At 38.8% G+C, this 247,345-nt stretch overlaps 2 protein-coding genes and 1 long non-coding RNA gene across 5 annotated transcripts; 2 read left to right on the top strand and 1 right to left on the bottom strand.

Moving 5' to 3' along the window:
• Nucleotides 1–2,630: 2,630 nt before the first annotated feature.
• Nucleotides 2,631–10,791, bottom strand: LOC142075322 (uncharacterized). 2 transcript variants are annotated; one of them, XR_012670849.1, is made up of 3 exons: nucleotides 10,380–10,791; nucleotides 5,272–5,370; nucleotides 2,631–4,899 (listed from the first exon to the last, which is right to left on the bottom strand). It is a non-coding gene; the product is annotated as an uncharacterized LOC142075322 (long non-coding RNA). The 2 variants fall into 2 exon arrangements; XR_012670848.1 differs by having other exon boundaries at nucleotides 2,631–4,948.
• Nucleotides 10,792–14,962: 4,171 nt separating this feature from the next.
• LOC142075712 (guanine nucleotide-binding protein G(q) subunit alpha) lies at nucleotides 14,963–145,779 on the top strand. Of its 2 annotated transcripts, none has more exons than XM_075137496.1 (7): nucleotides 14,963–15,971; nucleotides 58,997–59,181; nucleotides 104,979–105,133; nucleotides 115,827–115,955; nucleotides 116,946–117,075; nucleotides 133,680–133,833; nucleotides 137,484–145,779. In XM_075137496.1, exons 1-7 carry the CDS (start codon nucleotides 15,836–15,838, stop codon nucleotides 137,672–137,674), a joined length of 1,080 nt encoding a protein of 359 aa, XP_074993597.1. In that variant the 5' UTR covers nucleotides 14,963–15,835; the 3' UTR covers nucleotides 137,675–145,779. The 2 variants fall into 2 exon arrangements, with proteins under 2 accessions (XP_074993597.1, XP_074993598.1); XM_075137497.1 differs by lacking the exon at nucleotides 14,963–15,971 and adding an exon at nucleotides 16,400–17,075.
• Nucleotides 145,780–163,128: 17,349 nt separating this feature from the next.
• LOC142075576 (guanine nucleotide-binding protein subunit alpha-14) lies at nucleotides 163,129–241,535 on the top strand. The gene is made up of 7 exons (XM_075137061.1): nucleotides 163,129–163,249; nucleotides 197,181–197,365; nucleotides 233,986–234,140; nucleotides 236,508–236,636; nucleotides 238,525–238,654; nucleotides 240,014–240,167; nucleotides 241,142–241,535. Exons 1-7 carry the CDS (start codon nucleotides 163,129–163,131, stop codon nucleotides 241,330–241,332), a joined length of 1,065 nt encoding a protein of 354 aa, XP_074993162.1. The 3' UTR covers nucleotides 241,333–241,535.
• The last annotated feature ends 5,810 nt before the right edge of the window (nucleotides 241,536–247,345 follow it).

Consider the following 247,345-nt stretch of genomic DNA (forward strand, 5'->3'; position numbering starts at 1 on the left):
TCATGGCAGTTAACAATTTTGAATATTTTACCTTAAAATACTAAATGCAGCTCTTCTTATTTAATGACTACTATATCTTTATTCAAGCAAATTTGATCCAAAAGACAATGTCTATACTCATTCATGTATCAGGATAGATAAGTGACCTTCTTCTGCCGTTTGTCTCTACAGCTTTTTCTAATATCATCCAACATATATATAGAGTGCCAATCATTCATCTCTTTAAATACTTATTTGTTTTGTTTTGATTTAATTACAGTTAGGGTCTAACCATTAAATTTATTAAATTAAAGTTTTTATTTAGTCAAGGGAAACAAAGTGTGGCATTTTACAAAAAGATTCAGTTGAGTCTGACTACGTGCCTGGTATTAAGTAAAAAAATTACAAATAAAGAATACAAGTTTTAGCTTCAGGATTTTCTCTTTGAAATATACACCAAACATTTTTTCTGAATGCTGTTGATCTACTCAGCTTTGTACACTGCTTGCTTAATACGCTAGGTGGCACTTCTCATTTATCAAATGAAAAAGAAAAATAAATGCCACTGATAACGTATTATAAAAGATTTATTTTTATTTCATCTGTTTTTATATTTCATAAATAACTTCCTAATGGCAACAGTGATGTTTCAGATTTGAAAAACTGCAATTAACTTTGTTATTTCACTGTACCTTAGAACTGATAGTTTTCTCTGTTGCTGGAAGAAAAGGAACAATGACACAACTTACACGTTACATTCTTTGCATCTGCGGAGAGGCAAAGTCTGTAGGAAGAGAGAACGTCTTTCATTAGAACGTCTGATACGTGTAGTTGAAGTAAGCTTTGGACTTAGATTCTAAGTTTGACCGTGCTGCAGATTATACTACTTTTTTAAAGACGATGTAACACAGGGCTTAACGTATGTCAAATAAAGTTGTCAGCAGTTGGTTCAGTAAAACAAATACATACCATGATCTTCTTTACAACAGCTTAAAGACAAAAAAAGCTGACATAGCAACTTCACTACTGCCTGCATTACTTTCTGTCTTTACCCACAATTTACACACCAAAGCACTCAATTAATAAAAAGATAGACAGTCAAGAAATTAGTAAAACAAAGAAAACTGAATAGAAAAAGTCAGTGTCTTAAAGGTAGAGTGCTATACAGTGCTATATCGGGTTCCCCTCCCTGCCTTTGAAGATTCTAAATTTAAATTCAGCTGGCATGTTATTTTGGCAAGATGATACATTTCTGTTTCCATGTTTCTCCATCCATTGTTTGGTTACTTCCAACAAAAAAACCCACCCCAAAACCTAGTCATGATGCATAAAATCTTGAATTGGTATAGGTATCATTGGTATGCATGCCAGAACACATTCAGGGTAATTTTGACTCATGCTTAGGCCCTTTTTCCATGTGCCAGCTCCTTTGAGGTCATTAAAAATAGAATACATATTTTGCTCAAGAACATCAGGAAGTGAAGGGGAAGGTAGCCGTTTATAATTACCCGCAACAGGATAGTAGCGCCACTGCTTTTGTGCGCAAAGAAATGAAGTATGTTGTTTCTTAGAGGCACTGAATTAGTTCTTACAGCATGTCTTAAGCTTTTTCCATGCAAACTGCAAAACTACAACACAAATGATGTGCAATGCACTGTTGACCTAAGCCTTAAAAGGGGAATATTAAAGGCCACTGGTCTGATGCATTTAGATTTCCAGGCTCCTAAGGGATATTTTCCCCATGAAAAACACTGCTTCTTGGTACATTGTGCAACAAACTACATGAGAGGCCAAATTCTGTTTTTCGGTATATCCACAGGGCTTCTCTTTCACCAGTTTTAGCCGTTTATTTGAATTCTAGGTTAAAAATGAGCCCTAAGTAAATACTTGCAAAGTTTAGCAGTCACCAAACAGCCAAGAAAAGAAAGCAAGGCTTTAAATGTAGAAAAAGATGGAGATGCATTCATGTAACATTTCGTGCATTTACTAAGCAAACAGATGTTCAAACACAACATCTGCAGCAGTTCCCTCCTAGAGCTTTAGAGGAATAAACTGTATCTTATCCTGAACTGAATCTAAAGGCTCATTCTGGTTGTCTTTTCATCCACAATACACAAAACAACTGACTATCACTGACAAAGTCATCAGCTTCCTTCTGATATCTGTGTGCATGTATTCGTTGCGATTTATACCTATGGGTCCTGAATTTGAAGGGTCTGTCAGATGAACAGTGGCATGACAACATTTGAGTGTACCCATTACAAAGTGCAAATGCATTACAACCAAATAAAATGCATTTGAGTCTCCAGCAGTAAATCCCTGGCTAACTTTTCTTTATTTCAACATTATGTTTGACATCTAGACTGGGTTTCCAACTATTCTCAAACACGACAGACTTCTGCCTCCACCCATAAAATCTCCTTTGACTGCTGAGACTGAGTATTCAACCCTTACTTTGGTAATAAACTGACAAAACAAAAGCGGGGGGGGAGAGAGGGAGAACCAAAAAGCCCTTCCCAAATTTAAGAAATTTAACGATGTCGTGGTTTAACCTGGCAGCAGCCAAATACCATGCAGCCGCTCGCTCACCCCCCCCACCGGGTGGGATGGGGGAGAGAATCAGAAGGGTAAAAGTGAGAAAAACTCGTGGGTTGAGATAAAGACAGTTTAATAGGGAAAGCAAAAGCTGTGCACACAAGCAAAGCAAAACAAGGAATTCATTCACCACTTCCCATCGGCAGGCAGGTGTTCAGCCATCTCCAGGAAAGCAGGGCTCCATCACACGTAACGGTAACTTGGGAAGACAAACGCCATCACTCCGAACGCCCCCCCTCCTTCTTCTTCTCCCAGCCTTATATGCTGAGCCCATTGGCCAGCTGGGCCAGCCGTCCTGGCCACGCTCCCTCCCAGCCCCCTGCACATCTGGCAGGGCATGGGAAGATGAAAAGTCCTTGACTAGCGTAAACAATACCTAACAACAACCAAAACATCAGTGTGTCATCAACATTATCCTCACACTACATCCAAAACACATCACTATACCAGTTAATAGGAAGAAAATCAACTCCACCCCAGCCAAAACCAGGACAGTATCCACCCCTTATTCCATACCATTTACATCATGCGTAGGTCCCACAGTATCCAATACATTCTCATTACCCACCATCCCCCTTCCCATCTTTTGATATAATACACAGATATCATTCCCTTAGTCTATGGACCACCCCTGTAAAATGTCCATAAAATATCCATAAAGGTACACAAAATGTCCACTGCGTTCATTTAGTCCATGACTTTGGGCTCCATCTGTTATGGTGGTCACTCAGGTCAGCAGAGGTGGTGTGTTGCGTGGAGTTACTGGGCATCAAAGCCGGCTCAGGTTGGGTCACTGCTGCACTTGCGCTGCTTCTTGTAAAGCTTGTCCTCCATTGGTTCAGGTGGTTCCTGCTATAGTAATTGCTATAACATGCAACTCAAATCATGGGTTACAACAATTTAAAGGTATTTCCATTACAATCTCCACCCCTGGTCCCTTTGGGCCAGACCATAGGGTTTAACGTTGCAACGAACTCCTCCCCTTGCCCTGCTCCGGCTTGGACTTATCCACAGACTGCAGTCCCTTAGGGGTGTACCTGCTCCAAGTGGAGCCTTACCTATGAGCCACAGTCTCTCCAGGGGTATACCTGCTGCAGCACAGGCTTATCCACAGCCACAGTCGCTTCGAGGTGCACCGGTTCCAGCGTGGCCTTCTCCATGGGCCACAGTCCCTTCAGAAGTAAACCTGCTCCAACATGGCTTTACCCATGGCTGCAATCTCTCCAGGGGTGTACCTCCCCTGTCATGCACTTATCCACGGCCACACGCTTTGAGGTGTTCCAGCATGACCTCATGCACAGCCACTGACGCTTCAAGGTGTACCTGCTGCAGCATAGACTTATCCACAGCCACAGATGCTTCGAGGTGTACCTTCTCCAGCGTGGACTTATCCTTAGGCCACAATCCCTTCAGAGGTATACCTGCTGCGGCACGGACATAATCACGGCCACAGATGCTTCGAGGTGTACCTGCTTGGGCATGGGCTTATCCTCGGTCACAGACGCCTCGGGGTGTCCTGCTCCCGCGTGGACTCAGCCACAGGTCACAGTCCCTTCGACTCGAGTTCACCCTGGAGTTCCAGCCTGTCCAGTGCAGCAGCACAGAAGCAGCAGCGATGCCCTGGCCATCTGCCAGCCCAGGCGCATCCCCATTGCTGTTATCAGAATGTTCCCAGGCACAGCACAGTAAGACGATCAGCAGTGCAGCAGTACGGCAAGCAGCGAGAGCAAAAAAGCAGCCACTAACGAGCACAAGACTCTAATACACATTAAGGCAAGCAAGCCCCATGGCAAGCACAAGAGCCTGCGAATTAATAGCTAAACAGCAGTAACAGCTATAATTCGACCTAGCGCATTCCAATCAAGCCTGTCGTTATCTCGAACCGTTCGAGCCCCACGTTGGGCGCCAAAAAGGACTGTCGTGGTTTAGTCTGGCAGCAGCCAAATACCACGCAGCCGCTCGCTCACCCCCCCGCCGGGTGGGATGGGGGAGAGAATCAGAAGGGTAAAAGTGAGAAAAACTCGTGGGTTGAGATTAAAGACAGTTTAATAGGGAAAGCAAAAGCCACGCACACAAGCAAAGCAAAACAAGGAATTCATTCACCACTTCCCATCGGCAGGCAGGTGTTCAGCCATCGCCAGGAAAGCAGGGCTCCATCATGCGTAACGGTTACTTGGGAAGACAAACACCATCACTCCGAACGCCCTCCCTCCTTCTTCTTCACCCAGCCTTATATGCTGAGCATGACGTCGTATGGTATGGAATAGCCCATTGGCCAGCTCGGCCAGCCGTCCTGGCCACGCTCCCTCCCAGCCCCCTGCACATCTGGCAGGGCATGGGAAGATGAAAAGTCCTTGACTAGCGTAAACAATACCTAACAACAACCAAAACATCAGTGTGTCATCAACATTATTCTCACACTACATCCAAAACACAGCACTATACCAGTTAATAGGAAGAAAATCAACTCCATCCCAGCCAAAACCAGGACAAACTAATAAAATGAAAACTTAAATAATGCCAGAAAATTAAAAAGTCCCGGGAAAATGTCCTTCCTAGAACCCTGTCTGAGGCTAACAGCTACTTTGGATTCACCTAAAAAAAGGCGTATTTCTGCCAATGCCTGTTAATGCCAAAGCACAAGCTACTTCTGAAAATATTTATGTAGATAAGCAATTGTAGGGAAATGCAACTCACATTGTTAAGAGATTCTTCAGAGGAACCCATGGTATCCCTATAATACAATACTGGTGTGACAAAGCTTCGGAGTCTCTCTGATTTCATGTGAGCATGCATCTAGATAAAAACAAACGGGGAATGAAGGGAGGAGAAAGCAATGGTTAGCAATGTCCAGTGCAACGTGTACACTCCAATACACACAATTCAGCAGCACCTTTTCATTTCTTATCTCTATGTCTTTTTGGCTCTTCCATATATCTGTGAAAAAAGGTATCAGTGCTGCATATAGAGAGAGAAGTACTGGCTTGCCTGAAGGCAAAGGAAGTATCTCTCGGGGTTTATTATTTGAATTTCTCTTTTCTTTCTCTGATTTTCCACCTTGCAATACCATGTTAATATACCCATGTTAATTTCTTCTTGACTCTTTAGCTGGGTGACATAGCTAAGCATTCCTTTTGGAGGAATAAACTCTACCCTGTTCTGAGTCGAACCCAATGGCTCAGTCTAATTGACTTGATTTCTATCCAAAGCACCTGTATAGAGAACAGCATTACTGGCTTGTAAAGTAGTAAGTGTCATTCAGGATCCATGTGCAAATACATGTTGTCAGATTATTATCGCAAACCAGAGATTATCATAAGCTTTAGAACTTACAATTATCAGCATGTCATTAATTCTTAGAATAATGTAAGAAGATGTAGCTTTTTTCTTTAGCATCTAGGAGTCTCTTTATGGCCATGTAAAGGGAACAAGATTAACTGCATGCATGCACAAACATTAAATCCTATCTTTGCACAGGGAACTTGGAAAACTGTTCAATGTCAAAGTATACATGCTCATGCACATTATGCTATAAATGCCAAAAACTTGAGAATACTAAACACTGGGAAAACAAATTAAATACTCTAGTTCTCTCCACTGTTAGTAGCACATTACCATAAACTGAAAAATGGTACTTCTTTATTGTTAAAATTTTTCTTTGACCTGACTGGCATTTTACTCATCAGAACAAAATGCAGGTTTTCCAGTTATCTGTATGCAGTGGAACAGTAGGGGGAGCTCAACGCTTTTTTCCTGGTAAATCTCACAGAATCAGGACTAGTTTCTTAGCGTAAGCAGATATTAATGGAAAAAGTTTTCCCCCGTACATACAAGAGGTTTGAATATGCAATGTAATCCAAAAGATAGCTAGAATTGTTCTCAGTATCCAACGTAAAATTCAACCGATTCTTCTGAAAATTTCCCAGTCTCTTCGAAGTTGTAGATCCATTAAACATTCTTTACTTTGGAGTAAAAAATTCACTTCCTGCAATCTCTTTAAATATATAACCACCAAAACAAAAACCGAATTTCAGAGTATTTTTATGTAGATTCTATGTAAGGTAATGCAAAGCCACAATTCAAAATATAACTGGATTAGGAAATAAGCCAATAGAAACACAGCACCCTGACAGCCTGCTTCGTTATTATGGCCACACCAGGGTAATAAATTATTTTTATCCAAATATGTATTTAAACCATCTTAGCACTCTATACAACTCTCTACATATGTTCAAAGCAGCATTCTGTAAGTGTTGAAAAGTCCCTTCGGACAAACGAAACCAGTCATATTATCCTTTTCCCTACTGATGAATTTCCATAATTCCCTCAAATATTATTATAGATGCACCAATCTTCCTTAAGAGAACAGAGCACTACCTAAAGCCAATGTTAAGTGCAGGGGAATTTGACTAATACACAGCAATCACTGTACTACTACCATTAGCTGTTTGTCTCAGGCATGAGAATTTTTTCCATTTCTGTCTAAGCAAGCTGAGGTTCACAAATCATCCCATACCGGCTTAGGCAACATTTCTATCTGGCTATCTTATGGTTATAACTGAAGTTATATAGCTAAAGTTATATTGATAGTTATAAACTAAGGCTTACAATACAACCCACTTTTTTACTTCTGTATGTAACTGAGTGCCTCAATTCCTGCAGAAGTATCAAATGGAAGCCAACTATTTGCCATATTCTAACTCAGTTTTCTCCACTATTTTAAATACATTTGCCGGAATCCTACTTTCCTCAAGTATTTGTGATGGCTTTACATAAGACTTAAAGAGGACCATTTTTTCTCAGTACTACAAGCTTTTCTAATGGATTCTCACATGAAGATAGAAAGATACCCCCATTGTTACTGTACCTCCACTTAAAGGAAGACATTGATCAGTTGTTGTCTTAAGATCCTTCTCTGCACTCTTAAAACAATAAAGACTGGAAATGGTCTCCTGATAGACTTCTGTTACCATTTTATAAAATTATATTGAGCAATAAAAATCATTTAATTGCCCATCCGAAAATGCAATTGACCAGGTCATAATTTTCATCCTTATGTCATTTACCACACTTACCACGTTTCCTTTTGTTTTTCATTAAGATATTTGGTAGTAATGTGCAAAAGGTATTCATGCTCCTATTAATACAAGATATAAAGCATATACAAAGTACAGGATTCATTGCTGAAGCTTCCAAATTCTTGCAGTGAATTTGTGTTTGAATTGCGTATTGAAAAGGCCATTTTAAGAAGTACTGTTACACGAAAGGAAGTATTTATTTTCTGTTCATATTCACTGGAAAAATATCACATTGACTCATGATTTTACATACTCTAACACTATATATGGAATTTCTGTGGAAAGAGGTATTTGCAGTTTCCTAGCTGTGAATTGTCAGTCTGCATTCACACATAAATTAATTTTTACACTGAATTTTCTCCATTTATATTCGTTTGTTTCTATGTTTACTACCTTTTAAGACCACCAGGTGAAAATACATATATACATGTGAGAGAACTAAAATGCATTGTCCCTTTAAATCTTTTGCTAATGGCAAGACTCTCTTTGATTTATCGTGTTGAATGATACCTGAATCTGTAATGATAGTGTGTGGTGTCTACTGGAATATGCACCAAGAGTATCCAATTATTATTTACTCTGCTATGGAATTATTCTGGCATAACAGTACAGAAATATTTTTTATTTCTTGTGTCACTATAGCGGTGATCACTTTATATTTACAGTTGCATAAAGCACATTCTGTGCTCTAAGTACTCGACCCCAGCTGGAACACCTTGCTTGCACTGAAATACAAAGCCATTTTTGAAAAACCCCGTCTTTTGATTAGGCATTGCTCAGTTAATTTAAGTGAGGAAACGATAGAATGCAAGATGATAATTTTTCACTTTACATACTAAACTTTAGCATAAGGTTGTGAAAAATATTGTGGCATGCTTTGATTTTGGATTCGTCTTTCATTATAAAATTAGAGCCAATGAGTAGTTATCCACAGTTCTTCTAGTGACATACTTTGGATTGCAAAAAAATAACCTCGGCTGATACACTCTTTGGGTGATGGAAGGAATTATGAATAACTTTCCAATTGGAAATACTAAAAGAACTACCTATATCTGGATACTATGTAACTTTTGTCTCCCTGTCTTGTGACACAGAAAGAAATAAGGTGGGAATGATGGCCTACCAGATTATTCTAATGGTTAGACTATTGCTAAGTATGTAAGATGAAATATTCGCCAAACAAACTGGAGGATTTACACCATTACAGTGTGTATGTTAAACATCTTAAAGGGAGCTCAGGGTCTGATACTACTGCGTATGATGATGAAAAACAGTGTAATTCCATTGAAGATGATGGAGTTACAACACTATGAAACCTGAATGAAATCAAAATTAGGTAGCATATACCCAAGAGCAGACTGTAGAAGAACAGTAGAAGTTAGAATAGGGAAAGAATGCTTGAGGTCTTAGATAAATACTCGAAACATCTAATGTCGTTATTTGTCACTTACAACCCAGCAAAGCATGGTTATTGTACGACTGCAAATGAACTAGACATTATACAAAGTCTCTATAGGTTAATAAGTATGCATGATGCAATAGCTTAGAGTAACTTATTTCGGAGTTGCACAAAAATAGAAACCCTATAAAGAATAAAAGCTGCCTCGTAAAAAATAATGCTAATTCAAGAAGCTGAAAGAAAAATGTGCTTGAATGTGAAGAACATAAGAAATAAGCATAAAAGGTATCTTGACAGAAGCAGCAGTATTCCTATGCTGCCAAAATACAGATTTATAATTTAGGTCACAGAGGTGGAAGCATACTATCCCACAGAGTAGATCCTGGGAGAAACACTTTATCACAAACTTTGCTGAAACCTTTGGGAGGATATTTTAGTCTATGTAGTTAACAAATAATAAAAATACAAATATGATAGCTGGATACATAATTGGCATCCATTTCATGACAAAAGCAGTCGATACACAATAGGACAAAAGTCATCACAGAGACAGCAGGTGCTAATATTGAACACTTAAGCTGAGCTTCTGTAGCACTATGATGTCAACTCATACTCTACCAATCTAATGATGTAATTTGTGTCATACGGCTACGTCAAGTCTTTTTGTTTCAGGGCTGGAATTTATGATGCTGTTCCACCAGACCTGTGCAGACCACATGAGAACAGTTGGCTGATGCAGCCACTGATCCAGTGGCTTATTGCCACAGAAAGGATGGTCTGGACTTCCCTGTGCCTACTGGCCATTTCCCTTGAGCAGGCTCGAAGGATCATCTGAACCTGAATTCCTTAAACTAACAGCAAACTAACTCAGGAAAAAAACCCAATAAAATAGGAGCAGTTGCATGCAGATTTTAGGAGTTCAGCCGGTGAGGGCCAGGGCTGGCGAGGGTGAGATGGTGCAGCGCAGGGGAGGGAACTGCAGGGTGATGGAGGGCAGAAGTCTCCCTCTGCCTCTTCTGTCCCACTTGCCTGCACGGTCAGCACCAGGACCTGCTGCCCACGGCGGCCATCTCACCCACCGGGCCTGCTGCCCACAGCAGCCATCTCACCGACAACGTGTACTGCTGACAGGAGCCATCTCACCCACAGCGTCTAGCAGGGGGCCTCGGTGTCACTCCTGTCCCTGCAGCTGCCATGGCACCTTCCCTCCCTGACTTGCGGAAACTACTAAAATTCCTTAATCCCTTGTCTCATCCCCTTTAGCCCTCTCCAGCCGGAGGAAGAACAAGCTCTGGACAAGCCTTCGTCCAGCCCCGAGCTCAACCTACCACTCGTCAGCACAGACATCTGGAGAGAAACGGCAGGCCACGAAGTGCTATTTTACGGAGAGTTTTCTCTCCCCCCCGACGGGCGGTTTCTGGAAGCGGCCGTGTGGCACAGGAAGGCGGCACGCCGACGCGCCCTGTTTTGCGGCGGGGCAGACCCAGCGCTGTGGTGAGGGCCGGACAGACCAAGAGGTGCCGCTCGCCGCGCAACGGCAGGCAGCTGCGGCCCTCACCGCGCCGGGGCCAGGCGCCGAAACGCAGCGATGCCAACATCACCAGGGCCCCCATCTGAGGGCCGGAGGGAAAACACCATTTCCGCTCCGCAGCGCGAAGGAGCAGGAAACGGGCAGCGCCGCCCGCCCGCTGCCCCAGGCCCTCCGTGTCCCCCTGGCCGCGGCTGCGCGGGCCCGCCGGCAGCCGGACAGCGCGCCTTCCGGCCGGCAGGGGGCGCCGCCGCCGCGCCGCGGAGCGGGCGGGAGCGCCCCGGCCCCTGGGAGGGGCGGCCGGGGCGCGGCACGGGGCCCGCGAGGGGCGGCCGGGGCAGGGCGCGGGCTCCGTGAGGGGCGCGTCGGCACCGCCTGGCTGGTTCTGCCTGGAACGGCAGCTGCGCGCAAGCGGGAACGTTGTAATGGGGGATGAACGTTCCTGGAGAAGTGGACTCTCCCGTTAGTTTTACATACACGCGTGCACACATACATACATGCACCAACTTTCCTCCTCCGGCATGCTCTGCAGAGCCATGAAGGTGCGTAGGGTGCAGCCGTGCCGCACGGAGTCCAGCTCTGCACAGCACGTACGCGGCCGTGCCTGGCAAGCAACGCCCTCCTGATAGCTTCTCTGCCGCTTCGTTTTGCTTTCCGCCTCGGATGGCCAGGGCGGGATAGGGTGTCGCGCCGCCACCAGCTGAGGCTGCGGCAGGGCCTACGGTTCAGAGTTCCCACTGGAATTTTGTAAGCTTTCGCAAACACCTGAAACTAAGTGTTAGTAAAGGCGACTCATAAAGAAAAAGGAGTCTCTGGTACTTAAGACCGCAAAGCAAAACATGAAACAATGCTGAGGCTTTTGATAGCGTGCTATATTATGCTATAATGTGTATAGTGTGTATGGCAGTGATGCTACACATGCCGTACTTCTCTACAGAACATCCCTCCACTGATGTTAATAGAAAAAATTAGTAGGATCGAGAGAGCATTTGAAGCACAAAAGAATATCGAACAATTCTTGCACTTTTTCAGAAATAAGTCATCAATAAGAATCTCGATATACAAATAGTTAAAAGGAAATAAATTTTTAAAAATTCACATAAATCAAATGAACAAACGAGTTTTTTAACTCTTCCCTAGTCATTAGTCTGTAACTTAGGACCTTGGCAGTCAGCTTTTACTTTGAAATACACTGGGAAACTTTCAGGTGGTGATTTGTCAAAACAACACATACTGGAACAAACTGATGATATCAGTTGAAGGAAATTGCAGATACTGGATGTTATTCATTTAACACTAGAGAACCAGCAGATACAATGTGTTTGTTGGTCTAAAAAAGAAAAAAAAAACCAAACAAAAACCTGATTAGGATGGCATACTGAAGGATAATTTGCTCTACTCAGATACACTGATGGCCTCTAAATTAACTGCAAGTACTCACAAACAAGACTGAGATGTACTTCTGCATAGCACCGTGAAAACATCTTCCTAATGCATAACTGCAATCAAAAAGCACTTGCAAGATATTCCATTGCTTAAGATGTGATTCTGACTAACTACGAAAATCCTGCAATGTTGCTATACACGATCTGCTGTTTTACTGTCATGTGAGTACCAAGTTCAGATACTGTTTGGAATCTGTCAAAACATCACAGAAAACGTATCTCAAGCAGAAGAAACAGAAAAGAGTGACAATAAATGTCTTCATGGAAGGAAGACTTTAAAAACCGGGATAGTTTAGTGCGAAGAATGATACAAAGATGATAAAACCGACCAGTGATTTCCCAACCTTTGCTGGCTTCTGAGGAAGAATACTGAAGATGCAGGGTGTTTAATATCATAATTTGCTTCCTCTGTCAATCTCACTTTTAACTTTTAATTTCCTGTGGCAGTAAGCAGCATTAAAATGTCTCACAGGCAACGGGTTGCTATGAGCCATGCACTGGAGACTACCTGGATAGAGGAATATGAGATTATTAATGCTACAGGGGAGGCTTATCAGGAAGTATCTGTCCAGGATTAGGTAACAGTATGGACAGTATCAATGGATAATAATTATCTGTATGGGCAATAATGGTGTCTGTCATTTACTGATAGTTCTTATTAGGATAAAATATTTATAAAGGATGTTTCATGTTTCAAAACAAAAGCCAACCATTATGGAGATGAGGGCTGGAAAGAAATTCCCTTGTAGGTTTATTATCATGTAATTGTCCATAATGGGGGTTCTTCTGATTTCCACTAAGTCACAAAGCAAATGGGTAAAACAGCGTGTAATGGCTATCTGCTGATGCCAGATTCAGGACTAGATAGCTCATCCATTAAAAATCTGAAGATATTTATTCAGTGGAGATTTAAAACCCAATGATGTCAATGGGAGCGGTACCTACAGATTAAATTTACGGTCCCTGGAGTGTCTTTTCTCCTTAAAAATGCAAAATTAAATGACAGTTCTGCATTTGAGGTACACGCTGTGTTCATGCCTTCTACACTGAGCATATAAACGAGTTGGTTAAGAAAGCTGAATCAGACTTCATCTATTAGGGCATGTTACAATATTGTCTGAGGTATGTAGTTTTCAATAGAACCGCTGTGCCCACAACTTGTGAGGGGATTTTGATACAGTTCACCCAAAGGTCGCAAATTTGTCAAGCCATTCATACCCTTTCTTCAGACACGATGCCAAAAGACGGTTGCTACGGACTTGAACTCCGTGTACCAGTGTTCCAGGCACAAAACAGTTGCACATCCATCGAGTATCTCTTGTGACCTGTACCATGCACCCATCTTCACCTTTTTGGGCCACGGCTTTTAGAAGAAAACTCTGGTATATTGAGAATTAATTTCATGAGGAATTTTTTTCCCTCCCTTTCATTACTTATTCGCATTTTTATGTAAGCTGTCCCTGTAATTCATTTCTTTATTGAGTTTAATGTTAATGCATTCATCTGGGACCAAAAGATGGATAGATAAATACATAGATATACCTACATACATACAGCTTTTAAAATAAAGAAGATAGTGTGAATGAAATACAATTTTTCATTAATAACTAGGATTACACAATTTTGACTAAACGTCATGTATTAATTTACTGGAATAAAGAAATGTAATTATAAAAAAGATTCCAAGTTCTATTAACTGTTTTTATACGTTATACATGAACATACTATATAGATTTATGTAGAAATCATGCATTTTTTAAAGTAACGAAAAAATTTTTAATGCTTTAAAAATTGATTGACTATTATTTTCCTGATTACTGCATTCTTGTTTTTTAATTCCCTCCTAGTACTACGCCCTATGGCGGACCCTACTTAATTCATATTGCTCGTACATATGAAGAGTTTTAAGAAAGAGCACGTGAATCTCAAAACAGATGTCAAGCGGAGCTGGAAAGGACATCACACCTGAAACTAGAAGATGGAGAGCGATGCGCTGGCCCTCTCCCCTCTTCATAGGCTAGTACGAGTTTCCCAGCAGATTTTGCAACATTCCCAGATACAAATAGTTTAATATGGAGGTGGGCAAACGAAGGGCAGGTGTGAGAATTCTGCAAGGAGTTTATGAATCCACAAAAACTAGAAGCTGCGTCAACAGGTCCCATCCAATTGTGTGCATCACCCATGCACCCATCAACACTGGGGGCTACTGGAGGCTACGTGAGGACAGCCGGACCGGGGCTGGGACTGAGGGCGAGCGAGGCCGGGGCCGGGGCCGGGGGTGGCAGTTACCAGCGTCGGCCGAATAGAGATCACAGCAGCGGAACACAGGACGCAGTGAGCGTACCGGTTCCTTCCAGCGAGGCGGGGAAGTGCCCCACCGCTCTTGTGGCAAACGTCTTTGCTTTCCCCGCACATGACAGCACCGCTCAGGCAGGGTGTCAGGGCTGCGGGCGTAAAACCTTACTAGTGCCTGGCGGTGTACGCTGCCCCGCTTCGCGATTCCATTCTGGCTGAAGGTGGAGAAGGTACTTCTCCCCTCCCTCTCCCTTCCCTCCTGCCGGCTGTCACATTTCCCCCCCCGGCCCTGCCAAGCCAAGCCGTCTCTTCTAGGACGGGCACGGACAAGAATGTGTGTCCCCGACTGAAGACAAAGGAAGCGAAAGCAAACACAACGCCTGGCGCTAGGGAAAGCTCTGCCCTGCAGGACGAACCGGAGCAGGCTGCGTTCCTCGCGGCCATTTGGTGTGAGAAACCGCCCGGCCTCTCCCCCCACCTCCCCTCCCCTGCCCTCCGCCACCGCCGCAGGGCGGGCGGGGGCGGCCTTGGGGCGCCGGGCCCGGCTGGGGGCGGGGGACGGCATCCCGGGGGGGTGGCCCGCTCTCCCGGCCGCTCGCCCCCAGCGTGCGGCGGCGCGGGGGGAGAGCGGGAGAGGCGGCGGGAGAGACGGTCCGCCATATTTCTGCCTCACCACGCCCGCGGAGCCGAGCCATTGAAAAGCCGGGCGAGCCCGGCCCCTGCCTGCCTCCTTGCCTCCTCTTCCTCCCCGGCGGCTCCCGGCCACCCGCCCCCTCTCTCGTCCTTACTGGTAGGGCAGGGGCGAGCCGCGGCAGCTCTCCGGCAGCGGCTTTCCCCGCCAGAGCGGCGAGCGGCCGCCCCGCCGGGAGGGAGCGTCGGCCGCCAGGACGTTCTTCCCACCAGGCGCGCGCCGAGGTCGCCGGGCAGCGGCGGGCTCGCCCGCCCCGCAGCAGCTGGGCTCCCGCTCCAGGGCGCGGGGAGCGGCGGGGAAATGTGTGTGCGGAGCGGCGGAGGGAGTAGCGGGCATTAGCATTTCCACAGGGGGTGGGGTGGTCGCGTCGGAGGGCGGTGGGGGTGTCGGCCGCCAGGGACGCTCGGGGACCGTGTTGGCTGCGGGCGGCGGCGAGGGAAGGGGAGCAGCAGGGCGAGGGGCGGCGGCGGCGAGCGGCTCGGCTCGGCTGGGTAGCGCTGCTGCCGCCGCGGTGGATGTTTCCATGTTGTTTGGTGCATGATTTAGAGGAGAGGAGGAGTTGGCAGCGGCGGGTGTCGGCGGCAGGGAGCGGGGATCCGCGCCGCCAGCGGCCCTGCCTCTTTCTCTTCGCCCCTGTGTGGCATCGAGGCAGCTGCCTGCGCTTGCCCTGCGGCGCCCGGCGGCGGCTCCCGGGCAGAGAGCGCCTGTGCCCCCCGGGGCCGGTGCGGCGGCGGCGGGGTGCGTGTGTGTGAGTGCGGGGGGGGTGTGTGTGTGTGCGTGCGATTTTAGGGGGGGTGGGGGTTGTGTCTGAACCAGTTAGGAAGAATGACTCTGGAGTCCATCATGGCGTGCTGCCTGAGCGAGGAAGCCAAGGAAGCTCGGCGGATCAACGACGAGATCGAGCGGCAGCTGCGCCGGGACAAGCGGGACGCCCGCCGGGAGCTGAAGCTGCTGCTGCTGGGTGAGTGCGGGCTGCCGCCGCCCGGCTCGGCCCGGCCGCCTCGCCTCGCCTCGGCTCGGCTCGGGCCGCCGCCGGCGCGCACGCCCCAGGTGCCGCCGGGGCTGCCGCCCAGGCACCGCCGCCGCCGGCCGGCGCGTTACATGGCGGGGCCGAGGCAGCCGGCGGCGGGGCCGGGGCGACGGCGGGGCCGGTTGGGCAGCCCCCCGGCGCTCGCCGCCTCCGCCGCGGGGAGCCGGCGGCCGTGCCCCCGCCGTGGCGGGGCGTGTGTGCCCGCCCGCGGGCATCGCCGGCGGCGAGGCGAACGGCTGCGGTTCCTGCGGGTGGGCTTGGTGTGGAGGGCGAACGGCCTTCCAAAATGGAGAAGGGAAGGATGGCGGGGGAGTGAGGGGGTGCGGGGCGGGGGGAGCCAAATGTCGGCGGCCGTGTGTGTAGGAGAGCGGTGGCAAGAAAGCGGATTAACGAAGGGACTCGCAGGGGGAGTTGCTGCGAGATCGATGGTGGCGGGTTTAATATCTGCATTGTTCTGTGAGCCTCGGGAAGGTTGTTGGCTCACTGGTTGCATTTTTTATTGTGATTTTTATTTAATGAGGTAAACTGGGATAAGGGGCTTATGCTCAGATTGTAGACTGGTTTTTAGAAAGAAAAGGGAACGGTAAAGCCCCAGATGCACACACGAAGCTGAGGAGTAACCTGAAGTATGCAGAAGGATAGCAGGATCTTTAATACCTATGGAATCCACTCACTGGTCAGGAAATAAAATCTATTGTATCATTTCTCTTTAATTAAAACAGGTTGTTATTGTGGAGCTGCAAGTATGCAGTGTTTATCTAATAGAAATTTGGCTTGTGTTAAAAAATAAGCCTTCTGAATTAAAATACGTCTGTCTGTATCCAGTGTGCTTGACTATGTCGTGCAGCTCCCGTGGTAATACGGCTTCTGCCGGGACTCGCAGGCCTTGAAATATGTCTGCACCACTGTCTGGAGCGTGGATGAGTGGGGATGTTCCAAGTGGACGCGGGATGTTTATGCTGAAGATTTTTGTCTTGGGTCATGTATATGAAAGCGGTGATTTATACTGGGGGAGTAAACTGCCTTTTCAATGAGGTAAGGAGAGTTGAAAGGAAAAGTCAGAATATGTTTTAGTGGTTCCATATGAATATGCTGTTTCCTGCAGCTTGTCTTCTGGAGATGGAGAAGAGTGTTGGGATCCTTAACTGGTGTGGGAAAGGAGTGGTGAACACAGATGCAGCACTCCCAGTAATAACGTTCTGTCTCATTTTGGCCTAAACATAGGCAAACGTGGTTTTGTTGCAGTAGTGCTAGAGGCTTCTCCCAGGTTTTCAAAAATGTATGAAATTTACTGAATGAGACAAATATAGATTACCCAGAGAAGGAATTTGGAGATCCGCTTCCGCAGTCAGTAATGCAGAGCTTGTACTGCTTTGCAAACATGAAGTAGGTGGTGGTAGATCGGGGCCCAATTGTGGCATCGCTTTGGACCAAATGGGATACGGGGACTTGAGGGAGAACAGGGGAGAGGCCTCCCCATAGAAAGTGTGGGGGAAAACTCTCTCGGGTGCCTGTATGAAAGGTTTTTGCGTTCATCAGCATCAGTGCCAAACCAAGAGTTCTGGCACGCTTGTGAAGGCGTAAGCGTGATGTACTAGAGACCAAGAGGGGCCAATGATCGGTTGCTCATACTTACCCAGCACATCTATACCGGCATATCTGTATACTTGGGTAATGAAACCAGTACAGAAATTGTTACTGTGCACACATTTTTGGTCTTTTGCTTTGTCAGCCTCTGTCATATGTTTGACTGAAAGTGTGTGTGCACGTGCAGCTGTTTGGATTAGCACTTAATGATCTGATCTTGTAAAATGCAGTATAGTGGTGAACCACTGTTGGGAGTCATGGGATTGGGTAGAGATTCGAGTTTCAATTCATAAACAAATTTTGAGGAAAACTTTTTTATTAGTGGGTTTATTTTAGGTATCTGATAGCGCTGTTTTTTTAGTCACTCTCACTGCTTCCCCAGCATAGGCAGTTGCTCGGTTATTAAGTTTGTGTTGTTTGTGTGGGTCATTCATGTGGTTATGTGACGGACAAAACCATTTTAGAATAGAAAAGTCATTAAAAACAGTGAGGCTGGTAGCACGAACACAATCTGAATATGCTTATAGTCGTCATTTTTTTTTTTTTTTAAAATGGAATAGACCTTTACTGTCCCATTACATGTCTTTCCCCCTCAAAACTTAAATTACTAGTGTAGCTTAATTTTATTTTATGTAAACATAGGCAAACGTGGTTTTGTTTGGTTTTGGTTTATTTTTTTCTTTTTTTCAAAAGTGCCAACTTCTCAGTCCCACTTTGAAAACTATTATGGGACTTAAAAGCCTACGTGGGTTAAAGGCTCTTGAATACGGGACTGAGGCATATGGTTTGGCTCTTAAGGAGCGTACTAGCACAGTTTAAGCTGAGCCATGTTAATTGACCATGCGTGTTCTTCAGACTTGTTGCAAGTGCAAAGTGAAAGGTATTATTAACTCAAAGGGTTTTAAGGCACAAATAAGCATATCTATGCCAGATTGTTTTCTTATACTTGCTTAAAAATTAGAGGTACATATGTACAAGTGTACATACGTGCCAAATGTAAAGAAAAAAAATTAACATTTTTGGATCAGAAGAGAAGGTCTTTTCCCCCCTTAACTTGTGGAAGAGGCAGTGTTTCTTTGCAAAGTGAGTTAATTTCCTCCTAACTGTTACTGTGTGACACACACATGCTGTGCTTGGTACACCCTTTTTGTGTGTTAATGATGGTATCTTTTTACTTTTCATGGGATCAAAGAGTTTAAAATGCCAAGTCATTTATGGAAAACTTTTACTGCATGCTAAGATTACTTCTAAGTATTAGTTTAAAAACAAGCCCTCTGTGTGATTAAACATTAAAATACCACTTTTAGGTACTTTATTGTACATCATTGCTTAATTTTTGGAACAGATTGGAACAGGACAAAGTATTTTTTTACTATTCTAATTCTGAAAAGCCAGAATTCAGAAGTAAGCACTGAAGCATATTACAAAGACATAGTAGTAGTTCGGCTAGCACAACTTGGCTGTAATGTTTAAGGCACTTTGGAACAAATTCAGTCTTCCACTGAATTTGGTTTTAATCTCATGTATTTTCCAAATTCTTCTGGATTTCATTACTGCTGAACACTTTGTAAAAGCCTATGATTGTTCTCCAGAGCTTACAGTTGTTAATATCCATCCATTGTTTGCTGTTAGCTGTAAAAACACTCACATTGTTTTTATAATTGGAAAAAAAGAGGTGTTTTAATGTTTTATATTGGTATATGCCAAACAAAATGTACAGTATTCTGCATGCTTGTATTTTAAGCATGTATGTACATATTTATTGGTAAGTAGTAAGACCCATGTGCTCCAGTTCTTACGTATATCATTTTGCCTGTCATCCATGGAAATCTTGCATGGTCTCAGAAAGCAGCGTTTGGGCCTGCGTGATAGATTGTAGCCATAAGCCTTCAATCCTGGACGTCCTCTGCCTGTACACTCTATATATTTACATTATACACTATTTTCTTAGTGGGAAATGCCTTGAGTAGCTAAGAAAATAGTCTGGCAGTATCATGCTACATGGCTAGCTATGCCTACATATCTATAAATCTTGGCCAAATTAAGTACTGGAGGTGTGTGACAGTGTTTGCTGTTTTGCGGCATATTTATTGGTATTGTGTCATGTGCCAAACACCTTTTTTAAGGGGTAGGTGTTTCTTACATTTGAGATAGCAGATATGTTGGCGAAGAGAGTTGCTTCATGTAAGTGTCTTTTTATTCTCTATGCGTTACCAAAGGAAACAGGTGGAAGGTAAGCCATTTGAATTAACGTTGAATGGCAACCAGCCTTACGTGGAAAGATGCTTTTGAACATAAGGTGAATATCCAGCAAGCATGCAAGATATATATGCATTTATTTTCTTATACCTGTGTCAGCTGAATTAAAGATTTACATGCAGATATTGGTGAATTAGCAAAGACTTAAACTGTCCGTAGATAAGTTGAAGAGGAAGTGGATCCTTAAGCCAACTATGGAGTACACTGGTTTTATGTAACTTTTTCTTCACCTAGAGAAACAAGCAAGCTTCCTTATTTTTCCTGTAACTTCTATTTGTATGGGTCTGTCCTACCCTCTCTGAAGGTTTTCAAATAATTTTAGGTAGTTACCACGGTACATATTTACAACTGTAAAAGAACAACTAGTTAACGTACATCTTTATATGTTGTAACTAGATTGGTAAATATCTCTTATTTAGCAGAAGCTGTTTCTAAGGAAATATAATTTCATTCTGGATGCAAAACACCTTTATATATTCTTATATAGACATATATGTCCATATATAAAATTAACTTTTTTTTTGGAGGAAGACACATATGAAGAACATATGCTCAAAACATATTTAAGAACATATATATTTATTTTTAGTGCATCATGAAGGGATATTTTGTTTGCAGCCATTAAAAAGGGTTTGTTGCTGTTTTGGTTTTACTTCTTTAGAAGTGATCTACACCCACTGAAGTTAATAAGAACTAGCTGAGGGCCTGAATAGTCAAAGAATTTGACTAATTTAATTTTATTCATATGTCAAAGAGCCAAGTGACCCCAAATTTGTATCTTACGTTGGCGAACAGTATTGAATTAGTGCAGGAGGAAAAAATATATGCTGAGCAGAAGAATCTCTTTGAGTGTATGTTGCAAAGTCAAGAAATAATAATTCTGCTTTTTTAGCTGTTTCAAATTATTTTTGTTGGTGTATAATGGCAATGGCAATTTCACAGGGGAAAGCATTTCTTTTGAAATAATATGACAATCTCTGCAAAATTAATCCCAGGAAGGTGTGAAATAACATTATAAGGTAGATGTCTGATTAATGGTAATTAGCTTTGTTGCAGTAATAGAATACTTTAAACACCAAGCATTTTTTCTTGCACTGCTGTGTGGTATAAGACTCAGAAAAAATCTGTTCTTGCACTCGAATGCTACTAGGTATGAACAGCTGTTATTAATAAAATTATGGAAGTTTTTCAGCATTCACCTTTTATTTACACTAATTATAAAATCTCTGACTGGCAAGAACGAAGAGCAGGAAAGCAGTACAAAACCAAGGAAGAATTAGAATGTAGGAAATACTAGGAAGTCATATATGTGGTGTTCTTAGCACCAAAGAAGGAAGCATGCAGCAGGCTTTAAATATTGTTAATTCTGTGCAAAGAAGTTAGATGCTTAAACACTGGAGGGCATGAGTCTAAGAGATACTACAGTTTTAGAAGTTAAAAGTTTTGGAAGTTGCTGGGGCAGTTCCAGGAACAGCACAAACATTTTTTTCAAGCTAAATTAAAGATTAAATCTTAAATGTTCTAAAGCACATTGTTCCCCCAATAAGTAATGTTGATACAGAGACTAAACTGAAGGGTGATTGTCTACAGATTTTTGTCCTTTTCAAAGGACAAATGGCATGGAGTAATCAAACTACTTAATTTGCACATTATGCTTAGTGTTTAACAGTACTGTAGAGTTTTATCCCTGAACCCCCGTGCAGGTGCAGTTGCGAACAGAAAAGTGCTGCTGTTGATTTCATTCTGCATTTGAGAAGGTGGTGTGGCTATTCCAGAAACAAAAATAAAACCCACCAAACAAGATTCCTCCTGTGTCAATCCATTCAGACAGAGTCATCCGGCAGACGGCTGATACGAACGATACAGTTTAGGCGAGCCCCACCGTGGTAGTTCAGTTTGTCTTTCTCGGAAGAGGAGGCGGTGTGCAGTATGTGCATAGCTTGAACAAAGCAACAGAACATCAGAAAGTTTCTGAAAGTGGAAACCCCTAGTGATCCAGTAAATTGAAAAGATAGAGGCTGTATCACTGTTGCCTTGGCACAGCTGAGCTGTGTATTGACACCTTCATCTCAGAGCTATGTTATTTGTAAGTTAGGTTGGCCTGCTCTGTGTGTGGAAGAAGCATCTGTTAGGAATGGGACTAGACAGTTTTGTCTAGTGCCTGGGTCTGGTTTTGTCTCAGAGCAAATTGATGGATTAAATGTCTACCCAAGGTCCTGTCCTCATTGATTATCTATGCCTTTGGTTTGTATCTAGGAGAATGCCATGGTGGTCCTTGTTGAAATGCTTTGGGACTCAGCCCCAGCTATCAAAAGTCTGTTGAAGGAGGATTTGTTTTTCCCCAAGGGAAATTGTGGAAAGGCCACTAAGCATTTGAAATATGTTCTATTCCTTCCCCACCCCTCCCCCCGCAATCTTCTCTTCTCTGAAAAGATCAATGCAGTTAGGTCCTTAACTCTTTTGAAGTTAACTGGAAATAGAGCTCTAATCTTGGTAAGTATCACCAAATGTGGATCAGAAGGGTTTTTTTTCCAGATGAGGTTAGCCACCTTCAAGTTAAATCCAAGGTAAGAGCTCAGGTTTGCTATTCTATAGGAATTTGGTATAATTGGATGTGATGGAAACCCAACCTATTACAGATTCTTTCAGTAAACAGGAATGGAGAGTTTAGAAATTACTGGTTTAGTTATGATACAGCCATGAAATCAATCAAAAGAAATCCTCTTCTTGATCACAGTTTTATAAACTGAGGTACTATGTAATGAACGTACTTAGGTACGTTTTCAAATTCTCCATTCTCCAAAATATTTTAGATTTCACAGTATTTGCTCTTACAGCACAGAATATACATTACTGCCTAGTCTTGTTAGTACATCCGTCGCTGTACCTGAGCTGTACGCTCACTGGCTGCTAGCATACCTCGTCTTGGTCCTTGGCTAGTTCATTGCTCTACCAGCTGCAAACTCAAAAGAAACAAGATAATCTTTGGCAAGAATCTTTGTACTGAGTGAGAATATTTATGTAAGTTAAGGAAAGTTGCTTTTCTCTCCTTGTTGTATAAACCCATCACAGGAAAGTTTTTAACTCTTAAGTCTTCAATGTTAATGTTAATTATCTTGCTCATATTAGAGAATGTTGGAAAAGAATGCCGAAAGATATTCCGGCACACGTTTCTGGGTGAATAGAGTCAGCCAGAAAGTCAAGCAGAAGGTTTGTGTAGCAGGAACTGCTAATTTACAAGGCCAGAAAAACTCAAACACATAGAAGCTGGGAAAGATGCTATCATTCCTTGTACTTTTAGGAACTTGGGAAACTAAGAATCAAGTAAGGAACCCTTATTTTACTTTGATACTGGCTTTACTAAGCACTATATGTGCCACTTCATGTCATAGGCCAGAGCAGTAAAAGCAATGGAAATTAAATGCTGAAAACTAAAGGCATCATTCATGTATCTTCAACAGGTTCTTATATAGCTATCCAGGTACTTGGATGATTTGATGTTTGCTCTTCTGGAGTGTGTTGTCTAGATGGTGTTGAAATCAACATTTATGTTCATAGAACCTTTCAAAGGTGGTTTGCAAAAAGGAACAAACAAATTTAAAACAAACAAAAAACCAAACCACCAAAATACTCCTTTGTTACAAGCATAATTTCCTTTAACTCAGTTGATCTTTTAGGAGAGAAAATAATGGTTCTTACAGTACTTCTCACTTGTACTTTTTTGTTTGTTTGTTTGTAAAAAGGAAGTAATAGTAGCCTAGAAACTGAGACACTCTATGGTTGTGCTGGGGAAAAAGCCCAAAGAGTAAAACACATGGTCTTGCACATATATTTAAATAGCTCTGGTTAAATTCTCTTTTGCTCCTTTTCATTTCATGTTTGTGTGTTGATGGAACCTGACACTTAGAAGTATTTTCAAAAAGGGTGACAATCTTCATGCCAATTTAATCTCTCCTGTCTGATGCTGCCAGTTTTTATTAGGGGTGGTTATGTGTATGCACCTGGTCATCGTTAACAATTACGAGATCAGTAGCTTATCTCAGAGTGCAGGCCACCAAGCAGCTGTCTGACTTTTGAACACTGCTGACCTGGCCCATTATTGAAAGAGAGATTTAGAGATCAAAGTCCACTTATCTCATTACCATTCCCCTGATCCATCAAGTCTCCTTTTAAGTGAATTTTTGTGTGAATTTTTCATCTGGGAAGTTACAGGTGTTGGACGTCATGCTGAAAGGATTTAATATAAACCCGCCATAAGAAACACTTCTGATGTGTGAAACTTTTTTGAATCCCACAAGACAGGGAATCATCTTTGGCAATGCTAAAACTCAAGCCAAAACTCAGGCTGTAACTTAGCCTTAAGATCATGGAACAGACCCTCTTGGAAGGTATGTGAAAACATATGGAAGACACGGAGGTGATCAGAGACAGCCAACATGGCTTCACAAAGGTCAAATTGTGCCTGACTCCTCTAGTGGCCTTCTACAATGGAAAAACTGCATCAGTGGACAAAAGAAGAGCTACAGATGTCACCAATCTAGGCTTCTGTAAGGCCTTTGATACAGTCCCCCACAACATTCTTACTGCTAAATTGGAGAGATACGGGTTTGGTAGATGGACTGTTAGATGGATAAGGAATTGGCTTGATGGCTGCATCCAAAGAGTTACGGTCAATGGCTCAATGTCCAAGTGGAAACGAGTAATGAATGGTGTTCCTCAAGGGATTGTGCTTATGACATAGACAGTGAGATTGAGTTGCACCCTCAGCAAATTTCCAGATGACACCAAGCTGAGTGGTGCAGTTGGTATGCTTGAGGGAAGGGATGCCATCCAGAGGGACCTTGACAGGCTTGAGGAGTGGGCCCATGTGAACCTTATGAAGTCCAACAAGGCCAAGTGCAAGGTCCTGGGTGCATTGCCCCTGGGTTGGGGCAATCCCCCAAATCCTTAGAGACTGGGGGATGAATGGATTGAGAGCGGCCCTGTGAAGAAGGACTTGGGGGTATTGGTGGATGAAAAATTGGACACGACCTGGCAGTGTGTGCTTGCAGCCCAGAACGCCAATTGTATCCTGGGCTGCATCGAAAGAAGCGTGGCCAGCAGGTCCAGGGAGGTGATTCTGCGCCTCTACTCTGCTCTGGTGAGACCCCACCTGGAGTACTGCATCCAGCTCTGGTGCCCCCAGCATAAGAATGACATGGACCTGTTGGAGCAGGTCCAGAGGAGAGCCACACAAATGATCAGGGGGATGGAATGCCTCTCCTGTGAAGACAGGCTGAAAGAGTTGGAGTTATTCAGCCTGGAGAAGGCTCCAAGGAGACCTTATTGTCTTTCAATATACAAAGGGGGTGCATAAGAAAGACAGGGACTTTTTACCAGGGCCTGTAGTGACAGGAGAAGGGACAATGGTTTTAAACTGAAAGAGGGTAGATTCAGCTTGGACATAAGGGAGGATGAGGGTGGTGAGACATAGGAACAGGTTGCCCAGAGAAGATGTGGGTGGCCCATCCCTGGAAATGTTGAAGGTCAGATTGGATGAGGCTTTGAGCAACCTGATCTAGGGAAGGATGTCCCTGCCTGTGCAGGGGGGTTGGACTAGATGAGCTTTGAAGATCCCTTCCAACCCAAACTATTCTGTGATTCTATGATTAGAGTGCTTTGGTAATAAGTAATTTTCTGGAATTAAAGATGTTACACCTCTTTCCAACCTGATGGCTGGATGGAAAACAATGCTTTAATTTTTTTTTTTTTTTCCCTCTGAAAATGCACCTAAACATACTTTCTTTTTTCTTGGTGAGAAGAGAATGTTAAGAAGAAATAGCATGAGATTTTTTGTACTGTGTTCAGTTTCCTCACGGTCTCTGTTTACCTCTGCATTGAAATGGTAAATAAACTGAAGGAGATAATAAACATTTACTCTGATCCATGAAAAGATGGATTTCACTTAGATGAGTGTTTCTCCTGGTTTAGCAGCTGATTTCATAGAAAGGCAGAACAGACAATTTCAGAGTAAATTTGCTTTCATCAAAATGTAAAATCGATTATTTTGTATAAACAGGACTAAGATTTATTGGAATTACTGAATTTGAGTAAATTGACTAATAGCATGTTTGATCTAATTCTGATGCTAGCATCAATAATGTTTTACTTTTAAAGATGGCTTGGCTTGTGATCATTTAAGCTTGGGTCTTAACACCATCTGTGATCATAAGAATCTAGAAGCATTCTTTGTCCAGAGTATTTTTTGTTCTCTTGGGGTTTATTTACTTAATTCCATTCATTCTTGCTTCTTATCTGCAAGACATGATAATAATGAATTCTGATTCACTGTGGTTTTGTTCTGTGTTTGGCTGTACAACAGAGTAATACACTACTATTAATTATTAAATTTAGTTAGGGTTAAGAACTAGACTTATGATAATCTGTAAAGATTTTAGCCTTTGAACCAAAACCGGATGAACAATGTGAACAGAATTTGCTAATACCTTAATTGTGGCTGTACTCCCAATGACAAACGCAAACCTCTGACATTGAACAGTGAAGTTGATATGTACGCCTTTAAGTTGTTTCCTTTGAAGAAATTTCTGCCACAAGCATTCTCTGGGTAATGGCATTCTTGTGCCTGTATTTTTTTTTTTTTTTAAATTTACAACCATGTTACTTTTGTTAGTGCAGTTTTCATTTGGTTATTCTCAGAAAATACTTTGGCTGAATCATTTGATTTACAGACATTTTTGGTCTACAATTTCATGTAGTAAAGTGAGGAGCATAGTATTTCAATTTTTACATTGCTTTTTTTTTTCTGTGGAGTTTTCCCATTAAATAATATAAAACCAGTAAAACAGGAGAAGATACGGCTTTTGTTGATTAAAAAGGCAAAAGAAGGTATTCTTTTTATTGGTAATTTTGCAACGTTACTGTATATATGGCTTGTCAAGCCATTAGGGCACATTCTTATGTTAGAATAGCTTAAAAAAAGGAAAAGAACACCTTGACAGTACTTCATAATGACTTTACTTTACATTTTAGTTGTTTGTATCTCCAAGGAGTGGCGATATTTTCTGGAATAATCCATAGCTGGAGAAACAGGTCATCACCTTCCGTGCCTGTTTGTTTTATTAGTCTTGTTTACATGATACCAAGCTACTTTGGCATAGTGACATGCAATTCTCTAATACCTTCCCATTTCTTTGCAAGGTTTTTTATGTGCACACAGAGCCAAAACTCTGGGAAGTGATCAGAACAGAGCCATAAACAAGAAAAATGTTATTTTTTTACTTTAGTATTCTGTTTTCTTTAAAACAATATTTCAACCTACCAATCTAGACTGTAGTTTGGGTATAGTGACATTAATTGTCTATATCACTGTGCTCAATAGCTGTCAGGCTTGCTTGTGGGATTTTTTTTTTTTTTTTTGTTATTGGGTCTCTTTTTTGGGGGTGGGGTGTTTTTTGAACCAAAATGCATGGCTGTTCCACAAACGCCAGCAACTTGTCTGATAACCTGTTTATTTGTTGTGGAATTTATTTTCTGACATTAGATGAAGTATAAGAAATAAAATAACTACACTACTCATGGTTTAAATTCATTGTCTTCTTGAACATTACATTTATTAACAACTTAAAGGACAAAAAGAAAATATTCCAGTATCCCCTGTTCGTGGCTCAGTCTGGATGGTTCATAGTTCAATCCTAACTCTGTAACTAGGGTGGATTTTCTAAACCTTCAGTCATTCTCGTAGCTGTCTTTCAACTCCTTTCCAGCTCTTCAACATCATTTCTGAAGTGCAGACAATGAGAATTGAACACTGGTCTGTATATACTTTTTATTACAAGTACAGGAGTAAAATTTCTCTTCTGCTAGTTGGGATACCACTGTTGAGGTGTGTTCAAGGAGTGCAGCAGCCTTCTGAGCCATGACATTAAACTATTCGTGTTTAGATGACTATCTGCCGTCACTCAAATACTCTTCTAAGTAATTGCTTTTCAGGGTTGGTTCATTCATTGTTTGACAAGCTTACATTTAGCAATATTCAGATGCAATCTTTGCCTGTTTCTGGTTTATAGGTTATTCTAATTACTTTTCAGCATCATGTCCTCTTCCTAATTTACCAGTCCACAGCTTTTGTGTCACCTACAAGTACTGCCAGTAATAATTTTATGTTTTTATTCTCTCATGGGTGAAGATACTTAAGTTTCTTACCCTGATCTTAATATCGCTGGGATCCTGTTTGGAAGACAGCTGTCTGTTGAGGACTTTTGCCTATGTAATTTAATACTTACTGTTTAAACAACTGTTATTTAATGCATGCTGTGTTGGTTTGTTGTATGACACCAGATCAGTTGCTTAGCAGATGCCTAGTTCCTCAAAACCACTGACTTGGTACAGTAAACCATCTGAAATGTTGTAACTGCATAGCTCTTGGTATGCATTCTCTTTCCCTCACCCCTTTCCCTTCCTCTGGGTTTTTTTGGGTGATATTTCAAGAGTTACAAGGCAGAATGACTTCCTAGCCAGTCCTTCTAAAACTCCTTGATAAGGAGTGTCTGGACCTGCTGAGTGACAATGTTCTAACTTGAGTAGATCCTCTGTAATGTTTATTTTCAGTGGGTGCTACAGTGGAAATGCTTTCATTGTCATTGCAAATGTGGTCTGTGTTTCCTAAAAACAAAACAGAAATATTTGCAAATTATGTATGGTTTTTCCATGTTCATAAATGTTACGTGTTCTACCACAGCCATTTAGTGAGGGACCAATGTGGTTTTAAGTGTTTTGTGATTTTAAAAAAAACCAACCAAACAAACGAGGTCTCACGTTAGAGCCCTAGAGTTCTTCATTGGATACTTTCTATTAACAATTTGTGAAATTTCCCAAACTTTTGGCTTACCTATTCCAGTTTTCTTCTTTTATCTCCCCTCCTATCCAGGCTGCGTTTATTATTTTTCATTTTTCTTGTTTTGTAGAATTGAGGATGTCTAGACTATTTCATAAAATGTTCTGAAATTACTCCCAGTTGTTCTTGTTTTAAATCTAAATCCAGTTATTTACACTTTTAATTCTGTCAGCTTTTGCTAAAGTAGCTTTCACGAAACATAGCATACGCATAACATACCTCTGCTACTGGCATTGGACTTTTGTTTACACATAGCAAATGGTATAGAGTCGTAATCACACGTTCCCGCAGTTACTTTTGACTGTAGTTCTGCCACGTGCTTTTTTTCTTAAGAAGTATGTCTGTGTGGTCCTTTTCTGGTTTAGAAATTACAATTTGTAAACTTGCAGAAATACAAAGGTAATTTGCCTAAGACTTGCTTGGCCCTGGGAGATTATACCTCTTTCCCTTTTCGTTAAAGTGTTTAAGGGGCCCCGCTCAGTTGTCTGTCACATTAGCTATGACTTAGTCATCTGCCACGGGACCAGCTTTTGTGTCAATTTTTCTCTATTAGAATTTAAACCAAAAATATTAGAGATCACTGGCTGCAAGCCAATTCTGAAGTATAAAAAAAGCTAATCACTGAACTTTCACTTGTGTAAATATTTGCTTTAGTTATACCTCCCTCTTCAAATCTACATCTGTATATTAGCAATTCTTTGAGTTTATCACCTAGGTGTCTAGAACATTTGTACAAACAGTTTAATTTCTCCATTTAATTTGATTATACATTTAATTTTAATCTTATTTTGATTTTTCTCCCAAATAAGAGCACTCCCCACCCCCCCATTCCTGACTTTCAGTAGTGCAAGGGTACTCTGACCTCTCTGGCCAGCCTGCCTTTCTGAATGTTTTTCCTCCTTCTCTAACAATGAAAACTGTCTAAACTCTGCAACACCGTCTTCCACAGAAATCCAGTGACCAGTCTCCAGAACGAAACTCTCTATCATGTATTCTTTACCTGTCCAAAAACCTCTAGGTTGTTCTGTTTTTTTCTGGTATGGAACAGAAATGTTGTTCAAACTGGGTGGCAGGATAAGAAGTGTGGAGTGTTTAGGTAGTTACAATTTGCAAGATTCAGAGTAATTTGTCTCATGGAGCGTACTTTAGGCACATGTACAATTTTGCTGTCGTTATCTCTGTTAAATAGAGTTGAGCAAGCCCCTTGATCTATTTGCAGGGGCTTGCTTGCATCCGAATAGAGTGCACTCTAATGGAATAGCTATCCCAGCTGTCTGTGCCTGCGCCTCAGGGTACCTGCAGGCTTCTCCTGTGTCCTGCATGCACAGTGGTCATGGCTCATCCACCTTACGGGCACTGTATGACTATACGCCAGTGCTTTTGTGTGAGGGTCAGTGCTTGGTGAATGCTGGCAGCAGCTGCTTAGCGCTCCTGTGAAATGTGAAAACAGCTTCAGGTTGCACCTTGAGAAACACTGGCTTTAGAGGCCTGCTCTAAGGAGTTCTACATCTTCTGCAGAGGTTGTGGAGTCTCCATCCTTGGAGATACTAAAAAAACATCTAGACACGGACCTTAGCAGCTTGCTGTAGGTGGCCCTCCTTGAGCAGGGGGTTGGACCAGGTGACCTCCAGAGGTCCCTTCCAACCTCAACCATTCTGCGATTCTGTGAAATACAAGGAATGTGCTGCAGCATCATCTTGCAGATATAGGTCAGCTGTGTCACCAGTTCACCCAGACCTTTAACTAGTGTGGGGGGAATCCCATGGGGTTTCACTATGCCACCACTCACTTACCAGTTGCTTATGGGTGTACAAAGAACCGTTTCATAGGCAGTCCTGGGCCACCGTGACCAGGTACCAGAGGGGAAACCAGTTCTGCATTTCGGAGGTCTGCCGGTGGCAGTATGCTTCTCGGGGAGTAGCCGCCACCGCTGCTGAAGTCTGTCTGGTGGGGAAGACAGCAAGGTAGCTTCTTAGCCTGGGTGGTGGGCTGTGTTGGGCAGCATAGGGCTGTCTTTCAGCTGATCCCTGGACAGGACTGAGGCGGGCTGCGGCTGCCAGCGCTTGATTGTAGACCAAGGGGCCTCCAGGCCTGATCCAGTGTCAGTACTCCCAGCGATGTCGGCATTATTATGCAAAGTAGGGCAGTTGTGGTTTCAGGGGCTTGGCAGATCATTGTAAACAGAGTAGACACAGCAGGATTGAAACCCTCCAGCTTGGGTACGCACACTGTGGCAATGCCCTGACACCAAGCGTGAAGTATGTGCATGATGCTAGCTGTGCGTGTTAGCCCAGACCGGTACCAAAACATCCTGCTTGTCACCACACCCAAGGGTCACTTAACTCAGTTGTTTTGCCCAGTGGTCAGAGATGCCCTGGCTAGTGCTAGGAAATTCCTTTTGCAAAGACAAATTATAGATAAAAAAGTAACAGAAGGAAAAAATACTCTCTTCTCCTCTGCTCTCAACACTAATCGCTAACAGAAGTGTGGTGCAAAGTTAGGAGATTATTTGCAAAGATGAGGGTTAATCCTCACTGTGTATGTCCATGAAAGAAAGCGATGTAAAAGACCGATGGCTGTCTACAAAGGTACTGTGACCAAATATGTGTATTCTAAAATATATACAAATAACTCTTTAAAACAGCCAGTCTGTGCAGTCGAGGTTACTCTGAGGTCAGGTGAAAAGGCGGGGGGCGGCCGAGGAAGAAGTGCACAGGCTGCCGACTTGTGACCCTGTCGTGCTCGGGCCAAGTGCTGGAGTGGCAAAGCAGCCGGCTCCTGCCCTTGGCTCCTGGGAGAGACCAAAGCTGGCAGGACTTTACTCTGGAGTAAGCGGATGCCTGCTAGAGGGGCTGGTGGCTTCTCTTAGGGGACTTGTGGGGATGGTGAGGAGGGACACAGGCTCAGGTGCAGATAGACACCCACTTTGAAAGCAACAGGTAGTCCTACTCCTACTGCTTTATTGCTTTCTTTAGGAACCCCTGTCCTAACTACTGTTTGAAGGTCAACCTGTACCCCATAGTGTGGTGCACCATGTCTCAAATGTCCCGTCTCCAGTACCCTAAAGGATCTGCTGCCTTGGTGTCCACTGATGACTGTGATGTCTGGGAGAGTGAAGCGTGAGGCTGTGATGCACACCTTAGCTCTGTGTTTGCTGTGCTACAGGGAAGAATGAAGGTATTGGTGTGGTCTTATGGTAAAACACCTCATGCAGTTCAATTTGGGAGAGATAAGACATTTGTCAGGCTGCACTGGAATGGGAACCTTGGCCCACCAGTAGGTCTCTCTTTTAATGTAGAACTACTGCTCAGTGCTCCTGTGGTAACTAGGCAGTGAAATCCTTGAGGAGGGCTGGATCTCAGCAAGTGAGAGCCATCAGGTAGTCGTGCTTGGCTCTTTGCTGTTATTTTCTAAAAATGGACTTGAGTTTTTTCCCTCTTTCACAACCTGTATGGTCTTTTTTTTGGGTTTTTTTTGTTTCTTTTTTGTTTTTTTTTTTTAAGTAGTCTTCTGAGCCCTCAACGTGTAGACTTTCTTTGCACCTTGACCTGAAAAAGCAAATGATGGCAAATTTCTTCCCAGGCTCTCCTTAGATGATTCCAGTAATGGCTATTAGTTGAGACAGCTGTTCAGTTAGCTTTTGGAGCTATACTATTTTCTTTCCTTTCTTTGTGAGAACCAATACATGAAAGGAAGGCAAAAGCCATTTGAATGCTGGATTATCCTTTTCTCTGTCCTTTCTTAGTAGCCTGCTTTAAATGTACTAAGGCCTTTGCTTCCTACAAAGATTTGTCTTTTTGTTTTACCCCTCCCCCTGCAGAGTAAGGTACGTTTAAAAAAAAAAAAAACAACACAACAAACAAAGAAAAAAAACCCCAAACAAACCCCAGAAAACAAAACCCCTTCCATGTTATGGAATAGAAGTGGAGGAAACCTTAGAGCTTTTGGTGTGCACTCTTCCTGCAGCCAAGAATAGTGAGCTTGTTAGTTTTCCAGTGTATCTTGCTCTATGATGAAGTACCTTGGAATATCTCAGGTTTCCTTCACTGAGAAGACTAATGAGGAAGTCTAGAAATGTATTTTCATATTTAGGTTTGCAGCTGTAGAGGAAGATTTTACCTTCCTGCCATTCCCCCTTCTGACTCAGTTGCCTTACTAATGAATTCCTTCTCACAGAGGGGGAAAATTATTCTCTCCCCAAGTCTTTTTGAAGCAGACCTCCTTGACCAATTCATAATGCAAATTCCAAAGTTTATTGCTTTCACAGTAATCTTGTTCCAAATTTCAGGCAGCCCTTTAGGTCCATCAGCAAGCAAGGTAGATTGTTTTTGTGATAATGCGTATTATTGCAATTCTATGTTGTGACATAAGTGTCACCTAGGAGTATTTCCTCTTTTTCTTAAGCTAATGGTATCTCTGTAACCATGAATATCGTGAACTGCCTTCTCTTCCCAGTAATCTCATTGTAATTATAGTTCTACAAGTTACGTTTTAGAAGAATGCTGGAAATGACACCAGGCTTTATTCCTGGATCAATTAATGAATCTACACTCACCATCATTTCTCAAACAAAATGATGAGTCAGGCTGATCTAGGTTTGGGGATTTTTTTTCATTTGCTTTGTAGTGCTTTTGATGCTGTAAATTACCAGCGAATGACTGCATCTCGCCAACTTCGCTATTTTTCTGTGATCCACTTAAAATAAACATTACAGTTTGGATCCTGCTGCATGATTCTGTTTCTAAATGATAAGGAGTTTGCCTTCAGCTGAGGACTTTGTGGATCATACCTTCACACAATAGCTTTTCTATTTGGAAAAGTGTCATAGTGAAACTAAATTTTCCAGTAGGGGAAGGAGAGAGGCAGGAGATGTTACACGCATAGATGATGCTGTTTCCCCTCTAGCATGTCACCCAGTTTATAGACGGAGATGGAAGAGAGGCTGAGGTACCAAAGCTACCAAAGAGGCAGGTTTTAGTTTACATTGGACTGGAAATGCTTGCCTAGGAGTAGTAAGATTTTCATGTCTTATCCAGTACTCCACTAAATGTTTGAACTAAGCTTCACATTTAAATATCTTGGGAACATCTTGCTACAGTTCCATAAAAAGTGACTATTTATAGACGTTCCTTTTCATTCTTTTCTATCACGTACAGTCAGGTACTAATATTTTCGGTGGCGCCAGTAGTTCATTTATTCCGAAAAACCTTATTGTGAGGTGTATTTGAATGTGCAGTTACATTTGGTCTAAACTATGCAGTCATACTGTATTTGGAAGTAATTTTGACTAATATTTTTGAATGTGTATATGAAAGATCCTGTCACTCTTTCCTCTAAATGTCTGTTTAAAGGCACTGAAATTCAATAGTTTATTTGCAGTAAATCTAGCTTCTTTAGTTATTGACTTCTCACACTGCAGCTCTCAGCAGGCTTGCACACCCGACTGCATACATTCATCCTCATCGTGTCACACCATGTAGGTGAAGAATCTGTTTGGAGAGATTGCAGGATTCCCGGAGAGAACTGGGTCCTCTGCCAGTGAGCACTTCAGTACCTAACTTACTTGCCCATTGGCCTGATTTAGAAGCCCAGGCAGAATAGGGTGAGTGAGTAAGCGCGTGTGTAAATAGGCAGAACTGGCAGGATCAGAAGCTGAGACTACCTTTTGATCGAGGGTGAGAACGTGATCGTTTTTGTTCCCTTTGTCTGATGAGGCTTCCTGCTTTTCAACACATGGATGGAAGATACACGGCAGTGTAGGCTGGCAGTTATCTTTCTTGAGAGGTTGAAGTTGGGAGTTTGAACTGAATTGGCCAAACGAGAAATTAATTAAAGTTTTTCCATGTCCTGCATGACTTTGCTAAATAGTAAGCTGGTTTAAGTAGAAGGAATTATTTCCTCCTCTGGTTGTATTTTGAAGCAGAGAAAATGTCCTCACACTTTATGCCAGGCTTGCTCTGGTAGACTAACTCGTCAGATGAGCCCCTCTGGGAGGTAAGGAGATGTTTAGTTTACAGACTCCATTGGTACTTACAAACCGTGGCAACCACTCCTTGGTTTTGCCAACAGCAGGGTGCTTTTGAGTAAGTCAGAGGCAAAATCCTAAACAGCTGGGGAACTTAAGTGTCAAAAATGGAGGAAGTACAGATTTTACTCAGTCGAAATATAGAGCAGCGGAGCACAGATGTAAAATCTTTGCAGTTGTGGAGTTGGGCGTAAATTCCAAGTCATTCTTTCTTCTCTTGTTGATGTGAGGGGAACATGTCTCACAGCCATCCATGAAAGCCCCACTGAGGACGATCAGTGAAATTCCCGCAAAGAGCAGTGGAGTACATGCCGGTAGCCTGAGTCAAAGCCTTAGTTTCCAGGTAGGAAGTATGTTTTCATCGCATACCTAACAGATGAGCATGTGCATTGCCGTGTCATCTTCTGCCTCAGCTTCAGAGTTCACAAATTCAAATTCACAGTAGACTATTGCTGTACTGCCAAGCCTGACAGGTAAGGAACTCTGGAAGCTTAAATACGGTGCCAAAAAGATACGGTAAAGATAGTAATTAGCAAAATGGCTGTCTCAGCAGTAAACATCCCTAAATTCCTTATGTTATCTTTGGTTCTATTAAGCAAGAATAAATAAGCGGGAGAAGCACAAAACCAGTGGCAGGTACTTGTTTCTTCTATTGTGTGTAGCAATGACATTGAGGATTCAGTTAATTTTTCATGGGGTTTTTTGGATCCTGATTAATAAATATTGAATAACCTTTTAAGGCCTAGAAAAGCTTTTACTATATAAAAGGACAGACTTCTACTTAACAGCATCCTAACTAAAATCAATGGTGTACTTTGAGTGAGCATGTGAGATTATTATTAACTTTTATGAAATAAACCTGCTATGATCAGAGCGGCTTAATCAACTGGAGCAAAGTTTTAGTGTAGAGAAACCAAGGATGTTCCAGATTGATTCTTGTTTTCACACTGCTCTCTTTCTGGGTGATAACAGCACAAGAGTATTTGTAATAAGAGGGAATAGTTATGTAGCATTGCACATTTTCAGAGTGCTGCACACCCACTAGCTAATCAGTCACTCTGTCACCTCCGTGAGGGAGGAAGTAGTTTATTATTATTATTCCTGTGATCGTAGGTGGGGGAGTGGAGACAAAGGCTCCGTCTAAGTTAGCAAATAGTGTGAATGGGAGAGTGGGTCTGTAGGGCAAAACAGTAGGTGCTGAGAACCTGATGTCCGTGTTCCAGGGGTTTTTTGCTTTAAACCAGGTCTAGTCTGATCCCAGGGGCTAAATGCCTGGTTGTGGCTAGAATGCATTAGGTGTGGTCCTTAACTTCCATTTTTACTGGTTTCATTTTAAAGGAGTCCAGCTTCTCACTTGGAGACATTTTGATGATAATGTAGGAGAGCACAATGAGCAAGGGAGATGAGAAGGTTCATTTCGAAAGTGTTCTCCTGAACCTAGCTTAAAGACTAGCATATGTTTACCCAGAGGGATACTCTGGCGAGTGGTTTCAGGTGGGAGTTTTGCCATGCCTACGGGTTAGTTGTTTAGTCTGGAAAAGAGGAGGCTGAGAGGAGATCTCATGGTGCTCTACAACTACCTGAAGGGAGGTTGTAGTGATGTGGGTGTCAGTCTCTTCTCCCAATAACAAGTGACAGGATGAGAGGAAATGGCCTCAAGTTGCGCCAGGGGAGGTTTAGATTGGATATTAGGAAAAGTTCTTCCCTGAGAGGGTTACCAAGCATTGGAACAGGCTGCCCAGGGAAGTGGTTGAGTCATTGTCCCTGGAGGTATTTAGAAGACCTGTAGATGTGGTGCTTAGGGACATGGTTTAGTGCTGGACTTGGCAGTGTTAGGTTTACGGTCAGACTTGATGATCTTAAAGGTCTTCTCCAACCTAAATGATTCTATGATTCTATGATTTTCAGAGCTGCTAAGCACAGCTAAACTGGAAAAAGACTTATGTTTGCAGGCATCTCCAAATAGCATTTTATATACATGGAACAAAAACTTGGCCCTGGTGGTTGGCTACTATTTTGCACAGAAGTGGTGGAACTGGCATTTCACCTCAGGAATTTTCCCTCCGTGTTAGTGCTGAGAGATAATGAAATATTAATCCTTTGAAATAAGTTGACTTAGATTTAGAAACATCTTTTAATTAAGCCTGTTTTTCATGAAGAATATGAGCTACTTACTCTCTTTTTCTGTATATCAGTGCCAGTAGTAATTTAAAATCATTAGTCTATTACGTGAAAAAAAACTTTGAATACATTGTCCTCTTTATGGTGTTTTTTATTTTAAATTGTCTGAACCATTAATGATATTTCATGTGTCCTTTGCTTCGCTTTCCATGTTAGAGGCTGCAGAAAGTTTATATTGCAACATAATTAATTGATTAGAGAAGTGTTTATTCTTTCATTAGGCATTGTCAAAACTCTTTGGTTATTATTTGTCTTTGTTAACATCTAAATTACCAGTCTTTTTTGTTTGATTTGAGTTTTTCTTTCAGTTAATGGTTATAGGTACTGTCAATTCACATCAACATTCTTCAAGAGAAGCATCAGAAAAACAGGAGATAATGATAATAAATGTTTCCAATCTTAAAAATAAGGAATTGAGCTGGGAAAAATACAAACAACCTTTCATGCTGTTCTTTTGTCAGGAAGAAATGAAAGGTAGCTCTACTGCCTCTCTTTGCATGTGCAAGTATATTCATACAGCCTTTAAAATAACTTTGACCGACGCAGCGTGTGTGGCTGCAAAACAGTGTTGTTAGAATGAGAGGGTTGATGCTGGCTTTCCCATGTGTCAGTTCTATGTCTACCAAAATGACCCTGACTTGAGACCCTGACTTGAATTTTTTCATGCTTGAAGTGAGCCACATGCCTTTAACTTGATGTACAGTTATCTTTTACACATTTCTCAGAAGGTTTTTGGCCACCTATAAAAGTGGAAAAGAAAATTTTAATGTAATAAAGAGCTGGGAAGCTTTTGATCAGGTGGTTGATAGAGTACGTTTCAAGTGTTGGAGAAGTACATCTCAGAAATTATCCTATACTAGGGGGAAAAAATGAATCTTGGTCCATCGGTTGAGTTTGTAAGGGAGCAATGTATTACACTGTAATGTTAAAGGAGTCAAATACTGCCCTAATTGTGATCTTACGTGATATGGAAAGCAAAAAGCTCCTGACCTCATCTAGGTTCACCACCGTGGATCTTGTATTATTCTTAGTAAGAAGAAAAGTAGTTGTTTATTAAGTAAGGTGAAGATGAGAAAGTAAAACACATAAAAACTCTTGAGACGGGATTGGACTTGGAGCCAGATAGTTTGCTAGCTGACTATCATTCACAGGGCATGGAAATACAAAACATTAACTTCATTGTCCAACTTCACAGACAAAAGAATCATGGACTGTCTCTCATGGCCTCGCAGAAAATGAATAAATATCTCATAAATTTGATTAGAAAGATGCTCAATTCAAGTAAACAAATCATAGTATAATTATATGATGCATTAACTTCTAACTAAGATTACCAGTAAAATACACGAAAAGACGCATTATTCATGTAGCATTAAGTTAGCAATCCTTCCTTGCAAAAGCCAAGACAGCATTTTTGTTCAATGACAGTCTGTTTTGTGATTGTACAGTCTCAAGTCAAATCATGGACAGTATTGCTGGTTAGGATGGATGTGAACCAACTGCCCCACATGGTAGTTGACTTGAAGGAATTGCCTCTTTGCCCTAGGAAGTCATGTTGGTGATTGGTAGCTGTCAGTAATGAACTGCTGTTGCAGTATGAAAATACCCAGTGCTATAGGTGCTTCAAACAGGATCTCTCTGATTTGACGTAAAAATGAGCTCATTACAGTGTATCAGTGTGTTACGTACTTAGGCTCATTGATACTGAGACTCTAATGAGATTCCAGCTGGGTTGGTTAAACCATTTGCTCTTCTGCAGAGTGCTGAGTTAGTAGGTTTTAAAATGCTTTACACAAGGTTATTTATTGCATAAAATAATGCAATAAATAAAGGCAGGAAACTGAAACAAAAATTATATTTGCCAAAACCTACTTAGCAAGTCAAAAAAAATGCCAGAAGGAGAAGATATTAGCTGGATCCCAGTCCAGTTTCTTTTCCAGCAAGCCTTTGTTGTTCACAAATCAAAGAAAATAATTTATGGCTAGTTAGTGAATTGCAGGCTTGGTGCTTCATCCTAGCTCCAAGGTGCACAATCCCTGGCTACAGCAAAGCTCCAGGGCATCTTCCTTACATACTTGATCTAGATGGCATTTCACAGCATGAGAGACACGTAACTGTTCAGTAGTCCACAAGCAAAAACTTAGGAAGCTGCTGTCCCTTCTGCTTGCTTTAACCTGTAGAGCTTCAGTAGCGGTCGGTGATTGTTTATGCTTATTTAGAATATGAGCATATTTCAGGAATGGTACGATTCAACCCAGGATTATGTCTGTAAAGGGCCCTTGGGTGAAGGCCAGCGCCACAAAGAAACCTCATATTTTCTCTTGGTAATTCATAATAGTTCTGCCTGGAATAGCCCAAAGCAAACATAACTTAGAACAGTTCTGTGTGTGCTGAATGTAATTTTGTCCTTTTCAAAGCGTAGGTACTTCAACATGTTAGGGCATATTAATCTGGACTCTTGCAGAGGCAGCCCTCTTGCAGAGGAATAATCAGTGGGCCAGTTAATTGCTGCGCAAGTGGTTGCAGCCCATGAATGTTCTTACAGGGCCCACTCACGTGCTCAGAGTAAAAGTAGTGTAGACACATACTGTAGTCACTGTGCACGTGCTTAGTAAAGCCCGTGCTTTCTGGGAGTGCCAGGCTTACTGCATGCATGCCAGCAGTGCCGTTGCACTGTGGTTGTGGAGAAAGCCCAGTGATTTTATAAACGTGTCAGGCATGTGGGCTGTATACAGGCCTGGTAAATGACAGCCTCTGGAAAGTTCTGCTTTTACTGCTTATTTGCCTTTGGTCCTTCCATATAGCAGGGAGACGTCATGGCCAGCAACCCTCTACCACCTGGTAGTAGATGGCTGTCCAGCATAGAGTTTGTCTTTTGTTCATCTACAGAAATAGGGATGGTTGCATTTCAGTCTTGCTAATTCAGGAAATACCTGTGCAAGGGAAGAGAAAAATCTAAGACACTTACCTTAGGCTTTAGACGACAGTATTTAGGGCTATAGAAATGTAGAACTTCTTTCAAATTTCACATACCTTCCAGAGTTAGTCAAGTACTAGATTGCCTGCAGTCATCTATTATTTGAGAGACAAAGTGTTTGTGTAATTAGAAGCTCATACAGAGTACAAATTACTGCATCTGCACTTACTTTGTCCCAGATTGTTGTCACAGCATCTGTGTTTTATTGAAGACAGCTAATGCACCTTCTAGTGGAGGGTATATGGTCAAAAGGGAGTATGTATGGTCGTGGAGCACCAGTAAGCAGAGTTTTAAATAAATCCAGATGGCATTGTGTGGAGTTTGAATGGTGTAGCTTGTCTGCCCGGAGTCTATTCTTGACACTGACTTCTGTTTTTAAAAAATCATAAAGTTGCAAAGCAACAGTGTAGGTAACATTTTATTAACTGTGATTTGAAACAGCGAGCTCATGTAGAAAAATGTTGTGTGGAATGTTTTTTTTCTTTAAATCTCAATAAAATCTAGCAGGCAGCTGAGATTTGTACGCAAAAAAAACCCCAGAAAAACAACCTTGAAATTGGTTCTAATTGGCACTTACTTATTGGTTAAGTACCAATAGCCTTTAAAAGTAAAGCAGGAAAATGTCACTGATACCTGTTCTTTTTGATTGTTTAGAAATAAGTAAACAGTTTTCTGTAATGAAAATTAACAACAATAACATAAACACATTGGTAAGGGGATGTTCCGAGGACTGGTAAGTCACATACAACAGGTGTAACCACACTGGGCTCAAATGTGTTCTCGTTCAGGTGAATGTATGTTTCACCTCTGCGTTGAGAAGGAGTGGGATCATGACCTGTACACCTAGTTTTGTGATGTAACGAAATAACCTTGCAAAAAATTTTTTCTCAAATAGAAGTTAAAAAGCATTAGAACAGGTTAATAATAAACTTGTAACAATAGAGCTGCACTAGAGTAAATGTAGGGAATTAGTGGAAAATGAAGCGTTCTGCTGCTTTCACTTGATCGTTTAGTTTAAAAATACAGTGGTTACTAAAAAATTGTAGAATGAACTCTTTAAATAAACTTATCTTTATAGCATACTACATTAGTATGCTATAACATAGATGAAGTCACTTTTTAGGACAGTGTTTTACATGTTTAATCTTCTCATTAACTACTTAGTCCAGCAGGATTTAGTGAAATAAAAGAGGACTAATAAATTAGTTTTGATAAAGCTTGACATTTGCACATAACTGAAGCTACCCGTGCAAAAAGCACTCTGGAGTAGCTGGTGTGTGGTAACTGCCCACATCATGGTAACTCTGTTCTTAGACTCCTCTTTCCCATGTTAAAAAGTATTTAGGTACTTAGGTTACTAAGTGATGGGCAGAGAATTTTTGAAAGCATCTAATGCTCCTTATTCCTTATTTTTCAAGAATGCCTCTAAAATGATTAAAATACGTATTGCAGTATACTCTCTTTATGTCTACTCTCAGTTTTTTACCCTCATGCGTATTAATAAGTAGTCTGCAGTAATCTGTTGGGACTACTTAAAGAGTGAGAATGGCAGAATAAAATCCTTAATAAGGATCACAGAAAAAAGGGTTTTATGATTAACCTTTCCTGAGGTCATTATCACTTTCTTTAATTTCTTTTTCCAAGCTGTTCTGTAACTTTATTTTTTTGAAGTGTGACTGTGTCTTTTCTTTACCATTGATATCAGTATAGGAGAAGATAAGCATTAGAAACTTGGGGAGGGTTTTTTCTTTTTTTTTTTTTCCCCCCTCCTTCCTGAAAGTGGCCTGAGCATACCTTAGGTCTGCTTAGCTGCAACAAGGTTTACAATTTACTGTAGTTCTGGTAGTGGAACTTCAATATTTTGACCCTAAGCTGCATAGTGTAAAAATCCGTATTTTTATGCAAATACAGTGTGAGTTTTCTCTTGTTTTCTCTTGCAAACTCAGATTACAGAAATAACTTTGCACTCAAGACTCAGAAATTTTTATCTTTTCAGGATTTTCACATTTTTGAAGTTTTTCTTAAAGTGTAGGAAACTCACTCTTATTTTCTGACTTTCCAAGTTATTTTGCTGGGAAAAAAAGTACTTGGCAGGTTGAACTAAAGCTATGAGATACCTGACAAAAATGCTAGTCTCCGAAAACTTGTGCAGAAGCCTTTACAGTAAGTGTGGCCAGCAGGACTAGGGAAGTGATTGTGCCCCTATACTCGGCACTGGTGAGGCTGCACCTCGAATCCTGTGTTCAGTTTTGGGCCCCTCACTACAAGAAGGACATGGAGGTGCTGGAGCGTGTCCAGAGGAGGGCAACGAAGCTGGTGAAGGGCCTGGAGCACAAGTCTTACGAGGAGCGGCTGAGGGAACTGGCGTTGTTTAGTCTGGAGAAAAGCAGGCTGAGGGGAGACCTCATCGCGCTCTACAACTACCTGAAAGGAGGTTGTAGCGAGGTGGGTGTTGGTCTCTTCTGCCAAGTAACCAGCGATAGGACGAGAGGAAATGGCCTCAGGTTGTGCCAGGGGAGGTTTAGATTGGACATCAGGAAAAATTTCTTTACTGAAAGAGTGGTCAGGCCTTGGAACAGGCTGCCCAGGGAAGTGGTGGAGTAACCGTCCCTGGAAGTATTTAAAACACATGTAGATGAGGCCCTTAGGGACATGGTGTAGTGGGCATGGTGGTGTTGGGTTGGTGGTTGGACTGGATGATCTTAGAGGTCTTTTCCAACCTTGATGATTCTATGATTCTAAAATAGGTTTTTTCTTCATCTTTAGAAAACAGATGAAACTCTGAAATACAGAAAGCTGTGAAGATGGCAGGAGAAAACTCGATCGTCAGATTTTAAAGTTGCTCTCAGACGACGATCAAAAAGGATTGATACTTATCTGAATATGAGCATTCATTTCAAATTTTATATCAGGGAGTAACACAGGGCATCTGGGATTCACTCATCTCTTGTCTTCTTTTAACACATTTCTACAGTTTTATTGTTTGTCTGCCACAGTGAGAAAGTAGTCTTTAACTGCATAGTTTGGTCAACTAAGTTTCTTTACTAAAATTCACAAACCTGTTGTTGTTTACTAGGTAACATTTTTCCTGAACAGCTACAAATCAAAGACCATCCCCAAAACACTTCAGTTTTATTTTATGGGACTGTTCCCATGCGCCAGGGATTAGAGGACCAGCCTTTGCCCACTGGCCATAAATGTCAGAATGCTTACAGGTTTTTTTTGTAGGTCATGTTAAAAGAGAAAATCAACTGCAGTTTCTTCATGGCAAACACTTTTGAGGAGGAACTGCTGATTAGCACAAGGTGTTGATTATACTGGATGTGCACGCATGATTCAGCAGCTTCTGTGTACTTACCTGGGAGGGTGCAGTGGTTAATTTTTTACTAATGTGCACCGGCTTCCAGTGATGTTCGGGTCTGTAGGGCAATAGTGTTGGAGCAGCTGGGCTTTTTCTTCCATTTCTTCTATGACGGATGAGACAGCTGGGGTCAGCAAAGTGTCCCAAAAACTGGCAGCTGATCAGAGGAAAAAGCAGGATAGTTCAGAACTACCTGGCTATTGCATCGTCTTCTGCTTCCCATCCCTCTTGAAAATGAAAATGTTGCGAAGCATGGGATAGGGTTGGCCATCGCTGCTGATGAGAGTAGCATCCTAATCCGTTTTCAGTCATCTCTCACTCACCAGTGTGACGGCAGCCAAATGGCTCCATGTTGCTTATGCTTGAAGGTTTGGGAGAGAGCTTAAGACGCTCCAGACATAAATTCTGTGCCATGAGCTTTGTAGGGAGCTCTCTTGCCTGCTTCTGGTCTGTGCGTGGAAGAACTCACCAAGGCCAAGTCGTGCCTGTGCCAGGGGAGCTGGCTGGCAGCTCGCACCGTGGTGTCACAGGCGGCGGTGGTTTCTTCCACACGCAGCTCTCCTCTCCTGGCTTGCACGGGGCAGAGACCTGCAGGGAGAGGTTGGACAGCTGCTGGCGGGTTCATGAGAAGAAGACCTGTCTGAAGCGCGTGCGCAGTCACTGGCAGTGACACCTCTGTCTTTGGTCGTGATTTTGCAAACTCTGCAGAATGATATCGAAAGCCATATAGAGGGGTCTGTTGATCAGAAATCATTGTGAAGTTAGTGGAGGAAACAGTGTTTGTCTCAATACTTTTCCTTGTGTTGAAAAATACTAGCATTTTCAACATCTGTAGTCTCCATAAAATGAACTTTTATTATACAGGATTGAAGGCCTTGGTTTTTCATACATCTAAAAGATCTAGGCTATTTTTTAATCATTGTAAGCTATTTCTGTAATTTTTTTCTTCCTTCCTTCCTTCTTTCCTCCTAGAGCAAGCCTAAGAATGAGGAAAACATTTCTAATAACTTCTGTTGCATTTCCCAGAGTTTTTCACTATACATTTTCAGGTAGTCCAATCCTATATAAAAGGGAATTAGAGACTACAGTTTATCAAAAAAGTCTTTTAATTTTTAACTTGAAAATCGATGGAATTTCAGATCAGACGTTTCCTCCACATGTTCATGCACAGGGGCCTCCTTACAGTTGCAGGCCTGGTGTAACTCTAAATAAGCTAGTTTTTTTCTTTGTTACTGTGTTTTTACTGCAAGGGTATAAAAAGAGTGATGCAAAAGTAGAAGTAAATACAGAGGTGCCAAATATAATCACCTTTCAGCATTGTGCCATTGTGGTTGTTGGAGGTAAATCCTTGTTTAGCTTTGGACGGTTAACTGTAGTTTGTGCTGACAGCTGAATGTGTGCTTGGTTGTTCGGTTGTTTTTTTTAGCTGAACTGAAATTATAATACAAAAAATTTATAAAGAATGTTGACTTGTGTGGATAACATTTTTAATAGCCTAAAACATAAACTAAAAATTTGGACTGGAACGCTTTTCATTTGACTATTGTGCAAAGTAATGACGTGTAAAATAAATGTTTACTTCCTGGAAGTAAAAGTTTCCTCTAGAAAGAAAAAAAATGGCTAAAGTCCTTCCCCCCCCCCCCCACCTCGCCCCTGTGTGAGCTGCAATTGTGTTATGGTTCTTTGCCCTGACAGTTAAATTTGCATATATTTTGGGGTACAAAATCAGAATAACAGATTCTCAGCATAAGCATGTTCTTGAGTATCTTGCTCCACAGCACTGAAAATGGCTAGAAATATATTCAGTGTAATCTCTGTGAATCTAGACACAAGTATAACTAGTGAAAAGCAGGATTGTGTGAATGACTGTAAAACAAACACCCAGCACCATAGAAAACTTAATTACCCAGGGACTTAAGTGAATTTAGAACTTTCTCTCAGCTGCAGAGGTAAACCAGGATTTGTAATGCCAATAACTTGCTTACATGCCAATGAATAGCATGTGGACTTTCATTAAACAGGAAGCCACATGTCATTTCAGGAGAGGTCAGAGCTATGAAGAGACTCCAGGAGAGAAAGGAGGTGGCTTTTTCTAAGGCACATAGCCACATCTCGGTAGTGCATGTTACTGGCTAGAGTTGATGTTGTTTGAGTAAAACAGTATCTGTAACTCAAAACACATCTAGTTCATGCATTTCTTAAGATTTCTTCTAATACTATAAAAGTATCCAGCAAACAGATACTTTTTCTGAGAGGCAGCAAGGCACATTGCTCATCCACAATTTCCAATTTGTGTTCTGATTGATACTATCTTACATTTTTTATTACCTTTATAAATAGAAAGCTGTTAGTTATTAATCTGGCCGTTCTTGGTTGATACTTTCCGTGTGTGTGTGTAAAGTAAATAAAAATGTGAAAAAATTCTAAAAACTTTCAGAAGAGGTAATAATCTGGTATATACGAGGTTACATAATCAGGTCTAAATAAATATGTACCTTCAGCCTACAACAAAGTAATTATAAAGAGGATCAGCAATTTCTCTTGAAGAGAAGGCCGGGGTCCTGGAGCCATCAGTTTTGTCTGAGAGGGGGCTGGAAGCTGTTTTCCTTTGAGCTGCTGAAGTAGCTCAGCTGAGCAGGTCGGTGGCCTGGGAGCTGGGCTCCAGCTGGCCTGCCTGAAGGCGCGCGAGCGGTGCGTGCCGGCCGCGCAACAGCGTGGTGCTCCAGCGTGCTGCCTCCTGACTTCTCCTCTGCTGGGGAAGCAGAACATTAACATCTTACTCTCTTCAGCCATAGGAAAGCGATGCTTTAAGTGGCATGGCACGCTAGTACACTGTGCTGTTAGAAATGCAAATGCAAAATGATGTGACTGGATGCTTTGACCAGTAAAACCTGCCCACTTGGTGTGTGTCTCAGCGCACACGCACACGGGCACGGCTGTGTGCACACGCGCACACGCACACTCACACAGCGAAACCCGGGCTGGCTCCCAGGCAGAGAGCGGTATCTTCTCATACCATGTTTAGTGACCCAGTAGTAGCTTTCATCCTTCACTTCCCCCACGGTTAAAATTTTTCAACTTTTCAGTTATTTTCGTGAGCAAATGCTGCATCTGAAAAGAACGTTGCATTTCTGTAATTGTGTATTTAGCATGAAAATACCTACATGGTGTAGTGTATAAGGCTAGCAAGGGTGTCCTCTCAGAACTTAGCTTTTCAATTTACTTTCTATTTTTTTTCTTAATAAAAACCAGGGATTTTTTTTTTTTGTGGAGAATCTAATTATAATTTTTTTAATTATGAAGTTGTTCTTTGGTAATACTACCCTTGACCTGATTTCTTAAACTCGGAGAGTGCCAGTGGTACATTTGTGTCTATAGAGCCTTCATCACTCTGTGTGTGCGTGTGCATGCACATGAAAGTATGCACGTAGGTATATTTACATTAAAATAAGCAAGGAACATGATTGAAACATTAACTTGTTCAATCTTTCTTTTGTTAATATTATTCAGATCTTGTTAGATTTGAAATGGTTGAAATTGGACACGGGCTGTCTTTCCTGAGATACAGTAATATAGCAGTTGTGTCACTCCTGTCCAGCTCTTGTCCCCTTGCCTCGCAGGGGAAGAGGTGTGCAAAGGGGCTAGCTTCATTTTGGAGGAGCTGCTTAATTAGCTTATGGCTCCTTGCAAGGGCTGAGAAGACATAAATTGCAAGAGGAGGCAAAAAATAAATAGCTAGTGACTCTCTCCAGGGGAAGTAGCAGTTAAAAAGCACTCTCAAGTTAAGGACGATCTGCCATAAGCTGCAGGAAATGTGCCACAATATCTGGAACTGTGCTTCCCTCGGGGTGGATTTATAACGCGCTCAGCCTTGCAGCCAGCCCGGGTTTTGCTGCGTGTGTGTGCGCGGGCGTGTGTGCACGCACACCCCTGCCCGTGTGCGTGTGTGCTGAGGCACGCGTAAAGCTGTGAGCCACACTGCAAATCTAGGAACAAGGGGAACACAAATCCAACACTTGCACCTCTCGGATTATTTGAGGGATGAAAATAAAAACGGAGTAATGTGTTTTTATTGTATTGCTGCTGTGCCAGAGCTCCTTATCATGGTCTGTCAGCTCTGCTGGGCTCTCTTGAGTGTCCTGGGGGAGAATGGGTGAAGGAACGCTGCTTGTTGTAAAGCACAGGTCTTTTGGGGACAGAGCTTCTCTCAGTGTTGCTTAATACCCTCTGAGAAGCTTTCACGGTGAAGGCGGCTGTCGGGAGGAACAGCCCTGGGCTGTGCGCAGCCCTGCGTGGCCGTGGGGCGAAGGCTGGGCCGGAGGAGCCCTGCCCCTGTAGGGGAAGGGGGGAGCACTTCCCAGGCCTCCCCATGGCTGCTGATTTGGAAGTGGTATCTGCGTTGGCCTTGCCCTCCCACCCCGCAACTCGCCTCCTTTTTGCTCCCCCAGCAGCAGTTATGTCTGCTGAAGCTCCCTGCCCCGTATCTGTTTTCTGGTAGGATGCTGCTGCTTTGTTCCTTACAAAATGCTTAAACCACTCCCGCTCCCCCCAGGCTTAATGCTGTCACCAGCTGTGGTGACATTGAGGCCGGGTCCAGTCGGAGTAGCCGGGGTGATGGTGCGCGGGAGCGAGATGGATGCTCGTTCAAGCAGTGGGTATGAGTGGGCCTGAAACCGGGTGGGTGTGGGTTTGGATCGCCACCACCTCTTCTCAGCCTCCTTGGGGAAGGAGGAGGAGTGCGGAGGCATCCCCTTCACGCTGGCGGGAGGGAAAAGGGTAAAATAGGAGACGATTTGCTGTAAGACTTCATGTTTAGTGTACACCATTAAGACAGTATTGCCTTTATGGTGCCCTCAGGATGGGTTTTCTTTGGAAACCGGGGAAGATACACAATGTGTAATACACATTATAAGGTATATTATTTTAAAAATCATGCCGTTACCCTGGCAGATTCCTCACTGCAGTCAGCGCAGGGCTCTGCTTGCAAGACCCTGCACTTTGTTTGGGCTTGTTTGTTTGTAGTTGGACTGAAGCAAAAATTACTTTATCGTTTTAGTGCCAGGGGTATATTTGAGGCTTGAAAGCATCCTTCTATCTCGGGTCTAGTGCTGGCTGAGTGAATGGACCAGGGAAACTGTCTGACAAATTTCTGTATACCGACATTTGATATATAGTTCCTTATGTTTCTAATGTAAGTTTGATAATGATACCAGTAAGTTGACTCTTGTCTAATTACATGTTCAGAAACAGCTGTCATGTTATCTTACTACTACAGAGGACGTAGAGCGCTCTGCAGCAGGAACAACAAAAAAGCATGAGCAGAAGAGGCCAAGGGGACAGCTTGAGTGTCTTCCTCAGGAGTACATAACCTAACACAGTGAGACCTCAGATAGCTTTGTGGAAAAAATATTCTTAACTCTTCATCTGTTAGAAGAACGAGCACAATCTGCTTTTCTTTTTTATTTTTAATCATCTAAATCCATATGAAAATGTTCGTTCTTTGGCATGAACGAAGGGCATATAAGAAGGTTGAAAACCAAAGGTGTTTTTTGTTTGTTCGTTTGGTTTTTTTTCCGCCAGAAGGAGGGCTCCATGGTATCTAGGCTAAAGCCCAGAATTGAGTGAGTATCTTTTCTGGAAGTAGTGGCCAACCGTCTTTGAGGAAAAACCGTACCAAAATGCTAAGAAGCACTTGCTGTTCTTAGTCTTTAATGTAAGGTAGTGACATTTAGTAATATCAGAAATACTGCTTGACAGAAATACTGCATCATAACAGAAGTGCTACCATTCCTATGACTTTTGCAGTAAAGATACATATATACTAGTTTTGGTATAGCAAAACAATTAATTTTGAAGTATTTTCACATTCTAAGAAACAAAATGGTCTGCTGTATCCTTTCAGCTCCTGGCTGGAGCCCTTTTGTATTTGTATTTGTCCTTGCTTTTGACGTATCAAAGAAAAGTCGTTTATACTGTCCCTGAAATGGTGTCTCTCAGAGTTGCTAGGATTAGGAATTATGTCTGTCTGTTCATAATCTCTCTGAGTAACAGAAAATGAAAGAGACTTGAAAGGAATTTAAACAATGAACTTCCTCATATGAAGTACTCAAAGCCTTCTGAAACATCAATGTGAAAAGTAGGTGCTATTATTTCATTTTACAAATGTATGTAACAATAGAAAATGCAACACTTATTAAAATAGGTAATTACAGATTTTTATAATACATTGATAATACCTAAATTATTTACCATCAAGCCATCTTGATGCTTTTGATAGCATTGTTTTGTAATAAGCCTTAAGTCAACCCACATGGTGATTTCTTTCTCCTTTAAGAAAATCTTATTTGAGATATTGAGTTTTAACCAACTGGTAAACTTTTTTTAAACATGGTTGCATTTTTTTCCCTTTATTTTAAAACCTTTTCTTAGGTAGGCTTACTTAATGGCAAGAGTACTTTCTTTTCACCTACATTTTATATAATTATCTTCCTTAATAAAGTTTAGAGCTAACTCAAGCCTTATCCTGCAATGCGGGAAACTGAGGTCTCATATTGAAATTCAGCTCCTGGAGACCTGCAGGACATGTAGGGTTATATGGTCTGTCGCAGCCCCCAGCATTTTCAGGCCAATTCATATGTGCAGGTGAAGGACCATAGATGGAATATAAAAGAAAGTTAAGAGGTTTAACCCCAATCCCAGTCTTTATCCAAATAGTAGTTAAGTTAGTTTTCACAGGAAATCAGGGGGTGGTCAGCATATTACTACCATTTTCTGTTAGTAAATAGCTTACAAAAAACATACCTGTTGGTTTATAGGTAGTTGTATATGATACTGATCTCCGCAAAGAAGATACATATTAAAATAATGAGAGAAAACAAAAGCTTGGGTGAAAAGTATATTGGTTTATCTACCTGGATTTTTATATCAGGCTTGTCACTAGGGTGAAAACCAAGCACCTCTGGGAACAGTGATCAACTCTGACATGTTTGTGCCTTGGAGTCTATTTAAGCGAGTCTGTTTTCCAACGCTATATTCTGCCCTCAGATGTGGTTATAAAAACCCATTTGAAATTAATTACGCACAAGTTTCTAAGGATGGATTTGGCCTTTCCTCTGTGCAAGGAAGGTAAGAATTTGCGTTGTCTTCACTAATGCTGGTGTTTGCTTCTGGTTTTGTTCATACTTCTTCCATGGAAGAACAGCACGCAACAGACTGATTTTCAATCAGTTAGGTAGAGTTGTGAGTAGCATAAAGAAAATATTTTTGAGGGTGAAGCTTCATTTGTGGCACTTCTTCTGCACAGATGAGCTCTTTAGGCAGAATTTATTGAAGTTGCTCCAAACCCATATAAAATGGAAAGCTAAGCACAGACTGTAACAAGTTGTTTCTCTTCAGGGAGTCCCTAGTTTTTCAGAGGGATCCTTTAAAGAGGAGGGAGGAGAAGGTCACACAGGGTGGGGTCCTATCCTCCTCTGAACCCGTTTACAAACTCTGTGAAAGCTTGAGGAGTTACTTTTCCTCTGTGAAGGCAGCCAATTTATCTCTTCTCTCACTTTCTTGCCTCTGAATTATACCCAAACCATAAGAAGATAGCTCTAGAATTGTGATAATTACCTGATCATAGCTTGAAAAGATAAGGAGGCTCTTCTGCTTTTTTGGGTGACCTTTTTTTTGGAGGGGTGGCGAGTTGCTTATGGGTTTTTTTTGGGGGGGGGGTTCAGAATTGAAGGTGGAGAGAGGAAGACACTGACTTGCAGTAATGGGTTGTGCCTGGCTGCATAGTAGTACAATGTGGTTTTTATTATCTGGCACACAGCTATATTTGATTAACTAGATTTCTTGTGAAAGAGTTTGAGAGGTTCTGTTTCAGGAAAAAGCTTGAATTATTATGCATTTAAGAACTTGCAGAACATCAGCTGAATTTTAAATTTTAATTCTATCTTCCCAATTGTCGGCAATTCAGTGACTTACTTAGGCTTCATTGTAGTAGTCTCTCGGACTGCTTTAATTGTGTCACTGGTACAATGAGGATGAGTATTAGTTTTATTTCTTTGAGTTTAGTGGCTGCACTAGAGTGACAAGCAAAGATCATTATCTGCTGAAACACAACCAGATTAAATTTGTAAGAGGATTTCTCTGCTTTAGAAAGCATTCAGCCTAACTGTCTACATAATGGGAGGTTTTCTTTCCCTTTTTTAAGGAAGTGAGAGAATTCAGCTCCCATTTCTGCTGTGGAGAAGTTCAGTACAGCAATACTGAACTGTACATTCAGTACAGTATATTATTTATGCATATAATAACATACTACACAATATGATATTTATGCATATAATAATCGAGAGGAGAAAAAAATCATTCATAGGTAAAGATGGTTGATACAGTTTTTATAGTCTAATTTAGCTAAGGAAAAAATGCAACAGCTTTAATAATATTTTGTAATGGACAGCATTTGCTTAGTTTTTCATAAACATTTAAGACATTCAAGACTATTCTTGAAAAAATTCACTCTAGATTGATGTAGATGTTTCACATTATTTATTCGATGTAATTCTCCACTTCCCGAGCTATATTCATAAAACACTACCCATCCTTTATTTGGAAGGAATCTTTACTTATCTTGCCAGGCTCTTTTTTGTTGTTACATGAGTCATTCATGAAATGATACTTTGTTTTCTTTCATAGAATATTGATAGTCATCTTAACTAAATGTTTATAAATGACTAAAATGATACAGAGGAGGTAATTTAGTGAATGGCAAAACGATTATGTGCTTCCTTTTTTGAAAGCGAGTAGAATATGCAGATGTGGATTGTGAACAAAATAATTAAGATGATGATTATGTAGTGATTTTAAATTAAAGAGATTCTGTCAGTGGAGCAAATATTTGGCAATAGAACACCTCTCCCAGTTTTTTTATTAATGGCTCTTGATTTAAACCTGTGCTTTGTTAAATCTCAAAGGCCATCACTCAAGTTGTCTCCTAACTTAGCTTTTTGTGGTTAGTCCATTCAGTTTTTAATGTAAATACAAAACTGTATGCTATTGGTGTAGGAACAGATGTCAGGAGACCTTAGGTCCCTTTCTGGCTTGATTCGTTGCCTTGCTTGAAACTTCAGATGCTTTCCTGTTCCATAGTCTTTTCCATTAGTCTAACTGAAACGCCATTGAAAGTGTTTCCTAACATCAAGTGACTCTTGTGAGTTGTAATCTATTAATGTTAATGAAGGAGTTTGATAATCACAGAAGAAAGATACTACAGTACTACTGTTCATTTTATGGAAAATATAAATATGCCTACTATATTCATTGTCAGGGCTCATAATATTTCCTCATAGAAATTCTACTCATGTCTCTGTATAAGTTGTCATTTAAATTCTTTGGTGTTATACCTCAGTTTTTATGACCAAGATGAAAACGATCAATTCCAAAAATTAATCTGTAATTGTATAAAATGGTTGGAGGTATAGGTTGGTACTTAAGTATCTTTCAAGAGGTATGACACAGAGATAGAATACGTCATGGAGATAGTATTTTCCAGCAATGGAGAAATAGTTGTATAGAGTACTAGGAATCCTCAATTAGAAAAGAGTGCTAGGCGATAGCTGTACCAACTTGAAGCTGATGGACAACTCTCTAGTTGTGGCCACTGTTGACAGAGGTGATGGTCAATGCTTAGAGGTGAGGATCCATTTGTAAGGCGTCAAGATGAGGAACCTGTCTGCATAAGTGCTCGACCATGTCAGATGGACAGAGCTGTTTGTTTAGGAGCCTGCTTGTTTCACTAGTCTTGCTGCCTTCTTTTGGTGGAGCAGAGATACTCTAGTTCTGCTCCAGAACTTGCATAGAGGTGTCATGGGGTGAGCTGGGGAGCTTTGCCTCCAGCTCACGGAGTTTCACTGCAGACTCTACTAGCCCAACATCCCTCCCGACAGTGGCCTTCAACGGCGAGCCTGAAAGCTGCTGTTCCAAGTAGTAGGACAGACCGGCTCCTTCGCTTCAGCTCCCGGGATGATCTTATGCATTCTGTTTTGGGTATTTTGGCACCTACAAAGCCAGGCTAGTCCAAGGCCTGAATTCTGCATGGTTTTTATGTTTTCATATAGGGCCATACTCGGTTTCAGCAGAAATGTGATCCTGCTGCATTCCACCACTGGAACAGCAACAAAAGAAACCATGTTTTTTGTTTTATCTATAGCTGAATTAGTAGTAGCAGAGAGGACATAAAACTCTCTTCCAAGTGAAATATAACTTTATAGTTGAAATCAAATATTTTTCTTCTCGTGTGTCACCTCTCTGTTACTGTTTTAGCTCTTATTCCTCAAAGGAGTTACTCTACTACTTGATACTTGATGAGGTTGATTTCTGCACTTTTCTTTAAATCCATGAGGCAGTGCACAACAGATTGCTTTTTCTGGGTAAATGTTTGATGAAACAGTGTAGGTATAGTAATATTTTTCTACTTGCAGTAGAAAAATGGTCAGCAGATAAAAGTGTCAGCCTGTGCCTAGTCTGCGCAGGATGTTGACTCCACTGTGACCCCTGAATCTTCACTTTCCCAGTACCTCTGAGCTTCTTTCTGCCACCAAGTCCCAAGCTAAATGCCAGTCTTCTGCGAACATACACACTCTTGATTTAATGGTTCTTAGTAAATGTATGTGGATAATGACTAACAAGGTAGTGGATTTCGATGTTTGGGGTTTTTTTCCCCTTACATATTAAGAATGTCCTTTTCTGTCTAATTTAAATGTGAAATTTCAAACAACAAAATACAGCCTTTTTCTTTTCTTGCCTTTTCATAGGTCAAACTTAGGAATAAACACAGAGTCAGGCGTAGTTTATCAGCATTTCTTTTCTTAACAGATGCCAGTGTGGATTTTGCTTAGAGAATGGCATCTTTGTTGTTTTAGATTAAAAACAGCCTTGTATTTGATCACTCAAGATGTTATATTTCAGATTTACTTAAGTTACAATGCAGAGGAATGCGAAAGCAAGTACAGGTATGCGTTGCACCCCTGTGAAAGAAAAGTTTGTCAGCCTAGGCTTCTAGTCTTGAACTATTTTTAAATTAGTCTCCTTTGTCTTCCTTGTAAGCCACCACATGAGTTTTGAAGCCACTCTGACGGGGCTAAATTGTCACCTATTTAAAATGAACCATGTCTTAAGTTTTTCCATGAGATTCACAGTGCAAAGAATGTTGTGTTTCAACATTTTTTAGTTTCATTTTTGCAGGATATGCAGGAGTAATAGTAATACTACAAAAAATTGTGCATGATACATATTTATGTGAGTGCAAGCACGCATGTAAGGTATTACTGCTGCGTTTAAGCAACCTGGTTTCCTTCCTCGTTCTGCTTTTGGAGATAATACTGCTGGGGGGACTTTCAGATCTCTGGCTGTAAAATTCTTGATGATGCAATAATACTTGTTGCTATTACTATTTGAAGAAAAAAATTTGCGGGAGATCTTCAGTGATTTGCCAGGTTGTAAGTTGCTGAGCTCTCACTTACAAGTTTTCATAATTCTCTATGCCACACTTGAATGGGAATTCATCACTGTTTGAGGCATTTCTTTACTGCTTTTAGAAGACAGTTAGTTAATTCTTTTCATTCATCAGTCAGGTTGGTTTTTTTATGTGGCAAGAAATAAAAAAAAAAAGGTCAAATGAACCAACCATACTGTGTGCTTGAATCAGGAAGTTCTTTTTTTTTCTACTCACACCGTTGACTTATCTCCAAAGTACCACCCAAGGGTTATATTAGGATGATGGGGTTTTTTGGAAGGTCACTGTTTTTAAAAGATGAGGAGGGAGGGTGTGGTCATTATTACTATTATTATTTTTTATTGAGATTCAGGTGTGTTATGGGGCCTTCAACTGTCTTCTGATAGACAAGGTATTACTCATCTGGCTTCAGAGAACTGATCCAAGTCTTGACTAATTTAAATGTACAAGCCAACAGAAAATTGATCCCACTATAGTTTTATCCCACCTTGGTCCATTCTGCTGATCTGCTCCATTGCCATTTCACCTTTGCTTTCTCCTTATATCAGCTAGAGGAATTCCTGGGATGGTGGTAGTAGAAGCAGCGGTTAGCAGAAGCCATAAGGGATTCAGATCCTCTCAGGACATGTAGATTTTTTTATTCACATTCGATTTTTTTCTTTTCACCAGGTGAAACAGGCCCACTCAAGAGTCCTGTTCAGCCTGTTATCCAGTGTTGGTTTTGTTTATTATGGTGATAGGTAAGGTTTTGGGCGCGTAGTGCCAAGCTGTGTTTCTTAACTTGCTCTGTAATGGATGAGACTGTAAAAAGCATAGTTGGTGGTGTATCAGTCAACGTCTTGATTGTCTTACAATGCCAATCGTGGGATTTTAAAAACAAAAAAAATATGAAAATAATGAAATCTAAGTTTGACTCAGCGCTGTAACAGTGATTGTTTAAAATCCCACTGCCCACCAGGAATAATGCTGTAATGATTGCAGCTTTGCTTAGCTCACACTGGTAACTCATTATGCCAATTTTTTCCCTGTTTCTCTGATAGTAAATAAAATTGCTTGTTTTCTTTCCAATTATTTTAGTTTGGGGAGAAATATCTGAGCAACTCTCTAGTGACATGCTTGTAAACGGTGTTCTATCACTGGTAAGCAGTTTTCACATAAACAGGACTTCTTTTTACAGAGAGATTTGATGACACTGTTTTAAAAAAAAAAAAGCCATACTTGTAATGTTCTTTGCATGCTTTTCTTGCCAGCAACAATACAAAAATATTTACTTTCTGCCCTTGATCGTAACAATCTAAGAGGAGCTATCAATGTGAAGTTTTTGTGAGTTCCTGTATATTGTGCTGAAAATAAACATTTTTCACTTCTTAGTAATTTTGGGGCAATCCTGTAAATTTTATTATTATCTGTCATTCATATTCTTTTATCCTATTTTCGTGTATTCTGTGCTGGAAATATTCAATTATTTTCTTTTTCACCAGGATACTTCTAACACTTTGCTCCTGTGCATGTGATACCTCATGCAGTTAAGGAGGACTAGAAATGTTCTCATCGTTGCCGCTGGCTTAACCAGAAAATTAGTCTGCGGGCAGGCACAAGAAAGTAGTTTTACGCATTGACCTGGGGAGGGGCAGACTTGAGGAAACTGAGATAGCCTTCAAAAAGAGAGAAATACCATTTTCATGTATGTGTGGGTAGTTATATATATTTTACATGTGTGTACAATATATATATATTTCCATATACATATGTATATGAAAAAATACACAAAAATACATATCCTGTGTGTATCTATATGTCTTTAGATCTCCAAGATACAGTTTGTTACTGGTCTTTGGCTGACAAAGTCTTAGTACAGTGACACCCAATTACAGAACCACAAAGCTGAATAAGATGCAGACTTAAGTTTTAGATTCTTCTTTGGATTTTAATTTTGTTTTCCTAGAAAAGTAGACTCACTTTCAAGCTGTTAATAATCTGAAATACTGTCTTCTCTAACATGATGCAGATTGCTTTACCACTGTGTTTTCTTGTCTGTGATTATCATGTGTGATATCAATGCTCCCAATAAAGAATTAAAAGAATTAGAAGCTTCAGGTTTTAAATACAAGCATGTTCTTCCTATCTCTGGGCTAAATTTGCTTTTGGGGATTTTGAAGGAATCTGGATTCCCATGTAGGGAAGCGTCAGGACCAAAAGCATCACTTTGTATTCCACTGATTCAGAGGTGTTTGGTGGAAATTATTTTCTTATGCGTTAGGTAAAGCAGAATCTTTAGTAAAAGAGTTAATCGTGTCAAAAAGGCATCTCATAACTATGCTGTGCTTTATATGTTCATGTTGAACAGATTTTTGTACTAAATGTGTGACATATCTTGCAGAACATTACACTGTAATTTCACTTTATATATAAGGACGACTGTGTTTCATAGGCTTCAGAAAAAAAGAAAAACTGTGGTGGTCTTAAGGGTAGCCTAAAGTATTTTTTACTATGTAATAGTTCTGTATTGTCTGGGTTTGTAATTTTGTTCAGTCTTAAGGAAAGTAATGTTTTCTCCCCGCTGGTAGATTCTTTACAGAAGTGTAAAGATCTCACCTCTGATTCTGACGAACTGGAAGACAGGCAGATATCATTGACCCAGGATGGCCCGTACTACATCACCCTTTCCGCAAAGACCTGTGCCTGGTTGGATAAATTGGTTGTGTGGGGCAAGTTCTGCCTGGTGGCTAGGCAGTGCCCTGCGGAGGTGGCCTGCGCACATAGTGCTGTGCTCCTGACCACAGGGTGGGCTGAGGATCCCCGCGAAGGCTGAGGGTGGAAGCAGGCTTGGTCTCAGTTTTCAGCTTCAGAGCACGTTCTTCTTCATTACAATAATAACCACTTTCTCCCCAGAGAAAGTAAAATTGGTCGGTATGTGACATCGTGCTTGATTTTCTGGGAATGTGTGTGTAAGGAAGACTTGTGTTAGAAGTTTGTTTTATGCGTGCGGGAAATGAGACTGAAGGTTTCAAAATTATGCTTATGGTAAAGGCAAAAGCTTTTAGAGGCTTCCAGCTTAGATTTTTGCAGTGCGTGCTATCTCAGAAATGCTTAAGGGTTACTCCTTTAACCTTGTGCTGCACTGCTGTGAAACACACTTCTCTGACAGGACACGTAAAACCTTATGTAAGGGGCATAAGGCTGCCTTTGTCCTGGGACACAACTATTATGGTATAGGGCATGAAAGCTTTACAGAAATGATGAAAATAAAACCCAGGCTGAAAAGCACAGCGCTGAGCAATGCACCCTGGTGCATGCGTTTTGTTTCCTGCAGGGCTGAGTAGCTGGGTGAATGCAGGGTTTATATGGCTGTGCAACTGCTCATTCTAAATTTCAACTCCTCCTTTTAAGCAAACACAGGAATAATAGATAAGCTCCTCTAGTCGTAGAGGATGAGCTCACAGAATTGGAGCAAAGGAAAAATGTTGTGTGATGTATCCTCTGTGAAATTTCCAAGAAGCAGATCTTAACTTTAAATTGACAAATAATCAGAAACGTTCATTAACAAACTACTTTTAGTACAAAGCACAAAGACGCAAAGAAATTTAAAGGAAAGAAGGAATGACTGCCCATTAATGAATATGAGCCAAATTTTGATTAACACTGATATCACATATTTCTGAGGTTAAAGTTTGAAGGGCTGTAATTGTTACACTACTGGCTTTTAAAAAAAAGGAAAAGGAAAAAAAAAAAAAAAAAAACCAAACCAAAACAGGAATTTATCCATTGGTTGTATACTGCCTACCATAATGTCCTGAAAGTTGGCCAAGCAAGATAAATTTTTTTCTTTCTGAATTTTTGTTATAAAATGTCTCATAGTAATTACCTGAAGTTAGATATTTTGGACAATTATATCTTCAAGAATGGAAGATTTTTAAATATGCAGTCATATACTATATGTATATTTTGGAGTTTTGTTTTACTCATTAGTTTAGTTGTTAAATCAAAATGCAAGTTTTAATTCAGTGGTACTTCAGTTGCTGCTGCTGTTTGCCACTGAACTGGTCCTTGTAGTTACCTTGCAAGCACCACTTGACACTCTTCAGCCCTGCACTAAACAAGCTGGCAGCACTGTGGAAAAATAGTCATGTTTGTGCCAGTGGCTAAAGCATATCCTTCTTATTTGTTTTGCAGGCACAGGAGAGAGTGGCAAAAGCACGTTTATCAAGCAGATGAGAATCATTCATGGATCAGGTTACTCTGATGAAGACAAAAGGGGCTTTACAAAACTGGTGTACCAGAATATATTTACAGCAATGCAGGCCATGATCAGAGCCATGGATACCCTCAAAATCCCGTACAAGTACGAACATAACAAGGTGAGATTTTTGTTTATTTCTGTAGCTGAAGCTTTTCCTCTCTTCATTTTAGGAAATATACTGAAGGTCTCAAAAAGATTATTTTACACAAATTATACAAAGTTCAGAAGAAAAGGACATTTTCCAGTCCTGCCTTTAGTTTTCTGCCCTTTTTGCTGCTTTGACAACACAAAGGTGCTGCTTTTAACAAGAGAGCTGCTCTTAACAAGGTGCCTGAGGGGTTTGTCACAGCGCAGAGGTTTAATGGCAGGCTGCTGTTTGACAGTGACTTTAGTTACCCCCTGTCTTTTCCTCCCAGGCCATGCTCTGGCCAGAGCACAATTAAGCCATTCTTCTGATCAGTAGCAGAACCTTACTGCTTAAGGTTTGCCATTAATATTATATGTGAAAAAAATTCGAATTATTAGAAAAATAAGTGAGGATACCTGTTTATGTGTGAACATATTGTGAAATAAAATTTTCGATGCAAGACCTTAAAAGAGTCAGATTCTTTTGAGATTGATGCTGTTATTGAAATTCAAAAGGACAAAATACAATTGAAATGTTCGAAAGGTTCATCTCAGACTAGCCTGAGTTCTTTCCAATTTTTTTTTATATTTACATTTTAAAAGAAAGATGACTACAATAATTTAAGCATTTCATGAAGGAGAGTGAAATGTTTTATATTTACTTGAATACATGGTAAGGCACAGGATTACATGGCTATATCTCCCACTTCTTGTCACAGGAGTGGTATGACTTTGATAATAGTTCCTGAGAACTTGTCTTGATTTTTACTGTTGAGCCATTGTCATCAGCTTTGTCAGGCAGAGAGTTTAAGATCTCTCACAAGTGGAGAGCTCACCTTTCTTTCGATCTTGTGAAGGAGTATTTAATCATAGTTTAATAATCCTGGATGCAAATAATACTTTCTCTGATGAATTACTCAAAAGTTCTTTTATTCTAATTTTTTTTAAATATCAGAAACTATCAAAGAGCAGCAACATTTACAATAAAGAAGTAAGCTTCCATTAAGCTGGGGAAGACAGGATGAAATAAACTTCTGTTAAGATGAAAATCTTTTGTGTCTACATACATGAAGTTTAATTATTAGAATTGAATTGCTGTATATGTTTTAAGGCATCTAATTTAGAAGTAGGAAAAATAAAGCTTATTACCAAGTAAATAAGCTTTGTTTCTCCATTTGCATCTGCAAAGTCATTGCAGATGGTCATCGCTTTGGTGATATAATGTTGCAATAACCAGAGTCATGCAGGAGCCTGGGTTTATGCAGTGGGAAGTCAGGAGGATCCTATCTGTCAAAATTCATATTGTTAACCTTCTTTAATGGTGGCTGGATTTTTTGTGCACATGAAAAAGTTTGAAAAACTTGTCCTAATTGGTGAAAGAGACTGTTGAACTTCCTAGTCTCACTGCGTGCTGGAGCTGTCTAGTTTCCCCTCATCCCTCATGAATCAAAATCAAATGTGTAATTGGTATTAGAAAACTGCATTTTGTATGTGTATTTCAGCCTTTTGGCTACATGTTTTTGCTGTGCACAAAGCATACAGCATACTGACCTGAAAAGTTAGTTGACTGTAAAGTGCAATCATTTTTTCTTCAAAACTGGTATTGATTGTCACTTTGCCGTAGTATCTGGAAGTCCTAGTTGTAAATCAGGATTTTTTTTCCTTGTATTATACTATGGAGTGTATGTTTTGTAGTTATTATTGAAGTTAAGAGTGCTGAATTTATAGTGTTTTTTATATAGTTGGAGTGAGTCGGTTAGGTTTGGCATAGCTGTATACACACGGCCAGAGCTGTTCACTTTCTCTGTATAAAAATAGCTTTCCTGAAAGTGGGGGCCTATCTTTGTGCTCAGCTCCTTCAGTAGCATTCCCATCAGTTTCTAATAGGGCTACGTGCAGAGTAAAATCAAAGTCACCCACTGACAGGATCTCTGTACGAATACCTTCGGAAATACAGGGGGAAACAAATTTGCTAGAGATTCGTGCCAGAGTAGAGGAGATTGCGGTCTACTACACTTACGCGTTGTATACAAGGTCACTTCACTTTAAAGCAGTGAACACCAACCAGTTGGTTAATCTGCTCCTTTTTTTTAAAGGCTGTTGAAAACAAACTCATCAGCCTAGCAGTCTAGAAAACACAGGAAGGGCACTTCCTATTAATTTGAATCTCCTATCAGGAAGTCCTATCTCTGGAGAGAATGTCTCAAAGTTTGAGTAATAACATATTTTTAGCACAGTAGCTGTTTTGCACAATGATTTAGAAAACTGCAGCTCAAGCTGGTATTGATGTGGTTGGGCCTAAAGAAAAGTGATCCCTTTTTTGTCAAATTCTTCATGTTCTGCGATAGACTTTGGGGCTACAGTAGAAATGCTTTTCTCTTACTGTACCAATTTTCTTACCTTTAACTGGGAATTATTAAAATGAGACTGTTTCGAATCTCTGAATGTTGCTGGAATTTGAAGTGTTCTCGTACCAAAAAGTTGGTTAAGTAGGCAGTTGCAATCTTTGTGTGGTGTACAACATCGTAACAACATTTAGGTTGGATTATTTTAATATAACCAGTGTAGCAAAAGGCAAGTTTTAAGTTTAGCAAGTTAGTTCTTGTGGAGTTGTGTTGGCTTCATAGAGTCACCAATATAACTAAAGAAGCAGAGACTGAAATGTGTTGTCTTACATTATAATAATCTAGGCTATTTTGAAAGATCTGTTATCAGAGTAGTTAAAGTCAATTGAGAAATGTAACTATTGGTGTTCAGAATGTAATACCTCAGAACTGATGGTAGAGTATTATGACATGAAAGACATTTCTTTCTCGTGTTGAACTTCAGAATATGAGCTCTACTGAGGTTTAAGATAATGGGTGAGGGTGATCTCTTAGGAATTTGTCTGTCATAGGAAATGGTGGCTTATGGACTGGTTTTTAGTTTCCTTTTGGGTAAATGTTATTGTGCTTCCGTTACTTATTTTTTAACTAGAAGTTGTGAAGTTTTCATATGACTCTTATATTTTTGAGCAAGAAGTATTTTATGAAATATGGGAAAGCCTTAGTTTTTTATAGAAATGTTCGTAAGAAATTCTGTCTTTGCAAAATTGGCCATCTTTGCAAAATTTTGTGAATGTACAGTACTAACTCATGTGCAACCACAGATATTCAAATGCACATGTTTTAAAAATAAAGTACATGTTTATGTTTTTTACAGTTTGTTTTTTTAGAAACCTGAACTGTGCATCCACGCCTCCGTCATTCCTTTCCAATACTGAAATAAGAAGACCATTCATTTTAATCTTCTAAATTCTCACATTCCCAGTGTTCTTCATAATGGCTTAGAAGCCTTTCCTTCAGATAATGTAGTGTCCATTTCTCCTTTTCCATCCTTTTTTTTTTTTTAACATGTCTAATATTGCTGAAGGTGCAGAGTATACATAGATGGCTTTTTTTTTCCCTCTCTTATCATTAAGAAGTTCTATCAAATCTATTACTATACTAAACAAATAAATCTATTACTATATTAAGCACCGACTACCACTGTTCCCCATACTTTTCCTTTTCAGTGTAACTTCCAAAAGACAAGTTGCCTCTCTGCTCTAGCAGACAGTATCAGGAAGGTGTCACTCTGTGGTGATTAACAAGGCAGGAAATCTTACTTGAAGCCCATCCCCTTAATTTCCTGTGAGACTTCTTAAATATTCATAACAAGATAACTAATAACTAATGTGAGTAACGGTAACAGAACAGGCTACAAGAAAGTTTTTAAAGAGGCTGAAAGCATAAAAGCAAGTTTTATTGCAGACCTAGACAAGTTTCTAAGAGTGTTTTCTGCTGAAGTTGTTTCTGTATTTATGCCTATTCCCTTTGAGGAATGTTTTGCAGTAAAAATAAGCAGATACGGGAAATGCTTTCAAAGTCCAAAATCTTGCTGGCTTTATCTTTGAGACCATGTTTACCTTGGTAGCTCGTTTCTTCTAAGTCAGACAAATCCACTGGAGCAAACAAATAAAAATACAGACAGAAGTAGGACAACAGGAGCGGGTATGGAGTCAGATTGCAAAAATTTTTATCTTGGGTAAACAGTTGGAGGTGTTAAGTGTTCTAGATCTCCTCGGTGAAATTTGATGTTGAACAAATCTAGGCTGGAGGAAAGGGCCTTCTGCAGACACCTCACCTGATATACAAAGAGTGTGAAGGACTGAATCCAGAGCAGGAGTGTGCAAACACTGGGAGGGTTATCGACTCTCAGATGATGCAGAATATGTGGGATTTCTGGCCTTTTGGGGGCTATGTTTTTGGGTTTTGTTTTTTTGTTTTGTTTTGGTTTTTTTTTAAAGCAAGAATGATGTTCTTGGGGTGGTGAAATGAAATGCTTATTGGTTTGGAGCGGGGATAGTCAAGTTGCTCTTCAAGCAGATAGAGAAACCTGAACGGTGCCATCTGCACAAATAGTATTCTGCAGCATCTCAAACTTGGAATAGAAGGGTTAAAGCAGATTACAAGAAAAAGAGATTTATCCTAATAGTGTTAGTTAGTATTTAATGTATCGTAGTGCTCGGTTACTATTTAAGTAGTCTCAGATGTTCTTCTCCAAGCACTCAAAAACAAAGAAAAGCTACCCAATAAATAGCAGCCTTGCAGAAGAGTTAAATGCTTCTAATACCGGGAAAATCCAGATGCATTATTTTGGCAAGAAAAAGATTGCTGCAGAGCTGGCCAACAGGGAAGAGAGTATAGTTAGATTTAAAGTATCAACATGTATTCAGATATACAAGAACTGAAGATAGCTTTTTTTTTTCAGGAGCCATAATGTGAGGTAAAACGTGTCTCCCTGATAGTCCTGTTTCCTCCCATGTGGACATTGATAAGTGAGCTTTAGGAAACTCCAGTAAAGCCATGAACGATTTCCTCTGGAGCACTTTGTAGAGAGTCCTTCATGAGGACTTCGACAATCCTAAGATTGCAGCCTCTCCCCAGCTGTCTTTCTTGTCTTTTTATCAGTCTCCTTCTGTCAGTCATTTATTCGTCTCATGCCCTGCCTTTCTCTCTGGCACCTCTCCAGTCCTACGTACATTTGACATTAGGTCTTTATCTAATTACCTGTGGCCTTACCATTTTGTCCTACTGCCTGCTGTTTTCTTTCTCCTCCTTTATATTTGAATAAAACTTTAAAACCCCCCCAAACCCTCATATGTAGTAATTCATATCCTGTCCTCTTTCTACCAGTTCACTCATTTGCTTGCTCTCTGTTTAGAGCAGAGGTCTCTTGCATTTGTCTCTATTGTTCCAATGGATTTGTAAGTTGCCCATTCCCTCTGTTATATTCCGCTTAACTGTTTCATACTTTACCCCAGTTTTAGATATTTTTCCAAGTGTAGGGAAAAAATGATTGTGTATCAGAAGTAAGCTAGACAAGCAGGGTTGAATGTTCCTGTGAAAAGCTGAGAATATCTTTATTTGAAATAAACACACAGATAAATGAACACACTTCCTTTCTCCAGTAAAATAATAGGTAATTTCACTAATATGAAATGAGGAAACTGTCTTAGCCTGCAGTTCAACATAAATTTGAAAACTAAATTTTAGCTACTCTTTTTGTGGAGCAATAAGGTTTCTTCCTTCCTCCTTTTGTATTTCATTTTAAGTGAAGCTCTTTATTTTTTTAAATACGATATTTTAAGTGATTAACTGCCTTTGCTAACGGGAAGTGGTAAGTCATATACAAAAACACTCATGCGGGGCATGATGTCCGTGTTTATCTTTCCAGTTCCACCATTTTACTGTTTCTGCTAGTGTGGAGTGCGAATGGGTGGTAATAATGCTGGCAGATTCTTGTAGATTTTCTGATCACTCATACACTGGATAAAGGACCATAAATATAGGAAAACAGGCTTCAAGCATTTTTTTTTCCTTTCTTTCTGACTCTTTTACTTCAGATATGTTTGTCACTTAGTTACTTTGCTTGCAGAGCATATTGTGTGTCTGAAAGGAAATATTCTCGTGAGCGTGCTCTCTGACAAAGAAAATGTGAAATATGCTCAGGGCAACTTTTGTATGTAATAGGAGTTTGGCATTTATTTTAAGCTAATGAGATTTCATACTCCTGGAATGGTTCTGACTTTCTTCATAATTAACAAAGTTATGTAAATATAGGTATTTATACAATATAATTTTATACAGAAAATATATAAACATAACCATATATAAGTATTTCCTAGAGGAAAATATTTAACAGTAATAGCTTCCTAATCATTTCATTCATTTCTACAGAAGACATGCTAAGGTTATCCAGCATTTATTTCTGAAGTGATCTCCGATTGAAATAATTTTGCTGTATTTTCCTCTGAAACTTCATGAAAATATTTCCTTCCCGCAGTAAACTTTTCTGGGGAACTCGGATCCAGTTATGTTCCGGTTATATTATGTAGAATGACTAAAAATCCTTGAGATCTCATGTCTTCATTGTTCATTTCTAGTAACACACACAAGTTGCTTAAAATAAGGTTTACTGCAATGGATTAAGAAATCTTCAGCTAAAATGGACCATATTTTTCTGCAGGTTTTGTCAGTCTCTTGTTCAGTTTGCACTTCCTATGTGGTAAACATTACAACGTCTGAGATGCGAGAAGGTTTTGTCTTATAATAAAATTCAGCTTTGGCTTTGGAAATAGGCTATTGTTAAGCAAAAGAGTTGTTCTAAAAAACCAAACCAAAACATCCCCCTCCCCCCACTTTTTTTCCTCAAGTATAATTTGTTTTGTATTGTGGGATGTATTGCCCAGCAGAGGTATTCGCATCATTCCTTTGATTCTCTACTTTTTCTGAAGGATTATTTTGCTCTTTTTTTCTCCCTGGTTAAAGTAGGTATAAAGTCTGCACATGAAGAGTTGGTTGCATATTCACGCTTCATCAGTCCAATCACCTGCTTACCTGTTTTCAGACTATGGGTCCATGTAGCTCCACTCTTAGACTTTGTATTCACTTTGGGTGATCGCGTAGAGGTGAGGCATGAGGCAAGAGTCCAGTGTTTTGCTTCTGGAAGAGGAGGCTGGCAAAGGGAAATCCAAGCATGACATTAGTCGTGTTATGTTTTAATTTTTTTCTAATAGCTTTTATAACAATCAAACACAAGGCTGGGGTTGCATACTTCAGCTTTGGCAAAAAAGTGTACAGAGCTTGACTGTAGATTGTTTAATGTCGTGGTGGACCTTAGATACTGGGTAGGTAGGAAAATAATTTATTATGAGCAAGTCACTTCTGTGAACAGTCTCAAGCGTGACAAAAGAGAGCTTAATACTGGGTTGGAGGGGTAGTAACTACCAAGAGTTGCTTTTAATCCTTCCTAACATTTCTCTAACTCTCACGTGTCTCTCTGTTTCCACAGTCCATATATATAAGAGTTTGTGGGCACTTGGCTGGGGCAAGTGATGCTCTGGAAAAGCTGTTATGATTAAGGTTTTTTTTTGTTAATTAAGGTTGTTTCACGATGATTCCATTTTTCTTAATGTGACCTGTCGGCCAGAGTTAAAATTTGGCTTATATTTTAGTTGTTAACCTTCTAAGCCGGTTTGTAGATACAGTGTAGTTAACAGGTTGCATGTACATGTTTTGCTAGTTTGGAGTGTTACTTGAAAATTTCCAAAATGCAAATTGTATCCTGAGTCGTTTGTGTTTGGAGATGCTCTCTATTTTTAGGTATTTTTTGTTCGGTAAACCGTGACCGCTGGTTTGAGGACTTAAGCTCTCTGTAGGTATTGTTGGCTGTACAAGCAGGTAGATGAGCGCTCTTGATGCGTGAAGACGTTCTTTGCATGTGGTCTCCAGTCTTTATCCAGCTATTTTTTTCAACCGTAAGCAAAATGCTGCCAATTGTACAGGTTGGGTGAAAAGGTAACTGCCTATCGCTGGAGCATAAAGAAGCCTTGGGCGCACCTGCCTCCCTCCTGGCCTCCAGCACAGCCGCACGCCAGGTGGAGGAGCAGCGGGGTTGTGCCACAGAGGAAGAGCTATTGACACAGTCATTATGTAAGCCTCATGAATCCTGTCGTGGCGTTCGGGGTTCGTTACACCGCTTCATGGCTGTTTTGATGTTTGTTTCTGCTTATGCAAAGAATAGAAAAACAGGAGTGGGACTTAGTGTTGAGTCATTATCTAGTTTGTACTTGTAATCTGCAGAGATTTTACCCTGTATGTTGCAGAAGAAAAACATCATCTTGACTTCGAAAAGTGTGACTGCAGACTTGTTTTTCTAACTGTACCATTTGTAGGGCCACCCTATGATATACTGCACTTGTGAAGGGCTTTAGAACAAAGTGGAAATTAGATTTTCATGTATGCCCTTGTATTAGTGCCTGTTTAGTCAATTATGATTGTTTTTGAGGTAGCCGGGTAGTTTCTTCTTTACTGCTGGATCTGCTCAACTCGGTGCTTAGAATTGGAGAAACATGGTAGCACCCATTACTCAAGGCTCCTTCAAGGATTATTTAAAGCAGAAATCTGCTGAGTATGAAACAGACATTCAGTAGTTTTTACACCCACAGGATTCACTAAGTATTCTCTTGGACTACACTGGCAATTTGTAGCTGTGCAGAAACAGGATTTGTGCCCCATGTAAGAATTTTAAGAGTTGTTCCGATACAATAGCACTTTTCTACAGTTTATTAAAATATTGCTTTTGAACTGAGTGTAGATGCAAAGGTAGTATGAGTTACCAGTCCACTTTTTCAGTAACAGAAAAGAATATATAGTTTGGATTGGAAGAGGGTTTTTTGTTGCTTTTGTTTTTAACTATTTATTTCTTTTTATTAAGGGTACCAATCAGGATGATCTTCCATGAAAAAGTACATTTCTGTGTCTTAAGCCATAACAGCATATGTACAAATATCATTTGAGAATAAAACTAAGGCCAGACTAATTCATTGTACCAGCCTCTGAAAATTAAACTCACTTCTTAAAGGCACCCATCACAATCAAATAGGAAGAATTTTGTGCAATTTTAAGCTCTTAAAGGGTAGGCTTTTCTTTTTTTCTTTTTTTTTCTTTTTTTTTTTTTTACCCTCACTCATAAACCCATGTAATCAGATAAAACTGTGATTTCTGGGACAGAATATTTTTGAGAAACTTCTAATTTGCATTTTTATATGATTCCTTTGACCCTGTGCATTTTTTTAAAGCTGTTTTCTTTCAAACTCTGGATTGAAAGAGGACTTTTTGAAAGCTGAAATCTTTTGCAGTAAAGCTTTAATTACTTTTTCTCATAAACCTAGAACGTTATGGGTTTCCTTTAGTTATTTTTTGCCTTCTTTTCTTTCTTTTACTTTCTCTGTCACTAGAACTTTTAAATACTGCCTTGACCTTTGAAAAGTTGAAAAAGTAAAAATGAAGGATTGAAAATAAAGCCATTCAAAACAGTGCAAAAACATACCGGATATTGTAAATTCTCTTGTAGCCAGTAGTCTGCAAATAAAAAGAAGGGCATGGGACAGAATGAAATGTGGTGACATTTTTTGAAAGTATTTTATGGATTTTTTAATTTAGATGTGCAGTAACAATTTGGGGAAGAAATTAACTTCAATGCATATTCTCTTTTTTGAAAAAGCTGGAGTATTTTCAACCACTTGCCACTTTGTAAGCAGCTTTTGAAAACTCTTCTGCAGTAAAAGGAGTTAACTCCATCCTCATTGATGGTGAGGGAGGAGCCATCGGTATTGGACTGAGACATCACTAAAAGACATGAAGAATGTTTGACTAGTGCATGTAGGTACTGTGATGTATGCAGTATAAAATGGATTTTTATTAAAGAAAGTTGGAGTTACTTGTCTGATGCAAACCTGCTCCATAAGGGAAGGTGTTTAAGGATATGTATGAGGAAATTGAGGAATGCATGAATGGACAGAGCTTCTCAGAGGTTGCAAAGGAGCCTGCACACCGAGAATAAGTGAGGTGTTTCTGCAAGAGAGAACATAGTCCATGCAGGTGGTTTCTAAAGTATGGTCAGGAAGTTTCTAAGGACCCTTTTGCAATTTAGAGGGGGTATGTCTATTTGTGTAGGCTTGTTAGTTTTTAGAAGCATATTCTTTTAGAATTTGTGTAATGATACTGTGTTGCGTGTAGTTCATTTACTGCTTGCAACCCAAGTCTGCCCGCTCTTAGGGAGGAATGTAAACACCTGTCGGCATTTTTCTAAGCTGAGTCTTGGAATTCTTTTAATTTCACCTGTGGGTAGTTTTAGTGTCGCTGATCAGGAAAACAAATTGTGCAACCTCATTATTGGAGTCATTATGAAAGGCCTCAAACAAAAAGTTCTTCTGCAGGGCAATATTTATAAATAAAACCATCCTAATCAGAGAGGGGCATGGCAGTAAAGCCTTGTAGCTCATGTCCTTCTTGTGTGATAAACAATGACTTGCACTGGCTCCCCTTGCCGTAGCGGAGTACTCATTCACTGCATTGCAAAATGTTTTAAAAAGCAACTCCCTCCTGTGAAAAATTATATAACTTTTCCTTATCTCTGTTTCAGAAAAAAATGTACATTTTAAAGAAGTAGATTTTTGACGATCTAGTATTAATGATTGAGAGAAGCTGTAGCTCGCTCGCTAGCTCCATTGTTTCCTGATTCCAGTGGTGTGTCTATGCTTTTACTGGTATGTTTCTGCCTATCTATCCCTTTTTGGACGCTTGTCATCTTTTGTGGTCTTCCTGTAGAGCTTCCTGTGCACTGCTGTCTGATCATACCGTATGAATCAGCAATGTGGGTGGTATTTTGCCCATCTGACAAATAAGAAAACTGTAACAACAATATTTTTAGTTTTTCTTTATTGAAGTCAGTACTATTCAGAGAGTTACTTTCTTAATTCACGTTGGGATGCATTTCTGTGATCCAGCAAGTCTTTTTTGATTTATCATCCACTGCCTAGGATATGCGGTAGAAAAGAGTCTCTTATGAACACATCCCAAGCAGACGTTATAACTGTCCGGGTGTACTGAAACAGACACCATCTACAGAAACCCTGCCAACATAAAATGCAATCAAATGCTGGCTGTTCAACATTTTAATGCAATTTTTCATTGTGTCCTGCATTACTGGTCCAAACTACATGAGAATTAGATTTTACGAATTCTCTCCTCTTGGGAAAGGAATGAAAATTAGATTTCTCTTATGAAGCTACCACAATGAGAGGAAATGTAAATAAATATGTCTTGGAGGGGGGTTTGGTAGAAACATGTGTGAAGGGAGTGATATAGTTGATGTGTAGGCTGAGTTGTCAAGAACCTGCTTTTAAAGTAAGAGTTAATCCCTGAAGACAGTTTTGTTTAGTAATGCTTCTCCGGTGTTCAGATGGTCTCATTAAGTCATTATTCTTTGAACATGACACAGTTATTTCTCAATAGTGTACCAAATACGCTTTTTCCTGAAACACCTCTGTGGGTTGTTTTTTTTTTTTTTTGGCCATTCTAGATTTGGCAATTTTAGATCTCTTTCTTCGTGTTAAGGTTTGTGTTTCTTTTTTTTTTTTCTTTTACCTTGGGTATTCTCCCTATCAGATCTTGTGCAATTGTGTCCTGCTGAAGAGTGTAAGAGGAGGATAATAAACAAAAACTGTTATACTGCTGGGTTTTTCACTCCATTCCCACATTTCTTTTGAACTTCTAGACTTTTTAAGATTTGGGGAGTTTCTCAGGAGACTCTTAGTTTTCTCCAGCAGTATGGATCACGGAATTAATCAGATTATTTGACATAGCTTCATATAGCTGGACAAAATGTCATTAAGACGGCTGTGGAGTACAGACTTCCTGATCTAGTTGTATTTTCCAGCACCCACTTTGCAGAGACAGGGTTATACCAGCTGCAGAGTTTCAGGGAATTTTATTACAGTGCTTGTTAAAAATAAGTATTTCCAATGGCTGAGGAACCGAACAGAAAACAATGCCATAATTTTGGGTCTGCAATTGGCAGCATTGCACAAAATACAAAACATCCCTTCTATAAGCTACATGAAAAGAAGGGACATAACTATCTCTTCCTTACGATGAACAAAAATGTAATGCATGCTTTTACTATGAAGTAATTTTGCCTTAGAAACGGGAGTTCATAGATACTTTGAAAGGCTGAATTAAAAATGTGCTTAACCAGAACCCTACCGCACCCAAAATTCAGACATCTGTGTTCGTCTCCATCTCCTAATTATGCCTCACTGCATCAGCAGATGAATGTAATGAAAGTAACAAGGATAAATCTTCACTGTTATGATATGTTACGGGTGCCAGCACTGTTACAGTTTATAAATAAAATCAGTAACTGAGCAAAGCATTTTCCTCTGCACTTCATAGACATTTTTTTCCTCAGCACAACCAATTATAGAATAAGGGAAAGGCTCGCGCCCTTTAAATTGTTTCTTCTGTTTCAAGGGAATTTTGCCATTCTGAGCATTAGTCTCTGCTATCTTTCATCTTCTTACAGCATCTTGTTATGCAGAGACCTGTGCTGTTAGAGACCAATGGGTAGGTCTGAAACAGTAATAACTAGACGTTAAAATGAAGAACAGTGCTGGAAAATTGCTCAAAGCTGCTGTTGGGAGGCTGTTCAAAGGTAGAGCTTTTCCTCTCTCCTTTCCAGCTTGCTGGGCTGTGGCTCCATCCAGAGCCCTAGCCTCTGCTTCCCTTGCCCCACTTGCGGTAGCACTCTCATCATGAGCTGTCCCAGGATGACCCCGCATCCGATTTACAGCATGGAGTCATGAATGGAGAGCAGCCGTGGCATGCCCAGCACGTGCCGCCGTGGATCACCATGAGCTACACAGTCTCTTTGAGCTGGGTTTTCTCGCCCGTGTGGGTGAGCTGCGGTAGCTGTAGGGATCCTGTCTTTGTTCCCTCTCACTTTCACTGGCTCATGCGGTCACAAGAAAGTCAGTTTTACCAGAAGTGTTGAATATGCTTGCTAAATCTGGGTAATTTGATCTAAATAGCCTATAGTAATGCCTTAATTTGTTTTGCTTGCTGAATTTACTTAAGTTAATAAATGCCGATAAGTAAATTGGAGCAGCATATCTAAGAACCTAAATACGGATCTTGGATAGGATCCCATAGTATTTAAATTAACATTAATGTTATTTACTTTAAAGATAGAAAACTTGAAGGAAATGAATTTGAGTGTGGCGATTGTCTCTTTTTTCCTTTTTTTGACCTCTGTATGAAACAAAAGTGTTTCCTCCCTTTATAACGTCGTTGTACCAAAGTGTTAATCATACTAGCTTGGGGTTGCTTCAAAACCTGTGTGATTGCAGAAGTGGATACTGGACTCATGTGTTCGTGGCTCAGTGCCTTGTACCACTGTGCAGGCATACAGAAATACATGCTCTGCATACACAGGAGCAGGTTCAGGTATCGTTTGCAGGGTTTTGGATATGTGCTACCCATGCCTAACCTTGGGATATCCACACTTACCTCCAGTGCAGTATTCATGTTACGAGTGTACAGAGATGTGATTAGACCACTATGGGCTTTGATGAAGTAGGGAAAGCAGAGCGGTATCCGCCAGATCCATTAGCAGCTGATGAAAGTTACGTCAGCCTGGAGGATGTTCTAGCTTAACTTGGAGTAGTGCCTGAAGCTAAAAGCTTCAACAGTCAGGAGGGTATAAAGATGATATATCACTACCTTATGCTTAACTCTTTCTTTTCCTTTTTTTTTCTTTTTTTTTTAATCTCTGTCCCGTGTCTCCGCCCCCCCCTCCAGCTTTAATAAGTGAGTTGAGCACTTATTGCTTGGCTAGCTTTCTAGGTTTGACCTCAGTCCTCACATGCAACAACAGAACATTCTAGAAAATGTCAGCAAGTCAATACCAGATCCTTTTTGGGGGTACTATTTCCCTAAGCTAAAGAAAGTAGTCTACCTGAAGCTAAAGTAGGCAACTGAAGTTTTGGTACCAGGTCTCATTTCTTTCAGAGCTGATTTGTTTGTTGAAGGCTTCTTTTCTTTTTAATTTATAGAGGTTGATATTACTCATTTATCGCCAAAACCAGAATAGAAAAATCCTTTTTTTTCCTGGTAAAAAATTATGTACATTTTCATCTTTGTTTTGAGATTGAAGGTGTAAAATGTTGCCTGTCCAGAAATTTTCTCTGTTCACTAGTCTCTGAAAGGGAATTTCACACATTATCAGGGGTTTTGTTTTGTTTTGTTTTGTTTTATGGTGGCCAAGTTACTTTTAAGAAGTGAAATTCCATATTCTGGATATGAAACAGCAGTGATTTAACTACAATTCACCTTGTAAGTAAGGCAATTTGTAAAGAAATTTGCTTCGAAAATACTTTTATTTTAATATTGGCTATATAAAAAGCAGGAAAAGAGTTGCTGTCTTCAAAAAATGCAGTTTTTTCTGAAAAATAAAAAGAAAAGCTGCAGTAAATTTCCTTTAATCTGATGAAATTAGTGCTGCCTCTTCTGGCATCAGTTCTTTTAAATATTTAAAAAGAAAATCTCCACTCTTTGCTAAAATATGTCTGACGTCATTTTAAAGGTTTTTTTAATAGGTTGCTAATTGTACTAGCAGTTTCTAGACACAGGGAAGGGCTTTTGATGTCAATGTTTTTATTCCTAAATCTGGATCTGGATTCAACAAGAGGACACATAACTGAGCTGCTAATTCCGTTTTCAGTGACTCTTTTTCTTTTTTCTTTTTTCTTTTTTTTTTTTTTCTTTACGGTTAGCAAATCTGTCTTCTGTGACAAGTTGTAACAAGCGAGTCCTAATTTTGGAAATTGCAGAACTGTGCATATCAATTTGTAATAAATAAATGCTAATGCTTTTCGTCTTCATCCTATTTTTTTCCCTGCATTACCACCTCTTTTTAATGCACCTATTTGCTTTGTAACCTTCCACTATCACTGTTTCAATTATATGAAAACAGAAGGATAGGTTTTTGCAACTGAATAGAAGTCAGACATAACAATTAGGAAGGCAAAACTGATTTGTCTCATTTTCCAGCTCTTCTAATTGAATGCTGTTAACAGAAGTGGATTTGTGCCTGGTAGATGGACGCTGAAAGCACAATGAGACTTCTGAGAAGATACCTCTTTTTAATTGCACCACCAGCCTTACTCCAGAAAGAGTCTGACTCAGCTGACCAGTGTTTTCCTCCACCCCCTCTGTCTTGTCAGTGTTGGTACGCAGTATGTGTTGCTAGGGCATCTGACTTCCACACGGACAGCACAGTCGCACAAACATCATCTGTAGTCCGTAGGTCAGCTAAGTTGGATGTACTGACAGAGTGGGGTGCATAAGGTGCACAAGACAAGCAGACTAAGCTGCTTCTGGTAGGAAGAAAGCTTGGCTCAAGAAACACCCATTTTTCACATCTTTAATCTGCAGTTACCTACTCGTCATTTATGGGTCTTTTTAACCAACACCCCGCTACCACCCCAGCTGCTATGTGATTTACATGCAGTTTAACAGGAATGGGTAGTTTACCCCAGCGCTCTTTCTCTCGTCGAAACCCCTTTGCTTGTGATTTTATACAGATTATCTGCTGTAGGAGTTATTCTTGGTAGTTAAGTCTTTGGCAACTCATCCAGGAGCTGCAGTACCTGCATTTCAGATTAGACAGAGATGGTAAAAGGCTTTCCTACTCATTTTCCTCGACAAAGCGATACAGATGAAAGATGTAGTTGAAATTCTAACCAAAAATCTAAGTGCTCTTTCCATTTATTCACTCTGCAGGCAGCTCTCTCTTGACATCAAGCATCCTTCCAAGCATGCTTTACGAGTCTAGTGGAAGTCGTCATGTAAAAACCTTTTCGAAAAAACTAAATTAAGCAAGTGTTCAAAGAAATCTTTAAACTTTATAGTATAAATTGAATTAGATCTGGCCCATAATTATTTTTCTATTTGTTCCCCAAGGGCATTTATGACTCAGCATTAATTATGATGAGTCCAGTGGTTGTCATCTTAATCATGTTGATGAGCACTTGCTCAAACTGATACCAGATTACTCATGTAAGAATTCATGAGCATGAACAAAGGTGGCATAATTGGGCTCAGTATATTTGAAATGTTTAAAAGGCGGGTTGTCTTCCTCTCCCAAAGTATGAGACTCATTAAAGCCCTTCTTAGGGGACTAATGCATCTTTTCTATGCTTGGTGTTAAAGCTGAGTCTCATTCAGCTATATGCAGAGTGCTGTCAGTAATAAAATCTCTGTTCAAGAAACTTGTGGATTTTGTTATTTCTATAGTCTGTATTTATTATATAGGAGCCAATTAAAATTAGGCTTCAGACTGTGCTTCAGTAAGTAATTTGGTGAACTTCATGAACACAGTTTTTGTAAGAGACAGTTTGCCCGTTTTTTGAGGCTTTTCTTCGTCAAGCCCGTGAGGAACAATAACTGTTAATATTACTGAGTATCTTACTCACTGAAATGAAAAATAAGGGGGAAACAAATATCCAGAAAAAGATTGGCAATAGTAAGTAATTGAAATTCAGTTAGTATTGTCTTTGGCAGTGGAATATTCTGTGGCTTTTGTTTGACTTAGTATGTTTAATGCTTTTTTCCCTTAAGCATATAAATCCATGGCATGGTACTTATGCTTGTGCTACCTTACTCCCTCTTTTCTCTTGTTTCTACTACCTCTGAGGGGGAAGAAAAATTAGCATCTCAAATCATGTTGCCTGAATTGATTAATTTTAGTCCACTTCCAAGGATGTAACTGCTGAAATACTGTTTCCCTTTTAACTAAAGGGTAAAAAAAAAAAGTAGATGTTTACTAACATCTACAGGATTTTTTTTTTTAAGTCTATATAGACAGCAGCTCTTTATGGGGATCCTTCCCCAGAAACACACAGCTTTAGGAACAATACTCATATCCTTGGGTTTAGGTTTGAATACTTGATGGCAAGCAAACTAGGAATAACTAATGTTGCTTAATGCGTAGTAATGTTGTTGAGTCACTGTCCAGTTAATTGTGTTCTTTGTTTATCTGTTTCATTCATTACTTTTCCATCTCCTAACTGTGAAATGAAAACTTATTGTAGACCTTGATTGAATGAAATCTTATAACGATGAGTAAATTGTATAATTTCAGTACGTTGATATCTCTTTTTGTTTTTTCTGTTGTTGCTTCTGAGGCTCAAAATGGTGAATCTGTGCAGCCAGTAGCTGAAGTAAGTGGGAGGGATTTGCTGGTTACCTGGCAAAGTCATGCACTTTCTGGTGGTTGATGTAACTTCCATGTCACAGTCATTCACCAACCAGTTCATTTTGACTCTTCTCTTTGGAGACTCTTCACACCTATTCCACTTAACAGCAAGACTAAACCTAATGAGCCAGAATTAAACAAAATAATAATTATAAGAGAAAAGCAAACCAAGCAAATCTACAATGGGCAATGCTTTTCTTTTTAAAGTCTTGGCAACACCCAGTGAATAGCTGCTGGAGAAGTAAAGGTAGTATTCTCTTAATTATTTTTTGTATATCCTAAAGGTGCTAGACTGGAATTTCTGGGACGCCTCTTTATATTAAGCTCTGATTATAAGGTGATGGCCTCTTCAGTCCTGCTCAATGTAGGAAGAGAAAAAGGAGCCTTTATTTCTGAAAGCCTCTGTGTGTATATGTCTCTTGATGGCAGTCTCAGGCTGTGTTTTAGGTTTTCCTCCTCCTTAAGAACTCAAGTCTAGAAGAACAACAGTTCTGTATTTTGTAACTTCCCTTAAGCATTAGCAACAGAATACAATTAGCATAATATTTTAATTGTATGACTACTGTAGAAAAAAATAATGGTGAGGCTGATCGTAAACTTGTTAATTCCTTCTATTGGTGTTTGACACAGCTATGAACAGCAGCACAAGCAATGGCTTTCTGGCCATTAACTCAGGAAGACAGCACTGGTTTAATATGCATGTGAGTCATGCTTGTTATCTCTGTAAATACAATAGGAGGAGGCAAGCAAAGTGATAGTACTTCACTTAGAGCTATTCATGAAATAGCCTTGAAAACTGAACCAAAACAAGCAGCTCGAGGGAGCTATGGATGTGGCTGATCCTTGTTCTAAACCGAGCACCGTAATACACAGGCACTGTTACGTAAATTGTGAGATATAGTCATGCAGGGTTTGGGGGCGGGGGGCCTTTTCATTGTTCTTCTGATTCAATTCTTTTTAGAACAGAACAAGTCAGTACAACTGTCTCTGCCTAATGTATTGCTAGCTGAATGAAACTGCTTCTCTTCTTCACCACTTTCCAGTCACTGTAAATGCAGTAGGCAGAAGATGCTTCATCAAGAAGGATGTTTCATCAATTACCTCCTTAGTTCACCAACTCCATCTGCCTTTCTGTAAGCTCTGCTTGCTCTGTGTTTTAGATTCAAATAAGCCTTTAGATGCCAGGCTCTCCTCATTTCGGTGAGAAGTGAGGAGCCCTGTAGAAATCAGAAGCAGGGCTCTGGTATTTGTGATGCTGATGTGAGAGGAGTAATGTGGAGGAGAGGGCAGAGAGCTGTGTGGGCGTTAGGTGTGACACAGCACTGAAGGGATTCACTGCAGCGGTCCATAATTTTTTACTTCTTAGCGTGACAATAACAATGTAGTAAATAATTGCAAACAGGTAGGCAGAGGTCAGAAAACTCTCCATACAGGTGACCAAGCAGTCATTAAGCTATAATGACATAGCTGTTTTCGTGACCGAGATGGATTATAAGGTCACCTATTAGGGTAAAGTCTGTCTCAGTGGGTCTGGAGGACTATACTGTTCCTTGATTATCCTGTTTTGCTAACACTGATTAATAGTGGTCTTGGGAAGCTTTATAATGTTTGGCTTTATTAGTATAGACTTCATGTGCATGTTTAAAAGAGAATGTGATACTGCAGTGTTTGCAGTTCTTTCATAAAAGTTACAAGCTATTTTGAAAGGCTATTTTGAAAATATATATCAATGATTGTGTATCTTCAGATAAATGTTTTTGTGGGAATATTTTTTTTTTCCACACGGCTTTAAATATTTGTGGTTGAAGTAATTTTGGAACAGACTGGATAAAACCATGCCAATCCTAAATTATGTGTGCTAAAGTAATTTAACGTTAACTTGTTTCTAAATGTGTCACTATTATAATAAAAAAATCAACATCTTGGATGATACCAGTTAAAAGCATAGAGAAAGCTTTCAGCACCATATACTGTATGAGAAAGACAATAATGAAAATAAAATTAGGACCAAATTCCAGTTGATGTAAAAAACTATGTCGGGCTACACAGGAAAATTACGTACCAAAATCTTCATATATTAGAGCATGCATGATTTGTAGTAGTGCTTAGGGAATTTATGAGTAAATGTTCAGGAAATCAGAGAAAAAATCACTAGTTCATATAAATTAAAATGCAGGAGAAAATTCCAAAATTTGTTAATTTTTACACAATTCAGCAGCCATATGCACTAAACTCACTCCTTCTGTTCAGAGCCTCATGAAAATAAGTGTAGTGTGTATTATTGTATGTTTTGAAATGCTAACTAAAAAGAGAAAAAAAGAGGGTGGAGGGTATAATTAAAAGTTTTGTAGGCGTTTGTGGGCTTGTATGTACAATTCTGTAACTTTGTACAGTTATATCACCCCATGTTGTGTCCTCTCCGTCCATTCCCCCTGCGCCCCGTAGTGGAGTAGAAATATGCACAGTAATCTATTTATCGTGTCGTCTTGCTGACTGTGAGATTGTTGTTCAGTATGCACATGGGTAATGGAGTTTATCCTCATACTGATTTGCAGCCAAATAGCAGAGCCTATATACTTAAAAAAGCAAAAATGAAGTTCACCTGTGATTCTCCATGAGGAATAGGGGTGAGAAAGCAAGGAGAAAAAAAAAGTTTTTTGTACAGATGGCCTTCAGTTTTTATTCAAATAACATATTGCAAACTGATCCAAACTATGTATACAGGTCAAAGAAAACATGCAGTTTGACAACACTTTTAACATTTCCATTTGACTTTATTGTTGGTCTTGAGGTGTTTAATCATGTGGAAGTATGCTTCCTAGTTAGTATGCATGGGAAGCAGTCTAGGGAAGAACTCCTGGAAAAATGCAGCAGGTGTTGTTCTTGCACAGTTTCGTTAACTCTTTTTTTAAAACCAAAAACAGCAAATGCATCCAGTGCTCTGTCCCACACAGAAATGTCCCCTCTGGAGCCAGAAGCTCTGTTGGCATCTCTTAGTCTGATGAGATTTGAAGCTTCTGTGGATGATCATCTGCTCTAAAAGGAAAGGAGGTTTCTTGTTTCTGTACCTTGGCATTACCGTGGTACAAAACACGAATAAGCACTTAGTTGATTTAAAGCATAGCTGTATTGAACTATGTTTCATTGATTTCCAATATATTCAGAATTACCCTGAGAAAACTTAGGTTTAGCAACTATATGAAAAGTATTTAATATATCCATAAAACCTCACATTTACAGTCAGCCTGCCTAAACAGCATCTTACTGAATATATAAACTATCTTAATAAACCTCCTGAAACAAAAAGGCATAGTTCCAAGTATGTAGGCTTTTTCTGGTAAAGTGTATGCTCAAATTTTAGATAAAATTGGACTGTAGATGGGCTAGAAGATATGTGAAGATCATAATGTGGGTTTTTTTCATGGCTTTGAAAGATAATTTAGAAGTATAGGATTTTTTTGTTTTATTAGGTTATGTTTCAGGAGATTGTAATCTCCCAGGGAAGTACTGGAAGCCCCTCATTTCTATATATATGAAGAGTTTCAAATATATGAACTGTGGGAAAACATATTACAAACAACCACGTTCAACACAGATGTAGATAAATTTCTTACACTTCCTAATTTTCTCTTTCAAGTTTGGTGATAAATAAAGAATAAGGTTTTATGCTGTAATAATGTATCACAGCAGGCTTATATCAGTTACACATGCATTTACTATGCAGATTTCTGTTTTCCCTGTTCCTAAGCTGCAAACACCTTTGGAAGCTGGAGTGTTTATAGGTAGTATGGGGACTAACGCAAACTATTCAACAAATTTAGGCAGCACCTCGCAAGAACTTGGAAGGCTACAGGGCAGAGGGTGAGAATGCAAGAGGAAATACTTGGAGCAATGGAAAATTCGTGAAACAATGGAAGGGAATAATAGAGGGGAAAAGTACAGGTTGCAAAAATACAATAATTGCAATTTGTGTTACAGCAGCATGTGATGCAGCATATAACGCTACTTAGTTTTTTTCTTTTCACTGATTCAAAAAGACTCGTGTATTAAAAAGGTTCCTTTTTGTAAATGGATCTAAAAGGTGATCACAACTTTTTCATCAATATTTATGTAGAGTTCATTTATGTCAGTTGTAGAGTTCAACAGCCATACATTGCTAATAGTGCTCTCAAAAGCATAATAAAAAGTAAATATTATCAGATATGGAATGTAGTTCTCAGTTTTCCTTCAAGTTTGTTTTGGTGGTTTTATTTGTTTCAGCATTCAGGGTCTCCTAGTTCTTCTGCAAGACTCTTAAATGATCTGCTTGCCACTTGTCGAGGTGTTGCTATTGTTTGTTTGGTTTTTGTTGACAGCAGACTTCTTCATGTGTCTCCAGAGACTGTAAAACAAGAACAGTTAGCCTGTACATAGTTTAGAAATCAGGACATTACTCTCATTTTTCTCATGCTGCCAGAAGATATCCTTCCAAGGTAAGGAAGGATTCTGTTAAGAAAATAATTCTGCACCTGCCTCCAGAATTAGTTGATTCCAAACTGGGTTGTTCTAACAGGTTTCTCTGTGTCATTTCATCTGCTGAATTAACCTAAAGCAATTCCTACTTGACTTTTGGTTTCTTTTTTCTTTTTTTTTTTTTTTTCCTTTCTCCCCATCAAAACCATGGATTCAATCTAGCCCTTATGCCCCTCCATGAGGGATTTCATTCTAATGAGGAATGTACACCTGGTTTTATTCTTCCACTGATGTTTCAGAAAATTAAATCTCAGGAGAAAAACCCACAGTATTTCAGACAATTTAATTTAGGATTGTAAAACTGTTGCAGTTTTTTAATGTCAATAGTAAAGAAGCAACAAGCACTTCCAGTTCCAGTTTCAACAACAGAGCATGTTCAGCCAAGAAATGTAATGCAGGAAACCAAAAGTAGCAATATTTGTGCCAGTAAATCCTGTCCCATTTATGATTTTTGAACATATGCACACACACCCCTTTTTGCTGAGCTTTAGTTAATTTTAAAGTACTTAAGGAAAAGCCGTAAACAGAGAAACTGCATGCTGGTTTTGTTGTTACTTTCTCATTAAGCGGAACTATTGGCCAGGATATACATGATGGACCTTTTTTTCCCTTCCATTTGAAGAAGTTAACATCACTAGCACAGTTTAAAATTTACACCATTTTACCTGCAAGTGAGATAATTTTGTAGCAGCACCTGTAGCAGTACTTAAAAAATGGTGACATTGTGCTGGAGATGTTTTTATAATTGTGCTGTACACGTTCTTGAGTACTGTTAGTTCTAGTTACTTAGGTTTTTGAAGATTTGCAGTGGATGAACAATACTTCTGCAACTGCGTAGGTTTGGGGAAATGGATCTATTGGCTGTTTTGGTAACTGCTTGGTGAAAACGTTTAGATACCCTTCTTTTTCCTGGTTGGATGGTCTGTTTGGAGTGATTTGTTGTAGGATCAGATTACTTTGATGTAATGTTGCAGTGTTACAGACTATTAACAAACTTAATTTTGCTCAGATCATTTGTCTAATTTCAGAATCTCGGTGGGATAAAGATAGCTTTGTGTTTGCTGCCTTGACTTGGGGCAGTGGTACCATTGTATCATATTTCATTACCAGTCTATTTCTGAAGCAAATGCTTCTTTTAAAATGTATGTTTTTATGAAATAGAAGAATAGATTTCAATTCCCAAGTTCGCTGTTGTTCAGGAAAAATCACTTATATGCTAGGTATTTCTTCCTCTAGATAATTTGCAGATATTGGAAAAAATCTGATTTTTAAAAAGCTTCATGCCTTTGCATGCTGCAAAGCCCCTCTCCCCTAATTTATTAAGAAATTTTCTTCAACAGCCCTCATGGATCATGAGACCAATTTGAGACTGTCATCTGGTAATTCTCAGAAAAGCCCCATTTACCCTCCTGCCCCAAATGTCTTCCTGGTTGCCTTCCTGAAGGTCTCTAACGCTTCACGATTATACTTGGCTTTGTTTTTCCTTTCCCTTTTTTTTGGTTCACATGTGATTGCAATTTGTCCATCAGAGCCTTCCCGCTGGGCCTGGGTGGAATTCAGAAGGTCCTCTGTGGGGCTGTTCAGGCAATATAATGTCAGCTGTAGGACCCCTGAGAACCCCGCTGAGAACTCCATGGGAATCATAATTTAGGGGAAACTCTTTATTTCAGGAAAAGAAATTTTCCCTTTCCAATCTTACCTAATGCATTTGAGTTTTATGCCTGAAAGTTCTTGGGGTGTGCATTCCTGAATGGATTGTCCTAACTCTTTTAGGCAGGAGGGACTGGAGGGATTGAAACGGATTGTTTTTCTCAGTGAGCAGAAGCAAGAAGGCAACCCATGGGAATTCTAGGAAATTTTAGTTATTTCTTTTCCTGTTTTTCACAAGAAGTTTTGTATTCTGATTGCATAAACGAGCTGAGTACGTTTTTGACAAAGGAGAACAAAAGACTACTCATTAACTCTAAGTTGTATCAATTGTTTACTGAATGTTTACAAGAAAAGAAATGTTGATATAATTAGATCATTTCTTCTGAAACCTTCAGTATCTCCCAAAGAACCATCTGTCAGATTAAAATTGAAAAAATATTTAAAAGGAAATTTTGTGCGACTTTTCGTATGTTTTGATGAAGCTAGTGGAAAGTTTGTTTCAGCCTTAATTATAATGAAATTACTGTCTTTGTCTGATTCTTTAATTCCATTCTGCACCTTTCCTGGTCATTTTGGTTGGGTTTTGTGGTTTGAGTTTTTTTCTGCCCCTTGTCCAGGCTAGCAAATTTATTTTGTGTCATTTGCGAATAAGTTTGGAGAGAGGATGGGGGGAAAACCTTTGTCAGTCACAGATTAATCTAAAAGGAATTCAAATGGAAATGCCCCTAATTATATGTAATGCTAGCCTGAACTGGGGCCTTTTTGAGCTCAAAATTCTCAAGCAGCTCTTTTCAAGCCATCTCTGTTATGCCTTTTTTTGCTCCCTTGCTTTCTCTTCCCTTAAAACATAAACCTTCTGTCAAACTTGTTGTGTCCTCACTTCAAAGTGTTATTGATGTAAAGTCCAGGCTTAACGTGCATTCAAGAACATCCAAACTCAGAAGACAAAATACAGCTTGTTCTCTGAAAATTATTTTTCTCTTCTGATAATCTTACTGATTATCTAGCTCGGAACCAGAAAATAGTTCATTAGGAGCACTTTTCTTACTGGGTTGCAGGGAAGCAGGAAAGAATTTAGGTCCTTGAATGGGACTTTTTAATGGAGCTTCTCCATAATGTTGTATATAGTCTAGGACAGCACAACTGCTTTGCTTCGTTTACGTTTCTCATTTTAGTTGCATCTCCTGTGTAAGAGTTCTTCAAAATGAGTAGATGAGTTACGCAGGAGCACAAAACTACTGGTACAATAAACTGAGAAGTGTGCAAGGAGTTACGTAAGGAAGTCCAAATTGATGTTATTTCCTTTAGCTTCCCTCTGAGAATATGTGTCCTTGCTTATTATATATGAAGAAGTTGTGGCTGTTTGAAAACTTGGTTCTGTAAATTTTTCTTTATCCACTTGCAGTTTTGACTTCTGAAGTAGTGAAGCGCCTTCCCGTTTCCTTCTTTCTGCCTGTATTTACTCCAAATGCATTGGATAAGCAGTGTTGTAAGGCCTGACTATACTAGTGACTATACAATAATTCCAAGTTACTTCATTTTTTGTTTCCATTAAAACAGAAAATTATGTGTAGCTGTGGGAGTTGTTAGCCTTTGGACATCTGCCTTTTTTTTGAGGGGAAAAACGTAACTGAAACAGACCAGAATGAAGAAAACTTCCTACGCATGCTGTTTCTTATTGTTCTCTTAGTGAAATAACTTAAAATACGTAGTAAAAGGAATAGATCATTTAATTCATTATTTTAATTTAAATTCAACTGTTAATGATACTGAAAACTGAAGCTTAGATATCATTATCTCAGAGCACTACATGTCCTCTGCCAGTGGTTTTAAACTGCATATGACTAAAGATGTGAGGTTGTAGAAATAACTCTTGTCCGCAAACTTGCGGACAAATAGTGTTTAAAAAAATTTGATATGGGGGGCCTTGAAATATGTCAAAAACTTTGAGTTCAGTATTCTCTTAAGATGATGCCATCCATAAAGCCATAATTTGTTTTTAGTGGTTTTAAATTCTTACTACTGTGTTGCAGCCCTGCAATGTGATATGTAATTTGAATGAATTTACTTTGTTTTGAAATAGGGTTCAGCATTTACAGTTCCAATAAGCTGGAGGCTAAATTTACATCTGGTCCTCATAGCTGTACTAAGTGCGTTACAGTCAACGTATATGGATGTAGCATGTTCATTTACCAGATTTCTTTTCTAACAATATGATTTTCTCCTTACTTGCATGTAACATTTGATCTCTGTTGATTTGCTATTTCTGAGCCCAGTGGCTGTTGTCCTTTTAATTTATGGATCTAAAAGTAGTGATGATTTCTGTTGTCAACATTTTTTACTTTCTCTTGCTTTAGATATATGCTGAGAAGCAAAACCCACACTACAGTATGCTTATTCTCTTCCAGCTCTAAAAATAGATATCATATTTTATAACAAAGCAGGTATATTTTTATCTGTTTACTATTTAAATTATACTTAGCACTTTTCTTACTCTTTAAGATGTTAATACAACTGTTCTAACAAGGAGTTAGTTTCATATATTTTATTCTTTTCTACATACTTCATGTTTTCCCTAGGAAAAAAAATCCTTTTTATACCTTTAAAATGTTTTGTCTCTGTGATGCAATATTCTGCTGAAGTCATGTTGAAAGAATACACCCTTTTTGTATTTTCTTAGTGCTTGTTTTTCTTAGTATTCCATCCAAGATGAGGCTAAAAATTTGTTTTCCACTATAACTTTACATCTCACCCTGATTTAATTATTTCATAAAGTTATCCAGAATCCATTTTTGTGGATTGCAGTATATACCTTTTGATGACCTAATATGAAATCAAGCATAAATATTACTGTGTTGAAGGCCAACCTCTTAATTAGCATGTATTTCATACCCAGCAGAATTTAGATAGATCAATAGCAGACCCCTTTAATGGAAAGATTTACATTGTATATAATGACCTGTCTTTAACTTTTAGCTTCGGATACGCAGTAGATATTTCATACCTCCAGAATGACTGTGAACACTTAAAATCCATTTGACAGAAGAGATTCTGAATTTGTACCATTCATATGTCTGCCGTTTACTGGCCTGGAGTAATATTTATCAAAAGGCGGTGCTTATTTGGTGATGTAAGGCAAGGTTTTGAGTAAGAGGCTGGTGAAGGTTGGAAAATCCTGACAAATCCACAGTGGTTTCAGTGAATCTACACTGATTCGTATCAGTTGGACTCTACATTCCACAATTACAGGTTACTATTCATAAGATAACTCAGTACTTTATCAAGTTTTGGAAAGAATGTATTTTTATTTTCTAAAATACTGTACTTCAGCACAAGTGGGAATATTTTTCTTTAATTGCCCAAAGAAATTTAAATAGAATGGCAACCTCTCAATGAAAAGAAACCTTTTTATTTTAAAATGTATTTTTCTACTTAGCATTTTACTTCCATAGTCAGGATATATGTCGCACTAATGATGTTTCCTACGTAACAGACGTTGTAATGCGTATAACCAGTATAGCACTATTTCTTCCAGCCAAACTAGGCAACAGTGACTTAAGTGTCTCATGTAATTGGTAATGTGATGAAAGAAATCAATGTTCCCACCAAGGGCTTGCTTTCTAGGAAGGTAGTTCCACAGCTAATTTGACTTCCATTTCGCAGTTTTATTATGGGGCTAGTACACCCTGTCTTGAAAATACTTTTTAATATATTCAGAACTCACAAAATACGGCTATTTGAAAAGGAAAGAAACAGTGTCAGAAAAATGAGACTAGGGTGGAGAGAATCCTCAATTCATCCAGCAGTGCCTACATTTTGGAGATGTTTTTCAACTGTATTTAAGTAAGATACACATATATGGTCAAATCTAAATACTGCTGAATAGTTACAGAAAGCCACAAATCACTTAATCTCCCTCTTTCTTTATTGTACAATGTACCATAAAAGGTGTTTATGGCATATGTAGGGGCAGGATCTGTTTCAGTTGCAGAATTTTTTAAGAGATCCCAGTAACTACTATGAACACCTCTAACTCATTTCCTTCAATAAATAGCGTGGAAGAGAGATTTAGAATTCTTAAGATTCATACTGATTCAAAAAAAAGGAAGAAGTTTGTCTTAAATAAGTATATTTTGCTTCTAACCAAAACTGTTCCATTGAACTATAACTCATGCTGTAATCTTCTAATACAACAAACGCAATAAATCTCCATTTAAACATTTCAGTTTTTCAAAAATAAATGTTCAGATTTTAGCAGTGGAATAAATACATGACTGTTCTTTGTTTAGTGGAGTAGGAGCAATATTGGCATAACAACGAATCTCACTTAAAAAATGGCAAGCACAGTAACTGAGATTGATTTGTAGAGCGGGTCTTTAGCCTTGACCAGCTTTAGAAAGAGAGTTTATATTATGCATACAAAAAAGGATGTGTGGTAAATCTCTTCGTTCAGATATTATGGTAGTTCAGATGTTGGAAATCAGAACACCTATGGAATTCAGCTAAGGATTGCACATTTTGAATACATTTCAGTCTGTGCTAAAGTACTGTAAAATATTTTACAACGTAAGCAGCCCAATTACATTTCTACAAGAAATCTGTGGGTTTTTTCTGTTGCTATTTGAAGGCAGCATTTCTATCAGATATCTCATGAGCAAAACCAAATGAAGGACATGGACACCACAGAAATTTCTTAGTGTTTGGCTCATTAACATTCCATACAGTCATTTTTGCATCTTTCTTTGTCCTTTGTCGTTGGGTGAGCGAGGATGGCTGCAGTAGAGGTGGCCGTGGGGGCTTGCAGTACACCAAATATTCCTGGTTACCCGCTCCTCCCATGATTTTCCACATTGGAACAGAGTTTGAGGTGCTTTGTGCTGTGGCCCCCTCTACTTGTAAACCACCTGCCTGTGGCCTCCTATCTGGTTGATTTTCCTTGTGGAGAATCTAACTCAGGACTATATGTAGTCCCATGAGTGATAAATCTAAATGACCTAATTTAGCTACAAACTCATGAATATTTATTGTAATGTGCTTCTCTAGAGAAGTAAATCTAGCACCTTGAAAATTGCAGTAGTCTACCTTATTCTCAAGAGGCCAAAAATCACCCAGAAGGCTGTTCCAATCTCTCATTCCTGGGCCAAGTAATTGAGAAAATGATAACTAACAATCTCCATTAACACATGTCATCTGTGAACATCTCAAATGCCCCACAGTCAAGGTTCAAACTAGGGCAGAGCTCAGAGATGAGCTCGGGGTTGGGAGGTCCGGATACAAGCCAAGTCTCCAGTCTAATACAGCCTTTTTTTTTTTTCCCCTCCTCCCTTTTTTTTTTTTTTTTTTTTTTTTTTTTGGTAACTTAAGAGCAGACCTAGTTTGCAAAGTGAATTAGGCTGATCTGAATGAAGGACTATTTACTGAATGAGCATGTCTACACTTCAGTAAATTCTCCTGAGTGTTTGTGTGCTTACATATGGAGAAGCCATTGGTTTTGGTAGTGAGCGGCACTTAAAATGTGCTCTAATAGTGAAAGATTTTTTTTAAAGTGGAAGAAGAATATAGGAACCACTTGGTTTATTCTTAAAATAGATTTATTAAAAATTATGGTCCAGTACTGTATTTCTCACTGTTCACAAAAGCGTGCACAGAAATAAAAAAATTAATAGAAAAATAAAATACGTTCCATAAACAATAGCCTAAATTCATATAAAACTTAAACAGTGACTATAACTGCAACAAGCATAGCACTTTACTGGAGCTATAGCTGTGATATAAAACAGCCTGTATAATATATCAGAGAGAAACTCAAAGTAATTATTTCAAACCCAGTTCCTCAAGAACTGCATGATAAATGCATGTGGCTTTGGAATCCAGCAAAGCTTGTGAGTCAGTAAAAGCTCTCATACTGCCAAAGAATGAGCTCAATTTAAATCTCTGTTTCTTATGCCCAGAAAAGAAAGTGGCTATTCCCATATAAGTCTCTTTCTTTTTCTTTTCGCTTTTTAATATGATTAACCTATGTTCAGGACCATAAAAGCTAGCTGGCTTCCAAGCTTTCTGAAAGAACCCAGAACAATTTAACATCTTGAAAGGAAATAAAGGCTTAAATGTCTGGCTCTTTAACTGTGTTCCAAAAGAAAGTAAGAGAGTGCTAATTTTGCAGTGCAGTAACAAGTGAAGTTTTTATTCGGTGTTTTTTTTCTTTCTGAAAGGGGGAGCAAATTTATCAACCTATCTACAAGGCCTTCAGCAAACAAAACTGTTAAAAATTACAAAGTGTTAATCAGAGCTATCCAATTATTCGTGTATATCTGGATAAGTTTTAAGTGCTTAATGTGGGATAAAAATAAAGAAAGAAGTAATGGCTAGTAGAAGGTTGTCCTGAGGAAAAAATTAACAGGAGCATGGTGTGGGTGAAAAATATGAACAACACTGATAAGGATTCAGTGGTGAAAAGTAAGTGCATGATGAGCTCATGGGTTTTTTTCTCTACAGCTTTTAATTTCGGTGGTTTGTCTGTTTAATACTTCTGATTTCAGAAGATTTCTGTCTGGCTCCAAAGTAGCCAGAAGGCTGTCTTCCTCCAGCAGTCTCCCATTGCATTAACACAATTACGTATGTTTTCTTGGTAATTTTTCATGGCTAAGTCTTCTTTTCGCCAGCTGAGTAGTATTTATGATAGCTTAGACGTTAATCTCCAGAGTAACTGTGATACAGGCAAGGTGATCTATTCTGAATGCATAATCAGTAACTTCAGATTTTAATTAAAGACACAAATTTTTTCCATATAGATCAGAATAGTGAAACCATAGATTATAGTTAAAAAATGGAGAATGCCCTTTCACCCATTTTACAGGATACCAAGGAAAGCAATTTTTCTCTCAAAGGTTTTTGCTTGGCTCTTTTTTTCCCCTTTCATTGTTTTTCTCCTAATCATCCTCTGTAGACTATAAATGTGCATATTTCTGATAAATCAATGAATACAGTTCACTTTAAGGTCCTGCGTCAAGTCACTGGACCTGCTTTCTTTCTTCCTTTTGGAGATACTCTAGTGCACATATTGAGATATGATGTACTTCGTAAGTGTCTTAGGTCGTCTTCCACACCATTTCCTCTATTTGCCATTTTCTAACGTAGCTCCATGTTTTCATTTGCACTAAGAGTTTTGAAGTATTTCCCGCTACTCCATTTTAAAGTAGTGAAGCACATACGCTGTAGCTGGCATTTATCCTCAGTATTAAGTCTTGCTCTTCTGCTTTTCCTTATGTCCGTTCTCTTCCTCTATGTTCAGCACTTCCCCAAGCCTTGCTTTCTCTTCCAGAGTCACTGGTGCAGTACTGACTTTGCTGATGATATAGATTGTACCAAAAAACCTAGCAAGCCTCATTCAGATAAATGGTGTCCAGAGCAAGTGATTTCCATGACACGTGACTTCTGAAAATGAAAAATTAAGATTTGTACAAACGCAGAAAGATCAGCTTGTTTTAAATTTGGAGAGCAGTCCACAGTATTGTAGCTTGAACAGAGGGTGAAAACTATTTTGTTACCTGTAGTATACCTAACACTCGAGTGACTCGTTAGAATGGGTGTAGATCTGAATTACCTTTCAGTAAAATATATTCCTATAGTAATTTTATTTAAAATGTTTCTGAAATTATTTTTAGGTCATACTGAGTTACTTGGTTCTCACCTAGTCTGTATTTCTGTGTGTGACATTAGCATGTGACCGTGTAACCAAACTGATGATGCTTATGTCTTGAGGATCAGCTGATTGGAATATTTACAATCTCTTTGGCAAGCAGCTTTGTGTTTTTTATTTAGAACTAAGTAAACCTGTTTGTTTAGTATAAAAAGTAAAGATTTAATGTGTACACTATCATTGTCAAAGTTTTAAGTAAGTGTTAAGGTAGGAATAGTAATGGTGATGTTGCTTTTGTTTTAGGGTTGGTTTCAGCCTTCTTAGAAAGGCTATGTAAAGGCAATGAAAGCAGGAATGGGAAAAGGAAGATTTCTTCTCATTCATAAATTATCTTTTCATCTATCAGCCTGCTTCCTGGTTTCTTTTCTGCGGTTATTAACCTCAGCAGGTTCTTCAGTTTCAGCATTTCTTTTGCAGCCTGACTCAGACAACATACTTCAGGGATTACCAAACATAGTCCACGGTCAAATTCAAACCCCAGTATTCTGCAAAAGCAATTCACAATTTAATTATGAAAGTGTAGAATGTATAGGCATGCCCAGCTTCTTCTGTTGTCTAGAAACCGTTAAGCATCTTCTCCATCGTTAGGCAGGTTATGAGGGGCAGCTGTCTCCTGCTTTGTTTGACGTCGTTTGTGTATGGCTCACAAGTTTATGGCAAGCTGCCACTATGACACTTGGATGAGTAATTTGGTTTCTCCCAGAGTACTTGTTCTGCTTGTTGCTTGTTCCAACATCTTTATTTACTCATGTTGGAAGGAAAGACCATCATTAATCTGGGCAAGGCCTCCTGATGAAGAGAAAAGGGCTACTTACGCCATCTGTCTTCAGTTTCTTTTTGGGGCTATGAACCCCTAGCAGTCCTTAAGGTTCAGCAGTCAAGCTTCTGTGTTGGTGTGGGTACTGTTGGTACATCACTTGAATATTTGATACTGAAATTGGACTTATCTGTAACGTGGTGCTGAGAGGGTTGTACATGAACATAGTCAAAATGGTGGTGCCTTTATCATGAAGAATAATAATGAAAAATACATAGCCATATGGTTAGAGCTGTGTTTCTCAGTTATTTTTATTAAATAATAAATTATTTACCTCACCCACTGAATCTCTGGATAAAAGTGGGGAGACCAGTATAGCAGCATCGGTTTAAATATGCTTCTAAAATACTATTCTAGGAATGTTTTTAATACTTCCCTTGGCTTCAGGGTATACAGCCTGCCGTTTACAATTTTAATCCTAGGACAGTAAGAGATGGCACTGCCCACAGGATATCGTCTTTAAAGATGTCGTTTCCTTTTTCATGTCTTCTTTCTTGTTACCATAACTTTTTTTTCTTTTTGCTGGCATATACAACAGGAAAATGCACTCAGTAGCTGTACTTTGTATTAACAAAAGTAGATTTGTTGTAAATTAAGGCCACTGAATTCACAGTAATCCTCGCAGAAGGGTTGCAGGGCATTTTTAACATACGAAACCTGTAATTAGGCAACACGGCCTTTCGAACCACTTATCAAATATATACAGTGGTTAGATTTCCAATATGGTCTGATACCAGGACAAAGGCAAGGAGAAGAATACAACTTCCAGATCTTTGTAAGACCCTGATGGAGTTTACCTAATTTATCTGGTTCATGTAGGGATAGTGACTTCTGCAGTGCTCATTCAGTGCAGGCTACAGGAGTTAGTCTCCTTTAGATTTCAGTGGAGAGAAAATGAGGCTGCTAAACAGTTCAAAAGTTAGGGAATTCTTTTTTGTTGTTTAATCCCCATCTTTTTTTTCCTCTTCTCATTTCTTTCTTGACATGGAAGTGTTAGTGCCAGACCAAAGACATTGTCATTGATCCTGTCAGTCGAAGAGGTGGAGAAGTTGAGTACATTTTGAGGTTGATAACAATCAACCACTTTTTTTTTTTTCTTCCCCTTCATCAAAGGCTTTGCTTACATTTGCAGCAGTGGAGTTGCAGGGACGTTCGGTACGTATGATGTATCAAGGCTTTCAGGCAGAATTTGTGGATTCCCGTTAAAATAATAAATTACGTGGGAGAAGAACAAATAGTGACCTCTCTGAAAGCATTGAGACACCAAGCACAAGTGTGTGCTTGCCTTAATTTGATGACGCTGTTTGTCATCAAAAGCTTTGGTCTTTATGGGATCAGAATATGACTTCTAAGTAAACTTCTGTTTCCTCCTCAAGAGCCTGCATTTTAACAAACTTAGTTAACTTTTTCCCTCACTAACATGTTTTCCAAATGGCGTGCACATAGTCTGCTTGTCAGAGCTGAAGCAGGATGTGTGACCCTGTCAGCGCTGTGCAATACCTGTGACACTGTGGTGCGGGAGGCTGGGACGGCTTCTGCAGAGCAGCAGCTCCAGAAGTGTGCACAGGCAGAGCCTCCTGTTCTTCTCCAAACTGTTTTGTTCTTTATGTGGTTTTTTTCCTCCATTATACTTGAGTCATGTGCTGACTCTCAGGAGGAAACACTGCAAACATTTCTGGCTTTTTGCTGCTTAAATTGAAAAGAGGGTGACCTACAAAGAGCAAAAGACTTGCTGACCTCAAACTGGTGTCTTACTTTTTTCCCTTATAGAATGGAATGATTTTACTGCTCTATGATTAGCGGTTTGTGAAAGGTAAATGTGATTGCTAATCCAAATTTGCCTTTAGATAAATACTTCTCCTGGTGGTGAATTACTGGGGCCTCTGGATGTACCGGTAGCTTTCTCCGTGATAGAGCCCCTAACTAAGAAAGATTTTTCTGCATTGTGAAAAGCTGAATTTTGAAAAATAATGAGGAAGGCTATTTGCAATTTGTGATCAAAGAAGAAAAGGACTGATTACTGCATGGAAAAATCTCATAGCAGAATTTGATAATCTCTTTTCTAAGATTTTTTTTTTTTGAGGTTAAAGCCATATTCTAAAATTTAAAACAGTTCAATATGCAGCACTTTAACAGTTACAGCAACTAGTGAGCTATAAAAGGAAGTACTGAAAGGAAGAAGATGCAGGGGAAACAGCACTGAAATCTTCTGGCAATCATGGGTTCTGGGGTTCCTTTGTCCTGTGCCACAAATAAGAGAAAGTCTACTATTTTCTTTGAACTGTACTGTGAATTTCCTAGCTTTCTCTTAAGTGACTTTTATTTTATTAGACAGTTAAAAATAATTCACCAGTGTGACACCAGTGCAGTGAATTACTCAGCTACTGTAAATCCGTTATAATCCACAGACAGTGGATTTTGGTTAAAAACAATTTTGACGGCATGACAGAGATTGCAACTGAGAGTACTTCTGTAGAGTAGGAGGTGCTCCAACATCGTTATGCTGAAGTCTGAACCAATATATGATTGTATTTTGATCATAAAATTCAGACTTCATTACAAGGGATATTCCATGCTACATCACATAACTACACGGTTAGCATGCATCGTTAAGGGTCCTGTCTATCTGCTCAGCGTTGACCTTTTTATCTAAATCTGTCATTTATATCAGTCATTTAAATATATATATTAGTTACAGCATCAAAATAATAGCGTGAAGTAAAGTGCACCAACATACAAAGGAGGTGGCAGAGCCATGTCCTTACCACGTATTCTCCAACTTTCCAGCCTTTTAAAATTTTACCCTTTTCCGGCAACATTTCCAAGTAGGATTTGTGATCGTGCCGGTTAAGGAAGAGTGTCTCGTCCCGCACAAGTGTGCCACTGCTTTCTATGTTAGACTGCAGAGGTTGTTTAAGGACAGCAGTGGTCGCATACCTAAATGCACGGACTGCCAGGTGCTGACTGTGGCACGGGCTGTCAGGTCACGAACCATCGTTGTGCATTAGAGTGACTGTGGGGCTGCATTGCTTTTGCAGAAGATTTAGTGAGCAGCACTTCCAAAGTGTTGAGTGGCTGCAAAACCAGTGTAAAGCTGCTTCTAATTCCTCCCCTCCAGCTGTGCTCTCTTTAATTTGATTAATAATGTCCTGGCCTACCTTCAAACATGCAGAAGTGTTCCTGGTCTGAGATGTGTTCTGTAAGTGGGGTGATTACATGAAATCAAAGTGCTATAATTATCCAGTGAAGCTAAATATTATTCACATTTAATCCAATTTGTGGTTCATTTTAGGCCAGAAGTCTAAATCAAAATACTTATCTACCCTGTCCAGAAAGGAATTAGGGTCATTTTCATATGGGAGGGAGTTTAAAGTCCACTGAAGAAAACAGAAATCTTGATGATAACATCAAGGTTAGTACTTGGTCAGGGCAACAGTGCTTTGCTGGCTTTTCCAACAAAACCCTTTCTTGTTTCTTAAGGTGAATTAATGATATCTTCTGTTTTAAAGACTAATTACAGACTGTTTTTTGTAACCATCTAGTTCAGTCTTAATACCAACATTTGCATTAATATTGTAATTCCAATTCAAAATGTTTGCGTGTGTGTGTAACTGCATGCTCGTTTCCTAAGTAGTTGCCTGCCTCTGACAGTACTTGTGAAGAGCGTAGATAAGGCCTATTATTAAGCATTTTTTCTGGATGGCAGAATTTTAAGGGGGTAGATTTGGAAATTTGTGGCTAAGTAGAATCTGTTGACTGCAGGAGACTTGATGTGATACGTCAGTATGTGTCTGTTGACTTTGTCCCTAGATCTTAATTTCCTTGCTGTGTCCCGGAGAATCTCCAGAGTATATTGCACAGCAGGACTAGGTCACTGAGTATGGAAACCTTGCTGTACTAATAATGAGGATACACAGTTTTTCTCAATAGACTGTGTTGTTACTTTTCTACCCATCTTATTCAGTTCCCAGCAGCTTCTTCCAGATAGAATTTAATAAAAATTAATTCAAAAAAGCCCTCAGTTTTGCTTTCCTTCACATAGATTTAACTCTTACTGAAAACATGGGCTTTTATAAACCATTTAGATTACTAAAAACATACTAAAAACAAACAAGCAAGCAAACAAACAAAACCCTCCAAAAATCTATTTCCCCTCATTTGATGACTAATGATACATTTGTAAGGACCGTGTCTTATTTTGGCTAATGTCTTGGGAGGATAATCCATTTGTGCTTTGGCAGCTAAATAAGCCTTCCCAAATGGTTGTTAAAAAGCCTACTGTGACCTCTCCCTGTAAATACTGAATAGTTAGTAAGCAAAATTAATCATTTAAAAATACATATTAATTAGGTTGTCAGACTATGAATCAATTTTACACACACCAGGCAGCAAAGGAAGAAGCTTTTCAAGCTCTTATTTGTATAAAAATTGTTTATATGATTTCTGAATAGGAAAGATGTTGTGTTTTATTGGTTTGTCTTCCTCCTTCCTAATGATAGAAGTTGGCAGCATGTTTCAGGAGACTGGTATTTTCCTGAAGCCTTGAAAGAGGAGTCAGCAATGCCTTGCCGTCCTTCTTTAAATAAGCTCTTCTTGGCATCTGATTTGAGCCAGCAGAAATACAGTATATTTCTAGGAATTAGAAGATTGTACCGAATTTATAAAGAAGCTATCACTTTTTTAGGTCATACATGGCATAAAACTTTTTTTTTAATTCTCCCTCAAGGCATGTTTCAAATAGTTACTCATCACCGTGGTATAATATGTCTGTGGTTTCTCTAGAGAAAATGATGTTGGGTTGCTATCTTTAACATCTTGGGGCTAAATTCATTCTTATGTGACCCTGTTCTAAACAACAGCTGTTCATCTGAGATTGCATTTTGCCCCCTTACTTCAGTCCTGCCAATTCATTACTCTAGACATAAACGGATTAACGAAAGCACCCAAAAGAAGTAGGTGATAGGGTATCATGTAGCTTTGCATGCCTAGGGCAAGTCTGAAGCTTATTTTCAGTTTACTTCCAAGAAATGAGGTAATTGTTTAGAATGAGAATCTTTTTGGTTGGACAACACACAAATGCAGCCATTTAAGTTAGTTGCCATTTTTGCAGAGGAAAATTCCTGCTGGAATCATTCATTATTTTGAAAGGGACCCTCCCAGTCCTCTGATATTTCTAGAAATACCAGTTTGAAATAACTGTCTTTGCTGTTATGTGTTAGTCAGCAGAGGGCACTCTCCTCCTTTAAAAATAGAAGAAAGTATGACTTAAAAATACAGAGGTGAAATGCTTTTCTTCGCAGTGTGCTTTTTTAAACTTACGAATTATAATTGTGAAATTTGATACAATAGAATTCTGTACAGGATTATTTTTCATGTACTACTTCCTCTTCTGAATTGAAACGGAGATACGATGACATGATTCCCTTAAAAAGAACCTGCTGGTTTTTTCCCTGTGCCTGTCCTATGTTCACCATAGGTTCTCTAGATCGTAAATGCAGTGAAACTTCCACAGTTCCTTTGTGTAGGCAAGTGGATGGGGTGGCTGAATTTCTGAACTGCCTGAATCAACTGGCCGTAACCTCTACTCTGCGAAGAGATATACAGTCTTTTCAGTTCTAGCTATTTGAATCCATGAAGCCAAGCAAAGCTGTTATTCCTCTGATCCTTAAAAATGTCTGTAGTGCAAGACTCATTCGGGCTTAGTACAGGAGTGAGGCGCAGCAGGAGTTCTGTGCATCTCGCAGCAGGAGTTCTGTGCATCTGTACGCTTCTTAAGTGAGAATTCACATACTGAAACGTTGTCCTTTTATTTTTTTTTTAATGCACTTACTGTTGTATTGCAATGGTTGACTGAAGTAGTGGATTCTTGAGGGATTGTGAAGTACAGCCAGTTATTTTGCTTGAAAATGGAATGAAAATTTCAGCATGTCCATGTTTGCATAACGTTCTCTTCTATAAATTCAACTGTACCACTGTACAAAAATATTATTGCAGAAAAATCTGCCATTATTTGCAATACTGTTATTGAGCACCATTCTTCAAAAACAGGTGCTAGGGCATGAAGCCTGCCATAAAGCTCTTAAAGCCTGTGATGCATGTAAGGTACAAGAAGGACTAATTAAAAATTTCAGTGATTTTTTTTTTTTTTTCCCCCTAAGAGAAATTTCAGGCTGATAGCAGTTTCTGACTTGTAGTTCAGTTTAGTAACAGGACGACAGTAGCCTGTGGCAACATCAGACTTTTGGGGTGTTTATCCCCTCTACTCCATTCCCTAGGTGGTACCTGCTCTTCATAGGAGAGGGACATGCAAATAAATAAGCTAACAAAACAAAGAGAAGAGAAGGTCTGTGTCTTTAGCTGTAACATCCTTATGTATCCACAATTTGGAGTGGCTTCCCTGACCCTGCATGTTTATCATGAATCAGGCAATTGAAAAACATGCTGTTTTATCCTTCCATTTTCTATGGGGTCTTGAATTGTCCAGGAGAAGACGACAGGCCAGTCTTCTGATTTACAAGATTCTGGGATGCCCTGTGGGCATTTTTGCTCCATACAAAGGCTACAGAAGTGAGAAAGCAGCATTACTATTTTATGCCTTTTTGGTTGGTGAAGCTTTTCCTCAGATCTGGCTAATGTTTCATTCTGAAGACTGATGCTGCTTTACAGAAAAAAGATGACTGATTAAGTTCCTCCTATAACTGGAAAGATGAAATAGATATTTGGCATAAAGTGGCTTCTTTTCCCGAGTTTGCTATTGTTCCCATAGTTAACCACTGTGGTAATTCAGTAAAATCCTACTTTGAGTAAATTAATAAAACCCAGCTTAATTTAAATGTACAAAAATAGCTAAAAAAGGCAAGTGCTTTGTAGTAGCATAACGTCAGCTCATTGACGGAAAGGAAGTCTTGTGCAAATCCAAACCACCATTAATGTAGTGCTACAGTGCCAGAGAGCAGAGTCTTGAAAGTGTAACCTTTTTCTTAATAATAGTGCTGAATTACAAGAACTTCTTCAGCAGTTATGTTTCTCTCTTGAAGTAGATTGTGTAGGATTACGTATCTCCAAGTACCTTTGGGAATGCCATAATTTTCCTATTACTGCAAAAGTAAACCGAAGAAATACTTTTCCTTGAGTCTTAAATCCATTCCTTCCTCACCTTGGCAATATCAGGATGTGAAAGTCATGTGGCTTCATTCAGTATTCTCATGTGACCAGCGTAGTTTTTAAAAACACATGGCAATCTACGTTTTTCATTTATGGTGTGTTTAGGCGGAATGAACGTTGTATCTTCACCTTATCTGCTGGAAGATGTATAATTCTACTGTGTTTTGATTAAAGGGAGTGGTAAGAATATATAATTCTGCCTCAGAATTACCCTCTTTCCCATTCTGGAGACATATTGTTCTAAAACAATTCCCTTAAAATTAAATAGTACACTTAAATGGCACATTATAGCAAAATTAAAAACTTCCTTGGAGCAAAGAAGAACCAAAACTGAAAAACAAACAAAAGGAAAAAATAAATACTATTAGCAAGATAAAAGGCAGTGTCTTTGGTTCGATGGGGGAAGCTTTCTGGGTCTTGCAACAAAATAAATTTTTATTTTTCCTTCAAACCCTTTTAAGGACAATTTGTACATTAGGAAACAGGGCCTGAATTATTTGGCTATAGAAAGCTATGCTAAATCTGTGAAACCTGTTACTTGAAGGAAAATTTTCTTCAAATAATCACAGAGGCATTTCACTAAATTCGAAGTGATAGTTTAGACAAAGTGTATTTTTTTACTCAGGGATGTGTAAAGACGTGTGAGTGTGTGTTTGTGTATGAGCATCTGGGTAACGTGGTATGATACGCCATTTAACACTCCTGTGACTTGTGATGTAGACACATCAGGTTTTGTACTCTGTCAGTAACCTCGTTAGAAATATAGAAGAGTTGTTACCATTTGAAGGTAATAATTACTTTCTCCGACAGGACTGAATCTTAGTCTCAAATGTAATAATAATCTAGCGGTAATTGCTGTTAATTGAACACTAATATCATTACACTTTCACCATTGGAAATGGTTGACCTGTGTGTTGTGACAATTTTATTTAATGGCACTTAGTGAAGTGTTTTGAGATCTTTAGGTTAAAATACTATGTTATATAATACAAAAATCTAAAAGGCAATATTTGTTTTTTAGAGATACAAATTCGGGAAGATTTTTATCGTATTAAATGTGAAGTTACCAATTCTTTTACGAGAGTTTTCTTGTGGATTACTCTGCTTAGAATTACTATGAACAAAACTAGGATGAATGTCCAAAACTTAGCCTTCTTCGTAGAGGAAGAAATGGCAAAGACTTTAGCAGTTGAAGTTACCTAAGATCACTGCAAGACTGATTCATTTTACTTCATCTGCCTCTTTGTCCTTTTGGTAGAGAGTGAATGGCTTATGGATGCTTCATTTCTCTTCTTCTCTATGTTTTTCTATTTTCACCTTTGTTTCGAAAACCTGGTTTGTTCTGTAGAGACTGATTGCCAGAAGTGTTTGCTGAAGAAGTTGTTTTAGTTGATGGAAGTATTACAATCGGTATGGGGTTTTGAGAGGGAAGGGATGAATAGTAATAAAAGTGGTAATTTAGTCCATTACGTGGAATTAGATATTCTATCAAAGTAACAGTAATCTTAATATTTATACATTTATGTTACTTTTATTTGTTAGACAACAGCTTAACAGTGATAGCCAGGCAACCTAAAGTTTATATATGGAAAATAGGAAAGCTGAGCAGTAAGTAGAAAAATGATCACACCCTTTTGTTGCCCCATACTATGATAGGCCATAGCAGAATAAGTCTGTGTTAGCTTTGGGCTCTTTAGGTCTATTTACTTCTAAACAGTATCTACACTGTGCTGCTGTAATTGCACTATCCCATAGCTTTCTTTTCCCTAAATAGACAACGCATATATTCCATCTCATAGGAGGGCATCTTATGTTTCATGAAGGGAAACTGTATTTTTCTATACTTAATTTTCTAACTCAGCTAACTTTCTAGCAGTTATTCACACTGGGTGAATTAGTTATCAGAGAGGAAGATAACTTTTTACACTTCTGCCTGACATCAGAAAAATCTTATTTTATTGCTATCAGAACCTTTTGTTTATAAAAAGAGGATCGGAAACTTCAGGATAGAATAATAGGATAACTGTAACAAAGCACATTTATGAAGATCTGGGTTCTGTATTTAAATTGTACACCAAGCCTCCCCTGTCTTCTCCTTTGGCATGACTCACGTGTCTCTAACACTTGCAAAAGAATCTGCTAGGGTGACAAAAAGTTGTTTCATCGTGTTTCTTTTGTTGTGTTATTAAAACAGCTGTTTTTCAAGAGGGACTATAGTGATAGTATGACCTTTAAAATGTAAGTTTCAGAAGCCTTTTCTATTACCTATTTTTGATATAATCCTCGATAAAAGCTTGCTTGAATGTTCTGGTTGCAGCCCTGTAGTGGTGACTTAGTGTTTGTCTTCCATGTCCGGTGCAGCTTAAAAGTAAGTAAGACAGCAAGAAAATTCAGGGCTCTGATTGCAGTATACAAATAAAGTTCTTACTTATTCAGCTACTTCCTAAGCTTTCTTTGAGCCCCACTGAAAAAAACCCCAAAAAACAAATCCTCATATGTGTAGACATGTTATTGCAGTGTTTAGATACATTAAAATATTGCAACTAGCGTTTAATGATGCATTTTAAATGGATTAAACTTCCAACTTAAGTCACAAGATAACTTGTTTAAATCCTTACTATTTCATTGTACTGCCCATAAGCCATGGGTTAGGGTCCATTTTCCTAGGCTTTTTACAGGCAATGACCAGTAACAAAAAAAAATTTTCTTCATGCAAACTTGTTCTTTTAGATTCTGTTACCTGTCTATGGAATTATTTTTTCAAAGAGCTTATGCTGTTTTTTTCTTCCCAAAGATCAGAATGTGAAACAGGAAAGGGTGACAAGTTCTGATGTAGGTAGTTTGATACCCTATTAACCTTTGTCAGCAACTGAAGAATGATTAGCTTTGTACCAAGCCTTGTTTCAGCAATACGTAGCACACTTTATTAATTTAAATAAGTTCTTTGATATAGCACACCATGAAACCTTCTCCCCGTTTACCCTAGTCCATTCTCTGCTCTAAAGTTGCTCAAGGGAAGCAACATCCTCTTTACGGTTGTCTTACAAACTATTTTTTGTGGGCTGCTATGGAAAAACACTTTCCTAAAGTTCCTGCTTTCTGACATGTTAAGGAACACATCTCCCAACTGTCTAGTTTTCAAGACAGTGAAATAGACTAGTATTACTGTCCTTGAATGTTATACCTGCTTCAAATATCTGCAGGTTTGCAGGAGTCTCCAAAGCAGCATATTTTGCTATACAGCCCTATAAGGCAAAGTATTTGTATGAACAACACTCGTAGATTACAAGTCACCTGGGTCTGAATCTGTAAATGACTCGTGGTTGAGCTGGCATAAATAATCATTTCTGCTTTTAAGCTGCATTATCAAGAATTATACACACCACACACACCCCCCACAAAAGAGACAAATTCATGGTCATGATGATGTCTTTGTAATGACTTCCATTCAGCTCTGGGACTCCTTGGGTCTGATCACATGCCATTGCTCTCAATTTTGCAATCGATGTAAATTACTATCCAGACCTAACTAATATCACTGTGCTTGATCCTTTAGTTACTGACAGCCAAGCACGACAGCCACAGGCTTTTTCTGGTTGGTTTGGGAAATCCTTTTACAAAACAGAAGATGTTGCGTCCCATGTAAGAGAATTCTTTAAATGGGCACCTTAAAATCAGCTAGTCCACAGAGACCATTGATATGAAGCAACCTTGCCGGCTGCATCTCAAGCATATTGCTTTCTCCTGTGGATTTAAGATCCCAGAGGAATTTCTTTTGAAATAGACTGTGCTTTTCTGCCTGGTCTTCCTCATATAAATCATACTGGTAGGTTAGAGTGCGAATTTGGGAAAATTACAGAGACTATATCAAAAGAAATACAAAGCTATGAACCTTTTTCCATGCTTGCTACGTTGATTGTAGCCACTGTTGTAAGCCTCCAAATGGTTGATGCACGTACAGAGAGAATACGAGACCAGATCCACTGGCTGGCCCAATTAGTCCCTAAGAAGCATCGGAGCTTTCAAAAAATTATGACAATAATAAGTAGAAAACTGACATGATGAAGCCTAGAGATTAAGAAAATGTGTTTATTATTAATGGATTGTGGCCAAGGGAGTATTGTCAGAAAGACCTGCATAAAACTATAATGCTATTCAAGTTCAGAATTAGTTTTTAATACTGTCAATAGTTTTCTGAGGGGAAAGAAGAAGGAGAAATGATAGCTATTTTGGTATCTCCTCGGGCTCAGATTTCCTGGTTTTAGAATCCAGTACTATTCCCAGAAATTCCAGTGTTCTTATTCTGGGATCATTTTTTAAATACTTGTAGAAATAAGTGAAGAAGCTCTTAAATTTAGGAGAGATGTGATTGGCTAAAAAGAATTGAATGAGTGTTTATAAGATTTCTGGCAAATAATGTGGAAGTTGTTACAAGTATTCTTATATTCCCAGAAGGCCATGGGAAATTTTGACTGCTGATGTCAAAAGTGTATTGGACGGATAAGTCATCTACACCTTCTAGATATTGTTTGTGTAATACTACAGCTGAACTAGTAGTTACATCTTAATGACCAGTTTGTACTGGCTGAACATACAGAAGTGATAATAAAACAATGCAAGATCTTGGACAACTTTTTAGAAATAAGTCAGATAGATAGGTAACTGAATAAAGTAACTATCTTTTAAGATTTTTCTCTTCCACAAATGTAGAATACTTGAGCACCTGTTAGAGAATGTTTAGGGAACTGTTGGAGAAATACTTCAGTTATGACCGATTTCAGATGAAAGCTTTTGAATAGTCAGTTAGTCTTTTAGCTCTGTTAGCATTTTGATATCAGTTGGCCATAATTTCAGAGCTCAAGTACAAAAAAAAAAAAATCAATATCTGAATGTATTCTTTTATCAGTTTGTCACAAGCTGTGACAAATAGAGCATCGTTCTTTTGGAAGTACACAAGGGCAATAGAACACAGGACTGAGCTTGATAAGATAGAAGATAATTAAAAAAAAAATTACCCTGTTTCACAAGAATGTTGGCTTGTGTTTAGTAGAGTACCATTTCTTGTTATTTGCTGTGAGAAGGTAGGGACCGTTTGTGATTTGGGGATGCGTGGACATGATCTGGAAGAAAATACCCTTTGTTAGAACTTCGGAGATTTGGGTTCTGATAACAGAGAACGTATGTTCTCCTTATCTCTTATAAGACATGCATTTGACACATTGAACTTGGAGGGTTTTATTTCCTCTTGAGTAAACAATAGTTGCAGGTTTAATATTTTGTAAAGTAATGAGCAGTAGCATCTTTCTCCTGGAGTGTCTAAAAAGGGGGGTGGGGATTGTATGTGTGTAAACAGAGCATAAATTTATTAAAAAATAACAAGTACACTTATTTCAGTATACCTTCACCTAATTTAAAATGGAAAGAGGTTTGTGTCCTCACTTCAAATGCAGACTAGGTATGAGAGTTGAATCCCTCAGTTTTTTTGCTTGACCAAGTTTTCATCTGTTGTCTTCTGTGCGTGTGTATGTTTGCATATGTGTATATTTCTACACAGATACGTACATTCATGTATTTGTTGCTGAAATGAAATTTGTTACTGAAATGTTACAACTTCCAGGACAAATTAGAAATAGTTCTGCTGTATTTCTTTACTTAACTTTATTTAACTAAATTTTAAGTATTTAGGAGGGTGATAGATTTATTAGGGATTGTTTTCTATTAACAACTCCCAATTTTAGACATTACTTTTTAAGGATCTACATAATTTATAGTACAAATTGAACTAGAGACAACTTCTAATAATCTTGCTTTTCTTTTTTAGTAATAAGTTCTTTTTCATTTGTGGTAACATTAAGAACTTTTTTATCAATCTCTCTGAAAAGCAAATTTCATCTCTCCTTTCCATTCTCTCAGCTACCATCAGAGTCTAAATCTGTCAAGTTGGTTAACTAGTCATCATTTTAAAAGCGTGTTTTATATACTCTAACATTGTACCTGGAAAATTAAAAATGAAAGCTTTCTTTAAAATGAGCTTAATTAAATACAAATTTTAATGTGAATGCTTCCTCCATTTAATCTAAATAATACTGGATTGGAGTAAGCATAGTCTAAAATAAGGGCCCATATGTATGTTTATTAATTCACTTTCTGTCATAATATCATATTTAGCACTATTTGTCTTTGTTTGAACACACGGTATCATCAGTCATTCATAATTTACTCAGTACTCTTATTTATTCTCATCCATTCGGAGTTTACTTTAAGGTCTTCCCCAATAAATCAACATTACTGTTTTCTTCCTACACCATCACTAAGTTCATTCACATTAATACAGATTTTGGTAAAATATCCATCTTTGAATATTTTGGGAGTTTACTGTGTTTTCTATCTTAATGTTCAAATGTCCTGGGTTCAGTTGCTAATAAGTGGTTCAGCTGGTAGAATGGATAGTAGGTATTCTGTTCAACAGTGTCTTTTAGCATGAAAGGTAAACAATACGCTGATCCATGTTGAGATCTATATACTTTCCATAAAAAAGTAAAGTTTTTTTCTGTTCTGTCTCATTTCTGGAATTCCTTATAACAGTTGTCTCCTTTTTCCATCTTCACAATCTCCTTTGTGGTACTTGATTTTTCAAATTGCACGTACACGTTGGTGATATGGCCAATATGAAAAATTATTCCTGTTAATCGTGTTCACTGTATATGAGATATCTGCAAACATAGAAAATGAAGTAAATTTTACTGTTTTGTTTGTTTTGAATTAGGCTCATGCACAGTTAGTTCGCGAAGTCGATGTAGAGAAGGTGACAACTTTTGAGAACCCGTATGTAGATGCAATAAGAAGCTTATGGAATGACCCCGGAATTCAGGAGTGTTATGATAGACGACGGGAGTATCAATTATCGGATTCAACTAAATAGTAAGTACATGGTGGCTACAAACAACTATATATCATTTTCTGTTTCTAACAAAGTAATTTTTACTTTTTAGCTTCTTATACTGTCTGTGTACATGTTTGTATGCATATGCAGCACAAACATACCTGAATATATACTTACGAAATTGAATTCAGAGGATACTTCAAGGAGTGGAGTACATCTAGTTTAGGATTGTATCTGTGTTTGTTTCACAGAATGACAGTCTGTGATCATTTGAAGTCTTAAAGTAAGATTCTAACTAGGGATAGTTAATCACTGATCTTTTCGGGGTTTTTTTGTTATACCTGTTCAAGCCCTTACTCTCCTCTGACATACACTCAGAAATGCAAGCTGGACAAAAATACTTTCATGTAGTATGGCAGTAGTGAATACTGGGGATTGCAATCAAGGTAGACTTCCATACATTTCATAAAAATTATAATGCCCCAGAACTCCTATTTTCCCAGGTTTTCACCTTTTTCCTCACAGATTGCTTTTAAAGTCCTGCTGGTGAGGTAAATAGTACTAAGCAAGGGTTCTTGTGTTTTATTGAACTGCCTTTCTTTTATGGAAACAAAGCCTAAACTTTAAAGAACATGGCTGCCAGGAAAACAACAGGAAAAGCACTTTAAGTTAAACCCTGTTTATTATAGATCAACAATAATGAAGATGCATATGTGACTAAACTGTGACTGAAATCTTATGCCTTTAGTTTCTTGGGGAAGGAATCTGATAAAATAGTGCTGTGAAATTTAACATTGGAATCTTAGGGCTGCCTGAAGACTGACTCCATGAGATTTGGTTACTCTTGAGTACTGTAGCATATAGCTCAGATAAAATTTCTCGTCTGTTGTCAAAGAAATGGATGATGGTAAGGCATGATGACCTTTTGACATTGACCAACATTAAAAAATACAGCATAGTTAGTTACTAAAGCTGTGGCAAAAACCTCCGTGGTGTCCACGTGAATTTTTGTATTAGCTATGAAAATCATTCTGATGATATCATTCCAGTCTCCCTTTGTCAGGTGTGCATGAATGGAAACCTCTTATTGAGGAAGGCACAGGAGAACAAAAGGGCACCATGGTGCTCCCATTAAGCTCATTGGAACTGGGCTATAGACATGAGAGGTCTGGAATGACATTTATCTGCACAGTAGTCTGAGGATTCTTATCTAGCACAACACTTTATTTAGTCAAGACAAACTTCTTAGTATCTTGCTGGTACAGTTTAGGCAGCTCAAGAGTTACAGAGGCATGACGTAGGTCTCCTCAGATTTGCTCCAATGCTATCACCACACCATGTTCTTCTGCTATATTTGCCCCATGCATAGGGTTCCTGTTGTCCTATGCAGTTTGCTGTCCTGTGGAGCTGGTTACCTTCCCCACCTATCACTTTTATCATTTGTGTATGCATATTTTGGTGCAGAGTGGTGCAGAGCACAGTGGCATCTCGTATTGTCTGGATTCTCACTGACCCCAAAGATACCATACTGTGTTTTGATTTTTAGTGGTAAGAAAACAAATAGAATATTACATAAAGTGAAAAACTTTAGGGTGCATAAATGGTGAAAAGAACATTTCAGAGACAAATTGCTGACAATATACTTTCATATTGTTTCCATACTGAAATGAGCAGCAAGCATAAGTAGAAGGTGAAGCAGAGCTTGTCTTATACTTTGAATTTCTTGTATTTGTAGGTCCTAAAATTGTTTCCACAACAGATGTGATACTGTTTTTAAAGTTGAAATAAATGTCTGTATTTCGTGTGCTTGCCTTATAGGATAAAAATAGAATTACTTACTCTCCAAATAATCATCAGATCAGATTGTGCTGAATACCATAGTTTTGATCTAGTTCTAATGCAATTGTCACTATAGTGGATCTTTTGAGTAGTATTAAAAATAGTAGGGAATAATTCATTAAGTAGCTATAGAAGCAAATTGCTAGTACGTTGCCTTGAAAAAGGGAAATGTACTAGTTGATTGGATATTTTTCAAGCTCAACATGTTTAGCAATTTAACATGAGTTTTTTCAGATTTGGTGACTTTAACTATAACCTATTATAGTTCATACTATAGATTTCTGCAAAATCTGTTTTAAATTAGAATTGTGAATCACTGTATATGAGTCTTTAGAAGAGCCTCTCGTATATTTATGCTTGCAAGTAGAGTTTTTTCAGGTATGTAAGTCCAGTAAAAGCAATTAGCAGAAACCAAAGAAACACTGTTTCAAAAATGAAGTGTGTATCTTTAGCAATAAAACACTCAAGAGAACTTGCTAGCTTTAAATCCCTGTCACAAAGCAAGAAAACAAAATGCTCAGAATTTACTACTGGGATTCATAAGGCAGTAAGACAACTAAGCACCTAGTGCCCATTGACTTGGTGAGTCTTAGTAACTTCTTCTGACTTGGTGTATAAACCACAATGGTTTGTTGTCCACCAGATCTCTCATGAGCATATGTGTCAATATGTCTTGTAAGCATATGTGTCAATATTTTTAAGCATGTGTCAATATGTCACACATGCTCTTCACTTACTCCTTGCATGAGCCTCTCATCTTCTCAGGAAAGTTGAGTTGCATTTTTATAGTAGTAGTATTTTCCCTGTATTGCTTTTTTTCGCCCATCAGTGTTACTATACATTGTCTTCCTAAATCTCTTCCTCTGTATTTTCTGTTTCTTTTATTGTTTCTAAATTCTGTTTCTGGTTTCTAATATATCCTGTATGTTTCTTTACTTTCACTTTCTGTCATCTTTTGACCTGCTTTTTCATTGTTAGCTACACTTTTGATGTTTTTATACCCACTGCTAGTACTCTGGAAGTATATGTCAGATACGTGTTTACCAGAAAAGGTGAGGGTAGCGTCTAAGAAAGAAAACTTCCTGCATCGCGGGAGTTGATTTGAACCTCTTGGAGGCTCAGCAAATACATTCCATTCTCTTCCCTTGCCATTGGATGCTCCAAAGGTTGGGTGTTCATGTTGTTTTTAAAAGCAATTTCTAGACTTCTCTGTGGTAAAGTCAAGAGCACATCAGGTAAATAGGGATTATTCACTTCCCATATACATTACGGGGTGACTTAGCCGCTTACTTACCACTAAACCACTTCCGTTTAAGATACTGTGAGTGTAGTGTGAGACAGATGTAAACCAACACCACACTGTGGATTGCCTTAAGTAATAGCTGTGTGAGATGAGATCATTCAATATGTATTGTACCAGGATGTCAAGACCTTAACCTGAATGTAAACAGGTTACCAGTCAACAGTCTGGTTATATCATGGCTTTTCAAAGCCTAAAGAAAGGAGAGGCAACAGTCTTAACTATTGTCAGTAAGAGAGACAGTTGTCGTAAGTAACAATTCACATTTATGTGACAACTTGCAGAATTTGGGTTGCAACTAGAATTTGTGGAGATTCATCACCATTTTTCTCCAATATGACACTAAGGACTTTCCCTTCATGAAGAAAAAGTAGGAAGTGTTTAGAACTGGGAAGTGTCCCACAGCCTTGCTGAAAAACTTTGTCTTTCTCTGGTCCCATGAAATGGAAGCATTATGTCATTGTGTAACTCCAACCAAGGACTTTCTAGTTGCTACACAAGCACTGAGGATATCTGTTTAGTTTCCCTTCCATGGCTGTGTTTTTTAACACTTCAGATAATTAAATATAATTTTCCCTCAAGTTCTACCCCTGTGTTAGGTATGCCAGTGGGTATTTAATACCCTACTTTGTTATTATTTAATGCACTGCTTTATTGAACATACTGAACATGTTTTTAATATCTGTATAATTTTTAAGCCGCATTTCCTATTGAGAAAAGTTTGCACAAGCATTTTTTTATTTGATGACTTCTTTTTTTAACCTTTGCTAAGGTTGGCTTTTAGCCATGTAGGAAATTGAGGGAGACAGCTAGGTGGGATTTGGGTGGGAAAAAGAACACAGTGCTTCTTCCTACCTCACTGCAAAGATCTTAGGTTTACTGTGTTTGCTTTAGATTAAGATTAGATAGTTCTGGAAACTGGTAAACATGCCTCAACTTTTCACCAGTGGTGTAGAGGTTCAGAAATGCAAACCCCTACAGAAATTCTGAAAACGCGGCCAATACTTATTTACACTTAGCTTTGTTCACGGCTTGTGTTTGTACACTGAAAATTGATTCCATTTACTGTGCTGCTGCATGTTAGGAAAGAGGATACTTGTGTCAGTTATTCTGGCAGCTCTGTGAGGTAGAAAAAATCCTGCTACAGCAACTTTAACATTTTGCATATGTGGAGTTGAAAAGCAAGCAAGTTGTACGCGTTTTCAAAATGCAGAAAAAAGCTTTTCCCTTTCAAAGCTTGTTTTCCAGCACATGGTCAAAATTAGTGCTAGTTTGGGGTAGTGTCATCAGCCAGTTCAGAGTTTTGCAAAACAAACAAGCAAAAAAACTCCAACCCCCAAAACCCACACCAAACCCCACCAACAGTATGGCGGATAGCTCCACCCAATTCCAGAATAGCCAGGCTCCAAAGGACAGAGATACATCAAATCTTATTAAATAGTTTGCCTAATTAGCCTTAGTCACAGACTTTGGTTAGGGTTTTATTGCACTGCCACTGTCTGTGTATGAGAGAGAGCATTTTGTAGAGGGTCATACCTATAACCTGTGGAGGAAAATACTTTTTTTTTTTTGCATTAAACCTGAGAGCTTTAGGGTTGAAAAGATGTATATGTTTATGGTTACTATCATACTTGGAAAAAGTCAGCCATGCGGTATCTGTCTTACATGTGGTTGAACAGAGTAAAAGCATTTGCATGTGAAATGTTGCTGGTAAGCCTTGCTTTTATGGCTGTGGTAACACTGAAATCGCCCAACAAATGTTCTGTTGAACAACAAACTTTGTAGAGTTTCTTGGAGTTTGTCCCTTCCCTCTTCCCCTGTACTCTCATTCTCCCCGTATAGATGAAGAAAGTCATGTTGTCTGCTGGCTGGATGGTAACAAGTCATCTTTACTGGTTTTAGTCTGACCCTTTTATCAGTGCCAAAAATTACCTCTATCTCAACATGTTTGGTTTTGTTTTAGAGATTCCTCTTGGAGTGTTTCTGGTGTGGTGCCAGCAGATCCCTTCTCCTCAGCAGTGTGTTTCAGGGACACTCTGGTCCCCAGGGACTTCTCCTGTGCTCACAAGGTCTCGCAGGCAGACTCCTTCTAAGCACTAAGGTTTATTAGTGCGCTAGTGAATGCTAATTCAGCATCTTGCTGCATCAGTTTTGCCTGCTGAGTTCGGGAAGAGTTATTAGGCGGTATTGATGAATAAAGCAATCTCATATTTAACCTCAGAAAGGGAAATGAGTGTTATAGATGGATGAAGGCCGTAGCTTTTCTACCCATGTCTTAATGCCTTCTCCTGATTAATTAGGCTATACACTAAACTTAGTTTAAAGTTACAGAAATTAATCTTACGGAATTATTCCTGAGAAGACGCTACTTTATCACCCGATTACTTGCAACAAAAATCTGACCTCAAAGATGCTGGAAAATAATAGCTCATGGCTGGAAGAGGGTGTTTGTTTGAAGTGCCTGTCCCATGTTTCTTCACGTTGAAGGTGCTTCAAGACCTCATTCACTAAAAGTAAATTCAAATAAGTTTTGATGATCTGTCTTCATTAGGTGATGTAGCTCTGGGAAATGAATTAAGGCTGAATGTTGAGCTACCTGTTCATGGTGATGGGGGTTATATTTAACTTCTTGAAGAAGTTTATTGGTTAAAACAACTCTGGTCTGTTTATTGAGGTTAGGAGTCTCACTTATTTGCTTGATTTGTATATGGGACAGGCATGTAGGAAAGTGCAGAGCCAGTCAGTCCACTCCCATGATCCCGCTCCTGCTGATTATTTTGAAATGTGGACAAACAGTACCTTTGAAACGTGCTCACTTTCAAGGGTATCGGCAGCACCTCCACAGCCTGCCAGCGTCCCTGAAGCTGGCTGCAGGCTTGCACCTTGTCATAGGTGATGTAAAGGGCGTTAAAAATAAGTACTTCTCTCTCAGTGCTGACCGGGAAAGAAAAGGCTTCTTCCGCTGCTGGTCAGCGTGCAGATCACAAGCGTGCTGCGAGACGGTGGCAGTTTCTCCTGACGTCAAGGGAGGGCCGTTGCCAGCAGCTCATTACACACGCATCGCCTCGGTAATGCACCTTCTGCCTGTTGCTGTGGCAACCCCCTGGAAAATTACCTCAGCAGCCACTAAAATCCATTTTTACAGAACTAATTACAGGTATAATTAACTTTTTAAACTTGGTCTGTACTATAAATTTACTCAGATCTATGTGGTTTCGCTTTTTTTTTTTTTTAAAGTAATTTTATGCAATTTTCCCTCTTTTGTTCCTTTGTATAATGCCTAGTGAGTAGGTCCTGTTTGGGTGAGAGGCCATATAGCTACAGTGTGTCTCATCAAAGTAAGGCGTTCCTTAGCAGGTGGTAAAAATGAACTCAGAGTGCCATATAGTTGAGACCTAAATGGCTTGCACAGTTGCTGCGACCTGTACAACTGAATTCCCGGTGGTAACGCTGGTAGTTACCCACTTTTGGACTAGCCCTCAGAACAGCTGCCAGGGTATTTCCAATATCCATATCATTATTATGATTTTAAATTTTGAAGTTAATAAACTGAGGAAACATCTGGTTTAGGCAATTGTTGGCAACACTTTTTTTGTGGAAGTTCATGTTTATGACAAGTCTTGTGGTTTGTTTGCGAGAGTGCGTGTGTAGCCGTTTCTATTATACGCTGAAGAGTTAGTTGCATTGCAAAGGCTGATTGCAGTATTTGTATGTATGTTTTGAGTTAGGCACATATCCTACAGTACCTCGTGCGTATCTCTTACGTGCTTAAATCTTTTGTGCAGGATTTGTTTGCCCAGGTGAGCGATATATTTGTCAGTACTTTGTTTAGGGCTGCATTAGGTAAGTGCTTTAAAGCATGGTGAATTGGTTTTCAAATAAGCAGATATACAAAAAAGTCAATAAAAATCTTCATTTTCTTTCACTCCTCACCCATCTGAATTCAGAGACTTGAGACATTTCACATAGCCCTGGCTTCATAAGTCCTCTTCTGGTTGCAGATAAGCCAGTGGAGGAAGTAACTCCACCCTGCTTTCCTGCTGGAGCTTACGGACTTCAGGCTGTATCCATCAAATAAACTAGCTTAATTTGAACAGTTTCAATAGTGTTTCTTCACTATTCCAAATCATTTTGACAGAAATGTGTTATGAAGCCATTGCACAAGCAAAGGAGCTGGCAGCTGGGGATGGGCAGAGGTGCTGCTGGAGTGCTGCTAGGGGCTTGAGCCAGCACAGTTGAAGGTGGAAAAGAATTGGCATTAGCTAGCACGTTTTGATGTTTTTATTTAAAGTTGCTGCTTGCTAAATTAATTTAAAAATAAATAAACTGCTAGTTTAATAAGTTGTAGGATGCTTAAAGCCGTGTGCTGCTTAAAGCAGTGCTGCATTCCCCCGGTGATGAAAGAATTTCTTTAAACACCAGCTTTCGTGTGGGGAAAAAAAAGAAAGACCCTGATGTCAATCCCAATGACACGTTTTTATCCAAAGATAATAGATTTTTTTAATTAATTGTGTTACTTTGTTTTAGAGGTTACATGAATTTTAAAAGAGACTTAAGGAGTTTTTAGTGATTTTAGAGTACCTTGACAGGAACTTTGTGTCGCTGCTGCAGGCAAAGCTTTCAGTGTGATTTTCAGAAACATGTTTAATCCCCTTGAAGTTGATAGCGGACTGTGAAGTTACATATCCTCATGCAGTAACAGGAAGTGTAACTGATCTGCAGAACTGTTAAAGTCAGTAGCAGAAAATACCTACTCCTTGGATTCAGAGCAGCAATGCACAAACTTCATTAAAATCTGAATTCCAGCACAAGTAATTCTTCAGCAGAAATGTCTCTGTTAAAAAAAAAATCAAAATTTAAAAGAAAAAATTTTTTTTTCTACTTAAAAAGAATTTCATTGACTATTTGCTTTATGCTTACAGCATGAAAATAGCAATAATAAAAGATTTAAAAGTAAGGTTGTGAAACAAAGAACTGGGACATTTTCATTTAAATAAAAGGATGCAATGATATGTTTGTTTATTAATTTTTAAGTTAGAGGGAAAAGTGGTAGGGGCTAAATGTCATTATTCGAAAATAAAAAATGCAGGATGTATTCTAAATTGCTTTTGTTGGACTGTGGATGTGGTTATGATTTGTCAGTAGCACTAAGATTTTAAAAAATTTTGCTTGTGATTTGCTATGTGATTTTTTTTCTGTGAGATGCTCTTACTGGTTTTGACACTGCTTCCTTGATTCTGGATTTGAATGTATAATTTAGGACACTTCTTAGAGAGCCCAACATCCTTTGATCTGTTAATCTAGGGAAAGAAATAGGACTCCGTAAGGATGCATAAGGACTCTTCTGTGGACTGTATAGGCTCTGTAAGGTGCTACGGGTGAGCAAATGAATGAGAAGGTTGCTGTTTATTAATTGAATGAGCAGAATTTGAGCAGAACTGAATGAGAATGAGGAAAAGATAAGTATTTTTTAAGGATAAATCAATGCTTCTGGAACTTAATAACATCAGCTATTTGTCTTAGGACCAAAAAAATACTCATCTGCCCGTCTAATGATTTCAGTAACACAAATGAGATTTAAGTATTTAATAATATCCTTTGCATCATTGCCTTTCTAAAATCAACCAGATGTGCATTACAGCCTGTCTTAGTAACATGTCCACTGTGCTGATGGTGCAGCGGTGTGGTAACCAGGCTCACGCTGGAGACCACAGCTGAAGCTTGCCAAAGGAATGCAACAAGACGATTGTGTAAATGGGCCACCTACCAATTTATTCAGTTAAAATTTTCCTGCTTTCATGAATACCACTGTAGCATGTAATGACCCACAATGCTTCTTTGTACCCTTCCAAAATACAGTCACAAAATAAAACCAAAACCAATTTTTTGGGGGGTAGGGAGGGAAAAAGAAGCTAGTTCAAGGTCTCTGTCAGTTTCTTGTTGTGGTGTTTATGGATTTCATTCCCTTATACTTTTTTTTTTCCCCACCAACAAATTGATGATGTGCTTGTCCATTCTGCTTTTTGTGTAAAACACCTGAGGGCAGATGAACCAAAGGCTCAGACTCGCAAGATTTTTTCTTATTGTCAGAAACTAATCAGTGTTCTCAGAAAATATTTTCAGAATTATCTGAGGTATATGGTTCAATACATCTTTCTAACTATGTGTAACTTTCTCACATTCAATGTTTACTATTGAATTAATTTTTCATGAATAAAATCATAGTGAGGGATAATTGGTAGTGGTTTTGGCTCCCTCCCACACCTGAAAAATCAATTCTTTTTTATGTTTGCTGTAAGGTAGAAATCAAACTGCTTTGTTTCTGTCATTGTTCAGGATAACTTGCTCTCACTATTTCATTAAGGAATCATTCAGAGCATCTAGAAGTAGTCTAATTATTTCTTGTGTGGGTTTATTTAAAAAGAGCACCTTCACTAATAACTACAAGAAAAAGAACATATTCAGAGCTTAGTGATACTTCGTCATTATTCAATAAATTACAAGACCATTGCTCTCCTCCCCTAGAATGAATGAGGGCATCGTAGGTCATTCTTGTGCTGGGAAGTAACCAACTGCCCAAGAACTTCATTTCCTGCAGCAGTCTTTCTCCCAGACGTCTACCTTGGGGAGAGCCCAAGCTGCCTGGTGCACTGATTTCATGAGATGTCCAGCTCCTGGACCCAAACAGGCTATCACACACGCATTGGTACACTTCTTCTTTGAAGCATCTGTTTTATGAGAATTAATTAAAACCTCCAGTACAGTGGTGCTTTATGGTTGAAACCCACTATTATCAATAGCAGAAGAGTTTTGTTTTGTAGTTAATGAACCTTTACAAGCAATTTTATAGCAATTTTGGGTTATTTGCTAACCGACTGGGATGTATTTTGTGTACTGCAGGCTTATTAACTTAATCAGAAGTTTCAGTGTAAATACAGGACTTTCAGGTGCCAGAGATTCCACTAAGTAGTCAGTGCTGCCTTCTGATAACGAGATACGGAAAGTCTTTTAATTTGTCAGTGAGTGGGTTTTTCCTTTTTTTAAGTTTTTGTTTATTTAATCTCCAAAGAGTACCATTTACCTTCTTCTCATTTTATAACTGATAATGATCTATTCTGTAGCAGTTCATTGTTCCTTGAGAGATTCATGTTTGTCTATCCATGTATCTGTGTAGACACTGCAGAATGAATATCAAGAAAAATGTTACGTATTCAAATAAAACTGTGCAATTTTATATTTCTCACACATTTTATAATATTATTTGTCTCTAAATTGCCTAAAATTATGTAATTGAAAACTTTGAATCTTTGGTGAATTTACATGGGAAAGCCAAGCAAACTTGTATGAAAAAAAACAGAATAATTATGCTACCCTTCTGTAGAATTTCTTCGAAGCTGTGAAAGCATATAGGAAGGGAGGATGGAGCACATTTTTATACTTTGTCCCCTCTTTGATGTCGATAATGCTCTTTTTTCTATTGTACTTCTTCCTACCCCACAGCCCATTTCCATTCCCAAGTCTTCCTTTCTCTTTTCCTCAGTGGGATGATGGTGTCACTGTCTTGCATTCCTGTTGTTTCTCCCTGTGTATAGCTATCTTAATGACTTGGACCGCATAGCAGATTCCACCTATCTGCCAACTCAGCAAGATGTGCTCAGAGTTCGAGTCCCAACGACAGGGATCATTGAATATCCATTTGACTTACAAAGCGTCATTTTCAGGTAGAAAAAAGTTCTAACACCCATTTGCTTTGTTTCTTTTGTTTCCTTTTACATTAGTAATACCATGTATAGGATATTGGTTAAAAGTGCATAAAAAGCAATTACTCTATGTTTTTAAAATTTGAGCTTTGTCATTATATTTTCATGTAATTGTCCACATATAATAAGGAGCTAATGGTAAAGATGTCAAAAGGATGAAACACAATTAAGTTTGCCTTTTCTGAAGGTAGTTACTACTGATAGAAAACCTGCAATTCATCTTTTCAATAATATATATCAAAGTTTCATTATGAATAACAATCTGAAAATACAATAATGTGTCCTCGTAATTCATGTAAATTATGGAATACAAAGTTACCACTTGTGTAGTTGACTTTCAGAGAGAAATTACTCTCCTTTAGAGAGAAATCGCCCTACTTGAGTGCAAGTACAGTTGTTTTAAAAGTAACTATGCAATTGCAATTGCAAGTTAGACACCTGTGTTTAGTTACACTGAGACACGGGTTGAAGTGGGAATACACTACGAGCAAATTTGAGTTTTAATTTTGGCTATTAAAAATTTTAGTAAATACGTATTGTATTCTATTTGTCCTCTTAAAATGGGGCAGCTTTAACAAGTTGGGAATATGGACTCTGGTAATTTGGGGGGAAAAAGGCAGACCACCAAGTCTATTCTGTTCACATCTGTTTCTGCTGAATACAGAGGGCATACACTGCTGAATGATGGCTCGTGAGGACTTTGTATCTCAGAAATCTGACGGTTTTGAGACCCACAATAATTTAAATACAGAAAATACATCAGACTTAAAAGCAAATATGAGTAGCTGTCTACTTACAACAGATTCCATTAAATGTCAGTGGAAAAAATCATTAAGAAAAACAAACCAAACTGTGTTTTCAACTAAACTCTTGAATTTTGTCATTGTGTGTGTGCTTATGTGTTTATCTGTTGAGATATTCATAGAGTTGTTGTGGATGTTAATTTTGCAGAATGGTGGATGTAGGAGGTCAACGATCGGAAAGAAGAAAATGGATACATTGCTTTGAAAACGTCACATCTATCATGTTCCTAGTAGCTCTTAGTGAATATGATCAAGTGCTTGTGGAGTCAGACAATGAGGTAAGTAAGCATCAGCAAAAAACACCAGTTTTAAAGAAAAAATAACTTCACTTGTCCAGTCCCAGGTGTTTTCCAAATACATGTACCAGCAGTCATACACAACTGCACCCAATGGAATGAGAAGCACTATAGGGATCAAGAGGGGAGCAGGGCATCAATCTTCAAATATGGCAAAGCTGATCCACTCCATTGGGGATTCAAAGAAACCTATCTATTTTGTGTTGAAGGGGAATACATTTGCATGTAGAGAAATGTTCTTAGTGTAGCTGTTTGTGCAGTTAGTGTTATGTAGCAGAGCCACAAAAATAGGCAGTGGAAAGGAAGACAAATTTTATAGATTCTTTGCTAGAACAGACCCTAAAGTAATAAACTTCATTCCTTTCACTTAAAGCATAGGATGTATATTGTATTTTTATTTCAAAAAATAATAGAAGTAAGAAATTGGATGAGCTGAGGGGGCAAAGCACACTAGTATCCAGTATTCTGAATGCTGTTTTACAGAGTAGGGAGATTATTCAATGTTTAGATATTTTTTGTCTTTCCTGAGGACTATTTTAAGTTATTCATCAAGCTTTTGTGAGTTACTCACTGGCACTGTCCTATGCAAGTCTTTTAACACATATTTACAAAAGTTAGGTGAAAAAAAGAACACATTTGAATGTTCTTCATGGCTGCATTGTTGATTTCATTGTTTAAGAGGATAGTTGACATAACAAGGCAAAACAAGTGTCCCTGCACATTCATGTTTGTATGCTGAACTTTCTTCAGGATTCATTTGTTAATAAAGTCTCAGAGCTCTGAAAGCTTTTACATTTATAGTCTTTCCATAAAAGAAAAATATTGTTACATTAGTTATGTAATCAGCTGTATCATTCAAAGCTGTGAATTTACAAAAATGATGATGTAATCTGCGCCAACTTAATCTCTTGTAATTTTGGAAGCTAGATGTGTAGATAAAAAGAAAACTCAGTCAGACGTGGCTCATTTCAAGCCAAGCCAGAAATGTCTGGTTCTATCTTTTTCTGTTTGCATTATTCTTTTGTAGCCACAAAGTCAACACAAAGTATTACGCATTTTAATTAGACAAGTCAAGACAAAATATATTGGAAATCACGTAAAGAAAAATTAGTTATGATAATTTTCAAATGCTATTCTAACTATCCAAAATAAACTTCCAAACTTCCTGATGTTCAGTATTTATCACTGTGTTTTCATACTGTCTTTCTCACAGGGAGAAGTTCTCATAGGAACTGTCTCATAGGGAGAGGTTTACCAGACTCTGGTTCCCTATTGAGTGTATCCTGTTGTAGTTAGATGGCTTGCTCAGACCCTTCCTCTGGTTTGTCAGATAACTTCAGTGTGCAGATCCTGACTTAGAGCATCCCTACTGTAGAAGACGGAGCAATATCTTGCTAGGCTGAATCATTTGGAGTATACAATCTTGCTCTGTGCTCTTGTAAGCTAAAAGGTTTCATGTGTTGTGAACTGAATAGAACATCTGACTGAAGATTTCCTGTATGTTTGGGCTTTCCAATGACTGAAGTGATGCCAAAGTTGTGATATCTTTTCTATAACTACTTTTCAACTATTATGAAAAAGATCACTTTACTCATAAAGCTGGTTTGATTTTTTAAGTTTTCACTTTTGAAGCACTTCATGGAGGCAAAAGCTGTAAAACTCCTCATAGTCTTGCAGATGGTTCTTCCACCTCGCTGCTAAACTATTTATGTTTCTTCCAGCAATGGAAAACTTCTGAATTTTTTTGTCGTTCAGTTTAAAATACGTTCATAACTTTAATTTATACCAGGTTTTGTTGGTACATCCGTACATACATTCATACCCTAGTAGCACCTTCCAGCAGCCTTAGGCCTGTGTTACTCTAGCTCTGGGATGGATCCAGACTGTCTTAGAGCTAACACCCATCTGGGCAGCTTAGTTCTGGCTTTCAGCAAGCTGTAGCCTGTCTGCGTAGATTTTTGTTGGTACACCAGAGCACTGCTTTTTTCCCTTCCTTTTCCCTCCCCTGTATCTCTAAACATTGCAGTCCCAGAATGCATGGGAGAAAAATGGGTTTATTTATCCCACATAAAGCAAAGCATAGTTTGTCTGAATGTGGGTGTGGCAGAAATATGGGAAAATGTGTTGTTTGACACCTTGAATTAAGAAATTTATCTCAAAAAAATTTTTTGTTCTTCACTGGGATGTGACAAACTTAGTAGGGAAGACAGTAATTTAAGTTGGAGACTTTGGTAATCAGCCAAGAGATACTTTTTCGCACTTACCTTTAAATTGTGAAACAGTATTAAAATTTTAGCACCAAAGTGAGAGAGTGTGTGTAAATACCCTACTTTCTTCATATGTATGCCATCAGTGTGATACTATGATAGAATCTAATCCTTCTTTGATCTGTGTGCATCTTACTGAAATTAAAAGATCTGACTCGACAACTTGCAGTGTTCTGCTACTCCCTTTGCCTTGCTTTCATGGCCTGATTAAACAATGGTTTTTGTAAGATGGCCTACTTCCTTTTTCTAATTAGTCCACTGCATGTTATTGCCTGAAGTCTTTTTCTTCGTAGTATGTTTTTACAAAGAAAACTATACTTTTTACTCATCTGTGGCATTCTTTTTAGTTAATACATTTTTTCATTAATCTCATTTTCATGAGTAAACATAAATCTGTAAGAATTATCATTTGCCATTCGGTGCATGTGTGTTTATCATTATGAAACTGGTTTAGAACGCTTAAGACTCTTGATTTGTATTTCAAAATGTAGTGTCTGATAGACTCTCAGTTATAAATCCATTTCTCCCCTTGGTTAGCTTATTCAAGAGAAATACATTTGGATTATAAATCAGATGAGGCTATACTGAGTTGAGAGGCTTTGCTAGCGTCTCTCAAGGGCTTTTACTCACTGGGTATACGTGGGATTGAGCTGGGAACACTTTCTGTCTTCATGCCCTTTGAGGACTTAAGTATTAAAAGTTCTGAGGAATATATTATAACTACACTGTAAGGGGACATCATACATAAAAATAAGATGAGTGTTCAGACTGCCTGTTATTCAGACTCCTGTGTAGGATGACTCTTAAATGATACATCCATGAAATTGCACTCCCATGACAAAGATCTGCAGCTAAAGAGTGGGGGGCTTCAATTCTGAAAAAAAGCATGCTTGGCTGCCCAACTGTATTTTAACTATGATTCCTCTAACAGGCAGTACTTGGGAAACACGTCATCTCTCTTTTCTTAAGTATCTGTCTAGATTGTACGTAACTAAGCATCTGATTTTCGTGCATAAATACAAAATGAGAAGAGTTGGTAAGGACAGTATATTTAAACATCTTTCAAAAATTGCAGGTGATGTACAGTTTTGAAATGCCTCTCTCTTCTTAAATACATGTAAAAGGAGAGGTAGCTAACTGTTCCAAATTCTGCCCTTAATAAAACGGTACGTCTATCTAGATTCATTGGTGGAAATGAGGACAAAATTTGATCCAGAGGACATAATATACTGATTACATTAATAGTACTGTAAATTAAGTAAATTGTCCCTCAGTCTGATATGATATGATGTGACGAAGGAGAACATGTAATAAGTTAAATTATCAGATGTTTGACCTTTTCACTTTTTCAGAAAAGTCTGACAGAATTAGAGGTGAGATAAAAAATGAAGGAATCATCTCTCTGGTAAATTAATTTATGATGTATTATGTCCTCTAGGTCAGGGTTTTGCTCTGAATTATACCAGCAAATCTGGAGAAATTTGCAGTTTTATCAAAAAGCACAGTTTAGAACTTTTCCATTTTTAAAATCAACTTGCTAAATAAAGCATTTTTTCTAGATAAAGTATATTAACCCATATTCCAGGATATGCTGCATTTAAATATATATCACGGGTAGCTTTTCTAAAAACACAAAATTGCACTGAGACCATGCGGTAAATGCAAAAACAAGTTCCAGCTTTATCAGAGAACCAGTAACCACTTGCAGTTTTGGAAGGACTAGAGGCATCACAGTATACCTATAAAATCTGGTTTCATAAAAAAGAGGTTTTCATTATCTTTGCAGAGCTTGTTAAGTATTGGAAATGGCAAAATAAAGGAAGGTATGTATTGATGCTTGTACATATTTTTCTTCCGCGTTAGCGCACTAAAAGTCTTAACGCATATATGATTTCATATAGCTTGTATAGGTCTATGGCGGTTACAAAAATGTGGGCTTTTTATAGGCAGAGATCATTCTTTTTCTGTGTTCCTAGAGGAAAAACAGAAAAGACAGGATACAATTTCTCACTTCGGATTAATAGGCTAAGTGAAATTTTGAAATTTTCTGAACTATGAAAAAGCAAATACTGTCTTTCCTGAGGTATTGTCAGAGGCTGCAAAGCTACAGAGGCATTGGACAGCATAAGTATTCCTTGATAAAAGATAATTTTTAGAATTAAATCAGTATGAGTATTCTGAACATCCATTGCTCAAAATAAATTAGGGGGAAAATGCAGATAGATTATTTTGGTCAGAGCTGATACATTTTGGTTTAAGAAAAAATAGAAATACAGTTATAAAATGTGAAGTTTTAACAGGATTGGAGATAAATGATGCTAATATTTACAACTAATATTCCTTCCACTTTGACTTTTGAGTAAGGAATTTCACTAATGCACAGCATTATGAATACATATTATGTATTCTATATATGTACAAATATCTAACATATGCATCTCTATGCCTTAGGAAAACTGTTTTTTTCATTATTTTACTTGTTAAGCAATTTCTTTTCATTGATGAATCAAGCCACATATAAAAGAATCATTGAAGTGTCTCTTCCTTTGTTAAAATAGTAATGTTAATATAACTTTAAAAACTTGTATTTCGTAGGTGGTTTATTGGCTCGGCTTTCACTGACTTTGAATAATAAAGCAGATAGAACCAATTTTATTGTTAAGATCTAATTCATTTATATATCCTATCCAGACAGGTAATTTGCAACCCCTTTAAGAAGTTTATTAAGAACCATTATTGGTTCTTTTTAATCAGAAAAGGAGGAGATTCTTGTCAGACAAAGTACTGCTCTTTTTTTAAAAAGCTTTCGTTTTAAAGCTTTTTTTTAAGCTTTTGTTTGGTTGGTTTTTAAAGCCTTTTTTTAAGAGCTTGTACTATGTCTTAATACATTATTTGATTTAGCTGCAGGCAAAATTGTTAGTTTTAGCATAAGAACGTGTAACTGAATTTTTCTTAAACCAGTATTTCCTTCCCTTCCCTTCCCTTTAATCACCAGAGTTGTCATCCGATTTGCATTAAAGTTTTATAGAAAGTACCACCTTCTTATAATTAATTTTCAATTCAATTTAAAGGTTTGATCCCAGATTGCAGTTCTTGCTGAAAATGTTTGTAATGTATGAAGTGACTCAAGCAACGTTTCCAAAAGCCGTTGCACAAACCTTGCAGGAATTCAAGGGGATACTCAAGTAAGTGGAACAGGAGAGAGAGAAGGAAGAAGGGACATGAGACTGGTGGAGTCCCTTTTGGAAGCAGTGTGGAGCTGAATAATCTGGGAAGAAAGTTTTTCTTAAAAAGGCTTTGTCCAAAACATTACCACCAGGGGATCATTAAGACTGTGTAGTGACTTAATAGTCTGTAAATACAGTGGCCCTCAGTAAAACTGTGTTTAGCTTAGTGTTCATAGATCACGAGGGCTGAAAGATGATAGCTACATGTGAGTGAGTGAAGTAGAATTGGTTGCTTAGAGGGATAGGACCTCCATCCTGGAGAGAGATGTTTAAAGCTTGACTGGACACGGCCTGATCTAATGACAAAGTTAGTCCTGCTGGGAGCAAGGAGTTGGACCAGATGACTTCTGCAGGTCCTTTCCAACATAAATTCTTTTGTAATTCTAAGTAGAAAAATCATAGCTGGACAAGTGAAAGGAGATTTTTTCGTATGTTTCTTTGGAGAGCATCTTTGTGGTCATGCCATAAGGTTTTGCCTTAGCTTCTTTAAAACTCTGAAGAACCCTACTTTATTTGGTGGTGGATATCTGTATTAATGGAGTTACCGTCACAGTACTTAATTTACACTGAAGAACTGTCCTGCGATTTTATCAGAACTAACACTTGTATGAAGGCAAAACGGGGTATTTAGAAAATTAGGGCTTCAATACCTCAGCCACCACTGCAAATTGAAACTGAAGGAACCTTGTGGGGTGGTTTTTTATTATGTTTCTGATGCTTCAAGTACTGAATAAAGGATGTCAGTTCTTTTGATTGATGGAAAATTTTATTATTTTTAGGTTGTCCCAAGTAGAAAGGATCAACGTTGCTTGGTTTGTTAAAAACTACTTCAGTTAAAGTCTAAGGTATTAAAATTACATGAAAATAATTACATGAAATCCAGGATAGGTATTTTTAGTGTGAACTCATTTGTGTGTATATACAGGTATTTAGATGTAGGCATACATGCTCATGTTTTGAATCTGGACAAAATACATCTGCAAAACAGGTAAAGCCTAGATGGAACTTCTGTAGTGTTCGTCAGTGCGATCTGTTAACGGGTGACGAATTGGTACAATGTTCCAGTCGCACTTTCTTTTGATGTGGGACAAAAATAAGTAATGGCAAGAGGCCACAGAGTTCAGAATACTTTCACTCTTTGCAGGAGGCAATTATCTGAAGCACGTATTTCATTTTTTCATCAGCACTATCTTGCTGTTCACATCTGGGCATGCTTCCACTTCTCTTCCAGCACTTTGTGTTCCTTATTCACCCGCTAGTCCTACATGGCTTAGCATGAAGGCTGAAAGAAAACTATGTTGAGATCAGAGCAATTCTCTTTTTTCTGTGTCATGAATAAACATAATACTTTAGTTGTCTGTTTTTTTCATCAACATTCAGCAATCCAGAACAATTGAGCATAGGGCAGAGGGATAATAGGAACTCCCAGATAGAATTAAAATCCTCAAATGGTCTTCATAATTATTTAACAATGTTATTTCCATAGGAAATAAAATCTCCAGAACTCATTGTTTATTTGGAAACTGGAGAAACTAACATGTTAACCACCTGTGCCAAACCTTGTTGCTGTATGTATTGTATCTGTTCATACCTGTTCACACATATGCATATGTATTTTATTTTGGTTTGTGGATAAAGAACCTTTCGAATGTAAAGTATCAGTACTGGGAAGCATTTGCATACGGAAGAGCCAGAGCCTCTCTCTCTTTTGTTAAAGTGGGTGGTTCATAATGGAAATGAGAGGTTGAATGATTGTGAACCCACTTGCAGAGGCTGCCAGAAATGCTGCTGGTAAATGTTGCTATTGGCAGCAATTGCTGGCAAAAAGACTGCCACTTATTTTTTTCAATAACCAGTGTCAAAATTGTCCAGAAAAGGGCCTTTTTTAATGACAATTTAATTTTAAAATATTTTCACCCATTTTTCTCAAAAATATGTAGGTATTAATGCAAAACTGATTATTCTGGCATTCATGTTATTTCATCAAAATTAATTTAACAGCCATTTTTTTATTTAAAAAATATTTGCAGCCATGTTTGGACCGTGTTTTTTGACCACTTTTTGGACCACTTTTTTTTGGACAGTATTTTTGTGCTTTGATGGTTGTTGAACATGTTGATTTGATGGATTTCAGCTGTCATTTGGTTTGTACCTCTGCTGGGTACATAAATTGCCATATATTTGCAAGTGCAGTGTTGCAAATTTAAGTTTTTGGAGAGGCGAGAGTTCTTCTCCCAGGTGATTTAAAAATACAGTTCTTACCTACAGAGATGTCTTCCCAGTCCTCTACCAGCAGCTTTTTTTGTCAGACTGGTTTGCAGAAAGATTCAAGACCAGAGAAGAAAATAAAGGAATTATTCCTGAGCTCTGTGTTTGAAGTTGTCTTTTACTGCATTTGAGTTATTCATCAAAATATTTGTACAACCATTGCAGTTTTTTCTTAGATGTCTAGTTACAGCAGTATAGCTGCAAGATTGTACTTCATACTGGTGGCAAAAATCTGAAGCACTTCCAGTGTTGACACTGTGTTTACTTTTTTACATAGTAGAGGACTCTGCACTTACCTCCCACTTCCTGATTTCCTCTGTTATTACCCAACTTCCCTGTAGCAGCTCTATTAAATTTCTAGCCAAGGAATTCACTGTAGGTCTTTCTGTGCAGCCAGACAGTGCTGCACAGATTGCTGGAAGTCTTATTTGGAGAATGGATACATTCCTAATTAATATAGACTTTCATACAAAAACCATCTACCTGCACAAGATTTTGTCAGGTAAAATAGTAGAGTCCATTACTGTGATACTAAACAACTTCAGAAATATTAACCCCTGCTTTTTTTTCTGAAGCTCTCTTGCGTCAGTATCTCCTCTTCTACAATTATCGTCTGAATGCCCTCTCACTCAAATAAACATTTGTTACCACCATAAACAAAGTTATATACATGGTGCTGATGGAAAAATGCATCTTGTTTACCTCCTCACCACCTTCTCTCTCATCATTTCAACAAAATTCAGTCCCTCAAAATTTGTGAAATCCTAATTTTGTTAACAAACACTATTTAAATTACTAACAATTTTTAAGACAAAAATTAATTACTACATTTTTCGTTCAATATGTAGGTTACAGTATGCCCACTAGATGCCACTCTAGACAATCATAAAGACAGTAATGGGTGAAACTCCCACTGCAGTTTCTGTATTGTTTCAGGTTAATATTGTAGTTGGTCTTTTCTGTCAAAGCGCTATGTTTGTTAGCTGGCAAATGCTGCTTTCCCTTCACTGGGTACCAGCTGATACAGCTTTTTTTTTTAGTGCTCTTCAGGTATTTTTCAGGATTTTACTTCCTAGAGTCAAGTGCTTATAAATTATGCCAATTCTATTATTTCTGTAATTGCAGGAGTAATTGCATATTTTTCCAGAGCAACAGATAGCAAAGAGAATTTCAATATGTAAATCCAAACTAGAAATCCATCATTTTAACATGAAAACTGGAAGTATAGGATTAAAAAAAAAAGTGGAAGGAAGTATACTCTTTTTTAATCTATTAAAAAAGAAGGAAGAGGAAGAGTTTGCATTTGGATAAAAATGTCAGAAAACATGGTTTATATGTCTAGTTATATTTGTGTTAATGCTTAACCATCATACAAAAACTTACCAGCATAAAATCTTTTCTATACTAAGAGGTACATGGTAGAAAGAAATTTCACTTTATTTTTATTTATGTTTCATAAAAACATGTTTCCAGTCATAAAACTGGACAGTCCCATGATTCATGAATAAGTACAGTGTTTTTTCTTGGTGTTTAATAAGAGATTGGAATAATCTTGTCAAAGATTATAGAATCTGTTTATAGTTAAAAAATTTCTACTCACTTGTGGAGTTTGTCTGCAGTATTTTTTATTCTGCGTTTCATGATGGTATTTTTACATTGGACTGGTGACTGTGTCAGGTTGTGTGGAGAATGGGAGAATTTTATGCTGGCATCACGTGTATCATAACAAAAAAAATGGAGTAATGGCTGGCAATATCATAGAATCATAGAATCATTAAGGTTGGAAAAGACCTCTAAGATCATCGAGTCCAACCGTCAACCCAACACCACCATACCCACTACACCATGTCCCTAAGCACCTCATCTACACGTCTTTTAAATACTTCCAGGGATGGGGACTCAACCACTTCCCTGGGCAGCCTGTTCCAAGGCCTGACCACTCTTTCAGTAGAGAAATTTTTCCTAGTGCCCAGTCTAAACCTCCCTTGGCGCAACTTGAGGCCATTTCCTCTCATCCTATCGCTAGTTACTTGGCAGAAGAGACCAACACCCACCTCGCTACAACCTCCTTTCAGGTAGTTGTAGAGCGCGATGAGGTCTCCCCTCAGCCTCCTCTTCTCCAGGCTAAACAACGCCAGTTCCCTCAGCCGCTCCTCGTAAGACTTGTGCTCCAGGCCCTTCACCAGCTTCGTTGCCCTCCTCTGGACACGCTCCAGCACCTCAATGTCCTTCTTGTAGTGAGGGGCCCAAAACTGAACACAGTATATGTCTTTATGCAGTTTGGGACTGACTGCAGACATAAGCAGAGCAGGGAGGTTGCCCAGGCCAGCAGATCTTGGGGGATGGTGAAAACAGTGATCCTGCTGCTCGTTCTCCTTGTGCCAGCTGCCTGCAAAGCCAGGCTGGCCACGATGAGCTATTACTGCTGTCGGAGGGGGGTTGCTGTGAAGGTTGGCATCACTGCTGAGAATGGCTGTCAGCCACTGAGAAAGCCTTGAGCCAGCTCCAGCTGCACGTTTCTGTACATTAGTGATTCACAAGTTTCTTTCTGCAGCCTTTCCATTGAAAAATCTTTTCCAAGATTTTTTTGGAAGCAATTCAGTGAGGAGGAGCTGGCTTATAAAATCAGATCTAGTGCTTGAACAAACTGTTAAATACTGCTTGCTCCCCACTGTTCCTGTCCTCTTTTGAAGAGCCACATTGTCTTGCTTGGTTTGGCAAGTCTTCCTTTGCATTGCATCTGACAGAAGGTCAGATCCCCAATGCTGACCTTTTTCTATACTCTTACAATCCTATCCCTTTTTCCAGTAAAAATACTGTAATGTGAAACTGTTTCTTACATAAGAAAAAGTGCATCCTATTAATGACAAATGTTTTTCAGAACAGTGAGTAATTCAACAATTTCATCTTGTCAAACATTCTTTAATTAAACTGATTAAAAATATTATGGCAGTAATGTTGCATGTATGTTTAATAAAGCAAAATGGTGAGCATACAGTGGTACGAGCTATCATTAGCAACAGAAAACCTGTTTAAGAGAAATTTTAGCAAATAATAAGCAATATTGTTGGAGAAATTACTTCTGGAACAAAAATAGTTTTATCTGCCGTGACATCCATAAAAGCTGATTTGCTGTTACACACTGCATAAACAGAGAGGTGAAAAATCGCAGAACGTTAAGCAGAGATTGATTAGTCAACAAAGGAATTGCTTCATATTTTTTGATTAATCCTTGGATCATTCTAAAACAAAATAGTGAAGCCAAGTCAGAATGTTTAATCTGTTACGGTGAACTCAGGACCTATATTGCTTTATCTGCTCAAGCAGATAAAATCTACTTTAAAATCTCTAGGCCATCTTTCAATTCCTGCAGAACATCTACAGAGTGACAGAATGTCAAAATGTCTGTTCACCATCCTTAATACAACTCCATTCCATTTCACCTGAACTAATTGCAAAGGGTTTATAAACGCGATTTCATGATCACATAAACCATTGGGAAAGGCGTGAAGGGCCCAGAGCCCATATCCTATGAAGACAAGGTGAGGGACCTGAGCTTTTTTACTCTAGTGGAGAGGACACTAATACTTGCCAACAAATATTTGAAGAGTTGCATGTGTGCCATGGAGCTGAACTTCTCTAGGTAGACAATATAACAAATTGTGGCTTGGGAAGTTCAGGTTGTGTATTAGGAAACGTTTTTCCCTTGGGTGTTAGTTTAGCAGTGGGGCAGGGAAACCAGAGAGGTATTGAAATCTCTGTCTGTAGAGGCTTTCAAGACTTGCCAAGACAAAGCCATGACTGACCTGCTCCCATGTTGTCAGTAGTCCTACTTGAATGAAAGACTAAACTAGACGAACTCTAGAGATGCCTTCCAGCAAGAGTCAGTACTCTGCTGCCATTTCAGTGGTGTTTCAGTGGAAGATGTGTGACAGTCACTGTGAGCACTTACACTGTTCACATTTAAACAAATTAAATATGGGGTTGTTACTCATTCATGTTGTATGGTGCTTAGTGGTATCAGCGATGCAGTAGCATCCCTGCTGATGTGTTTGTACATAATCATGCTCTCTATGTTCTCTCAGGTTACAATAGTAACTGCTGTCATCTAACTGTAGTGTTTTTATCGCTGGTAGACCTAGCCCGTACTCGGAAGCCATTTAGTAGCCAGACCCTGAATGTGTATTGGGTAGGAGCAGTATTATTGTTATATGAAGAGTCTGATTTTGGAACTAAACTGTAAATTACTGTTTCTGATTTTGTAATGAGTAGTTTCTGGTGAAATAAAGGCAAAATTCTTCTCCAAATATAAGCGTCCCAATGTCTTGATGCAGAGAATGTAGAAGGTTGCCTCTTGGGAAAAGCTACATAGAAATGGAAGAGCGTATTATGATACTTTCCTACTCCTTTCCTAACAGAGCATCTGACAGCAAGATCTTGACTTAAGCCTAATGATAAGCAAAGGAGTAGCTTTGCAGAAATACATGCATATTTATCGTTAGAATTGCTGAATCCAGCTTCTTTACATGTTAATAACATAAGAAATTAATTTTTCCCTTAATGTTCATGTTCAGAGCTTGTGTTGGACATTTATTACCTAGCCCCACATAAATTGACTGCACTCGCTCTTCATTATAACTATGCCGAGTCCTTTAGTGACAAGTTTAACAAAACAGTCCTTAAATTCAAAATACAGATCACGATGTTTTCCTAGGAAGTCCATCACTTTCCATTAGTATTGAAGCTATAACATTTCATCTCTGTGCCTCTTGTGTTGTGCCTTTGCCTTCTTTTAAACTTTCTGACTCTTCTCTGTTAAAACAGAAACTATGAAAAGCAAATGGTTTGATTCAGTATGTGGGATTGAATCAAAAGGAGAAGCCAGAGGCTAATTTTTTTTCATAATGATACATCTTAATTTCAAGTTTACAGTGCTGGCTTTTGGGACAGTTTTTTAAAAGTGCTGAGAGTTTAGTATGTATTTAATGAGATCCTCTCTACCTTCCACTTAAGGATAGGGAAAGGGAAAAAGCCAGTGAGATTTCCCATAATTCAAGCAATGGGTAAGCATTTTTATTTATTTGCTAAGGAAGGGCTCAGTTATGGAAAAACCGCTCATCTGAAGGTGGGAGTTATAGGGAGGGAACAGAAGAGATAGAACCTTTAGGTTTTATTATGTTACGACTACACACCAGGAGAAGATACAGCTATGGTCAATATACAGTGAGTATCTGTCTTCTCTTTAGGGCATGTTAAGTACTTTTGTTTTCTTACACTTTGATAGTATTGTCCATACTGTAAGTGCAGTTCGTGGCACTAAGAAGAGGCAGAAAAAAATAGTAAAAAAGCCCAACCTGAGTGTGAAGTTAGGTGTATTTAGGTTTTTCCCCCTCCTCTGAGTCCCCTTGAATTTTCGACTATGATACTATTATTAAGTCTATGCATAATAAAGTTACAAAAGAACTGGGGGGAAAAAACCAAAACCCAGAGTGAACATTCAGTTATAGATTTTGGATTTCCTTCGTTTGATCTTTAGATGTCAAAACTATGATGTTAATATGACATATGAATACAATAACAGCCCTGTAATTTATGATGCTGTCAGATACAACTGACATTTTTCATTCAGAGGATACCTACGGACAATACAAATGCTAAAATAAGCAAGATCTGTAGGAAGAGGCAACGATTTTATTAGACCAGCTGATACAATCAGAGAAAACAGACAAGCTCATGGACAATTCCTTTATGACATCATTGCATCTAAGATTAAGGTTTTCTTCCAGTGAAATAGCATTGACCATAGCAGTCATATAGTAATATATACATAATGTTATGTACGTCATGCAATGAACTGAAAAGGAATTTTCTTAGTTAAAATTAATATATTCACGACCCGTTGCAAGACACTTGTTAAAATATGAATTATATGAAATCTGCATTGAATCCTTGGAATTGACTAATCTGTTCTTTTAAAGTTCTAGCAGTACCATCTTATTACATATGTTTTTTGTGAAGGCATATTTGTCTGTGCATTGCAATGTGACATACATTCAGAGAAGATAACCAGTGATATCCTAAGTCTTTTTTCCACAGTTCTGTTGTAAGTGTTGTGTGGTCTTTTCCTGAGAATGATCATGGCAATTCATAGAACTATCAGTTATGGATCTTAAGGAGAGTGACCTTTTTCTTAACTGATTTGGACAGGTTGTCATCCTTTGCCAACTCCTTAGAAAATGTGTCTGCAGCCTTCCTGATGTCTTAATCCCTGCTGTTTGCTTCATTCTGCAGGTGGAGGTGCAGTAGGAGCTGTTCTGTAGTGATGTACACTCTGAAGTAATCCCTATACTGAGATAGTTAGTGTTCCTCAGAGCTACCATTTGGTGCGCAAGACCTTATTGTCTTACTTTCCCAATATCCTCAGGTGGTACGACTGTACAGAACAAGATCCTCGTACTGTAAGAAATAATTCTCCGTCAGTGGGCTCTGGCAATGTAACGTGCATTTTTATCATTTCCCACAATTCACTGACTTCCAGTTAATTTTGTTTAGGACTGGATAATTTAATACAAAATTAGCAAGGGCAGCAGTCTACTGCTGTTGCCTCTTCAAAGCCTATTCTCCCAGAATCAGGAACAGGTTCAGATTTAGCCTGGCTCTTCCTGGAAATAGAGTTAACTGGATGACTTTTGGAGGCAAGTGGCTTCTGTATGAAATGAAGCTTTGACTGTAGTAGACATACTCTTCTTACATTGAAGACACAATATTTTGTTCTTTATTGTGTATGTTTCCTGGTATTTTTGTGGTACGCAGCACTTACAGAGTTAATGTTTTAGCTGATGGGGTGCCAGAATTGTTTTAGGCATGGTATCAATGTGGCTTTAGTCTGCATGCCTTTTCTGCTTCATCTTGTTTGGCATCCCTTTGAAACAGAAAATGAAAATGTGCTCTGGGTCTAATAACAATGTTTGCGAAACAATTTTCTTGAGCTTTCCTGGAGAAAGGGTCATAAATTTATCCAAGCCGATTTATTTATTTTGTCTTTGCAATTCTATGTTATGTATATGGAAAAAAATCAGCATTATAGATGAAAATATTGCAGCCCTCTTGAAGGGGTTTTGTGAAAAGCAGGAACACATACTCTAGAGAAGTAATTTCTTTGTGTTTTCTGTGCGCTTTTCTTAGTAAGCAGTTTTCAATAGCTTATACATTTACTGAAAGCAGTGAAAGAACACTGCTAATTGAGTCATGACACTGTTTCACCTTCCGAGTGTCACATTAGAAGATACCAAGTGTTAATGAGTTTAGGTAAATATTCATAATTTAAACAGGTGTTTTTAAGTTTACATTGCCTTCTCTTTTTCAACAACTGTAAAAATGACAACTATTGTGTAGTTCCCTTTGCCTTTCTGTAAAACCTTGTTTAGAGAAGAAGTCTATATAGAACGTTGAGAGGAATACATGATCTGATTAACAGTTAGTCTAAGGACTTAGATTTTATGCTCGGGTCTGTTGACATTTCAGTTTTTCTCCTTTCTGAATGAAATCCTGGCACCATTGAAATCAATGTGAGTCATAAGAACTGACTGCAAGAAAGCAGTCTTCGTTAGTTTCTCAATCTATAAATTTGGTTATTTATTTTTACCCACTACTCCAGCATGAGGTAAAGTTTTATAAATTGCTTGAAGATTCTGTGGTGACATAAGAGATCAAACCATTAACTTCTACAAAACGGAATTTTTTTAGGGTTTGGGTTTTTTGGGGTTTTTTTTGTTTGGTTGGTTGGTTTGGTTTTTTAAAAGTTCCTTTTCTTCATGCTTATGTTGGTCTTCTTAAAATGCAAATTAATGCAAGTAAAGATACACTTATTGCAAAACTGTCTGAGTTATCTGATTGTTGTATGGCTCAGCAATACAGCAGAATCTGCAGGATTCACCTCCTTGCTGCTGTTCTCTGGAGCCCCGTTTGGTGGTGAAACAGTCTTTTTCTGGGGTTTGCAGCTTTAAATAATAATAATAAAAAGAGTAAGTTAATTCCTTTGGTTTGAACTCACTTTGTTCTGACTCTGAATTAACCACATCATGTCAGCGTAATAGTTCTTCAGAACTGTATCAAATCATAACATAGTTTTACAGGGACAGAAAAGTGTTACAAATAGAACCGTAGGCTTCACTTACATTTCAGCTATAATGCAAAGTGGTTTTCAGGAGCAGTTAAGAAATTAAAGTACACGCTAACCCAATGATGTTAGAAACAAATTTAGCAATTTACAGATAATTTTAAGATTTTATGTCATGAGCCTTTGGCGTTGACGAAATGTTCCTAGGTTGCAAATTTACTTGCAACTATTTTAAAGCTGATCTTTTTCTAAGGATTAACTAACTGCATTTAAAGGTCGAGAAAGGCCTATAAAATAAATAATGTTCTTAAACCTTGAACTTGTTATTATGTCTTGTTGTGGTACACTTGTCCCTACCACAAAACACATGCATTTCAATACCCACCAGTGTGTTGGCTGGTCATAGCTGTACATACTCAGACTTTACAAATGTGCCTGTTACAGCTTTCATGTTCATGACCTGTGTTCTAAAGAATACTTACGCTTGAGCGGTTGAATTTGCAGAAGGAAAATGCCTGCGTATTTAATTAACTGCTTATTTATTAATTGTAATTTAACTACTTGAACTTTACATATTGGTAGGAAGGTGCAAAACATGAAATGGATCAGCTTACCAAATAAAGTGAAATTGCATTAATTTATTTAAAAAAAAAAGTAAAAATTACTTTCATGATCACCAAAATTCCACTCTCTTTTTTATTCCAGAATCGAATGGAAGAAAGTAAAGCACTCTTTAGGACAATTATCACATATCCATGGTTCCAGAACTCTTCAGTCATTCTGTTCTTAAATAAAAAAGATCTCTTAGAGGAGAAAATTATGTACTCCCATCTAGTTGATTATTTTCCAGAGTATGACGGTAAGTATAATGACATCAGAGCTCATGCTCTATTTACACTGCAGTAATGACAAATTGTAATAGCCTTGTCCAAATGCTAGACAGATAGATCCTTTGATATATTTTGCTGTTTAAAAAAAGAAAGGTGCTTTGCAATTTTTAATCATCTAAAATTTTAAAATGTGATTGAACTCTTGTTGGTTTTCTTAGACTGCTAGGATTTCATTTTATACTGTAATTAATTGTGGGTAGGATGGCAGGACCTTTCATGGGAAATTGTTGACTTCTAGATGAATATTGTCATATTAGCAGTAAACCACATTCTGTCCTTTTTGGGGTGAGGGTTTGAACTGAAGTATAAAAGCTAAAACGAAATAAAAATGCATTCCTTGCTTTTACACAATGTCTCTCATACTCTATTTTTTTGAGGTTCAATTTTGTGTAAGGCTGAATATCTGAGAGGAAGTATCATAAGCTCTATGTGGCACTCACAGAAACCATTACCACTCCTTCCACCCTTTTGTTGTGCCTCTTTTTTTCCTTTGTTTTAATTTTATGTTATTTATGTGAAGCTTAATGTGCCTCTCCATAAAAAAATTATGTGGATTGTACAGCTGTTTCTACTAAAACTGTACTTTCAGAAAGTTTTCCTGAGGTAAAAAGCTAAGTATTTTGAGGTAACTGAGTGGAGGCCTCGGTAAGAGAGAAAAATCAAATTCATATAATAAGAGGTCTACAGAACTAAACGCTCCTATTTTTGGGGAAAAAAAAAAATCTGTTCTGTCCCATCAAGGAGGGAATAGCAGATTTGAAAACTGAATAAGAGATTAAATCTCTCATGTTCAAACATGGAGAGTAATAATAGGAAAAATTTACATTTTGTTGCCTATTTAAGGGGAAGGAAACAGTGAACAGCCTGCAATATCAGACCGTATTATTTACAAGTCACTGTAAGTTTAGTTCCATAGTGCTATACAGAAGAGAACTGGCAGTTGAATAGAAATATGCTAGTTCTTTTGAGTTTACTTCATATGACAGCTTCCCTAAATGACATCCCAAAGGTGAGAAGACTCTACAGTCTGCTCTGTTATCACCACTCAACTGATGTTAAAGCCTGTATTAAATGCTTGTCCAGAAAAAACAGACAAAACTCAACCACTCAGCTCAGAGAAACCCTACTTTTCCCGTCCTTTGCCATTGGTGAGGGAAAAAAAGATTATGGACTGGTAGGGCTGTTGGAGTCAAGACCTGGAAGTCTTTGAGAGTCTTTGTCTCTTGATTCTGCAGATCTTGCTGGACTTAACGCCACAGACAAGGTTGTGGTTTGATTCGATTTCTTCTGGTGGTAGGATGGGGTCTGTGGCTTGCAGAGGTCACCATGCGATCCCCGTTTCTGTCCCAGCACAGGACAGGGGATGTGGGAGGTGGGAAGATTTGAGGAAGGGATCAGTATTAGGTATTTTTCAGCTGGATCACTTCTCCCATCCGTTTTCCTGCACAAGGGAGAAGGTAGCGTAGGGATGAGACCTGCTAGCTAGGATGGCAGATTGGACTGATTAAATTAAACTAAGCTGTTCTGCTGCAGGGTGTATAGTAACAGCATTGGAAGGGGGACTGAGGCATGCTCAGGGGTCAGTGTATCACATGAAGGCATCCTTGCATGGCTAGTACTAGAAGACTGACTCGCAGACTGGAATGAAGACCTGGAAGAGGGAGAGAGGGCAAAGGCAAAAAAGGGCCATAGTTGGGAGGAAAAGAAGAGAAAAATATTGATGTAGTACTTCTCATATAGATCTATTCTTATACAGATCTTGAACGTACTGTGTAGAAACACTCTTTGAAAACTGCTGATTAGGGAGCAGTGGACAAGAAACCAACTGATTTATATGGCAGTTCTTTTCCAAGTCTCCATAGTATTCAGATCACCACCACTTTGCAGTCTAAATTTAACGTCAACTCATTCAATTTTTTTCTAAATTCCTGAGGTCATAAACTTTCTTGCTAACCTCAATTTTCCATTTGAACTTCAGTCAAACAAAAATTTAAATTACATGATAGTCAGTGGAGGTGTGATTAGGTAAGCAAATTTGGATACAGACTTTGAATAGTGCAGTAGCTTTTGAGAGCGCGCTGTGTCTAGGTACTATGAAGCTGTTTAACAAAAGTCTAGGAAGTTGTTTAAAACAGTAAATGATTTATTTTGAAGAAATCATTGTCTTTGAAAGTCTAAGAGTGTTCTTCACAAATACTGCAAATTTATTCGTGGTAGTGTGAGACTTACTGTTGCTGCCGTTTCTATAGAGTCTGGGTGACCAAACCAAAGGCTAGACCCTGTTGTGTTTAAGAAGCTGTAGAAGTGTTGAACAATCCTCTGTCCTGCTTCAGAGAACTTATGATCTGTTTACATCCCTAAATCTCAGGAAATGTATAATCTGTATACGTGTATGTAGGTACATATATGTTCATGTGCATACACCCATACATTGCAGAATCTTACTCCCCCTCTACATGGATTTGCAGCACATCAGAAAGTATGTGATTTCTCTTCCATGCGTTCCCTACCTAAATTTTATGGAGTTATCCAAATTGGAAATGGTAGCAATTGTAAGCTTGAAGTATTAAAAATAAGGTTTATTTTCCAATTGTTGAAAAATATGTGGGCATGGGCTGACAGATTTCATAACTACTGAAGGACAGAGGTACATGTAACTGCTGAGTGCTGGTATTTATATTGTCGTGTAACAAGACCAAGACCAATGAGGAGGAGGCAGCAGAGAAAACATGCTTGTTCTGTAGAAACCCATGTTCCAGAAACAGGAGAGCAAGGGAATAATGGCATTCAGAAACACCACTGGAATAACGGAACAGAATTCAACAGCCTATGGCTAATGTTCTTGCTTCTGCACTGCTCTTCTGGCTGTGAACGTGAATGAATCCTCACTGTTCCAGGCTGGGAGTCATTACTTTACCTTCTGTCTTCTGCAAAGCTGAATATGTGGTTTGGTTACGTAAACTCTGCATCCTTCTGAGAATTACAACCTTAATTTAGATCTGATAGGATCATTATCATACATAATTTAGATAACAAGTGATTTGTTAGAACATGAGCCTTTTGCAATCAAACAGCTTCAGCTGGAGAGCACGGGTACTTTATTATCACTAAAGTGAATGAAGTTCTATTGGTGACAGTGTCAGACCAGTTCAGAACATAACTTCATAATGCTACCTATTAAAACCCTCATAAAACTAGTATATGTTGCAGTGCTAAAAGAACTTACGTATAATTTAAATGTACTAGATGTAGACTGAACATTCACCAATTCTATTAACATTTTAAAAGATCTGTTAGTGTGGCTGATTTTTCATTCCGCGCAGTTACAAATCATGTGTTTTAAACATTATCTTACCGAAGAAAGAGGATAGTCAGCAGGAAAAGAGCAGCTTTGACATGGTAGCTCTGACGTGATGAATCTCTGAAATTTCCTTCATCTTTATTTTTCATAGTTCCTACCAGGAAGAAAGTAGCCACTATATGATACTATTGATTAGTAAAAAGTTCCCTGTCTTCTATTACATGAGGACCACAGACTGACCCTTTCTTGTTTTCTGTTAAAGAAGTTCAAATATTGAATCGACTTTAAGAAAACTGACTTTTTCTTCTTAATTATCAGGACCACAACGGGATGCACAAGCGGCGCGAGAGTTCATCCTGAAGATGTTCGTAGACCTGAATCCAGACAGTGACAAAATTATCTACTCCCACTTCACATGCGCTACAGACACAGAGAATATCCGCTTCGTCTTTGCTGCTGTCAAGGACACAATCCTACAGTTAAACCTGAAGGAGTACAACCTGGTCTAACTGTGCCTAGGAGGCCCTCCAAAACCAACTTCGCGTGATTAAAGATATACAAGAGGGACTGTATTATCTGTGAAAACAATTTGCATAATACTAATTTATTGCCGGCCTGGACTCTGTGAATGTCCACAGAGTTTGTAGTTAATATTATGATTTTATTTAAACTATATGGAGGAAAACCAAAAGATGCTGAAGTACATTCACAGCACATTTCCTCATTTTTTAGGCAAAACCTTGTGACTCGATGTGTTTTAAATTCTCAGTCGTACATTTACAAAAAATAGCAGTTTTTTGCTATTGAAGCAAAATCAAGGTTGTTTCCTCTTTCCCTGACCCTTTCTCTCTCCCTCCTTCCCCTCCCCCCTTATCTTTTACATGGTACAATGGCCTTTTTTTCCCTAGTTGCATTCCTGGGTGAAAAATTTTCTGTTGAGTGATTTGGTCAGGAAAATACTATCATCAAAATTTAAGTGATCAGTCATTCTAATTTTACAGTATATACTTTCTCTGATGGATCAGAAGTATTGATACTGTGATTTTTAAATTCTTGACATGGGTGTCTTCATTCTGTCTTCACTTTTGGGACTAAAATATTGGGATTGCAAAATAGGATTACAGGTGTCTAAGGATATTAAATTTAACCATAATTTCACAGTTTGGAGAGGTGCACAGAAGACAGTAATGAAATAATTAAGACACAACCTGGGATGTGCGTGGGATGTGTTAGAATTTCTTTTTAATTGCCATGTGCCATTTTTTTCTCTCTTCTTTTATTCACAAATGCCAAATAGAAATGTCATAGACACTACATTTTCCCCAGTGGCTACAGCCTGAAACAGTGTTTTTTTTTCAGTTGTGTGGGGTTTTTTTCTTAAGTTAGAGCTTTTTTAAGTGTTCTTTTTCCATAGTAGAAAAATTATTTTTATTGTATAAAATTAATGTTGCCAAATCTGGCTTTTTATAAAACCAATGCTCTTGAAACATAAGATACTGATTGAAATGCCAAACTGATGGGTTGGGAACTGACCTGATTGAGTCAACTGCCAAATGATGAACAAACAGTTTCAGCTCATATGTTCCCTTTTTTAGAAAGTGTTCCATTTTCTAATGCCAAAACCAACAGCGTGAGTGAATATGCTACAAGGTGCACCATACACACGCATGTGGTCTACTAATTTAAAGACAGTTTAAATCTCTCCTTATGTCAGATACAGCATGAGATTGTTTTCTGTAATAATACCAAGGCACCTTTAGTCGTATGACAAGAAACTATTGATGAGAGATCACGTTCAGGAACCTTTCTTGATAAGGTTGCTTGTTAACTAACTGATTCACAGACATTTGATAGGCTTTCCTGCAAAATAGCCTCTCTCAATGTTCTTTAGAAAAGATTTATTAATGTAAATGAAACAGTGAGAAAAATCATTCTTGAAATTTAAATGTGCAATTTTTTAACAACAAAAATGCAGCACACATTGATGAGCCTTTATTCTGCAGCTTAGGTTGAAAGGTGTTTTTTGACCAGGTGCATGATTGCTAGCAAGCTACAGAAAACTCAGAGTTCAGACACGTAATTGGATTGATTATCTGTAATGCCAAGTAGCACTAGAGTGCACTTAACACAGAAATTGCTGCCTCATAGCGGCAGATGGGAGGTGGAAAAAATAATGGCTTATTAGTTGATTACCAAAGTTAACAATAAATACGAATGAGACGTTTTTCATGCTTAACCCTCCCAACTCCAAAACAACAATAATAAGAACAGTTGCTATTTTTTGCTCCCTCTTAAAACACCTTGTAATTTAAAACTGGTTGTAGGTATAGTGCAATTATGAATGCTATAATCATTGTACATACATCTATATATATATATGGCAGCATCCATATTGGCTTTGTAATCATTAATTTTTGGCAAATTGAATGTGCTGTATTGATATGTATCTATGTAATTGTATTGTATGTCTTATAGCTAATTCACATTTTAAATAATGTTATTTTATTTACTTTTTTAAGAGAGAAGAATGTAAATTTTGTCAGTTTATTTCTGACTAGGGATTTGTTGTTGTTTTTTATTTACAAAACAAAAAAAATTACTATAGTACAGAGCGGTACTAGCATCGTGCTGTATAAAATCATTTGCACATTCCTGAGTAGAAGTAAATTGGAGACACCCAGACAGAAGCCATTCAAAACAATGTTTAAATCTTGTCAGGACTTTATACAGGTGTAGAAACCAGTCTTACTAGAAGAATTTATGCCGCTATATCTAGGATTGGAACGTAGGCTTTTAAATACAAATTTAATTTATATTGGCAGAGTCACGTTAGGTTACTTTTACTTTTCTAATAGGCTTTATTAGAAAAGTAAGTTTAGAGATATTTCAAACCATTGTACATAAGTACTAATGGGTATATGCTGTTGCCCTAAAAATACCATGAAAAAATACAGAACATCAGATCAATCAAACAGTCTTTCAGAAACTGCAGAAACCTTAGATATAACAACAACAACCAAAAAGTCACTATTGTTAATGATTTTAAGGAGTTAAAGCATTTTATTTAATAAAGCTAAAGCAGGTAGATCTAGGTTATAAAAAGTGACACTGACATTCTGAATTGGGGATCAGAGCAGTGCCTCTTACATACAGCATTACAAAACTGGTCGTGATCTTGCTATAAATGCAACGGAGCTTTTGTTTTCACAGTTCCACTGTTGATAATATCCCTTCTTTTAACCTGGGAATACATTGCCACGCTGGATTCAGTGCTATGAATGGAACTGTAGCCAAAAAAGAAAAAAAAAAAAGACAAAAAAAGAGACAGTGGTGTCTAACAAAGGTTTGGGTTTGGTTGGTTGGTTGTTTTTTTTAATTTGTTTTGTTTTGTTATGGGATATTGGGTGGGGGAGAAGGAAATGTGGTTCTGAGTTTTGTATAAAAACAAAACAAAGGTTTACTCATGCTTTATAGTTATATTGTGATTGCAAAAGTTTTCAAGAGTGTGTGCCACGGGGCTACTGCTGGTATATTTTAGGTAAGTTGAACCTGTGGCAATGTTTAGATCCTTTGAGCATGTTCTGGGGAAAAAAAAAATATTCGGCATGCCAAGGCAAGCTTAACATGAATCACCTAACACAGCATTGCAGTGTGACAGTTTACAAAAACATTTCCTTTTTAAATGACACAGCTGTTCCCACCTGCAGTACATTCTGTGGTGGTGGTGGTGGTGGTGGTGCTGTTGTTTTAATTGGTGGTTTCTACTATGCCTTATAGTGCTTGAGTCCAGAAGTTTGTGCCTCTAACATGAAGCTGAAGGCAAAAACATCAAGACAGAAACCCTTTTAACTTTGCCAAAATTACGTGATTTCTTTGAATGTCATAAATGGGGGAGGAGGGAGGGAAAACGTCTTGGGAACCTGTGTATTCTATATGTTCACTAGCACAAGAAAGCTGTAATACGTGTTTTACAGAAACCTTAAACTTGCCTTTTTCACAAATTAACTGGCACTGTCCTTACATATATAGGATGATGCAGCTATAAGGGCAGTTTACTTTTTATAATTCAGACTCTTTTGATTGTCAAGGTGTATGGACTGTAATTTTTAATCATACTGCCACTTGATTGTGAATCACTTTTTTAAGTTTGAAAGTGGAGAAGAGACTTTTTATGCTGGATATCAGTCAGAATTGACTGCATGATTTGCAAAAACTCTAAATGGGGGGAAAAGGGCTGCATATAAAGACATTGCTAGACTCCCAGTCTTTGGTTGTAAGGTGCAGAAGACTTTCAGGTTACTCAACCTCATGACCCTTTCCTTGTTACAATTCTTCATAAAAGAATGAAACAACAGGAGAAAACAAAGACGTGTTAACCCATATGGAAAAATAAAATTTACCCAATTAATTTATTATATGTGCTGCTGTTCTTGGAGCTCTGGTGCATGGTTATCCTGCAGACTATTACATTAGTGAACTAATGTTAATATGCATATCATATTAACAAGGCCTACAAATGACCTACCTCCAGCTAAGAGACCAGTAAAGTAAATATGTTTTTGACAGACTGTCCTAAGTTAGGAAATTAAAATGTCCTTGTGTAGGTAATTAATTATGGTATTTTAGAAATTCACACTTTTGTAAATACAGTCCCTCTTTTGACATAAACCATAAATTCTAAAATTTAGTATGCATTAAACAACTAAAGCCGTCTGTCCCTGTCCTGTTTGTTAGTTTAGTAGAAATCTTGCAAAACCATATGTTTCATTTGAGAAGATGAGCTATTGATGTTTCCTCTTTTTTGGCTTTTGGTTACCCATAACATTTTGAGTTCTATCAATCAAACCAGAAACATTTCTACGTAGTCAACAATACATTGAGGGTCACTATTTAGCTAGTTAAAGGGATTTTACTGTAAGTTTAATTCAAGCTTTTTCACAGTAGCCATGCTGCAGGAAAGAAAGGAATAGAGGGAGGTTTTGAAGATCGTGTGAAAAACCTAGTCAGCCAGATCAATCTTACTGTAAATCTGTTGGTTTGGGTTTTTTCTCTCAAAATACAGTCTAAGCTGAAGTCTGTTGCTGGATTCCTCATTTACTATGCTGCAGGAAATCCTTATTTGACCAAATTTTTTTTTTTTTTTTTTTTTTTTGGGGGGGGTCAGATAACATTTTTAAACTTGCAGTATTTAAAAATAAAGATCATATTTGCTGTTCTTAAAGTGTCATTTAAATGCATGTATTGTGTGTTGTTTGAGGGACAGAAATAGTTTTTTTGGGAAAAAAAACTAATATTGTACAGTTACTGCCCCTCAAAAATGTTGCTGGTTAAAAATACAGTATTTTTGGCCATAACTTCGTACTATAGTATCTTCATTCCTTGAAATTTAGCTTTTCCAAAATATTATTTGGGCTTATTGTTCTCCCAAAATGCTGCTTATTATGGATAAATGTTGGATAGATGTATTATTCCATTATTACTTTTCAATTATACGTGTTCTGTCCTCATTGTCTAAATATTAAAATTTCCAGAATATCTTTATTACAGCCAGAACATTAAAAACATTTAAGGTTTGTTACAGTGGAGACAGTCATTTGATAGTAGTATTAAACGGGTTTTTTGGCTTGTGTACAATGGAAGCTCGGAAGCATGGGGGAAAAGAAACAATAGTCTATATCTCACTAATAGGAAACTCGGAATTTGTAGATGGCGAGGTGAATTTGGCTGATTGTAGTAGTACTGCAAGAGCAGACTGCTTCTTTGATCTTTTTGTTCGCCTATATGATGATAGGAACAACAAACGGAAAGATGTCTACGTGTTGCTTTTCAGGAGTCTGGCTCATATCTGGTCAACAATCAGTGGATCTCAAATCTTCATCTCTATTATGTGACCCCAACAGTTTAAATAAGATTCTTGGAGTCTAAACAGTTTGCCTAAGCAAGGGTTTGAGTGAATGGTTCCTGATTTTTCTTTCCTGTTGCAGAATGTAAGGGAGAGGGATCAGTGGGGAAGTATTTGTTTTATCTTTATGTCTCAGTGAAGAGAACATCAACAAAAATATAGTGTAAGAGGTGATATTTAGGTTCGTGAAATAGATGTAGAAACTATCTGTGTGATAAATTGTGCATAGTTGTGATAAAACCTTACATCACATACTATGATCATATCGCCCGATTGCCAACTGCCGTGTAGGATACTGTCCCAAACACTTAGGAGTTCCAGAGTATTTGTAGACCACCACAAAATACACAGTTGCTAGCTCCTCAGGAATGCATTTGGTTTCAGCATCTGGTATCAAGGCAGCTGACCCCTGCTCATAGCTCTTTGCTACCAAAAGGAACCACTCTCCAAGACTCCTCAATTCCCGACTCTCGGCTGCGTGGGTTTTCCCTCTTCCTTGCGTCAGCCATACCACTTGGCCAGCCAATAAACTGGGTGAAAAACCCCACTCATTTTTGCTCTTCTTGCTTGGCTGGTTTAGTAGTCTAATATTCAGGGGCTTCGGCCAATTTGGCTAATCAACAGTTCAGACAAGTGCTAAGCTGACTAAATGGAAGAGGTAGAATTGTGTGGCTAAAAGGCTTAGAAGTTAGGAAAAAGGGGAGTAACACTCCCTTACCATTAAAACCTGGTCCTGAACAGTGTGTAGTATCAAAACCCTTCATTTTATGCACTTCATGGGCTATTAGCTATTCTGGCTTGGAAGGATTGCTCTTTTCACTTTGAAAGGTCTTGATTGCATTTTTATCCTGGAAAAAAAAGAAAGTACAGGACAAGGAAAACTCTTTTCTGCTCCCCTTTAAGCAAGTTTGTGTATAGATGGACTAAACCCGACTATAGTCAGACTGAAGCCAACAGGTCACACTTGGTGTTAGGGATGGAGAAATACAAGAATTGGGCTTTCATTCATCTCAGGAAAAAAAAAGAATAGTTCTTGTTCATTTCCAGTAAGATCTTAAAAAAAAAACAAATTGTTTTCCATTTTAAGGTATTTAAAATGCCTTGTCACTGTGCATGACATTTAAGGTTTACTGTGTCCTTGTCCAAGGCACTCCTCCTTTCTCCATTCACACTCCTCTGTCACACTGATTAATTGCTTCCTGCCATCTAAAGAAAATGTTTTTACAGTACTGCTTTATGTATGTACACTCTGGAATACTTTCTGATCCTTGTGAATTAAATGTAAATTGGTCTGCTAAAATTGAACAATTGATGAAGTGTAATACAGCTGAAGAAGACTGCACTTTTTGCTTAATCTTACTTCATGTTCCTCCTGCCATCCTGTTCTGATTATTTTTCTGTATCTTTCTTAGTCCTGTTTGCCATAAAGGGGAGGTTGCTTGACGTATCAGATTCAGTTCTGGTAATTATTACAGAGTTGATTTATACTGGCTAAATTAAAGACAAATTGTGAATAAGAATAGCTTCGGAAAGTTCCCGTAATTGGGGGCAGATCCAATTAGCCTTGTGGACAGGCATTTCAGAAAACAAAACTATAACACTATAGCTGTAACACAGTCAACTGAAGGATATAGTAGGCTAACATGGGCCAAACTGGGCCAAAATACCCATTTTAATATGTCATTTTGCTTTGTCAATAGAGAACTGTGTTTGCCAAAATGCTACTGAAAACTTGCTTTTTTTCCTACAGTCTTGTATGAGGTGGTTAATGCAATGATCAGACTGCCACTCAACTGAAGAGATTCATTAATTCGACAATAAGTTCAAATGTATTCTTGCAGAGATAAGTTATTACATAAGATTACTTTATATGATGCTAACAAAAAAAGACAACTTGCATGCAGTAAATATTTAAGATATTGCACTTTTATAAATTTATTATAAAGAGGAATCACTCTCTCCCTAAAAATAAAATTCCATTTATCTCAAAATGAAGTATCTGGAGTCTCTTAACAACTGTCAGTTAACTGTGCCCACAAGTGTGATTATTGTATAGTAGAGGTTAATCAATTTTTGGTCGCATGCTGTAGAATATTTGGTTTATTCTAAATGCTGATTTTGGAAAGGGAGAACAATGTTTTGTATCAATATCTTGGTTGCTACTTTTCTCAGCATGTCTTAGAAGAACCTTCACAGTTACTGATGGGACCTGATTTATTTTGGCTGAAGAAACTGTCTGCAATGTAAAATCCATTATTTTCAAGCACTTTAGAACTTCCCTGTTTTATCTGACTTTACCAAAATTAAACAACTTGAGTGTAATTGAGAGGCAAAAGGCCAGATGTAAATGTAATCAAATTGGATACTTCCCTTGCATAATAATCTTTTCTTTTAACACATAAATCAATAATATTACTATAATTTAGCTGATGGAGCTATTCCTCTTGAATTGCAACAGGCTATTGTGGTACTAAGATAGAAGAAATCAGTTTTCCTCATCTTACATACGTAATCATATTATTCAGATCCTTCACCAGATGTCAGAAGTGTTCAAATGATGTTATGACTAATATTTGTAAAAACAGCTTTATTGATTTTCAATATTATTTAGTATGGTCTAGAAATTGTTTGCATCTCTTGTAGGAAAGTATAGAAACGGTGGCACAAGTGGAAGATTTTTGTGGTTATGGATTAAACAATTCTCTTTTGATATATATTCACATTCATACATGCTGATTTCATTTCTGCTAATATGAAACAAAAGCAACTCCACTGAAGACAGCAAAATGTAATTCTCAGTTTAAAACCAGAAGATTAAAACAGTATATAGCTCTAGAAGATGAATATAAGACTCATCCTAGATGATGGTGTTAGAGTGTAAATGAGCACAACAAATTTCGTCAGCAGAGAAAGGCTTAAGTAAACCGAGAAACCATTTCTGAATAGTTTAGGTGAGAGTTGACTTGTTCAAGGTTAATAGGAAAATAAAAACTGGGTATGAGATACTTTGTTAGCATATCTCTAAGAGACTTCTTTAAACATTTGTCACAAAAAATACAAAGTAATGCAGGTTAAGAGTTCTTTCTCCCTTACTCTGGTGTTCAACAGTTGAGTAATACACACTATTGCAGAGCGCTCAAAATGAATGACACCTCCAAACTGCAGCAGAGGGGAACAGTGTAATGCTGCAAGGCATGGAAAGCTAACCTCACATCCCCAATCAAGCAAATGAAACCGATTTCACCAGCTGATCTGCAAATTATTTGGTATGTCTTAGCATTAGAAAATGTTATTGTGACTTCAGTAGCCTCGCGGACGATCTTTTTAATTCTTCACTCTTCAGTCATTCCAATGGTAATATGAAAGAACAGTTGTCTTATGCTAGGCCACAAAAACAGATTAATTCCTTTCCCCAGCTCTCCAGCACTTAATGTCCTGATTTGCTGTCTTAGAGAGCCTCAGGTATGACCTTTCTGTTGCACAGTGAGCAAAAGGACAGGTCTCTGCCACCAGAAATTAATGAAATAGCAGACAAGTTTAGCTGCTGCAGACTTCATTTCCTGCAACCTATTCATACAGCTTTAGTCTTTGCTTTCAATAATCCTGTGCCCAATACACTTTAATAGAAGGAAAATAGATTTGCTAGTCTGCCTGGAGGGTGAAAATTTGACTCCACTGAGATCTATGAAAAAGAAAGCTCCTTCTCAGAGGAGGCTTCTGTTAGAGCAGATCACCTGAAATTTCCCAACATTTACTTGCTAGTTTAAGTTCTGTAAGTAACAGAGGTTGAAGCATTAGTGGAAAGAAAGCATGCACTTCCACCACCGACAGCAGTCTGTCTTGAGCAGACTGGCTCAGGCTGACATGGCATTATGTAAAATGCTCATGGTTACATGGAAATTCCCATATGGTATGCTGCTGTCACTGTGACCCGCTGTGCCATTTGTGAACCCAGGGTCCCAAAGGGTGGGAATTTTAACAGAAAGTCTTTGCGTCTGGTGTTTCTGCATTCAAAGCAAGAGTGGTTCTGCTGTTCCTTTAGTGGAACAGAATTTCTCTACCATGGAGATACCTTATTCACGTTCTTTCTTTTCCCTCTCTCTCATTTTTACTGAAAAAAATAACTTCCAAAGGAACTGGGAAGGCTAATGACATACTATGCTCACATTTCAGAGAACAGTTTTCAGTAGTCTTCTTTGAGCCCACAAGAGACCAACAGGTTTATGAATATGATCACTGACTATTGATTTTGAGTCTGGAATTACAACATCAAGCCTGTCTTCCTAATAACTTCGATATTAGGAAGATGCCTTTACTGATACTGTAAAAGTTGGTTTCAAGTTTAGGATTTCTCAAGTGGCCAGAATAGAAGTAATTGGTGATAGATGGCCATTAACAGTGTGTTGAGATCTACTGTGAGAACAAGCAGGACGCTAGACTGACTGTGAAGTATCTACACACTGAAGTTACTGATGCAGGAGGAGGGGACTTTCCTCCTGTGGAAGACTAGTTCAGTAACTACTTACGCTTAGGCCGAAAGTACACTGAGAAAATAGGAACGTGGAAATCGTCATACCGCTTAACGAAAATTCTTTCGAAAATACAAAAAGGTAAAATCTGAGGCATTTTGCCGAGACTTCAAATAAAACACAAGTTCAGAATGTATCTGTACAACCATATACTACTTAGCTATATACGCAGGAGCTGTGACACTTAGGAAATGGCATATATAAATAATGACATAAAGAATTTAACACAAGGCCAATACCAGGCCACACAATTTTCCTTCTTTCATCACAGACAGGTACAAACACTTTTAAGTATATTTGTCTATATGTACATATACATTTCTATTGGCATAGCAAGAGTATCAGGCATCTTATGTTGTCTGAGAGAGCCATAGTCTTACAGATAATGCTTACCTACTTAAAGAATCTCCAGAAAGGTATTGTAAAACCATTGTAATTTCCTAGATTTCAATGAAAACTAGAAGTTGTGTTTTGTTTGTTGTTCTTTTTTTTTTTTTTTGCTTTAAATTAAATAGAAGTTTATTTTAAAGGTGTTTTCTGCAAGAGCCTGGGTTTCTTGATATCTTATGTCTAAGTACAGTGATGGTTGTTCTAGTGGCTGAAGGGCATTAGGTTTTCACAGACTACAGTGATGATGAGAAAATCCTAGATGCTGAAGTAGTGTGTGGTCAAGAGACCAGGAGCACCTTGTGAAGGTCTGAAAACAGAAATAATCATAACATATATATTTCCCAAATGTTTTTGTATATTTCATCATTTAAACATCATCATTTGGGATTTTAAATGTTTTACATGTCCTTCTCAATACTACATGTATTGATTTTTAGCTTTTAATTTTGTAGAACTATACTGAATGAATTTGGAACTAGTTGATCAATCATTTTTTAAGCAACTAAACCTATATTTATTAGCATTTACTACAAAATTGCATTTGTGTTCAAAGAAAAATGTTAATAGAGTGGGAATTATTTATCCACCAAAGAAATAAAAGAATACTCTTTTATCATCTATGTTCTAGCACACATCCATGTTTTAATACCGTAAAAACAAACAAGCACTTTAGCAGATTCTAGAAGTCGTGTAATTCCCATGCATGACTTGCCGTTGGCAAAGGGTTTGCACCTTTCCCAGATTTAAGTGTTAGTTATAGGGTGACAGCATATCTGAATATCAAATTCAGAAGAACAGAACAAAAAATACTCTCTATTTCTTGATTGATCTGCCATCCTCCCTGGACTAGCATTCAAGCAAATGACTTGCATGTATCATTTGTAGTAGTTAGCGCTGAAATTCTGTCACATAAGTGCCTTGTCATTGACTTCATAGGCCACTCACTGTTGCTTAACCTCAGGACGAGCACCATTTTTGGCCTATGGGAGCTAATGGAGAATATCACCGTTCTAGGATTCGTGGTGGCCCTCTAAAGAGCATCTGTTGACCTTGGGCCTTTGCTTCCCTCTTTGCTGGGGTAGAAATCTAAACATCTAGTCCCGAGTCCAGGATCTGAGGACTGCAATTCACAGTGATTATCCAAGAAGTTTGGAGACCAATACTTGCAGATCTGCTACAATTTCACAGTGAGTGAACCAGTAAGATAGCTTTACAGAAGTGTAGTACATTTTGTTCACAGAGAAAACACATTGTAAAAAAATAAATAGCCTACACACCCAATAATGAGTCATCCACAAAAGCCCCTGACCCAGACTCTTAGCGATTTATATTTACCAAATTCCAATACCAAAGGTATTTTCTAATTTCTGCTGGAACTGTATGGACTGCTTTGCTGTGGATGAATGTTCCTACTTTAAGTATCAAAATGATTGAATGCCTATGAAAAGTAAATAAAACATGCTGTTACGGAGGTTATTTCAGGCCTTGCCTTCATCTCTGGAACGTTTTTCAACAATTTTTCCCTGTGCTCAGTGAGAACAAATTAAACGTTGAGTAATTTTAAAATTTCACCAGTATGTTGCAAATGAATAGTATGTCAGTCACTTTTCCAAACAAAACTGAAGGTGGTCAGCTACCAGGATGGTGGAAAATCATGTCAGAAATATGGAGGAGGTTTTCTTCCTGGCAGAAAAATTAACTATGTAAACCACCAAAGATGCTAAAGATGTAGGAATTAATGAAGAACCTATTTCTCATTAATAGATCAAGATAGGCATTTGTTGGTAAACTTAAGCAATATGTATTTTGATCAAATTCGCTATTTAAAAAGAACATACTTATTTTATATGTAGTTACAAGGACAGAATATTAAAAATCTATACATTTTAATAGATCTAGAGCATCATTCAGAGAACCTGTCCTTCTGCGCTGTCATCCTTGCATGCTTTTTTGGTATCTGCTGGAGTCTTCTGAAAAGGACTGATAGATTAAACACTCCCATAGAGATTGCCTCTGTTTAAAATTCATTAATCTAAGACAATTCTCCGTTTCCTCAGTTCCTAAAACCTATTACTTCCTTATATGCTCCCATTTTGAGGCTGCATAGGCTGCAAGAATATCTTACCAGTTCAGCGGGTGTATTGGTGCAGTGTTTCTGTGCAGCCTGCCTATGGAAGGACCTGACTGACTGGCTAACGAACCGACCACAACTTCCCATCTTCTGAAAGACTTTCTCTGCTTCTCAGCAGCACTGTGTCATTCCCCACTGAGTTCTGGAGGGGGAGAAACGCTGAAGGCGGCTTTAGCTAATTGGGAACCAACAAAACAGCCTCCTTGATATCACGGTGCACACCACTTTCTCCTTAGCAGTGCCACTCACAGCTAGCTGTCAAAGCCTGAATCTCTGTGGTCTCAGAGGTATAGAATTCAGCCTACATCCCGCTATTCTGACACATGGCAAATACGATCTGGTAAATGCCATACAAACCATTACTTTACCAGCTGCCCCTAAGTTAATACTCTTGAGGATCCTAAACTGCTGCCGTTTGACTTAGAAAGGTTATGCTTTTCAGCCTCTCTATCTTGTATCTCGATGAGTCACTGTATGTGCTTCGTCCAGTGAGGAGTGCCTCAGCTGCCAAAACAGGGTTCTGCTAGGCAGACCAACCTGGGCAAGTGGACTTGTTTTTCAGCTTAATATATTTCTTAATTACCACCCCTTCCAGAGGTCTCAACTGCAGTGACCATAGGGCATTTATTGACCTTGAAAGAGCAATTACCTAAGGCACATCTGGCAGCCAGAAAAGTGGTATTCTGAGTTGCATAACGTTAAGTTTTTTCCTAAAGAAAGACACCATTTTTCAGTGGATTTGTCTTTTTCCTCCCCCTGTAAGCCTTGCGCTCCATGAATAATCACACATCGAAAGGTTAAAATTCCAGTGCACTTTTTTTTTTTTTTTCTGTCTCGCATATGGTTAAGACCATCAGATAGTCTTTATGGCTGTTCATGCCAATTCACTAAACTTGTAAAGATAAAGATACTTCCAAAAGGAGAATGTCTAATTTGATGATGATTGGTATCATGATAACCAGCTGTTAGTGTCATTTTATGACAGTAATTAGAGTATACACTCTACAGAACTTCAGGTGAGTACATCAGTAACCCTGCTAAAGAAGATCTTGATGTTGAACACCTGTGCATCATCTCCCCTAGCATTGCTTTCACATATACCAGGTGCTGCACTGCTGGGGGAGGTTCTGGCTGTTGCATCCGACAAAGGAGTCCCTGGTTGACAAGCAGTCTGAGGGACACTGAAAACCTATCTTCAAGTTATTATCAACATGAGAGAGGTGATTTCTTGGAGTTGCTCAATGTGACTGTATGTGAGACTACTCTACAAGAAAAATGGTACTGTGCCAGTAATCAGAGATATTCAGGTTATGAAGAACATACATGCATGTTCATCCCTCCCTCCATCAATATATGATGTGTGCCATCCTTTGTACAAACCAGACGGCAAATGAGATGGGGTGGGATGTGTGCATGGCCTGTAGGTATTGCTTCAACCAAAATTTCTCTACCCATGTGTTAATAAGTTTGTGGACAACACATGACAAACTATCATTTCATTGCCTCACAAGACTTGGGCCACTAAACTAATTTTTTACATCTTAGATAACTTAGCATAATAAAACTGTATATGTTTCAGGTTTATGCAGTACCTATTTCTACTTGGATTCAGACCTTTTAAATGAATGTTTAAAGTTTGCTAGCAGAAGCCATAAGGAAAGGTAGGGTCAAGTTTTTTGCTCTAACATCACTATTTGTGTGAAATGCAAGTGAATTCTACAAGTTAATAGAAGGGTTTCTCGTCCATGGTAGATCAGGACCTGGAATTCTAATACAGGTCTTTATTGAGTAAAGTACCTGATGTCACAAGCATATTTAGTTTATCTGCAGTACTTGAAAAGTCACACTCACAAGGAAATGTGTCAGAGAATGATAAGGGAAAGAGGTATGAGAATTCCTGAGTCCCACAGGAAAGTTCATTATGTAAAATACAGAGTGCTAGTGGTCTCCTAGTTCTAGCACTGACACGCCAAATTGACTTATATCCCAAGCCTTTATGTAGCTGTAATAAATACTGTGATAAAATGCTTTACCACTTCAGACTTTTCACACATCTGTGTCTCATTCTGACCTGTTCCTTCATCACTAATGAGTCCTCTGTCAGACCTGGATATGTCTTCTGATTATCTGTCCATCTCAATTTTTCCAACCCTTTGAAAACAAATCTCAAATCTCTCAATGCCACCATGTCAATATATTTTGCCTACTGAGACTAGCAGAAAGCAGTTGTTGCAGAATTAGAATGAGTCAAGAGCATGGACACAGGCCCTGGGAGGACACCATAAACTGCATTTACAATGGTTTGATTTGTTGACTTTACAGATTTTAAAATTGCTATTGGACAGAGAGTTAGTGAAAGGCTTACTGGAATGAAAAATTTCAAAGCCTACAATTCTGAGTAGAAAAAGTGACAGGCTTGATTACAGCTCAACTTAATACTTTCCTTCCAAAGAATAGAAAAATATCACTTTTAGATACAAATCTATAATTTTTAAAAGTTCTATTTAGTTTACAGTATAAATACTTTCAGAAGGCCAACTGTATCCTGGGCTGCATCAAAAGAAGTGTGGCCAGCAGGTCGTGGCCCCTCTACTCGGCTCTGGTGAGACCTCACCGGGAGTACTGTGTCCTGCTCTGGGGGCCCCAGCATAAGAAAGATTGGAGCGGGTCCAGAGGAGGAACATGAAGGTGATCAGAGGGCTGGAGCACCTCTCCTATGAAGACAGGCTGAGAGAGTTGGGGTTGTTCAGCCTGGAGAAGAGAAGGCTTCGGGAAAGCCTTACAGCAGCCTTCCGGTACCTGATGGGGGCCTACAAGAAAGCTGGAGAGGGACTTTTCACAAGGGCAGGTAGTGATAGGACAAGGGGTAATGGCTTTAAGCTGAAAGAGGGTAGATTTAGATTAGAATTCTTTACTGTGAGGGTGGTGAGACACTGGAACAGGTTGCCCATAGAAGTTATGGATGCCCCATCCCTGGAAGTGTTCAAGGCCAGGTTGGATGGGACTTTGAGCAACTTGATATAGTGAAAGGTGTCCCTGCCCGTGGCAGGGGGGTTGGAACTAGGTGATCTTTAAGGTCCCTTCCAACCCAACCATTCTATGATTCTATGATAATTGAATAGTAGGAATAGGTGTAACTTTAGAAGTGGTAGTTCAACGCAAGAGAAAAAACAGTAGCAATAATTCTGAAATGGCATGGTTCAAATATTTTACATACAGTATTATAGGAGAAAGGCCTCTTTCCCCCATGCTTTCCTCCATGTTTCCGCATTAAAATTAGTTTTCCCTTTCAGATCCCTTTTAGTCAAACCCAGGATAGGATCAGAATTGCGTTAATGATATTCATGGTAGGAGATATACAAACTGGACTGTGGAGTTCATTAGCAGGAACTTGAAGATGATAAAGTCTACCGAGCAGTGGCTTTGAGCTCTTAGGTGGAGACACAGGCAAAATAGGCAGCACGTTCTCATGGCTAGACATGAGACTGTCTTTGATAAGTATGCAGTTGATGTTTTCTGTAATGAACAACTTTTTTGAAATACAGAAAATATTTAGTTTCTATCTGGACGGACACTCATGCTGAGTGGCACAAAGACATTAAGGAGACACTAGCATGTTCTCCTTTTTTTTTTTTTTAATTTTGATTATACATTTCTTTAAATGTATTATGTTTTGTTTTTAACCTGGCTTTGTGTAATTCTATGCACAGAAAGAGTTGTTTCCCACAATACATATAAATATATATATATCACTATCAAAAATACCTGTCTATAATTGCCTTGAGAACCTCCAAGGAGTACTTTGGTAACTGCCAGATCCTCCTTGAGTCTCTTCCCAGACGAAATGGTGATTTGTAAGATGGGCTTTTGTGTCATCAGGGTAAAAAAAGTGAGGGAAGAGCCAAGAGCATTGTGCATATTATTCTATTATTTTATGAAACATATCCTGGTCCCAATCAGATGTAGTTTAAATCTGATTTACGCTTGAGGGAAAGCAATTTAAATATGACTTATGTTTATTTCATTACTGAGCTTATTAGCCTTAATATTTAGCTATTTCAAAATGTTACGGGTGGAACTTAGAATCACTTGGCATTGTTGTTTCTTTACCAGTCATCACTCAATCTGATAGCATGTACATTTCTCCAGCTTTGGCTGCCATTTCCAGTTCCCTCCCAGCTGAATACATTTTTTTAACTTGAAGTAAATTAGTCCTTTTTCTCCTGAAATAAACCAACATGGACAGGACTTGGCATTGCTGCTGACATTATCAGCAGCAATAATGTTTTCCATGGTACAAAATAATCAATGTGTATTTTAATCACTTTTATCTGTCTATTTTAATTTTTTAAGTCAAACTTTCTTTCACATATCATGGCTAATTCTTGTTGAATATCTTCAGAAACTTTGTTACTAATTTCCCAGATTATTTGTTTTCTTTACTTGTTTCAACTGAAAGAATCCAAAAGCCTGTCTTCATTAATGTTTCTCAGTCTTGTGATAATTAAAATGGGTAGGCAATTATCTGCTCTATTTCTGCTGCCTGGTTTGCAGAACTTCACATATTGAATGTTTGATCTTAAATGCATCAATGGTCTTTTAGTGGCTGCATATTCATAAAAGGCAGCGTTCATTTTTGACAAAATCTGTGTACAGCTGTTGAACTGTATTGTAAGCTCTAGGCCTTTTACTTTCATCTTGATACTGTCAACCACATTAATTGATGCTTACTGCTTTCCATATAACTCACGTGCTAAAGACAGGATTTCAATTCTTTTCCCAGTTTGATTCGATGGATGTGGACATGATTTTGTTTTGTTCCTAACCTGTTCCTTCTGAGTCTTTGAAGATACTATTGGGATAGAATGTAAATCCTACTGTGGTATAAAATTTCAATATTTCCTTTGACTCCAGTTGCAGCTTAGATTTTGCCAAAAAAATGAGTCAGTCAACAATTCAGATTCTATTTATTTCAGCTATCCCTATTTGATTCCTTTAAATGCTCTTCTTTACCCTTATCCATAAACACAATTTTATATTTTAACAGTAGCTTTCAGAGCTCTTAATTTAATATGGTTTACAACTTACATATGTTGATTTTTGTAACTTGGCTTATACATGATGGAGTGGTTTACAGGAATGGAGCAGATATGTCTGATTACAACCTCTGCTCTAAAAAGAGTGCATAAAACGGTCTGCTTGGCATTCTTAGTTGAACAGACCTTTTCTCTGTCTTTAGTACCCGATAACTCAAAGCTTTGAGGATCTTAAATGAACAAATGCATTGACTAAAAAAACCACAAAGCTGGCAGAATTAGAAAGGGAGGGAGGAAGGATATTACAAACCATTGAATTATTCCTAAATCTCCTGGTGGTAATATGTTAGATTGTGTTCTGGGGAATATGAACCTAGCCAGTAAGAAACGATAATTTCTTTTTCTCAAAATTATATGCAGGAACTTTTAAAACACAAAATCTTTGCACACAATCTAAAGTAGCCTTTTTAAAAACTGAATTATGATAAAGAAGATTAGTTAGACCAGAAGCCACTTACTGCAAAGAAACGTGTAATAAATCTGATTAGAATCATACAATCATAGAATCATTTAGGTTGGAAAAGACCTTTAAGATCATCGAGCCCAACCGCAAACCTAGCACTGCAAAGTCCACCACCATGTCCCTAAGCACCACATCTACACGTCTTTTGAATACCTCCATGGACAGTGACTCAGCCACTTCCCTGGGCAGCCTGGTCCAAGGCCTGACCACTCTTTCAGTAAAGAAGTTTTTCCTAATGTCCAGTCTAAACCTCCCCTGGTGCAACTTGAGGCCATTTCCTCTCGTCTTATTGCTGGTTACTTGGGAGAAGAGACCAACACCCACCTCGCTACAACCTCCTTTCAGGTAGTTGTAGAGCGCGATGAGGTCTCCCCTCAGCCTCCTCTTCTCCAGACTAAACAACCCCAGTTCCCTGCATTTATTATGGGCAAGAGAGGTGAGTTCCTGGAAGTAATCTATGCACCTGATACTTCAAAAGTGCCAATTTGCCAAAGCTAGGGAAAATTATGAGTGAGGTATGGAATAAAAATAAGCACAGAGTACTGCAAAGAAAAACTACATTTTTAAAGAAATTTATTAGATCAAGAAAAAAAGATTTAGTAACAAGACAGATTTGGCTAAAAGTTCATCAAGACTCAGTAGCAAAGAGAGGCTAAAGGAAACGCAACATACAGAAAAAATTAAAAAGCTAGTCATAAATCATAGGAATTCAAAGGTAGGGAGTACCGAAAATGTTAAAGGGAAATTTAAATACCAATGGCTCTTAAGGATAAGGTGACACTAAAAAGGCACATATTTTAAAGTACATTAGAATATATTAGCAATGTTATAGGTCCTACGTGGTTTTACCAAATGGTAAAACATGAGGATGAAGAAATTATGAAGCGGGAATACCAGACGCTGATATCTGGTATATGTCTGAAAGGAACATAGTGAAGTGCTGTCTCATGAGCATGATTAAATACTTTCTAATCCACTAGTAACTAAGGATAATTGTGAATAATACTGAGCAGGAATTAAAACAGGCCCAGATAACTTGCAGCCAAGAGTTCTGAGGAGGTCTTGTTCTGTTTGATGTGAAATTTTAATAAATCATGAACTCCAAGAGAAATACCAGAAGACTGGAACAGTGCTGCTGCTGTGCTATCAGCTGTAGTTTAACTAATTAAACACTGCCATCAGTCAGCACAAGTAAACACCCTGATAAATTTTCAAAAACATTTGCCTGAATGTTACTGCATGCTTTATGATAAACTGAAGAACAGGATGAGAAGTGATATAATCAGGCTTCCTGTTCCAGCTCTGCCATAGTCCTGGTGTGATCCAGTGGAAACGGATTCATCACTCGCTTGCCTTTCAGATAGGGGTGGTGGATCACAGGGAGTAAAAACAGTCCATCCAAACAAGCTTTTGTGGGAGGTAATGCATTAATTTTAGTGAAGTTTAGACTACGCGATAAAAGATAATACAAAAACGCAAACCTTTATTGTATTTGCCAGCAACAGAAACATGTATTTTTTCCAAAACATCTTTTAATCCAGTATGTTTCTAATCCCTCTTTGAACATGCAGTTATTTAATGTGGTTTTATCAGCACTGTAAAATACTTCAACCTGGCAGAATTTAAGGACTTCTGTTAGGACTCATCACTGTAACTGGAGATGGTGGGTTTAATTCCTCCATAGATACAGAAACATTTATGTAACATTAATTCTAATTAGTGGTTTTAATAGTAAAAATACGGGATATCTTTCCTCATACAACAGGATTGCAGGCTTGTAGTTAAATGTGCATTAGCTCCTTTATTCCTGCACACCATAAGCCTTTACAAAACACAACACTAGTAAATCTTAACAGCAGCACACACGTGTGGATTTACTCAGGAAAATTTTCCTACATGGTCAAACCTTTAGGATTTAAGAGACGAGTCTTTCTCTTATCCTTCTACTTACAAGAACGATAATCTGGAAATTCCTTTGCTTCCTTATTTGCTCATCTTCCTTAATGTCTTTTTTATTTCTCTCATGAGATAAGGCACACCAGCAGTTTTATTTTACTCTCATCATTTTTTGTTTGTTTGCGGTGTTAGGATAGTGGATAACTTCAAATTGCAAAGATGAGATTAGCCTACCATGCAATTAAATCAGCAAAATCTGGCTATGGTAAGTGTCAGTCATCTGTTAGAAAGAAACCTGAGCTGCTGCTGCTGGTTGTTTCCAAAGTGTTCCTACTGCAACGACCAGTTTTGTCTTTTGAGAATTAGAATTTGTGATTTTTACCCAATTAATTGTTCACTTTCTAAGTGCTGCTTTAATCGGTATCCTTTAATGCAGGCATTTCTGCCAAAGGGTAAGAGTATATTAAATAATGTGTACTTGAAAGGTGGTTGAATCTGGGATATTTTTCACTGCACCAGTATTTGGGGTCATTAAACCTGTCAAACTTGTTTGGGCCAGTAAGAGGGTTTCTCTGAGTCCATTCCTTTTAAGGACTGCAGCTACTGTGAGTTACTGAGCAATGACATGCACAAAGTACACAGAGTGCCAAAGAAAATAAACAAGTCGGCTGGAGTGAAACTTTATCACTGTGTAAAATAACAACACAAATAGAAACTAAACCACCCACCCTAAAGAGAAAGCCACACATGATTGTAAGTGCAAAATTGAGTTTATTTTAATCTCCCAAATTTGAAATATGTATAATGTTTGGGGTCTGTTTCTCTTTGACTCTCTGTATCCTACATAGCTGTTTACTCCTAAGAAAAGTCGATATAAACCACTACCAAATAAAAATCCTGTATCCATTTTTCACAGGTTAAAATGACTATGCACTATAAAGGCCCAGAAAAAAAAAACGATTTCTCATTTTTTCAGTACTTCTTAAGTGAATGACAGCAGGATTTCCAATGCTTTTCTACCACTGCTCTCATTCATAGTAGGTGAGAACATATTCTCAGCTAGAAATAGTTAGAAAAAGGTGTATACATAATTCAGGAGTAAAACTGAAATATTATTGGTATCAGGTATTCTGCCTTGAAGTTCTCTCTCCATAACAACAATACCCAAAAAGCCACTCTGAGCCATCGGAAAAAAACCACTTTTAACAATAGCAAAACTGAAGTTACTTCCTTCATTGAACCTACATTAATACCTTTTTGCTCATGTTTTTTTCTAAAGCATGATCTGCCCCACTTCTATACTCATTACCTTTTTTATTCAACCAACTACTTCCATTTAAAGTACATAATAAAATACAAGGTTATGAAACATCTAAAAGTTCCTTGTACTGTAGCTGTTCTCCAGATTCCTACCTCTACACACACCCACAATATCCACTCTCTTCCTGGTTGTTACAGAGCACTGTGTCTTGGTCTTGTTAGTTGGTACCCTCCTGATTTGAAGAGGATGTTCACCCTTAAGGAAGCACAACAACAATGAAAACCCAATCAGCAGAAAACAGCAGTATATGATTGTGTGTGGCTTTGCTCTTGAAGAATAAGAATGTGCAAGCAGAACAAAGAGGGAAGTACCTGTAAGTGTTTTATGCTTTTGTTAAAAGATATTCACTGAAACTGACTTCTGACTGTCCTCCATGAGGTCAAACATAACTACCACCTCACTTAAGAAAAAGGAGTATTTTAAAACTTTCCCCAACTGCATGCGAGCACACCTTTTTCAGCTACTTTTCCACAACATGGGCATGTCAGACAATTATGAGTTCTAAGCATTTTTACATCACACCAGATTTTTAAAAATCTCAAACCTACCCTGAGCAAAACATACACTTCGTTTAGCTGAGGGCAGAATTTTCACTGCTGACGGTTATTTATATTGTAACCAGCTCAGAACTGAATCCTGGTTCTGAAATCTTGTCTGGTCTCAAGAAAAACCGTTTACGCACCCCTTAGTTTTTGGCAGCCTTCTCAAGATTGTTAGGAGTTCATACGCCTGCATCTGTGGGAGCAGGCACGTCTGGCTAATGGTGGATCAGCCAGAGATGTTGAAGGGAAATGTGCTGGGTGCTAATAACTGGTCTAGAAAATACCACTAAGTCTTAATGTTCTGCAGAGCCTCTTGGAATGTAATTCTTAATAAAGCCTCCAGGCTGCTAGAGACAAAAGTGGCTGCCAGGTACTTTGAGTGGTTGTATTTCTGTTCAGCTGCACCAAGAGAGATGTAGCAGCATTTTGGATAAACAAAGCCCTCAGGAGCTCAGCAGAAAATATTGATAGCCCTGTAATCTGCACAGTTCTATTACTCAGCTACAGGATAATCAAACTATAAGCAGTGCAAGTTTATTCAAGAAAACAGCAAGTAAGCTGGAAAAAACAGCACTGGTGATTGGAAGAAAGCTTAAGCATATCACATACATGTTAGTTTCAGGAATAAATTGCCCAAAGGATTTCCTACATTACACGAGCTTGTTCTTATATGAAGAAATGGGTGAAATAAAGTGTAATGCATTGGGAAGAGTTCTTCAGCCTGTTAAAAAATTTACGGGTAGGGAACTCCACTGTCACTGAGAAATTGTTTATAACTTGACAGTGTTACGGCACAAAAACCCCTCATCTAGAAGCCTAACCCTGCCACCTGTAAGAGATGGGAATCTGTGTAGCTTCCCTTTTCCTCTCCCTTCCTTTGGCTGATGCATTGTGACGCTTTTTTGTTGTTGTTAAAGAATCACTGAAGAAGGAATTGGGACCCTCCTCCACTGAAAGAGGAATTTTTATGACCCTTCTTAAGTGAGCTGATGTACTTCTGTGGAACCATGGAAGAAAAACTCATATAGTACAACCCTGAAAACTCTTCTGTAGGTGCTTATTTTTGCTTTTGCATAATGCTAATAAAGGTAAGAGATATGCAGTAAGAATAAATTTGGACTTTGAATTTTTTCCTTGGAGAGCCAACCCTAATGTGGGAACAGAGGGATGTTGTTAGCATAGTGGGAACTGTTCTGCTGTGTACACCTTTCTGTAGTTCACAAAAAAACCCCGATTCTGACACTTATCTCAAACTCTATGTACTGGTCATCGAATACTATTAGACAAGGCAAATATTTACTCTCACTAGCAATGAATAACATTATTCAGAGAATAGCCACATCTGTATGAAACTCCAGGATCAGCAAACTCAGAGTATACCGACGCCTTTAAAACCTGCCTGCATTCTTTCTTATGTCAGGAAGGTATTCTAAAAAGTTACTAGCACTAAAAAGTACAAAAATATTTAGCTTTCAAGTTATGAAGCAACTGCTTTATAATTACTTACTGTTATATATTTAATTAGTAAAGGTGGAGACAATTGTTTTCCACGGACCTAGAAATATTAAGCTTTGATTTTAAAAAATATTTTACATTCACAATATAAATACACGCAACTATCTATGGGGAAGAAACCAACAAATCAACCAGTTATGCTTGTTTAAATAAATACTTGCTTACCGTTCTATTTTCTAATGGTTTCAGCAATCACTGTTGGATGAACCTTGAGTCAAAAGCTTCTTGCTTGTTACTAAGTGCATTTAAAACTCCGCAAGTTCAAAAGTTCAAGTATCATTACAAGGTTTGTTTTCTTTAGAATAAACCAGTAGAGAAAAAAATGATAGGAGGATGACAAAGTAAAGAATCAAACTCTAAGGAAACTTTGAACACATGCACAGAGAAAGCAAAGCTGAGAAAATAATTCATTTTTAATGCATACACAGTGAGGATCTAGCTCCTATGCAATAAATGTTTCTTCTCCCCCCAAAAGAAAAACCCTAGAAAAAAATGCTTTCTGCACCTGAAATTACCTTGAAAAGAAATTTAAAAATCACGTGCTCATTTTGCAGACCTTCAGTAGAGTTAGAAGGTCATAAATATTGTAATTGCCACTGTTTGCAAACTTGTAAACATGTCTCAAGCTGTGGGAGATGGAGTATGATGTAGTGTTACGGTAGTGGGTGTGCCCTAAACCAGCTATGGAGGTCATTCTGCCCAGAGAACCAAAGGGGCTGAACTGAAAAAAATCCTGAAGCCATGGGATCTCTAGCGTGAAGGAGTTCCCACCTTGACCATCCTCAGCAGAGTTTTATTTGCCATTTTAGCACCAGTGAATAGTAACTCTTTCTCTTTGGGCCTACAGTAATCAAGCAGCTTGCTTGCAGTTCTGTTCTCAAAGGAGATGGTGATAATTGTTCTGTAGTAAATCAGTTTTCTACATTAAGGAATAGCAAACACATCTTTCGTAATAATGCTGCTAATTGCTACGTACCTGTATTACCACAGACTTGAACTACTTGTAGCAGGCAGAAGCGAGGCAACTGTTGCCTTACCGTGAGACATGGTAGGCTCCACAGGTGCCACCCATAGGGCACCTGAAGCAGCCTTGTGTAACGCTTTATAGCTGCTCCGAAGGATGCTACCTTTACTACTGCAGGCATGACTGAGATGTGAAAGATTTTCCAGGATTGTATTCCTTACAAAATACAAGCCAGTAAGTCAAATGCTAGATTCAACTATGTAAGCAAGGAGTGAAATACAGCTAATTCCAAAAAAACTCCAAAATGAAAACCAGCCGACACCAAAGGCAGTCGTACCACAGCTTCCGTCCTTGTTGAGAGGCCAAGGTGAGAAAACGGAAAGCAAGTCCCAGACACGGGGTTTTACACCACCAGCCTCTCAGGTCGCCCCTCTGCCCCCCCGCGGCTTCAGAGGGAGGCGCGAGCGGGGCGACCGCGCGCTGCCCGAATGCAGGCAGCCCCCTCCCCGCAGGCAGAGCCCCCCCCCCGTAGGCACGCCCGCCCCCCGCAGGCAGCCCCCCCCGCAGGCAGCCCCCCCCCGCAGGCAGCCCCCTCGGCAGGCAACCTTCCTCCCTGCAGGCAGCCCCCTCGGCAGACAGCCCCTCCGCAGGCACCCCCTCGCCTCCGCAGGCAGACCCCCACCTCGGCAGGCACCCCCCCCTCGGCAGGCAGCCCCCCCATCGGCAGGCAGCCCCTCCCCCCCCGCAGACACCCCCCCTCGGCAGGCAGCCGCAGCGCGCAGCCCGGGGCGCCGGAGCTCCGTGATGACAGCCAGCCTCCCCTTCCCCTCCGGCCTCCTAACTTTCGCCAACGGGTGTGTGCGGTTTTGGGGTTTTTTTTTAGTTATTGGGGGGGGTGGTTGTGTGTGTATGAGGGTGTTTTGTTTTGGTTGGTTTTTAAGTAACCGTCTCCCTTCGCTTCCCGCCCCCGGCGCGTCGCAGCCTGCCAGGTGTCCCTCTCCGCCCCGCCGGCTCCCACCGCTGCGGGAGGGGGACCCGTCCCGCCCCGCCGGAGCGGCGGCCCGGCCGCGCCGGCAATCATTAACCGGAGGCAGGAGGCGGCAGCTGCCTGCCCCGGCCCCGCGGCCCCTCGGGCGGCGGGAGGGGAGGCGGCAGCCCCTTACCGGGCTTTCCCCCGCTCCCCCCGTCGGCGGGAGCCGAGGGCGCCGGTGGCCATGGCCGGCTGCTGCCTCTCCGCCGAGGAGAAGGAGTCGCAGCGCATCAGCGCGGAGATCGAGCGGCAGCTGCGCAGGGACAAGCGGGACGCCCGCCGGGAGCTGAAGCTGCTGCTGCTGGGTGAGTGCGGGCTGCCGCCGCCCGGCTCGGCCCGGCCGCCTGCCCCGGGACGGGGAGGCATCTCGTCCCGGCGGGGGTCTGCCGGTTCGGAGGTCTCCTGCCGGTACAGGCTCGTTTGAAGTTTCAGCCGGCGCCACCTGCGTGCGTCAGGGCTGGGGAGGAGCGGCAGGTTGTCACAGCCCTGCCGCCTAGGATGCTGCCTGGGCGGGCTTCTTCCGAGAGAAACCAAACCAAACCCAACCCAAGCGTGGCCGGGCACGGTGGGGGGGGGGGCGTGGTGCTGCCTACGGTGATGCTGCGGTAAGGCGCGGTGAGTGAAAGGTAGCTGCAAGCTCAGGAAACGGTATTCACACGCCTTGCCCTGACGCCTGGCTGTCCCGCGTCCGGGAGAGCGCGGTGGTTCTTGGCACTGGTGTCCCCGGCACCGTGCTGAAGGCCTCCCGGTGAGGAGCGCGGGGAGGCAGTACCAGCCTGCCTGGCCCTGCCCGCCTGCCTCTGGTCAGAGCATCGCTCCTGCCGCATCGTTTCCTACATCAACCACTTTTTCAATAAGTTCTGTTTCGCTGGTGGGAATTCAGCTTGGTGGAGGCGTCGGTGAGAGCAATAGTGCAGGTGAAGTTGACAGCTTTAAGCCTTTCTAGCTGTTCCTGCTCCACACAGACGCCAAACACACCTACGATAGAGTTCCTGCCGCTCTGATACTGGCTGGGGGGGAAACAGCCCACAGCAGCGGCTGAAAGAAAACAAGAAACTGGAAACCATCTGATCAAAATCTTAAACTAAGGTGAAACAGCCTCAGTCTTGGAAAGATTTATTTTTCTGTGGCAGGTGTTTGTGCCCAAACAGCTCGATGCGGAAGCTCTCAGGCGTCCAAGCTCCCACTGTGGGAACAGCTTCTCTTGCCATAACCGGTGCCAGAGAAGTCTGTGCCTGCAGTGCCGTAAGTTGGTGCGCTGGCGCTACCGTCTACTGGTGCTAACACTCCCTTGCCAGGGACTCTGCCTTCATTGCTGCTGCAGACAGGTCAAGATGCAGCAGCTTGCATAATACCTCACCAAATAACCAACCAGGCCTCAAACAATAAGTTTTTAGGAAGACTGAACAAAATCGTAGATTGGAAACTAAGTTTAAACAGGCTGTTCTCAATGTTGAATTACAAAATGATTTACCATGTAACTGATTTTAAAAAAAATGAAAACCCAAAACACTGACTCACCCGCAATGCCATATGTCTGGTTTGCTTTTGCCTTTGCTTATTACCTGTGTAGAAATCTGTGCTTGTCTGATGCAGCAGTCTAAACTGATGTCTGTTGGAATTTGGATTTTGCAGTGAATATTCATAAGAAATAAGAATTGACCATTAAAAACTCCTCTAGTGCAATGTTTTACCTGTGCTGCTGATGTCCTGAAAGACTGGAAAGGAACTTTTACTTTTCTTCAGTATGCTCTACCTTTAAGCCATTTAAGTGTTATAATGTTTACTGTTTTCACACTTGCTCCTCTGTTTGCTTTTGGGATATCACATACTGTGCAATGTTGCTTTGCTTTAACTGAAAACACTGTGTGCGTTTTTCTATATTCATTTACTGTTTTTACCAGGAAAACAGGTGAGCGTGAGAACAGTTCAGTTTGTTTTGAAAAATATGGGACTAACAAAAAAACCACCACAAACCAAAAAACTTACATTATCACTCTGTATTCTTTCTTACTGAAATAATTGTAAAACACACCTTCTCCAGTTATATGCAGCAGTATACAGCTATCATTATTGTACGTTGTGCACAGCAATTGAAAGAATTGTTGGACAGGTTGGCTGTTTGAACGTAAAGCAGAATATACAAGTAATACTTACGGTTTGGGGTCAAGCATAATTTTATAGATTTTTGAACAAGAAATAGGAGATTCTTAGTGTGATTTTAGTATGACAGATTTCAATGGAATAAGATTGCACTTTTGATAGACGTGCTGTCATGGCCCTTCATTTTCTTTTAAGCACCTGGAAAAGTTCACATTGATCGTTTCACATGTGGGTTGTCTATGAACCACTTTTTTTTTCTTTTTCTCTAATTTTAGGCCATGCTTTGGCAAGGAGAACGAGCAGAAAATAAAATCAGGGTTTACTGAAAGCTTTGCATGGGACACTGTAGTCACTTAACAATTTTCCCATTTAAAACATAAGGTCAACAGAAGAAATCATGAAGCTGTAGGACTGAATCACATGACACCATCATTCGCTTCAGAGTTTCTAAGATAGTAAAGGAATTGACCAGCACTGCTTTTTGCATTTCTCAGAGAAGTGTCCTATATTCAGAGAGAGAGTGAGCACGACCATGCAGATTTTGACTGGCTTCTAACTGCATCAGGAAGTCTTGTGGAGACTCATCTGATTCTGAGGATTGGACAATGGTCTGAAATAGAGTCCTTCTGTGGGATCTGTCTTCCCGGTTATGCCAGAAAAGAATGAGTTTCTAAACATAGCTACAATCTGGTATGAAACAGTCCAGTTTTACATTTTCATTTACAGTCAGGTGTGTGGACAGAAGCACTGTATTGAACCAGGAACTTCCGTACAGGTAGATGAAGCACTTTGTGGCATTCGTTGCAGTAGCAAGACATCTCTTTGGACCTTTTGCTTTCTGAAAAGAAGTCATTACATTTCTACAGTTTCTACAGGAAGCAAAAATTAATCTCTCTGAGAATAGGAAAGTTCTAGATTTGTCAGCACGGTTAATTTTTTTTATGGCACTGGGCATTCATGGATGTGGTAAAATACAACTTAGTATTTTTGAGTAGTGGCATAGGAATAAGAAACCTGTCTATGATGAAACCGATTTGAATTTGCACAAGTCAGAAAGATATGGAGAAAGGAAATATATCCATATCAGTCTAGTGATGGTAGAGTCCATCTTACCAAAGTGCTTAGTAGATCTGTCGGTATTAATCTAAACCAGCAGACTGGATAAATCAATCTGAAATAAACATCTTTGGATTTAGTATAAGCTCAGAGAAGCAAGACTGAGCATCTAGAGTGAACGGGGTTTTTTTTCGCAGCACACTAACGGCTTTGCATGTTGGTTTGTCATTTTTTTGCTGTAGCTCTCACTGGGTTGTAATTACCAGAAACATTTTACTCTTCCATTTTGAATGTGGTTTTTATGCATCGTTTGTATTACTGTTGGTAACCAGATCTGTCTGTGGTGAATGAAAGGCTGGTGAAAACCTTAAGGGCTGAGACAGAGCTGAGTTAATCAGTGAGCGTGACTGTAGCTGAACCCATGTGGGTGTTGGAGGGCACAGTAAAGGCATCTTAGCCTGTGCAACTCCATAATTTGTTGAAATACAGACATGAGATGAACTGCTGCTGTGCCTCGGCTCCTCACAGTCAACTAGCAATAACGGCTCTTGGTTTATCTTCCCGGGATATGTGTGCTAGAGGATGCTTATATCCTAAGTCATGAGGGCGTATCTGATAGTGAATGCTTGCTTTTCTGCAGCCTTCCTCCTCCAAGATGTCTGCCTGCCTTTTTCAGACATATTTACTCTATCTATGTTGGCTTCTGTGAACAGATTTTACAAAAAAACGAGGAATTTCTCTACTTATCTACCTGGTAAATTTGTTCTTTTTGTTTCCTATCTGTTTGAAAATTAACACCAAGAAGAAATAGCGTAAAACTAATCTAACTTGAATAGGTGCAAAGAGAGGAGGCTGTCTTAGTTTGAAGAGTAATATTTTGACATGAATGTGGTTGATTCGTGTTCATTTTGTTTCAGTAGTTTGCTAACACAGGATTCCCAAAATTGACTCTAGAGAAAACTGATGCAATGAACAAGTGCTGGTTATGCCTTGAGATTCTGATTGTGTACTATGGTTTCTAAGAGTAAATGAGATAATCCGTTTCTCTAGAAGCAATCTGAGAAAATACTTGATACAAATCAATTTCAGTAGCTACAAGCTTCATCATGATGGGCAGTTGTAAAATATTTACAAACTGTTTGGATTGTGTATGTCTGACTGGCATCATAAAGTCCAGAGATAATGTAAGCATATGTAAGAACAGCTCTATCAGTGAACAAATACATCTTATTCTTAATTATTTCTGAATCACATTACAGATAGTTGGATCAAGGTAGCATCCAGAAAAATGCAATGTGCTTTAATATTGAGAACCTGATTTTGCAGGGCTGAAGGTAGACTGGTCCCTGGATGAACATGCTGGGTAGCAAAACCAATCATAATTTACAGCAACTAACTCAAACCTTTGCTCAGATTTTTACCCATCAATATGTGTATCAAGGCAGTAATTTTAGTTAAGCTGTATTTTATTTCTGAGAAAGGTACGTTGATATATTATCAAATGATAATTCATGAATTCTCCCCATGTACCTTTTAATCAAAACAGTCTTTCTGCTCTTTGATTAGAACAGTTTAAATCTTTCTCTTGACATTATCATTATGCAATTTTAAATGTTTTAATGATTGTATTAAGATAACATTCCTTTATTTGGAAGTTTAGCAAAATGATCATTAAATGACAGTGCTTTGTGCCAAAAACATTTTTTTGTCTTCACTGGGTATTAGTTGAAAATGCTAGTTATTGTCCAACTCTAGTATGCTTCATTTTGGGAGAATTTAACTGTTGTGTTTCTGTTTGATGCCATCATTATCAAAACATCAAAGAATTTTTTTTGAAATGTTCAAAGGGATAGCGGTTACTAGACAACTAGTAGCAGTTGTTGTAAGATAAAACAAGCACAATGTTTTGAGGAGGAAACGGATCACACGGCTTTGTTGCCTTTGATTTTGTATTACCTGGTGTACAAAACCCATGAAGCATTACTTTGGGAGGGGAGAGATTAGTAGTGAAGAGATGAGGACACAATCTGTTGAGAATGTTTTGCTACCGTAATGTCCCAAAAAGGTAATCCACCGAAAGGAATAAACTGCCATCCCTGCAATTCTTCTATAAAGCGACATCTTACTGTTGACCATTTTGGCTTCTTGGTGTGCTGTTGTTTTCTGTTGCTAATATTTATTCTTCATTTTCCTTGAAGAAAGCAACAGAACAGAATAAGGGAGAAAGTGCAATTGTTTTTTTCTGTGAGTGCTATCATAAAGGAAGATAATTGAATGTTTTTTTCACTTCATCCCATCTGGCCTTGTTTCAGAAAAGAAATAATAGCATAAGAGGCAAAGCAAAATTAGAATCTTCTGAAATGATTGTTTTACTTAAAAGGGAGGTTAACGAGTAGTATAATGTAATCATCTTTACCCTTCTGAAAGAGAAAGAATGAAGAAATGAAGAATTATATTTTTATGATAATGCTATTAAGTCTTCTGTTAACTGCTAAGTGATTCTTGCTAGGATTGCCTTCAGATTACTTTGTTTTACCGTATTTGCTTCGTTGTTCTTTGTATAAGTTACTCTGTTTGCCTAATATTAGTGGAAAGAGGTAAATCGAGTAGTATATCTTTCTACTATATACAAGGACTAGCTTAAAATAACCGCTTAGGATTCCACAGCTCCCCCCGTTATGCAGGAACACCATGTATGAAGTACTAGGCACTGAGCTAACGTAAATGAACGTGAGAGATTATACATTGCAAGTTTTGATTCTGAAGTACTGAGGAACTGCAACTTAAAACCAAAACCTGACTCTGAGCTGAATTTCTCTCTGAGCAGCAGTGGCTGGGTGAACTAAGCAATAAATTTTTTCATTTGCACAAAGCAAACCCAGTAGTGCATACGTTCATTTTATCTAATTTGCTGTGATTCATACAGTCTTTGCTATGGCTTCAGTACTAACCCTTTCCAAGTGAATGACCCATTTCACTGTTCAAACATCAGTAAATTGCCCTGTAATATCACAATCACATTTTGCTCATATAGTTTAACTAGATCTGATAAAATGACGATCTGCTGTTTTTTAATGATCTGTGTAATATTCGTAAATATATCTAGCTGGCTAGCTTCCCTTTTACCTCCAGAATAACTTAGTATGAATGAAAGCACCCAAAGAAGGCAAGGACTGCTGTAAGCTACTCCTTTACCTTTTTTTCATGGTTTAAGGGTGGCTGTACCACATCTTTGTTGATTCATAGCTATTATTAAACACACATTTTTGTCAAAAAAATATTTAGCAAAGTCTGTCGTGTGTCACAAAGTCACTTTTTTTCCCCACTACATAAACAGAAAACCTCGCCAAGTAATAGATGTTGATTTTATGTCTAGCAAGTGCTGACCTATGACAGATTAGTGCTTGGCCCCCACTTGCGTGTGAGAATCATATAAAGCCACTATTAATTTTGTCCTTTTTGATTTGTATGAGCAGATGGTCAATTTGAACAAACAAATGCTTCTGAAAGAGTGCTCTTGTTGGAAAGAATAAAACATAAAAGCTAAAATATTGTCTTGGGAAATAGTTTAGCTCTAGGTTATGCAGTGAAAAATTAAATACAAGCTTTAGTTATTATGTTTTCCTTTTTACTTTTTCTAAATGAGTTCCAGGTCTAATGATTTCCCCCATTGAGGAAATCAAGTTAGATCGTTTTTTATGAGTAGTAGTATACAAATTGTTGCCTCAAGAACTCTTTGTTTAAAATGTACCTTCAAAGCCCTTTAGATTGATCTTGCCACTTCCTAACATTGTAAATGTACTGTTTTTAATTTAATCTCTTTAATTTGGGTAGTCATCTAAGCATGCTGCTTTATTTGCAAACATCAAAAAGGGATCAAAACTGATTTGGAATTTGTTTTCCAAAAGATGTAGATACAGCTTTCTTTGCATGCAGAATGCATGTGGCATTATCCAGCATGTTGGAAGTTTACCTTGACTATGTTACTTTTCTCTGGTTTCAGTTTGTTTTAATGTATTTAGATATTGCTTTTTTTTTCCTTGCCTTTTTTTTTTAATAATTTAACTCCTTTGAACTTCGTTTAAAAACTGTTGCATGTAGCTGTCTTTGCAAAGTAAGTTTTTGAGTCAAGATCATTGAAGGACCAAATTCTGGAAAAATTTTTTAAACTGTTTTGGGTCAGGCATCATATTACTAATTACAGTACTTTACAAGTGTATGTGAATATTTTCCACCTCAGTAATATTAAGAGTTACTTTTAGGCTTGTGTTGGAGGGAACGACCAACTTCTTGATGTGTCATGAAGACTCTTGTAAGCCCAATTGCTTATAAACCTGAACACTGAGGAAAGCTTACTCGCAAGATGTTTTTGGGTTTGTGCTCAGAAGGCTTGTTTACTCAGAGTTGACGGTATGTAATGTGTAAAGGTTGCCACTTTCAATGAGCTAAAAAAAAAAGTTAAAATTTGATTGAAGTAAATAAAATCTCATTCTAAAATTAAAATCTGATTACAGTGGAGCACATAGGAAACCTGAGGAAAGAAATTACTGGTAAATAACAGGTAACTACTAATCCATTTTACCCAAGTACTTTCCTATTTTCAGTCAGTAAGTTGATCTAGCCTGTGATTTAAAGGGCTCTGAAGAAAGATTTTGATTTCTTTGCTTAGCAGATGACCAAAAAAAAAAAAAAAGTAGTGAAAAATTAGGTCATATTGATAACTTTTATCACTGAAATTTCCATTCTTTGTCATATTTAATTGCTGAAACTTAGCAGTAGCTCACAAACTTTTTTTTTGGTTATGTATTTTAAACTTCGTGTTAAGTGGCCTTTGAGCTGTCTTGTATCTTAATGCTTTTCTGTAGTTACTATGCTTTGCCCAACATCCGTTGCACGTATAAAACTCTGTGTAAATTTATTTGAAGATTTTGTACATACAACTTTATTTGCAGTACTTCTTGAAAGAGTAAGCTAACTTTTCAGTATGCCTAGCAGAGTGTGGGTTTCTACCCTTGCCCTTTTCCACTTCTCAGATATATTGCTCGATGTTTGACTGTTGTCCGGATCTCCTTGTTTCTTTCTTAAATAGGGACAGTAATCTGCTTTTATTTATCTGAAATATTGTGTCTTAGGAAGTCTTCCATCAGTTCTATGGAAAGCAGTTTGCAATGTCAGTACTAAAAGTACTGTAGCATACAGTTGAAAAATTAACGTGCCAACATATGGCCTGTTACGAAAAAGCTGTAAAATTTGGGTTTATTTACATCAGAATCATAGAATGATATTACAGTTTCTTGGACGTTCCAGTTTCCACTGTTGCGTAGTTAACCCAGAGTGATAATTGCAGCATAGGAAACTTTGAAATGATTTTTCCATCACGTCTGTTTGCAGATTTTTCACTGATAAATGGGTTGAAAACAGAGCACAGAGAGGGATCACTTTACACTTAAAACATATACACTTAAAGCAAGTATTATCAAAAGCAGAGTGAAAAAATGTTAAATGGTAAAAAGATAATTATGTAGTATTTTCCAGTCTGTGCTTAGCACAGCAATGTTCATGTTTCAGATATGTTAAAGTTATGGGGTTTTGTCCAAAAAAGAAGGAAAAAGGAACAAGATTTGATATGTGTTTAGTATCTTGTTTCTTTTAAGTTTGTTTCAGGAAAATTAAAATTGAGGCCTCTTTAACTCAAGTAGTACAAATTAAGTATATGTGCTCCTAAACAAAAATCAAAACATAAAGGCCAGCTTTATTAGCTGTGATTTTGCATTTCTCAAATGTCCTTTTAAAAAGATATCCTTTTCCAATTGATTGAATAGTCGCTATTTTGTACATTTCTTCTAATATTAATACTCTTCTAATAGACTCATCATATGAAATAACACAGAGATGATTAACTTTCTCTAATAGGGTTCTGAACTGTAAATAGGAAAATAACCTGTGCCTGAAAATGAATTGCTACCTTTTTTTTCTTGGTGGCTGGGAGAGAGGCTTTGCTGTCTGCACATAGGGGTTTTTTTGCTGGTAGTAGTGATGACTGCATATGTATTTTAAATTAAACTCCATTTCTTCAAATATATTTAAACTGGTTCTATTTAATCTGCAGTTTTATTGGCCCAAGCCTGTAGTTATGAAACGACTACAGGAATGAAGTTCTGCAGCTTTGGTAAGAATCAGTTCCTCCTGTGTGAAAACTCATTCTGTGTTTTTCATTTCACTAGAGGCAAAAAATTGTGTGAATGGTAATGTGGGAGATGATGCTGTCTGTCATATTGCATATTCACTTACTTTCAGGCTTCAAGCACTGATGCTTTTCTGCAGGCAGAACTGTCAGCAGGTAGTGCAGGATTCTTACTATTAGTTCTTTTACTCTTGGGAGTACTCTTCTACGCTGGGGAGCAGCGGGGGGCATCTTTTCCTTTGCTCTTTGAGTTCAAATGTTAATAATAACTGTTTTGTTTTCAGGTTACAGTGGTTTTGATTAAGCTCTTTACCCCAAATCCTGTTTTTTGCCAGTTTACATGGATGTATATCATTGTATTTCAAATGGATTTATATTATTGTGTTTGCATGTTACTGGATACAGTCACCTTTTAAAGTCCCTTAAGAAGTTTGTAATAGTTTCTTCTTATACTTACAATCTTTTGAGAAGTTCTTCAGCTTTCTGAGTCCCCCTGAAAAACAGTTCCCTTTCATAACATAGCTGTATTTCTTGGCTAAGGTGTAAGTTTGCACAACACCCTCTATCTCAGTATTAATCTTTTTATTCACGTAATAAATACAAGTGTTCCATGAGGGCTTTCAGCTGTTAAAATTAAGCTTAAGAAGGGTTCGGTACCAATAGCTGGGTTTTGGCTCCTGCTTAGGTTCTTAGCATTAAACTCTTACCCTATTTCTTAGTTATGCCCTACAAGATCCCGGCTTCTTTGAGGTTTGGCAATGGTTGTAGCTTCAAAGCCTAAGTCTGAACTTAAAACACATTGGATAACTATGTGTTTGGTGTTAGCACTGTGGAGAATGGTGTAAGTACAAGGGACACTTAAGCCTGAAGGAAGGATGGTAAGTGTTAACTAAATGTGTACAAGTCTTATATAATTTGACACTTTAATTTGGTGGTCAAACTTGCCATTGTGAAAGTATGTGTTGGGATGTAAATCTAAAATGGTCTATGAAATGGTGAGGGATATTATGGTCATGAGTGGTTGCAGATAGTTGGACAGGCATGCACCAGCGTATGGTTCTGGCCCCTTTAGAGGAACCAGAGTCATTGTCCAGAAACTGCAATAGCAAATGACTGTGGCTCAGATCCACTGCAAAAGCTCTGGTGTTGATACCTACGTGCCCATAGAGTCTCATTGAAGGACTGCGTGGCATTATTCAGTGAAGACTAGCTGGGAATTTGTTGCATCTAATAAGTGATACCATTCTGGATCTGATCTGCTGCAGTACTGTATTGGGACATGGTTCGTTAGGTGCAGTGATGCGGTCCTCTGGGGCTGGGAAAATATTTTGGTCTCAAATTGCAGATTTTGGAGGTAGAGACAGGAGCTTGGAGAATCATGTTCCTTAGAGTAAATTTTTTTTTTTTTAAACAGCTCACTTAAACCAGCAAAATTAGGAAAGATAGGGTTTTCATCAGCCTGAATTAATTCACCTTTTCTTTCCCTTGCTATGCTATAGAATTTTAGTAAGGCATAGGTCTGGTTCAGGCACTTTTCCTAGGTAACCTCAGAGAAATGAAGGCATGACAAAAAAGGCATTTGCATATGTACAGCTGTACGTATTGTGTGTATGCATATGCATACATATACACACACACCTCAAACAATGGGTCCTGGTCTTGGGGGCTTCTCACTTTAAAGCTGTATATTTAGATCCAAAGTGATTAACTTCAGCAATGTCCTAGACTTTCAAAAAGTGGTTGGAGAGCTTGCTTGTGTATAGCAAATAAGTTGCCACATTGAAACCACAAACAGGCATGGGCTGCTTTTGTGTGTTCTGATGCCAAAGCTTGAACTGCAGTAAGGAGATTACTGGGTTTCTTGTGTGGGAGCAACCTCAGCTCTGGAAGACATGCCTGTGTAGCGTCTGAATGGCAGGTTATTAGTTGAGGCATGGTGGCATTCAAAAATGACTCTGCTACTTCTGAATACGGGGTACTAAGCCAAAACTTGCTGGATGGAGTCTCTGCTGTCTTGGTATGTTCTCACCAGGTTCAATTACCTGTAGCAGCAACAACTATCTGAAGAAATGGCATTCTTTGAAGAATCTACCTGTGGATAGATTAAGGCACTGCTACAGATGACATAGCAAGAATAACATCATCTACTTTTCCTGGCTATTTAAAAATAACTTGGGAATAATTGCCCTATATTTCTTCACCCCCTTGTAAATGGCTAGCAAAGTTTTGAAATTCCTAATGGGAAAATAAAGAACTAGAAACTTTTATTGCTGTTTGTTAAAAATCAGGAAAAAATACTCATTTTGAAAGCAGATTTTGCTAGGATTTATTATTGCTGATTTCTAAAGCTTTCTGTAACTCAATGCAAAGACCATGCTCATCTGCTTGTTCTTGCAATGGAAGATTGTCATGGTGTACAAAGCTTGCAGTCGTAAGTAATGGCTGTCATCCTATGATGTTAAAGTTTGAAGCTATGTAAGGTAACCCTCAGAGCTTGTTTATATCTATATTAATGTGACGTGAGTATGGATTTATCCCCATTCACCTCCTCTTTCCCAATATTATTTAAAAAATAAAGCTGTGGAACTGCTGATTCAGGGAGAACAAAAAAAGCGGAGAATGAGCATAGTCTTTATAATTGGCACTTCAGATTAGTATGTAGGGTTTGGGGGTTTTTCAGTTTGTTTTTGAACTAGCCACAAAGTTAGTTTCTGGCAATCCGTAATCTTACTGGCAGACTCCAAAATGCCTACCTGCTATCTTTTCTGATATGAAGTCAGTACTTTTAGTCTTTTTTGATTAGCAGTAACGAAATAATACTGCTAATCAAAAAAATCTGTAGGAGAATAATGGAAGATCTGCAATCTGTGGTCCAAAAATCTACACTAAATTTGCAGAACTGGATGCACAGCAGCTGTGCTTTGATCCCACTCAGCCTCTTGGGAGACTGCTTCCATTTAGTCACCATTTCTTCTCTAGGTAGGATCTTATTCGCTCCATCTCCCAGAGCTGTGCAGAACTGGTGGCATTCAGGTTCTTCCCTTGTCCTCTTTGTGACCCAAATAGCCTTTTCAGGCTCAATGTTACTTCGGCTCAATGGAAGGTTTATATGAGGTGCCCCTGCCTCTGGGGCCTGGGTTTCAGTCAACTTCCAGATTCTCCCTACCACACTACTATGTTATTGGGCTGTGTTTTTATCCACCCAGTCATAGAATCACAGAGTCATCAAGGTTGGAAGGGACCTCTGGAGATTGTATCGTTCATGCCCCTGGTCAAAGCAGGGTCACCTAGAGCAGGCTACTCAGGACTGTGTCCAGTTGGGTTTTGAGTATTCTCCAAAGATAGAGACAACCTCCCTGGACAGACTGTTTGCATGTTCAGTCATCTACACATTAGAAGAAGTTCTTTCTTATGTTTAAACAGAGTTTCTTATATTCCAATCTATCTCCATTACCTCCTGTCCTGTCATCGGGCACCACCAGAAGAGTCTAGCTCCATCTTCTTTACTCTCACCATCAGATGTTTATGCACGCTGATAAGACGCCCTCTGAGACTACTCTTCCCCAGGGGAAACAGTCCCAGCTCTCTCAGCCTCTCCTCATGTGAGAGATGTGCCATCTTAGGGGCCCTCCTCTGGACTCACTCCAGGATTTCTATCTCTCTGTTATAATGCAGAGCCCAGACGTGGACCCTGGACTCCATATGTGTCTCACCAGAGCTGATTAGTGCGGAAGAATCACCTCCCTCGACCTGCTTGGCCACACTCCGCCTGATGCAGCTCAGGAGGCTGTTGGCTCATGTTCAGCTCAGTGTTCACCAGGATCCCCAGAGTCTCTTCTGTCACACACTACTTTCCAGACGGTCCGCCCCCAGCATGTACTGATGCCTGGGGTTGTTCCTTCCCAAGCGCAGAACTTCGCATTTCCCTTTGTTGAACTGCATGAGGTTCCTGTTGGCCTGGTTCTCCAGCCTGTTGAGGTCCCTCTGAATGGCAGCACAGCCATCTAGTGCATCAGTCTTTCCACTACTTCCCAAATTGTAGATCTCTCAAAGATACAAGATATGTTTAGCAGACAGAGCTTATTTCAGGTGAACCTCAACAGGTATGAGTTCTGTGCCATCTGTTCGATGCTGGTGAATGTAACAATTTAGAGACACTTTTCCCTTTTCTTGAAGTTCTACGCTTTCTTGCAGTCACCAGTGCCAAACATACTTGTGAAAAGTAACCTAGTAGTGCTTAGTAGGTGACTTTATCACAAATACATGGCAATGTACCGTTCTTAAAAAGTTACGAATGCTTTCATGGACATGAATTGTAGCAAGGAAACTGCCAACTGTTGAGGTTTAAAATAAAGTAAGAGCCTTAAGAAGTGTATCATACAAATACAAACGTGTCTTCTCCCCTCTAGAAAACTTTATTTCACTGGTAGAAGCACATCCATAGTTGTCATACCCACCTGGTATGGTGACATACCTGTCACTTGGTTTTAAGTTAGAATAATATTCAACATAATTTTCTATAGTTAGACTACTTTTTGTTAATTTGTTTTCCTGTTCTTTGAAGCTTTGAAGTTCAAAACTGTGTATAATCAGGAAACATACTCTGTCACAGCTGCCCTTTTCATATTAAACTGCTCCCCTGAATATATGTTGCTATAGTTCTTTAAATAGTTCTTGTGTCCTGGAACGTGAAAGGCAATCAGGCATATTTAACCTTTGGTTATAGAAGTGGAGTCGCAGCATTTCTTCTTGCAGGATACTGTGGTATGTTGGGTATTGGGGGAGCACAGAGTTTGAAAAATAGAATTAAAATATTCAGATTACAGCTCCCTCACTAAGTAGATTTCTCAGCTCAAAATACAATATTATGTTATTCAATGACAGGAGGAAAACTCTTGTTTGAATTGTCAAAAAGTGACACCCGGTTCATCAGCAGATCAGACTGGTTTTTGTGGGTTTCTATAATATATTCTGTTTCAGTTACTTGGATTCTGGCACAACCTAGGCAAAAATTGATTTCTTTTTTTTTTTTTTTAAGAAAAGTTTATTTTACAAAATATTTTATTAAAAACTCTAAAGCCTTTTTAAAAATCCTATTAAATAATCCCCATCTCAAATGATTAATATTTTACTTAGCATCTCTGGTTACTGCAGATGACACTTGAGTATAGTTAACTTTTATGAAACTTCCCAGGTTCTTTGGCAAATTTGCAACGTAAGGAATTTCCTACTCTTGTTAGTTTACACTTTTGTGAGACATATACTCTTAACATATGCTATTGCCAAGCACCACACAGGAGATGACTGGTTCAAGATGTTTGATGATACTATAGACTTAAGGAGTTGCTGCATGCTTTCTACTTCCTCAACAGCAGAAAGACCCTAAAGGATTTGGAGGTATTTTGGCCCTAGAATGTGAAGTAGGAGGAGAGGATGGCTGGAATGGGATTTTGTCCTTGGATAAAAGGACAAAAAAAACAAACTTGGAAGTTAACACTGAAAGACTGAAGTTCAGATGGCATTTGCATTTGTTATTCAAAGACGGTGTCAGTAAACCTTGCTCAGTTGTGGTATGATTTAATGATTCAAAGCTATGTGAGGTCAAAAAATGACTAAGATGACTGTGGAATGGCCTCTCAGAAAGCTATTTCACATTATTTGTCTGCTTCATATCTGTGTATATGAGCTGGCAAAGTTAGAAGAAATGTGTTGAGAACAATTGTGTTTGTATTTTAAAGATGATTTGGTTTCAGTTTAACATCTCGGATGGCAAATTCATTGTTTATCAGCAATTTGATAAGCAATCTAGTAAAGTTCTTTGGCTTTTGTAAATTCTTAAGTACTCTTCTCCTGAAATGGGGATTTGTGTCTTTTCTCAAAGTTATATATAACTGCCTGTAACAGAATCCTGCATTCCCTGGATGGGGCCATGATGGCAGTTGGAATTGGTGTTATCTCTTTTTGGAAGCAGAAGAAAACATAATTTCTCCTTTCTCCTCTGAAGAAGGGCTGAGAGAGTTGGGGTTATTCAGCCTGGAGAAGAGAAGGCTTCGGGGAGACCTTATTGCAGCCTTGCAGTACTTAAAGGGGGCTTATAAGAAAGATGGGGACAAACTTTTTAATAGGGCCTGTAGCGAAAGGTAATGGTTTTAAACTAAAAGAGGGTAGATTTAGACTACATATAAGGAAGAAATTTTTTATGATGAGGGTGGTGAAACACTAGAACAGGTTGCCCGGAGAGGTGGTAGATGCCCCATCCATGGAAGCAGTCAAGGTCAGGCTGAATGGGGCTCTGGGCAAACTGATCTCATTGAAGATGTCCCTGCACATGGCAGGGGGGTTGGACTAGAAGACCTTTAAAGGTCCCTTCTAATCCAAACTATTCTATGATTCAATGATAATTGTGGCAACGGCAAATTAGCCTCCTTGTGTTCAGCGGCACAAAGTGCTAATATAAGGCCCAACTAATGAAGGATAATACTAGAGAATACTTTAGAAAAACAATTTGCTATTTATGTATTTGAGCAATATATTATTAGATCATACAGGGTGGGAGAGTACTTGTGATTTAGGGGTAAGTCATGAGTAATTCATGGTAGATTTTTTTTTTGAAAGTAACTTCAGGCAAGTGTCTAAGTCTCATCTAAAGTCAGGAGAACTTAGGGTGCTGAATTGCTCAGATCCTTCAGAAGCAGTTAGGCTCCATCCTCCATGGGGAAAAAAAAGAAAGTGATCCTGGTAGTTAGACTGTTAAATTTTGGTGGGAAACAACTTCTATTTTAATTGAGTGCTCACTTTATCAACCTATACATGTCTATAAGATGACCTGGCAAAACTTTTGTGTAGTTCTGAGGAAGTGTTGATTTAGACCAAGCCTCAAATTGATCTTTTGATAAAGTTCAAAGTGTGTGAATGCTGAGTGCTGCTGATCTCCCATGTCTGCTTTTTGTCTCAGGAGTAACTTGGGGTTTTGTTTTTGTTCCATGTATTGCAGGGCTTGTCCAGATAGTCCCACACCTTCTCTTGAGTTTGTGCCAAATACACATGCAAAAGGTTGATGTTCAACTCTGCGGTCCCCATTCTCATGTCACTTGTATTTGTAATTTGTTTTTCACCAGTGGTGTGCGTACTAGAGCTGAGATCCTTTGACGAAATACTTCTTACAGTCAGAGCTGGTCTCACTTTTATTCTAAGAGAATAAGGATGCCTGCTGTGCATGAAGTTTTTACTTTCCTTACATAGTGAGGCAGAAGTGCATTATGGCTTCTGATTTCAAATCTGGTTTCCAAATTCTCTCCTGTCTTCATAGGTGATTTAATTAATGCGGAGAATATAAGCAGTGAACACGATGTGTGAGTGTCTCGATTGCATTTCACCTTGGTTTTGGAAAGATCTGCTCCCACCACTGCTGGAAGAACATAGAGGAGCTCTTTTGATTAATCTATCCCTACTTATGTAGGTACAAAGTGTTTAGCTGCTGCCTACATAAAGTTTCTTTCAGATTCTAGCTAGACTTCCTGGTGTGGTGTGGTTTTTTTAATCTTTTCATTTGTAAGCACCTTTTTTACAACAGCATAATTGTCATCAGCAGTTGAAATTAAAACCGGTTGTCATATGCTGCCACTCCTATTTTGCCTCTATACCAATGGCATCTATAGCTGTAGCTATGTAAAGAACAATTTTCTCACCTCCTGCCATGTTGAAAAATTATTGATGCATTCTTGCAAACTTTTCCCTGTAGCTGAAGAGAGCACATTATCATGGTTCTTATAATTCTTCAGTGAAAGTTTGTTTCCTGATAGTACTAGATTCCTCCTAGGCTTTTGTCTCCGTCTTTAGTGTTAAAATAGCCTGACAGAGTAGGGAAAGCAAGAAACAAGGAGATGAAAGATTGAACACATACTCAAAATCACTGTATGATGTGGATGGGAAAGGAATGAGGTGCACATAACATTTCAGTGGTGGTAGCTTCCAAACATCCTAGGAGCAGGGAGCTACTGCCACACTGGTACGCTAGGCACCGTGGACCTTATACTCTGCTTGGCTCTTGCAGACGCACTAGTGGTGGCTTGCCTTGCCAACTGGCAAAGTTTTGCTTATATCAGCTTTACTTGCCGTGTTTCTATACAATGTGGAAGGTGGGTGTTGCTGTCACTGAACTTGTAGAAAGGGGAAAGGAAGTGTAGAGATTACAGCTTTTTGGGGAAAAACAAAAAGTGAGGGGGGCATTGCATGTGCTAAGCAAATTGAAAAGCGGTGTTGCAAAATGCAGTCATGCATATGCCAGCCTTCATAACTTGTGTGCCATGTTATTCTAAATGCTTTAAAAATGTTTAGAAGTTGCTAAGTAGCTGCTGTGACAGCCTAAGTTTTTAATGTAAAAAGTCATATGCATTCACTGTCCTTAACGAGTACAAGCATATGAATTAGCAGCACTGGAGCCATCCCCTCCGCCCTTGCCTTTCCATACGCCGTGGCAGTGACTCCTTGAGCACCGACACTCAGTTTTGACATGTCTGTTGCAACAATGCAGGAGAGGAGTTCTGTTTCCCTAAGCAAAGCCACGCATCGGTCGTATTGGTTTTTGGGGGCTTCTGCCTTTAGAAGACAAGCGTGGATTTCAGGAACTACATTAATGACAGTGTTAGTTGTTAGGGTTTTTCTTCTGCTGTTATTGAGAGTGAGGGTATTCAGGATTATAAGGGATTTTATGATTAATTTACAGTCAGTTTCAAAGTGTTGAGATGAACATTTGTGAAGAAAAAGTTTGTCCTATCGCTGAATATAAGAAATAATTGTCTTCGCAGCAGTTATCAAAGCTAACTCTGTGCAGAGTGTAGGAGAGATGAAACTCAAAGGATGGCTCTTGTTGGCATTTACTCGTTTATAGTAGGTGAGGCACTTCACTAGTTTGTTTTGGTACTTGTGTTTGCACTGGACCCAGTGCTTCTGCTAACAACTAACAGTGTATCATCTAGCAAGACAAGAACATGTATTTGGAGTTCTTGTTGACTGGTGGATTTTGTCAGTTTTAAACTAGCTTTTTCTTGTGTTTAATTTTTGTTCCTGCTTGTTACGGTACTTCCTATTACACACACAACACCGAGCATATAAACTGTTACCGGCATCATCTGGGACATGCTGCAGCAGCAAAAGATTTTCCATTAGGAAGCTGTTTCACTGTTTCCTTTTATTTAGTACAAAAAGGGACTTCTGAAATAAATTAAAAAGAAGATACAAAGTTTAAATTAATAGAACGCATTTCCATGCTGAAAGCTGGTTGTTATCTATTGTGAGGATTGAGAAATCAGGGAACTAGGGAAATTTGGTTCAAAGAAAAGATTAGAGTGTACCTTTTGTTCTTCTTTCTTAAACACCCATTTGTTCTGTCAGATACATAGTCCCAGTTTAGCTTAATGGAATGTGAAGCCTGGGTTATCTCTGAAGCCCTTGTAGCCCACGGAGATTTGCTTCCTAGTGCACAGCTGCTTCTTCATTGCCAGCTGAGAGAAATGGAACACACGGCACCCATGGAAAACGTAGGTTGCAGACTGTCTGGCCCAGCCTGCTCCCCTAAAGAAAGGGAAGAAAGAGAACGGTGTCTGAGAAGAAGGTGGTGCAGGATTAGGAAATGAAATAGCAGTGTAGGGCTGTTACGTGATTTCTTGTAGTCTATGTTGATGTTACGACAATTAAAAGGAATAAAACTTCAGTTCACTAAAGTCAAAAGGTAGAATTTGCTGACTTTTCAAGGAAGAGTCAATTTGGTGTGAATATTGCAGATAAAATAACTGGTAGTTTTAGCTTTTCCAGGAATACCAGTACAAGTATGTTTGGAAGCTAATACACTTCATCAAAGAAGAAACGGAATGATTTTTATTGCCTGGTAGGTGAAAAGCACAAGTTAACGCTCATCGGATGAGTTTGGGAGAAAGAGGGAAGGTGAGGGAAAACCTCAGAAACTTCAGTACGTGTAGCTCAAATAATTAGTTCCTTAATATTATTTATTTCTTTTGATTTTATTCAGTAATATTTTAATCATGAAGGATAATTTAGAAATAAGCAAGACTATTGCAAAGTGGAGGAGCATTGCTCTGCCACTGTACGCAGTTTGCTCAGGCCTGCCTATTCTCTGCATGCTTGTCTCAGTCTTCCTGTGTAAAACTTCTAATTATAAACTATGACAGCTTAATCTTAATCTGCATTTTCATTAAGCGATTCAGTAATGTGGCATTTAGATTCTCTTATTCTTATAGGAGTTTTCCATTTTTTAAAATGGAAAGAATATGAAGAATATTTAGAAATTAAAAACTACTGGGTGGTGTTGATAATCTCCTTAGATTACTACCGTTTTTTTCACTTTTTGACTAGCTTTTCTGGCTTGTATGGGAAATCATTCTGCTGTAGTGTAACTGCCAGCATTACAGGCAAAGCAGAGTGGTTTGGGGGTTTTTGTTTGTTTTGTTTTTCCTGTGACTAAAGCCAGCTGAAGTCCATCCAGAAAAGAGTGAGAGAGTTTTTCCAGTTCTGTTCTGGGGCTCAACGCAGACTGTTTCCACACCCCCACCATATTTTTTGCCTCTCACAGAAGTGGTGAGACTCATTGTTTTTGGCTGGGGAGTTTTATTCTATCCACTTTCTCATTTAGTCTCTGAGAGAGAGGGGGAGATGCATAAACGTGCAGAAATGAGAAAAGAAATGCCCAATTATCTTCCTAGCCTGTACTTTTGAACCTGCTGTGCACAAACGCCTTAGGCTTTTCAGCACAGAGGTCGCTTGGTGCCAAAAGAATGGAAGCGGGTTGCCCCGAGCCGGGTGGCAGAGCAAGTTTTGAAGGTTTGAAGATCCCCTGTCACAGCAGAGTTCTCCTACTGCCTCAGGGAGGGCAGGAGGATTAATTTGAGAGGATAAAGCTGAACTGAACGAAGGCCGCTTTAATTCTGAACACCAGCATCCTATGTGAAGATTTAGTGTACTTGAGAAGCATTTTCATATTGAACCTATTGCAGTGCATCTTAGTGCGTTGGCAGTTTCATTCTCACAGATTCCATTCTTACACGAGAGATGTTTCAACGTCCTTTGTTGTGGAGGAGGAGACCATCTGGGCTCTGCAAGAAGTGCCTAGAATCCCCAGCGAGGAGGAAGGAATCGAGAGAAGGGCGATCAGCACAAAAGTGAGTGCTGAGCTTTGAAAGGTGGTGTCTGGTCTTCAGTTGTGTGCCAGAAATTTTAATTTGTAGTTTTCCATTTACTACAGTAAGAATACTGGAACCCAGATTATTTGGGCTTTTTTTGGTAGCCAAAAAAAGTGCAATATACTATAAAGAACTAGAGGGTGAAAATTGCTTGGAAATCTATAGGAAAGGAAGCTGCGCCTTCATGTTTATTCCATAGAACACTGTTGAAACAGGATTATTGGGATGCATCAAGATATATCAAGATATTGATTATCAGTTTTTTTTCCCTGGGAATGAGCTGGTGAGAATCTAATTTTGCCTGATGCTGCTGGTCAAAGTGCAACATTAGAATTGATCAAGGAAAATGATCTACTGAGTATTGGACCTGTCAGAAAACAAAGCAATAGCAAGGTGTCCTATTAGATGTTCAGATATGTTGTGATCTAGGTAGGATATGTTCAGATATGTTGTGATCTAGATTGGGTGAAGGAGTTGGCCTTCATCATATACCTTGGCATACCTTGGTTTTCAACGTGTTTCAATTACAGTGGTTTTACTGGGTGTCTTTTTTACATTACAGTTCTATTTCTTGGGATTAGTAGTAGTTTGTAATACATATTTGCCTGAAGGATTGCACAGAAATGCAGCTAGAAACCTACAGATCCAAAAAGTATACAGGCTCGATAAAGAAGAAAGATGAAGAGTGGGAAGAAAATAATATAACGTGGAAATATCTGTTGGGTCTTTGCTATTTATCTATTTGTTCTTGGATTTTTGTGAAGACTGTGTTTCCAAAAGTGCTAGCTAAACTGAGGAAAAAGGAGGAGGGGTGTGGAGGAGACTAGAAGAGGGTCAGGAGGGAACGTATGAGGGATAGGTGAGACTGGGAAGGGATAGAGGGAGGATGGAGAGAAAGGGGATTTGAGAGATTGCGAAGGGAGGGAGGGAGAAAGTGGGCTCAGGAAGAGACTGTGTCAATCACTCTGTATGCTGTTTACTTCCTTCTCTTTTTCCTTTACAGTTAGAGAGACAGATCTTTCTCTTTCAAATCAGTGTGTGGTAGAACCTGGTAGTATTTTTTTCAGCTTCTTGATTTAATTTGCTATGTGGTGCTAAAACAAAGCTTTTTTCTCAGCGTTGCAAGAAATCTCTCTGGATTCATGTATAACACTTATTTTCAGATCTCTGACACATGAACTTCAGAACCAGAAGAACTTTTGGGGGTTTTGTCATTCCATTACTTTTGAATTTGGTGATGAGATGATAAGTTAATTAACTACAGTATCAGCCATTTTATATGATATAAATGAACCTTCCTATTCAATGATGTTAATTGTTAATAATAAAAAAAAAAATCCATAGCATTAGCATATGTGTATTACCTTTTAATAATTATTTGCCCCATTTTGCATCTCTTTATGATACTCTAATCACATCAGTTATAGCATGCTTGCAGTGGAAACTTCCTGTCATTTATTTGCCACTATCTTCAGGAATAGTCTGGGGTGGTGTTCAGGCCAACTATAAATTCTCATATTGCCCCTGTTCACCACAGTGTTTCTCAGTCAAAGATGAGTTTTCAGACTGCCACTTTTTAAAAATATTTACAAACATTTAAGTCTATATCCTGTCCATCACTAGATAGACTAAATTCCCTTTGAAGTGAGTAGGAGCCACCCATGTATGTCAAAGGCAGGATGTGGCCTTTTATGGAGTGGCGTTGCTGTAAAGGGACATGCACGGGGTTTGTTATGAAAGAACATCTCATGCCTAAGCACGTTTTGTGGTCCATCACAGCTTGAAATGAGTCTGTGTACTGGCTTCCAGTAACATGTTTACTGGGAATTTTAATGCAATTCTAAATTTGATCATAGAGTGGCTACATTTTTAAGGAGGTAATAGCAAATTTGCTATCTTTTTCTAATGATCCAAGACTCTCAAATACACCTTTCCCCCCCCTCCCCGCCCCAGGCACGTGATATTTATAAATGAGCATGTCCCCAGGCTCAGTACGTTGATGTTGTAAGGTTGCCTTTGCTGAAGTCAGTCACCCACAATGTGCTCTGGAATTGTAGCCACAGCAGTAAAAGCACTTGGTAATAAGTGTTGAGGAAGTGTTACAGAAAGTCTGTCTTCAGTTTGTGTGTATGTTGCAGTCAGTTTAAAGTCAGTGTTGTCTGAAACAGCTACTGCTGCTCCTGATGGAAGAGCTTTGTATAAATGTATGCATATATATTTTTTATTTCCTGTTTTATAACATCGAGCTAGGCTGCAGCCTCTTGTTATTGCTGTCTAGTAATGACATTTTACTGTTCACTAACTGCAGCATTCACTGTTTTACAGATTAATCTGGAAAAGGTACTTGAAGTAAAACAGTAAGATTTTAAAATAAGGTATTGATCTGAAACATGACACTTGGATGCAGGGAAAGACTCAAGAATGATAAATCAGTCATTGCCATTCTCAGCTGCCTCACAGTAAGTGACAAGGTAGGGTTACTGGCAGTTATATTTTGTAGGCAAATTTTGCCTCAGCTGTGGTACAAATACAGTGTAGATTTGCCTCATCCTTCTATTTCATAAATGAAGTTGCCAAAAGTTATGGGTTATGGGTTATGATGTGGACTAATGGACATGGCTTGTACACCTAGTGAGATGGCCTTAAGGAGCCAACATGAGTTTGAACTGGGTGGCCTCTGTTCTGTAGGAAAAGTACAGTATTTGGGGAATATTCACTGTCAATTAATTATGAGTAATGTGAGACTATTGTGATTTCTTTAAAGGAATAACCTCTCATTAACTCTGATTAACAAAATATTTTTCCCCCATTTGCTGGTGTAATTCCTGAATGTGGTATTAGTTGTGGCATAAGTTTAAAACTTGAGAACTAGCTAAATCAGTGAATTTGGATCATAATGGAGTTATTAAGTTCAGGAAAAAGAGTAAGGAAAGGGACAGATGATTCTGTCTCACTTGAAAGGGAAAGGAGCTCAGCTGAGGGGAGTGTTTAGGAATCTTCATTCCTATAGAAATCTGTTAGGACTAAGGCAAGTTGTGCACTTACAGCTTTGGTGTGATGGTATTTTTCAGAGGATTAATTCAGCTGACTTTAATGAGTTACTACTGAGTAATGTTGGTGCAGGAGAAAGAACTGAGCTAAAAGGTTTTCAATTATGTCCTTGTAGGATCCTTGTCCTTGTAAAAGAAGCTTTACACATTTGTCTTGCTGGAAGGTTTCAGCTGTTACAGTTTCCGACTCAGCTTTGCATTTGTCGGATACGTAACTTCTCTTTTTCACAGCTACAGAAATTTTCTAGGGCCTTGCTTTCAGTTCTCTATCACCAAAAAAGGGATTTTTAAACTTTTATCTTTCATTCTGTGTAAATGAGTTGTATGCTTTGTGTAGCACCTCCTTATAAATGTATACCTTAAGTTTGATTTATCGGAAGTGCATAACATGAATGATCTTACTGATATGAAAACATTATCCAAGGAGAGCATGATTAAATGACAGCTGAACAGCTAGAAGCAATGTCATGTTTGCATGCCCTGGCCCTCAATGGGGACCTCAGCCATCCTGCTATCAGCTGGAGGGACAACACAGTATGGCATAAGCAATCTAGGAGGTTCCTGGAGAGCATTGGTGACAATTTCCTGTCCCAAGTGATAGAGGAATCAACAAAGAGAAGTGCTCTGCTGGACCTCATACTCACAAATGAGGAAGGACATGTTGATGACGTGGAGGTGGAAGGCAGCCTTGCCTGCAGTGACCATGGAGCAGAACTCAGGATCCTGAGTGGAGGGAGCAGGACAAAAATCAAAACCACAACCCTGGACATCAGGAGCACAGACTTTGGCCTCTTCAGGGATCTGCTTGAAAGAGCGACATGGGATAAGGCCCTGAAGGGAAGAGGGATGCAAGAAAACTGGTTGATACTCAGGGATACCTCCTTCGAGCTCAAGAGCAGTCCATCCCAACAAGCAGGAAGTCAAGCAACAAGGTAGAAGGTCTGCATGGATGGACAGGGAGCTCCTGGCAAAACTCAAATGTAAAAGGAGGCTATATAGAAGGTGAAAGCAGGGACAGGTAAACGGGGAGGTATATAGAGATGCTATCTGAGAATGCAGGGATGAAGTTAGGAAAGCCAAAGCCCAAGTGAAGTTGGGTCCAACAATGGATGTCAAAGGCAACAACAAGGGTTTCTATAAGTACATAAATAGCAAAAGGAAGACTAGGGAAAATGTGGGCCCATTGCTGAATGGGGCAGGAGCCCTGGTAACACAGGACATGGAAGAGGCTGAGGTACTGAATGCTGCCTTTGCCTCAGTCTTTACTAGTAAAGACATCAGAACAGTCTTCAGAAATCTAAGGACCCGGAGACCAGGCACAAAGTGTGGAGCAAGGAACAAATACCCTTGGTGGAAGAGGATCAGGTTAGAGAATAATTAAGCAAACTGCGAATACATAAGTCCATGGACCCTGGTGGGGCACCTACGAGTACTGAGGGAGCTGGCTTATGTCATTGTGATGCCACTCTCCATAATCTTTAATCAGTCGGCGACTGGGAGAAGTGCCTGAGGGCTGGAGGAAAGCAAATATCACCCCCCTGTCTTCAAGAAGGGCAAGGACCCAGAGAACTACAGCCTCCCCTCAATCCCTGGGAAGGTGATGGAGCAGCTAATCCTGGAAACCATTTGCACATTAAGGACAAGAAAATCAGCTAAGGTGAAGTCATGCTTCACCAACGTGATAACCTTCTACAATGAAATGACTGGCTTGGTAGATGAAGGGTGAGCAGTGGATATTGTCTACCTAGACTTCAGTAAGGTTTTTGACACTGTCCGCCATAAGATCCTCACAGAGAAGCCGATAAAGTATGAGCAGGCAGTGAGGTGGATTGAAAACTGACTAAATGGCCAGGCCCAGAAGCTAGTGATCAGTGGCACAAAGTCTAGCTGGAGGCCAGTAACTAGTGGTGTACCCCAGGGGTCAATACTGGGTCCAATCCTGTTTAACATCTTCCTTAATGATCTGGATGATGGGGGAGAGTGTACCCTCAGCAAGGTTGGGAGGAGTGGGTGATAAACCAGAGGATCGTGCTGCCATCCAGACCCCCAGGACCTCAACAGGCTGGAGAAATGGGCTCACAGGAACCTCACGCAGTTCAACAAAGGGAAGTGCAAAGTCCTGCACCTGAGGAGGAACAACCCCAGGCACCAGTTACAGTGGACTGACTGGCTGGAAAGCAGCTTTGCAGAAAGGACCTGGGAGTCCTGGTGAACACCAAGTTGAACGTGAGCCAGCAATGCGCCATTGCAGCAACAAAGGCTAATTGTACCCTGGCTGCATTAGGAGGAGAGTTGCCAGCAGGTGGAGGGAGGCGATCCTTCCCCTCCCCTCAGCGCTGGTGAGGCCACACCTGGAGCGCTGGGTCCAGTTCTGGGCTCCCCAGTGCAGGAGAGGAAGGATCACAGAATCGTGATGTTCCTGGAAAGTTCTTTTGTTTCCTATTTAAAGGCTGTCCAGGTGCTACTCTCAGTTTTACAGGATATTCATGCACATGTGTGCCTGCATCTTCTGTGATGTCCTTTTTAATTTTTTTTATAAATTTATTTTAAAAATACTTCTAGTATTAATATTTTCAACAGTAGCAGACACTTTTTTCGGGGTGGGGTGGAAGCTTGTGCATGTTAAGCACGTGAGCTGTTTTACAAAGCCTCATATCCCATGTGCAAAACCTTGGAAGATTTGACCAGAGGTTGTAAGTTTTGGTTCCATTGCTGATTTTGCTCTGATGCTTTCCTGCAAGGAAATGACTTAGAATAATGGAATCAAGACTAATTTGATCCTGCACTTTTATAGCACAAAAGACCAGAATGAGCTATGGAACTTTTGCTTTATATAATTGTTCCTCACTAAAAATTTATGTATTTAAGCTTTTTTTGGTTTTCTAAGAATCCTGTAATTGAATGGCTTATTTGCAGATATATTGTCACTTCCACCTTTGTACTTAGCAGCAGAAATAACATTGAAATAGTGAGTTATGTAGGTGTCAAATAAGTGGTGCCAGTGCAGAAGACGTTCAGCTATATGCATAGCACTAGTCCATATGGACTTATAAATCATTAAAAAAAAGTGTATTTTTTTTCTCTATAGAGCTTTTGATGGTGATTATTAAATATGTTTGGAGCCTCTCCCTCTGTTAATTTAACTTCGGAAATTGCAAAACTCTTATTCTTAATCATGTTCCCTGTCATCAGCAGGGGAAAAGTCACCAGAATGTGCTTTTAACATGTGGGATTTTAGAATGAATGAGAGCTGTTTCCCTGGCAACAGATTTGGAAGATGGTTCTGAATCCTACAGAATATGAATGGAGTATCTGAAATTACTGCTGGTTTTTTGCGGGTTGTTTTTTTGGTTGGTGTCTGTCCTGCCCGTTCCTCCCCATCCCCCACCAAACTTGTTTCTTTGTACATTCATGGAGGGTTTTTTTTGTTTTGTTGGTTAGTAAAAAGCAACATATAATACTTCAAAATCTTGCCTGGGACAGATATCAGGAATGATGATTGGTAGATGAACAAGAGAAGTGAAAACACATTTTATTTTTGGGTTACATTTCTAATGCAAAACAAGAACTAACTGTGTCTGAGTCTTAGAGATGAAATCTGCTTTGGCTTTTCCCCAGGTCATTAAAAACACTGTCTTGTCCCTGCCTCATAGTAGTGGAAACGGTTGTGGCTTTGTTTTCGTGTAACTATGTACTTTACATTGTGAAGCTAATTTCAGCAGTTAATATGGTACCTCCGTGAAAGAAGTTAACAGAACGGGCAGAATAATCCTCCAAGATTGCTGAATGACTCTAAAGATTTTCCTTTCTGATAAACCTCAAAAATTTCCTTTCTCCTGCTTCAGGTCTTCAGAATGTCATTCTGTATAATTCTTCTGCCTCTTAAAAACATAGTCTTTTGTTGCTGTAACCTTATAAATTTTCAGTAAGTCAGGTTTATTTACTTGAAAGCCGTTTTTGCTATGTCCACATTTGCGCACTGGCACTGTTTAGTTCTGCATATCAAACTGTTAATCCTACAGTTACAGAAAGATGTTTCCTCCTGTCAGTTGAACAAGCCGAACAACTTGCAGAAAATATTGCAGATCCTGTTTAAATATAGTTTGGTTTTTAATGCAAGCAACAAATCTCCTAATTTAATTACTAACTGTTGGTATCTTTATTCTCATAATTATTTCTGCCCGTGAAATAGCTATTTTTCTTAACAAAAATAGCTATTTTTCTGTAAAGAGAGAGTCAGAAATGTGGCCTGTCATAGAGGCTTGAGAGCAGAGGCTTGCGGCTACTGAGTTTTCAGAGCTGATAAGTCAGCGATAGCTATAGACATGGTTCTGTCAGTGAGCCTTTTCTAGTGGCCACTCATAACTGGAGAAGAGGTTTAACACTAGATTCTGGTCCAAAGATGGCATCGAACATTACTTTTATGACCCTGCAGCTTACCTTTTTGTTTTACTTGTGGCATTTTGACTTCATCGTGTTTCTCATGCTTGACAACAGGGAGAACTGGGAAGGTAACAATGGACTTCTCTTGCTTCTGCTGGGACCAGGGGGCTTGCTCATGCAGATATCCAGTGGCTTGGCCCTTACCAGCACCAGAGCTGTTCAGTAAGACACAGCTGCCAGGACAAGAGTGAAACCTGTTGTCATGCAGCAACAGGTGAAGTATATTTGCTTACTAACTGACCTACATCTATTCATGTATGGCAAGCGGAAGTGAACGCATGGACAGGCCTATACTGCAGATGAAGGTATCATTGCCATTTGAGAGCTGATAATGGTGAAGAGCAAACTGGATCTCAGTCATTTGAACGGCTCAAGTGTGGATCCAGGGTTTAGAGTAGGCTTTACCACCTCTGCCAAAGCTGCTGTTGTCTTAACGGTGGTAGGGTTAGCAAAACTAGTTAGTTAGCTTTGCTCTGTCCTTCGCAATTACAGCCTTCTAGTTTTGTTATGGCTGTGTTCACAGTTTGCTCATTGATGTAATTAAGTTACACACACAAAGTTCCTAGGAGAATAAGAGAGCATGGAGTTGTGTTGTTTGGGGGTTTGGGTTTGTTTATTTGTTTGTTTTAAAAACTTGTTGTTTTCTCCATAAAGAATTGAGATATTAGACTTGGAAAATAAAGCTGACAGGCAAAGGAGGAGTTCAGGACAAAAGAGACAAAAGAGATATAATGTTTTATTCCTTGAATTAACTGGCAAAATTCCAGTATTTTATTTTAATTGAGAAAGTGGATTTGGGTAGGTGACATTTACCTATGTGGCAGTCAGAAGTTGAAAGCAGAGGAAGAAAAATGAATGCTTGAAGTGACTGGAAGGAGGATAAATATGTGACATTAATGTATTTACATCTCACCTTTTGAGAATATTCTGTCTCTTGACCTAGTCAGTAGAATGTGTATTCCATATTTTGACAGTAATGATTCAACAGATTATTTCCTGAAGATAAATGCACTAAATGTATTCTGGGCAAGTGCTTACCACAAATGTCACTGAGGAGTAAAATACACTTTGCCTGGGTTTTGGGGTTTTTTTTTTTTGGTTTTGTTTTTTTACACAAATAGCCTTTTTAAACTTACTTGTAATAACAGGATTCCAACACCTTGGAGGTATATAGCCACATTTTAAAGCCCCCTGTTCTCTAACGCTTCTAGAATGGGTGGCATTAAAATGTGATTATATACCTCCAAGGTATATAATATGTCAATATCTTATTGTTCTATTATCTACACTTTCTGTACTACCTGCTTTTTATTACTCTGCTACCATTTTTATTATTCCCAATGTAAAAACTGTACTCCGTTTTCTTAAGCCCCACCACCTAAAGTCTTAAAACGCAAGTTCCAATTTGTGTGTCTCCATTTGTTTTCCAAGTATTTTAATTAAAAAGATACTCAATCCAAATGTGATTGTGTGTGCAGTTCTATGCTGAAATGCCGTTATCTTTAGCCTAATATCTCACAAGTATGCATATTGGCATGACTACTCCATATTCAAAGTCTTTTTGAAAGCCCTGCCACTTTTTAACATGCTGTAAAATGATGCTCTGTCAAGATGTGCTTCAAAAGCCTTGTTTCATTTTAAGCTAATGAGCCCTGAAGATTTTTACAGCTAGCTTATGAGAATGGAGAGACAAAGACATGTATTGTTGGATTTACACAGAGACCCTGTATTCTGGGTGTATGACAAGAGGCACAGCTAGGCACATAAGGAGTTGCTGGAAGGAAGAATACAGAGAGAAGACTGTGCACTCTACTTAAGTTCAGGGTAGGGACCACAAAACTTTTAAATCAACTTGTGTTGAGGATTATGAGAGGTCAATGGGTAAAGCAGGATGGCTCCATTTATTACCCGTGTATTTCATACCACTTTATAAATCACTTGAATAGGCAATTTTTGTTTCCTGTAGGTTGATATAGATTAGATCAAATTGGATAATAAACATTAACCTTGAATTTCTTAAAAAATTAAATTGGATACATGCAGGGAAGAACTCTAGCTTGGATTACAGATGATGATCTCTTCAAACCTAGCTCCATCTAGCTTTGGTGTTTGTTGGGCTTGGAAAAAAGTATCTTTCTTTAAAAGCTGAAATTAGATACATAGTGCTTTCATTTTCCTTTTTTTTTAAAAAACTTAATTTCACAGCATTATTACATGTCCCTAAGAATGAAGTTAACAGTTGCACAATGTTTTTTCTTTAACTCAAACATTAGTAGAGGGCACTGCTGTAATGTGATAGGACTGTTTATTCTGAGTTACATAAAAATTTGGGCCAGCAGTTCAACCTGGATTAATCAGAGTGTTTTCCTCTCAAATATAAGGGTTCCACTGGCAGTGAAAAAGGTTGGTGGTGGGGTTTTGTTTTGTTTTTAAACTCAATTGTATTTTAATTGTATTTATGTTGACTTCTCAAAGCTGACATGCCAAGATTGCCTTTCTGAGGGCTGTGCTATATAATGTAACATCAGCATTTTACTAAAACAAATTCCTCCAGGAATTAGTTTTGCATGTATTCCAGCATATCTCTATGTTCCATCTTTCTCAAGTAAACCAATACAATGCCAAAATTAAAGAAATCCCAAACGTTTGTTGAAAGAACAGCTATATTAATCTTCTTTTTACAGTCAAAAATATTAAATACTTCTTACTGCGTGATGAAAAAGTTGCTTCACACTTTTTCTGATGAGTGCTATAGGTCCTGTTACCTGGAGGGCTGAGTTGTGCTAGCAATGTCCTAGAGAAGGATTGTTGAACAACATGGGCTTGAATAAGGGACAGCTACAGCTTTGAAAGGAAGTCCACAATGGATTATGCAAAATATGAAAGAAGGTCATAGAGTAAGAATTGATGACAGTGATAAATGTTTCAGAAAAATGGCTATGATATATGAGTAATACATGATAACATATTACGCTTTTCTAGATTACCTGAGTTTTGCTTGTTGTTACTGTTAATGGTTGGAGCCCTGCAGTTGCATGATCTTTCATTAAAGAGATACTATGGTCTGCTATGGTACTGAGGTACAGTATGATGAGGTGGGCATTCACAGTATTTTCCTGCTTTGTTATATCTGAAGATGTAATGTTCAGGGGAACTCCTCTTCCCTCTTTGTGTTGATACATTTTCGACACCTAGTGGTACTAAGTGTAAATTACTGAAAGTTTGTTAATGGGAATACTAACTTACCAGCAATAAATTCTTAATGGAGAAGTGAAGCAAATCCTATAGCTCAGCCAGAATGGAGTTAATTGGTAAACTTCTGAAAAACTACAGTGAAGGTTTTAAGAAGAAAGAATAACAGGTATTTTTTGCTCCTGTACCATCCTTCAGTTGGTGAAGAACAAGAAGAGGCTGTCCATGACCCTCTCATGTAAAAGCTCTGTGGGTTAGGAATGGATTTATTCAGTCACATCACACTGATGCTGAATAACAGGAAATATAGAGAAAATTAAAAGTGTGGCAGGAAAGGAGTTGAGCAATTACAAGAGAAATTTTTCTGCTCAGCATTAGTCAAGTTTGTAAGAATGGCTGAAAGTTGCAGAAGGATATCAGGAGAGTAGGCAGTGAAATGGCAGGTAAAGTTAATTGTAGATCAGTATAAAGTAATGCAGATGGAGAACAGCTGTATAGCATATGCACTCTCTCTCTTTTAATTACTTAAAGTACAGATAACACAATGGTGACACAAATCTAAGTTTTGGCAGCACCTTAGTATTTGAAGTTTTGGTACTCTAGGTATATCTCAGAGGTAAATAGAACTGAGAAAGCTTCAACAAGGGTCAAAGGGATGATCAAGCTGTGGAGTATCTTCCACCTGAAAACTGAACTGACCTGGTTAGGACTCTTCAACTTAGAAAAAGTATAGCTGAAGGTGAATATGTGTGGTGTGTTGACCTTGGCTGACCTCCAGGTGCCCACCAAGCTGCTCTGTCACTCCCCCTTCTCAACAGGACAGAGGAGAAAATATGATGAAAAAGTTCATGGGTCAAAATAATGACAGGGGAATCACTTACCCATTACCATCATGGGCAAAATGGACTTGGCTTAGGGAAATTAATTTAATTTATTGCCAATTAGTAACAGAAGGACAGTAAGAAATGAGAACAAATCTTTAAACACCTTCCCCCCACCCCTCCCTTCTTCCCTGGCTCAACTTCAACCCGACTTTTCTACCTTCTCCCCCCCGAGGACCACAAGGGAATGGGGGATGGGCCCTGTGGTCAGATTGTAACACTTTGCTCTGCTGCTCCTCCCTCCTCGCGCTCTTCCCCTGCTCCAGCCTGGAGTCCCTCCCACAGAATAGTCCTTCACAAATTTCTCCAACGTGGGTCCTTTCCACGGGCCGCAGTTCTTTAAAAACTGCTCCAGCATGAGTCCCTTCCACGGTGTGCAGTCCTTCAGGAACAGACGGCTCCAGCATGGGTCTCCCATGGCCCACAGCTCCTGCCAGGAGCCTGCTCCTGCATGGGCTCTCCATGGGCTGAAGCTTCCCTCAGGGTATATCCCCCTGCTCCAGCGTGGGGTCCTCCACAGGCTGCAGGTGGATATCTGCTCCACAGTGGTCCTCCATGGGCTGCAGGGGGACAGCTTGCCTCACCATGGTCTTCTCCATGGGCTGCAGGGGAATCTCTGTTCTGAAGTAGAGAGCAGAGGTGCCTGGAGCACCTCCTCCCCTCCTTCTTCACGGACCTTGGTGTCTGCAGGGCTGTTTCTCTCACATTTTCTCACTCCTCTCTCCCACAGCTGTTGCACAGCTTTTCTTGCCCTTTCTCAAATATGTTATCACAGAGGCCCTACCAACATTGCTTATGGGCTCAGCTTTGGCCAGTGGTGGATTCCATCTTGGAGCAGGTGAAACTGGGTGTCTGACATGGGGGAAGCTTCTGGCATCTTCTCACAGATGCCACCCCTGCAGCCCTCCCGCTACCAAAACTTTGCCACGTAAACCCAATGCAATATGATAGGGGTGTATAAAATCACGAGTGGGTGGAGAAGGCACGGGGGATGATTTATTGAATACAAGAATCAGAAATGAATCTGGTGGATCCAGGCTCGGACCAAATGACGTATCATGGGTGATAAAGGGTGATTAAGGGTGATAAAGTCCTTACTAAAATGTGTTGAGGATGCAAAAAGTTCCCACGGCTTTAAGGAGAGACCTGCCCAAGTACTTGAGAGATATAGTAGGGCTACCAAATAGGTAGCATTCAGCTAATGAACTTCTAAGCTAAGTCCTAACTTTTAAGATGCAGGGAGGGTTTTGTGGAGGAAGTGGCATATCCTGGCTCCTCTTTTTACTCTTCTCTTGGCCACCACTTACAAACTTGGTTGGGACACTGCCTGAATGGACCCTTGATACAAGTCAGTGCAGACTTTTTCTGTTGTAAGGCTAATAGGAAAGAACAGAGGAACAAGGCTTACGTCCTGAAAAATGTTAGGAAATACATTGTTATGTCCTGTAAATGGGCTTCAACCAATACGTACATGCAAAATATTATATGAATGATCTAAGTTCATATATGACTTTATAATATCTGTTTGTCAGGGTTTTTTTAAATAGAGTCAATAATTCCCAGAATAGCTGACAGTAATGAATGCATTTTTCGTAATTTTAGTTAGCATGTTTTCAATGAGTATTTATATAAGAAGCGGTAGAAATTAAGAGTAGAAACTAAGTAATGTGGCCTAATGATAAAATTCTCCTCCAAGTTCAGGATTAGAGGAGGCTTTATTGTTAAGGTGTAAATGGTACATAAACTTCGTACAAATTTCTCAGTGTTGAGGAATTTGATCCTTACACAAACAAAATTTCTTTCTTTTGTACTCATGTACCTTGCTTGTTTCGTAATCTGACTTCTACCTACAGAATGCTTAGATTAAACATTGTGGGATATATTATGATAAGATACTTACACGTATCTTTTACCAAAAAAACCTTCCCAAAACCAGAAATGCAAATATTTTGACTAAAACAATATAGATTATGGAGAATGGAAAATTCAGAAACGATACTACAGTTAATGGTGACTCTTATGCATACTCAAATAAGGTGCACATCCTTGTAAGTGTATTTACAAATATTCTCAACTGCCACGATTTGCAAATACAATACTTTTTGTCTCTCTCCTCTTTTCCTCTCCCCCAGGCACAGGAGAAAGTGGCAAGAGTACATTCATTAAGCAAATGAGGATTATTCATGGATCGGGTTACACAGAAGAAGACAGGAAAGGCTTCACAAAACTGGTTTACCAAAACATATTTACTGCCATGCAAGCAATGATCAGAGGCATGGATACTCTCAGGATACAGTACGCATCCAGAGAAAATGAGGTAAGCCAGTACAAAGAAAATTCTAGTTTCAGCCTGTGAAATTTCAGTTTGTACACAAATTATTTGAGTCATAACCTTTTACAGGCAGAACCTTAAAAATCCATGTGTCTTGTGGGGAGTTTGGTGCCCTACTATCTGATTCTACAAAACAACGGGGAGTTCCTAGTGTTCCTCAGGGTGAGCGGGGATGGGATGGAGCTGGCTAGGAAGGGAGAATTTTCCAAGTTGCAAGCTGGTAATGAGTACCAAAAAAAAATTATGTTTTTTTGGAGTCTAAGTGGTAGAGTTAGACTGTGCATGACAGGAATATGCAGACAGAGCCTGGTTTGTCAGTAGAGCTCCAGAATGAGGAATTTTGGGTCTGTTGTAGGAAAACATCAGATCTGCTTGATACTGGTATGCTTTGAAACATACCACCTAGAGCCCCTTTATGGATTTGGTAGCAACTTTATGTACTTAAATAACTTAAAAATGTAGAATATCTTCTCCAACCGTTATTTTAGTTTCAACATATGTTATACAATTACATTTTTGGTTTCAGTGCTTAGGATTATAGAACTATAAAAAAAAAAATTCTGCTTCGCTTAAATCAGCGCATCCTTTGCATCCATCCTTTGCATCAGTTGCTCAAGTACCATGAAGAACATGTAAGCAAATTATTGGGTGACATTTGTTTAAATTAAGAGAGATTTCCAGTTTTTAGTGGTTTTTTGTGTTTAATTTTAGTGTTAAGGTAGGGAAGACTGTAGGAAGTATCAAGGCAGAAATAATTTGTAGAATTTATTGTTTTTTTAACTGAAGTACTATATGAAGAAAATATAGTTGATGATAGCCTACTATTCATTCAAAAAATATGATTGCATATGAACAATATAAAACCCAAAATTATGATCAGATTTTTTATTATTTAAGTTGTTTTGTGTTATTTATTCTCCTTAAGGCTATAGAGAAGAGGGATAGAAAATGTTGTTTAGAATAAAGGACTGGGAAATTAAAATTCTTTTATTTTTTATCACAAAAGAACAGATGGTGTTAGCAGAAACAAATTCTGGACTTCAGAGAGCTGAGGTATTAGGGTAGTTCTTTCCTCCATAAGAAAAATATTCTGAGGGTTAAGAAGTTGTTTGTAAAGCACCTTTAGATGCTTAAGAAGGCACAGTTACAGAAACAGCAAATATGTTTGTGAATATACTTAATCCTAATTCAGATGTGTATATTTTGATGAAAAATGACAATAAGCAGAACATTTGCACTGCCTCTTACTGAGTTGTTTTTTTTTTTCTTTTCTTCCCATTAAGAACAAAATATGAAGACATAATAAACCGCAAAGTTTTTCTCATTCTGGGCTCTGAGAGCTGAGCTGGATACGTTCCCATAACACACTATTTTGGCTAAATTGTGTTCTTGATGATAGCTGTGCTGCCAGTGTCTTCAGATTCAGAAGATTACAATGCTATTTTACAGTTGTGGGAGAAAGGCAGAATTTGGTCTTGTGCTTCTTTACTAAAGGTAACAAAGTGCTAAGTGATAAGAACACAGTTTGGCAAGCTCAGCTTCAGTGGCATTTAGAAAGCAAACTCATTTTTACTTACACATGGGGAAACTCTTGAGAGACAACATGAAAATAACCACGTGTCGCCCCAGTCACTTTGCAGGAGACAACTGCATTTTAGTCTTTCGTTTAGGTGATGGATGTAATGCAAAGTACTATAAATCTTGTAATTGCCTTTCATTAAAGGATCTTAAGCCTGTAATGAAAAAACAGTTGACAACAACAGTGATAAACAGAGGAGTTGTGATTCTGCTGTCATAATCATATTGCAAAGGTGGGTCCGGTGGCCGTACAGAAATTGTCCAGCATGCCCCTCCACATTCCAGTATGTCCATCTTCTCCACAGCATGCCTTCTTTTCCCTGAAAAATTTGTTTCCCTCTGGCCTTTTCATTAGTCTTTGTTTGTTTGTTTGTTTGTTTGTTTGTTTGTTTTTCTTGTATCCAGTTCGTGCTTTGAGCAGGTCAGGTTTTCTGCTCTATGGACCCTGGAATTCCCTGGCTGTTGAATATCTTCATTTAATGTTTTTGTAGCAGAGAACTGATTGTAATGCGCCAAGTGTCTCTTCCCGTAAGTGTGATGCGTGTGAAAATCCATAATTCATATATGGACAAAATGTCCCAAAAGGCCTCTTAATCTTCTTAATGTTTGCAAATAAAAACAAGCTTTACAGAAGTGTTTAAAGAGTTTTCTTATTGCTGTTGTCAACTGCAAGTATTTAAGTAAATGGTCTGACTTTCTATAGGTGCTGCATTGAGATGGGAAGGGGGTTTTGTTTTGTATTGGTTTGAAGTTGCTTGGATGAAGTACTTATCCATATAGTCATGCTTGACTTTTAACTGAGCAGGCAATTTTTATCCTAATTTCAGGTGGTATGTTCTTTGGGATACTTTGTCTCACCCTCAATTTGAAGTCGGAAGGTATCATAGCATGTTTTGGGTGTATTTTAAACATAAATCCTGCAGTTGTTTAGGAACCTAACAATTCAAGGAATTATGATAGTACTATCTAAACCCCACAGTTTTGGAATGGATTGTTTGATCCCCCCCCCTTTTTTTTCCTGTTATAACCACTCTATAAAATTTGCTGCTAGAGGTGAACTAGTTGGGGGGAGGGGGGGTGGAGGAAGTAATATTTATTAACTGTGTGTCACTTTTTTCAAAGTTGTAGAGTGGAAATTAGTAAATTGAGTGTTGTTTAAGTAGCCAGTTACGGTACAACATGATTTACATTCTCTGAGGATAGTCTTTTTGTATGAGGGCTTGAATCAACTACTTTTACAAACACTTCTTCTTTCCCTATGATAATAGAGGCTGCCAAAAAGCAAGATGAATGTTAATGGCAGCCTGTCTCTTGGCTTCTTTGAGAAATTGTGATTGAATGTGAATATTAAGATAAGTAAATGAAAGAAGGAATGTACATGTGAAGCACAGAGAAATAAAAAATCAGCTGATAGCTGAGAAGTAGTGAAAGCTCTTTTTCGCTGTCCAAATTTTTTTTAAATCAACTTAAAGTCAAGGTGTAGGAAAAGAAAACTTCAAACAGGAGGAGGAAGAAATCAGGTGATGTTGGAGGAAGAGAAAATATAGCATTCCATTCGTGAGTATACGTCAATCTTAAAAGGTAGATTTTAAAATATTTCTTGGTTGCTTGACTGTGCTGGTCAGTCACATCTTGCTGGATTATGTTAGTTTTTGCTGTATTACAAATATGCAGAAGAAACAAGTTGTTTAAGCCTATCTGAACTGGAGATGCAACAGAGATTTTAAAATATTAGCTCACCGAAACTTTTCCCTCATCTTCCAACGCAGGTAAATTACTCTCTTTTCCTTCTCCACTTAAGGCCAACATTAGAAATTTCAACTTATTTGCATTTAAAAAAAAAAAGTATGCACTTAACCCACTGGGAAGACCTTTTTATATAGCTGTTCAGGATGAGGCTCATAGGGTAGGAATTCAGTCCTGTTGTTGTGGGTTGGTTTGTTTTTTAAAATACCCTGGTAAGATGACAGTGCATATGTTTGCAATTAACAACAGATCTTTGTAGCAGGATGAACAATTACTTTTTTTCCTAAGGAGAAAAACAGAATACTGTGTAAAAATGCATTTCAGAAAGAGGTCATCACGTCGCATCTCCAAAATATTTCTTGCTTTCAGTAAGTAGTAATCTAGTGTCCTTCTCTCTTACAAAGTTGCCCTGGCATGAGTGTGTGTCAGCAAAACTAATATTTTTCTGAACAAAAGAAGTACTACAATGAATTTTACGGGACAGGTAATTAACTTATATCAGGAAAGGGGAATGCAAAAAGACAAGTACAGTAAGATGAGATTTGGGAATTACTGAAGGAAGCCATGTAGCTGGGACAAATGGAAAACACAGTGAAGAGTAATTATTGGTTGATTTCATTGCATGTTTGCATTTGAAGATGTGGAAAATGACATAGCACAATTCTTTTTTCTCTTCATTTTTGTAAACCTTAGCAGAGAAACCATTGCTCATAGCAGGTGTTTTATTTTAAGAGTGAACTGATGATATTAATATTACTTTATCCTTTTAAAAGTACTTTTTTATTACAATCAAATTTAACTTCAAAGATGCAGTACTTTGATAACTGATTTTCATTGTGCTAGCGTTCATGCAGGTGATAAAGGGCTAGAATTTATAGACAGTCTAGATGGATTTTTAGCAGTTTATTTTATAGAGACACTAATTCAACAGAGGAGAGGCTCCTTTCAAAGTAGCTGCGGGAGGAACTGGCGTTCCGTCAGTCACAAAATGTGATTTAGGTGCCCGTGCATGAGCATGTAGCATCATACGCTTAACCACTTGGGTACACAACATCAGACCTTCTGCTTCCTCCCTGGAAGGGCATAGGTTTTTCTTGTTACTTTTGTTTTCCAAGTTATTTTTTGAGTGAGAACATGGCCTCGTTCTAGAGCAAGGAGAGTAAGTATTCACTTTGGGGGATTAAAGTTGTGTGCTGCTTTACATGAGCAAATATAAAACATGTTAATACTGAATTAACTGTTCTCCACGTGGAAATCGGGAAGGAAATTTTCCACTTCTTAGATGACAACCTTCCCTGCCACCCATGGGATGTGCATGTGCTCAGTTGGGACTGTGTGCATGTTTGTTGACATTAGAATATGTGGGACTTACTGAGGTTGTGTGGGGAGTTTTTGTTTGCTTGTTTCGTGCTGGTTTTGTTTTGGTTTTTTACAGTCACATTTATCAGAAAGCCTTATTGTATTTAAAAATTGCCAGACCCCTAATGGGACCGTTTCCAGTAATACCACTGCCTTGAATGGTGGAGTTCTTATTCTGGTATGTCATAGTAAAAGTGTGTACTTACAAACAATAATGCTAGTTACTAATTTTTATTAAGAGACCTATGGGAGTGCTATACAGGCCTGTAAATACATGGACCTTTTACTTTAAAAACTTCTGAGTTTCTCTACCATGCCATCTTGCTGATGAGGGTGAATAGTGGGATCTATTTCATTTTCTTCTCCCTGACAATACCAGAGAAGTTGTTTGCGTTCATTGTTTGCATTGCTCCACTGAATTTAAATAAACGTGACTGGCTAGGTTTAGAGTTGTTTTTTGTTTCTTCCTCTTCTTCTTTGGTAAATTCAGAATCATGGGCTGCTGGCAGACTTCCTTCCTAAATAGTTTCTAGACAGACCTAGATGCAAAAGCAATATTGACACGCTTTTGCTTTTTTTCTTAGCGTGCAAGCTTCCACTTCCCTGTTTTCTAGTGAAATTGCCGTATTCGTTCTTAAAAAAAAAATCGCTGTTGGTTAGAAATCTTCAGGTATTTCTTTATCTTTTAAAGTCTCAGAGCTACCAGAAATCTAATAGAGTTTTCCTTCTAATTTATTCACTAATTCATTCCAAATTTGCGTTGTCTTCTTGTTATTTAGTTCAAGGTGGGTTTTTTTTTACCTTTGTGTCGTAATTTTGGGTTCTTTGTGGTTTTTTTCCTTTCTGTCAGTAAAATCTTCTGTTTAAGTTCTATGTATTTTCATTTTGCTTTTGGTGTTTTGCACTAGGGGAGATGGTTTAGCTTACCAGAAAGAGAGCTAACCTTTCCAATTCTTTCAACTAATTGTAACTGCCTTTTGGATGTTTTAGGAAAAAAAAATGTAAAAAACTGTAACTGGACCAATATCACAAGCATAAGAGCAGAAAGGAGAAAAAAGTATGCCTTAAAAAGCATATACATTTAAGGTGTCTGGCAGAGAAGTGAAGGATGGGAGAAAGACTGTGTGTATGTATTGAATTTTTAAGAAAGTTTGGGCTGAACTGAGTCTCTAAACTGAGTTGCATTTGTGATAGCGGTGATTTTTAATTTCTTAGGTCTCCTGATCTTTGAGGTTTGTGTGTAATTCCTTCTTTAGAAGGAACTTACTTTCTTTTAAAATTCTCGCAAGTGCACCCGTACTTTAAATTCTGTTGTTTTTAAGAAAAGTAAACACTGGTGGATACTGGGTTCATGGTGAGAAAAGTTAAAAGTTTTCTGACCAATAATAGGGCCTGTATTTTCTTAAATATGAAAGTTTGGCCAGAGGTACACCAGTAGATCTACCAAAATCAGGTACTTCTCGGAGTTGATACTTTGTTAGACTTTTACCAGAAAATGTTGTATCTGTATTTTCTGGAATTCATTGAGGCTTTTTCTCTTGACATGGCCTTTCATCTAAAATGTTCTAACTTTATAGGTTATATGCAGCACTTAACATAACACACAAAAGCACACAGCATGTAAGTAACCAGGCTTGATTTTAGTGCATTATGAATGACTGGGCGGAAGCCCTTCAGCCAGCAGTGAATTCATTGCACCTAGCTCTCTTCTTACTTTACTATGTTATAAATCTTATTGGCATAAACAATACATGTAGATAAGAAGTGATCTGATAATGAAAAGGAAGGACAGTGGTGATGGGAAAAAATAATTAATGATATAGAGCTCATAAGTGAAGACTCCAGACTTAGTTTTGTACTTTGAAGTAAAGGATTGCATATAAGGGCAAAAACTAGAAGGATATGTACAAGTGGTTAAGATTTTCTGGCTTTTCAGAGCAGACTTTAATGTTCTGCAGACCAAATATCCTTTCTGTTCCCCATACTCTTTCCTTCGTAACAACTGAATAATTCCATTGCCGCCTTTGTGGCTGCGAAAGCATTATTTATTGGCAACTAAAACCAAGGGAAGCTTGGTAAACAAGTCTGCTAATGGTGCAGAAGGTGGAGCAGAGTCCAGTTATTCTCTGCGCTGTGGGTTAGAGAGATAAAAAGTGGCAAAACTTTGCTACAGAGGCTGAAACAAGGTCCCTGTACAAAGGCTGTTGTGGCTGAATATGTTTTCTCACACAGCTTCTCTGTCAGAACTTGCTGCTTCTGCATCAGAGTCAGGGTGGAAGCATGCGCCTCTGGCTCCGCCGCCTGAGTTCAATCTGGCAAGTTCACATCTGTAGTTGTCACAACAAAATTTGCCAGAGTTCATCTCTTAGTTCTTGGTCAGCAGAATGAGGAAAAAATTACTCTCCATCGGAAAGCAACAATAAATCGTCATTTTTTAATGATTGATTTGTCAAAAGCTCTGAGACAATAACGTTTAAAACAACACAAAAGCCTGCATTTTCAGATTTGGCATGAGGGGGCAGAGGTTGAATCAGTCCTGGGAGGAAGATACTTGAAAATGTGTGTCGCAGCTGGAGGCTTTTGATATCTGCACACAACTGGCTGTATAAAAGACATGTTCTCTGTGTGAAAGGCTGTGTGACTGTTTTTGCTGACAACTCTTTCCAGTTCAGGAAGTTTTCTTGTGCGGTCTTCCTTGCATACTTTGCTTTTTATTAAGATAAAAATAAATGAGTGCATACCGTTGAAAACTCCTAATTCTTAGAAGAAAGACGTACTATTTTATAGAAATACTTACTGTAATATGGGACTAACTCCTTGCAATGGAAAATCTGAGGATTTTTTTAATGGAAAGTTTAACGGGTATTTTTCTAAAGGAAAATTGGCAAATTTCTGTGTTGCTGCAATTAAATCTCTTAATGAACAAGAAGACAAATAAATTAATGGCAGATGAAAAGACCAATTAGTAGCAACCCAGCCAAAATGACTTAAATCAGCATCTGCTGTCATGTTCAAAATGAAAAAGCCACTTCAGAAAGAGAAGCGGCTAGAAAACTCCTCTAGGCCTTCTCTTTCCTTAGTGCTAAAGCCTGTGACACATTTTGTGGATTTATGATCTGCCGACAAAATTATTCTTTGGAATGAATTTGCCACAATGAAGAAGTGTTTTTAGTGTTAGTCTATTTCCTAGCAAACACCATGGTGCCATTTTTTTTACTCTTTTTTTTTTTTTCCTTATGCATATTGAAACGTGATGCATATTGTTCTTTTCATGAGTTTAACTTCTATATCCTTACACTGTAGGAGGTGGTTCTAAGGACCATTATATTGGTGCTGGTCAGCAAGCCTGCATATCTGACGCTCGTTCTTGGAAGGATACAGAGCATTTTTAGGGGCAGAATATGCTACTCTGTTCTGGATGTCTCTTTGCATGCTGTCTCTTTGCATGCATGGTTTTTTCTTGCAAGCCATTTCCACGTCTCCGTGTTTGACTGGGAGATTAATTTAGAGGCATGGAGAAATGCCTGCTGCTGCCTGGAGGCCACACTGCAAACGCAGCAAGGAGGCTCCCCTAGACTATTGGGGTTGATGGTGTTATCTATTTGCAAGGGCTGGACAACTCTGAACAGGTGTGCTCAGTAGCTGTCAAGTAGAGTCTACAAAGACCCTGTTTGCTTGTCTAAAACAAGGATTTCAAAGGCTTTGACATTTAAACCAGTATTTATTTACTCATCCATAGAGCAACAAGAATACAGTAAATTAAGGCCAGACGGATTTTTGAGTGCAAACCTCGTTTGCTCTGCTTCATTGAATTGTGATGGTAGCACTCACTGTGAGTTTAGCTTTCCTGACAAGAGTGTGTGTGGTAACAGTGGGGAAAAAAAGCTGGGAGTGCACAGATCAGCAGCTCATCACAGGAAAGGGAAGCCTGGAACAAACATTTGTACCTTCTAAACTAAAGAGCTTTCTTTCTGTCACTTGAATCTTACCACCTTTATTGCAAATCTGCAGTAGAGTAGAATACATCGTATTTGGATGCAAGATACAGAGGAGAAATCCTTAATTAATTTTTCCAATTCTTGCTGTAAGTGAAAAATCCTATTTCTTAGAAGAAAAAAGAAGTATATTTTATATGCACATTTATTCACTAAGTAAATTAGTGCGACATTAAAGAGTATATCTCATGTTTTTGAGGTATTTATAGATTGCTACTTAAAAAATGAAGGGAAAAGTTGGCTAATTTGCCCTTAGGCTAGAGTGTATAACAAATTTCAAAGCAGCAACAGAATAAATTGACTATAGGCAATTCACATTAAAGAGGAAAAGGATGAGGATGTAAAAAGCTGTAATAACATTTGCAACTATTTATGGGCTTTAAGGAACTGACTTCAGGTCAGATTTCTTCTTTTCTCTCTAATATACTCCTTTGAACAGGTTTGGTAAAACAAAGTCTTATACTAGAAATTCTGAAGAAAATTCGTTCTTATTTGGGAATTAGAATTGTTCTTTTTCCACTTGGTTATTTGGCTTCTTAAATCTACAGGTCTGTCCCTCTGAATCCCTCTCTAGATTTTGTTCTCCGTCTTAGAATGTGTGTTCATCTAAATGGGCACATGCACTATTCTAATGGAGGTCAGTATTAATTTACCTGGGAGTCTCTGTTTGAAGCTGAGATTGCATGGTAGGCAGTACAATAAAAACCATAGAGTAGTTGCATCCTTTATGGCTCATATGTTTCTTTCTTGTTCCTGCTGTGTTTTCGTATGTGTTTGTGCTGCTGGTATTTCTTCTCTTTTCCTATTATCTTTTAGTCATTAACAAAAATTAATCTTAGCTTTCTAGACAAGTCTGAAATTTCTAATACTTTAAAGAATTTTTGTAATTTGCAATAGTTTCTGAAAATGTTGGCTGAAACATCTTGTGAAAAATTCTTGGGCATTGGCAAGTACTCTTTTTAAAGCAGAAATCTAAGTGTAAGTGTCCAAGGAAACTGAAAAGACAGTGTAAGTAATAGTATGGATTGTTCAGTTGAATACAGTGTAACAAATTGATAGTATGAACTAATGACTAATGGCCAACGCTTTCAAAAGGATGCCTAAAAACTGCGTGCGTTGCCAAAACTCTCCTGAGAGAGGAGCTCCCGTAACATAAGCCATTAATGGCATTAATGGCATTATTAATGGAACAGTACTGATACTAAGTGTTAAGCACTCAACAGTACTTATTTGTCCACATCGTTACAGTGAAAACACTCTGACCATCTTGCAAGGTTCTGCCACATAGGCTAGATGGCAGCTACCCTGGCAGAATTTCACGTAAACGCTTGATTTGCGCACCAGTGTCTGAGGTATTTCAGCACTTCAGTTATGTGTTCAAGCCATGTGTGCTACCATGAGCTGAAGCCAGTCTCTGGGAAAAAGTTGGATGGGGTGGGCAGCTGATGGCTAATGGAATAAGAACAATAGTCAGAAAAAGAGGAAGGTTTCTTAACTCTGGATGACCTCCAGAGGTCTCTTCCAACCTCAACTGTTCTGTGGTTCTGTGAATCTGCAGGGGTGGTGATGGATGGGCAGGGGAGAGGCATGGCCCGCGGAGCAGTGTGGGAAGAGGTTGTTGTCCTGGTTCCGGCTGGGACAGGGTTAACTTTCTTCCCAGTAGCTTGGGGGGTGTGCTGTGTTTTGGGTTCGGTGTGAAAGGAGCGTTGATGGCCCATTGATGCTTTGGCTGTTGCTGGGTGATGCTTGCACCGGGAGGGGGGAGCACAGCCGGGGTGGCGGACCCAGCTGGCCAATGGGGTATTCTATACCATGTGACGTCATGCTCAGTATAAAAACCGGGGGGCCCCCGTTCGTGGCACGCGGTCGGCGGTCGGTGAGCGGTTGTGTTGTGCATTGCCCGCGTTGTGTATTCTGTTATTGTTGTTGTTCTCACTGTTATTATTACTGTTCTACTTAGTTTTATTTCAATTATTAAACTGTTTTTATCTCAACCCGGGAGCTTTCCTACTTGTGCCCTCCCGATTCTCTCCCCCATCCCACCAGGGGGGGGTGATCGAGCGGCTGCGTGGCGTTTGTTTTTGCTGGCTGGGGTTAAACCACGACAGTTGTCTGGAAGGTAGGTCGTGAAAAAAAGGTCCAGAGGGGATCTACAGCTTTAGTGAGTTTTGACAGCACATACCTGAGGGGTCCTTTTGGTATTTGCAGACCTGACCTCCATAGCTGTGAGCCACAAAATCACGTGTCCTGTGTTAATTAAGAGTGAGGCAAAGCCAGGAATATCTAGCATTGAGTTTGTTAGTCCTAAAGAGACTTGTCAAGACGTTTACCAAAATACTAGGCTTTTCTCCTTGCTTTTTGATTTGTTTCTTTTGCTTTTACTTAAAGGGGCAATTGTCTGATAAGCAGAAGCAAGGAGAAGATACAGGGCTACAGACACTGTGGTTACAGACACAAAAAAAGTTGTGAAAGGTAAAATCCTACTTCTGCTTTAGTAGTAGGAAAATTTAATTATTAGTAGAAAGACAAGACTTTGTTATTTCCTCTTTTCCTCTTAAAGTCAAGAAAAGTAGAAAAACAAAGGGATTTTTCAAGGATAACCGCTGTGACCACAGGGAATGTTAAAGTATTCTTGTACAGAAAGAAATGGTTGGGATAAGGGGTCAGAAAGCAGTTGGGGAAGCTTAAGATAGAGGTGTAGGAAACCCAAAGAAAACAGGGGACAAAGAATGAACTAGAAAGAGGAGTAGGAATTCTAAAAGTAAATAAAGCTTAATATTGTGTAAGTTAATATTTTATTCCTAGTTGTCCTGTGTTAAATTCCTGAGTGTCTCCTTTTCCTTTTGATGCTAGATACGTGCTTGTAATTTCCCTGCTCTGCTGGCTTCTGCTCTATGTTCCTGCTAGGAACAAATTAAATTAAATACATGGAACATAACACATACTGTGCTGAATTCCAAGAGATAACATTTCTTAAAAGTATCTCAAAAGCTGACTGCTATTTTTTTGTTATGCCATGCAAATATGCCTCAAAAGTGCTTGGCACAAAGATGCATTATAGAATAACATAATGGACTAGAGAGATGGTACTGCAATTATCTGGTCTGATTTCCTGTATAACACAGACCGTAGGACTTTCTTGCATTCCAGCTTGGCTGTTTTTCTAAAAGTTATGCTCCAATTCAAAATAAAATAAGAATCACTGTAATAGTAAATTCACTTCAATTCTTGATAAAGTAATCCAGCGATAGGTTACTCTCATAGGAGTGGATGGAAAAGGCGCCTTGTTCTGTTCCGTGCTAAGCTTCCACTTTTGGCATGTATATATTGTTACATATTTGCTCGTTATCTTGAAAACTCATCTGTTACTTTCTGTTCTACACATCGAGTGATTGAGTTCCTTCTGCTTATTCTCTTTGATCCCTTGATAGTTCCAGCCTTCTCATGAAGGCACATATTAGGCATGGCTCCAGCCCTTTAATCAGGATCAGTTCTAAGCTTCTTCATGGTGTAGGCTAAAAATCTAGAGGCAGGGTGGCTAAGCTAGCTTTTCCCCAAGTCTCAGTGTGGCATGATGCCTGGCTTAGGGGGGCACAAGGCAGTTGGGAAACTTTGCTTTCTGCTTTGGTTGGGAGTTCTACATTAAAATAAATACAGCCACAGTGGAGCGCAGGCCAGCGATTTCTGCTGCTTCTGTCAGCCTAGTGTCCTAGGCAGTAGTCTCCCTTGCATAGGTGCAAGTGGTCTTGAACACTAAAAGAATGCCTTTCACTATTGTCACAGCTTTTCTATGAGTGCTCTCCTGGGTGTTTGGGGAGTAAAGATGAGGGTCGGCAATAAAGAATTGCATGAGATAAATAATAAATAAAATGGCAGATGAAATTTGGTGTAAGGAGAGGTTAAGTGGTGCATACATGGAAAAGAAATCCAAATTTCACACAAAATGACGAACTCTCTTGCTGCTCAAGAGTGATATTTTGGGGTCTTAATAAATCATTCCATGAAAATGTCGGTTCAGCACTCAGTAGCAGTCAAAAAAGACAGTTAAGAAAGTTAAGAAAGAAATTGAGATCTCTGTGCCACTGTATAATCCTCCACTTGCCCAAGCCCTGATTATTGTGTGCAGTTCTGGTTCCCTGTTGCTAAAACCATATAGTAGGCCTGGAAAAGCATGAACGAAGTTATGAAATAGTTACCATGAAGACAAGTCACTAAGGACTGGAAAGAGACAAGTGAGGGGTAGTTATAGAGGTCTACAAAACCTGGAGTAGCACAGAGAGAGTTAGAAGAGGTTGAGCTAGTCTTCATTTCTTCAACATCAAGAACTGTAGAGCAGCCTGAAAGCAAAACTAGGTGGTTCTTCACAGAAAATTAGTCAGGCTTTGGAATTCCTTGCTGTAGGATTGCAGGCAGCATGAGAACCTACTCATGTAGTTTCAAGAGCTCAGGCAGTCATGGTGAGGTTCATGGAAAGGAACTCTCCTGGGGGTTATTAAATACATAGAAACCACATAGAGAGCACAGCCTCACTGACCTGGAACTGTTTGGATGCTGGAAGATACACATGAAGGGGAAATACCATGTGTGCTTGTAGTCTTCCCAAATGTCCTATTGGGCCCCAGCTGAAGACTAGTATAGAAGAACATTTGGTCTGATCCAGCATTGTCCATTGCTTTAGAACTCCAGAACGTATTTGGAATTCCTGTAGCGGTGGCATCCATGTCAAAAATGGAGATAAAGTTCTCTGCTACTGCTATTGTTGTGGTTTTGATTGTACTACCAAGAGCCACATTAGCCTTTGTAACATCAGTGTGGCATTGGAAGGGCATGCTCAGCTGTCTACAAATCTGATTTCCAAGTCTGTTTGAATTGTTTGTCCCTAGAATAGAGTTCTCTCTCTTCCCCCCACCTCCCAGATTGTTTTCATTTGTTTATACGGAAGCGTACACTGTTTGCTTGCATGCCATAGACAAATAATCTAAATTGCTGTCAGTGAAATACTGTTTGTTTTATCGCTTTCTTAGGTTTTGTATCATGTGTAAACTTGCGTAGTTGTCCAAACAGATTGGAACTGTGAAAAGAAGCAGAAGAGCAGAAATGTTGAAAAGTGTATCATCTGTTTAAATGTGGTCATTCTTTGTGCATAAAAATGAAAAACTGGTGTTAACTGGAGGTTTTAAGTGAAATGGAGTTTCAGATGACTGTAATGTACGATGTATACTAAATTGTAGGAGTTGTTTTTTTTCCATCAAAGGTATGTATAATATGAAATTTTGTCTCTCTCTGTTGAAAGAATGTATGATACTTCTCTAGTACAACTGCAATGGAAGTATCCATACAAACTTAATTACATCATCATATGAATTGCAGCAACATGAAACACTTCATTAAACAAACATGTATTTTTCCTTAAGAATTCCTGTCACATTCAAGCTATACATGACTTCAGTTTCCATTACTAGTTGTGGAGTTAATTTTTTAACACTGTAATCACAGGCATTGGTATTTGCTTGTATTATGTAAGAAAATATGGAAGAAGATTCATCCAAACCATAATAGGCAAACATTTGATTAAAGATCTCAGGACTTTGTTTACCTCGTATTCTCCACAGACAACTTGGAGTAGTTCTGCTGTGCTAAAGCAAGTTTAGGTTGGTAACTTAATTAATATGCTGAAGCTGAGCAGGTTTGGGTTTTTTACACGTTAAGATCTCATGAGACTCCTCATAAAGAACAGAGATTGCTGAAAGTTCTGGGCAGTATTTTGTTTCTCAGGAAAAGTGGTTTTACCGTGTAGTTATCATAGAGCTTTCATGGAATGCCTGAAGCATGTATCGACACTGGTGTTTTACTTTGGATGAAGAGTGTGTTTTAGAAGAGAATCTCCTTATCATCCCCAGTTGCTGTTCTTTGGTTTGAAGTTTGCTTACATAATGTATTTTAGAACACCAGAAGAAACTAGTTGATGAACAGTGAAGCAAAGGATGCTTTTGTCATTGCAGAGGAGGTAAGAATAGCTTGTTGAGTGTGTTTGGTCTCATGCTACAGTCTCACAAAAAAGAACATCTGTGCAGTCCTTTTCGTCCTCTCTGTTACAGAAGTATATTGACTGAACGTGACTGTAAGGACACATTCAGGACTACTCATAGCAGCTTCAGAAAGGGAAACAAAAATTTGTCAGAGAATAAATTCAAGTTTGATACTAAGCACCGTTGGTTCCAATGACCGTAAGGCTAGATCTTGGGCAGTCTGGTTAAATTTAAAGTAACATACCTCTATTTTTGACTCCTGAGGTTGTTGAGTACACTTATTTCTTGGCAGAATAATCAGGATCTCACAGGAGTGCTCTTAATCGATATGTAGTATTGCTCAAGAATAGATATTTCTTTCTTACCTAGAGTAATTGACTAAGACACATGTCAAAGCTGCATCCTTGTTTTTAGCACAATACTTTACCAGGGTTCTGGAATTTAGCTAATACTTGCATGCAGCTTTAAGTATCACACAGAGATTGTTTCGCGTTCAAATTCTCAGATTATTCTCACTGAATAATCTAATTTTAATGGTTTTATGGTAGCATCATTATATAGTATCGATTCATTTATGTTGTCTAATACAATCTCCTGCCATTAAGTTTCTTGTTATGTATTGGATGGTGCAAAATAAGTTCAACTGTTGATGATGTTGGTTGTTAACAATAACGTGAATAGCGAATGGTGCTAGCATTCAGCATTGCTGTTCATGAACCAGCATCCTACTATATTAAACTTCATATAAAAAGCTAATTTCATATAAAAAGCTAATTTATGTGAAGCTAAGCTTCATATAAAAAGCTAAGTGTGGGTGATGCCCAGGAAGTTTAAAAACAGCAAGATAAGAGATGTAACGCAGACAATAGACAGTTGTGATTAGCATGAGAAGCAGCGGCCCTAGATCCACACTGACATCGTAGCTTTGTGAAGTTTTCTTAGTCATAGATCATGGTAAAGAAAGGTTTTCTCAAGAAATTGGAAAGAAAAGAATGAAGCTGATTGCTAGAGGCTTAGAGGAGAGAAAAATATGAAGGGATTGGAACAGGGTGGTGTGGGGGACAGGAGAGAGCAAGATGGAGTATAGAATTGAGTCACTGGTAAACCTGGACAGATTAGGTAAGTGTCAGCGTCTGTGGCAGAGACAGTAAAGATGACTCCAGGATAGTGCTAGTTTCTTGTCTTGAGGCAAATTGTAACGTCAGGCGTGCTGGCATGCAATAGTAAGCTGTGTGTCCTGGCCTTCCGGGATCTCCGTTAAACCCTTCAAATGTTTGGTAAACTCTTCACCGAGCAGTTTTCTCTTCTGTGGGCAGAGATGCTGAGGTTATCAAAGTAATCTTCTTGTTAAACGAGTGCTGCAAACATGCTACTCAAAAAAGAATTAGAAGCAAATGAAAATCTACTCTGCCTGGGGAATGAGAAACAAATATTTGACAAGGTAAAAACATAAGGCAAAGGAAAGAAATTACTATTTTGAAAAAATCTGAAGGGTATCATTGAGATGTCAGATGATTGTTGCCAATATTTAATGCACATTTCGGTTGATTAAAAGAGAACCTAAATTGTGAGGGTACAGGTCTATTCTTTACTCAAGTGAAATCCAATGATGGCACTTGGTGGGATAGTTCATCTGTTCTCCTATCTGATGTGGCTTTGGGCTTATCTCCATATCCTTGGGACAGAAACGTGAAATTTTGCGCCAAAAGCAACAGTGAACACATGTCTGCACTTGCTATTTTCTAAGTGTTACAATAGAAAAATGAAACTCTTCTGAATTTTATAAGATGGCAGCTTGGCAACAAGGCACCTGGTGCTTTGTCCTAGTAACAATCATCTGCCCGAGGAGCAAGCTGATATTACAAGGAACAGGAATGGCAATCCATGAGGCACGCACAGGCAAAACACTGGTTAGCCTCTCATTTATTTAATGTGAGATACCTTACTTTCATCTGATTCATTAATTTTCACTTGTCTTTAGTCAGTTTGAGTTATGTCACTGCAGTCTGTTAAGGGAGGAAATTTTCTTCGTGTGGCACAGCCTGTGGAAGGAAGGAGGAGAATGAGAAAGTTGAGGAGCAGACTACCTTGGTTAGATGTTGTTCACATCGCAGTAAGATAGTAAATGAGGTGGTTGGTGAGATGTCTTCAGGAAATAGCTGCGCTGGACTCCCTTGCTAGTAGTTACCTTGGTTTCTGCTGGCAAACAAAATATGTTTCTAGGGCAGCCAGGCACAAAACTTTGAGTCCAATTTGTGGTAATGCTTTCCACATGGGGTGCTCAACTCCAGGATAGCCTGGCAGAAATGTGAACGTGAACACTGACTAAAGCATAGCAGAGCTAATACTTTTGGACAGTTTCCATCCTCAGTCCAGGGAAGACAAAGTATAATTCACTGGAAAAGAACGACAGGATCATTAATGCAGCACACTGGTTGAAGTGTCAGAGAGAACTGGCTGGTTCTAATGTGGCTTGTTAGCGTTGATGTTCACATCAGAAGTCTGTTCCTAAGCTGAAGAAATTCAGACGCCCAGAGTTTAGTTCAGAGAAGAGAGCTGGAAGTTGAATAACAGCAGCTTCTCTTATTCCAGGAATGACAGGCCTATTACTTCCTATGCAATTGGTCATAGGTAGTGAATTTGATATTCTTAAAGGCCGAGAAATACTCTGCTGGGGGAAAAGCTCTGATTTTTTGCGACATTTGTAGTTGCTCTTGCAACTACTTCTTTAATGATGTAAGGACAAAGGATGACATGATAAGTTTGTAGATTTGTAATTTACACTTGTAATTTGGTACATTTGGTTTTAGTCTTTCCTAATGCAGAAAAGCTTACGATGCTACATTTATGAAGCTTTTGACTCTACAGTTGCATACGTTTGGAATCCACACTGGGAAGTGCAGCCTTTGTGGTGTTGCTAGTGTTCATATCATAATTTATTAAGAACAAGCAAAATCATAAACCTTCCTCCCCTTTTACATCTGTTGCTCCTTATGTAAGACCTACTAGTTTAGGAAACAAACTAATTCATTACTTCTACATGGAACGGTATTTCACAGCCTATCGGTTTGATACCAGAAACATTTTCATGAGTTAAGCTGTATACAATAGTAAGTCTATGCTGAAGATGCTTCTATATTCACAAGTGTTTAGAAACAGGGAGGGGTTTTCCATAGAAACAGGTGACATGCAAATTAAAAAATAACTTGATTATGTTTTATATAATTTTTAAGGTGATTATCAATAAAATATCTAGAATTGATTGCATGTATGTAGAACTAGAAAGTCAATTCTAAAATAAGAATAAACAGACCGAGCTACAGTTTGTTAGTCTTGATGTGCCTTTTGTGACTGTGTATAATTGTATTCTACTATCTGTAGACCACTAATTATATTTTTTCTTTTGCAACCTTCCATCATAGAGTATTCCTGCGATGAATTTAGGAAGAAAATTACAGGTTTACAATGACTTAAATTAAGAATATAACGCCAGAAATATTTCATAGTTTTTTAATATGACCCTCCTAACACTGAAATAGATTTCTTAACAGGCTTTATGCCCAAGGTTGGCATTTGCTGAGATTGAAGTATTTTATAGATATTGGAAAACCTGGTTTTGAGACACTGTACAAAAAAAACGATATTAAAATTGCTGACTGTTTTGTTCTGCTCAGTTTTGTTGTTTGAAGCAGTTCATCTAACAACTGTATTATTCCTCTAATTCACCCTTAGCTATACCACTCTCCCCCCTACCCCCCTCCTCCCCTCAAAAAACCCACAACAACAAAAAACCACGAGGAAGATGTTAAATCTAAACAAACATAGATGTCAGGATTGGAAATCCTGTCAAGCTTTAGCGAGTGTTAAATGCAGTTATCATTTGTGCTTTTAATATCTCCTGCAACATGCCTGTTTTAAATAACGGGAGGAAATGAGTAGAAGAAAGTAACAAGTAGAAGATCCTGTAAATATCTACATGTGCCTTGTGCTTTAGATACAAATTCCTTTCAAATCTCTCAATAATCCTGAAGTTTCTTAGGGCTGGGGTTGCTCCTTATTTACTGGTTGCTAGGTTTCTTGATTTGCGAGAGTTGCGGAGATGTTGTCTCCGATGTCTTCACAGAGGCTTTTTTTAACTCCTTGGACTACTGATTGGACAGTCTCCGTAAGTAGGAGTCACGCCTCCTTCCATGCTTCTCAAAATCACAATGATATTAGATGAAGGGATAGAAGAAATACTTTACTCCCAGTATTAATAGTAAGAAGAAAGTAGTAGTTGAAAGGAACAAAAATATCCATATTGATAGTCCTGCTCCCTGCCTATGAATATATTAATTGTCTTCAGTGAGAGTACTTGCGGTGGGAAGCCATATTCAAAATATGAATAACTTAAGAGATTTTAGTGGTATTTTGTGGTTTTCTTAACATTTTACCATTTGGAAGTCAAATTATTATGAGATCTTTGTTGTGTAGCTGTCATACCGTGTAGAAAACGTGAGAGTATGTCTCAAACTCAGATAAAAAAGACCAAATTTTAAACCTGGTACTTAAAATGCAGCCACAGCTTTAGGTACAGCTTCTGATTTGTGAAAGCTTGGGCTTGGCAGCCGTGGAAACAGCATATGTACCTTTGCAAAGCAGACGTGCACTTTGAACCTGGAGTACTGCATCCAGTTTTAGGTTCCCTGGTACAAGCTAGAGATTGAGAAACTGGAAAAAGTCCAGTGAAGATGGTCAGGTGGCATAGGAGGGGAGACTAAGGGAGCAGAGTTAACTGGAAACTAAAGGAGGTTCTACTTGCAAGTATTCAGCTCCCAAAAAGGATCCAAGTGGTTGTAGAGAAGATGGAGGCAGGCTCTTCAGACAGGTGTACAGTGAATGGACAAGAGGCAAAAGTTACAAGCTGTAGTGAGGTAGATACTCCTTGGAAATATGGGACATATCTTCACAGCGAGAGCAGGTAAGTACAGGAATGGTGCCCAGAGAAACTGTAGAATCTCCCATCCTAAAAGAACACCTCAAAACTTGCCTGGAGAAGGCACTGAGGAACCTCACCTAATTTTAAGTTAGCCCTGTTTTGAGCAGGGGTCAGAGCTGGCGACATCCAGCCGTCCCCTCCAACCTGCCTTGTGCTGTAGCTGTATGCGCTGGCCTCTTTCAGGCTCCTTATGCACTGGGGCACATGGTGATAGGGAGCATTTGACTCTTGCAGGGGTAGGTGTTTTGTCTTCAGCTTCCACAAAATACATCAGAAGTGTTGTCATTTGCTTTCCTAATTCCTTTGTAATGTATGTTAGCCACGTAAAAACATAATCAAGAATAAATGAAAGGGAAGATGACAAAGTAGGATTACGACCTCTTGTTAAAGAGGTCCTAGCATGGACATGATGTTTCTGTGCAATCTCTTTGATTAGAGGGGTATTTTTTTTAACTTGCCTGGTTTACTCTTTGCTTCCTAACTTACCTGTGCATTGTTCCCTTCATGATGTTGATCAAATACATAGGCTTTCAGGTTACAGCTGTGCTTCGTGCGTAGCTTGGTCTTCTTTGGACTTCACTCTGCAGTTGCAAACTTGGAAGAAGAAAATGTAAATCCAAACTAACTGAGACAATTTTTGAGCTGAGAAATCCAAGCATATATATATTCCCATTTTCGCTACATTTTCCTACCTGAAAATTTCCTTATTCAGAGGTGAAGAAGAGAATTTTTAAAAAGTAATGTTTAGGGCCCGCTAGTGAGATTTTAGGGAAAGTCTGTAAGAAATAGGGTGCAAGTATACTGATCCCTTACAATGATTCTTTCCAGTGCCTGGATGCGGTATGAAACAGAGGCCAGAATCAAGACATTCGTAGTTCCGCTAATGAGTGATCCTCTTGATTTTTTTTTATTTTTGTTCGTTTGATCTGTCAGTTTATTTTTCCAGTTACTCAGCAGTGTGAAATTCTTCTGCATTTACTCAGTGTCAGCTTTAGCTTTGCCTGTCTTAATTAATTTTGTTATCTTCGGGCTCTGTAACCTCAGTAAAGGTGTAATCTTTTGTGGATTATTTGTGGAATGGAGTAACAGATGCCTGATCAAAACTGCTGCTGACCCCTCTCCTCTGTGAGGACGGATCATCTAAGTCCCCTGTTATTTTTTTTGTCTTTTAGCTGCTTCTTAATCCTCAAGATTACTCTCCTGTCCTTTTTCTGTGATAACTTACTATCCCTAACATTTATAAAAGGGCTTTGCTGAAAATGCATCCCAGTATTACATTAGCTGTATCATGCTTCCTTATGCGCTTGAGACTTTCTTAAAGAGGTCTTAAAGAGGTGTGCTAGGACTCCTTTTACGAAAGCCACTTTCTCTGTGCTTTAGAGGATTCTGGCACACAACAGCAAAAAGTACTTGCTGAAAACTGACATGGAGGCAGGTGCCAATGAAGAAAAGCCATCAAAAGATGGATTCTTCCAATTCTGTTATATGCACTAGGCCTTTTGTGCATGAAGGAGTGTGACCTTTTCTTTAATGTAAAGAATTGTCATTTGGGCTGAAGTGTTTAGTACACATCAGAGCAGAGATTAAAATTCAGGTCTCCATTCTTCAAGTGAGTGCTCTAACCTCCAGATTAGGAGGTGGAAGGAATGTTTCTTTTCCTCTTTTGTTTCTGCTTAAATAACTTCGACTTTGAAAAAAAATTTCTGTGCTTTTTAGACTGTCACCTGGAAAACGCAGATGTAGATTCCTAGGCTCCACTAAATATTTGCTGTTAAAGAGTGGCATTTGTAAGTACTGTTCCACTAGAAGTTCTGTGACTTCAGCACAAGGTATGGAAAGTGTCCATCTCTCATTATCTGACTATCAGTGTTTGTGCTCTGCTGGAGAGGAAGGAGGTGGTTTCACATCATGGAAAGGGGAGATTCAGTCAAAGATTATTGTTGGTTGAAACAGTGTGAGATCTCTTCTGAGGCAGGTGTACAGCTTTATTTAGTAGAGGGTTGTGGATTTTTATATTTTACCGCTACCACGGCTCCCAGTTGGAAAGTATTATGATGATGTCTTCTCATTCTTAAGGCAAAATTGAGTTACCAGTGAGTAATAAATGAGGAGCCACAAAACCCAGCTATTTGTCCAGCAGAATTCTTTTAAAGTTTGTAAGGCATTTTCACTTTTAGCATGTTTTTGTATCTAACGCGGTAAAGGCAAACAGGATGAGAAAAGGGTCTGGACTGTAGACATCAAATCTTTTAAGTACAGAGTATTCTTAGGTTAAAAAATAAAATTATAGACACTGAAAATATTGATGGTGAAAATATGGTATTCTTCTCCTGTTCTCATAAATGTAAAATAATTTCTTGGCTTAAAATTCCATGGAACTTATTTTGCTGACATATGTAACAAGTTATTTAGGAAGCAAAAAAGGGTCATACTGTCCTATATTTGGAAATACAGTTTTTTAAGCAATAATTTGTAAATAATGACCTCTATCTCTATTACAAGCAATATTTAATTCACGTTAATCTGTAAAGCTAAATGGGTGAAGTTTGCTATGTGAACTGTAAGACTCAGAGGGGAGCATAGAAATGATGAAAACTCGTCAGGTATGTTCTTTGTGAAATGTTTTCTAAACAGTTTGCTGGGAAGATTTGCAACACTGGAACACAGACCTTCTGTTCCTCCCACAAAGCTAAGTCGTAACAAAATTAGAGCCCATACTTACAATTTGCAAGACCCGTGATGAGGCTGATTTGGGTGAGAAATACACTCTCATTCACTCTCCATCTCTTGTTCCAATGTTTATAGAGCACTTGGAATAAATTACCAACAGCAGTACATCAGAACATACTATCTAAAACGTCAGTTCTTTGGTGGTTCCATTCATTTTTTATCTCTTTTAAAGTAACAACCATCTTCAGGATAGAGGGAAAATGGGTTTTCCAATATCCCTTGTCAAAGTAAATCATTAACAAACTGAGCAGTCATTTAAGATGCATCTTCTGTTTTGACATATTGTTTTTAACAGCCCAGATTTTTTAAGCAATACATCAATTTTGATGCTCAGTTGACAGTGTTTTGTGATATCTAGTATTTTCCTCAAGAGATACAAAACCATCAAGGCGTTAGTGAAGAAAGTGGGTTTCTGTTTGCTAGAGTCTATACACTTGGATTATTTTTTATTAAAAAAAAAAAAAGGATTGCGATAGCATTTAAATGTGAGAGCAAGACTCCATTATCCAGTGCCACTGCTGATAGAGACATCTGAGAGAGGAATCAACTGTGCAGCTGGGAGTTGTGCCATAGCCTAAAGTCTCTTTGGTTAGAGGGTCTCACTACTTAACAAGGAAATGACAGTGAATCTCATTTCTTTCCTTTTGCCTTTCAAAAGTCAAAACCAAAATACCGAGTGCTCTGCTTCCCCATATTTGAGCAGATGAGGGGAAAGAAAAGACTGGGCTTTCATGTCTATGGATTTTAAAAAGCTCCATGGAGAGTAACGAACAGGAAATGGCTTTCATGAAAATCTGGAATTAATTTCTTAAATAAAGTTTGTTGGGTCTATTCATTACTTACTTAAACTGATGATTTAGTAAATTAAACAGAAGCTGAGAATGCAAAATTTTCAGAGCTCGTGGAGAGAACTTGTATTAACGGAAGTCTAACATAAGATTCTCCATATCCCTGTTTGAGAATAGAGGGATATTCTTGAATACAGAAAAATAACAGCAACTTTTGCATTTGGCAGTCATCTTCAGCTTTTTTGCTGGGTACTGGAATGAATAGTGCATCTGGTGCCCTATATGAGTTGAAGGGGTTAAGGCGGAAGCATGCTTACGTGGGCTGTGCTGAAGTGTCTTCAGAATGTAATCTCTCCGGGCAGGGACATGTTATGTTTGGCAGCATTCACCTGCCATACAACATGATGTACCCTTACAATGCTACATAAGATAATATCCAAGGAATTCACTTACCAAGGAAATTAGACAGTCGAGCTGCTTGGCTCAGTGGGAAAGCATGCACTTCCAAGGACATTGTCCTTAAAAACAGTCCTTAGTAATGTGTGAACATCAAAAACTTGGAGTTCATTTTAGTTCAGATAGCATCAGCATCTAAATTAATTATGTCTACAAATATGGACTGGAAATCTGGTAAAACAGATTGTTAGATATTGTTAGATATCTGGTACTTCCTGTGTTTAAAATTTTTTAGAAATTGAAGTCCTGCATTACTTCACAGTGATGGCCGATTTATTATTTCAAAAAAGAAGACGGGAGAAGTTTGGAAGAACAAGCCCACTATGTAGTGCAGTATATAACTAAAATGTTAAAGACTGAAATGTTAAAGATGGTCTCATAAACTAAGATACATTTTGTGGAATCATCTAGCATATTTAGACTATTGCCAGTTGAGGCCTAAATGTTCTTAAAGATGCACATTTACTTAAATAATTCTTTCATATTTCCCTGTATACTGAATTAACGACAGTATTTAATACGTGGTGTTTTCACTGAGAAGTGACATCTTCATTTTGATGCATTTCATATGATGTCCTTAGTCAGAACTGAGTTTAAAAAAATAAAAAAAAAAAAAAAAAGAGACAAACCTAAATCCATCAAGACGCTTTGTCTCTGAATATATTGAAAGCTACACTCTGAGACAGGGAAACCGAAAACTCAGAGCTGTCTTTTGTTATTTAGAATGGTTATATCAGTCTCGTTCTCAGTAATTTTCTCACTGTTATGCAAATAATCATACTCAGCTCTATTTGATGAAGCTGTTATACATCTTAATGAAGCACATTCAAAAATAACTGTCCACAATTCAAAACCATTTTTGCAAATAGTTTGTATCCTTTAAGTACATTAGTAAGGCTGCAAGTGAGCGAATTCTTGAGGTGTGGTGTGGCCTGTCAAATACTTCAAAAATGTCCAGGTGGTTTTTTTAAAAAAAAAAAAATTGTAGAGAGTGATGGGTGAATGTTGTATGTCATTATTAAGTACTGAGTAATTATGAAGATTCAGCGTTGTGTCCTGAACGGAATCAGTGGAACTGTACTATATTTGCCTCTTTTATTCCTATAGCACGTTGCAGAAACTTAAGGTGGCCAGAAATCTCATTTTCTCCAGATGCTCTTAACACGGAGTCTCCAACGACATGATGTATTTCTTATTATTGTCAAGTTTGATGTTCATATGTGTCTTAAGAATGAGACAATATGTGATTTCGTTCAAGGTAACTGCTGATGGCAGGTAATGTCACCTATTTTCTTTATTCAGGTCAGGATTTGTTGCGTCAGAAGTAATGGAGTCAAAAGTAAAGTTCACCAGGGATGGGAAACTGTGTACAGAGACCAACTGACACAATCTTATTCCAGGAAAGTAATTTGTTTTCAAGAAGGGGTTAATTTATTAGCAGTCTTGGTACTTCAGATGCATAGAGACCAAGCTGCTGCTTTGTTCTAGAGCCATTTGAGAAGAGATAAATAATTGTTCTTGTTTTTCATGTATATCTTTGTATGAGACAGTCCTGGCAAAGACATTTTTTGTTTTGAGATGCTCCTGGTTCTATCATAAAGTCTAAATCATTTGGATCTTGTCTCCAGCTGCCTGTGAGGCAGAACCTCTATACACTAATGTAAGAAGTTGGAGCTAGAATGCAGGAACACTGAATTGCTCAATTCTTGCAATTTTGGCCTACTGTAAATACCCAGAATTGTTGTTCATACTTATTCACTGCGAAATAAATGTCAGGAAATTAATCTCGCAGTATCAGCGTTTACTCCCTCAGGACTTTGATATCTTAATAGGTGGAAAGGTGCGTGGTTTGGGGGGGGGGCAAATCTAGTGAACTTCAACCAAACTGTAGAGTTTTTCTTCTTTTGTGTGAGTGTGTGTGTATGCATGTCTTCAGTTGGCTGGAGAACCTCTTCGTGACCCCGGCAGCTCTTACATGTATAATAGTCACATCTTTAAAAACCTATTTATGTCACTTTTGTCCTAGACCTGCCAGTTTCCACTGTGAAAATTCCAGCGTTTTAAATCTGTGCACCTCAGAAGTAAGAAACTTCATGCAAGTTCTGTCTGAAAACTTGTTTTCTTGGACTAATAGTTGAATTTGTTGCTTTGCCAGATGATGATTCTATTTCATCTTACTACTTGTGTTTTGATTTGTTTTCTTTCCTGACTCTGAATTCACTAATTGAGGCTCTTCCTCAGCCTAGGACATCTCAAAGTAGTCTGTATCAGCAGCAGTCCACCTCTCCTACCACTTGAAAGGTTTGCTCTCCATGCAGGGCTATGCAGAACAGAGACGCAGGCTTTTGCATCTATGAACCTCATTACTTCCAAGGAAGGAAACCACGACATGGATGAATTTCCTATTCTTAGCCAGCTGCATCTTTTTGTTTGGTTTTGATTTGAGATAAACGTTATCTAATCACAACTTTTTTTCCCTGAATTTGCTTCTTTCCTTTCAGGAATCCACACATATTGTACCTCCAGAGAACTTTATTCATACTTTTCCTGAGTCACTATAACTCTGAAAGAACTCCATTACAATCACTGGTGGAATATGTGTACAAATCAACCTAACAGCAAAATGCCCCAGTAACTTTCTCCCTAACTTGAACACTTATAAAGTGTTCAATATCATTATTGTTCAATATCATTATTGGGAAACATATATTTTTTTGTTTGTGGAACTTTTTTTTAATGTATTGTGACTAATTCATAAGGCTTTTCTGTTTTTTTTATAAGGCTGGAATAAATTTAATAAGTATTAAGTCTGGTTTCTTAAGCAAGAAGTATTCTGTGATCACACTGTGTGCGCGGCTGCCTTTCTTCACCCTTTGTAACTTCTAAACCCATTGACATGGGTCTGCCAAAGTCAGAGGAGAGGGATCTCAAGGGTAATTAGGTTCTGGGCAGGTTTTGTGGTAAAGGTGGCTGGATAAAGGAGAAAATTGTTGCAAATATATTGGTGTAGGAAAAAGAGGTGGCAAGAAAGTATTGGACAGAAGAGGATATACAAGGCGTGCGTGTTTGTGCCTGACTCCTGAAGACGTATGAACGCTGCATTGCTACAGAATCCAGAGGCACGTTTTGTCAGCTTTTGTGTGCTTAGAGCTATTCCTCTGATTTAACCTTTGAAACAATGACAGAGATTAATGCACATCTTCACACTAAACTTGGTTGCCTTTTCTCATAATATACTGTGAGTAAATCAGAAGCTATGTACAGGATTAGCTGGATTAAATTCTGTAGCCCAAATTAGTCTATGTTCCAGGGTTAGATAATCAAAATTATTTATTCAGGAAAAGAGACAATTTCTGTTGTGGATATATATTTGTATATTATTTGAAGGGGATGAAAATTGAGTTTAATTCATTTTTTTAAGACCTGCTAGGAAATGCAGATAGAAAAGTAATCTCATCATAATTTATCATGCCAGTTGACTTAACAGTGGTATGTTACTGCACTACTTACTATATATGGTTGTTCTAGGCTGTTCTTTTTTCTAAGTATTTGAAACAGCACTGATTGAAATCTGTGTAACTGCTCAAATTTTGTAGGTCCAGTGTAAGTAGAAGAAAAGTAAGAATGAGGAATATCAGAATGTGTTCACTTTTTTTAATTTTTCTGTTCCCAATCTTCTGGAAGCCATACTTACCACAGCAAATCCCGAAGGAAAACAAGATAAAGTTATTTTTAAATAACTCTAGTAAAAACAGCATACAGACATATGAAACAGATTCTTTTTATCATCATCTAGTATATGCGATTGGATTAAACTACAAATTTTGGCATCACAGACAAGTAGACAAATTTTCCTGGATAGAACCTGTTCCTCAAATAGCTGGCACCTTGACATAATCTCTGCTCAAAATCACAGGGAAGGGAGTAATTGGAAAACAGAGAATAGACTATCTGGGCGGGTCAGAGAATATCTCACATACTCATGTGCAATATTAATAGATAATATTAGTGCATTACCCACAGGTTAAAGTACAATGACATTGTATGGTATTGTATGTGACCCAAATATTTTTGCAGTGTGCCACTGATCTCTACTATAGGGTGGAAAAATGAACCAAGAAATAAAAGATGTCACTTGATTATATCTGAGGATATTATACTGATAGTTTTTGTTTCTCCCTTCCCTCTGTAAACTAGAAGTGTAGGAAAATGAGGTTTGGAAGCCACAAATTACACATATGTGTACTTGTGTATTTATATTTGTACCTGTGTATTTATATGTATGCTTGTGTATTTATATGTGTACATGCTTGCTTTTAGTCCTCATGTGTGTGACACTGCAGAAACAAGTCTTGTGTTTGAAGAAGTTGACCAACATTTACATATATATGGATGCACTGTCACACATGATTTAACAAAAGGCAAATATATAAAGATTAACTGCAAACTGTTTCATTTTGTGAAGAAGAAAACAAATATCTTGTGATTCTCTTATGTTTTTTTAAGGGTAATCCATTAAATTTTAGATAAGACCAGACTGTGAGGTCTTGTTTTCAATCAGGTCTTTGCCAAAAATTTTGTGTTGCCAGTTACAATCTCTTTGGTGGTTTGCCCTGGTATTTTTACAGTTGCACTGCTTAGTCTTACTTTGCTTACGCTAGCTGGTGTACTGTTTGCTATTCCTGCTGTTATCATAGATGGGGGACTAGTAATGACGGAAAACTTAGAGAAGGAATTTACTACAGCCTATGGGTGGCAGACAGAATAGCCTCAGTAAGAAAGATGCAATCGAAGCTTATGGTAAGGGGTTGGTGCACAACCAGGATGGTATCAATTCATTATTTTAATTTGCAGAAATTTAATCTTCAACTTAATCTGCTGTTCCTATCTAGTTATCCAGTCTATGACCAGGTACCTTTTCATAGCCATAGAGCAATGCACTATTAAAGCTGAATAATGAGAGACTGCAAAATAAGCAATATTTATTTATCTTTAGCATATAATGTCTTAACTCTAAACGTTCGAGCATTTAGTTCCCCTGCTCTTTTCACCTTCCTTAATTTTCCTCTTCCAAAATGTTCTTTCACTTGGAAATTGAAATTAACCCTCATACACTTAACTCTTGTCTCTTCCTCTGATGATAATTAGGAGATACTGGCAATAGCTGCTCTGTGTACATTTTATGTACAGCTCAGCCAGTTGTTAGCTTCCTCTTCCTTAGTTTTAAGAGTAGTTTGTTCATGTTCAGTTCCTTCTGTACCCAAAATATGTAAACAAAACAATCATAGGTAATTGTGTAGCTAATTTTAGAAGTCTCTTAGTGTGTCCTTTACGTCAGTAATAGAGGTTGAGATATGAAAAAAACTATGCCTCAACCAGAGGAGCTATGTGCAGTGCTTGTAATTCAGCAAAACTTAGTAGCCTTGCTGGTACCAAGAGGAGATTGACTTAAGTGTTTGGGTCTGTGTTTGGGCTTGCATTTGGTTCCAATTCAAAGAATTTTCAACAGCAGCAACAACAAGCCAACAGAATTGAAATTCACATAACTTCTCAATAAAACTTAAAATGTTATTTGTTAATCAGTAACTTTTACTAAAATTATATATGGCCTGGGAATTGCAGCTTCCTATTCCGCATTGTAGTGAATTATAAAATCTTAGGCGTTTTTGGTGGTCGTTCCTCCCCCCTTCCCCCCCCCCCCCCGATTTTATGTATTCTCTTTTTATTTCTTTAGGAACAAACACACTCTATTTATTAAGTCAAATTAACTGATGGGACTGTTTCAAAAAATGAGATAAAAATGAATGCAAACTAAAATGGTTTACTAAAATGGTTTTAGTAAAACACAATGACTTCCAAAATATATCACATTATACTCCCTGGAAGTTAAATTAATGGGCCTAACCATAGTATGAAGAAGAGGCAAGTATTTAATTGCATATTTCTACATATTCTGTAGTGAGATATAATGTGTATTTCAGTGGCACTGTAAAAGTAAAAATGTTTAGAGATGTAAAATGTGTTCAGTGATACTCACAAACTTCCTATTCACACAGTATGAAGACTTAAACTCCTGCTGTAGCTAAGGATCTCTTGATAAATAATGTGTTTCTGAAGCGGTATACACCCTTAACTGGCTGTTCTTGTAACCTCCCAATACTGCATAACCACTTTGTGTCCCTTCTGTGATCCTCTGTTTGCTGTGAAGAACCTGCTGTAGCTTCCAAGTATGACTTTTATTGGAGCATTTCGTAGTTTGTTTTGCCCAGCCAAATGCGGAAGGACCTAGGGTATGAAAGCAAAGTGCAAACACCATAAAATATAAATAAATGCGTCGAAAAATAGGAGCTTCATTAGTTCTTGCAGCACTTTTAAAATAAATAATTCCTGTCTTTACCACTGGGCGTTTACACTTTCAGTAGTTATTGCTCCAAAACAGACTGCCTTTCTCAGAAAACCTTTTAAAGGAGTAATAACCTAGGTTACGTGTGAAGAAATAAATATATGTATAAATTCAGGCCTTATAAATACAAAGACCTTCATAAGATAACACATAGAACCATTTTTGGGTTCCTAAGAAATATGACAGAGCTGCAAAGTATCAAGTCAAATATAATTTTTTTCCAAGTCTGGAGATTCAGACGCTTTAAAAAGAAGCTTTACTGAAATAATCAGTTCTATGCATCGCATGTAACAGCTGGAGGTAAAATTTATTCATATATCTAAAAAAATGTCGCTTGTGGTGTTATCCATTTCTTGTCTGGCAAAGATCTGTCCTTACTACAAGCTGTATTTAATATTATACTCATTCAGCTAGCATTTGTGCATGTTTCTTGGCACTTTCACAAAAGATGAGAAAGCTGCTTTTACCCAGTGCTATTACTGTGTAAAGTGAAAAAGGCATATTCAAGACCCCTACTGATTATTTTATTTCCTTTTAGTATATCTTTTTGATGAAAACAGATGAAAACACGAGCGATGTTCCCCAGGGCTCAGTTTTGGGGCCGGTCCTGTTCAATATCTTTATCAACGATCTGGATGAGGGGATCGAGTGCTCCCTCAGTAAGTTTGCAGACGACACCAAGCTGGGCGGGAGTGTTGATCTGCTGGAGGGTGGGAAGGCTCTGCAGAGGGACCTGGACAGGCTGGATCCATGGGCCGAGGCCAACTGTATGAGGTTCAACAAGGCCAAGTGCCAGGTCCTGCACTTGGGTCACAACAACCCCAGGCAACGCTACAGGCTTGGGGAAGAGTGGCTGGAAAGCTGCCCAGAGGAAAAGGACCTGGGGGTGCTGGTTGACAGCCGGCTGAACATGAGCCGGCAGTGTGCCCAGGTGGCCAGAAGGTGGCCAACGGCATCCTGGCCTGTATCAGAAATAGTGTGGCCAGCAGGAGCAGGGAGGTGATCGTGCCCCTGTACTCGGCACTGCTGAGGCCGCACCTCGAATCCTGTGTTCAGTTTTGGGCCCCTCACTACAAGAAGGACATGGAGGTGCTGGAGCGTGTCCAGAGGAGGGCAACGAAGCTGGTGAAGGGCCTGGAGCACAAGTCTTATGAGGAGCGGCTGAGGGAACTGGGGTTGTTTAGCCTGGAGAAGAGGAGGCTGAGGGGAGACCTCATCGCGCTCTACAACTACCTGAAAGGAGGTTGTAGCGAGGTGGGTGTTGGTCTCTTCTGCCAAGTAACTAGCGATAGGACGAGAGGAAATGGCCTCAAGTTGCGCCAAGGGAGGTTTAGGTGGGACATTAGGAGAAATTTCTTTACTGAAAGAGTGGTCAGGCCTTGGAACAGGCTGCCCAGGGAAGTGGTTGAGTCCCCATCCCTGGAAGTATTTAAAAGACGTGTAGATGTGGTGCTTAAGGACATGGTGTAGTGGGCATGGTGGTGTTGGGTTGACGGTTGGACTCGATGATCTTAGAGGTCTTTTCCAACCTTAATGATTCTATGATTCTAATAGATTTTTAAGAAACTAATAGATTTTTAGTATTCTAAGCAGCTTAGACACAGGTTTTGAATGTATTTGCCAAACAATTTTGCCACTGTCTGTGTTATATATGATCAGTTTTCTTTCCAGGATCAAAAGGTTTGTTTTTCGGTTTTGTTTTGTGGTGGTGTTTTTTTTAATGGAACAAGTATATTCTCCTACTTCTTTTGTATTCAAAATTACTTACCCTTATCATCTGTATTCTTTTCTCTACCTGCACCACATCATCGAGAAGCAGAGGTCTACTTAAAAAATCAGCCTGAAGTAAGGTAACTTCAGAATAGGGATTTTTAATATAAAAATGTTACAGCACTTTTAATGTAGCTTTTGCTGTTCCTGCTCACTCTGTGTTTAGAGAGAGCATAATGTGCTATACATATTTTAATAAAGAGTGAATTCTGGAACTCATTTGTTGCTTGCATTTCATTAAAAAAATTTTATGCCAATAACTGACGTTGTTAACATGTGCTTGTGCTGTTTTGCATTTCCCCTCTTTGTTCCTTGGTTTGGTCTGTAATGATTGTAGATCTGTTTTGTTTTGTTTTCTTCACATATTAGTGAGCCCTTTCTGTTCTTCCTGCTCATGTATTACAATGCTGCATATTTCCACAACTTCTCTTGGACTAACTTCTTAGTCGTATGTGAGAATTCTATAAAATTCCACTCTTGCTTTGAGGGAAATGAAAACCAATTTTCTGGTGTTCTTCAAGTTGCAGAGGAAGGTTTTAAAATATGACCCTGTCCACTTGAAACGGTGAGGTCCACTTCTTGCCAAAATCCCAGTATAAAGTTTCATGATATTTAAACTACTTTCATGGTATGCTGTTGGCAGTGCCAAAAGATATTTGTTAAAATGTAAACTTACATTATTACTAACTGTTGACAAGATTTAATAACCCTTTTCTAGAATTCCCAGTGGTGGGATTCTACAGCAAAATAATAAAAGCCCTGTGAGCTTTGTGGACATCTTACATCATTCAGTTACCCTTTATAGTGTTTAACCAGAGGAAACAAAGGACATTTAAGCATTTTATCAGATGTCAAACTAGCTTAAAGAGCTATAGTGGCTTAGAAAAATTATTTAGCTTTCAGTTTGTGACGGATTCAAAGGCAAAGGTTATTTGCAATAGTCAGCAAAAATCCTTCAGTGGGTTAGATACAACAATTTAAAAGAAAGTCCTGATTAGCAGAACTGGTTCTTATTATGTACTGGAAGAGCTGTGTATAGAGTTTAGGGGCTTAGTTAATTTTGCCATGGCTTGCAAATTTTCAGTTCAGTTGCAATTAATATTTGTGTTGACCACGAATACAATACAGAATGTCTGCAACTAAGCTATAACTAATATAAATGTTTGACAATCACTCTTACGTAAAACTAGATGTAAAACAAACAATCAATTTCCAATCATAATCCTATTTTACGTTGATATGTTTTATCATGTCAACACAATTTTGTAGAAAAATCATTTACTTCAATCATTATAGTAGTCAGAGGCTGGAATAGCAGGCATTGCTCTGGTTGTTACTTACGAGGAATATTTGCAGTTAGTAATAAATTGTCACACCCTCGCGCACATGCGCACACACTCACACAAAACCCCGCGACACCTACCTTTTAGTTAAGATGCTGGTATTTCCCAGTATAAAAAATACAGGATTCTCCTACTGCCCAGGTTGAAGGACTATCTGCTGCTTCTAAGGATATCTTGGAGTGTGTTTCAAGTTTAATCCCCTTTTCCATCAGATCCTGGCTGGATTATTGTACACTATCTCCTAAGATTACTCATTACTCATTTATCTTGAAGACTGCATTTTAAGGAAACCGAAATTTTCTGTATCTTGCTTTCATGTCATATTATCCACCCATAATTCATACCAAAGGTGTTTTTTATTAGTAACGTGCCTGTTTACTGAGGATGAGGAAGACGTACCTGTGGAATGATAGTAAAATCACGTGGTGCTTTAAGTAATTTTTCACTTCATTGTAGGATTTTTTTTCTTTGAATTACGAACATGAGACTAGCTGTTAGTGTTGAACTCTATTTGTTATATACTATGAAATGAAAGATTAATCTGAATTATTTTCCCAAAAAGGATTTTTCCTGATGTCACATGGCACTTGGCCAAATAAGGGGACTGGGGTTTGCAGATGTAGACACTTACGAAATACTTCTTTTCACAAAGACCTGGTACCAAAGCTGGTTTTGCAGCTACGGTTACATGAAGCCCTCTTAGACACATGCAAAGTTTTAGCGTGGAATGAAGCCTGAGTCAACCCTAATCAATCAAAATGCTGTGATAGGTATTTGCATGTCAGTGCCCTTTCTTTTCTCTAGAAAAGCATATCTGTTCTGGGACTTTAGTGAATTGAAGGAAGAGTTATTCATAATCCAAATTATTCTGCACGTCTTTCACCAGATAAGATTGAAAATATGGAGAAAGGTTACTGCCAGGACACAGGGTCTCTAATCTGTTGCCTCATATACAGTGCCTAAATAAAGTATAAATCACAGGTAAAGCTCTTCCTACATTGTTCTAGCTCAGCATGAACATTCGATATAATAATTACAGAACAGAAAAATTTATTCAATAGACAGTATTATCTGTCTTGCTAACATAGTTATGTTCTGTAAAATTAAGGTAAAAACCCCAATATGGATTATATTATATCTGTAAAGAATCTACAAGAAATACTAACAGGGATGTTTATACCATGATGCATTTTAAACTATTGACGTTGATTAACAATTTACAGTGTAGCAGTAATTATAACAGCTATGTTTAAAGCTTTTACCTACTATTTTAGAAAAAGAGTTTTAACAAAAATCAGCAGACTTGGCATTTGGTTTTGTGTAACAGAACACCTGTAAAATCAAAATACCTGAAAACCTGTAAAAGATAATTCCAATCATGGAGAATTTTCCCAGGCATTATGAATGCATTGTAAGTCTTTGATATGAAAACTCAGAAGAGTGGCATATTCATATTTTTGAGAGTTAGAATATTTAAAATTATTTTGAACTGAGCAAGGAGAAATTGCTTTTGAGGCGTTAGGCTCTATGTTACACGGGTTTGCAGTTGCCCATGGTAACTTAAAGACCCCATAACTACAAAAGTCCTGTTTTCTGCCTGATCTTTATCTCATTTTGAATGACTAGATTAACAGGTCTGTCAGTATTCAGATTTTCCAGTTCAGACCCAAGAATTCACTGCCCTGGATCCAAACGAGATCTGTGTGCAGCGTTACTATTTGTGACTCTCCCAAGCTTAAATAAGAGGTCAGGAAGGAACCTTATTTCATTTTCAAAGAGGATGACCTAGATGATCTCTAGCAATGTACTGGAAAAAGTGTTGGCAAACTGAATGTGCAATAACCAATCTATTTTATTCCAAACACTAAATAAGTTAATTTATTTCAATATTAAATGCATTTTAGAACAATACCAGACCACTAAAGGTATTAGCAAACATCACTATATACCAAGTTGAACAGTTTCAGAAAAGAACACTTCCAATCATAGAATGGTTTGAGTTGGAAGGGACCTTTAAAGATCATCTAGTCCAACCCCCCTGTGCCTTCCACTAGATCACGTTGCTCAAAGCCCCATCCAACCTGACCTTCAACACTTCCAGGGATGAGGCATCTGCAGCTTCTCTGGGCAACCTGGTCCAGTGCCTTACCACCCTCATCATAAAAAGTTTCTCCGTTATGTCCAAGCTAAGTCTGCCCTCCTTCAGTTTAAAGCCGTTGCCCCTTGTCCTTTCACTACAGGTCCTGGTAAAAAGTCTGTCCCTGTCTTTCTTATAAGCCCCTTTTAAGTACTGAAAGGCCACAATAAAGTCTCCCTGGAGCCTTCTGTCCTCCAGGCTGAACAACTCCAACCCTCTCAGCCTTTCTTCTTAGGAGAGGTGCTCCATCCCTCTGATCATCTTTGTGGCCCTCCTCTGGACCCACTCCAACAAGTCCATGTCTTTCCTGTACTGAGGACCCCAGAGCTGGATGCAGTACTCCAGGTGTATCCTGTACTGAGGATCACTGGAGCAGAGTAGAGGGGCAGAATCACCTCCCTCAACCTGCTGGCCACGCTTCTTTTGATGCAGCCCAGGGTACGGTTGGCTTTCTGAGCTGCAAGCGCACATTGTTGGCTCTTGTCCAGCTTTTCACCCACCAGTACCCCAAGTCCTTCTCGGCAGGGCTGCTCTCAATCCCTTCGTCCCCCAGCCTGTGTTGATACCGGGGGTTGCCCCGATCCAGGTGCAGGATCTTACACTTGGCCTTGTTGACCTTCATGAAGTTTGCACAGGTCCACTCCTCAAGCCCTCTGGATGGCATCCCTTCCCTCAAGCAGATCAGCTTGATTCTGCACCATTCGCTGCAGAACAACAGATTCTTCTGTATCCCTTAAAAGCAAAACTTACATTTATGTTTGCAATACCTCTTACACTTAACAGCAAAGAAAAATTATTTCTTTCCATAGAGTAGCACCTTGGCTGTTTCTCACTGAGATAGGCATTAAGCAGAAGATGGCTTGTAGGAATTTGATGCCTGCTTGATGACTGTTTATGCTAGGTCAGCCTCTGGTTTGTCCTGAAACAAACCAACAAACGTACCAAAAGTATCTGTACTAAAGAAAGTATCTAGAATTTTAGAAACATTACCACTATTATAAATTGGTATTAAAATTTAGTGAGTTTAAAAACGTTTGTCAAGATCCTCTTTTAAAAAGAAAAATCACACCTGGATGACAGTAAGCAAGACTAACTTGTTTAAAACTTTCAGTACCAGTCATTTGACTTGAGAAATTAAATGCATTCAAGGATTAAAACTGCTTATTTTCTCCTAGGTTCCTTTCTGATGCTTAGTCTTATTGATGGGAAGAATATAATAAAGAAAGGGGAGAGTGGGTACTGCATGCTGACGGCAATCCTTTCTCACAATAGTGTAACCATTTAATTGATTAGGAGAGTGCTCAGATGATCAAAGAAGTGGAAGTGGATAAAGTGACAGTGCTGGAAAGAAAACAAGTTGAAGCAATCAAGAAGCTCTGGGAAGACCCAGGAATTCAAGAATGCTATGACAGACGGAGGGAGTACCAGCTCTCAGACTCTGCCAAGTAGTAAGTACACTGTGTAATTACAAGGACAAGCTAGACTTAATGAAGTTAATCATAGAATCATTTAGGTTGGAAAAGACCCTTAAGAACATCGAGTCCAACTGTTAACCTAGCCCTGCCAAGTCCACCACTAAACCATGTCCCTAAGCACGACACCTACACATCTTTTAAATACCTCCAGGGATGGTGACTCCACCACTTCCCTGGGCACTCTGTTCCAAGGCTTGACCACTCTTTCAGTAAAGAAATTTCTCCTAATGTCCAATCTAAACCTCCCCTGGTGCAACTTGAGGCCATTTCCTCTCGTCCTATCGCTGGTTACTTGGCAGAAGAGACCAACACCCACCTCACTACAACCTCCTTTCAGGTAGTTGTAGAGCGCGATGAGGTCTCCCCTCAGCCTCCTCTTCTCCAGGCTAAACAACCCCAGTTCCCTCAGCCGCTCCTCATAAGACTTGTGCTCCAGGCCCTTCACCAGCTTCGTTGCCCTCCTCTGGACACGCTCCAGCACCTCCATGTCCTTCTTGTAGTGAGGGGCCCAAAACTGAACACAGGATTCGAGGTGCGGCCTCAGCAGTGCCGAGTACAGGGGCACGATCACCTCTCTGCTCCTGCTGGCCACACTATTTCTGATACAGGCCAGGATGCCGTTGGCCACCTTCTGGGCACACTGCTGGCTCAAGATGAAGAGATAGGTTCACTCTGATTTTATTAGTTATACCTGTGTCTCTGTTGGCCTGTGGTACACAATAAATTTTAAGCTGGAGTGATGAAACAAACTAATTTTAGGCTTTCTGAGCATACTGGAACCATCATCCCTCCCAGTTCTGAGGTCAACACAGCTGGTACATAACTGAGTTTCCCTTGGGGGAAATCATGAAAAACAGCTGTACAAAATGTATTGACAACAAGCGGGCAGGTCAGAGAGTTCAGTTAACGTGAAAAATTTACGATATAAATAAGAATGAAGATAAGTCTCTCCCCCAATTTTCAAAGAATTTAATTGTGAAAAGATTGTTTAATGAGAACAGAAAATTTACATTCCTGTTTCTGCCAAGGTTGAAAAGTAACAGGGTTAAATTGCAGCAAGGAACATTTAGATTAGGCATTTATGGTAAACTTGAACTTGGAATGGTTACACATAGGCAATCTGTTCCTGTGTGTTAAGCATTATCATTCTTGACAGATGTTTGTCTGCTTTGTTCTTAAATAATCCTACATTGGAGAAGGAGAATGCCACTTAATGGTCTACTGTAGCCTCATTTCCTAAGAAATCAGCCACAACTGAAAATCAGTTTTATTTTAAATTTTATTGAATCTTCCTTTTACTGTTAATTACAATTGAGATCTCATTAATAACAATTTGCTACATTGCTGGAGAGGAGGAATTTTCTTAAGAGAAATCTTTTCTGAGTAAGTGATAATATTAAGTGTAAGTATTTTTTATTTTGGGCCCCAAATGTGAGGGATGTTTAGGCAGCAAGGGGAGAATACACCGACACCCTCCCTCTTCCACCAAAGGAAAAGGGGGGAATTAGTGCTTAACTAAAGGAAAGTTTGTGCTTCAACCATGTTGTATGATTTGGAATACACCTTAAACTTTCTGTATGCCTTGTTAGGATTTTGGATGATCTAATGTTGCCCTCTAGTGGTGGGAAGATAGATTGCAGAGAGGAATACTGGGCCTCGGTTCTTTGTGTCTTGCTCACTCACTGCTCGTTTATTGAGGCACAGGAATGTCATCCTAGAATTTAATCCCAGCCATGGAAACCACAAGAAACTTGTGAAACTAAGGAAGGTAAAGTTAGGAATGACTGCATGGGCAGACAAGAAACTAAATGCATCATCTTTTGTATTAAAAATATGTAAGTTTGAAGCATTCATATTTGCAGTGCTTTCCATTAATTATTTTTCTGAATTCTGTCCAGTAACCTTTCGCATTTGTGTGCAATATTAGCATCACGGATGAAGTGACAGGGGATAGAGTACTGTTGGTAAACATTATGACTGGGACTGATATTTGTGTGCAAACCTTAATTCTCATGTTCGTTCTGGGGTAATAGCAAAGGTTATTCAAATAAAATCCATCATTTTGGGTGTGGGCTGATTGTCTATAGAACATTCAGGCATCATCTCTTTTGATTAGTATTATTTTGCCTGAAATGTACGTTTAGATCTCAGCTAAAGTAAAGGGTTTTATAGTTTTAAGCCAGCAACAATTGCGCTAAGGCCATGCACAACTGAATTTCTGTTTAGCTGCTTTTATGGGAACACTTCTGTGATTGCTGGTCAGTACTTTGGTTTTGAATCCATGTGATTAATTTATGATGGTGCATTAATCTTGTTTCTGTTGTATATTTAACTTTTCAGTTATCTTACTGACCTTGATCGTATTGCTATGCCCTCATTTGTACCAACTCAGCAAGATATTCTTAGAGTCCGAGTTCCAACTACAGGAATTATCGAGTATCCTTTTGATTTAGAAAATATTATATTTAGGTAAGACTGCCTGTCAAATGATTCAGTATATAATTATGAAAGTAGTTGCTGCAGCTTTACTTCTAAGGTCTTTTAAGCTTTTCCGTTCAATGAGTGTTGTATATGTTTCCAGCCCTGTTAGTCTCCAAAATTAATACAGTAACGTGAGTGGTCGATGTTTCAAAACATTGCTTTTGAAACTCACATTACATGAAAAAAGGTTTTTAATTCAAGTAGCCCAATTGCTGTGTATTCTGAACTATTAGTTTAATTAAAAGTCTTGGATGGGGGGTGCAGAGGCAAGGTATTCGTAGTAACACGAGTGCTCATATCAGAATATAGTTTAATTCCATTTAGAGCCAATAGTTCTTGCCTTCTGACTGTAATTGTTTGCAAGAGAGAGCCCTAATAGATACGTTAAAGCCCTCAAGTGAGTTTACAACTTCCAGTTAGATAAAGTTAGGGAAAGGAGGAGGGGGAAAAAAGTGGAAGGTCACGGCAGTAGATACTTCTATTCTTCCTGCCATATAACATATAAAAAAAAAATTACGTTCAGTGGAATTGAGAGAAACAAATGTACTCATAAAGTTGAAAGAAAGTCTGAGGAGCACCTTAAAATTATCTTATCTGCTACTACACAAGCTACCGCAACAGGTGGGGTTACTGATTTTCTAAGGGAAAGCGTATTTTTTTATTTCAAAATTGCAGAATTCACACTAGCATGATTATAGATGTTATTCCACCAAACTACCCATTTCATCATGAAAAAACATGATGTTGTAACTGCCTGCAGTTACAACACAGTACCAGAATCCACTCTGATAACACATGGTCAAACCAGCCTACCTGTGATTTTGTTGTTTGTTTTTTCCTGGAAAATGCAATGTTCTAGGGAGCATTTTGACCTGGATAAAATGTGAGGGACTTAACTGCAAAACCATAGGAATTTGATGGGGAACTAAGATATTTGTGAGCATTTCAATTGTTTTGAGGAGTGAGATATGACTACACTGCGGTTCTTGGGGGTGGGGGGGCAACAGAGATTTTGGAGTGTGTGGGGAAAAAAAATTGAGTATGTTCACATCTGCCTTTGCTAAAACTTCTACCAGCCCAGAAAAAACCCCAGAGTTATATTTTGTATTGTGCCTGAAGTGGCCATGATAAAGTTAATTGTCTTCATAGCAACCGATATGGTGCTGTTTTAGATTTGTAACCAAAACAGTACTGACAACATCATACCAGTGTTTTAGCTTTTGTTGAACAGTGTTTGTACAGCACCAAGACCGCCTCTGTTTCTCTGCCCCTCTGGTGAATAGATTGGGAGGACGCACAAGAGGTTGGCAGGGGACACAGCCAGGCAGATGATCTGAACTAACCAAAGACGTATTTCACACCATATAATGTCGTGCTTGGTGATAAAAGTGAAAAGAGAGGGCTTTAGGGAGGTTGGCCATCTTTTTCTCGGGAACTGGTTGGGCATCGGTCTACCCATGGGAGGTGGTGAGTGATTGCCTTTGCATCACTTGTTTTGTTTTCTTTATCTCTTCTTTCACTTATCCTTCACTTATTAAACAGTTACTTTTTTAATCTCGAGCCCCAAGTTTTCTTGCTTTTACTCTTTTCTTTCATCTCCCCCCGTCCACCCACAGTGCGGGGGGACAGTGAGCAAGCAGCTGCGTTGTGCTTAGCTGCCCACCGGGATTAACACACACCACCACGAAAGAACAGTGAAAGTTGTAGCACTACAGCAAGTGAATCAAGTTTAAATATTAAACAGAACATACAATGTTAAGATATACTTTCCACAGTTCAAGCTTATCTCGGGTAAGTGATCTATTACAAGGCCTTGGATATATTTAAAGTATCTTATGAAAATGACTAATATGTTGACTGTATTTCTGTTTAACAGGATGGTGGATGTGGGTGGCCAAAGGTCAGAAAGAAGGAAGTGGATCCATTGTTTTGAAAGTGTTACTTCCATCATTTTCTTAGTTGCATTAAGTGAATATGATCAAGTCTTGGCAGAATGTGACAATGAGGTAAGGAATGGGTATCTAAATAAGGTACAGAAAAAGATGTGTGCTTTTTAAGAAAGACAGCATTCACATGTCTTCATAAAAGCATGTGCAAATACTAGAATTACATTAAGCAGCTGGTCAAGCAGTCCCGAAGTTGTATTAAATTAGCAGCCTGCCTGTAAAGTGAACTCTACCTTAAAAGACAAAACATGATTTAAAAATGTTTTAAATCTCTTAAGCCATGTCAAATGTTTGAGAATTTGAGTATCAGCGGTATCTCTAAGCAAGTAAAACTACCTCAGTCATCTGTAATTAGTTTGGTTTTGGTTTTGTTTAAGTCTCTGATGTTTCAGAATTAACCTGTGCATTAATTAAGGAAAATTAAAACAAAATAACTTAAAATTTACCTCCTTCCTAAGGTTAGAAAACATAAGATGAGTTCTCCCATCTGTTCTAGAGTGCTGTCATCAGCAGTAGCCAGATGTTGTAGAGAAGGATGCAAAAAAGAAAACAGTAGGCAATTAGAGAAAAGCATTTTAATGGAAAGGCATTCCTTTTGGTAGTGGTTGCTTTACATCCTGCAGTATGAGGATTCCTTCAAACGTCCTTCAAAAACGCTTAATACCATTTGAACTCTGAAGTCCCAAAGCCCTTACAGATCACTTTCTCAAGATTTGTTTCAGCTGTGAAAAGCACACTTCACTTGCTCAAGTGTCACAATATGCATTGTAGTTGAGATACAAGTTTTCAAAGTTTCCTGTCATCTTTTCATGCATGAGCAACTTTGGTAACTGTAATTTTCTTTCTCCTTTCAACATCTTGAACATTTTGTTATGCTCACTTTGGACATTGGGAAATAAATAACAAACTGACTGCTATCACAGGTTTGTCCCCAGGAACTCCGAACAGCAATCTCTGAATGTGGTGTTCCTTAGATCTTTCTTGAAACGGACAGACTTTATTACTAGTATAGATGAGTACATATACTCTTGTCCTGCGGCTATGTTACAGTATGTTAATAGCAGATATTTAACCTGCTACACTCTTCTTCAGCTCTCACTGTGAAGTCAGAAGAGGCTTTCATGGAGCAGCAGGCCATGGCTGTTCGCTAACTCATACAAAAATTCAAATAATTTCTATTATTAAGGCTTGCTTTGATTTCACATGCCATCATGCCATTCATAGCACTGATCCAAAACCCAGTGAGTAAAAGGATATAGAACATGTAGAGTAATGATCAACCAATGCATTGCAATGGCGCTTAATAAACGTAGTATTTTTTAAAAAGCTTTCAGAAAAACCTGGATGATCTCTGCTGATGTTATTTCTATATGCTACTGTCTAGAGAGTGTAACTTCATACTGATTTTTGTTGTTGTAGAATCGAATAGAAGAAAGCAAGGCCTTATTTAAAACTATCATTACATATCCCTGGTTTCTGAATTCTTCAGTCATTTTGTTTTTAAATAAAAAAGATCTTCTAGAAGAGAAAATAATGTATTCCCATCTAATTAGTTACTTTCCAGAATACACAGGTAAGCATTTATCCCAGGCTATCTTCACAAAGCTAAAAGTCATATTTAAACCAGTTAGTTTTTCCTCATTAAATTGAGCAGGGAAAGTGGAATTATATATTTGATATCTATGCTTTTCCACTCTATCCTTTAAAATACAAACGTAAGTTACTTGGTTTTACTAGAACTTTTTTTTGCTGGAGCATTGTGGACAGAGTCTTAAGAGATTTCTTGCGGCCACTCTGCTACTGTAAAGTGGCACGATCACTATTTATGAGAAGCACCACCTTTTTCCATCTTCAATCTCAAGACACAAGATACAGGGGGAACTTGGGGAATACAGCTATTAATCCAACTCTATATATAGTAAAAACCCATAGTATAGTTTTGCGTTCATTATTATAACTTGTTATCTATATGAAAGACCAAAGTTAAAAAGCAGCCTGAATAACTTTCCTTAACACGTTACGGATACTTAAAGTTGCCAAAAGAATGATGAAAATAATGACACACGTATTCCATTATTTAATACAGTATTATATTCTGCAAGACATGTATCACGTTGAATCCTGCAATTAATAATGAAAAGAATTATATTAATTTAATAGCTACAGAGAAAACGCATGTCCCTCTCTTGGCCAAAGAGAATCCTGTTTACGCTGTGTGTTTCAGAAAATTTAATTTCTCTCATGGTCTTTGACAAACTACAATAATGTAGCAAATTATTAATATATGCTGGGTAATTTCAGTTGCGTAGGTTTTTATAAAAAATTACTTGACCTATAAGCTTTACTGTTGAAAAAAAGCATACTCCAGACATTTTAGAAAGCAGTGTTGTAACCGTTTTTGCTCCACTAACATATGAATGAGAAAATACCAACCAGGGAGAGTGCCTTTATGGCGACTTCACATTTAAATATGAAATTAGCCTGTTAAGATACTGTCCATATGTCAGCTTTTAACTGTTCAAAACCATTACTTGTGCTTTTGACTAGGACCTAAACAAGATGTCAAAGCTGCCAGAGACTTCATTTTGAAGCTGTATCAGGATCAGAATCCAGACAAGGAGAAAGTAATCTATTCCCACTTCACTTGTGCCACAGACACAGAAAATATTCGTTTCGTCTTTGCTGCTGTCAAGGACACGATCCTGCAATTAAACCTGAGGGAGTTCAACCTGGTTTAAAGAAAAAACATCATTGCAGCCACAAAGTGTGGTTTACTCATAGCACAGCCTGATAAAAAAAAGTTGATAAAAAAAGAGGTGTCGTTTTAAATACCATTTACAGAAATGGGAGGAGGATTTATGGATCAAGAGAACTGTAAAGAATGAATTTCAAAGTTTACTTTTTAAGCTATACATTTAAAATATTGTGTTCGTATTTCCCAGTTTTGTCTGTGAGTTATTTTTTGACAGCTGTAGGAATTAAGTATAATTTAGAAGAATGTACATCACTACATTGCTCTGTTTTTTTTAATTTTTTTTTTTTTATTTAGCATTTACAATCATAGCTTATACAATTCAAACAGTCATGCCTTAAAAATGACAAGTTAGTGTTATTTTAGGGTGCTAGACATTTTTATATTTTTGTTCTGAGCAATATAGCTGAAAGACTAGGGTAAACCTGTCACACTTTTTAGAAGCATCTTTCAGTAGCCTTGATAGGCCAAACCCGTTAACGTTCTAGGAATCATTACAAAAGATTAATTCTTGGTGACCCTTGAGTATCACTGCCTTTTTGTTCGAGTGCCTTACAATAATAAGATACCTTTCACAGTTAAGGAATGATAGATTAAGGTCTTGCAGGCAGTCCATGGAATTTACTCTTTTCTGAAGGGGAAAAGCATTTCTCAAGCAGCAAGGCGTTTTGCAAACGTTCTCAGCATTCACTGCCACGGGATCTTGGAGATCATCCGCAGCTCCCTGCGATGAACTAGGCCTTAAATTCCTCCAAGTCACTAACGTAACTTGCTTTTTGCACTTTGCATTTTCCTGTCACTGAGCTTCACGGGTCGTTTTGCATGGATTAGAGAGCAGTAAAGCCTTTCCTCTAGAAGATTTCCAGGCATTTTCCCATCTTCTCCATTCCCTGCCCAACTACAATCCTCTCCGCTAAAGCTGCCAGCACCACCAATAGCTCATCAATTCTCCTTCACTGGGTCGAAAATTCTCAGACATTAGGGCAATCTTGGAAACCTTTTTTACCCATTCAAAATTCATGGTAGTCACTGGCACTTGATCAGCTAACCCAGCAACGCTGGTAAGGAGCGTGTTTTAGTAGAACAGTCATTTATTACCAGTAATTCAGGCCATAAGATGTGCTGAGGTTCTCCTGTATTTAAATACATGAAAATTCCATTTTTCCAAGAAGAAATATCATAGCAATAGTTTTTTCTATCAGTATAAAAATTGCAGTTTCTATGCAGCACAGAAAAAATTCAGGTTATATTGATTTTTCAGCTTGAGTAGTGCTTCTGTGATTTCAACCAGGTTGATAGCTCTCGCCCTTCAGTCTTGTGAAAAGCACACCCTGGCCTTTCACTGCCTATAAAAAACGTTTTACCGATTCACGTATTGAACAGCACAGTTCCCTTTTGTCCAGCAGTACAGAAAAAGTAAAGTATGTCCGGAGCTGGTTTGGTTGCTAAGGAGAAAACGGCCTGTAACATTTGATTCATTTGTTCTCTCTTAGTGTTGGAACAAGCAGTAGCAGCCTGCTCTTACGCTGTTTTAATGTTTTTCTGTGAGGGAAAGACACTGACCTGTATGTTGTGCCCATACGAGTGAATGGCAGTAATCAGCACGGAGGGAACAGCGCAGTACACCCTGGGATGAGGTGCAGGGTACGGTGCCACTTGCTGAACAACAAGAGGCCAAGGGGGGGTGACAGAAAGCACGGAATAAAACAGCACGTCTGTGCATGTGTCATCCGTGTCCCCAACATGCCATCTCTACCCTCCCTCAGAAGTACTGACGTGACAAGTCCTCAGACCTGCTGTCCTAAACTAACCACTGTTGCTCAAAAAATAATTCAAAAGCATTTCTTGTCTAAAATCTGTAGATACTGATGTTTTACATTAACTTGAGAACTTCCAGTCACATGAAAAGAAGACGGAAAAAAACACTTTTTCTAGGGCAGCAGATTTGATGGAGGAGACCATATGAAATACCCAAACGCTTGAACTGCTTGATCCAGTTTTCCAGAAGTTCCCCTGGGAACTTCTGGAAAAATGTCCGTTCTAACTCTTAGCAGTTCCATATCTTGAGTCCAGATTGGCTGTTTATGTGAAGAGCACATTGGCGCCATGAATTTGGGAGCCTGGCTTTGCCGGAGTACAAGCTTTGCAGATTGTGAGACAGTTACCAGGTCACAGGACCCATCAGTACAAGAATGCTTTTCTTTCATACTTCACAACCAACACTTAAAAACATTCACGACAAAACTTCTGTTCATAGTTCTCAATCTGCTCGATCCAAAGGAATGAAAACCCACAAAAATAAAAAACCTGGGAGATATCCAGCAAAAAGAGAATTCAGGTTTTCTCCCTTTTTGCCTCTTAGTGTCCTACCACATCACACCTGTTCCAGCAGTCACATTTGTTTCAGCCTTAGACGTATTGATCTGGAGATGATGAGTTAGTAAAAATTAATGGTATGGACATTCTTTTACTCCTTGTAGGAGAAGACTTAAAAGCCAATCTACTCCTCCCTTGAAGTATTACAAGAATATTTAGAATTCTTGTTCCAGATTTGCCATGAAAACAATCAAAACCTCTTATGAAAATCCTGTGTCTGCCGTGAGTGGAATTTTAGATCCTTAGATCCCACTTGCAGTCACAAAAGCAAAAATTGTGACCAAGATCATGGTTGCATTTCTTAGGTCAAATAACAAAGCTCAGGCTCCTATGTGATGCATATACGTACTTGCATATACTAGCCAGAAAATTCCAAATTAATCCACTGCTAAGAATAACAACAGGCAAATCTTGACTGAGTAATTGAGTTATAGGGAGGAAAAAAGACGTCAGCTATCTGCTCGTTTGTTCAGTTTTAGACAGAAAAGTGTAAGGCATTCAAGAATCGCATAACCAAACTATGACAATTTGCATTTCAAGAGAAGATTATGATAAACACCCATGTTTTCTGTATGAAAATGTGAAATGCTTTGTAAAATTTTGATCTGCATAATAACCTTGTTCTTTTGAAACACATGGTCTAAATTCCTTAAAAAAAATTGGGAAAAACACCCCCAAACTTTCCACAGTATTGAATTAATTTCCATAATAATCTGCACACAATAGCAAGGACAGACAGCTCGTTCGACCAGTCTGGTTTTAGTAACACATTTAAGCATAGAACCCGAGACCCTTCCTTGGCAGAAGTTACAGAGAAATTGATCAACGTAGGGGAAAAAACCCAAAACAAATCAGTAATTAACTGTTAGGAACTTTAGCCACCTACATTCTTAGTTCCTGCAAGGTAAATGTTTCATTGGTATTGGTTGCTGCTTTAGTTTTTGCTGCGCCTTCAGTAAAGATCAGTCACTGCAGATGGAGAGGGATCAACTGGGAGAGTTTAAGGCTGGAAAAAGGTACTGTGGAATTGTATGATTTGCTGAAGAAACTGCACACTCTTGTCTCATACAATACTTACATGATTACTAGGCAATGCAGTCTTTCGGCAGTTCTTTTCTGGAATTCAAATGTGAAAGGCTCAAAAAGGGGAAAACAAAAATCTTATGAATAGTTGTGTGGCATATTCTCATTCTTGAAGCTATACAGTATCATGAAATATCCACAAATCAAACATATACAAATTATTTAAACTTCATAGAGATACGGAGATATTTACAAACAAGCCACAAGACTCAGCAGTCCTATTAAGGTATGTGATGTATTTATTGAAACTGTTTTACACCAGCAGAATAATTAGGAAACTTAGGGTTCGTAGTTCAAATTCAAGAATATGCTGTAAGTATTAAATTTTAACTACCATGACATAGTAATATTAATCTTTTGTTGACTAGTGTGTGCTATTTGGTGTTTGCAGATACATGGCTAAAAATAACTCAGAAGGAACAACAGACCTTAGTGATTTGTTTGACGTGAGTGTATTTTGTGAAGCGCTAAAGATAATAAATAGCTAATGGCATACGTACAGAATTTTTTTGGGAAAAAAAGAGGATTTCAAAAGAATCTAGTTATCTGGCAACATCATCTATGTTTTTTTCAATGCAGCAACAGGAAAAAAAAATACTTCAAAGGAAGCTTATACATGTAAATCCAGATATTAAAAACTTGTCCTTATAATAAACAAAAGGTACAGACTAAAGTCTGTATTCTGCTTTCACTGAGACGGCTGCAACAGAAGCTTGACCTTGGGTTCTCAGAGACAGGATTTGACTTGGCAATTTCTACCCACAAAATTCTGAGTAATGGTATTACCCGTTAATTAAAGCAGTATGTAAAGAAAACAAATAATAATCACATTCCAGTCAAATAAAATTTAGTTTCACTTTATTTGAGGTGAAGAAGAGGCTGGGGGGGGAGTGTGGAAATCAAAAGAGCCATGCCATGCAAAACCATGCAGCTGAGCAAAAAGAGGTGCAAACAGTTAGACTTACAAATGCTTTAGGAATGTGTCTGCCATGTTCGATTCTATGTTTCGTTTGTCACTGATTTCTTAGCGGTAATTCTAACCCTTAAACTACTACTGAGAACCCAAATGACATTCCTCAAAGGTATTAAGTTTAGGCAACAGTCATCTAGAACAGAAACTGTTCTTCGGTACTTCAGTAAAGGCCATGGTATACTTTTAAACACCACCAGTGGGCAGACCTAAATGCCTACATTTTAAATTTTTATTGAGATCCCCTTGTCTAATTGCATATACATTTTTAATAAAAATTAATATATCTATTCTGCCTTCTTGTTGAAAAAAATATGCGTATTGCAATAAGGAATGAGGCATAGCAGAGTGGACATCTCAAACAATTTGCAGTAATCCAGAAAACTACACAATGGCGTAAGTCTGAATACCTTTCTCCTTGCCCCAGGCTGATATATAGTTAAAACAAAGAGAACTGGTGTCTGCCAAGAAATGGCAAAATTCATTCATGACTGCATGAGGAAAGCGTAAGGAAAAAACAAAAAAGATCCAATTTACTGACTAGAAAAAGGGAACTACAGAAAATCATGTTGTCATTACAGGTGGAGACAAGGAGGGAGGTGGGGGAAAGGTCCCATGTTGACTTTTGAACACGTCCACTGTTTCAGTTCTTGTGTTAAGGCTTTTAGTTAGCACAGAAGATCAAAATATTTTATCGTCTCTAGGAAAAATGCAATTTTGGGAGAATTGTTGTGTTTTCCAAAACATGAGCTTAACCACAGACATGCACATTTAAAATAAATCCTTCAACATTAATGGTTAAATTGCTCAAATATTACTAAAGAGCCAGCTGAGATTTGAGAATCAGGAGTTTGTTGGCAAAATATATCTAAGAAAATTAAGAACTGGAGATAATATTAATTGAAATAGAGGCTCTGTGAGGAGAAAATATTCAGAGTAGGGTAAATTGAAAAGTTACACAAATGGGAATGTACAAAGTACTTGGAAGAGGTACTAGAAGTGAAAGTCACAGAGATACTGAGTAAGTACTAGGGATAGCAAGAGAGAGGAGGAGACAATTAATACAGTAATCAAGAATCAAGATCATGATGAGGCTATTAATTGAACTATCCTGCCTAAGATGAAAAGCGATAGATGAAAAACAAATTACAGATATAGAATGGTACTCAGTGCACCTAATACCACTACTTATCTAAGGCAAAGTGTTGTATTAGTTTGGCATGATTATAACCTGAGTTAATACTCTTGGTACGTGCTTGGTGTACAAACAAGTGGAGTAACACAGTCATTGTCATAGTTTGGAATTCTCTTATAATCTTTTGATTCAATTTACAATTTATGGGAAAAATTACAATATTACATGTATTTTGTAACCTGCTAAATTGGTTACTCAACACCAATGACAAAACTTACAGTAAATTAAAGAACTGCAAATTGTAGGTTAGCATGCTAGTAATTTTAGATTTTACGATATTGTGACAATTTGGATATCTCAAGCACCACCAGCAATGTCAGAATTAAATCCTGAAGATATAAATGTTCCAAACAATTGTTTGGAAATAATATTTTG

Source organism: Calonectris borealis, chromosome Z, assembly GCF_964195595.1.
Source record: "Calonectris borealis chromosome Z, bCalBor7.hap1.2, whole genome shotgun sequence".
Lineage (NCBI taxonomy): Eukaryota > Metazoa > Chordata > Aves > Procellariiformes > Procellariidae > Calonectris > Calonectris borealis.

Coding starts and splice junctions, on each gene's coding strand:
- LOC142075712 (XM_075137496.1), top strand. CDS start 15,836: ATGACTCTGGAGTCCATCATGGCGTGCTGCCTGAGCGAGGAAGCCAAG. Junction 15,972..58,996: donor GCTGAAGCTGCTGCTGCTGG/GTGAGTGCGGGC, acceptor TTTGTTTTGCAG/GCACAGGAGAGAGTGGCAAA. Junction 117,076..133,679: donor TTGTGGAGTCAGACAATGAG/GTAAGTAAGCAT, acceptor TTTTTATTCCAG/AATCGAATGGAAGAAAGTAA.
- LOC142075576 (XM_075137061.1), top strand. CDS start 163,129: ATGGCCGGCTGCTGCCTCTCCGCCGAGGAGAAGGAGTCGCAGCGCATC. Junction 234,141..236,507: donor CTCTCAGACTCTGCCAAGTA/GTAAGTACACTG, acceptor TTAACTTTTCAG/TTATCTTACTGACCTTGATC. Junction 238,655..240,013: donor TGGCAGAATGTGACAATGAG/GTAAGGAATGGG, acceptor TTGTTGTTGTAG/AATCGAATAGAAGAAAGCAA.